Below are 250,473 nucleotides of genomic sequence, written 5' to 3'. Positions count from 1 at the left end.
CGGTTACTATTTGGAATTGAGATTTTCTACGATTTTCATATGGATTAATTTCGTTGAATGTGACGATATGAAAAAATTATCGATTCGCGTGTTTAGCGAACGTTACTTCATTTTATTACTCTTCGCGTTTCAACGATTCTTTCGATCATGTTCGAGGTCGACACCGTGGCTATTCGCATCATGACATAAAAGGAAATTGGAAAAGTCGTTGGTAAAGTGGTAGACGTTTCACACATCCAGGTTTACCAGTTGGTCTCGTCAGCAACCCTTACGTAGTCGTTCTTCACATCATGCAAATTGATATACGTATTACAATTTTATGATAATCCGAAAACCCCAAGAAAAATAAGGAGATTAATTTTCGTTATTTAATCTGAGTCACGCTCACATATATATGTTCGAGCATTCCAGCAAAGGTGAACTAGCGCGCGCGTCAAAATTTTTGTTTCCAGCGTTGCCGCTCGGCAAATTTTTCTCATGGTCCCTAGAAATTATTATACTACGTTAAATGAGATAATTACTAGGGACTCTGAAAAAAATATTTCCAGCGGCAACACCGCGCGCTCCGAAACACGTCTGTGCGTGAACGAGGTTCGGGAGTTTGGGAAAAATCCCGAAAGAGGGCCCAGGGACTGAGAAAATGCGTCATATTTCGTCGTCCCTAATCCTAATTATACGCACAATTTTATTCACGGTTACGATACGCGGCTGTTTTCGGGACGTGCTCTTCCTTCTATTGTCTGGTGTAGGTGCGATTTAGTTATAAGTAAACGAGCGAGATAAATATTATTGCTACTTATCTCACGATTAACGCTGGGTTCCTAACTTTTCCAGAGAAAATCAACCGGAACAACTCGTTTACAGTTACATCAGAGTTGATATCAACAACCAATTACTTTTTGTTTTGTCGTTTTACTGTTTTTGTATTTTTGAACGAAATTACTACAAGCTGCGATTTATTTATTTTATGAAGATTCGCGTTCCAGACAGCTGTTGTTGCCTTCAAATCGCATCTGAATTGAACATTTTTAATTTAGACTATCTATTCTGTTATATTTTAATCGGGCTTTTGAGTACTTCACTTATCACCGTAATGAGGAAGGCGTTTCCCCTCGCCTCCTTCTTAATACCCCCTTTGGTTCCGTATACTTTCTCTTGAACCATCGAAACGTATTAGGCTACCGCATTCAAGGGTGATCATTCGTATCGTACTTAATTCCTGGCGTAAATTTTCTTACATATAACCGGAGGACGCTATTTTCTCTGTGATTGGGGCTACAGCTTAAGGTGGGTGCCGAACCACCAGTGTCGCGGCGTTAATTCTGATGATTACACCTTTTTGAACAAAGCTATTGGTATATAATTGGAAAAACTCATGTTCAACTTCATCAGAGTTAATTTTCTTCTATGAAAATGTAACTCACATACCGAATTAATACACAACTAAATACACATGTTTATGGACACTTATCTATTACACACCAATGTAAAGAAAAACAATAATTCAAACGAAATATCGTCGAGAAATCGATAATCAGTCAATAGAGCAGAGATTTGAAACCATTGATAGCGAAGAGAAGCAAAAATCCAACGATATCGGACTCAAGACTGTGTCATTTGCCGAGCTCGTAGCCTGGACCTATAGTACATTACGCAACGTATAAAACAGTGGCCTGCAACCGTAGGCACCGGTCATTGATAAGCCGAAGTTTAGAAAGCGCTCGGTCTCTCACCAGCTAACCCCGCTCTCGTAACTCAAGAAGCTGCTATCTAACATTGACAAGTGCTATTATATTATTCCTATACTTATTAAGCTGCTGCTGGGAAGTCCGTCAGTCAGATGACAGTACCGAGCAGTACATTGCAGTGGAAGCAATGAATATCTCAATGGAGGAATATAAGATAAGTGGCTTGAACTTGACTGCGGATACGTTTGTAGGTAACCCAGTATAAACAGTCATTACTTTTCTATCGAGTCTACACGGTTTCCTCGTGGTACGAGGGCAGACTGCTGCTGAAGCTTGTAGTGATAGTCGTCGAACAAAATGTTCATTTAAATACAGGAAGAACTTTAAAATATTATCTAAATTCACGTTGCATAAGCCACTTGACCGCATGTTCTCTATGTAGTTACACTGAAGTTACTAAATTCGTGCTCTGACTATAAATTGAATTATTCGTTGAAATCCTCATTCAGACTACAAATATCGTTTCCGAAAAAAATAATCTCTAGTTGTTTTTAGATGTTTTATCTTATCCATTTTTCCTCGTGCGACAGATAGAGGGAGGAAGACACGGGGGGGGGGGGGGGGTTTAAATACACTAGGATAGCCTGAAAATGGCCTGACATGTTCCTTATCGACAGTTTACGCAGTAGCTTGAATCGGCGTGGAAACAATTTGCAGGACTCAATGAATGTATTCCCAGTTTTAACCGATTTTTTAACCGCAATGAAACATCAGCTCAGTGCAATGAAAATGTAATGAACTACATGTGCGGGGCTTATCGAGACAGGCTTGTAGGATTGTCAATAAAATGAATGCACTAAATAACAAATGCAAACGTCGTTGAGGGCTCGGGCGAGAGAGGCTCTACTCTGGCGCCCCACGCTTTCCATCGATTCTGCGACATTATCGTAATAACAGTTCCGTTGCTGCGTAACAAATATATCATGTTCTATTGTTGAGCGACCGAACCTCTTTGCCTCAAGCAAATAAATAATATTTCAGAATAATACAGTTTAGCCACATATTGTTCTCGCTTGACGAGCAGTAATGGATGGTATTACACCCGAATACATAAATTCGTAGCCAATTGTGCACATATTTTCTCATTTCGAAAGCTGTAAAAGCAAACATTTAAATTTATAAACTTTGAACATGTAAATATCGATATTGTATCTCTCGTATGCGACAAGCAATGCACATTGATCAAATAAAACTTTTAACAACAAACTTGTAGCAGAGTATTTCGTTTGAAATGTGAGACAACGTACGTAATTGGTATTGCAATTTACCAAATGTTTTACAATTAAAACATATATTTAAGGATTGTTGAAAAGTTCTATTCTACAGTTTCCTTTCGAAAACAAACCATAACTATAGAATGTATAAACTCCAGCTGGTTTAGTCAAATGCTTTTGTTGGAACAAAATCTTAGTCAGCAAGTATGACTGAATTTTTGTAAAATAATTGAGTTTAATTAGAAGAGAAGTAAAAATATGACTTACAACGTATTTGAAACATGGAATAATTATTAGAAATCTGAATTATCACTCAAAATATGACGCTCATTTTGCATGCCTTAAATGCCTTAAAAAAATACAAGTTATAAAAATATACTTGTATGTACGCGCTAAGCAGCGAGGTGATTCGAAAGCCTAATCCGTAGCCGACTATGCTTTTTATTATATTTAATAATAGTAATTAAGATAGCGCGATGTCGTGTAATCAATTTAATATTAATTATTTAGAAGTTTATAGTGATCAATCAATAGGAGAAAAGTATCGGTAGCATTTCAAATTGCTGACGTGTAGAAAAATAAAATCGAACTACGACGCTCACACAATTAATTATGTCATTCAGTCTAAGCATCATTTAAAATTTATCAATTAATTAAAATTACAAATTAATTATATATAGGGGATGAATATATACAAGCGTTCGGCTGGTAAAAATAAACTGTGAACATTTTTCATACTTTGAAATAAATTGGCAAGTAAAGAAATTAAACCAAAATATGTGTATACTTAATGAAAAATTTCTTGTCACTTACCTGTACATAAAGCCTAATCTCAGTTTTCAAACGTGAGCGGTTAAAATTAAGAGTTGTACATAATTAATGACCAAATTTGAATTGTGGCGCATCAGAGTCCTCAGGTACCCACAGCCATTAAAACGAAACGAAACGAAATGTAATTAATGACCGAGCTATTTACGTTCTATTGATGATTATACAATTAATCATTTTTCGTTCTACTATCTACCACAATAGTATATAATGTAGTATATATAGGTTAAGCTGTTTCACCTTCACTCGATCGTTCTCACCTGAATAGAGGAGATAAAATTACGTGCAGGTTAAATCGCTTGATCCTCTTAGTATTATTCTCTAGTAATTATGATACATCGCGGGTAAATAGTACATGGTATTAGCAAAAGGGTGAAAAGCCACGCGAGAATCTCTTTGCGGAACATGTTAGCTACGTAATTTTTGGAAATGACGCGTAGAAAGTCCCAATTTGTTCACACGTTTTTTGCCGAGGTTACGGCAAAAAACGCGTATACTTTTTGCACGGAGTGCTTGGCAGGAAAATTTAGACGTGCATTTTTGCTCAAGCTTAGCGAACGTCAGGGCTTAGACCAAGTTTGTACAGCAATTTCCGCGAATCGAGGCTTACACCACGGTATGTCGCAATAATATAAATACCAAGATTATTTTTTTATCTATCTGCGGTACTTATTGCAACTATTCAAATTTTATTAAAATAAAAAATATCAGACTACATTAAATAAGGAATAAAAAATTACTTCACTATGTGGATTAAGCATATTTAAAATACAATTATGAAGTTAAATCTTTAACGCTCGGAAGTTTAAGAGCCTCAGCTTTAACGTCTATTTCTTTTAAGTATAGAGGATATTCATTTTTCGAAACTACTTATTTCGATGTATAGTTTACCGCGCTTTAGAATGGTGAAATTCATTAACTTCAAATTCTACTGTCTTGAATTAAATTGAACGAGAACCATCTTAATGGTAATAATAAATCAATTTAGGAGCGATACGACTTTAATCTCTTAAAATTAGGTTTTTTTTTGTGTTAATACCATTCGAAAAATTATTTCAAAAATTACGGTAAAGAGAAAGGACCAGAGACAGAAGACGGTTGAATGATTCTGTCAATGCATTTTTAATTTTTTTAAATGTTACAACAAGTGGGGAGTTAATGTGTACAAGTTTACATAGACTTTAACACATTTAGGAACATCGTTTCTCGACGCAATTCCAAAAGAATATAATTGTTCCTGACAAATTTTCAAGCAAACGCTAGTTTTTCTATACATATATGTATGTGACTGACTATTTACGTTATAATTATTCATCAGCATATCATGCCGAAAAAGCACTTTACTTCCGAAGGCTCTAAAGTATTTGACTATTAATCTTGTTTGTAGTCACGCTAGAATTTTTATTGTGATTTAAGGATCCTTGTCATCGAGAAACTCCTTTAATTGGTTTGCTCCAGTATAAACTTTAAAAGAGCGCAATGCACTGCAAATGATATATTATTGGTCTATTTTCCATGAATTCGCAAGGAAAGCAAGATAAACATCATGAACGTCATGTTGGTACTATTGATAAATGGTATGTACTATCTTGAAAATACTCTCCTCTTTATTGTTTTTATGAGAAACATAAGCTTTATACTTTGAAAAAATTCAAATATTTATATTCTAGTATGTCGATGAAACAAAATTTAATTTAAATAAACCAACGCATATACACATTATATTCGTTTCGTATATCAGAGTAAAAATTTTTTTTTCTCTTTTCTTTTCTGTTCGTTCACTAGACGCACATAGTACTACGTAAGTACGCTAAAATTAAATTCAGTCTTTGGAGAACAAAACTGCTCTCGCATACTCATGCAGAATTCTACACTCATTCTTTAATTCCCCAACGTATGTTTAATTTTCACTTGTTTATCTATGTACATTTCAAAAATGTGCGTTGTAGTTACGAAAAAGAACATTTTGTTTTTCATACACATGTGAATGCCTAATCAATTTTTCTTTATCAGGTTATGCTAAAATCACAGAAGTATGCCATTCCCATCGCATCATTTTTCGTACCGAACGTTCGGGCACTCTTGAGAAACAAAAAATAAAAATAAATAAAAAAGGTTGATAGTGACGGGATCTATAAACCACATTATTAATACTCAAAAATTTTCTTCATCTCACTCGTCTGATAGAAGTCGAACAATATATACAAAGTGTCGCTGTCTTCAAAAAAAAATCTTAAATCCTAAGAATCTACGAGTAGATTCTAAACTACGACTGTTTTGTATTTACAAGTTTAAACAATCGTCTCTCATATAGCAAAAAAACGAACAAAAATCAATGATCAGTAGAATATTAACAAAGAATATAACATCGTTGAGATCATCGCATTTGAAGATCTGCAATTATGAACGTGATTATAAACAGAATAAAAGATGTTAAAACTAGCTTCGATTTTTGATAAACTTTTTACATTTAATAAAGTTAAAAATTTCCTTCCAAAAGTAAATTCAAAAAAGAAATGTATACCGTTATTGAAATATTACTATAAATGTAACATCAGACAGCGCGCTCAGCACGCAGTTGCAGTATAAGAAAGAGACAAAGTCGAATATACAATGAAATCGTCGTTTTTTTTTGTTGGTTTTTTTTTGTTTTTTTTTTTCTGTTTTGAAGCAAATCTTAATAGTTATTTATCCAAATTCGTTGTAATAAAAATTGTAGGCACGTTGCGTAAAGCTAAAAGCTAAATTTCGTAATTACTAGTTTGTTGCTAATTGCCGTTCGTGTCGTTGAAAATTGAAATTTCAAACACAAAAAAGAAAGTCAAGTCTAGTGGAAACAATTAAAAATTGTTTCCTCCTTATTCGTACTAGAGTACATGACGATTAATTAATCGACGTGGTGATGGTAGTAAGAGGGGGGAGTGTTAGCGCTAAATTGCATAGATATCAACGAGCATGGTCCCGTTTATTGTTCCGGGACCGCTAACAAATTCTAGGCAAGTTCCCGCTTGGATTTGCTCTCGGTATAGAACTCGGTTGCAAGATCGGTGTTGCTGCTGCTGTGGCTAGTTATTGGAGCTGGTTGGAATTGATTGGTCAAGATGTAAACGACAGCTTCGTAGGTGGCCATCATTATCGCAGTGTTGGGTATCTGACGGACCAGTTGGGTTGCTAAACCTCGGTAGAGACCACGAGGACCTTCCTCGGCTACTATCAGGCTCGTGGTCTGCCAGAAACGTTGGTACTTGGTGCCTTCCTCGCGCAGTCTTGTTCGTATCACCTCTGCAAAGAACATTTTATTAGAATAAAAAATAACTTATAGAAAGTTCTAGTTTACGAGAGTTTTTGATGTCGCCTGCTCTATACGGCAGTCAAATTTGCTTACCACGGATAATAAAGATACACGGCACAAATATGATATCCAATATCACGCCGATGCTCGAAAAAATACAATTGAAATTGGCAAATCTCTCGCGGCAAATGAGCCATCAGATGCTTGTAAAAGTATCTCGCGCTACCTTTAGGTAGAAGACAAATTATTCTTGCAGGGAGAGTGAGCGAGTCAGCGAGAAAAGAAATTTTCATCGTGCTCGCATCACGTTCGGAACACGTGAAGCTGTACGAATTCTCGATAAAACGCGTGATGATACGATTTATCGCGCGAAATGAAGTCTCTCTTGCTAATTAAAGAAGTCGTCCACAGAAGGGAAATTTCCTTTGACAAAAAAGCCCCCCCCCCCACCACCACCACCACCACCACCACCTTTTTTTCTTTCGATTGTTTTTGTTTTCACGAGTTCGTACGATAAGATGCGCCAAATTTTGCACGAGATTCCGATGGCGATAAAAAGATATTTTTGGCGCATAATCAGTCATTTTCATTCATGCATTAACAGTTCATTTATTTTTCTGCGCAATGTTTCATTAATAGCGCAGGTAACAACACGTGCACTTGAATTCATTTATCGCGGTTGGTCGTGTGCATTGTTTCATATTATCTCGATCTTAATGTAGGTGGATTCAATCGTATCGGTAATTCGCGAACAAAAACAGTTGGCAATCGTACAAACTAAAGTTAAGAAAAGCCATTGAAGACGCAAAACATTTATCGCCGGATAAATTTTGGCGATCAATCGTTACAATCGACAATTAATCTGAGTTTGCTTATAAGTAAATCGCCAATCAAAAACGACTCTACGATTATTTGCGTTTACGAAATTTCACGTTGTATCAAGAGCTGCGACATAAATCTCTCGGTAACGCGTCTCGAGCTACGGACGACAACCAAAAGGGAAGGTCAGCGAATTGGACCGAATTTAAGAGCCAGCGTATGAGAAAATTGGCGCGTTAGTCGATTTGTCGTCGCCATACGCGGACGTGAACCGTTAGCTTTTTTGCATTCTTCGGCGCAGCGACGGCCGACATCGCTTCAACGTGTTTATGAACTTTTAAATGCCCCCGGCGATGCTTTATTGCTAGCGCGCTTTGACTTTGACTGCGCCTCGCCGTGCGAAAACTGCCTTCGTCTGCCGATGATTAAAGATATTTCTAGGTCGTTGCTCGATTAGTACTCGCCCTTTCGTCCAAACAAGCAGCATAAAAATTTGCCCTCCCGTCGATCTTTCTTCGAGAGGCGTACGCAGAGCTTCGTAAAAATGCAGCGGCCGAATGGAATAAGTTGGCCCACTTTCGAATGAGAATATGCGCAAAAGACCCTCGCGTTATCGGGAATCTCGAGCGCGACCAGCATTTGTAACGCACGCGCGCGTTCTTTTTTTGCGAGCTTCATTTTTCGCAAGTTTGCCAACTTTCTTCGTGCGCCAGTGACAATCGATGGACGAAAACTGTCAAGCGGGCCGAGATGACAACGGCAATATATATTTCCGATGCCGAGGCTGTCCGAAATTGAGAATTATAAATTACTCTTACGGCGTGCTATTTTTGCGCGTTGCTCGCAACGACGAGTAAGATGCGCACCGCGGTAAGAGCATCGTAAAGTGCGCAATAATAGAACGAACGACTTGGAAAACGAAGGCGCGAATTCCAATCGACGATGGCTTTCGCCGGGCGGAAAAAGCAGGCGCACAAGAGAGGCAATTACCATGCGGATAGGCGACACAAGATGCGACCGTCTTGGAGAGCGCACCCGCAGCCATGAACTCGACAAAGTCCCGCGATGTTTTGGAATGGTCGTCCGCCGATGGTATTCTCTCGCGGTGCTCGATTAGCCAAGCCTTGATTGCCTCGTAGATGACGAAGTGCACGACCGTCTCGCTTATGCCGAAGTACGAGGCGACGATGCCTTTGTAGAAGCCCAGGATTCCCTGTAAATATTTTCGAGGCGCATCAGTTGCCGATTTTTGTGGTTTGCTTAATACTGGCTGCATTGGCAGCGTTCGAACGAGATAATCAGCGTCTTTCGATCAGTAAAAATAAACTAACAAATCTCTGCAAATGTATATGATGCGTGAGAAATTTTTCTCGTATCGAGTAGATTTCTGCGGTAACGAATGCAATAGGAATAAACCGAGAATTCATTGATAGCGGTCACGTTAAAAAACTGATTCACGAAACACATCTTCGTCAATCTTCAAGAACATTAAGGTCGAAGCGAGTTTCCGCATAAATCTACTTGTTTACTAAAGCCACAGCGCAATGGTTAGCGTGTGTTTTGTATGTTCACTCGGGGTGCTATTTTTGAGCCGGGAATTGCTATTTACAGCGTGCAATTCTCGATTTAGAAGCGCAATCTCTCTCACGGGACTACGTGCCAACGGTGGACTTGACGGTGATTTTTCGAGAACGTCGCGTTTAATCATTGCCAAAAAATCAATCTGACAAACATCGCGTATAGATCTATAAGTGCAACAACGTCTTAATTACGCGTCTGATGTAACCTTTTGTTGCGATGTGACCGTTGTAAAGCAACAATACATCACAAATGATCGACAATTTTTTTTTCAGCTACAATGCCCAGATACAAACGCAAATTACATACAATGGAATTTCCTGTTTTTCTCGATTTTGCACAATCAGCTACGCGACGTGCAGCGCCAGCGCTACGTGCTTCCTCTTACGACCTATTTATAGCGCAAGAAGTATAAAAAACTACGACGATCAGATGGTCACACGTACATAAATGGCGAGTAGCGTCTTACCGACTGTTGGTATACCCTTCGGATGCACTCAAGCGCGCTCGTTTGATTCGTGTGATGATTGAGCTGCAACCTCGTCTTGACGAACCAAATTGGATTCGTTGCTGTGCACGATACGAAACCTGAAACAAAGATAGTAGAAGAAACGTTAATCGAGGTGAACGACAGTTTCAAATTAACTATAGAATCAAAGCCGCGAACTGTAAAATTATCGATTAAAAGATTGCAGACAAGTAGAACACCCTTGCAAGCCTGAAAAATAATTTATCGCTCCGAGTAGGACAGGCGCAATTCAACGTGCATTTCCAACGACACGTAACCACGATGATGTGTGGCGCAATCCCGTATTACAGAACGTAAACAGATCGAGTATTTTTTATAGAGAAAAAAATGAATGTCAAATGTCTATTTCATGACGACTCAAATACAAATATAAGCTGATTCCTCATTCTTTGCTTCGATAACACGTACAAATCCAAATGCTTCCGCCCCCCGCCCCCGCCCCCCGCAAGGTTCTCGCGCACGTCAGCTAAAAGTTCCAGTTACAAAGTTCGCACCTGCGAGAGCCGGTCGCGACCTTGTCAATTGTGATCGGTGAAAGAAGAGGAGCGAAGAAAAGCGAGAGGTGCGATAGACGAAGACGCGGTCACGACGTCGGTGCGGCTGCGCGCGCCTGACCCAGTTCCGAGAAGACCCGGGGCATCGTCCTCAGGCATGACAAAGTTAGCTAACGTAGCCGCCGCCGACACATTTGGCTCGCGCGCGCTACTATAAACAATCGAGCTTTCGACCTGCGCTGCGCTCGAGGAAGGTCGCCCGTGCGCGCGAAAACCAGCTTTTTTGCGCTTGTCCAAGGTCCTTCCACGTGCACGGGTCGTTCAACCGCGCCCACTCGTCTAATTTCCCTCCAGTAACCATTCAGGATAATTATCATTCGTTCTCATTACGCGGGCAAACAAAAGTGCCAACGTTGCGTGCTGTCGACTCGATTGCTTCGAAAGCTCTGTTTACTTTGTCGTCATTGTTTGCGCGAACGTGCGCAGTCATTAATAAATGGGAGAATATATAGGTTGGCGAACTGTGGGGGTGGCGATGACGATTCTTATAAGCGCTTTCTTCTCTTCAATCGATCTGCGTGCAGTGTTTACCGTCTCTGGCTTTTTTCGTGTCGCAACTTTTTTTTTCACGACGAAAGAAAACTTCGAACGGTCAACCGAATACACGCGTATTTCTTTCGAACTCAATGGCCTTCGCGAGTGAAGAAAAGACTCAACGAACCTTTGTCGAAAGGCTGCTAAATGCGATACGGCAAGGTAAACGCGAGATGAAAAAAAAAAAATAAACTCGTCGTGCACGAGAAAAATATGAGAAAGCGACGACAAACGTGGCGTGGTAAAGCAGTTTGACCGAGGCGAAGAAAAAACACTAGTCACCGAACGCGTCCACGCAGGCTTTCTATTTTTAAAGCTACGTCGCGTACACATTTCCTTCCTGCGCGAGCCTTCGCAAAGACAGATAATTCATAGCTCACGTGTGTATGAATATACACGCCTTTTGCTCACAGGGGATCGGCGCTCGTTTCATTCGCCGAGAAAAACAGAAATCGCAATCTAGAAGTTTCGCGAATGAAATAAGTGCTGCTATTCGCCTTTTGCTTTTTTTCTTGGCAGTCGATCGATAAGCTCTGCCAATTAGGAGAGATCACGTATTTCGATTGTTGAATTATTCACATTCGTTTCGTTGAAGTGATAAAGAGCTACTTACGCTTATACCTCCCAATACTCAAAAAACGCTGCTTTAATTATTGATAACTAAATAACTTCTATAAAGTTTGTTTTCCGTACAAGATTCGTTGTATTGCATACTTTCCACGATGTTCATAACTCATTTGCAATTATTTAATGAATTAAAAAAACTACAAAAGATTGATGAACTTCATCCATGCAAAGTCGCGTGTCCATGTTTAGATAAGTCGGTGCAATGAAATAGAAAAAATTGAATATTTCATCGGTCATAATTACTTGAGCGTGCTGGCAATCGCTTCGTGCAATTTTATTTTCATTTTACAAAAAACTATCCTTGAATGAGCCGCTAAAGAACTATAATCTTTTCTTGACAAGCAGTCAGTTGATTGGATGCGGAGCAGAATTTTGTGTTCAGAAAAAAAGGCAGCAAAACATATAAACTGACGAAGGCCGACAAGTGACATGGGATTATCTCGGATGCTTTATAAAGGCTTCTTTAAAAAAAAAAACATTCTCGGGGGATGAAGCAGAAAAGTGTCTGCCAAATTGATAACGATCATCTCAATGTTTATACAGATGAAATTTATCGACAGCGAATAATTACGAGCGACGTCCCATTGTCCTCCGTGACAACCAATCAGCTGCGTTATCGCGCGAAGAATCTCGAAATAAGGAGCGAGAGAAACGAACGATCGGTTATTCATGGTCATTAGCCTTTGCGTATGGATTTGAACGGAAGTGTGTATCGAATAAAGCAAATTGTATAAGCCGGCGGCGTTCGGAGACAGGAACTTATCTAACCAAAATACCACGAGATCTGACTAAAAATTATGCTACTACGTATAATCGATCGTCAATCGATCGATTAATTTGCCGATTGCATCGTCGTTAATCCATTTGTCATACTTGATCAAGACTCGTTCGACTGCACGTTCGACTGGATAATCTTCAGTCCAGGCAGCAATCAGAATTGAATCAGTAATGACAGCTTCAATTTTTATCTTTCGTATTTAAAGGAGAACAGTAAGGCTTAATTTGAAATAACGAATTTGTTTGCTCGGTATTTCGTTTGGACGTAAAGTTAAAATTAAAAGCAACGTACGTTTGCCGCGTGGACGCTTGAAGGGCGACGCTGCGACCGCCAGAGCCAGGCACGCAGAGCCAATCTGGCGAAAATCGAAGCCAGATCGCGCGAGTCCCTTGGCTTGTATCGGTCGCGCGCCCGTCGGAGTGGATGCCTGCAACGGCGGAGGATAAACAAATGGTGTCTCGCGACGAGATGTTGCATAAGCCGGCGTTACAGTCGCGTGCGCCGCTATATATATCGGCGAAATTGATTGCTTACTGCGCATTGACCTCATTCTATGCCACGGCCGCGCAATGTCGCCAGAGAGCGCTTTCCTTCGTCGAATTTTATTTCGCGATTCCTTGCAAGGCCTCGTTGTTGGTAAACAAAGCGTTTAAGATAGCCGCTTTCGACGCGCGACTCACGCTGTTGTATGTGCTCGCGCGCCTTTTTCGCGCGCAGACTTCGCAGTCGCCGACCCGTGCCAAGTGACGTTTCGATACACCGAAATGAAAGTGGTTTCTCAAATTGCAAATCCGTGGTTCCCGGCAGACTTCCACTATTGACTTCTATCGCGTCACCTACTTACGATACTCTATAAACGACGGTACGCGCGTATGTGTGTTACTTGGGTTATTTTGCGATTCAGCTCCTGAAACGAGAAACCAAAATATACGCATGCGTCTGCTCGTGAACTACAGAAGCATGCCTGGAATGCATCGTGCAATCGCAGCGAGGGGGGAAAAAAATTGAAACCCGTCACTTTTGCTGGCCAACGGAGTTTCCGGGGTTTTCGGCGGGAAAGTTCAAGAGCCTACGGCCAGCAGAAAGAGAAGCGATCGAATTTTTTCGAGGCTCGAGAAACGAGAACTAGAGCGAGCTGTCGGTCGCCGCTGACTCGGGCTATATTTAGCAGGAGCAGGCGAGAACAATGTTGGCGGGAGATGCGGGCCGAGGCGTGCGACGAAATTCAGCCGAAACATGCGCCGAAACATGCGCCGAAACATGCGCCGAAACATGCGCCGAAACATGACGACCTTTCCCGCGCTACTTCCGCAGCTGCGGGGAACTTTAGTCGCGATCGCGGAAGAGAAGCGGCACCGTCGGTCCGGGTCCTGCGCGCGAGAACGGGCGAGACGAGAGTGCTGCCTCGTAATAACATCATCGGCGCGGGCGCGCTTCGCCTCAAGGACGCGGTCGCGTTCGTAAACATCGACGGCCTAGTGCGTGTAACACACTGACTGCAGCACGGCCGGCTGCGCGCGCTCTAAAAATAGACGGCGCTCGCGCCGCCTGCCGTCTCCCCGACGTATGCCAATGCACTTTACGTCGAACCTTTCCATTCATCGCCGTCGCGTGCGAACTTGCCCTGCGCGCCCTTCCATCCTATTCTCTTACTTCGCTTTCGTCGGCACTGCTGGAATGCCTGTGCGTGTGCCGAGTTTATTAGTCACTTGCCGCGGTTGGGAAATTAAATCGTTTGCGATCTTACGTGCAGCTCAATGTATTCACCGGCAGTTTCGCATTCGTCGAATCATTTGCATTCTTCTTGCTCGCTCTGACAAAGGGAGCTCCGGAATATGGATTTGCAAATGTGAGAAAGAAGCTTCCCTGCCACGAAGGCGCGCACAATGAAACGTACGGCTTGAAGTTTTTCGAAGGCGAGAGGTGCAGATATATGTGTTGTGCGAGAACGTGTTTTCGTTGCGCGTGACATTGAAATTAGGAATAAGCTAGAGGCGTGTTGGTACTTCTCCGACGCGCCGTGAAAAAAGTACGACTTTGCCGTAGACTAGGTAAAAACGCAATTTCCACGCGTTTGTTGCGACAAATACCATAGCTTACGCGATTGACAAAGGGATTCTCATCTCGCGTGCCTTTCCTATTGAACCTCTCAAATCTCTCGTACGAATCTACTTTCCCAAGCTGGTTGGATAATGCATTATTCATACTTTTCGAGTCAAGTAAATTACATTTTTAGCGTTCAACGTTGAAAAAAATATTCGATTATTATTGTTAAATGTTATTACGTACAAGGATAATATATTTTTGTTCAACGGCCCGAAAGTAGCATTTCTTGGTTGCTGCTCGGTCGGTAACATACTAATTTCGGCCTCGCTAGGCAAGAAAATAGTATACACACCACGGCCGGAAAATTGGCAAACTCGTAGCACGTGCCTCGGCTTCGTCTCGGTTATGAATTCTCACGTGCTATGGATTTATCAATACTTTCCCGGCTTAGATACCTACTCTACTATTAATCCATAGAATAATTTTCGCTCAGCCAGATATTCTATTTTTACCGTCGTCAATAGAATACCTGGTATCTCATCCTTTCCATTAATTTGTATATACATTAAACGATGTTATCCTGCTTTTCGTGTACTTCAAGTACTGTGTATCTCTTTTATAACTTTCGATCCAGATTGTGATTTCGACAAATCCAATTAAAAAAAAAAAAAAAAAAAACAGTAAAGAAATAAGGACTTGTAATGGATTTTCCTCAGAAGATGCCTACATGACCAAGAGCATGCAATCGATCTTCAAAGTAAACATTTGCGTCGGACGGTAGACACTTCCTTCAAAACAAAATCTTTCTGCACAATACTCCGTCATTTTGATAAAAAAAAGTACGCAGTTATCTTTGTCTTTTGCTTTCTCAACAAACTTTTATAATCAACGTATAATTTTGCACCTAGAATGACGTTGTTTATACGCAAGTTGGAAAATGTGAATTATTTACTCGGTGCACCACATTTCGTCTGGGATTATTGTATAAACGTGCTCGCGTTCAAATTTAAACAACAATGGCGTACGAATACATGTATATCAGGAGTGAGAATTGTTTGTTGTTTCTCAGACGCCAGTCAAAATAAGCCAACATGAAACAAATCCCATTTCTTTTGCGTGTATCGAAATTGGCAAGAGTACTATAGCGTTGTTGAATAGACGAGTGGTTTCTCATATGTAGTACGAGCAGATTTAACTATATTTGCGTAGCCATCAAATACTCTACTATGTGATCATGCGATTCACTTGAATTTTCAAGTGTTTAGAAAAAATGAGCTGGAACATTATCGTCTGTTCGATACGTCACGTTGCTGTTACGTTAATCAGTGAATTGATTGAGGAGGGGGGGGGGGCGCTATTAATCTATCCGCAAGTCAAAAGTATCAGTTCGTCGTCGCAACAATGTACTTAAACTAATAGTTGCTTGACGAGATAAGACTCATGATAATCAAGTGATATTTTCTTTTGTGTAAAATTACCGTTAATTGTCGTCCTCGATCTTCATTTTTATTCTTAGTTTATTTTTTAAATATATTCAACAGCTTTCTAACAAAAACTTAAAAATTGCGCCTGTGGGCTCATTTTTGTATGTAATTTAGCGACACTTTCAAATTAAACTTTATAAATTGACATAACGTTAAGATTGTTATATTTATGTTTAAGAGAATAATCGTTTGACCATAGAATAAACTTCTATAAGAAAAGCGGTTTGCAAAAACGAATAACTAACGCCTGAACATCATAAAGAATGTAAGCTTCAAGATATCTAACTAAACAGTTCAACATAAGCTTGGATATTATTCGTAAAGAAAGTACTGGCAGCTCTCGATAATCGTAACGTCCATTCTGAATGAAATCAATTATAATTGCATTTGTTATGAGATGAAGCAGCTGTTTAAAATTGTACATCATCAAAGCATGCAAGGATAAAACGCGTTACAGTTTGATACAAATAATTGTCAATGAGCTTTCATTGAACGAAGCTTATCGTGACGCCAGCAAATTGCTATTATAGAAAAAGAAAAGGAGGGTCCTCCCGTAAAGATTTCTCGACAGTTGTACGGTTGTTTACCCACTTTATTGCCTTGCACGACGTATAGCACGTTGATCGCCAACGGCTAAATTACACAGCACTGTACTCTAAGCAAGGAAAGATAAAAAAAAAAGGCGAGTGGGAAGTGTATCTAGAGTCGAAGTATCGAATGATCATAGTACAGCACGCGGCTCCCCCGCGAAGACGCGTGGCTTTGCGTCGAGGTCAGAGCTCAAGCCAGTGAGCACGTTGTCGCCTCGTGCTCGTGACCTGCCGGCGTCTCGCGCGGTGTGACTATCGAGATAACGCAGCTCCCAACGTTTCGCTCTCACGGCGCACTCTCTTCGACGATTGCGATTATCCGCAATGTTCATTCTTCACTCAAGAACTGGAGGGTGATTGTTTTTCTTTCACTTTTCGCTCGACTGCGATTGATGAAGAGCTGTTAGCAGATAAGTTTTTTTCTTCTAGGTTATCGGAAAATGTATTACTATTCTCATTCTCTCTCTTTCTTTCTAGAGTACGTAGTAATTTAAATTATAATACTTTCATCTATGAGTTATGTACGTATATTTTGGTGATAGCGTTACCGTTGATATTCGTTAAATGCTTGACGATGGAAATTCGAATCTAATTTGGTTTTATTTTTAAATGTGGAAATTGACGAAGTTGAGTCGCAATGATAAAATCTATCTTAGGTGCGCGCGCGCGTATCGGTAGAAGGTGATTAATAAGGTGGATTTCCTTTGTAGATTAATTGCTGAGTCTCTCTATCTCTCACTTTCTTTTGCGAGTCAAATGAGGATATCAACTCTATTGTGAGAAAACTATAAATGTACACGGGGAAATTTCGTTTTGGCAATTGATCGTACGACACATTTTGCAGATTGGATGAAAGTCTCATCTAGCTTTGAGGTAGCTTTTAGTAATGAGATTTAAATAAGTTTGTGAACACGGTACCCTTGTGACAATCAACTCGGAGTATGTAAAATTGTAAGTTGCATCGTTCAGTAATAATAATTTGAAAAATTAGAAGAATTAAGCTCGTAATTCTTCGAAATGAAAATAAAACCATGCATAACGCGTTATGCGCACAACGCAATTTTTCAATTCTAAAATTCGCAGCATTATCAAACATGTTATTTTGCTGATATGTCATTTGAAAGAGTTTGAATTTTAAATTGAATGGCATGATCTTGCGTAACGTGAGATGCGTTTCTCATTTTTTCGCTCAGCTATAGTACAGTGTCTTACAGAGGTTTCGTGTATACGCTGCCATTAGGTCAATGGAACAGTACTCTCGTCAGACGGAAAAGAGCTAATTAAATGGAGTGTTTAAACACATGATTTTATTACGTAGCCATTTAACTTCGTGATGTATCTTTGCAATTATACGATACGCATATTTGATTGCCGAACTGTTCGTTGTCTAACGCGCGCATTTCTTCGCATTCCACAGTCGTCAAATCGTCACTTGCACTAATAAGCAATAATAAGTTTCACGTCTGATGCGAAATATTTTATGAAAAAAAAAAAGCAATGATTACGTCTCTCCTTCGTTGAATTCATACAAAGCATTCCCACTAGCGCGGCGTCAGACGCGCTTCGCTGTCACATGTTAACTACCATCACGTGACTTCCTCCTGGCCAATCCAATCACGAAGAAGCTAACTTCGCTTTGCTACCCACCTATACTCTGTTTTAGGAAGATACGTTATTTTATTCCTCCTAATAGCCACTTTAACGAAAGCAAAGTTTTCCACGACACGATAAAAAAAGGCATCGCGCTTTCCGCGTCAATAAAACGTTATTTTTGCAGCTGACCTGGAGTAGCGCAGATCCTAAGCACGCGCTAAGTAAATGTAACGTCTCGCAACGATAATGCAGCAGCAGCAGGCGTGTGATCTGATTTCCGACGAAGGCTCAAGAAAAAGAAAATTCCGTAACTCGCGCTTGTTGCGCGGGATAATAAGACCAGAGTGCCGCGTGCATTGGCACCCCGCGGAATTACAAGCTCTGATAAGAGGCGTGACGCGCGCAGGCGGCCGCAAGACCTTTATCTTATCTCGCGACTCTCTCGGCGCATAATTTCCGATCGCGGAAATTATTAATAATACCGACTTGCGGCCTTTCGCTTGAGGGAGGGAGAGAGAGAGAGATTGTTTAGCGCCACTTGCGCTCGAGAAGGAGAAACTTTTGTTGTTATCGGCCGCGAATGTTGTGCTTATCGTTGGAAACAATCTATCGGCGTTTCTTTCGCCCCCTCCCCCTATCCGCCCTCTAAAATTCTCAGTCCACGTACTATTATTGACGAGAATTCGAGTTTATTATCATTCGAAACCACGCTTGAGAAGAGTGCGCCGTACCGACAAATTGTTGTTTTTTATACTAAAATTTGGATGCCATCCAGATCGAGATGATACACACTGCTGCAGGCGAATGAAGTTTTTTAGGCGAACCGATATAAAAGTAGATCGACTTATTCACTATAAAAGCCACTGCGTCATACTTGCTTCTTCAAAATAGAAAATACAGAATCTTCAAAGCGGGTATCTATTTATAGAACGTCAAGTAATATTTGAAGCGACGTTTGGGTTTCATGAATTTTAAGGTCTCTCGCTCTGAGATTTCGTTGGATCGATGCGAGCTGAATATTTTTATAACGTACTTATTTGCCTATCTATACATCCTGACATGCCACTCAACTATCGGCAACTCAACAATAAGTAATGAATGTATTTCGGTTCATAGCGGTTAAATATTATAGAGCCGCATGCCCGACGATCATTTAAAATAGTCTTCGATCAGGTAATAAAGAGCAATTGTCCATTTCATAATTTATTCTAGAAATAAACTTGCGAACGCCACGGGAATATTCGACGTTGACGAAAAACTTACCAGCACAAGAGGCAGAGCACATATGTACAAGAGGACTGTCTGGAGGTAGGCATGTGTTGAAGAAGTTTTTGGTCTGCGAATACGTGCAGAAATAGATAGCTCTGGACGGAGCAACACCAACAATGTTGGGCACGAGGCCTTTGAATAATGCTCGCGGTCCCTCGTGCTCAACGATGTACCTTAGGCATTGCAATATACCTGGTTGTGTTACATTGTGTGGTCGACCCCCTGGTGGTGGTGACACGGCGCAGTGTGACAACGTCACTAACGAGTACCTAAACGAACAAAACGAAATTGGGCAATATTAGTCCGTGCTGTTAAGAAGCATTGCCCTAATACAGTTGTTGCTTTTGAAAGATTTAATTGCGCCGTGAGATTCGGCAACGTCTATTTTTTTACATTAAAATTGAGTAGATCGATATCGTCGTTGGAGGGCATCGGGGACATCGATTTAATTGCTATTTTTATTTGCTTAGGAACGCCAGCTGACAGGGCACTGAATCATTACACACGGAAGCTTTTATTAACGTGCACGAGCTTTCAACTAATATGTCGAAAGATTGAAATATTTTTTCTGAATCTGCTTGACCAAGAAGCTTGGATTTTAATTATTTCACGAATTTCGAATCCGACAAATAAACATTGAAACTAAAAATATTATTAATCATCTCGCATCAGCGGCAGAATTCGTATACCTGTAAGATACGATCTTAAACATTCACAAAAAGAAATTATGCCGCGTAATCCTACCGAGTGCAAACAACTGTCAACAGCACCTCTCGTGCATAATCGAATGAATATTATAATTCTAACAATACATTCTTGAATAACAAGTACATCATAAAAAATCGAATAAAAGTTGCAGCATGAATGAATCGTTGCGGGAACATACCTTCTCGACTCTCCTGTGCAGAGTCGTCTTCGCTGTTGGAAACTCCTGCCTGTGACGTGACCAGAGCCTAATTCTTTACTGTACGGCGGTGGATAGAAACCACCCGATGATGACTGCAAACGTGTCTTGACAACCTCGAGGGGACATGTTACTATAGCCGCAACAGTGCCAGCAACCCTGCATCAATATACATACTTTATCATTTGGAAAATACTCGTTATTTTTAATTCGCAATATGGTTACTACATCGACTAGTTATTTTCAATTCGTAATATGGTTGATGTTGCGTGCTTTATCCGTTTCCAACATAAAATGATGCGAAGCCAAATGATTTTAACAATCATTATTATGAATTCTTTGAATCTTTATTATTTTCAAAGTTTGATGACAATATTATGCTCCCTAAAATTGCATCTGTGAGATATGTTTGCCGAACTGAGAGTTTTGTGTCATATTACGCAATACTTGTTTTCAACACGCAAAACATTTTCAATTGGCAGTGCATGTCTAAATCAATCAATTTTTCTTAAAAAAATTGATTTTTCTATTAAAAAACACGACACAGTTTGAAAAAGTGAACATGAAACGTATAATTATAAATTTACGTCTTATCTCAGTTTTTAGTTCAACTGATAAATTAAAAATACGTCACATATGATAATATTATCATTCTGAAGCATTAATAAATCGAGAGCAAAAAAACGTTACAATGTGTTTGCGAATAAATAAGTAACAACATAAAGTAGTTAAACTTCTCCGACTTGTCTTTTCTCCGGTGCAAGAGAGAGATGGCTATTTTTTCTGTGAAACGTGTTTTTTTCAGCATATTTGAACGTGAGTCGAGTAGGAAATAAAACAATGTTAATCTTGGTTTTTTTTTGTTTCTCCGACCTTAAAGATATTATTTTGCGTTTTTGTTGTGAAGAAAGAAATTAGGTTTTAATTTCAGTGATCGATAAATCATGATAAAAATATCACTCATTATTTTTTGAACTATTCGATGATTAAAGCAATGTACTTAATAAAACAAAAAAGAATATTTCATAACGCTTGTAAAAAACCGAGAAACTAAATTTTGTAGTCTGGAAAATTTGTACAAAAATATAAATATGTACTTTTATTTCTCGGTTAGAGCAAGCATTGCGAAATGTACATAAATCACTCCAAGCAGCGAAAGTTTTCTAAGCTCATCAGTTTTCTATCCTCGTGTTTTGTCTGTATATAGTATGTCTCACATACCTGTGTGTGTGCGCGCGTGCGCGCGCGTATGTGTAAGCAAAACTTGTTTTGGATGATCAAAACGTGTTAGCTTTTCCTTTTAAAAATTGGCAATAACAAATATACACCTACACAATGAATTGTCATGACAAACTTTTCCAAAACCTCATCCAAACACACTAATCAATCAGCAAGTGTTTGTCGAATACCGTGAACTAAAAAAAAAAACAAAGATAAAGCTTTCAGTATCGTCAAACCGTTTGTTCGAGATAAACACGCAACGTCAACCATGCGTATAAACAGAATAATATAGGTAGACTTGAATAAGTCCACCGTCTGACCGGTGTGAGAGTTCCAATAAAAGGTCGGTCGCGTTCAGCAATGAATTTTAGTGCGTTAAACTTTGTTTTCTCTAAAATTTTCTCGATCGATTTTATCGTCACGATATATGTTTATAATTGGTTGGTAAGATATTTATTAACGTAGCACGTGCATTTGTCAAGCAAACACACGCCCAGTGTGCAATTATACTCATAGACGTAAGCAAACTCACCCTCCGGCGACGAGGTGAATGATGGTATCGCGTTGCGACATCCTTAATAAAACTTGATGGGCCGACGACGGACACGACGACGAAGAGCACGGTAGAGAGCGAGAGGAAGCGTTCGGCCCTTGTTCGGTGCTTCCTCTCTCACCTCCCTCCGGCTTTAGTTTTTTTTTGGTTACTTGTGGGGACGATGTATGACCCAAGTCAATACTTTTTTTACGGGCTAACCGGCGAATTTTTGCGCAGTTGCACCCCCTCGACCTCCGCGACACTCTTTACATACACATTCGATATTTTGTCTCCCCGGTCAAACAGAGAAATAGAGGAGGGGGGAGAAAGAAAGAATGGTTAAGAGGTTAGTTACAGTGTCTCGTGCACGGAATGAGGAATAATCACAATAATTTTGCTTCACTATAGAGAACACTTTGCAATTGCTTGTCGGTTAATAACGTGGCAAGCTCGAGTTAAAATGGAGAACCGGGATTGAGATAGCGACTGCAACCAGAAATGCAATGTGTGCACCACACCGCCAACTCAAAACAACTGAATCGAGCTCTCCTCAAGTCTACTGCGAATGCTACTACGAATGCGCGCTCCGATACACGTATGGAGACAAACATATGTAGGAATATGTGAGATGTGCGCGCGTCGCTTGCGCGGTAGCCGCGGAATAATCGCTCGTTTCTTTCTGTATTTTTTATGGTTATTTTCTTTTTATTTGCAAATGTATTGCAATTTATCTGCAAGAGTAGTTTTTTGTAACATATCCGATGAGAAAGCGCGATAAGCTTTGATAGCAGAATAAAAATAAATACATGTTCGTTGTGCTTTTGGAAAAACTTTCTTAGGGGCTATCTACATAAGGAGACATCTAACGTGTACCGAGAATATCAAAGCAAAAAACTAATTGTTGATTTAACATCTGGGTACACACGTGAATGCATAGGATGCAAAAAGAATAAAAAATAGATCTACTATATATTAACGTTATTAATATAATAATATATCATTCGACTGTCTTTTTTTGCCGCATGCAACGTTCAATGTCTCCTTATGTAGAAAGTCCCTTATGCTTAAACGCTCCTTTTTTTTCTTATTTTTATTTCAGCGTTACCGTTCGTCTTGTGTTATTAATTACTTGAGATTCGCAACAAAATCTGTTTTGCGAAATTCTTTTTTTTTTAATTGAAGTGTTGAATGATTGATTGTATGTTCTAGAACTATTCTGTAATTATATGCGCATGATTATAATTTTTTAATGTTCTAGTAATGAGGTTTGAAAAGAAATATAGACATAAAAATATTTATTGACGTAATAATACATTTAAAAAATGTTTCTTTTAACCGCTTTTATCAAGAATGAGCGACATGTTTGTAAATTACTGCATTTGCGTTACCGGTGATGGAGTTATGTATATATTTGTGAAAAATTTTCTAGAAATAATATTTTATTAAAAATGTAAAACAAAAATAATTTTCTTCCTAATATAATTAAATGAATTTCATAAAAAATAATATCCAGCAGATTCAAAGAATTCTATTATAATTTATAAATATAATTTTTTTATAAATAATACGATAAAAATTTCTTATAATCAGTTTAATTTATATAATGATTAGCTAAACCATTGTTATTATGCATTTATTTTCGGGATTTTAATGTCCCACGCAATAAAAAAACCGTTAAGAGTTCTTTTTTATCGATCGAAGTAAAACCATGATGTGTTGAGTGTCCTATCAGTGATGAGTATCCGATGACGCTCATTTTCATGAATTCGAGACAAATCTATATCGTTTGTACACCCAACGTGGATTGAATCGCGACCCCCCCAGTTAGGTTGGTATGGGAATTCCGTCGTTGCATCGGAACGAAAAAACCGCGGGAATATTAAAAAATGAAAATTCGTTTTAAGATACGATAAAAAGCTAAAACGTTACTAATTTGTTTTTAGGTTTAAAATTAATTGTTTGCCGAACAATGAATTTAGATGCATGATTATTTGATTTTAGGTTTTAATTATATAATTTAAGAACGAGCGTTTTACTATGGCCGATCTGAAAACCACCGTTACGGACTTAAAGTAGCAGTCAAAATCAAAGCTCGAATAGCAGACCTGAAAAAGTCTGTTTACACGTGTCTATTTTAAATGTTTCTTCCGAGTTTCTTGTGCTTTTACCTGCTTTTGCTTCAGCAAGGATTTATCGTTATGCTGGCATTTAGATAAGTTATTATTTATTTATTTATTTACTATCTACAATAGAATTTTCCCGCGGTTTCTTCGTTCCGATGCAACGACGGAATTCTCATACCAACCTAACTGGGGGGGGTCGCGATTCAATCCACGTGAGTGTACAGATGTTGTAAATACAAATGAAAGAAACACCATCTTAGTTATTACAAATTAAATTTATTCCAACTTATGCTATAAATTCATAGGGTATAGGAGCTAACAGTCGTGGCTTATCTTTGCCAGATACAACATGTGCCAGGTTTGGTTGGGCTGGTTGCCTCTTAAGGGACACCTGGACCCTATTTTCTTTGGCTTCTTTACGAAGCTTCTCATTCTCTTTGACCCTTGTCAAGAAATCTTCTCTACACTTGGAATGGTTAACGTGCTCAATTCTGACATTGATTCTTTTAGCAATGATGTGTCCACGCACTCTTTTGTTGACAATAACTCCCAAAGCATGCTGGGTAACATTGAATACCCTTCCAGTCCTGCCATGGTACACTTTATAGGGCATACCCTTCTGCACAGCACCATTGCCTTTAATGTCAACAATATCACCAACTTTATATACCTTCATGTAGGTAGATAAGGGGATGACTCCGTGTCTACGGAACTTCCGCGAGAACAGGTCTCGCGTTCCCCTGCGGTAACCCTTGGAATTTGTCATTTTGGATCACTTAACTAGAAAATGCAATAATTTTAAACAATTAAACTTCCATACTAAGAGGGCTTGAAATTGACTAAAGTTAGGTTAGATTTATTGTGTGAACGAAATGAATTAGACAAGTTTTTCAGCGGTGTATTTGCCCAAAATAATTAAATTGAAATAAATGAAATCTGATTTCCAAGTGTAATTAGCAATATATCGCAAATTTTATGTAGAAACAAAAACCAATGCAAAACACACGTGTCAACTTGCGCCAAATTTGTTACAAAATACTACTTACGTTTTGACTATTATAAGATTATAATATATTTTGGGAAATTGATTTGGAAAATTGTTTGATTATTGTTTCATGAAAGCCCGCGATATTTTTGGTTTTTTTGACAAAAACAATAAAATATTTAGAAAAAAGTGATAAAAACTTACGTTGCTTAACCAAATCTCTAGGAAAAAGTAATTCGTTTCGTTTCGTTTCGTTTTAATGGCTGTGGGTGTACACATACGTCCGCAGTTAGCTGTTCTATTTCTCGTTCCAGTTTCAGTGATACATTTTCAAAAAAGATTCCGCGAAAACATTTTTATTGAAAAGCTGTAAATGCTGTACGAATAGATAATTTTGTAAATTAATTAATTATATTGGTATACTATACTAACATAATTAATATTATATTCAATGATATGCAGATCAGAATTTTCAATTATAATACACTAGAGCAAATTCACTCTTTTGAAACACAGTGATTATATTAGATGTATCATAGTTCATCTAACTCAACTATTCATTAATTTTAACTAATAGTGGTATATATTTATATATTATTGATAGTAAAAATTAAATAATAACAATTATTTCTGCTACATTAACAGCAGAATTATATAAGCAGCTTTGATAATTTAAATATATATCTTGAATGATATTATACAATTCAAAAATAATAAAGAAATACAGTATACCCTAAATATAAGAAGTTTAATGAAGTAGCTTCTTTCAAAAGCTTAGGTTCAAAAGCTTGATTATTGGTCTATTAAAAACCGAAGCGTAGCTACCCTATAATATAATAGAAGCGCATAAAAAGGCTAGCCGGTGCCCTAAATAGTCCTTTAAACAAATGGATATTGAAAATGGTTTGTCAGCATTTATTTGTTCTGTAATGTATATAGTAGCTGCATGAATTTCTGGATCATCTTTTCCAAAACTCACTTTACAACAGTAGTATGATTTATAAAACAATGCCAGAAAGAATCAACATTCATATAACTAAAACCATAACTTACTTTATATTATCCATGAGTACAGAAAATCTTCAATTAAATGGAGTTTTTGAAGTCAAAATTTCGTCAGTACAGAATCATTCCTGGTAAATATTTTTTCAATTCATTCTTCACTTCCAAAACAGAAATATAAATTACAGCGATTAATTCTTAATTCAAGTCATACAATATTATCACATTATATGTACTACCATTAATGTGAGTAATTTTCATTTCATCATGAACTAATACAGTCTTAACGCCATTGTATACAATTAGCTATGAAAAATTCATTTAGTTTGCAAGCTTCTGTACTATCCAGACTAAATACCATATAAATACCATAATAAAAGACAATGGTCTTTTACATTTTGTAATTCTGTATGGCCTTTAAAATTAAAAACATTTAATCTTTATTACAATAATCAACTGCACATGCTTCAGAAATTTTTTCAGAGTTTTTACCTAAAATTGCAAATTTTTTCTTGTGAGAATAGCAAATTAACATTCTCCCTTGTACTCTATTATATGCAGCTGCTTTTGTAAATGATCCAATACATGTGCATGTATTTTCCGCAAAATTAGATGTGAAAGATTCTAATTCATTGGTCCATATTCAGAAAACAATAATAGCCTGAAGTGATCAACTTTGTATACAATTACTGAAGACTGTACTGATTATTTTATAATTTTTGAACAAAGCTATTACCTAAAATAAAAAAACGAATTCTACTGTATTTATCAACTTTATCTAGAAGTTATAGCAATTTATTTATAAAACTACCTCCTTCAGATATTGGATCAGTTTAATATCGGTATGATAAACTCTGACAGCATACTAACTCAAATCTGCAGCCCAGACAACTTCAAAAAGCCTGTCCAAAAGCCTTGTTTCTCAAGCCTATAAGCTTATAAATAATAAACTATCATCAAAAACTACGACGAATCTTCCTTTAGGATTGTGATGAATTGTTTGTGGATAGATTTCACAAACACCCATGTCTTTGACATTTAATGACAACTTTTCACCTTCCTGAGCTTCTTCTCCAAGTACTTTCAAATTGACCTGCTTAATATCACTATGTTTTTCCCATACAATTTTACCACCTATATACATAAAAAATTTTCTAAGTGTAATGATCTTTACAATGAAACATGAAAGTTATTGCATATGTGGTAAGTTTACCAAGAGAATCCATAGACACAGCTGGTTCCTCACAACCAACTTTTAGCATTACACTACCTTCATTGTAACCAATAGCTACATTATTAGAACCTTTTGTAGATGTAATTGTCTAAACTCTTTCAAAGCCATAGATGAGACGAGTTCAAGCCTGTAGGTACCAGCATGCCAAATCCTTATAGTGTCATCCTATAATCCAGTCAGTATAATTGGCAACTCAGGATAGAAGCAGATAATTGTAATATTTTCTGTGTCCTTCTAAATTCTGAATACAAGTTTTGTTCTGATCAACCTAAATTTTAACATAACGATCATCAGCACCACAGATAAGGTAAGGCTTGTTACCACCATAATTGCTAGACTTTAAGGGTTCTATCTAGAGATGTAGTCGCAAACGTATTATTGTCTTTGCAATTGAATACATTTTGCATGACGGCGCGAGTGTGGTCTCCAAAAACTTGGCTCAGTCAAGAATTTTCCCAATTCTAAAGTTTTATGAGCATGTCATTAATTTTAAATATTATTAAATCATTCAAGATATATGATATTTGAATTATCAAAGCTGCTTATATAATTCTGCTAATAATATAGTAGAAATAATTGTTATTATTTAATTTTTACTATCAATAATATATAATTACATACCACTATTGGTTAAAATGAATAGTTGAGTTAGATGCATGCAGACGTATACAGTCTCCATGGTTCGATGAACTATATGATACATCTAATATAATCACTGTGTTTCAATTCGCTCTAGTGTATTATAATTGAAAATTCTGATCTGCATATCATTGAACATAATATTAATTATGTTAGTATAGTATACCAATATAATTAATTAATTTAGAAAATTATCTATTCGTACAGTATTTACGGCTTTTCAATAAAAATGTTTTCGCGGAATCTTTTTCGAAAATGTAAACATCACTGAAACTGGAACGAGAAATATAACAGCTAACTGCGGTGTACACAAACGATATAGATTCGTCTCGACTTCATGAAAATGATTTTTTGTAGATAAAGTTTTTGTAGCGTCATCGGATTCTCATCACTGCTGTCCTATCTATATATTCTACCATATTGAATTGCAAATGGCGGATTTTCTTCCACGCCGAAAGTATCGTGTTAGCAATTGTAAAGTATAAGCGTCTAACTGAGAAAAAAGTAAACAATCATTTTATTTAGTAATATGTGATTTTGTTCTAACAGCTATTATAAACTGTGTTATTGTTTTAGAATATTCGGTGTGTAAGGCGAAAGCCTTACAATAATAAAAATGGAGATGGACAAGATTCCCCGGACGAGTGATGGTAAGAAATCGTTTTGATTATCATCACTTGAATTACCTTAGCATTTTCTTTTTAAGTAATCAATACTTGAGTGATAATGTGATTATAATTATTACTATATACATCTTTTACAAAACATATGCGGAATACTATCAAATTTTTAGACAGCAACTCAGAAGTTGTCTCTTGATTATTTGGTTAATTTATTTTCTGCTTCCAGAAATTGATGCTCACATTCGAGAAATTCAAGAAAAAAAGAAAACAATACAAACCACTACTACACTCGAAAATCAGTTTGGACTTGATGGGAAATCTGGATATTATGATGAATATTATGATGGAGCTAACAGTAAATTTGATGGATATGTAACATCTATTGCTGCTAATGATGAACCTGATGTAAGTATTATATATATATATAATTATTACTTGAATTTAAAATTAATAATAATATTTATAATTTCATTTGTTTTATTATAGGATGATGATTATGAACCAACTACATTTAGCTCTAATAAGAAAGGATTTAATGCTCCAGCTGCTTTGCTTAATGACATAGCACAGGTAAGAACAACAAATTCAAACAGATTATTTATATATTAACATATAATTTTATTTAATGACATAACTATTATTTTTTAGAGTGAGAAAGATTATGATCCCTTTGCTGATAGAAGACGACCAACAATTGCTGATAGAGAAGATGAATATAGACAAAGAAAACGTCGCATGATTATTTCTCCAGAACGTGTTGATCCTTTTGCTGAAGGTTAGTAATATTTTTTAAAATACTTGTTTATTTGAAATTCAGGTAATTTTTTCAAAATATTAGAAGGACTAAATACTTCAAGATGAATTGTTTTTTTCAATTCAAGGTTACTCTATGTCAAACAGTTTTAAGCTCAAAAAATATTATTTTTTAGTTAATGAGAGATATAAAAAAAACATGAACTTTAGTTTTTTAAATTCTACTATTTCTGCAAGGAAATAATATTATCTTTCAGTAAAAATTCAAATAAAAATCTAATTATAGTACTTTAATTGTTTTTATAAAATTAATTATAATGATTACATAAAGTTCATGTTTTCCAAATTCTTCAGTTACTTGATCACATAAGACTACTTTTCAAATAAGGTCACCTGATCTTTGTTATTGTTTAATAAATTTGAAAAATGGAAAAACTGATTAGCATGTATAATGATATAGTATAATTCGTCTCTGTGTTAAAATAAAAATTAAATTTTTTAAATTTTGTTACCCTTTATAAACTGTGTAAAATGAAAAGTTTGTGTGACTTTATTTTAAAAGGTTATGTAAGCTGTTACACATAAATCAATGACAAACTGTCATTGAAAATTTCATGAATCATTGATGATTGTGTGTTGTAGTAAGAAAACATTTGCACATCGTTCATACATTATTTGTAGTATAAAAAATTTAGGCAAGCAAAATTTACTTTCATCGTCACTTTTAATTTCTTATTTGTACCATTCATGTTCTTGGTGTATCATTTCTGCACTGGCAGTTATTAAGGGAACAACTTGGTCTATTACTAGCTTTTATTCATTCAAAAAAAGAATAGGATGTGTATAGTTTGTAAGCTGGTTTGAGTGGATTGTATGAATGTGTTTCTTCCAAATACGTACTAATTCCTGCATTTTTTTCCAATCTTAGTGATGGTCTACACATTTGGAATCATCGGCTTACCCTGGATACTAAGTCGAAGGTTATACGACTTTAAGTTGTAAAAGTCCTCTATTTCAACCTGTTTTTCAATTGATATAGATAATAATTTTCTCTTCTCAATAACTTTATTGATTTGCATGAACATCTAATTTAGATAGACTGGTTTAAAGTTATAATTAAATTAAAATGTATTAAAAATTGAAAATTTTTATCTTATCATACAGGTTTGAAAAGTACCCCATATGAATCAGTATGAATGGTTTTGAGTGCATATATTATTAATAACAAGATCAGAGTTGATTTTTAGATATCATTTACAAACTGGATGACATGAGCCGGACAGTGCTCCCTATGGCACCAAATTTCACGTACGTATATTGTATGCCAGCTACTGATGTAACTATTTTACCTGCTTTATATTTTGAGTTAGGTTTTCATCTTGTTTACTGAAAAATAAAACTCATTCAAAGTGGGTAAGAATCCGAAGTTCAATCAGTAGCTTATTCTTAGAATATCCTATAAATATTCTAAGGGCATAACATTCGTCTCGATTAAAGTAGGAGATTTCAGTCAATTAAAAACCAAACTTTTTTCTTTGTATTGCTCAGGATCTAACAGTTGCGCTTTGCGTGACTTTTATTTTTTGATTGCAGGTGGAAAAACTCCCGATGTCGGTTCGAGGACGTATACGGAGATTATGAAAGAGCAGCTTTTGAAAGGAGAAGAATCAGAGGTAAGCTATATATACATCATTTAAAGTTATTATTTTATTTACAATTTGATGTGATTATTATTACTATTATTGATTTTTGTACAGATCCGTAAGAAATTAGCCGAAAAAGCAAAAGATGGAACTTTGAAATCAAATGGAGAACCCAAACCAGCACCAAAGAAACGAGGTCGTTGGGATCAAACGGACGATACACCAACTCCTAAAAAGCCAATTATTACCGGTGCAGCGGCTACACCAACTTCTTGGGATACAGCTGATGTAAATATTTTGTCAATACTTATAATTTCTCACACATTGAACAAATATAGAACATACACACACACGCACACACATTTATGTATACACCTATTTTGTAGGCTACACCAGCAGCAGTACGTTGGGACGAAACTCCTGGTCATGGCAAGGGAGGTGAAACCCCCGGAGCCACTCCAGGTGTTAGCACCAGAATGTGGGATGCAACGCCGGGACATGCAACGCCTGGAGCTACTACTCCTGGTCGAGAAACGCCACATGATAAGATCACGTCTTCTAGTCGTAGAAATAGGTGGGATGAAACACCCAAGACAGAAAGAGGTAACACATTCGTGTAACTATTGATCAGCACAATTTATACTACTATTTTTAACTAATGAATGTGCCACAGAAACACCTGGTCACGGTAGCGGCTGGGCGGAAACTCCCAGGACGGACAGAGTCGTGGGTGAACTTATTCAAGAGACACCAACACCATCGGCCAGTAAGCGAAGGAGTAGGTGGGACGAGACTCCCTCGACACAAACGCCCGGATCTATGACACCGCAGACACCCGCGACACCGCTCACTACGCCGCATCAGACATCAATTCTTACTCCCAGTGGTACAACACCCGTGGGTCCAAAAGCTATGGGAATGGCTACACCCACACCTGGTCATCTTATGTCAATGACACCAGAACAGTTGCAAGCTTACCGGTGGGAACGTGAGATCGACGAAAGGAATCGAATGCTGTCTGACGATGATTTGGATGCTATGTTCCCTCCTGGTTACAAAGTATTACAACCTCCTGCAGGTAATGAGCAATTTATTATGCATCAAATTCAATAAACGTTTGTATGATTAATATTAATAAAATTTATTCTTTTTAAATATAGGTTACGTACCAATTAGAACACCCGGAAGAAAACTAACGGCTACTCCAACTCCCATCGCAAGTACACCGCAAGGCTTCTTCATTCAAACGGAAGACAAAAGTGCAAAAATGATTGCCGATCAGCCGAAGGGCAATCTACCATTTATGAAGCCAGAAGATACACAATACTTTGATAAACTTCTGATCGACGTGGACGAAGAGTCTCTTAGTCCAGAAGAACAGAAAGAAAGAAAAATCATGAAGTTATTACTCAAGATTAAAAACGGTACTCCACCGATGCGTAAAGCTGCTTTACGACAAATCACGGACAAAGCCAGAGAATTTGGTGCTGGACCATTGTTTAATCAAATTTTACCCCTTCTTATGTCGCCTACATTGGAAGATCAAGAGAGACATTTACTTGTAAAAGTTATTGACCGTATTTTATACAAATTAGATGACTTAGTAAGACCATACGTACACAAAGTAAGTCAAATTTATTTTGCTATGTTCTAGTTAAAATTGTTATGATTTTGAAATATTTTCTCTAAACTGAGTTTGATTCTAATTGTAGATTCTTGTTGTTATTGAACCTTTACTTATTGACGAAGACTACTACGCGCGTGTAGAAGGCAGAGAAATCATATCAAATTTGGCCAAAGCTGCAGGTTTAGCTACTATGATTTCAACCATGAGACCTGATATTGACAATATCGACGAATACGTAAGAAATACAACAGCCAGAGCGTTTGCTGTTGTAGCTTCGGCTTTAGGTATTCCTTCGCTGTTGCCTTTCCTAAAAGCTGTGTGTAGAAGTAAGAAATCTTGGCAAGCTCGACACACTGGTATCAAAATCGTACAACAAATCGCTATTCTGATGGGTTGTGCTATTTTACCGCATTTAAAGAGTTTAGTAGAAATTATTGAACACGGTGAGTACGATAAGTAAGATTTTACCATTCCTTTGCCGTTAAAAGAATAAGTTTTATTTTTATTTATTTTCACAGGTCTTGTAGATGAACAACAAAAAGTCCGGACAATCACTGCTTTGGCTATAGCAGCCTTGGCCGAAGCTGCTACACCATATGGTATTGAAAGCTTTGACTCAGTACTGAAACCATTGTGGAAGGGTATTCGTACACATAGAGGCAAAGGTTTAGCTGCTTTCTTAAAAGCTATCGGTTATTTAATTCCTCTCATGGACGCTGAATACGCTAACTACTATACTCGTGAAGTAATGTTGATTTTAATTCGTGAGTTCCAGTCTCCAGACGAAGAAATGAAGAAAATTGTATTAAAGGTAAAATTGATATCTTCGTCATTTTTTAGATTTGTATTTGACATAAGTTAAGGTTTTCTTAATTTTTTGTATCTATAGGTAGTGAAACAGTGTTGTGGAACAGATGGTGTGGAAGCTCAGTACATCAAGGATGAAATTTTACCGCACTTTTTCAAACACTTCTGGAATCATAGGATGGCTCTGGATCGGCGAAATTACCGACAACTTGTCGATACAACTGTTGAAATTGCAAATAAAGTTGGTGCTTCAGAAATTATCAACAGAATCGTTGATGATTTGAAAGATGAAAACGAACAGTACAGAAAGATGGTCATGGAAACTATTGAGAAAATTATGGGTAACTTGGGAGCTGCTGATGTTGATTCGCGTCTTGAAGAACAGCTTATTGATGGCATTCTATACGCTTTTCAAGAACAGACGACTGAGGTAAAATTGCTATTTCAAAAGTATTGATATTAAGCAATTTAAATGTCCGTTTTCATTCTTTCAGGATGTTGTAATGTTGAATGGTTTTGGAACCATCGTGAATACGTTAGGTAAACGTGTAAAACCTTACTTACCACAGATTTGTGGTACGATATTGTGGCGACTTAACAATAAGTCAGCTAAAGTTCGACAACAAGCTGCTGATCTTATTTCTAGAATTGCTGTCGTCATGAAAACTTGTCAAGAAGTAAATTATATGTTCAGCAATATTATTTTAAATATTTTTTCTTTTGTTATATGTAACAAAGATTTTATAATATTTTATAGGAAAAACTCATGGGACATTTGGGCGTTGTACTTTACGAGTATCTGGGTGAAGAGTACCCTGAAGTATTAGGCAGTATTTTGGGAGCTTTGAAAGCTATCGTCAATGTTATTGGAATGACAAAAATGACACCGCCTATTAAAGATTTACTTCCTAGATTAACACCTATTTTGAAAAACAGACACGAAAAAGCAAGTTATTTCAATCTTAATTGTGTGTGTGTGCGTGCGTGCGTGCGTGCGTGCGTGCGTGTGCGTGTGCGTGTGCGTGTGCGTGTGTGTGTGTGATAAGTCATTTATATTAACTGGTTTTTCTCTTGTATTTGTTAGGTACAAGAAAATTGTATCGATTTAGTTGGTAGAATAGCCGATAGAGGACCTGAATATGTCTCAGCTCGAGAATGGATGCGAATTTGTTTTGAACTTCTGGAATTATTGAAAGCACATAAGAAAGCAATTAGACGAGCTACTGTAAATACATTTGGTTATATTGCCAAAGCCATTGGGTAAGATATAATCAGACAGCAGTTGAATAGTTTTTTGTCATTCTTTTAATAATTGAAATAACATAATATAAATTTATTATTGTTACAGTCCTCATGATGTATTAGCTACACTGTTGAATAATCTTAAAGTTCAAGAACGTCAAAATCGTGTCTGTACCACTGTCGCTATTGCCATTGTCGCTGAAACTTGTAGCCCATTCACAGTATTGCCTGCACTTATGAACGAATACAGAGTACCAGAATTGAATGTTCAAAATGGTGTTTTAAAATCATTATCGTTCTTGTTTGAGTATATCGGAGAAATGGGTAAAGATTATATATACGCTGTTGGCTCCTTGCTTGAAGATGCCCTCATGGATAGGTTTGTATTTTTTTAATTTTGTGGAATCAAAAGCAATTGCTTAATTTTATTTATTTATTATCAATATGTTTACAGAGACTTAGTACATCGACAAACTGCGTGTGCAGCAATCAAACACATGGCTCTAGGAGTCCACGGTTTCGGCTGTGAAGATGCATTGATACATTTGTTGAATTATGTTTGGCCAAACGTGTTCGAGACTTCGCCACATTTAGTGCAAGCTTTTATGGATTCTGTTGATGGACTTCGAGTGTCATTAGGACCAGTGAAAATTCTTCAATATACACTACAGGTAAATATGATATTTACTTAACAATTTTTATACTTATTATTTTGCATTCGAATATTATTGGATAATGATATACATTTTTTCAGGGATTATTCCACCCTGCAAGAAAAGTACGTGACGTGTACTGGAAAATTTACAATTCTCTTTACATTGGAGGTCAAGATGCCCTTGTTGCAGGATATCCAAGAATCATGAATGACCCAAAGAATCAGTACATTAGATACGAATTGGATTATATTTTGTAATTTTTAATTTTGTATAAATTCTAAGATTTACTTTAAATAGTTATGCTTAAAACGTATTTACGCAATGGCTTTCAATAAAATTTTCAATGCTCTAAGGAATTTTCAGTATCCTAGTATCTATTTGATCAACTTTTCTTCCTAGTTATTTCTCGAATATGTATAATAACGCGAAAAAAAATTTTTAATGTATATTACCAACATAGTGTTGTATATAGCATCGAATCAAAAAATGATTGTTTGGCCAAGTCGATTATTAAGTAGTAATATATTATGACATAAGTACGGGAAAATAGATTCTTGTCTTGTGTGGAATTTACGCTCAAATGAACTCAGGATAGAAAGTCACACGCAACGAGAATCTCTATCCTAAATATATATCGTACGATATTTTTTCGCACTTTGCGCACGGAATATTTGGAAGATAATTTTCGATGCTCCATGATTTATTTAAATCCATCCTTGTTTCGCTTGAGTGTAAACACCACACAAGATAAGAATACTTTCCCACATTTGTATTGTCTTCTGTATTATTTTGAAAAGTCCTCTTTATCATAAATATTAAGTATCGATTTTTTAGACAAACTGATAGATTATGTCGGTTTAGCTATATCAATGCTCTATTAAAGAACAAATTTATAACAATTACTTTTAAAGAATCGGCTTGCTTAAACGTATTGTCTTTGAATCAATGAAATTATATAATACGAAATTATTAAATTGTGTACTTTTCTCTGCGTTATTATATATATTGGCAACGAAACTAAGGAGGCAAATTTCTTATCTTCATATGGTATATGCATACATTTAAAGAGACCTTAATAAGAAGTTTTATTATGTTTCACTTCGTAAATACGTTGTATTTGACAATAGAATACTAGTAAGAGTAGATTGGTTCATAACTGTTAATTGAGTTTTCACTTATTTGGAAACGTATTATTCGATCTTTTTCTAATTTATATCTCACATTTCAATTTGTCGGACTTGCCTCTTGATTATTGTACAATGAATTCTATATAACATTTTTTGAGAAGAAAAATGTTTAAATTACATATTTGATTTTTCTTATGTTTGTATTTTATTTTTCACTTCCTGTATAGCATAAGAAAATTCTTTTATATTTATTCAATTTCATTACGAGACACTAATAAAAGGTCACAAATATTTCCATTTTGATTAAATGTTAACATTGAACGAAAAATAAGGTTAATTTTATTTGTGTTTAATTTTTTTTATTTTTATATATCATAAAAACATTTATATTCAATCTAACTATACGATAATAAAAAATTAACATTAGGGAAAAATAAGGTTAATCTCTAATATTAGATTTAATTTTTCTAAGCGATCCTTAGAATGCTATTTCATAATAACTTTTTCATTCAAGCATAAAATAAAATTATAAAATATTAGCGACAGATTAAACCGAAAAATGGTCGCATGAAAAAGATGTGGATAATGTAGAATAGAGAAGCTTTTTCTCCCTCTCCTGCGGCATCAGGTGGTTAGGGGTGAGACAAGAAGTAAATTCAGCTGGCAGTTACAATGTGTAAGTGTAACCTTCATAATGTCGGTTAGAGGTTTCTAGTATTATGTTTTGTTTTCATGAATTAAGGAAATTTTAGCTGTAATACAAAAATTGGTTTGATGCTATAAAGTAACAAACAATTTATATAATTCGTTAAGCTTTTAATAATTGTTGTTATAGTTAAATAGTATAATATTATTCTCAAAAGAATACAATTGGTAAGTACATATATTATCGAAAAATCATGTTCCTTTAATATTCGTATAGGTAGTTCTGATTAACAACGAATCAGATATTTTTAATTTATTCAAGCTATTTTTATGAATTTAACCAAAACAAAATATTTGACTAATTATAAAAATTATAAATCGGTTTAATTTAAAAATATTATTTTATGCAAGACACTCATCTGAAGTTAGTATTGATAATTTGCAGTAAATGTTCAATATTTGTTGAAATACAATCTCGTTACGTTAGATTCTGCACTTAGTCACAAAGGATACTATTTTCAATTTGAGAGGCTTAAATCATGGAAAACGAAGATGAATATTTATACAAAATTATTTTGGATGCTGGAATTGACGTTAGTTTACATATGATTCACAATCCAACAGAATCTTTTATGATAAACATAGCGACAGAATATTTCAAAAGATTCCAATTTGACGGTGATGAAATCGCAAAGGTGAATAAAACGATGAAATGGTTATAATTAAACGAGATTCAAACTTAATTGTAAAAAATAACTTGTGTTAGCCAACTCCTGAACAACTCAATCGCGTTTCATGCGAAGAATCGGCTCTCAATGCCATCGAAGCTATTAATTTACATGCGGCTTTGACGAAAATTTGCGATGAAATTTTTTTGAAAGATTTTACTCTTACAGATATTACAAATCCAGGTAAAGTTTACCTGTTTCCTAATGCCTAAACCATTACCGTTTAAATATTAATATTGATTGTAGGTAAGGAACAGTATAGGTCTTTCTATAAAAGTTTTTTTGTCTATTACATTTCAGGATATAAGAGAACAATAAAGAAGATCAAAGTACTGTTCAACTTCTACTTGTACGTAAAGAGTAAAAAAATTGAAAAAGAACATCTTTTTGATGAACTTGAAAACAGATACAAAGAGATTCAAAACTTTATTGCCAGAAAAGAAGAGTTTATAGCTAAAACTGGATCGATTATTCATGATCGAGAAATGAAATTTGAGTACAAGGAAAAAGTATGCTAGTTTGAATGTTTTTACGGAAAAACAAAAGCTTACTATTTTACAATTAACTTCATAAATGTTCTAGTTAAAGAAGGAAATAGAACAACTGAAGAATTTAATGGAAAAAGATCAAAAAAAAAGCGAGGCATTGCAACAAAATATTAATCAAATCAAATCTGAACATCGGCAAAGCTTAAAGAAAGTAAACGATTCAAAAGCAAAACTTCACGAGGTAATGAATAATTTATCATTTGATCTTTATCAAATATTGAATGATACATTTGATAAAACATATCAATGCAATGTTATTTGTATAGATGCATAAAATAACTAAAGACTTACAAAATAAAATCGTTGCATCACCCGAAGAGTATATCGATCGGAAAAGAGAGCTTGAAAATGTGATGAAGGAAAAAATGGAAGAGAGACAAATTTTACACGATTGTATCAATGGCAAAAAAGCCCAAATAGAAAAAAATGGATTATCGGAGTGTATGATACAAGAGTGTCACGAAAAAGCGAAAGACACTATGGATATTGTAAAAAAATTAAAGTAAATCCCGTTATAAGGTTTTAAAATTTACAATAAATGAATCTATGCTAAATTAAAACGCAATATTATTTTACGAATTTTAGAGAAACAACAGCAAAATTAATCACTACTAAAAGGCTGTTAAGCGAATTGAATGAAGAAATTGTCATGCTTGAGAGTAGATCAAGTAACACGAGAATCAGTATCTTGCCTGAAGATTTGGATTTGGAGGAAAATCAGCGACTTCTTTCTCTATTACACAATCAGCAAGTGGAAAAGCAAAGGTCAGTTATTTTTACTAATTATTCCATGAATTATCGTTAATGGAATAATTATTTTTTCTGATACAGAGATCTTGATACGCTAAAAAAGAAATTGGAAGATTCTTACAATGAACAGAGCAAGCTTAAAGGTCAACTGCAGAAAGAGAAACAAATAACTATCGTTGCTGAACGCGAGTATGTTAAACTTATGCAAGAATATAAGATTCATTTTGAAAATGAACTAACCGAGGTGATTATTCTCAAAATAATAAATTTAGAAATTAAAATTTATTATTGAATTCCTTATACGTTTTTTACTTTTTTAGGAATACGCCTTTAGAAAAGATTTGAATAAATTCGTAAAGAACTAAAAGTAAAACTTCAGTTTATAAAATCTTTTATTCCAATATTCCTCATTGTTGTTATTTTCTCTACATGAAATAATATTTTTAATTAAGTAATTTTATAGTAAAATAATTAAAAAAAAAATTACATTTCCGTTTACAAATGATCTATCTCTAATCTCACCTCACCATAGTCATTATAATTAATGTGTACACAATCGAATAATGGTTAACCAATCACATTACAAATAGCGTAACCAATAGAATTGCGGTATTTCAAAATATCTAGTGCGCGGTTGTCGTTATGTTTTGACTCAGTTTGCTATGTAAACAGTGAACATAAAATTAACTTAATATCCTTGTCTTTATAGTTATATAATGCTTTTTATTAACAATTTACTGCAGTACAAGTGTTATAATAAATATTTACCGGTCATACCACTACTTTAACTAAATAAACAGTGCTGAAACATAAATTTTAGGTTATAAGTGTTATAAAAAAAAACTCAATAATATAAACTATTATTAATTATACGAATACGTTTAGAGCCTCTGAATTTTACACTGAGCAGTCAAAAGAATAAAGATTAACAGTTTGCTTTAAAATGGAGCCGGAAAATCTTCAAAGTGTCCTGCAAGAAGCAGATATTCGAGTAGATATGGCTGATTTACAAAACCCAACAGAACGTTTTATGACTTATCTTATAACAGAATATTTACATAAGTTCAACATTGATGGCAATGAAATATCTAAGGTAATACCAAATTTTCTGCAAAATAATTGCTTCTTATAATGTTTTTTCTTATTTGTAGTCAACGCCTGAACAACTTGAAGGTCTTTCTTGTCCTGAATCAGCATCAGATGCAATCAAAGCTATCAATCTACACTCAGCAATATCCTCATTTTGTGGTGAAATTTTTCTTAAAGATTTATCTCTCAAAGATATTACCAGTCCAGGTAATTATTATATTAAAATATTTGTATTTGATAAACATTCATATAAAACAAATTTTTATTGTATCATAGGCCCTAAACGAGCACGGAGACAAATAAAAATTTTATTCAACTTTCTTGTATATGTTAAAAATAAATTAACTGAAAATGAAATTACCTTAGAAGAATTCGAAAACAGACAAAAAGATATCGAAGAAATGATAGATAGTAAGAATGATATTATCAAAAAGATAGGAAGTACAATTCATGAACAAGAAAATAAATTAGAATTAAAGCAAAGGGTATGTTTTTTAGCATTTAAGGGTATTGCATCATGAATTATTTGTTATCAAATTTAATTTTTAATCAAGATACAACAAGAAATTGATGAAATCAGTCAAGAAATAGAGGCAAACAATAGAAAATCGAAAGAACTAGAATGTCAGGTCAAAGATGCTATGATAAAACATCAGGATGCTTCTAAAAAATGTAATGAATTGAAAGCAAAAACAATACAGGTAAAAGTTATTTATATTTTCAAAATTATCATTAATTTTTAATCATTTAAATTCTAAATGATCTGTGTTTTTATGTAGATGCACAAAGTTACATCAGAATTACAATCAAAGATTGTAAAGTCTCCTGAGGAATATGCAGCCCGCTCAAAAGAGTTGATGAAAATGTTAGAAGTAAAGACAGAAGAAAGACAAGTACTAAATGAATCCATCACACGGAAAAAATTACAAATAAAAAATAATGAGAGTGCACAAGAGCTTGTCAAAGATCTCAATGAAAAGTTTACACTTAATACAAATGATACTTTTAAGAAATTGAAGTGAGTTAAAGAGTTTTTTTTCCAAATTCATCAAAGTAATATTGTTTAACAAAATTTTTTTTTGTGATATTTTTACTGTAATAGAGAAACTGTTGAAAAAATTGAATGCATAGAGAAAGAACTCAAAGCCTTGAAAGCAGACATTGAAAAATGGACGATTTTTGATATAACTAATGTAACAAACAATTGTGAAGAAAATGATTTCAAAGGGCATGAAAAGTTATTGTTTGAACTGGACAATCAATATGCCGCTAAAGAAAGGTAATTCCTCGGTTATTAGTTTAAAGTAAATGATTTTTTTATTCTTTTATGAACTCTTTCTTTTATGAATATAAACTAATATTATATTTGATAATTTGTATTTCAGAGAGTATAATTCTCTAAAAAATTTGGTAGAAGAATTAAAACAAGATTTTAATGCGAAAAAGAATATGTTAGAGGATGAGTTAAAAACAATCATGGCATCTGAAGAAAATAATGCTTATGTTGTGAATGAATATAAGAAATATTTCGAAAACGAAATTGCAGAGGTAATAATTCATTTTTAATCGTTAATTAGTATTAAGTATGTAAGAGTGGTAAATGTATATTAATGCTGTACTTTCTTTTAGGAACTTTCTTTAAGAGATGCTGTAGTAGACACAATTACAAAGAATCTTAATAGAAATAAAAGTTTTAATTTGTAACTTTTATAAGTAAAAGTATTTTTAATTAATGTTTTATATAATGTATTTTCAACGTAAAAGATGACATAATATTTATTGTTACTGAAAACATGTAAATAGATTTTAAACTGTGACTTGTGTGTGAATAACCCAATTTTATATTTTTCTAAGATCTATAGATATTCTTAATTTTTTGTGTTAGTGTCTGAAATTATTCAAAATATTATAAAGAAATATAATTATTCCCTGTACTGCAGAAACTTTTTTTTTGTTCATTTTCAACTTTATATCTGCATTAATTAAACTAACTTTGAAAATCATATGATGTTGATCGGTTGGTGCTTATACATCTATATACATACATGGTAGACATGGTTGGTTAGCAGACGACGGCTACCGGATTTGGAAAAATGGAAACTAGTGTATTCTCGGTAGACAACTTTCTCCGCGAACATTTTTACCTCGCGACTAGCTACAATGTAGTAATTAGGTCACTTATCCTTATATTTTCAAGTCGTCTCTAGGAAGAGTGCAAGTTTATCATTTATCGATAGTTTTAACCGTATATCACATATGGCGATGGTAATTTAATTGGCGAGAGGAAACTTATGACGAAAAATAAAGCTTGAGAATGTGCAATACCATCATTTTATTTAAATTTAGTGTTTAATAAATCATAGTCAAACTAGGTTCTTCCTAATAAAATGCTCGTCGGCTCAACCAACGAGGTGATTGAGTATTTTGCTTTCTGCAATCATCAAAGTAAACGTTTTTCTTTACGAAAAAACACTTCTATAAAGAACATAATCATAACTCTAATTCGATCGACAGGTTATATATGATGATGAGAATTAATTTCAAGACATTTTTACTGATATTAATTGTTGGTGTATTAAGCTCTATATTCACATTATGGAATAACTGCAATGGTAATTTTTTCCTCAGTGGCACAGATTGGAAGTCTCAATTTCAGCATAAAGTAAGATTTTTTCCATCATATTAAAGTCATATTTTGATTAGGTATTAAAAAGCATGAATTTAATAGGAACACTTGACTAGTGAACTTGGATATCAAGAAATTGATTGTCTTGTTAATGGCAAGAAGACTGTCAGTTGTCGTAAGGAAGGTGATGAGGTTTATATTCCCTTCTCTTTTATACATCAATACTTTGAGGTGAAATTTATTTTTTATAATTTGTTATTGTTAAGTTGAATAGTATGAACATAGTGTAATGTTTTTCTTTTAGATATATGGTAAAATAGTTATCAATGATGGCTTAGAGATATTTGAATGGTACCATAGTTATTCAAAAATTAATGATAGAAAAGTGAAATATGATCCTAGAGGTGTGTTCATGACATTTGAAAATTATAATGTTGAAGTAAGGGAAAGAGTAAAATGTGTAAGTGGTATTGATGGTGTACCTATTTCAACACAATGGGAAAGTCAAGGATATTATTATCCAACGCAAATAGCACAATTTGGACTGTCCCATTACAGTAAGAATTTAACTGAGCCTGAATCTGTAAAAAAAATTATTGAAGATGCAGATAAGACTAAACAAGAATGGATAGTGCCCCAGGGGTCAGTGATGAGTCGAATCTACGATAAACATATTAATAGTTATGTAATGAAATATGCTACTCCAGAAACAACTACTTCTGGAATTTCCACAAAAATAGATCAAGTATTGAAACTTATGCTTAAACTTGATCTCTGTATTAAAGACAATGGTAGTATTACTGTTGAGTTACAATTGAGAGAGAAAAAAGACACATATTATTTGCATTATGTGACAAACAATCTAATTATTCAAACACATAATAACCATATCTACTATGGAATAGGACAAGTATATAATCACTGGCGACGTCTAACTAGAGACCTAATGATTGATTTACAAAAGGGCCTCAGTATTATTGAAAAACCTAAAAAGAAATTGTCAAGATCAAAATTAAAAGTTGTTAGAATTATATTGAATGGTTCTGGAATGATTGATAATCTTACTTTATCTACAAGTGAACATATGGAGCAGTTTTATGATGCTGCTAGGTGGTTTGTTGCAAACCAAAATGTTACTTCTGGTGGGTGGTCAAATCCTGTCAGAAGAAAAGTTGCTAATGGAATGGCTGTTCTTGAACCAGGATGGTAAGAATAATATTAATAAATATAATTTTATTGAATTTTAAAAATATCTAAGGTTCAAACATAACATTTTGTTCATTCTAGGTATTCTGGCATGGGTCAAGGACATGCAATATCTGTTCTTTCTCGAGCGTATTATCATTCTAGGGATGAAAAGTATTTGCAAGCAGCTGTTAGAGGCTTACGACCATTTAGAGTATTATCTAGCAAGGGAGGAGTGGCAGCATACTTTTTAGATAAATACGTATGGTATGAGGAGTATCCAACGACGCCTTCATCATTTATTCTTAATGGTTTTATATATTCTCTCATTGGGCTTTATGATCTAAAAAGTATAGCATCTAGGAAAGATGCCAAAGAAGCGCAAAAACTGTTTGAGGAAGGTATGAATTCCTTAAAAAACATGTTAACTCTCTTTGACACGGGATCAGGTACCACCTATGATCTTCGACACTTCACGTTGAAAACAGCACCAAATTTAGCTCGATGGGATTATCATTCAACTCACATCAATCAACTTCTGCTGTTGATAACGATTGATAATGACCCAATTTTTATAACAACTTCTGAGCGATGGATACAATATATGGAAGGCAAAAAGGCAGCTCATAATTGATTTTAGACTTTATATAAATGAGTTTTATAGAACAATTTGATAAATGCATAGAAAATTAAGTAAAGTTATATTTTTAAATTTTCAAGCCGTGACATCTCGGGATTATTTGATTATTGTGTACAAAATATGTTTGTAGCCTAAAGGTTGCAATTTTTAGTGTATTATATATTTTTACAGAGTTTATATATACTATTAGAAATATTTATAATTTTAACGACTAATTCTGATAAGTCAATGCCTAATTTTTACACTAAAGAAAAAGTACTTATGATGTTTATGTTATGACTTTGTAGGTAGAATGTCCATTTTTGTTTGATACACATATATTTATAAATGATTATAGAATCTTGTGATTCTCTATAGACAATACAATACTTTTTGTAAATTTGACGACCACTGTAGCTATGAGATTGGAATTTAACGCGGATGATCAAATATCTCAATTTTTGTATTTTCCTAGAAGCATATTTCTAGAATCCTATTGGTATAAGTGGCAAACAGATATTAGTAATAAATATACTGAATTGTAAAAATAGTATAGTTATAGCTTTTAAAAACTGCTCATAGACAGAAAAAGTTTGGATTTTCTGTAGTGCCACTTTTATTTTCATTTTCATAAAATAAAAAAATTAAATATATAGAGTACCGTTTAATTAGGACTTTAGACATATCAATTACATAGCTCACTTTAATTACATAATTAATTTTTATGAAAGTGCTTGCGATATAAAATAAAATTAGTCTAACAGGGTAGTTGTAAATATTGGTGATACTCATAAGTGTTCAGCAAGTGAATGTTGTTTGCTCAAGTAGTGTGTTGAAAAAGTCAAAATATTGAACAGATATATTTGACAAACATTCCAAAGTTTGACTGCACTAAATATTTGATCGTAGATAATTTGTAATCAAGAAATTTATGAAAATGAACTTTTATTTGCAGCTTTTTTTATGAACAAACATTCCAGCAAGTTTTTTATTTTCTTTATATACTCAATTGTTACATGTGACTTGTGATATTAATAAATAGTGTTCAGTTAATATATTTTTATTTTAGCAAATATTTGTTATTTTTGTATTTTTTGTTTTACAGAAAGTTTTGTACATTGCAATTACTTTTGTAAAAAAGTTAGTTTATGAATGTCGTACTAATAGTCTTGTGAAATCGATTTTTTTAAAAAAAGAAACAAATATTGATATTAAAAATTTATTATAGAAAACGTTATTATTGTGTATTTTTACATACTAGTTTTATTATCATGAAATAATAATAATCCCTATAAACATACTTTTTAATTGTTTTTATTAAGCAATCCTACATTAAAGATATAATTATAAAAAAAATCTTTTTACAGTCCATTATATTTGTTATGTACAGATCTTTTATAATAAACAGTTAATAATGTATATATGCTACAAATAAATAATACAATACATCGTTTTTAAAATTTCTAATTATTGAAAGTGATTTTGCCTACTATCAAACGAATATTCTGAAAATAATTGTTAAACAGTTGTTAGAATTCTGAAGTGCTTTAATGAGTGAATATTCAGTTTTCAGTTAAAATTTTGAATGAATTTATTTGATTAAACTTTGAAAAATCGTTAGCTGTTTTTCTATGAACTGCTAGAAAAATTTTCTGAATATAATTCTGAAGAGTTATAGGACGAGTCTCCTGTGTTGCACGGAATTGTTGGGATAGTTGAGCCTTGAATGGCAAAACCGTGATAATCTTCTTGAAGTGAAGTTGTGGGTTTCAAAGGAGATGGGAGATTTTCATTACTGTACTGAATATCGTCTAATAAACTATTAGGTGTACTTTTTTCAGGTACCTGAAAGTCATTACTTGTGCTATCACTATGAGGGTCTAAACTAATTAAACTTGTATCATCGTCTCCTTTTCCGATATCCATTCCAAATAATGGAAAATCAAAAGTTGGAGAAGGGGTTGAATAATCTTTGTTTGAACCGATTTTCAAGTTCTGTTGATTTGTCAAAGAGTCATCAAGTGGTTGATTTTGATTTTCAGGTTCCTGAGTATAAATCTGCAGAGGAATATTATTGAAATATTATTGAGAGATAAAAATAATATAACTATTCAAGTTCAAATCTTAATAGTATCAATCTAAATGACTTACCTTTGGTGTAATTGGAGAAGGCAATTCAGGACACTCTTCGTTATCACAATCTAAATTTGTAGGAACCTTTTGATTCTTTTTAATAATGAGAGAAGATTTTTCAATAGCTGCAATAACACTAGCTTCTATTTTTTCTCTGAACTGTTTTATATCTTGCTTCATTTCATTGGCTTGCATTAAAATATTTTCATTTTCTATTTTTAATTCTTGGAGAGTTGTGATGTTTTCACAGATCATATGCAGATTCTGAACAAAAATATTTATCAGTTACAAATAAACTATTATTGTGTCATTTTAATGTCTCATTTAAATGTAAAGTAATTTACTTCACAGATCATAAGTGCAGACTCCCATGTATTAGCAGGTACTCTTTCACCAGACATATATGCGTTAAAATCGCTTTCAGTCATGTTTAAAGATTCTGCAGTTAGACTTTCAATGAATGATACAGCACAACACTGTAGAATAAAAATAAACAGAATTTAAAAGTAAAAATTATCAGATTAATACATACAAGAAATTTATTTAATGCAATAAATCTTACTAGATTTGTAAAGTAATATCCACCTTCACCTGTCATAAGTCGACTAGCATTACAAAACCTTGTTATGAAGTTTATGTTACTTTTCAACCTAGCTGGATTTGCTTTGAGAACAATAAAGATCAAAGCTGGTAAAAACTCATCTGCAGATGCTGGACCACCAACAGATTGTTGCAACAAAAGAAATATATTGCTACAGCAATGGACTATACATGCCAGTTTTTCTTGAGGAGCTTTAGCAGCATCCATGTTCAACAAATCTATAACATAAAATATAGTTGTTATACTACTTTTGTACATTATCATCAATTGATTGCCATTATGAAATACATACCCATCATGGATGTATAAACAAGTTCTCTGACTTCAACACTAGTTTCTTGTATTTTACATTCTAAATTTTTACCACTTACCCAGTTTAATTGTCTTATCCTTTTTTGAATATCTAAATCTTTTTCTTCGTCATTAGTGTATGGAGGACAAAACAGAAATCTATACAGTAATGTCATTGTATACCTTTCAACATAGTCAAGAAGTCTTTCTCTAATGTCACTAGGCACATCTATTGATGGAAATAAAATATCAATAATATTAGATTATTACATACTTAATACATACATTTAAAAATTTTATCAATTTACCTTTGTATATAGAACTTTCTTCCATTCGTTTAGAAAAATTTTGATAAAAATTTTGAGTAACATCAGATAATTTCTCGATTTTTTTACCATCTTTACATTCTACAATTTCATTGACAAAATAATTGATCTTTTTAAAAACATCTCTACCTACTATAGTTTTATTAAACATTGAAATTAAATCATGATTGTCTGATTCAATCTTTTGGAGCTCTGTAGTACTACTATTATACAACTCTCTCAATATCTGTTGACCTCTTGTTGGTAGCTTTCTCAGTCTACTAAATGCAGTTAATTTTGACTTATTTTTATCTTGATAACGATGTTGACTTTCTACATGACTCAGATTTTCACTGCGTAATAGTTGTAAAAGTAATGGTTATTTGATTGGTTAAAAATAACTTAATCAATTTACCTTTCGCGAGTTTGTTGCAAAGCTCGCTCACGTTCTTCTTGTAAAGCTTTTTGTTGTAATCTATGACAAACACTGCAATATCCATTCCAAGCAACATTTCCATAATAATCACATCCATTTTTACATTTCAAGTCTGACTCATCAATACGGTATTTCGGAGTTTTTATTGAATACATAGTGATTTTTTAAAACGTTACACTTTTTCATTGAATATTTATTTATACATTCTTCAATCTTCAGAGTTTGTTTGCTCAAAAAAGTAATTTTTTATCCATAACCTAATCAAAAATTAGTTGACGTAATGAAAAAGTAGCGCATGTGCAAGATTTCTTCTTAGGATATACTCGTTTAGTCAAAAATAATATTAATAACTTGAGTTTCCGATTCTAATTTGCTGTAAACGACGTAGTACGACCAATGTTTTTATTATTTTTCTGTCCAATTTGTTTGACCAAAGAATTATTGAATTATAGCGAAGTGGTGTCGTTCTGTATTCTCTGGTTTGACGTTTAGTTTGATCCGAGGCTGAGATTCCTTAGAAACTTGCAGTAGTTGCAGACGGCAGATATAATTTGCTTTTGCAGTTACACGGTCAGTCGGTGACTAATCTAGGTATCCCATCCTAGCGAGCAGCGGCTCAACTACACTTGGCTTGAAACTGCAAGAGCCAATCATTTTCTCTGTTGATATTATGATGATTCAGGTGATTCAAAAAGTTAAAAAGTGTAAGGTTATAAACATAAAGAGTCTTCAATTATTGTTGAAAAACATCTTTCACAATGAAACTTAAATTGGTGCATCGAGTTCTTTTTTATTGTTAAGTATATGATTAAGTATAGAAATAAATTATTTTTTACATGTGACTTTTACTTGTCTATAAAAAATTTTTTCTTACATCAGTGCAAAAACCGTGATAACAAATACTTGCAGATGAATATTATTAGTTTAATTCGACCCATTCTTCATGGTTATTAATATTTATTTAACTTTTTTAGGTATCATTAGTCATTTATCGAGTTATAAAATGGTTTTTAGTACCGAAAATTTTCAAGATGAATGTCAAGAATCTGAAGATTGTCAATCCATCTCCAATTCTTGTAACAAATTTTCTTCAAAATTTATTCAAGTAAAAACTTTAAGTGAAATTTATTTATTTTACTTTATATTTTATTTTATTTAAATTTATTTTCTTTAGAATTCTCAATTCAAATTATTATTAAACAGTTAATTTATTTGCAGATATTAACATCAAACCAAAAGCAGGACAACATATTAATTTCATCATTCAGTGTTTATACTATTTTATCAGTACTGTTTCATGGAGCTGATGAGGTAACAAAAGAGCAATTGAAATCAGGTTTATATTTGCTCACTCCTGGTCAACTTGGAAATGAGTTCAAACAATTATTGAAAAGTTTGAGAGTATGGTTGAGTTAATTTGATGGATGTAATTAATCTGTTTTATATGTTATCATTATATTTTCTGTTTTTATGCAGAGCGTTAGAGAAGCTGAGCTAGAAATAGCTGATGCTATTTTTATTAGTACTAATTTTTCACTGAAACAAGAATTCTTATCTATCAGTAAAGACATTCATGAAATTAACATTGAAGATATAAATGTTCAAGATAGTCCTGGTTCCTCTAGAAAAGTGAATTCATGGATTAAAGATAAGACGAAAGGAAAAATCAATGATATCCTCAGTTCCAGTACACTTTTGTTTTCTACTATTTGTGTATAATTTAACATTTCAACAATTTTCATTAAATATTTTGTTTTACTCATAGGTGATATTGATGATTATACAAGTCTTATATTAGTTAATGCTTTATATTTTAAAAGTGCTTGGCTACAACCATTTGATCCTCAATCTACAGAGAAAAGGAAGTTCTATAGCATCAATGGCATTACAACTTTCATACCAACAATGTACAAAACGATCAATTTACCTCATGGTACTATTCCTAGTCTGGATGCTAGTTTTATAAAATTGAAATATAAGGTAAAAATAAATTTATTTTGATCATAATCATTGTTCCAAAAGTATTATTAGTAAATAATGCTATATACGTTTTTTAGAGTGAAGTTTTTGAAATGATTATTATACTGCCAAAAGAAAAAGATGGTTTACATAATCTAGAAAAACATTTTGAATGGCATTTAGTTTCTGGAGCACGTTATTTCATGAAAGAAGTCGAATTGTTTTTACCAAAATTCAAATTAGAAAACACCTTAGATTTGAAAAGACCATTACAAAAAGTAATTAATTTATTAAAAGAAAACTTTTTCATAATTTTAATTGAGATCACTAATATAATTTTTAATATGGGTAGTTTGGGATCACATCAATATTCCAAGAAACAGCTAATTTTGATAACCTTGCTCATGAATCAGTGTATGTAAGCACAATAAAGCAAAAACTGTTTGTAGAAGTCGATGAAAAAGGTTCTGAAGCAGCCGCAGCAACGGGTAATTTCAATTATTTAAGAAACATTTTATTTTTGAAATTCTTATGATGATAATAATTTTGTAGTTGCTCAGATAAGATCGAGAAGGATGATTGTAAAGAGTGATTATTTTAAAGTGGATCATCCATTTATGTTTATCATCAATCACAAGCCAAGTAATATTCCTTTATTTATTGGTAGCATCCGGAAATTAGGAGAAGTTAAAGATGAACTATAAAAACTTTTTTATACAATTTTTGTTCAGTGAAAAGTGTGATAATTTTATACACGAATGTTTATTAATTCTTTCTATATAACGTTTTATTCAGATTAGGCAGTTATATATTTTTATTCCTATTTATACAATTTGATGATGTATAATTTGTTTTAAAATTATGATAATTATAGCATAGCGATTCAAGAGAAAATACTTAATCAAATCTTAATGGATAATTTTGTGTGAAAATTGTATTAAAATTTCACTCTATTTATAGATGCTTTATTTTAAGTGTCTCACAGTATCGATTAAACATAGGAAGGGTTCGGGTTGTTGGGTAGTCAAATTAATAATTGAAAAAGATTGGGAGTTGGCGAGTTTGCGATCAGAATGTAACGTTCGACTAACGTTGTTGCCTTAAAAATTGTGATAAACAACGTCACCGAAGTGTCGGCAGACTTATTATAAATCCGGGTCCAAAAGGATCCAAAGGGTATTTCGATTATCCAAAAACCCTTCCAAAATTTAATTCATTCACGCTGATTTGCAATTAAAAAAAATTTTTTTTTTCTAGTTAGCCAAATTTTTTTATTTATAATGTTATATCTTGTCATAATACAAAATTACCGATACAACTTTTTGTTTTCTTTAATAAAAAAAAAAAATAAAAAGAATGTTTTCTGGCCGTCTTAAATGTCAAACATTATTCATTCGTTCGCAAACAAAACTTCGATAGCCATTCGTGCTCCAAAGCGGAAATGGAAATTAATTAAAAAAAACAATGGCAGCAAGGTGTTTCGTGCGTTGGCGCACGCACAGCGTAATCCGTGACGACATATCCCTGCCTTTCGCGCAAGTGCGCGACCTTTCCGAGCGTGTCGCAGTATGTGTATTGCATGTACATAAATGGCACCAGGGACTAGCTCATTTCGCACATGGCGTCGCGCGCCGCGCGAACTGAATTTCGTTTTTCATTCTAGGTTAGCACTCACGACACTTTCCTTTTTTTATTTAGAATTGCGCGCACAGTGACCTTTCGCCTGCGCTTTTTTCGAATAACTGTACTCCTGTCGATACATTTTGCGACTGTCAACGATCATAAATTATAAGCACATTGGAAAAACTTGTATTCAATTCAGAATAAAGCTCTATTGCGTGCGGTCAAATGTCCTTTCATCTAGGGTGAGCATAGTGATTGGATAACAGATTCCTGTGGACATTTTCAACCATGAACGCAGTTAAAAATATCCGAATTCCATTTTGAGAAACCGGCAGTGTACTTGAACGTGCGAATTATTATAATACTCTTGTAGTTATTGATGCGCTCCACTGAAAATGCATACCAATAATAAACATTACACATTAAGCCAATGTAAAAAATATCTATTTCGTTCGTCATTCGTTCAAATGAAGCGTGATAAAACTTTATGAAAGCAATTCGCTACACCAGATAAATCGCAAGCTCTAATCGTTTTTGATTAGCAAATGCATTTTATAATATACTGTCTTGACAGCAAAGGTAAAAGTAGCATACGCTTTTGTGAAAAATACAATTATCGTCGCGCTAAATCCGAAATGTTCAAATTCTCTTGAGAAGTTTCAGTCAAGCAAGCCTCGGGAACTAAACCACGCAGCAGTCAATAAATGTTGATATACGGAGTTCTCAACTCTGTAACCAGAAAAAAAAAATAAATAAGAAATAAAAAAAAACAACAAAAAGAAAAAGAAGAGTGGAGAAATAGGTGCGTTATGTTACCGCGATGTAACCTTCGTCGGTGACGCGAGTTTTGCCACCTCCTCGCGCGTGCCAAAGTAGTTCTCGCGGTTGCAGCGGGCGGGCGGCAAGAGGTGCCGGCAGTGCTCCGCCGACTTCGAAGCCGCAGCGGTGCGTCCGCGCGCGTGGATCCCAACGACGATTATGCGCCCGTCGAGTCGTTCGCGTGGCCGTCGCGTGCACGTCGATCAGTGGTAACGACTCGGCTCGCAAGAGCCTCGCTTGGTTTCTCGCGCGGGGGATCGCGTGCCCTTTGCCACGAGCGACGAAGATGGTGCAGAAGGTCGGCAAGAGGAACTCGAAGGTGAGAGATATACGACCTCGAGAGATCGCTCGAGCGACGGCTCGCACGTAAGCGTAGCCGCGCGGCGAGATGGAAAAGGCGAGAAGCTGGCTCTCGTTGGAAGTAGGTGTATTATGGGCTGTAGGCTTCGCTCGGATGATGCGTCACGACGCTAATGCGCGCCGGTGCCGTACATCGGCGCTCGAGCCAAATGCGACGACGAGTGGTCGCGAGAGTAATTATGCTACGTCTTTATCATTGCTCTTTGACTTGCGCGCGTCTCCTTTTCTCTTGGGCTTGCTTTTCTGACGTTGGCTGCCACGATCGGTGGCGTCGAAGTAGGGTGCGATTGAAACTAGAAACGAGACCGGTCGATCTTCGCTGCGACTTTACTCGAGCATCGGCTGACGCGAGTGCCCGCTTTGAGCGCAATACGGAGCCTCGGAGTAAGACAAAGTTGCCGCGCGCAAGAGACGACGTTCGCAGCCCCCGTGCATCGCGATCGCGCGGAGGTGGTATCGGCGACTGTCGTAGCGTTGCGAGAGTGCCCGGTCACGATCGCTCGGTCAACGTTGTTCACGCAGCAGGCACTCGCGCGCCTCGCCGAAAAGAAAGGGGGCGAGAAAAGCTCGGCTCAGCCGGCGGATATTTCAGTTGGCCTCGCGTATATACAGTTCACGCGTACACGCACACACGTAGGACGCGCGCGTGTGCGCGCAAATCGCTCTCCTCTTGCTCTCGCGGTCGCTCGGTCGCGGTAGCCGTCTATTATTAGTGAGAGGCGCAGTCATCGCGGAGCTCGCTCGCGCTCGCGGCTAAGCTCTCTCGAAAGCTTTTTCTCTATTTGCTCCCTCGATCTCTCTTCTTGCTCTATCCCTTCCGATACTCCGACCACGACGTTAGTTTGACTAGGCGGATGTTCCACGACACACTCTAGCAGCTCGAAAAGCAAGCATGACTCTCACGAGGCCCGCACTGTAAGTCGATCGCCTAAATATAGGGGCCTCTTTCTATCCTCTTTCTCTCTCTCTCTCTCTCTCTCTCTCTCTCTCGTTTTTTCTCTGATCCGCCAGCTTCTCCTTCCACTTTGAGCATAAAAAATACGCAACTGCGAGCACGCATGGAAATCTCCGATGAGATCTATGAAGTAAGTGGGTGTACTGTGCGTGTGTGTTCTTGTTCTCAGAGTGTGTGTGTGTGTGTGTGTGTGTGTGTGTGTGTGTGTGTGCGCGCGTGCGAGTGTGACGGCTAGTGCCTCTTCGTCATTTTGGCCCGCGTTGATTGCATCTCTCGTCTCGTCGAAAACTCACGAGGCAGCGGAGCCCCGCGGTAATAAAGGGCATCCTCCGACTCGTCGTCGCGCTGCAACTGCGCTGCAAGCCAGAGATCCATTCCATTCACGCGGCGGACGCCCCGAGTTCCTCGCTCGCTCGTGTATCTTTATATTTTTGGAAGATCGCTTTCGAATGCGCGACGAACGTGCGCGCGAAAACGTTTAATCGATGTCGGAACAACGTCGACGCTCTAAAATAATCATTTTACCGTGCGAACTCCTCGCTCGGGCGCCTGTGCGCCATCGGCAACATCATCGGAATTGTTGATTCTACGCATCGTGCGATTGGCCAAGTTGGACGTGTGACGTGCGCGCCGCGTGCCACCCACGCGAATTGCATGGGATCGAGCGCACGGTGCACCGTGAAATTTTCGCCTTGTGCGGTGCGAAGTAATGCTCGCTTTCGTTAATTAGTACGGAGGGAGGGGGGCAACGAAGAGGAACAACAAATTGGACGATGAGAGAAAGAGGGAGAGGCCTAGTTTGTTTTCTAAATCTTAACACGAGCGTGCCGTCGTTCAGCTTACCCGACATACGTGAGCCGCCGAGTGAACTTCCTTACATAAGGGGGGGCTGCCAGCTAATGCGCGATTGTGATGGACGTTTTGATGGGTTTCGCGATCATCGTTCTAGAGATTTTTTGAAATGCCGGCTTGGTCAGGAGCTTCTTTCGACTCCCCCCCTCCTGCCCCTCCCTTCGTCTTTCGTACATTGCCAAATTGCTAATTTTTCAGAACTTTCATGACCGTAGAGAAAAATTGTAATTTCTTTGCTCCAAATGTTAAAACTTTAACTCTATCGTATATTTATATATAGTTTTCACGTAAACTGGCAACGTTACCGTATGCATTACATAAATTATCGCGCTAAAGACTTTAGCGGATCGATGAATCTGAAAAAAACGCAGCACACTTCGGTTTCAAGACTGAAGATCGGAAAAATTCAGGTGCTAGAGCAAGCAGCGAGCGCCTCGGCGCACGCGTGAGATGAAAAGCCTTTAGAAAGTGGCGAGAAACGAACGAGCATTGGGCAGGCAGGAGACTAAAGAAAGGCCGAGGCGCGCTCAACGGACGAGCTCCTGGAAAACGAGGAGGAGACGCGCGAGCGAGGCTTTGTTCTCGCTTGTGTAACGCGTCTGTCGGTTCGAACGACGAGTGCCGAGAGATGTAGCGTCTCGTGAAAAGCCGTGAAAAAGTAACGAGGAACGCCGAAAGGGGCTGGCCGTCACCCCGATCGATTTGCGAAGAGGCGAGCTCCCTCGACGACCGTTTCGTTCGGTCAGCGGCAACGACCGCCTCTCGCGCGTAAGTGACGCGGCACCCTAATAACGGCAACCTGTTTTCTGTTTGTTCGCAGATGAGGGATGCGGTTTTGCAGAAACGAAATAATAACGCGGCGACCTTGAAATCGAAACCATCCCTCGAAATTTATCGACCGCCCGGTCAGTACGGTAACTCGATCCCGCTGCTTCGCACACCGCTTCGCTTGCCGATGACATTCGATTATTAATCCTCGTGCACGACATTTACCTTGCAGGCGTCAGAACGGACGGAACGACGGCTAATGCAACGACCAATCCCCAATTGAATGTACACGCCAAGGAATTCACCATGAAGCACAACGACCTACACTTACACAAGTAACGATAGAATTCCGTAGCGAGCGATCGGCGATAACGCGAGCCGTGGAGGACACGGGCGCGCGCGTCGCACGCGTCTTCCACGGCGGATCGCGCGACCACGATCTCGCGACGCCGCCGCCGCCACCGCCGTCACCGCCGCCCCCACCGCTTACATCGACCGCAGCTCGTATCTTTCGTTTTGTTCTCCGTTCCACGCAGATCCCAGCCCAACTCGGCGGAGCGCCCGTACTATCTGCAGCACAGCAAGTCCAGCGGCAACGTTCACCGTTACCTCTACGCTCAGCAGCAGCAGCAGCAGCAGCAGCAGCATCAACACCACGCAGCGCAGATGCACTACCCGTTGCAGCACCAACTGTCGCCAGGGCCACATCACCATCCGTCCGGCTATCATCCGCTGATGGCGGCTGCCACGCAGATGCACCGACAACCGCACGCCTTGAACACTTCCGCCTCGAGCGGCAACATTTTACACGTGAGTCCCGTCTCGCGTAAGGGTCTCGCGAGCTGCGCGCTCCAAGTTTCATCAGCAAATATTGACGCGCGGAGATCAAGTCGCGTTTGTTGTATTTGGTCGGTGTTAATGGGCGAACGGCGCGAGGATTACTCCTGCAACGTTAGCGTCCGTTCTTTTTGCTTCCTTTCGCGACGAAAGACGTTTTTAGCTGGATGCGCGGTTACATATCTGACAAGGCCTCGAGACCTCCTCATCCTCGATTCGACGATTGTCGAAGTAAGGTTTAACGTGTAATTGCTAGCCATCAAACCAATTGACTTAGCCATTGTCTTCCCCGAGCATTCAATTTCGCTAACCAACGATCGGCGATTGTTCGCAGAATTCCGGTCGAGTTCACTTTAGCGTGGACGCACACGAAATGAAAACTCCGACCCCGAAGCCGGGGAAGCTCACGAAATCCTTGTCCTTTGTTTCGTCGTACGGCTTGAGACGTTCCAAGAGTTTCACCGCGCCCGAAGTCCTGGCGAACAAGGCCATGAGCATCGCCGACGCCTTGGAACTTGGCAAGTTTCCTGCCGACGTGCAAGAAACACTGATCAAAGCGATCGACGGTAAACTATGAGCAGCACCCTCTCCTTCACTTTGTCGTCTAATCATACGAACTTTAACTTCTATTGTAAAAATAGGCTTTCGATAGAGCTTTCAACAAGCAGCTCGAACCAAATTTTTCCTTCTAAGATTCACGTTACTATGCACGTCTTTGCAGATCCAAACGTTTTGAGCGCACGAGTGCTCATGGAGCTCGTGCGGCACATTCTGGAGCGTGTCATCGAGAATCAGCGCTGTGCCGCTCCGGCAGCCAAGATCTGTATCACGATCATCGAGGTGAGCAACCGTATCCCCTTTTATTCGCCCCGAACGTCGGCCGATGGATTTGAATAAAAACAGAGCTTACGTAAGCGTTTCGCTTATTTTGTTTTTCTTTCCTTTTAGAAAGAAGTCAAAGAGACGTTTCTCGAGTCTTTGCTCAACACATGCCAGCAATGGTACCAAGAGCGTAACAGATTCCTTCAGGACCTATCATCCTGTCATCACTTTTCAGCTTTTATGACATTCCTCAATGAAATGTACTGTCAGGTGAGATGCGTTTTTCTTTCCAAGCGATGCGCGCGCGCGCGCGCCAACGAGCTCCGATCTCTTCCGAAATTGTAATCTCGCGAGCGCAGCGTCGTTGATCGTTGGCGTCCACCTTTGCGCCGAGCGGAAGAATATTCACGGAGTACTACCTTGTCCTTTACCTTTCAGCTGAAACGACGTCAGCTGCAGCTGAAGACGCAGCAGGAAGGCGTTCCTCCCGGACGCGTCCTCCTCACGTTGCTCTACAAGTGCTGCCAAGATTGCCTCCGTCCTCCGATGATCAATTCAGCCGCGGAGGTATTTTTCACATACGTCATCTCGCGCACTTCGCGCGGCCTTCGGATGCAGCGCTCGCCGTTGTGCTTTCGCAATTTGTCGGGCGAAAAGGCGCTTCGTTGTCCGCGCACGAATCCTGGATCGATGCAGCTCGCACAGATAGTACAGAGCAGATACATTCGTGGCGGCTCGGAATGTTTTCGGTAATTGATGGTTCGCCGCGCCGGGCAAAAAAGTGGCCAATTATCGCGAAACGAATGCTTCAATTCCAATTGGTAGCGGCTGAAAAAGACGCTTTCGAAGCTTTCGAAAGTGAACGGCTCGCTTACGAAAGCGAAAGCTTCTCGATGACGGCGTAAAAACTGCGCGCAAAGATAGAGAGAGAGAGAGTCGGCTTCGCGGGCTGCCGCAACACGCACGCGTACAAGCTCTAACTTGGGCATTCCCATTCCCTCGAGGCGCACATCTTCGCGAGCGAACGAGACGAGAGCATCGAACGGCACTTTTGCGAACGCCCCTCAAAACGCTCGCTGATTCGTTCCGTTTGTCGCAGGCGAACTGTCTGTTCTTCATTCTGACGTGCATCGGCAAGGACCTCGCCACCGAGCTACCGGCGCAGCTCCAGCAGCTGTTGGGCGGCGTGCGCGACACCTTCCTGAAGCAGGACACGGCGCCGCCGCCGGTGCGCAAGACGCTGCTGCAGCTGATCGAGCTGCACGCCGCGCACTGGCAATTGCCCGCTCCGGCGGTGGTCTATTACTATCCGGGCTCGTCCAAATGACGAAGGCCCGGCTGAACGAGCAACAGCAGCAACCATCGTGCCATTGTACTTTGCGTCGTCCTCGAAGCGCGACCTCGCGCGCGCTGCGCCCGGCGCGAATCGAAGGGCGACGGCTCCGGGTTCGTCGCGTAGAGTCCGATCTACTCCGACTTGAATTCGTTTAGCGAGGCTCTCTTCGTTTTGCGCTTTCGGCGCGCGGGCGACGTCGCGGTTTTCACCTTTCGCGGATGGACATTATACTTATGTTTCCTTTCTTTCCTTCTTTTTCTTCTTTCCCTCTTCGACGTGAGCCGCGTGCGCGCGAAGCGATTGAATTTTTATATTGGAGCATTTACATATGAACGTACGGCAACGCTGTGTGATACACACACGGATACGAAAGAAGTTGTATAGCAATCGCTACTGCACCGCGCGGAGATTGGTCGCTTGTCTCTGCGCTCAACTTCTGATTGGTGGTTGTGCGGCAATTTTTGTATACGTTGTAAATTCTCGATCTACTCGATACAACCCCGACAAAATCTAGTCTGAACTTGTGTGAAACAAATTGCTGCTGCGTATTTCAGATTCTTCTTTTCTTTTTCTACCTAGTTAGTTTTGATGACCATGCACCTTTATAATCATATTTAGTTTGCGTCGCTTTAGTGCGTGACGAGAGTCACGCGCGCACATTTTCGTCTCAATTTCCTTCTCGTTTCACTTGTAAATCGCATTTATATAATTTGACAAACGCAGACACTTAGAACGTAATTTTTTTTGTAAACCCAGACACGTGGGTATAGAAACGCAATCTCATTAACAATTTTTATCGATAAAATAAAATAAAAAAAAAAAAAAAACATATATTTGTTGTCTCTTTTAACGAACCCGACTGCTAGGAAATATATGGCGAGCAAGCATTGTAGCAGAAGTTTCGTTCGTTCGTTATCAGCATTATGACACTTTTGTAAATGCGAAATAACAGGTTGTATATATAGAGGCTCGCTTGCGCATGGAAAACAGCTTCATCGCACGAGTATGCGGGGAATAGTCGATGGAAGCGCGCGATTCTCGCAATGGTTTACCTTTGAACTGCAACGCGCGTGAGAGCGCGTGTATATATGGGATGCAAAGTGCCTCCTTAGAAAGGAGAACGCCGCTACGAAGGCTAAATCGATAGAGGAAAAAAAAATCAGCGACGACGATCGCGCCGACCTTAAGAGAGGCCTCCTCTCCTCTCTCGCACCTTTTGACGTAAGCTGCGCTCCTATAATATTGCAAGTCTACGAATGAATCGCGTCCGTTGCACGCCACGATTTTTTCACTTCGCGGAATCCCACCGTGGCGACCGCTAACGCCTTCCCTTTTTTCTTTTGTCTGTAATTTCGAGTGGCGTCGACTCACGGCTCGTTTGGCGATAGCCAATTGGCATTTTATTTTTCTGCGTCGTTGCGTGACGAGCGCGGTCTCGGGACCTTCTCAAAGTGTCCAACATCATGACATCAGAATGGCACTCTACTGTCACGGTGATATAACAATATTATAATCAGCCGAAGAGATCGCCACGGTTCACGCCGCGTTTAGCAAGCTAACGATAGATATAGAAGTGCGATGTCACTCTCGTTTTCATGGTTTTGCACTTGGGTTAAAGAAACAAAAGGAGGACAACTACACGCTCGACTAATTATCCCCGGGTTACGCCCGGCGTAATTGCGAATAACACAACGATGTTGCGTTGAATAAATTGCGCACTCCCGGGAATTTCGAAACGACGAATCTTTCTAACAAATTTTTGAAAAAGAAGAACGCGCGTTTCAACGGCTGCGTTACATAAATAAGATATTGCGCGTAATATAAATTGATGCAGATAAAGTAGTTGAATGAAATATACTTTATTGCGCGCGAGCTCGCGCAACGAAAAACAAATCGTTGTAACAGTTTTTCACGTTTGCATCTTCGACAAGTGACAATCGGGAAAAATGAAACTTTTACGGTATCGATCCGCGTCGCGCGCGATTACGAGAAAGACGGGGTCTGCGCGTGCACCGAGTGCTCCTCTGTGACTCAAAAGTCGCGAGACAATCAACTCCGAAGAAGAAGAGACTTTTGGGAAAACCGAGAGAGCGGAACCACGGAGCCCGCGCGGCGGGGACGGCGGGGACGGCGGCGACGGCGGCGACGGCGGCGACGGCGGCGACGACGTCGCTGGAATACTGAAATTCGTCGCGGTAGAGCGATCGAAACGAGCTTGGTATTCTGGTACGAATTGGTATCGTCCGATACGGGAGTCCTTCGGTGCTCTGTGGTCTTCGCCGTGGCGGCGTTTCTCGCCAAAGCTACCGATCCAAGGGTACGCGCGTGCAAGAGACACGTGGGACACGACGAGGGTACACGCGCCGCGGACAAGGCGCTCGGCTATGTTAGGAAGAGCGCTGGATTAGGCTAATTGCAGCCAAGTGGATCGCGCGATCGGATACGTATATACGAGTACAACGAGGGCACTGAAAGACGCGACGCAGCGGGGAATGACGCACGCGCGCATTGTCGTCGTTTTTGCCAGCGAGGGAAACGTCGTTGCGCTAAGCGGCGGGCAAGGGCAGCCCGCGCTAAGGTTGCCTAATTGCCCGATTGCCCTGGAAACCTTGATTTCGGCCGAGCGCGAGCATCTCGCGCCTGACTCACCGCCACGGGCTGTATATCGCGTGTGGAAATTCCTCGCGCGCCAGGACGATTTATTGGCCAACTCTTTCTTCTTTCCTCGTTGCGCCAGCGTATTATCTCTCTCCCTCTCTCCCTCTCTCCTCTCTCTCTCTCTCTCTCTCTCTCTCTCTCTCTCTCTCTCTCTCTCTCTCTTTTGGCTAATTAACGAGCGAGCAACGCGCCTTTGTTTCCGTGACTGCCTCGTTGAAAGGAGATTTTGGAGGTTTCTCACGCGACCACGAGCGCGCAAGCTCCGCTCGTCTGAATTTATGGGCGCATGGGCTCGCGTTCGCATAATCTGCGAAACACAGTGGGACGGCATGGTTACTAATCACCGGCGTTTCGAAACGGATGCGATGTTTTTTTTTCACTGCTGATCTCACAATTAACGGAGGCGAGAGTTTGGCGAGACCGCGAGCGACCGATACGCACTTAGAAGCCTTCCATTTGTTCTATGTGTATCGCCCGCTTCGTGCCATTACTGCATCGTTGGCCTAAATCGACAAGGAGGAAAACGTAGCCGCCGCATCGAGCCGAATGAAATTCCGACAGAGCGCGATAATTTATCCAGACTCGGGCAGACCGATCGAGCGAGATAGAGCTGTCGCATGACTGGCTTACAACCCACGTGACACGGGCTCTCCATCTCACATGACTCGCGTCGCAACGTTGCTGCGGCGACCTAGCGGAAAAAGAGTCGCGAACCAGCGGCTGCGTTTACGAAAAAACAAAATCCGCCAGCGCGCTTCTAGATTAACCAGAGAGAGAGAGAGAGAGAGAGAGAGAGAGAGAGAGAGAGAGAGAGAGAGAGCGAAAGAAACATCGGAAGATTTTTCGAGGCATCGGCACGAGAGCACGTCCTATACGTGTGTATACCTACGCCGGTAAAAATTACCCACGGGCTTGTAATAACGGTCCTTTCTCCGCGCTCCGTTATTTATTTACAGCATCGATCGCGCAAGCGCGGCGTCGGTCCCCCACGCGGGAGTCCGAAATTCGATTCCCACCGGATGCAAACAACTTTTTCTTTTTTTTTTTTCAAAAAGTGCATGCGCCAGAGATCAACACCGTGGCTCCGGTGGTACGGTGGATTCCACCTGGAGCTGTTATAGTCCAGTATTTGGGTTGGCACTCCGTGTACTATACTCTGGGTTCCTGCCACTCTTTTTACGTAGAAGCGATCGAACGACGATGTTCAAGTAGTCACGAATGCTACTCGCGAAGGGCCCTTCTCCTCCGGAACATATATAATAGCAAAAATCACGCTCGCGTATCGGTATATCGGCACAGATGCTCTCCTCTTCCTTCTCACGCGAGTCTGAATTATACGCGCGCTTCTGGAATCGCGAGCCGACGCGTCCGTGCCTGTCGCCGCTCGTCTCTAATCTCTTCCTCTGCAGACTATCTCGCCCGCGCGCTCACGAGTGGCAGCCGAGATCGCCAAGCGTTCATTTTGCCGATTTCGCGCGAACTTCCTCTTTCCGCGTCTTTTATATATATATATATATAAATATTTTTTTTTTCGTTTTTTCGCTTTCGCTCCGCGAGCAGCTTCGTTTTAACGCGCACGCGCCTCGCTGCTACACGGCCTCAGTCAACGGAATGGAACGTGTTGCTCAATAAGATGCGTCACTTAAAGACGATTCCCGAGTGTGCGGCATTAAACGAGTAGTGAAAATGAAATGTCTCGCGGACGAAGAAGACTCACTCTTTTTTTTTTTTTCCTTTTTCTTTTTTCTTTTTTCTTTTTTCTTTTTTCTTCTTTTTCTTCCCTCCCAACGCGCGTTTCTTACGGACTTTCGTAATCGGAATTCGCGTTTTTATTTTTCTGCTTCTTTCTCTCTCTCGAACCGCGCCGAGATGCGTCTTTCCGACGTGCGAGTCGTGAGAATGATCGTACGGACAGAGAGGGGCTGGGATTTTCGCGGATTTGGGGAATGGGTACGGCGTGCACGTGCAGGGTTCTGGCATTGTTACTTTCGATTTCTTCGCACTTGCCGTTTTCACTTCTTCCAGTGTAATGATCGAAGTAACCAGTAACGAGATCGTCATGATCAATTGGACTATCGAAATTCAACGATTGTTCTGGTTTTTCTTTTTCGTGTAAACGAGCGAGCTTTGCTACTCTCTTTACAAGAACTGCGTGCATTATTACTCGTGAATCAAGATAGAACGAGTCTCATCTATGCGTTACACAGCTCTTTGAGATTCTAACTCGGTCGTATCATATCTGTAAGAGTGCTTATAATTACATTTTATTTCCCCTCGGTTTCGTAATGAATATTTCATTTTTTTTTAATAATACGATGCGCAAACCGCAAAAATGTTTTTTCTTGGTCAAACAACTCCATTTTAGATTACGCAAAAAGAATAAAAAAGAGAGAGAGAGAGAAAAAATGAATGTATATTGTGGTATTCACTGCTTTATTACCTTGTCTGGTATGGAGCTGGTGTTGGAGTTAACAATGCAGTAAAAGGGTTGATTCATCGTGCAACTCCCGCGCGAGCGAAGGAGGAAAAAGCCTTATTGAATTTTTATTCCGTGTGGTTTGCAACAGGAGAAAAATTGACTTTTTTTTCCTCTCTCTCTCTCTCTCCCTCTCTTTGCACTCCTAGCGTACGGGTACAACAGCGAGAGCTTTGACGCAATCACATGAGATGCAGTCGACACGAACAATACATGACTTGATTAAAATGCTGCAGCGTATATCGCTGAGTACATGTATTTCAATTAATGGAGAAACATTAGTTTTGAAAGTAACAAGTCAGCCGTACAAATAGGCAGCACGTGAGCGCTTCTGCATGCCGCGCGCGTGTATTGGCTCGATGAATTCTCGCCAAATTATTCTGTAGAGAATCAGAAGTGTTTGACGAGCGATACGGTCTAACGAGAATCGCGAAAAAATGAGCTATCACCACGCGTCACAAAACAAAAAACATTTCTTTCAAGATATGCACGAGTCGATCAAACTTTGGCTTCGATTCAACAAAGTAATTTATTTTTTATATTCAAACAAAGCGCCGACGACAATTGAGAAGAGAATTTTTTTTTTTTTTTTTTTGAACCTTACATCATAATCCTCGTCTAGAAATTTCGTCTTTTTGTTGTCTTTTTGCATTCTCAAGCCGAGGAATGTGGTCCCGCGCGGTATGCATAAAAAGCACGTACATTACATGATATGTAACGGCGAGCGTGCATTACAGTCAAGTGTAAAGAGCGTAAAACAAAAATGAGGCGTCCGCGCGCGCGCGCGAGGGAATCGAAAGCGAAGGAAGAAAAAAAAATGGAAAGGCACGTGGCAGGCGTCACACACTCGGCAGCGTTTAAGCGTCTTTCCATGCTGACGATTTCACCCCGCACGCCACGCAGAAGGTGTATTCAGGTCGATTGGATACTTACGTAATAACGCGCTGAAAAACAAAATAAAAGCAAAAAATAAGCGTAAAGGATCCAGCGCGAGCGAGGTCGGCCGAAAAAGACGTCGCCTTTGGAAAAACTGCCCTTGGCTACGAGTCTTGCCGTCGCGGGGCTATCGCTGTGTGTTTCGTAAATGGCGCTACACCTAATTATCCGACGTTGCGCTCGCGTTGCCTGAATTACGAGGTGCGGAAGTGGACGTCAACGTCGTCGCCGTCGCGCGCTCGCCGTTACCACTACCTGCCGATCCGGCAGCGTCTGATGCAACTGTTGCGCATCTTATGTGACACCGAATATTGTAAATTGGATTATATTCAGGCGAAACTTGCCTGATAACCAATTTTTGTTAAATTTACCTGCAATTTTCACAATTGTTTATGTAGGTGGTAGATGACGTTGAACAGTCAAGTATGTTGAGGCAGAATTTGATAGGTAGACAAATTTCTTTTCTGAGTGTGAAGTTGTGTATGTATTGATTTACTTTCATTTGCTTTGGCTCTCCATGAGTTTCACCAATTTTGTAGATAATTATTTATATAATTTTGTTGTATTTCTGATGTTTTGTATCACAGTGTGATGTAATAATGGCTGTATCATCAGCGTATGTTGCTGTCATGATATTTCGAAACTTTAGCAGATCAGCGGTGCAGAGCAAGTACAGTGTTGGCATTATTCGGCACCTTTGATAGTGAAAGTTTTATTAGATTGGTTCTTTATAAATCGATTTCCAAAATTAACCGACCATGGAATACGTGGCAAATTTTTACGTAGAACTGATAAGCGTAAATTTAATTAAAGATGAACTACTGATTCCATCTGATAATGATGTAGATAAATTGACTATGTTAATGCTACACTGACAAGGAAATGTTGAATTTTCTATACAAAATATTAAAAATTCAACACGAAAATATGGAATTTTTAATACATTCTATTGAAAATTGTATACTGCATTGAAAATTCAATACCAAGTATTAAATTTTCAATACAAACTAAAATTTGTCGTTTGTAAAAATTATTCTCTTTTGAATTTTATTATTTTTAAAGTAAATTTAATGATAATTGTTGACCGTAATTGAGTTGCAAATGTTATAGTAGCGAATTGAAATATTTACAAACTGAAATTATTGTAACTTATATACCGATTTTTCAATACGTTGTATTGAATTTTCAATATGTTGTATTGATTTTTCAATACTGTGTTGAAAAAAAGTTTCAATACGAATATTGAATTTTCAACTGCAGCTTTTTTACAGTGTAGTTGGTAAAGGTACCATTGAAATATGTCGTACAAATATTAAATCAATTTATTTATTTTTGCAAATAGAAGAAATTGATAATATTCGGAATTACATACAGTTAATTTTGAATGGGTAAATGATACTATGTTTTACCATGCAAATGTGATCAGGCAAGTTTTTTCAGGCGTGCAAGATTGGCAATAAAAGTAACTCGAACATTTGCAGATTGGTTTTTCATAGCCCGGGAGAAGCTTATATTTAAAAAAAAACGTATTATCCTTTCGTGAAGAAATTCATAGGCAAAACGTTTCAAACGACCTTTGAGTTCGAATTGATGAAAGCCTCGGTGAAGGTTCCGTCAGACTTTGAAACTAGCTTTCATTTTTTATCGACTATACAGCGGGTAGAAATTGAGCATAGGTAACGGTATTCAAAATCGAGATATTCAGATTCCAAGGTTATTTTTTTAACATGCGTCCGATAGGCTCAGATAATTTTCGTACTGCGTTTCGTTTAATCGCAAGGTCCAATTTCTTTAGATTTTTGTGAAAAACTTATATGTCATTTTAGCGATTATGAGGCATCTAATGCTAGTGTTACGAATGCGATTTATAATATCTAATTCGTACGTTTGTATCCACGGCAACGTCAGAATAAATATTTTTGTTGTTGTTTAGTTAGTTGACGCCTGAGCGTCAAATTGAAAGCATCACGTTTGTGTTTCAATAAAGTTTCAATAATACGTAAACGTAACACTATAATAAAAGACACGAATATCGGCGCTTATCGAGATTTTTCTTGCCACGCCGATAGTATATCTACGCAGTAGTGAAGTCTGCGCAAAAGTTTGTATCGGTTCTCTCGCTATTTTCATGCAGTTTCATCATACTCTAATGACTATGTATCATCTTCGAAAGGTTTTTCATGTACACAATGCTGTTAACCAAACATTTTCACAAAAGTAAAGTTTTTAAGGTGATTGTTACGAGAGAACATACGTAGTAACTGAGTAATCAATTGTTAGCTTTTCAACTAGTGTTCATAATAATAATTGGATGCAGCATGTAGTTAACTATTTTAATTTTTGCAATTGTATATGGAAAGTACAAATATTGAGATGCAGCTACGTGAATTAAAATAAACAGTAATGATGAATGGATAAGGAAAGGAAGCTCATTAAAATTTCAATTTATTGGGGAAAAACTTTGTGATTCATGTCTCGGAAAGGATACTCGTGAGTGAATAAAATAAACTATAATAAACAGAAAAAGGCGTATATCTTTGTGATTTCGTTTAATCAGCTGACTCGCATCGTCGATTCATTACCGTGGAATAATTGTTCTTTTATATACACGATTTCGTCATGCGCAGGAAAACTCGATTGCGATAGACTTGATATCAGGCGAATTGCATCGACGACCTTGCGAGCGCGCAGCCTTTATTTGTGATTTTTGGCGAACATTTTTTTTTGGTATTTTTTTTACGAACATTGTGCGCGCATGACTCGGTATAGGATGTAACGATGGAGCCCTCGCGGCTGCTCCTGCAGTGACCCACTTGTGTGCTTCGAGCTTAATTGGAACGAAGCCGTACACGCGTTTACGATCGCAGCTCAGGGACTTCGTTACAACGTTTCGCGCGCAACGTGAGAATGTTTTGACGTGGGTGTGGCGCGCCTCCCACACATACGTGCGCAAAATTGTTGCGGTGCTGAACTGCGCCGTCGGCTGTCTAATATTCGTTACGAGTTAAAATTACCCTCGTGTATTATTACTTTATTTGAAAGGCATGCACGCAGTCCCCTCAGGTTTTGTACGTTCACTCCGCGGTTTTTATCCTCCGCAATAACGCTTAAACGGGCAACGAGAATTTATTTGATAAACGATCTGATAACATTCTTACGCGTGCCGACGTATACAACCAGATGTTTACATCTTTAATGCAGACTAGTGTCGTGAAGAGCACTTCGCGCGTTCAGCTTAAGTGTGATAGTTAAGCTATAGATATAACGAACAGGGTACCAAGTTCGCTTCTCCTTCTGTTTCTACATAAATTTCATAATTTGTTTTATAAACAAAAAAACTGGAACTCAGTTATTCAGGTTTCAGCTCCTTTGGAGTGGTATTTGCAATATTAAAGGTGCCGAATAAGGCCAACATTGCACTTATCATGGTAGCAACATACGCCGATGATACAGCCATTATCACATCACACTCGGATGCAAAATATCAGAAATACAACAAAATTATATAAATAATTATCTACAAAATTGTTGAAATTCATGGAGAGTGAAAACAAATGAAAGTAAATCAACACACACACACACAACTTCACACTCAGAAAAGACACTTGTCTACCTATCAAACTCAGCGACAAAGACATTATACCACAGTAATTATGTCAAGTACTTGAAAACATACTAAAACCAGAGGCTCACATGGGAGGAGCACATATTCAGAAAACGAGAACAACTAGAACTAAAATGAAGATAAATGTACTGGCTCATAGGAGGAAAATCGGAGCTTATAATCAAAAATAAAATACTGCTTTACAAAGCTATAATTAAAACGTTTTAGACTTATGACATTCAACTGTGGGATGCCAATCAAGCTCGAATATTACAATCTTGAAAAGTTATCAATCAAAAATCTTACGAAGTATCATACGGACTGCATAGTTTGTATACCAAACGACATCATCCAAAATGACGTGCAGATATCATCAGTAAAAGTACAAATTAATACATTTTATGAAAAATATAATACAAAACTGCAAAATCATTCAAAATTATTTTATCATGTTATTTTAAGATTAGGCCGTTGAGTGAATGTGGACGTTATTCTTTTTTTAATGCCTATAAAGCGTCTTACGTTATTCAATTAATTAATATAAAATCGATGTAAAACAATTCGAGATATTTATTAGCACAAATTTGCTGAACACAAGAGCTCCAAGAGCTCCTGTACCCATATTATTATATATACTAATTAAAATACACGCGCATACACATACACACTGCCACGTGATTATAACCCACATGACTACCTTTCCGTCAATCAGATCACGAAGCCATTAATTTTTTATATAGGATTTTATTTTATACAGGACCATCATGTTTTTATATAGGATTATGTTATATAGGAATATGCAGCGAGAAATAAAGAACTTTATTTAAGAGCAAACATTAATTTATTTATTAATTCAATTTCGTTCACAGACGATTGTGCGCGTTACAATACACACGTTACGTTAATTAAATGCGATTCAATCATTCTAAATATGCGCAGATATAAATCATATACCTCTATACGAGCAAACGAGTGAATTTTGCTGATTTCTGATGTATTAAAGTACTGTAAAAAGCAAAAAATATTGCAATGACTTTTAAAATTTTTCCAAGACACTTTTTTCTTCTATTCTTGAACAACAATATCATTTTTCTCAACCTTGTACTTATTTGCATAAACGAATCAAGAAGTGCAAATTATACCGGCGCTGACAAAAAAAATACATTATGCCGTGAATTGAAAAGGAATGCGAAAAAAATAAAACCAACGCGCTGAACAATTCCGACAATGCCATGCCGTAACGACAAAATAAAATAAATTGTAATGCTATAACTCCTCGGGAATGCCATAGTTAAAATAAACACCTTCAGGATTATTAACAGCTTCCGCGTCGTAGCTATACAACTGCTCAACAGAATGCCGCATTATTCATTCACCGATCTGTCAAGTATTCAGCGGTAGAGAGCGACCTATAATCAAAATGCAATCGAACGTCGCGATGAAAAAAAAAAGAAAAGGAGAATCTTACGGAAGTGCGGCGCCGACAGATAGGCGGGCAGCTTTGAAAATTCTAAGAAGCAAAATTAATGATTCGATAGTGAGCTGCGCGCTCGACCTTGCCTCTTGGCTCGTAACCTCGCGCCTATTGAAGCGAACAAACTGCAGGCTAATTGCTTTCCAAAGCCGATCGCGTTTGAATGCTCTCGGAGGGCAGGTGTAACATTAAAAATCTCCATTAATCAGGCGGCAGTTTTTGTACCGCGTCGTCGCTCAGGCCACTTCCGGTTCTCTCTCTTGTTTTTGCGCGAGTTGATTGCCACGGTGATTTTGCAAAATCGAGAATAAACGCGGAGAACAATAGCGGACGATACGTCGGACGGAAGCTCTACGCTTGTCGCAGTGATAAAATGCGGGCGAATCGAACTGAGGGGCAAGTTGCGCGGGTGAACAATGCTGTTTGGAGAGGGCCGAGCTGCAAGTGCCGAAAAGCGTCGCGCGCGGTCACCGGGGCGGTCGTCGTCGCAGAGGGCATTCCGGATGTGGCTTTGACCCGCGCGACCGCATAGGAGCGCGCGCAAGTGCGTCTCTTTGTGCGAAGACCTGTATGCACGGCGCAGTGCGCGAGTCAGTCAACTTCTCTCTCTCTCTCTCTCTCTCGCTTCCGCGAAGCTCGCGGGCAGAAATGCTAAGGAGCATTACGCACGCGAGTCGACGGCTGCCCTGAGGGCACTTTGCTCGCGCGACACCGAACCGGATTCTCTTGGCTTCGCGCGCGAGTTTCCTTTATGTTTTGCGCGGCAGTCTCAGAGTCAAGGTCAGCTCTGCCGCGCTATACCAGCACCTTGGGCGTTCGGAATAGACGAGCGCGCGCATCCGCGGGCACCTGCGCTCGCCGGCCTTCTCTATCGATTCCGCCGAGTTGCCGCGCGCCGCGATGAGTTGACGCGCGACAGGGAATCGACGGGAATAAAGCGATTGCGCTCGCCACCAGCACTGATATTCGCGATGGTCGGCACTCGGCGAAGTACATTTTTCAATGGGAAATCGTTGCGGCCATCGACAAGGCTGCTCTGCCGCGTAAAATGATTTATTTCTCAGCGGGGAAGGCTGCGAGCGTGGCACGCTCAAGGCGATCTCATCGGATACGCGGCTGTCAAAGGTTAATCGATTTCCAAAAATGAAGCCGGTCTGAATTTTCCTAATGCGGTCGCCGACGATGCGTTTGCGAAACGAGAGAGGGGGGAAACAATTGGGTAGCATTGCTTTCGAAGCAACTTATCCGACTCGCTGGAGACGCAATGGTGGTGCAAGATAATCGACGCCGAGATCGAAATTGATTTTGAAATTGAATTTATGGAGATAGTAAGAACAGCTGTAAGTTGTCGACGATAAGCTGAATAGCCAAGTAGAATAGGCATATAATAGCTACCTTCAAGCAATCTTCATCTGAATTGTACGATACAAGCATCAATGTAAGGAGGTGAGCTTTTGATTATAGCCATATTCTGCGCTTATTCCTTGAAAGGTTTTCACGTCTGATGCTACGATAAAATTGTATTGGCTTGGTAAACAATTTCTCAATATGTGCACTGAAATTGTAAAATGAATCTGCAAATGGGCGCGAAATACGTAAGGCCGTAAATTACACGGCTTTTAATGTAATCGCCTGATATCGTAAACATATTTAATATATTTCATCGATATGAGATAGGTTCCGCAAGGAACCAGAAGAGAAAAAACAAAATAATTAATATTAAAAAACCCATTTACAACACTGACATTTAAAATGAAATAAAAATATTTACTATCGCCTTGTGATAAATAACAGAGCTTTTTACAGATTGCTTGAAAACAAGTAATTGTTTGTTCTATGAGAGCACGGCTCAAAGAAAAGAGAATCTATAAATTCCAAGATTTCGTCTGTCTCAAAAAATTGAACAACAGAAAAATGAAGTAATTCGAACAAAAAAGAAATAATACTTGTCAACATCTTGAAACGATTTAATTTTGCTTGCGCGACCGAACGCCCACCGTTAAACCGTTTACACTCAAACGCTGTCGTGGTTTCGTCAGTTCGCCACAATTGACTTCAAATATGTCTGTACCCCCGACAACCATATATGTCGTGACATAGTCTATTACGCAGCAACGATCGAGAAAACTACAAGATCATTAACACAAAGCCAATAAATTTTATATGGGAAATAATGAATTCGATTTTACTGTAAGTAGATTATCGATTCGGAAAAGCAAATTATATTCGTGAACTACACAAATTTATTTCCAGCCCATATAAATAGAAATAAAAGAACTCTATATTCTTTTATTTCTGATTCGGAAATTCAATGATAAACAACATGAAACTTAAAAAATATGCCTACGCGTTTTCTTAAAAAAAAAACAATTCGGCGTATTGAATACGTCACCGTATTTTTACAACTTATACTTCGATATATACAAAACAATTTCGTTTAAAATATTTTCATTCGACTCTACAAACTTTTGAAAATTTGATTCAATGGCTAAATTTTTTAGATTTTTTAAAAGAAAGTTAATAATTTCTGATTTTAAAATCTTGGCATTACAGTTTGTAGCCATTTTAAACTTGGTCGGTATATTCTTGAACCGGAGATTTTTTGATAGTTCTATTTCGCACAAATTTTTAAGCTTTTCAATCGAATACTTCTCTGCGACAAAAAGAATTTGACCGGCAAATGCACGCACGTTGTTAACTTTACCAGCATATATATAACGAAGAACCTCTTTCATCACGTCCGCCTTAACATCAGAAATGTTAATTATATTATCTTTACTCTCTTTCATATCGTGAGTAAACATAGCCTTAAAAACCGGGCTTCGACTTGTAATAATTGCCTTGTGAGCTTTGATTTTGATTCCACTAACGATCAATGTAACGTCACTGTAATCGCCAGTTTCTAAAAGTAATTCAAAATCATTACACTGATTTGACATATAATCAATTAGGCTATCATTAATAATTTTGGCTTTGCAGTGGACAATAATTTCACATAATATTCTCAAAGTATCCGTATTTGAAAGCGATGAACGTATATAATTATTCTCATCTATAACCTCTTTCTGCGGTACAAATTTAGGAAACCCCCATGATAAACCTTTGTGAACACTAAATATTTGTTTGTCCATCATTAATTCATGTTTTTTACAATTTTGATTGTCTAAAATAGAAATTCGAATAGTTGCTATAACCTCGTTTTTAGTAAAGCAATCGATATAGATTTGCATATGATTAGCATTCATAGCGTGACCTTTAGTTTTCACTTTTGTTTCCACTTTTATCAATTTTAATTTCCATTGTAGGTTATCAAGGTGACAATTTGTTGAAAATATTGGCGATAATATGTCGTGTATTTTTAGTTTGCGATGAACGAGGGAAAAATTTTTGATCTCCCATACAAAAGAAGATCCAGTATGTCTTACTAAACCTTCATCTCCAGCTACGCTCATTTTCGCTACTTTCTTAACAAATCCACAATCTCGAGTCTCAAGAGAATCCGTATATATTCGTTGACACTAGAAAAACACCTATTCAATTAAATATAAATATTATTACATGCGTTATTAAAAATTTTACAAACATTACTTTACGAATAATAAGTACTTCTAAAGTTGTTTTACGTTTTCGTAGTCCAATATTTCCTTTGTTTATAAAAGTTTCGAGGTACGATAAATCTTAGTCTTATAATAGTCTTTTGTTAACAAGTAGGTGACTATACTGACATGTAGTTAGAAACGTTTTGAAACGTTGAAATTTGATTACTCAAGTTGAAATAAATATAGGTTCCGAAGTTACCGACAAAGATTCCATCGTTGATAATTTGTACTCAACGGTGGATCGTAAAAGAAATAAAATTTCATATTTATTAATTAAAATCTATTCGTTTATAAAATAAAGTCAACTGCGATTCAAGAAATGTATTAATTGAGTGATGAATTATAATAACAATGATAATAAAAAATTATCTATTATATTACATATAAAAATATTAAATTTTTAAAATAATGTATGTCTATTGTTTAAGTTCGACTATATTTTTAATTAAAAATTGTATGTTTTAATATGTTATAAAATTTTTATTCTCATCGATATTAATATTATTACTATTTTTACAAATATTATTAATTCATGAAACAATTAATCTATTTCTTGAAACTGTATTTAACTTTATTTCAAAACGATTAGAATTTATTACTTAATAAATACGGAATATTATTTCTTTTTCAACATAAAGTTTTAATATAAGAAAATTATTAGATACGCCATCTATAGGTTTACCAACGATAACATTCTTTGAAAAGGTTACTGTATTTGATTCGTTGCATTTGATATTGTAGAAGTTTGTGCATAAGTTCTCCATGTTATATATATGCAAAGCACACTCAACATGGATCGGATATCGTGGAATCTTTAAAAAAAACTGATGTTATTTAGCGCGCATTATTTGAACCTTTTATATACCAACTTGGAGATTCTAGTGGGCACGAATAAGTCATGCTGTTTCAAATAGACTAGATACATTAATATTCATTAATGAATAAAAATAAAACTTTCACTTATTTTTTCACAAGAACCGATGAATTTTTTCCTCATTTCAAGATAAATTATCTAAAATAGTTCAATCTACGATCTACAAAGCTATTATACTATTATACAACACTAAACTTCAAATACTTAATAGTAGTGATTACGGCACCCATCGTATATTAGTATGAGTAATACGCTTAACATCGTGTTTTTTGTTGCCTTTATGAAAACACCCATGAATATTCTTCAAATTTAACGGGATTAATATTCTAATAATTAGTTTCCGTTGCTCGTATACTTCTTAATTTACAGTGTACAAAAGATAAAAATGTGTTGTCCTCTATTTTATTCTATTCATTTTCTTTCTCTGTCTACCACATTTTCCTACAACAATATTTATTTCAGTATCACAGGCAGTTTTAAAATTAACGATTTGTAATGATAATTTCAAAACACAACGTCTTATGTTCTCAAAATAATTTATTAACGGCATATTTCCATCCTTGCAGGTTATTATCCATGTCAATTATTCATAAATATTACTGCTGAAATTACTGCGAAATTACTGCTGAAATATAAATCTCAGACGCCTAGATATATTATAAAAATATTTCAAAGTATACGAAAATTCAACATGTCGCGTTCTCTTTTAACATCCACCAATCATAACGCTGGATGTCGGCAACACATCATTTTTTAAGGGACTTTTTACATAAGAGCCATCGGAAATCGGACATCGGACCTCACAGACGTACACGGAGGTGTAAAAATGAATTAATTATTTGACATTAATTCGTAAATTAAAAATAAATGTTGCACATGATCTTTTCACACCACGCATAAATTTTTGGTAAGATAATGATGAACAATCGATTTGTTTTTTTTACTTCAGTATTCGTTCAACATCCGATGTCTGATGTCTGATGGCTCTTATATAGAAAGTTTTTAAGATAGGATTGGCATGGTGTCAAGTTTCGGCTAGGTGCAAAAATGGTGCAAAAATTTGACGTCGATGTTCTTCATAACTTGCATTCTTCACGTTTACCTGCAATGACAATTTTATCGTCGAAGAAAGGACTAGGAAGTTGGCCATCGGGTTTTCAAGGCAAGTTATTGGCGAAAAAAGGAAAATTACATAAAATGCCCTAATTGTTCCTGATATCGATGTTCATTTCTCATTTTCGATTCGTGAATGCAAAATAGATGAAAATCGAGTTTTTCAACATAGCTAAACTATGGCAATTTTTTCCTAAGATTATCGATGAATCTTAACGTTTAACGTCTTAAAATAACGATTGTAATTTTTATTGTCATTCTTCGTGTTCGCATTCGTTGTAAATACAATTAATTTTGAATTACAATAAATAATTATTTTCGGAGCTCGAGCGACGAGAAAACAAAACTGTAACACTGCAATTAGAGCTGCAGTACGTGGACATACCGGCAGCTTTGCCTTCCCATCCTTCAAATGTCGAAAATAATTATTTATTGTAATTCAGAATTAATAGTATTTATAACTAATGCAAATACGGGAGATGACGAGGAATATTATAATCATTATTTTAAGACCTTGAACGTTAAGATTCATCGATAATTTTATAAGAAATCTGCCATATTTCAGCTCGATTTTCACCTATTTCGAATTCACGAATCGAAAATGGGAAATTACCATCGATATCAGGGATAATTTGTGCAGTTTTCCCTATTTCGTTAACAATTTCCTTCGAAAACCTGGAGGCCAAATCGTAATCTTGACGAAGAAGGGTTTGTTTTTTTGTAAAAATTTTGGACTAGTAATCAAAATAATTAATAATAGCCGTAATTCTTTGGAATCTTTTTAAATATGTTCCAAATTTTTATTTCTTCAGCAAAAACTTTTACAACAGTTGAGATTCAAATATAGCAAATACATTAGCGTGTCACAATTATAATAAAAAAATGTAACATATTTAAAATATTATATTTTCAAAAAAGAAATTAAAATTTAAAACATATTTCGGAAGATTCCGAATACTTACGACTATTATTAATTATTTCGATTATTTGTTTAGAATTGTTACAAAATCTCTTTTTTGTCGCCAAAGCCGACAGTGCAGGTGTACGTAGTCGGAACTTGGCACGGCAATTTTAAAAAATTCCACGATATCCAACCCACGCTGAGTGTACATCAGGCAAAAATTAATTTGAGAATGTGCGTGCAATGCGTATGAACATTGAATAGCGAAATTTGTATAGTAATACAAAAACGGTATTACGAGATATTGCGGAAACAATTATATTTGATTCTTTTGATATAATTAAATAAAAACTAATGGATTTGATATAGTATGGATTACAATTTATCTTATTTCTACGGTTGTGAATCGGCAATAAAACACCTTGCCTTTTCAAACCGTATAAATTTATTTAATAACATTGACAATAATATCTTTAATCAATATGTACGTTTATTAATAATGGTCAATGAATAAATGAACAATTCGAAAGCAGTAAAACGCATATCATGTTGTTCTGAAAAATCTTCGATGGCTATAAAACTTTTCAAGAATGCGATTTCAATAATAAAAGTAAATTATATTTAATTTCAACGCATGAAGAAAAAGTTCAGATATAATATTACGATGCAGATACATAATTTCGTTAAATTTTAATTTAAATTAAATGCAAGACTACATATATTCGGCACTTTATTGGCGTACGTAACGAAGAATCTCCTTCATTACGTCATGTTTATCATCGGTAATTTTTGGTTATCGGTTTCAGTAACACTCCCTATTTTCTCGTTCATATCGTGTTCGAACACAGCCTAAAAAATCGGGCTTCGACTCATGATAATTGCTTCGTAAGCTTTGAGTTCAAATCCGTCCACGAGGAATACAACGTTACTATGATGAACAGTTTCTGAAAGTAAATCGAAATATGGTGGATAACCTGACACATGATCAATTAGATGATCATTAACGAGTTGAACATTTTATTCGAAAATAATTTCGCACAATATCCTTATTATATCCGCATTAGAAAGCGCACGATTGCTTTTATCAATGGAATCCCCAGGAGTTGCTCTTCCTAAAGATTTATCAACTTTGTCTTTTGAATGCAATCGCATTTCCCATTGACCGTCTTTATGTACCATAAAGTTATCACCACAACTTGTCATAAATATTGGCGATGATATATATCCTCTTATATTTTGACAATACTACCATTGAAAATACGATCCAGTATGTTGCATTGAACTGCGCTCATTCGGAATGGTTTTTTCTTATCAAATACATAGTTTTAAAAGAATTTAATGGAAGTCACTTGGGCTTTGTTGTCTTTATGAAACTCGCTCCATTTATACCTGATATCAAAAAGTTGGTTATTTAAAACTATTATTAAATGTTTTGCTCTTAAATGTTTAATTAATAATACTCTTCTGATGAAGCTTTCATTACCCAAGTGAAATCCAGACTTGATAGCATCAAACTAACTATTAGATCATCGTCCAAAAAAACAAAAAAAATGTACTCGTGAGTTTTCCCTTTTGCGATTCCAATTGCTTATGAGAATTGTTTAAACAAATAGTGAGAAATTTTGCAATTTTGAAAAAATTCTTCTGCCGATCAATTCTGCGGGGAAAAAAAATAAGTTGAAAACCTCTATACCATTTTCGTTGTGAGATTCTATTTTCTTGATCTACTATTATTATAAACAATGACATCTTGAGGATAGATACTGATAACCATTCTACCCCCAAGCTAAAACAGCTCTAAACATTTGGTTTGTAGGCTATACAAATCTAAAAAAGTAAATGACTACTGAAATAACTACGTAATTAAAATAATTTCGTATGAAGAATTGGAACAATAATGGGTCACGGTCAGGTATTGGATAATAGTACGACAAATGAAACTAGAATCTCTCTGCGTACTGAATGAGTAAAATTTCTATCAGTACTTTTATGCAGCAGCGCTAAGTAAAAGCGCGAAATGTTGCATGTTTTGCAGTTTAGTTGCAGTTCATTTTACGAATGAATGTAACTAAATACTTTGACCAATCCAATTTGAACAATAAGCATATTTAAAAACGACCGAATTGAGAGCAGGGCCAAGCTCTTCAAAATAGTGATTCGAGAATATAGCCGTAATACACTGAATCGTGCAAATATTTCAATGCGCAAAGAAAACGATCATGTAGTTACGTTATGAAAAATATTTGTATACTATATACAAAATGTATATAAAGTTTAACCAAATATTCTAAAGTATTTTTGCCTATAACTGAGTAATATTAATGGTAATAACAATCTCGCTTTGGAAAATGTTCATTCTATGTAATTGGCATTAAATTGACTGCGCAAATAAATGAATAAATATTAGAATTTACACAGAAAGACATTGAATATGTACTAATTTATCGAGCAATTTATTGAATTACATAAAAATGATATTGAAATAATTTTGGCGTACCTTGATTCGTACTTACATTCGAATGGGAAATTTGATAGAAGACAATGATTATCGCGAAGGTCAACTAAAAGCTATGACAGAATTGAGACATTGCAATAAATCTTACTCGAAGTTGTTAATAATTTTCAGCATGTTGTCTGCAAATAAATAAAGTAAGAAATACAATCAACTACTCTTGACGATGGCTCGGAACACTTCGCAAATAGTGTCCGTATGTAAATCGGCGAACTTGTTGAATTCGGGTTGTTCGACTATGCTATGCTTATTCGTGACGATGAATACAATGGTTTGCGCTTTTAAAAAGTTAGCGTTGTGCATCTTAGCCAACTCGAGCAGCTCGAACACACTCTTAAACGTTATCGTTCTCGACAATTCATATTCGCACAGAACTTTGAGCCCTTTGACAGAATATTTGTCAGCTGCCGCAAGAAGTTCACTCGCGTTAGCTTGAACGTTGTTAACTTTACTGGCGTACATAAAGCGCAAGAGTTCCTTCATAATATGATATTTAACATCTAGAACGTCAACCACATTTTCTTCTTTTTCCTTCATTTGGTGCTCGAACATCGCCTGAAATACCGGACTGCGACTTATAATGAAAGCTTTGTGCGCTTTGATCTCGATACCGTCAACGCGAAAGGTCACGTCGCTCCCATTGCCGGTTTCTAACAATTTCTCAAAGTCATTGAATTGCTCTAATCTGTAATCGAAAGAGTTGCCTTCGAGGTGATTCCCATTGAGCTGATTGTGCCTCGGGTTCAAAATCACTTCGCACAATATTTTCAAAGTGTCGTTCACGAGCACACGATTGTTTTGATCTAGAATCAAATGGCGCTGTACGAATTTGGAGTTGCCCCATGAGATGAATTTCTGATTGTCAAATGTTTTCTCCTTCATGCGCCAGCCCCATCTTTTGCAATTCTCGTCGTTCAGAACGGAAAATATCACATCGCTTATGACGTGCCCTCTGGCCAAGCATTCGATGTACAGTGATAGATAATCTTTGCTTTCGATGTTTCCGCCCTTCGGATATAACGTCAATCGCCACAGTATGTAGGTGTTGAGGCAAGTGGTCACAAAGATCGGTGATTCCAGAAAATCTCCGACTTGTTTGCAGTCCACTGAAAAATTCTTGATTTCCCATTCGAAATGAGATCCGACGTGTAGTATTGAGCCCACACCATTGATCAAACTCATATTAAGAGGTATTACACTTGTATTATTAGCTGCATCTGCGCCTGCTCGGATAAGATGGAAGGAACGTGAAGCGCGACAGTACCTATCAAACAAAGTTGAAAAGCAGCGGCGAGTTCCGCGTGGCAAACTTACATCGTTGGTCCCGCCGAATCTGACTGAGAATATCGGTGGCTTCTCTTCGAAAGCTGAACAACGGCTTTTGGGATTGGCCGCTCGCGAACTTGCACTTCGCTTTCCGAAATTTGTCCAAGTAAAGAATCAAGAAGTTTAGGAAACTCGCACAAAGGTAGCAGGTGAGCGTGACAGACATCTCTCGGGATTTTTAGGTTAGCAATCGAATAAATAAATAAAACGTCTATCAGGCGTGCGCCATCTGCACATAGCCGCTCTACATTTCTGTTACAACTGCTTTCGACACTCGTTACATTGATAGCCCGATAAATTAGCTCGACATGTCAATACAAGCCCTATCGAATAACTTTCGTATTCGTTTTCACGTCTAATTGACGATTGCCAAGTGTTCATACGGTCGTTAAAATTTCAGTGCGATAAATGCCGTACGAGCTGAAAATGTCTTATTTATAAGTAAATTAAGGTTGCAGCGGCTTCAATATCTTTTTGAGTCATCGTGCCTTGCCAACCAACAACCCAACCCACTTTCGTTGCGAAGTAACGCGAGCAAAAAGGAGGTGTCACCGACGTCGGGAAGAAAAATTCGAGTTCCGCCCGCGCGGAAATCGGCGTACGCGACTGGTATCCGCTGACCCGATTCGCTCCAAACGCACGCCAATTATTTTCGACGACGAATCACTTTCATCATTCGATACGTCACCGATGGGTCGGGTTTCGTCTATTTTACGACCGGTCGGTACACACGTACGTACTCGGCGTCGTTTTAGCCGCCGAGTACGTTCAAATGCCCAGCGAAATCGGTATGCGATCGGCAGCGCAAGGTGTGAACTCACTTTCGTCACTTCCTCCAAGGCTCCCTGTTTTCCTTTTCTTTTGGCGAAAATCTTCAAAGGTAAAACAAAAAAACAAGAACCACGTCGCAGCGCTGTACAGTTACACAGATGTCGCAAGGCGGCTACATAAACCGCGCGAGCGTTCAGGAATTTTGGCGTCGGCGACGCGTACGCGGCATTACTTTCGAAGGCGCAATGTAGCCAAGGCTGTCACGGGGCGCTGCCGCGTGGCGATGAGTTTTTTTCAAGGTCAAAGCTCGCTCGAGCCACTTTTTCGAGAAAGCGCCGCTAATGCAAATCCGGCCTTGCCGATCGCGCTCTCCTCGAGTCGTCGCCCGGGTGACGGCCTTGCCGCGACCGCAATCATTATCGCGGCAAAGTTTGCGTTGAGACATATGCCAGAAAGATCTGGTGGCGCGCGTCCGCGTAACGCCGACTTTCGTACTGTTATTTTGTCCCTTTCTTTTCTTCTTTTTGCACGGCACCCACATCGCTGATATCCACTAATTGACTGCCCGAGTAACCCGCTTTGCTTTCGACTCCCGTTTTCTTTTTTTCACGAAAAATACACGAGACCGTTTCCTTTTTCGCATTGTTCCCAGGCGCGCATGCGTGCATGTGTGTGTAATTGGCTGGCTTCCGTACGCGCGCGCCTGTAGGTAGCTCCGCGGGATGTAGATCTCCGAATTCGACAGAGGATTTAATTGGCCGCGGGCGACAGTATACTGCTTCACGGCAGCTGTGGTATAGTTAAAGCGAGGAACTTGTTCAGCCCCCGCAAACAGATTGTGGCAGTGGAAGTTTGTTCGATCTCCGGCTTTTTAGCGAAGATTCTTTTATTTGGCATCAACTTCTTAATTATAATGCGAAACGTGCGACATATGGAAGCGAGTCAAAACACTACGAATATTTGCATGATTTAGTTACGTTTTTTAATTATAAACATAATATTTATCTTCGGCTGAAATTATTTTATGTATTTATTCTATTTATCGACAGCTGATTTGCCAGTTTGTACTTTTGTTACGTTTTATAAAAAAAAAATTGAATTTCCTTCTACTTCGGACTTGGGCATTCTTTTCGATTTGTACACTTTTTAAAAAGGAGTTCCGGTTTCGCTTTGAATTGTTCCTCTTGGGCTACAAGAAAGTTAATTCTTTTTAATACACACAGGTAAAATATCAGATAGCAGGTTTGAATGCAGGATACGATTCTTTTTGTATTTTTGTTTGCATCATTAAACGAAAAATCAAAACGTCGTTCGCGCGCATTGTAATGCGAACTTTCCACATGAGAAATGAGCAAAACGAAGATACGAAGGTTCTCGGGGATCAATACATCCATCAATTTGCGGTACAGCATCCGGTACGTATAAGGCACATGCACAAGAAGGCAGAGGAGAAAAAAGGCAAGATTAGCGCGCATATTCGAATACATCGCATACGAAGGTCGAACGTGGTCGTCGTTTTGCGCTTTTTAGCGATGGTTTTGGTGAATACAATTGCAACTTGAAATGCGCCATATAAATGTGGATTTGGAATTGAGGGCGCGTGCATCCAATCGAAGCGATAGATCAAAGTATGCCGGGCGAAACGTTTGCACGATTGCAGTCGTCTGGGGGAGATTAAACGTTTCTTCAGATTATCTCGCGACGAGCGCGCGGCACGTAACGTCGAAGACGTTCGACGATAACGCGCGCGCGCGTTCAGCAATTTCGCATCTAGGAACACAAATAAGCCGAAACGCCCGTTAAAATAACGTCTCGCGCCGATAATTTACGACACTTTCTAACGTTCCCGCCACTCTGGCGTTACTGCAGCGCGAGATGATTGACAGCGCGCGGGCTTCGCGATTCGCTCGCGTACTTTTGGCCCGTGTGGCCGATATATTATTTATCGGTAGTGATGGTTGAGAGGTGGCGCTTACATAAGACGCGCGGCGCGTTTCGTCTTTCCTCGTACGCGTCACGCAGCCCGCCGGTCAAATTTTCAATGCAACATTAGGCAATCGCTGCTGGGTGATAGAGTCGCCTTTCCCCCTCTTCACCGTCCCTCGATCATTCGCGCGAATCATATGGTGCGACCGCGGCTCCCATGCGAAAGTTCGCTGAAAATTCTCGGGATTCCAAGGCACGCGTCGAGAAAATCGATCCCAGAGATTGTGGCAAAAGTCTACTTTCGCGATTGATTTCAGAGATCTCCCCATTGTGATTGAAGCGTTTCGTCGAAATGAACCCTAATCAGGGTTGCGTCGCGGATCCGGTATAACGAGCCCGCCATCGTAATTAGCGATACATCATCGCCCGCCTAGAAACTTTATAAACCTTTCTCTCTCTCTCTCTCTCTCCCATTACAGGAATCGCATGTATACCGTGACTCAGCGCTTCCCATGCGCGGCAGCGGTGTATATACCGTACGGAACCTCTTTCTCGCGATGGAAGGAATACAAATAAAAAAAAAGATGTATTCATTCCCCCGTCGCCCCGCACGCGACTTATCAGGTGACAAAAATCAACGATCGATCGATCATCCGCAGTCGAGGAGAAAAGAAAAAGTCGACACTGTATTTCTTGTTCTCTGCGGCTGTTCATCTCCACGAATCTGTCCGTCGAGCGGCGAAAGACGAACGATAGAGAGAGAGAGAGAGAGAGAGAGAGAGAGAGAGAGAGAAAGAGAGATTGAGAGAGAGAATTCCTCCCAAAGCGGTTTTCGGGCCGCGTGGCCGCGTGTGCCCACACGCCGGAGGACTTTCACCGCGGTAGCAGCAGCGGCGGCAGCAGCAGCAGCAGCAGCCCGCATCCTCGGCTACAATGCGATTGCCCGATATCCCTCTCTCACCTGCGAGCGGGTCGCGCGGAGCAGAGAGAGAGAGAGAGAGAGAGAGTGGGGCGCAGAAGGCGCAATAGTAGGAGTCGCGCCGCGGTCCGAAGAAGCGGAGTTGCGCGCGTGCTGTGCGCCAGTCGACGCGAGTGCGCGGCACGAGGGGCATGCGGCCGATAACGAATCCGTCGACCCGAACGATCCGCGTGGTGCTCGAATGAGAGAGGTGACTAAGGTGCGCGCAGCAGCGAGAGTCGAAGACGATGTGCGTCCGGTTCACGCCGGCCTATCACGACGACGACGACGACGACGACGATGACACTGCCGCTGCTGCTGCCGGGACCGCTTACCGTGGCGCTTTGCGCGCTTCTGGCGTTCGTCGCGACGACTGGTAAGCTCGCGTTTCCCATTTTATTCGGCCCTCGCTTTCCCGCGAGCATTCCGATCCTCGTCCACCCGATAGGTTTGCGTATGCGAGACGACGTTCGCACCGAGGAAGAGGCCGTAAGCGCTGCACGCAAGCGAACACCGTAGACTTTGGGAAGCATTGGAGGCATTGTCGGCTGCTCTTGCACGGGTCATTAACTTGGCGCGCACAGCTGTGCGTTTAAACGTCCAATAACGTAACAGCACGACTCAATTTGAGAAGTGAAGCAGACTGCCTCTATTTCTTTTAGGCTGCGAAGGTATCATGACGGCGTATCCGCGCGGTCGAGTCCCTTTTTTACGATACGTTCGCTTTCGGTGACCGATGCTGCTTTCGAGCGATAGAGCCTCGGTCGATGGTGACGATGACGGCAATGATGATTGGATCTCTCGAAACGCGTCTTTTCTTCGGCGCACGCGAAAGTTTACGTGGTTAATATCGACGCTTCAAGTAGGTCTCGTGTGTAGATCGAATTAATGGCTAAAGAAAATCACTTTTCGATTGTACATTCCACGGTCCACTGTCGATAATTCACCGTGGAAGAGTGAGTATAAAATCGGGGCTGTCAATTGATCATCCGTTGCAATACACTCGGAGAATAATCGTTCGTAAACTACGCCAATAGTGACGTCGACACGAGGTTCGGTAATTGTAATACACTAGACGAGCAACAATTATCGGCTACGCACACACGCTTTTATGTAATCAAATTCTTCTAGCGTTACTCGCTGCTTCTTTATGGGACGTGCTCTCGCCCATGCCGCACAGCCTGCTTGAAAGGCCCGATTTTATAGACGTTCGTTAAAGACAAAAGCAATAAAGTGTCGCTTTGTTGCCGATAAAATGTCATTATACTGCCCATTAAGAGATAACAGCTTTGTACGCACTGTCGTGTGATGAATTTTTCGAGAAAGAAAACGATTATTTTTACCGGAAAGTACGAACCGAATACAGTTAATTTTTCATACAGAATTTGTAATGACGGTGTAGATTGTCATTCCCAATACAAGCATTTCATCTTCCCTCGTTGAGCGGGTAATTAATAAGCGATGTTTATTAATTCGAACGATTTATAAATTCGTTAGAGCTGTGATCGGTACACACAGTTACATAAAAGCTCCGGAAACAAGGCTGCCGCGTGAAAAAAAATCGAGGAATGAGGTCACGATTAATAATTAAAATAATTCGTTGAATATTGCACATTAGATATCGTGTAATACCAAAAGAGACCGACTGGCACGGCGGTCTCTGCATCCCAAGATTTTTCGAGGCACCATAAACCGATTAACGCCTCGTCGCGAATATCACCGCTAATTCGAGAAAAAATGTCGCGAGTTTTGCGAATGTGTTACAATAAAAGAGAAAAGAATAAGTATAAAAATAAAGCTTTCGCAATGAAAAATTCGCGAGAAAGAACTCAATTAGCAATGGAAATAAAAAGCATCGAGAAGCGAAAAAAGAATCTTGACAGAATGTCGTCAACCGTTAAGCGCTGCCGAGGCAGGATCCGAAAAAAGACTCGGCAGATGCGCCGGCGAGGATAAAAAAGGTTCGGGCTCGCGCGTGAAAGTCGTCGACGCCGCTGGTATGAAGCCGATGGCATTTCTTCGAGAGCGAACGGAGTCGCCAGTGTAGAGCAACAGTCAGCCGGCAGATATATATATATATATATATATATATATATATATATATATATATATATATATATATATATATATATATATATATATACTTGAATACGGCTCTGAAAATCGAAGCGCGTCTCGAACGCACGAGTACGCGGTTTAAGGGGAGAAAGTCACCTTGAATTTCAGAATTTTCGCGATTCCGTCCGCTTCGTTTTCTTTTTCGTTTTTGGCTTTCGAAAGCTTTGGAAATGCCGGAGACTCGTCGAGGAGCTTACCGAAGTGGCAGTATTACTTTTACGGCCCAATGGAGCTGTTTTTTTTTGTTTTCGTCGAGAGGCGTGCCTAATTTTTTTTCCTTTTTTTTCGTTAGCGTTTCGTTATGAGCACTGCTCGTTTGTCGACGGACGAAGGCAATTTTTCGCACGATCATCCGAAGTGGAAGTATAACTCTTTGAAATGCATTTTATGCGTTTCCGAAAGTTAAAATGTTTAGTCACGAAGAAAGTCACGCAGGCAGGAGTGAATGCGTTGGTAATGATTGACGCGATCCGAACCTGCCGTTTACATTGCCAGCTAGACTGATATAGCAAAATTGAAAAATATTCAAACTTACGTTTGATTTATATCAGCAGGCATATTAATCGTCGCCGCGCGCGGCACAAATGAAACGAAAATGAAGTCTCGTGCGCGCTATTGTATAATTTCGCTATATACACGCATCTCGGCATTTATGGTTCGTTTCGACGCTATATGCATTTTAATATGTTTTCACAAGATGCCGGATTCATTATGCATGCTGTAGATCTTTTTCTCCCTCTCAAAGTAGCCTAAGCAAGCGTTTCGCGAGGTTTCTTTCTCTTTTTTTTTACAACTAAGTTTCGAGGCGGGGCTGTATATAAAATACGTTTTTACGAGGTGATATACGGCTAAACTCGAAAAGCGAAGGCTTTTCTCATAAGTATATTGCAGCTTTTTACGAGGTTTCGTGTAACGTTGATGAGGCTTTTCCTAATTATCTGACCTTATTAATTATCATAAGTGCAAGGGCGTTCCATTCTGCATTTTCTAGCGTTGCAATTCGGCCGACTTTTAATTTCCACGTCATCCCGCGAAACTTTCATTTGCTTAACGAAACGCTCGTATCAATCTGGATTCGCTCGAGGAATCGCGCGATTGCATAAAGCTCGCCGCTACGCCCGTCAAAATCCGACGGAGATAACTGGAATTGACTTGTAAAGCGATTCAGCGATCCCGCGACTCGGAGATAAAAATCTAATGGAAACGCAGGAGGAAAAGAAAGCGCGCGCGTTACGTAAAGAAAATAAGAAAAATGTGACTCCATTTGGATGCTCTCCTCGGGAAGAGAAGCTGCTCGTAACAAAAGCCTCATCCTTCACGCGACTTTTAAGCACACTGCATCAAACGTAATTAGCATTTACGAGGACTGCTTGTCTCTAATCCAGACTTCTCGCTTGTCTAGATGTGTTTGCGAGGAATCAGCTTACGACGCTAGCGACGATTCGTTCGGCCGCCAGAATTTTTGATGAAAATGAAAAGCGAAGCAACGATGATGACTGGAACCGGATACTTACGGCGACTAGGTGTACGTATAAAAAAACGTGGCCGTGCAAGTATATGTGCGCTTCGCGCTATGTAAATCGCGACGAACTTGAAAGGTCATTTAAAATTTTGACAGAACTGACAGACACTCACCCGCGTATTCTCTCGCGTCGAGTGTATAAATATTCACTAAATCTATGATATAATCTTTCAAATAACAATGTCGAGATTTTGAAAGCAGAAGGGATCGATCCAGAAAAGTAGTATGAAATAGTCGAGCCGAACATTGACATCGAAGGGAGGAAAACTATTGCTCGGAACGTTGAGAAATCCTATACACACGGGAAAGTGCTGAATTGATCAATGCCGTTTCTGTTCCAATTCAATTCCACCGATTCATCCTCCTTGACATTCGACTCATTCACCGTATACATCTCAAGCGTGTACGTATTAAGGCTACAGCTATGTCAAAGGTCAAACACTCGGCAGAGTCGAGATTAACCAATCGATCTCTCTCTCTCTAAACAAGTGATTCGCCTTCCCAAAATAAAAGGAAACGAGATTCAAAGTACCGGACCGCGTGCAACTGGCTTTTGCCCAGTCACGTCGAAATGTGCGAAAGTGTCGTTCACCTGTGGCTTGTACGCGATCGATGTCTATGCATGCGTATATACGTAATGCGTGCGCCGAACAAGGCTCGATCTGGCCGCGGGCAGTTCCGCGTTTTGCACGAGATCTCTCTCTCTCTCTCTCTCTCTCTCTCTCTCTCAAGAGAGAGCGAATTACGATCGCTTCATCGATTTGCTCCAGGCCTTTTTCCGCGATACACACACGGCGATCGGTGAACGGCCGATATCTCTGCACGTTACTTGGCAAAGCCGCGCGGACGATTTGATTGTCGTCGCGAGATCCGTCAAATTTTCTCGAGATTTTCGCTTTCGGCCGCGATCGACAGACCGAGATTTTCAAGGTTAAATGACCTTGAAAAAAAAATTTTTTTTTACTTCTGAAGCTGGACTTTTAACCTAGTGCACTTGGCGTGTGTGCGCATATGATCTCAGTCTCGGTCGTGATTGCATTATTAAATTTTATGATCCGCGCGCGCGACTAATTACTGCAAGGCTCTTTTTATTCCGTCGAAAGGAAAAGTATATACAAGGCTGAGAACCTTCCAGTGGTTTAGCATTGTGAAATATTATCTGACGAGGCAATCAGGAAAGCTTGATAAGCTTGCAGTTATTGTGAGTTAGCAGCTGTGTCCGATCCAGGGTAAGGCGAGTGCGTTGTCGTGTCCGAAATAAAAATACCGATCGATCAGCCGATTTGGTAACGCGCACGAAAGATATCGCGGAACTAGCGTAGGAAACACAAGCTTGGTTGGATTTTTCGACGTTACGTCAGCGACGCTCGCAGCCCGGCTTTTCCGACGAGAACGGCGCGCCTGGTAAAAACACACGAGACATTGTTTTTGAATGAAAAGAGAGTGAAAAACCAGTTTGCTGCACTATTAATTGGCGGCGGTAATGGGTTGTTCGACAATATACTTTATTGAACACCAACTTTATTAGCTGGAACCGAAAGATTGATCGATGATGCAGTATTCAGTCGGAGTCCGCCGCGGCGACGATTTCCTTGGTAAATATCTGAGAAACAACGCTCATTAAGTTTTCGTGCTAATTACATAGACACGCATGAGCTCTTTGCAAATCTATAATTTCATTCCCTATCATTCATATCGACCTTGATGAAACATTATTCTAATTTAATTAAGGAAACGGCCGATGTGAACTGCTGGACGCGAGCCTATCATTTTCAAAAGCGATATTTTATATCCTTGATCTTATAACTAATAGCTCAATTGGCGCGAGCTATTTCATTTACAATTTTAATGCAGTTGTTTTAAATACCCATCCGGGCGCGATAAGATCGCCTCGGCGTCGCATTAAGTTTGTATAATTGAAATCGACTGATTGCACGTTCATTTGGCACGTGGCGAGAACGCGCGGTCGAATCGTTAATTAATCGCGCGCCACATTATTCCACGTTATTCGACGTGTCTTCGCAGATTTGCAGTTGCGCGCGCTCGAAAATACATTGCGAGATTGTATGTACTTGTTCAAGGAGAAATTTATGGGTAAATTTGCGTGCCTCATTTTGACAAACCAATCAATATATTAAGCAGCAGCTATTTTCCAATTGCGGTAAATCACTCGACTGCTAGTATTCTAGTCGCTGATACGCAAAGAAATGCACACCAGAAATTTTTAGTGCAGCCATAAATCGTATTAGCGTTAAAAGTCTCAAAGCTGGTATTAGCTTGGTACTCGGTAAAAAAAAGTTAAAGGGGCAGCCGTGAATTTTAAAGTATGCGCCGGAAAAACACTTAAAAAAATGCTCGTAAGCGAGTCTTCAAAAAGCCATATCTCGCTTGCTACTCTAAATACAGTGTTAAAACATTTTCGCCTGCGTTTTCTCGGTAAAAGAGAGAGAGAGAGAGAGCGAGAGAGCGAGAGAGCAGGGGAATTATTTTCACCGTATATGCGAGGTCGTAATTGCTTTTCACGCGCGCACGCGAAAACATGTTTCTAACGTTTGGAAAAAATGAATCGATAATAGATATTTCTTGTGCTCGAATAGTAACCCGGATGCATTTTAATTCGAGGCGCAGCGATGTGAGAAACCCCCTCGCGCTAAATTATTTGAAACGTCCTCGTGTCTTTAGGTATATCACGCCGCCACTATCCTAATTCACGTCGTTTATTCACGACGCGCGCGCCTGCACTTGTGACGTCCTACACGAGGCTTGTCTTACTCCGTTGTCTGAAGTAGCTTTGCGTAAGATTATCAAGCGTAAGGCAGCGCGATAAATTGCATAGCGGTCATGGTGCATGAATTATGAGTTTACGAGTATTTTCGTTTGAATTAGGTATTGATTAATTCAAGATGGAGAGAAACGTAAATTCCATACTTTTTGTATGATCGATTGGTGTATTCGGTTTTTATTGGGAATAATAATTTGATTGCTCGGTTTTTTCCTCGGTATGTATAATATCACGTACACGAAAAGCAATCCCGGACCTAACGATACACCGAAGTATGATATTACGAATGCATGAAAATTCCGAATTTCACTTTTCGGTGCACAGTGGTGTAGAATGGCACAAGTCGATAAGTAATTGTGTAACGTGTATTGCCAACTTATAGATCAATAATTAAAAAAAAATACGAATAACTGAATTTAATTAACTTCTTAAACGGGGAAAAGCCACATATTAAAAAAAAAGGAAAAAAACGCGCCGCGCTCAGTAATTCGAGAAAAAAACAATCGTAAAAACAAAGTATCAAAAATTAGTCCCAAATGAATGGCTTTAGGAGTCCAATGGTGCGCGCAGTGGTAAAAATGGGACCACAGCAGCAACTGTCTCTTGGCAACCGCAACCAGGACAGAAGGCCGATTGTATATACATATATACATATATATAGACTCGCCATATAGCTTCGCTTGCGGTAGACCTCACGTGGCTAAAAAGATAGAGACCCCCATGAGTACACCAAGTGACGAACTGCTCGAGTCGTCGCTGCGCTCTAACGCTCTCGCATTACGATTTCGTCATTACACGAGCGACAAAAAGAGCGAGAGAGAGATAGAGATACGAAACAAAGTCGAGTGTAACGTAATAATAGTTTTAACTCGGCCTCCAAAGCGCACCTTCATTCGCAAGCTGCACGCGACGGAATTGTGTGCAGTGAAATCACTTTTTTTCTCCTTACTCCAAAAAGAGAACCGGTCGAAGGACCCGCCTCGTTCGAGACTTGTCGCGTGGTATCGGCGCTGCTTGTTATCATTTCTACGTTCACTCTCGATAGGTGCTTTCGAAAAAAAAGAAAAAAAAAAAAAAACAAGCCAACTAATCCCGTGAAAAGGTAAAAGAAGAGAAGCCGCTGTTAAGCCTTGTCGCGCGTAATAACGGCGTGCCTCGTTGCGCGAAAGCGAACCCGTTCATTACGCAATTAGCGCCGAAAGCTCGCGCGCGCAATTAGCTGAAAGTACCCCGAACGCTACATAGGCGTTTGCGCGCGGGCAGACGGGCACCTAGACCTTGAACTCCGGCGAGTGCGAATTTCGCCAGATCGCCGCGGTGATATAACCCTCATAACGAATTCTGTCGACGAAGCGCTTGCGACAGTCGCTTGCTTACTCAATCGTAGCGCCTTCTATACACCTCGGCCGCGCCGTGCGCGCCGTGCGCGCCGCTCTAGCATCGCTCCCGTTCTCACCTCCAAGTACAAGCCCGTTCCCTGTGTTTCAGGCGCCTTCAGCGGGCACGTAGAAAAGCAGCGCTACGACGGCTGGTACAACAATTTGGCGCATCCCGACTGGGGCTCCGTAGGCAAGTACATCGCGCGCGATTCCCTACCGCGCATCTCGCATCGCGGGCTCGATTTTTAACGCGGCGCTGAACGATCCGTAGACAGCAGGCTGATACGCAAGGCGCCGGCGGCTTACAACGATGGAGTTTACATGATGGCAGGCCAGGACAGGCCGTCGCCTCGCAAGCTCAGTGACCTGTTCATGCAGGGCGAAGATGGGCTGCCCTCCGTCAACAACAGAACTGCCCTCTTTGCTTTTTTCGGTGAGTCGTTGTCTCGGATGCGTTGCGACGTCGGGTCGATGGATGAAAAAGGATAGTTGCAACAGACACATCCAAGTGTGCTATTATTTTTGATTCTCCAATGGCGTAAGTAGAGGTGTCCATCAAACATTTGTATGTGAAAAATTTCGAAGGTGTCCTCTTCCCTCGACCAGACAGAAGCATTTGCGAATTTGGATGTGACTCGAAGAAATGCACCTGTCGTTCGATCGGTTCGCTGCAAATATCCTGCTTTTCATTAAGCTTATATCTTATTCGCAATTTCACGTGATCCGACATATCCCTTACGTTTCTCTTCTCACATTGTAGCAATTTACTCGGTGTCGGTGTTTCATTCGCGTGTAACCACAATATGAACTTAATTGATGACACATCCACCTGCACATGTATTTACATTTCTGAATCGTTGCACTCGCGTTCAAGTCGTCTTATTTTCGCTTTAATTAATTTTCACGAACACGAGCATCCGAGTAAATCAGTCGTCTGGCAATTGTAGCAGTAATCACCGTCGACCTGAAATATAACGTGTTTACGGAAATGAACTCGACGCGGATTCAACCGCGCTGTTATGAAATGTGCATCGAAAGATTCGCCGTGGCGCTAATGAGGGTTTCGCCAACGCAATATAGTACAACCTCGATTGGCAATTCTGACAGGACAATTGGTAACGTCGGAGATAATAATGGGCAGCGAGAGTGGATGCCCGATCGAGTTTCATCGCATCGACGTGGACAAGTGCGATGCTGTCTTCGATAAGGATTGCCAAGGCGATAAGTTCATTCCGTTCTTGCGCGCCGACTATGATCGACAGACTGGACGCAGCCCTAATAGTCCGCGTGAACAGGTAAGCCGTCGCTCGGATTCAAACTGCGATCCGATTGTATTGTTCCGCGACCAAGTACTCATTGTTAGCTTGGCGATTATCTGGCGACTATTTATTATCTGCGCGAACGTCAGTCATCGAGTCGCATGAATAAAACTCGACTCGTTAGAAAATAAAAAGAAATTGTTCCGGCATGTCGAATCTTGTTGCGCTGAAAAGTGCATTCGGAAAAGAGTGAAAATTGCTTCGTTCGAAAAGACGGTCGGCGAAACTTTCTCCCAATTGTATAAATTACAATCAACATGTATATCTCGCAACAACAATAACGTTTCTCACAAAGTGATCGGGCTGTCCGCGTGCAGTGGTGAATGGATGATTTGTTGGCGTCGATTCGAGAGACTTTTGCCAGCGTGTTCTCTGACCGAAAAGAGATCGTTCAACTGCAAGGCAGAGTCTATATATACTCGTATATTTTTTCTCCTCGTTGTCAGTCTCTCTCGCCTCGGAATTTATTGCATGCTCGGTTAATCGATTGGCTCTCAGCGTTTTATAAGAGTCGATAAATCGTTCGAGACTGAAGATTTTAAAATAAAAAGAAAGAGAAACACTTGGCGGCTAAAACAGAGGCAACGAAAGTCTTATGGTGAGCGCAACTGATTTTCCGCGTGTAAACACGCGCAATTTCTTCGGGAAAAAGCCCGGAAAGCGTTTCTGACCACCCGGAAGAATGCTCGGGTATCCAACGGCGACAACGCGCACGGTCGCATTTGCCGAATGCGCGCTCCTCGTATACGCGCTATACACAAGAGACACAATATCAGGCAGCGCGTCGCGGCGAGAATACCATCTGGCGCTTAGAAATCGTGCGATATTGTTGCCAAGGAGGTTTTATACGCGAACTGATTGATCAATGTGACGAGTCAATTTCACTTTTTTCTTTTTTTCAAAGTACGTGTTTTTATTTTACTTCGTTTTGTTTTTCTCGATTACGCTTCTTTTTGTTCGGCTGTTCGCTCCATTAAAAGCAGAGATCGTCTGTATTATTTCCGTTACATCTCGCAAACGTCCTATACGTTTCGACTTGCGGACAAATGTTTTTCCCGAACGGCTTATAATTTTTAAGATGATCCGATTCTCGCGCAAAAATTTGCTCTCGAAAAATTAACAGAGCCAACAAACCGTCCAAATAAATACGGCTATTATCCTGAAATGGTCAACATTAGCGTGCCTCTGGCGCTAAACGCTCTCTCTCTCTCTCTCTCTCTCTCTCTCTCTCTCTTTCTCTCTATGTTGCGCAAAAATCGATCAATTTTACGTCGGCGACATACAATTCACGCGAAGAGAAAGAGCTTTCCAATCGCACGTAAAGGCGCAGCGCGTGCGCGCGTAAGAATGCAGCCCGAGTTCGTGGAAGAGATAGAGAGAGCAAAGGCGAAAAATAGCTCGTAATTACGCGAGGTTGCAGATCAACAAAGTGACCAGTTGGATCGACGCCAGCTTCATATACTCGAGCAGCGAGGCCTGGGCGAACGCGATGCGCTCCTTCAAAAACGGCAGCTTCCTCATGGAGCCCACCAGGCAGTTCCCCGTGAGAAACACCATGCGCGCGCCGCTCTTCAACAACGCCGTGCCGAACGTCATGCGCTCGCTCAGCCCCGAAAGACTGTATCGTGAGTATATACCTGTTTGTTCGTTGGCTAAGGATCTTGCGCAGCATTCGATATCTCATCGAAAATCTTATCGAACGTTCGGCTGTGTTAATTATTTGTTTGGGTTTCGTAAAGAAAAAAAAAAGTGAAAACGAATACGAAAATGCTACAGACGGTTCTTATGCATTAACCTCATTACGATCGAAATGGAAACTGGCGATTGTGGGCTTAAAATGTTTAGGGACAATAATGACTTTTAACTATTCATCGATCACTCTCGTGCGGCTCGTTTATTTTTATAATCGACAGGTTACGCAATCCAAAACTGTTAGCTGCATGTAACGCAAAAAAGAAAAGGAAAAAAGAGAGAAAAGATCGGTTTCAATTAATTCGCCTATACCTACGCCACGACCTTGACTGGAACGGAAGAAAAATAAAAAATAAAAAACACAACGAAACCAAAGTGAAGAGAAGAAAAAAAGCGCCACACCGAAGCCAAACGTAATCCGCATTAATTATGCAAGAGAATGCGCGCGAAAGACTTTGTAATATAATTGATACACTTGCATGCGCATTGTTGAAATGGCGTTCCCGCCGTACAAGGGAATAAGTTATTGTCTCGGCGCGCGCGCGCGAGCTATCTCAGCTGAATAAAACATCGGCAGCGTAGTCCGAATGGTTTTTATTTTTTTTTTGTTCAACATGGGATTCTTGTTAGAAAAGCTTTGCTCGGATCGACGAGGTCAGGCACCACTCAATTCAACGATGTTCACGAACGACTGGCTAAGAGCTAGTGTTATTACCACAAAAAGAAAACGCAAAAAAAAAAATGATAGCGTGATTTTCCTGCGTTTAATCGACGTCGTCGCGCGTGTTCCAGTATTAGGCGATCCGAGAACTAATCAGCATCCACCGCTCCTCGTCTTTGGCATATTGTTCTACCGATGGCACAACGTGATCGCAGCGCGCGTGCAGTACGAGCATCCCGACATGTCGGACGAGGAAATTTTCCAAAGAACTCGAAGGATCGTCGTTGGAACGCTACAGGTATGCCGACATTCTGCATGGAAAAGCGATGCGATTAGCCGCGGCTCGGGGTATATCTCGCGACGCGTTCGCGCGCAAAAGTCGAGCGAAGCCCAAGCGCGTTTCGGTGACGCTCTCGCACATGGACGGATCGCGCGAGGCGACGCGCCTAATTGCTCCATGCAAACGTTTCACGCATATACTTGACATATATTAGTCAAACTTAGCGCGTGCTTTTTTTTTCTCTTAGCCTCGCTTCGGTATCCTCGGCTTTCCGGCGTACGCGCGTGACGTCGTCATTGTTTTTTTTTTTCTTTCTTTTTAATTTCCTTTTTTATGCGAAGTAAAGCCGAGACGCTCTCTCTCTCTCTCTCTCTCTCTCTCTCTCTCTCTCTCTCTCTCTCTCTCTCTCTCTCTCTCTCTGTTCTTTATTGTTTCTTTCTTCGAAATTTCGCTATTTCTAAACGCTTGTGTCGACGACAAAGAAACCTATTGGCAAGGTTTATTGGAAGACCGAATAATAAATCTGTTAGCCAATAAAACATACGCCGATCTCTCTCTCTCTCTCTCTCTCTCTCTCTCTCTCTCTCTCTCTCTCTCTCTCTCTCTCTCACTCTCTACGCAACGTGGCTGAATTCGAAATTTCACTCAGCTGGCAACTTGGACGCTTATCGCTGTGTCTCGAGGTCTCTTTACTGGCGCATTGTATAGTTCGTAAAGAACAAAAATCACATGGCAATTATTTTCCATCTAACAGGTTTACTTGGCAAGTCGCGGACTTCGAAACAGCTCATACATAAACTCATTCTAACGCGGCCGGCGCGTACGTGCCGCGGCTGTTGTAACGGCGCGCGTTAATCGCTTTACAATCACGCGTGTTTCGCAAATTAGAGCCGCCAGCAAGTCTGCAAAGCTTCGTGGATGTATATCTAAGCGATCGTCTATTATCGCGCAGCTGCCGAAAATTGCGCAAAAGCTCGGCCTCGCTGTTCTACTCGCCTTCAAGTTCACTGGCTAATCTTATTTCGTCGCCACGACGGACGATGTAGCGAAAGGATGCGCGAAGGTGAAAAGTGATCGATCGACGGCAGAGAAAAGCGCGCTCGCGTGGCGCTGTTAACGACTGTGTGCTTCGAACGACAGGACGAATAATACGTTGTAGAAGCGCGAGCGGCTGCCGAGAAATTCAATTGAGGCAAAACTGCAGTGCTTTCTAATAGCCTCTGGCGAGTAACAGATGTCTGCTAAGCTATTTATTGTCTATTTATATGATACAATTTCCTCTTATAATGTGGCCAAGCCTCAAGCATTGTAATAAGCTATAATTAACCGTTCTGAAACTAGAGCTCGTCGATGTGAGAACCGAACTCTATCGATTGCCATTTCGATTGGCCTTTCATTGCCGTCCTACAAAAATAATGACGCTCATCCGCGCGAGTCAGCAGGAAAAGTGCCAAACGACGGACCGCAACGAAGCCGAGACGATTTCACGGTGGCAAAATAAAAAATAATGACAATCTAATTGCGAGTGCACTATCATTTCGCGCCGCCTTCAGTTCTGAGAAAACGTTCTAACCAATTTTTTTTTCTCCGTCTCATCCCGTTGTTTTCAGAACATCATCATGTACGAGTACCTGCCGACGTTGCTGGGTGAACAGTTGCCAGTTTACGACGGTTACAAGCCCGATCTTCATCCGGGTATCACTCACGTTTTCCAAAGTGCAGCCTTCAGGTTTGGACACACGATGATACCTCCAGGCATTTACAGGCGAGACGAGCAGTGCAATTACCGATTGACCAATACCGGCGAACCCGCGATCAGACTTTGCACTACTTGGTGGGACTCCAATGTAAGCTTCTCCGTTTTTTAATCCATCTAACCGTCGAATAAAGCCTTCGCGCACGAAAATAAATACACGGATTTCCCATTAAAAGGCTTTTCGTCTCAGTTTTCCACCGATCCAACGATCACGCAATAATTATTAACCTGTGTTTGAAGCGTTATTCAAATATTATGGAAAGAAGGAAAAAAAAACTGTTTACCGTCGAGATCCAAAGACACATAACGCGGGAGCTTTACTTTAGCGTCGAATAGGCGTGTCGAGCTCACGTACAAGTGCATACGTCATATTTATCCCGCACGACAGTTTTTCTTTTTTTTTTTTTTGTAGCGACGAAAAAAAGTGACCATCAGTGCAGAAGAAATAATTTGAATAACTCGTCGAGACTTTTCGCGCGATGGAAATATTGAAATTTTGTGTCTTGTCTTGCACGGCAACGAACTGGTCTTCATCAATCTGGTTTATCGGTGCATCATTCTTCTTTAACGCTGCCTACATCGTAAATCATGATAATGCGCGGATGCGCATCGAATCCAGTGATTTCGTAGCCATCGCGAAGGAATTTCTGATTTTACAATAAAGCGGATTCGTTTTGATTCTCTCACGATTAAATAAAGAATTCATCTCATAAATAATACTCGCGCGTTACGTACAAAGTTTATTAATATTGAGCGAATTATCAAAACAATTTTTCCGCGTGCGATACGCGCGAAGTTGATGAATAATCAAGCAAATATAATCGCGCGCCTCCGTGCGGTTGATTTCATCGTAGATACATAACGATTTTCCTTTTTCAACCTCATAATTCAGCAATAAATTTACGCGGTATTGCATTTTCTTAATGGTTGATTGTACGGTTGCAAATTAGAATATTCAGCGTGTAGAAAAATGATGAATCGTAATTAGCGTTCAACTAAAATACACTCGGGATTTTTATTATTATTATTCTTTGAAGAAACACCTAGTTTACACTCGTACAATGAATCCACACGATAAGAGAAAATCTCGAACGGCACACAATTGTAGATTCGCTGACTGACCGAAGCTTTCTAAAAACTTGACCGGAATATCGTTAGCTGGAAGGCAAGGAAACGGAAAATCTATCTCGAGAATAAAACGAGGGACTCCTGATTTTTCCCCGGGCCGATCGCGTTCTTTGCGCACGACTGATGATAGTAGTAATGGTAATAATAAAAAACGACAACGCGGCTTATCATCATCGAGCCATCGAGGTAGTTCAAAGTCGCAGCGTGTTGTCTCGAGAAAGAGGTGCGCGCGGAAACACGCGAGATGGCCGGCCGATGTGGGTTATCGTCGGATCATCTTGACCGTGGCGCGTAATAGCGACATCGCGCTCTTGGGAAAGTAAGTCAGCGGAGTTACGGCACGGCCGTAAAGCTTGCACGCGTGCAGCACTGTGACTCGCCACCCCGAAGCCCCACCGCGGCCAGTCGTCTAATAGCCTCGCGGTCTCGAGTGCGAGAGAGGAAAAAGAAACGCTGGAAAGTTTTGACAGGTGCGCGTATCCTACTTTCTCGATCGAACCGTGACGTACGGCGCGTCCTCGTGAAAATCATTTCATCTGGATTACGCAATTATTTCGCTGTGCATCCACGATATCCCGCGTATAATTTATAATTACGCAAGCAATTAGTCCCGTAATTATACGTAATTGTCGATTGCTCGTTACGAAATTATACAGCCTGCAACTTGCAACCAAACAGGACTCTCGCTGCTGTCTTGTCAGCGCACCGCGAGTTGGAATCTTTTGACGCCTGCTAACGTTTTGTTCTCTCTCTCTCTCACTCCCGCATTGTATCAAGTGTTTGTTTTGCCGGTTGAATAATCAATGCACACAGTTGCTCGGTGCAAGAAGCGGTCGGCGCCTTCTCGTGCCGTTTGGAAAAATCAAATACGGAGGATTGATAAAATTCACATTGAGCCCATAACTCGGCCGGGTAGTTCGAACGAGATTGCTCGAAGAGGTCGAAAAGCTTTGAATAGACGGTCGGATGGAGCGAGCGGAGCTATGATTAGCAGCTATGGTTGGCAGCGAAGAAAAATGAATAAAACGAGGAGCGGTGTCGCAAGGAGAGGTGCCGAGAAAAAGTGAAATTCTGTTGACAGGAAATCTTGGCCAACAGCACGGTGGAGGAGCTGCTGATGGGTCTGTCGTCGCAAGTGGCCGAGCGCGAGGACAATCTCCTCGGCACGGACATCCGCAACAACCTGTTCGGCCCGATGGAGTTCTCACGGCGCGACCTCGGCGCGCTCAATATCATGCGCGGTCGCGACAACGGCCTCGCTGACTACAACACCGCTCGCGTCTTCTTCGGCCTGGAGCCGCGCAAAACTTGGAACGAGATCAATCCCGAGCTGTTCAAGCGCAATCCCGAGCTGCTGCGCACCCTCATGGAGATATACTCGAACGACTTGGACAACATCGACGTCTATTTGGGCGGAATGCTGGAGTCGACAACGGGACCCGGACAGCTCTTCACTGCTGTGATCAAGGATCAGTTCTTGAGGCTCAGGGACGCCGATAGATTTTGGTTCGAGAACGATAAGAATGGGTGAGATTTTCTCCTCTCTCTCTCTCTCTCTCTCTCTCTCTCTCTCTCTCTCTCTCTCTCTCTCTCTCTCTCTCTCTCTCTCTCTCTCTCTCTCTCTCTCTCTCTCTCTCTCTCTCTCTCTCTCTCTCTCTCTCTCTCTCTCTCTCCTCTCTCTCTCTCTCTCTCTCTCTCTCTCTCATTGCAGCAGCCGAGCGATTTCGCGCGTGCAGGCGGAAACGAATATGACGAATGAATGCGCGCTGCTTTGTCGCTGTTGCAGTATCTTCACGAAAAGCGAGATCGAGGATATCAAGCGGGTGTCCTTGTGGGATATCATAACGAATACGACGGACATCAGTCCGGATGCCATACAGCGACAAGTGTTCAGTTGGAAGGACGGCGATCCTTGTCCTCAGCCATATCAATTGAATTCCTCCATTTTAGAGCCTTGTATGCCTCTTCAACGCTACGATTACTTTGTGGTAAGCTCGGTCGCGCGCACGCCGAAGAAAGCCTTTCGTTCCGTGCCGTTTGCGCATAGGCGATCACAGTTGCGCAACTCTGGCTATGCAGGCGGAAGCGCACCTGCCTGCGTGCCAGAGAAAACGGATTGCGCAAAGAGTAGGATGAAGTAGGCGCACTCTAAAGAGCCTTTTTTTTCGTCTTCTTCTTCTTCTTCTTCTTCGACTCTGCGGCTCTGTTGACACTTATTTCGACCGTCAATGTATGCGCTCGCACGTCGAATGCTTGCAAATGAATTCGCCCGTACGGCTTTCTTCTTTTTTTCTTTTCTTTTGCGGTACGAGCTTATCTCGAGTAAATTTCGAGTGTACGCCGCAAAGCCGTTTCTTTTGTCTCAGTCGATAAAGAAAAACCGAGGAGACGACGCGGAGCTTCCGAAGGGATATTTAAATGGCTCCTCCCGGTAAATTTCGTTTCTCTTGCCGTGGCGCGGCAACGCTAGCGACCAGTTGAAATACAAAACGCGTTGACCACAAGCACCCGCAGGCGCAATTGCGCGATTCGCCCGGCATTTGACTCAGCTTCAAGAGCGTTGTCCTCGATTCGCAGGGTAGCGAACTAGTCTACATCTACGCGTGCGTATTCCTCGGCTTCATACCAATCCTGTGCGCGGGCGCGGGCTACGGCTTGGTCAAGCTGCAGAATCGCAAGCGGCGTCGTCTGAAAGTCCTGCAAGAGGCGCTGCAGAAGCGCAACGGCGACGGCAAAATCTACGTCGACAAGATGATTGTGCGCGAGTGGCTGCACGCTAATCATCGGCGTATGATCAAGGTCAAGTTCGGGCCCGAACCGGCGCTCTACGTGGTGGATCGCAAGGGCGAGATGCTCAGAACGTTCAGCTTCAAGGATGTCAATACCGTCACCATCGAGGAATCTCAGGTACGCGCGCGACTGCGCAATCGATATACCGGCATCGCTGAACATTGAAGACGCGTTGGTTCGACTTTGCTCTCTCTCTCTCTCTCGTATGCCTGCGAGCTCATCCGCGCTAATTAGGGGTTTTCAATCGGTCGCAAGATTTACGAAGGCAAGCGCGATAGATTTCCATGTGCGTTTACCCGGCCGTTTCGACGGACTTCTCATAACGATAATCATCGATCGTTTGGAGTCTACGATTGTTAGCTGCACGCGGACGAGGCCTCGACATCAATGCCAGCGGTGCTGCTGCTGCTGCTGCTGTTGCTAAGGAAAAAGTATCCTTCAAAAAAAAATACCTTAATCACAGGCTTATTGGAAGTAGCTAAATTGATCATTATCGCCTTGTCTGATTGGCAATTGTCGGGTTCGCGGAGAAGCGTCACGAGCGAAACACTTGTTGCGAAGTGTGGGCTGTCGTTTACACGGCTGAAGCGCCGGACAAAGCATTTCTTTGAAGTGACGGCTCGAAAAAGTGACCCGCTCGGAGTTGTTGAAAAAGCAATTGCACCGCTGGCCCGGCAATGAAAATAAAGAACGGCAGGCGCGAGTCAAGAACGCGAGCGCCACGCGACGGCGCCTCGAGATAATTCATGCCAGTTCATTTCGTAAGAATCATTAAAGTGCGGCGCGCCGGCATTGACGCCCGAAAAGTTTCGCGAGCGCGTAACGCGTTGAGCATGCGTATACACTCGGAACGGTATTTAAATTGAGCCCTGCCGCAACATTGCGATCGCGAGAGTCGTTATAACGAGGAGGGGGGGGGCGGTACTCAAATTAAACGCAATAAAACCCGCAAGAGAAAACGCCGATCTCTCGAACCGCGTTGTAAAAGCTTTCTCATTATATGTGTATCGAGCGAAACCTTTTTCAGGACTTGAGCGCTCATCGTCATCAAAGCTCGTTAATTAACTCTGGAAAACACAAGCGAACTGTCTTTTCGCAGGAGCCCGAGAGCGGCCAATCGAAAGGCCTCGTTCTCTTGCGCATACCTCGCGACTACGATTTGGTATTGGAACTGGACTCCTTGGGCTCTCGTCGCAAGTTCATCAGCAAGCTCGAAACATTCCTCAGCTCCCACAAGAAGCACTACACGCGATCGCAGACGAATCGCGACATATTGCTCGCCAAGGCGGAGACCAAGGAGCGCCGACAGAAGAAGCTCGAGCATGTGGGTATAAATTGTCTCCCCCCCCCCTTCCCCCCTTAACCTACGCCAAAGCCGCTTGCGCGCGCGCGCAATTGCGTATTCCACGCGCGCGACATTCAACTCCGCTGATTTACGGGGATTCCCGTACGATTGCGAGCCGCCGAGCGATAATTCTCTCTCGCGCGGCTTTGTTTTGGCAGATTATTCAACGACCTGCTAATCGTTTGGTCGGGCTCTCGCGTGCAGTCCAAGAGAAACGTGCCGCGACCTCTGCAAGCCGCTACGCGCGTATAATCTTGTCTAATCGAGCGTGAACGTGACTTATATATCGACGTTGATACTCGCTTACGAGCCCGCTCGTAATGCAATACGGCGCCAAGACAGATGTGATTTGTCCGTTGAGCTTGTTTTACAGTCGGGTTACACCTGCGGCTCGCATCGAAGCCAAGCCTGCGGACTAGTCGCTTTATTGCGCTTGGCATGAGAAAAGAGTTTTGACCGACACTCCTCGCGTACGTCCGAAAATTCGCGGCAGTCCGACCAAACTTGCCACGTTCTACTCGTTTTGCAACTCCGCGACGCGATGCTTTCTCAAGCTCGAGATTTTCGATGTCGTTATCGCCGTCGCTTTTGCAAAGCTGTTGGCTCGAGATCGCTTTCCAAATAACACCCGTAAAGCCGCGATAAAACAAAAAAAAAAAAGAAAAGAGAGCCGACAAGCTGTTTGCCGAGAACTTTGGAAAGGACGATTTGCAATAAATGTTGAAATGTTGTGTGTTTCTGTCCATCGACGCTTTAGTTCTTCCGCGAGGCGTACTCGTTAACCTTCGGCTTGCGTCCAGGCGAGAGACGACGGCGATCCGAAGACAACGACAGCGGCGAGGTGGTGACGGTTATGCGCACTTCGCTGTCGAAGAGCGAATTCGCCAGCGCCCTGGGCATGAAGTCCGACGCCGTGTTCGTGAAGAAGATGTTCAACATCGTCGACAAGGACGGCGACGGGCGCATCTCCTTCCAGGAGTTTCTCGACACGGTACTGCTGTTCTCGCGCGGCAAGACCGAGGACAAGCTGCGCATCATCTTCGACATGTGCGACAACGACAGCAACGGGGTCATCGACAAGGAAGAGCTCTCGGAAATGCTCAGATCGTTGGTCGAGATCGCGCGAACCACCAGTCTGTCGGACGACCACGTGACCGAGTTGATCGAAGGCATGTTCCAGGTACGAAGTGTGCGAGCTCTGTGGTATCGTAGCGCGCGCCTCACGGCCCAGTGGCGGTTGCTGTACGCGTAAGCTTTGCAGGGCGCGGGATTGGAGAGAAAAGACTTTTTAACGTACGCCGACTTCAAGCTAATGATGAAGGAGTACAAGGGCGACTTCGTGGCGATAGGCCTGGATTGCAAAGGCGCCAAGCAGAATTTCCTCGACACGTCGACCAACGTGGCGCGAATGACGAGCTTCCACATCGATCAGCTGCCGCCGGAGGACGCCAAGTCGTGGCTGCGCAAGCAGTGGGACGCGTTGTCCACTTTCCTCGAGGAGAATCGCCAGAACATATTCTACCTCTTCATTTTTTATGTGATCACCATCGTGCTGTTCGTCGAGAGATTCATTTGTGAGTCGCGCCAACGAAAAGCCAAACGATTTATTGTTTTCGTTGCGCAAGCCTATCATTTGACCGGTCTCATTGATATTGCCGCCGCCGCCGCCGCCGCCGCCGTCGCGCGGCGCGGCCAAGCAAATCGCAGTACAATCATAATTATATCTAACCGTTGCCGCTGATTGAGAAATAACCTACGCGCCTGTCTATTAGCATGCTATATGATTTTTTTCCATCCTCCTTCTTTCTTTGTGCCTACGATAATCCGAGATAATAAAAATTATCTGTAATTTTGATCGATCGCACGGTTGACTCGTTATTTAATTGTACAGGAAACACATTGACTCCGTTTGACAGTTACTCGAGACGTCTCGTCTCGAGTGCATCGCACAATAGCTACGTCATTTGCTCTCTGGGCAATTTATCAATTTTCATCGTGCCACTTAGAGCAGTTCGATTGTAAAAGGAAAACTGTTATCCGTTGGTGCGGTAAAAAACTCTCTGCCGATATATCAATCGAATAGCTCTCTGCTGGCATGGACTTTCGACTTTTTTTCGTTAATGATAAAAATCCGGCCAAAACGTAGATTCTCTTATTTTTCGATCGGCTGCCGGCCAATTAAAAGTCGGCACGTACATTTCGCAGAAGTTTCGCATTAATTTTTCGCTTGCCCAAATACCTCACAATCATCTCTCGAAAGACATGAATGGAATTGGTCCGTGCGCAGATTACTCTTTCATGGCGGAGCACACGGATCTACGTCACATAATGGGCGTAGGGATAGCGATAACCCGCGGTTCGGCAGCGGCGATATCGTTCTGCTACAGTTTACTCCTGCTCACGATGTGCCGCAACATCCTGACGAAACTCAAGGAGTTCTCGATACAGCAGTACATACCGCTCGACTCGCACATCCAGTTCCACAAGATAGTCGCGTGCACGGCTGGCTTCTTCTCGGTGCTGCACAGCGTCGGGCACATCGTCAACTTCTATCACGTGTCGACGCAGCCTCTGACCCATCTGCGCTGCCTTACCAGTGAAATTAACTTTGCCAGCGACGCCAAGCCTACCATATCTTTCTGGCTGTTCGAGACCGTTACGGGTAAGCGCTAACGGAGTCTTTTCGGCGCCTTCTCAGCGAGCGCCAGTCCCGACATTCCCCGACATTCCCCGACATTCCCCGACATTCCCCGACATGCCCCGACATTCCCCGCGAGGCCGGCAATCTACGCCGGATGCAAATTAAACGTTAACGTTCTCCTTTGGCAGTGGAATTTGGGTATTCTCAGGCGCCGGCATCGAGGACTCGACGATCGATGCGAGAATTCGGAATTTCACGATTATTCGTCCACGCGTCGAAGAACGATCGAGTGTTTCGCTCCGAGCGACGAGTTACGAGTTACGGCCAACAGAAATAGCATCTCACTCGCGGCGCACTCCTCTTCCCCGACACTATCGCCTCCGTTCGAATTCGCGCTCTTAACGAAGCGTTAAGTAAACGCGACCCACTTGGCGGATCGGAAAAAGTGTGTCGCGCGAAACGGGAAAAAGCTTTCTCCCGCGCGAATCCGGTAATTAATAGCCGCGTCGCTCGCGGCGCGTACATCGCGCGCATGCAGCCGTTGTCCCCGCGCCGGCGCGACTCAGGCGAGAGCAGCACAATAAAAACGCGCTCGTTATTCATTCGGGCCGGAGCGTGTAATGCGCGCGGCACGCGGCGAAATTGAGGTCGCCGACCCCGGCGCGCGCGCGCGCGCGCACGACCGATCGACGTGACCGAAATTTTTTCTCATTCGCGTACGCGTATTCCCTCGAAAGCTCGAGCGTGTCCGAGGTTGACGGCGATCGTCCAAGTATCAGCGGAGAATGCCGAGACTCGTATCGGCGCGTGCTCAATCAATAAAGTTTGCCTCTGTTTGTTGTCGTTTGCAGGAACCACGGGTATACTGCTCTTCATAATAATGACGATAATCTTCGTGTTCGCGCACCCGACCATCAGGCAGAAGGCGTACAAATTCTTCTGGATCACGCACAGCCTGTACATCGCGCTTTACGCGCTCTGCCTGATCCACGGCTTGACGAGATTGACCGGCTCGCCGCGATTCTGGCTGTTCTTCATCGGGCCGGCCATCATTTTCGCCTTCGACAAGGCGAGTATCTCTTTCGCTCCGCGCGCCCGCGGAGCACCAAGTCCAAATGCATTTTTATCGCCTGCGCGCCACACTCCAAGGACGCCTATCAGCCGCATCGAGATGCAGGATTTCAGATTGATAAGAGGTTCGCGCGCTTGTCCGCAGGTGGTCAGTCTGCGCACCAAGTACATGGCTCTGGACATAATCGAGACCGAGCTGTTGCCATCGGACGTCATCAAAATCAAGTTCTACCGTCCGCCCAACCTCAAGTACTTGTCGGGTCAGTGGGTGCGTCTAGCGTGCAGCGCCTTCCGATCGAACGAGTTCCACTCGTTCACTCTGACGTCTGCTCCGCACGAAAATTTCCTCTCGTGTCACATCAAAGCCCAAGGACCGTGGACTTGGAAGCTCAGGAATTACTTCGATCCGTGCAATTACAATCCCGAGCAGGATCGGCCCAAGATCCGAATCGAAGGACCTTTCGGCGGTGGCAATCAGGATTGGTACAAGTTCGAGGTGGCTGTTATGGTCGGAGGTGGCATTGGCGTCACGCCTTACGCCTCGATGCTCAACGATCTTGTGTTCGGTACTTCGACCAACAGATACTCCGGCGTCGCTTGCAAGAAGGTCAGATAAGTCCATGCGAGTCCGCATGTTTGATTAGCGGCAGTCTGTTTGCGCTTCGATTAATCTTGTAATTATGTTCATCAGGTCTACTTCTTGTGGATATGTCCGTCGCACAAGCACTTCGAGTGGTTCATCGACGTGCTGCGGGACGTCGAGAGGAAGGACGTGACGAACGTCTTGGAAATTCATATTTTTATAACGCAATTCTTCCACAAGTTCGATTTGAGAACGACGATGCTCGTAAGTACATCAATCTCTCGACGCCTCGACGCCTCGACGCCCCGTGGACGATACGTCAATTTCATTTTGGTTGTCTCTTGCAGTACATTTGCGAGAATCACTTCCACAGAGTGTCGAAAAATAGCATATTCACAGGACTTAAAGCGATCAATCATTTCGGCCGACCCGACATGTGCTCGTTCTTGAAATTCGTCCAGAAGAAGCACAGCTACGTAAGTATCCGTCGGGTTAGTACCTTGCGTGAGCTCTTTGACAGACCACTCGAATTAATAAGGAAGGGAGCTGCGCGCCGCAAGGAAACGCCATTCATCGGAAAATTGACCTTGATTAGGTGCTTTTCCACGAGCGCATTGACTCGCGTGCACGAAGTGAAAGTGCATTTCGAACGACTGCGTCGCTTGCCCGTACACGCGTGCTACTATTTTTTTTTTATTTTTACATAATGTACGAAAATCGCAGCGACGTTGGTTGTGAATCGAAAGCATATCTTGTTTAATGTCACGTGACAGCTATAACCGAGGCTCAGGTCATTTGCGTTTCTTGCCTAATTCGAGAAAAATTTTATCCGCGCGCACACTCCTTGTGTTGTTCTTCGCCTGGGATTATGAAGAAAATGCGCGTCGATAAACTCGCGCTGTAGATCAATGTCAGTTTGTTTTGCTTGTTTCGAGGAACAATGGCAAGGTAGCATTTCTATAACTTCCCGGCTGGCATCCGTGCGTGATTTATCGATCGATCGAATGTTAATTCCCTTTCCTCGGTCAAGCAGCGAATCCTCGATCGAAGCAGTTTTGATCCGCAATTTATCGCTAGTCGCCATGTCGAAAAGGCGCGTTAACGAGTTTCGTCGCTTTCCCCGTTTATAACGTCAATTCCAGTCAATTTCACCGCAGGAATTTTAGAAAGCGCAAACACCTCGGTCCTCCGTGCTAACGCACCACCCCGTTCGCGCCAATCAATACGCGCTCATACTATTGCCATTGTCATGTAAATTGGATCGTTCGTGTGGCTGTGTGCGCAGGTGAGCAAAATCGGAGTGTTCAGCTGCGGACCGCGTCCTTTGACAAAGAGCGTCATGTCCGCCTGCGACGAGGTGAACAAAGGCCGTAGGCTGCCCTACTTCATCCACCACTTTGAGAATTTTGGCTGATACGACGTGCAGACGACCACCACCATGAGGATCTATTATTATTATTATTATTACTATTACTATTATTATTATTATTATTATTATTATTTTTTTTTTTTCTTTGTAAATATTGTTTCGCGTGTGTATGTTGTGAGACTTTTAATGATTATTCTATTACGTACTCGTTTGTAGTCTAACGGGTCGAGATATCGCGACGAACACAACAATCGCGAGAACGAGTCTTATTTTTTTCGTTTTTGTTTTTCACGTCTTCTCAATTTCTAATGATTTTCTTGGAGTTTCTCGAGAGGAGCCGAGTCATATCTGCCGAAGATGCAAACCTACCCGCATCGCAATACGTTAACGGCAAATACATCAAAGTATTTTGCATATTTTATAAAATTTATATATATCGAGAGTTTTATTACCTCAGATACATCCTCGAGCGATTATCCCTTCGTTATGTCGAGGCATAAATAATTAATTTTATTAGAAATATCCGACATGTTTGTTACGTTCTTCGCTTAAATAAATTATTGCGGAATTTTTTTTTTTATGTAAGATTGACATGCTTGTATGTATGCAATAGGTAATAAATTTTTTGACGTAAACGCATAATGTTTTATGTCTTTTGTTTTTTTATACAATTGAATAAATTGATTTTCAAATTTGTGCATTATCCATGTATTCTATTTGATGATCCTGATTATTTACTGCCCTTCTAATTGCTCATGTATTACTCGAGAATCCGAAGAAAACAATGGGTGTTTATTGATAGTACGTAGGTACTCCATACAAACATTAGTGTCATCAGTTTTTCGAAATAAAAGTGTATAAAAGAACAATACTCGTGATAAAAATATTAAAAGTTTTATTATTAAATTTTGTTCGTCATTCGAGGATCGTATTAAAAAGATGTTTCCCTGCTTGGGATCTCAATCGATTATTTTTCATCAACGCACTGCTTAAAGTAGAAAGTTCATTCACAAAATGAGTTCTCACACACAGCGTAACATCAATCGGACAATACATATCTAGTGAATCTGCATTGAGGTACACGTCATTATTAAAAATATTCATCGGTGCCATGTCGTTGAAAGCGCTCAGAAAATCATTCGACTGCAGCGATTGACAATGACTGTCGTAGGTAATCGTATCGAGGCCAATTCCTTCAGCGCGACGTGTCCCAAAACTCGCTAAATTTCGAGGCAGTTTCCCATCTCATTACACACCCTTGCGCGTAAAAAAGTGAGGCGTTTATCTTCCCACAAGAGAGACAGAGACGCAGACGGGAGTAAGTATAGTAAGGAGAATGAAAACGAGGCTGCGGCAGCTAATTGCCGCAGCCCCATTGTCGCGGAGAGCCCGCATCATCACGTGTACACGGTGACTTTCGCCGTCGCGCGCGGAGAATCGCAAGGTGAGATTGCGAGAGAGAGACAGAGAGAGAAAAGGATGCAAAGTCGCGTGCTTGGCAGTATGGGGTGACGAAAGAGGCTTCTTTCTGCTGCACACCGGTGCGTCGCGTCTTTCGCCACCACGACTCCACAGCTGGCACATTTCTCTCTCTCTCTCTCTCTCTCTCTCTCTCACTTCTCATTATCATTACGCGGGGAAGCGAGCAGCAGAAGGACGCGACGCGTCCACTGGACGCTTCTTCGCCTTCTTTCATTCTTTACGAAAACGATCGTAAAGACCTACAACACGGCTCTTCCCTGAGTTATGAGCCTTCTTTTTAATGGCTCGCAGTACTAAAGTGACGCGCGCTCGCTTGAGAAATCCGACGGAGAGACGATTATCATTCTCCGCTCGTCGTCGCTTTCCTTCCCGAGCTTTCCGATACTCGCACACTTGCCAAATGAGAAAGCTCTTTGTTCTCGATCTACGCGACATTTGTATTTTTTATTTTATTTTACATCTAAATTGCTGTATATTTACACGTTTTTCATTTTCATCGATTTACATTGTAATACGTACTACACTGGAATTTATATAGCTCCGTTTTGAAAGTTGTTCGTTATGAGTCACGCACAGTCCGAGGAAACCGAGGCAGTGACCCCCGAGAGAGAATTCTGCACAGGTTTAAATAAAATTACAAAGCCATACGAAAGATAAAAGGGAGAGAGAGAGAGAGAGAGAGAGAGAGAAATTGCGAATTGTGAACACGCAAATATGAAAAACACACTCGTAATACATCGCCGGCTAATCGTGTGAGTTTGTTACACGGGTCGTCGTGATGTCGCAGGAAATGGATAAGACCAGTTACTTTTGCTCGAATGATCTTCGTGCATCATGTCCGACGGATGTGGTATGTAGCCGCGATTTACCAATCCCCGCTGATCGTCTTTGTTTCCGTTGACTAACTTGGATGATACTTGACTGCAACATAAAGCATTACTTTTTTTTTTCTCCTTGTCGTTTTTCTTTCCGTCGTGGACGAAACCGAACGCTCGGAGTATTTGTAATCTCCTCCGTCGTTTGGCATTTATCCGCGCACAAGCGGCTTCTATCGCGAAAATAATGGCTTTACCTCATAAATTGATCTGTGAAAGAGTCCTCGCTCCTGGTCATTTTCCTTCGAGCGTCTTTCCTCCGCGTGTCGAAACTTTCCTCGATGATTACGTGCCTGTCGTACGGCGTGTCGTAGTCGACTTCCAAGATCGTCGAGAACGAGTGTGGGAAAATCATATCTATCGCTGTGATGACAATTCCCGCCAACAGAAATGCCACTCCTGCAATGAACGATCGCGTTTACTTGCCGTCTTTAGCTTCATTGCGCGATCGAAAAATATAGTATACGGAGAGGAGCCGTGGGACCGGCAAAAGGCCATCTCCGCGAATTGCGAAGCGACGCGATAATACGCACCCGAAAACCAGTCGTTCGCGACGATTAGCATAACACGGGACGATTGCACGTTTTCGCGGCGTCGAAGGAGACGTACGACGCGCTCGCTAGAGTTGGCACGCACGCACGCACCATTAGCGGTATAATTTATCGATCCGTTCCATCCCAAATGGAATATGCAAACGAGGAGCGATGGTAGGCTAGGCACGCAACGTTATACAACTACTCGCGAGAGCTGGCAACGACGCCCGCGCATCGCCCGCCGAAAGCCGAGATAATTGCCTTTGTTGTGCGTGCGCGGTACCGATAACCGGGCGTAAGCCAGCCCGAAGGCAAGTTGCTGCATCCGCGCCAAGCGTAAGGATCGCTCGCGATGTCGAGGCGGCTGACTTTCGAGTATGGTATTTCAGGAATATACGCGCTGGATGACGATCATTACCATTCGCCTCTCTTTTGCCTTCCACGCGCCATTACATCGTCATTCTCGTTTATTATGCAGACGGATGCGACTCGAGGTTACCTTACCAGCAACTTACCAGCAACCAGAACCAACCAGTAGTTCCAGCCGAAATTGAAGACGAGTATGGATCCGTCGACGTGCGCTACCAGCGGCTCGCAGGGCAGTAGAGACCAGTAGGTCAGGTTGGCGAACAGCATGCACAGGCCGGTGAATATCATGCCGTAGGCGCCGTACCTCGGCACCATCATCAACAGTACGACCGTCATGCACCAAGACGCGAAGGATGTCCTTGGTGGGCACCGACAAAAAAAAATCATTGCTTACGAGCGCTCACAGAGACAACTTTGACGAGCTAATCGTAATAATACAAATCGCCTTCGGCGCGTTTTTTTTTCCCGCCTCTCTTGGCACGCGATCGGCAAATGATTGGTTTTTTGTTTTTGTTTTTTTTTTTCTATGCCGCTACCGCGGAGGCTAACGAACAGCAACAGGAGATGAAAGAAGCAGCTCATTGCGAGTCTGACGGCTTTGAACGATTCGAGGAATATGTCGTGTCTTACCAGAGTATGACGTCAACGTAGTAGCCAGCCTCGCGATACTTGACACCCCAGGAAAAACCCTCCTGACGCAGGCTAAAGTACTCGGCGAGCGCGACTATGGGGAACGGCGTTCCGCGGTGCAGCGCGTCCTTGAAGCAGTCCGTCATCTCGTGCGGTTTCGTCCAGTAAAACCTCTCGTTGTACTCGACGTCACTCATGTCGGAATTCTCCGGTAATACTGTGCGCGGGTATACGACTGCGTGAGTTACAGGGTGTAACGATGTTTTTTTTCATGCTCACCTCTGTAGGTGATGTTTATGTGCATAAGACCGATGTATCCACCAAGTTCGGCGGTCATCCTTTGTTTCGAGAAGGCGGTGTAGGAACTGACGATGGTCGCTGTGCTCGTGTGCCACGTCGAGCCGTATTGGCCGACTGTGGGATAAGATTCACGTCGTGCACCCGAAAAAGAAAATGATAATCCATACAGCAATTACGAGAGAGGCACTCTTGTTATATATAACAAAGCTAAAGCGCAGAGTAATTATGGAACCGATTAATTACTATGCGTTGCTTCTAAGCTTATTTGACGTTCGGCTCTAATATATCACGAAAGGATCAAAAGGCTTCGTTTCGTTCACACGTCATCGCATTTCGGATTAGCCTCTGATGCGTAATACTGGCAAAGAGGTACTGGCGTAACGAGACATTTGAATACGTGAAAATGCGCGCCTTACTAATGAAATTCAAAGTAAGATCGATTTATCATGGCAAGCCAGCGCTTTTTCTTTTTTCGCTTGATCGCGCCGGTACGCAAGTGACGCGCGTCGGTTACCCGCGCATCGCGCAAAAACCAAATGAACTGTGACGAATACGTACGCTCGATTGTCATGCCAACGAAGCAAACCAGCGTCACCGTCAGGAAGGTCGTCAATCTCTGCAACATACACGCACATGTCACACCGTGACGTCGTCTTGGCGCATTCGGCTCTCGCGTCACTTTCGTCGCGGGCCGGCCGTGTGCGCTGCAGCGACGATCGGCTATTGCCGCGCTGTCGCGCACCTTTTGCGCGCTCTTTTTGCCCGAAGTAGGCCAAGGACGCGCGCGCAACACGCCAATGCCAGTCGATGGTACAATGGTCGCTATGTAAGCCTATATCGATCGTTTTTTCTACGCCGAGCGGCGGCGAGCTCGCCATCGAAATTTCTTCGAGTGCCGTGGATCGCTCGATGACATAATGGTCTTTGTGTAAGCAGCGCTGATTCGACAGTGAAAGAATGAGGCGTGTTGTGATGCATCGACACGACCGTCGTTCATTGCCACGCGCTCGTAGCTGGTCACGGGGGGTCCGGTGACGACCGCTCGCGACGTAGCGTCCGATCGCGCGCGCGCGAGTCGGATCCACGGAGAAAGTCGTCGTTCGAGGCTTTAAACAAATAAAGAGAAAGCAGCGCGACTTGCAAAAAGGCGAAAACACGGTAGTTTGAGCGCGCGCACTCGAATGACTGCATAAGAGGATGCATGGGAAAGCATCGGTATCTCGTAGTATTGTCGCGAAAGCCAAACCTCTTTGCGTATGCCTGCGAATATGAGCAGAAAGGCGACGTAGACTGTGCCGAAGATGGCGAAGATCATAATTAGACTGATGTCGCCGGTGACGGAGGTCCGGTTGCTGTAGCTGTACAACGTCGGCCCGCCATCGTCTCGAAACGCATCGAACCATCCCTTCATGGTCGTTCCTGAAATCACATTGTTTTCGGTGCTTCAGCAGCTCGTGCTCCGCGTGCACATTTTCATTTCGCCCGCATGCCGCCGCAAACGCCTTGTCGCACCGCGACGGCGTTCCAAATGCACAGCCTCGGCCATTCGGGGGTTAGCCGATAGCCAATTTCAATCGCGCGAGCGAGAACGCTCGCGCACATATAGATCGTTCTGCGAACGCGAACGAAAAGTACGAACGGGAATTCGTCGATGGGAAAACGGAGCCCGCTGAAAGTTCACGGTGCGAGTGGCAGCGAGCCGGAGCTCGGTCATTCGCATCCTTCTCCCGACCGCACGTCAGGAGAAAAAACCTGCGCCAAACAAAGGAAGAACCCAGCTTGCCCGTATCGCCACGTCCCAAGGTTTCGCGCGTCGTATAAGCGGTCTAAACAAACTCGCGTGGTTCGGACGCGGAATCCGACGGTCGCTCGATTATGAGAGGCGAGCTGCACGCACGAGCGCTGAGGCAGACGAGGAAAAAGAGGAAAAATGCGCGGCGTCGGCGCGCTGATATTCTTCGTTACACCTTTGTGTCCTGAGAAACGGAGAGAGAGAGAGAGAGAGAGAGAGAGAGAGAGAGAGAGAGAGAGAGAGAGAGAGAGAGAGAGAGAGAGAGAGAGAGAGAGAGAGAGAGAGAGAGAGAGAGAGAGAGAGAGAGAGAGAGAGAGAGAGAGAGAGAGAGAGAGAGAGAGCAGTGTCCGAGAGAGCTGTACATTCGCCTCGAGGCGCATGTGTTGCTAACCGCGTTCGCTACCTACCTACACGAATATTTTTATCTTTTCAAGACAGAGCGGCATGTATTATAGTCAGCGTTTTATTGGTTCTCTCTCTTTCTTTCTCTCTCTTTCTTTCTCTCTCTTTTGACGATGTACGTGATCAACATCTGATTTTTGCATTTTTGCCGAGTGCCGATTTTATTTTGGCATTCAGTTTTATCTGATTAATCGCACTGATTCTTTCAAAGACAACATGCTATTTATTTTCATTTTGCAATTATTAATTAGCAACATTTTTTATTCAATATTGTTATAGTCTCGTTGCAACACTTTATTTTTCCACATTAATGTAGTACTAACTAGTAGTAAAACCGCAAAACCCGTAATGGCTGAGAAAAAATAGAGAATTCACATTGTTTCAACAGCGAGAGAGAGACAGTACACACATCAAGTAGATAGGCAACGTACGTGGTCAGACGCCAACTTGATATAGATGTAAGTAGATTCATACCGGTTTCGGTATGAGGCAGCGTCTTACCGTACTCGGTATTCATCTACTTACTTTGCTGCTAAAACATCGTCCTTGTTAATATACATCATCAACTTTGTTTATTTTACTTTGGCTCGATTTACGATTGCGAATATCTATGTAGAGCTAACGAGCATTATATTATATTATGCTAATGAGGGATACGAAATATTTGTATTTTTACGTAACGATTATATAATGTTTACGTTAAATTAGTATTATTCAACAGCTGTTTTTTTTATTATTAATGTGCGATTCGTTAAATATTTATACCCCGGCATTACCATGCATCGGGATACGCTTTGCAATTTCTTACTGAGCGAGCAGGAAATGAATGTAGAAGCGCGAAAAGCTTCTTTGTCGATTTTGACGCGATGTGTAACGCGGAAAGTATTTATTCATAATTACGTAACGCGAACAAACTCTATATCCGACCTTCCATTGATAAATAATTGAAGTGCCAATAATAATATTTACTCAATGAACACGATAATTCGCGTTCTAGTTATTTTCTTATTTTACACTTTAATGCCTGTGGGAACGACGGACCTTGAAAATTATTGATTCAGTTTTTTCTTTTTGTCTTCATTCGCGTGCCGTGTGTGCGAGCGCGCGCGCTGCCGCGGCAGCGCCGTGCTCGTGAAAGTAAGATTTTCGATGCGCGATGTTGCGTCAACAAAGATACGTTAGTCTTTCGAGTTTTGCAGAATTTTCTTACCGTGGTTAACGGGCGCGTTCGCGTTGCGAAAAAATTTGCCAGGACCGCTGAGCAGAGTGGACAGTACTCCCAATTCGGTGGTTGTCGGGAACGCGTTGCGTGTTGCTCGTTAACGCGCGACCGAATCAACACCTGTTTAACGTCAAATCAATCGGAGCCGCAACATCGTATGCCGAACACGATCCATCATCGTTCAAAGCAACGGATTAACAATAGCGGTCCGCGCTTTCGTTTTCTCTCCGAGCTCCAGACATCGAAAGAAGCTCGCGGACGAGTTTCACCGTCACTATATACACGTATGTTTTTTTCTCTCTCACGCCGAGCGTGGCGTACATCGAAAATCGAAAGTGCGAGAACCAATGACATCCGAGCAATTAGCGCTCGATTCTTCTTGCACGTACGAGTTACCTTTCAAATTTTTCTAGTACCAAATGAACAAAATATACCCTGGCCGCAGAAAGATCCGACACAAGTTTTAACTTGGCGAAGCTGCCTTGTTGCTTCTTCGAATTTTGGTCTTTTCCTCGTGGCACGTTTCTCCCGTGCGCAGTCACCTTTTCCAAAACCCATACGCGACAAGACAGAACAAAACTAAACCATCGAGATTCCTGAAAAATGTCTGTCGTCGTCGTGCCGCGGCCACCGGCAACACGTGCATTTCGCAATTGCACGAGCGAAGGAACAAGAACGCACTCGTCTCACTAGCAGCGCGAGGAACAAGTGGAATATCCGGAGAAAGGAAAGAAGAAAAGCGAGAGAGGCGCGCGGAGAAGGAAAGCGCTGAGAAAGTTACCGTTGCTCGGCGCCGTCGAAGGGAGCGTGCGCATGCGAGGCGTCAAGCGGTTGCGTGGCGATCGTGAGCTACTCGGGGGGTAGCATGGCTCGGCCGCGCGACCGCGCACGTGGTTGCACTCGTCGTGATTGCGGCTGCGGCGAGTTGAGAGAGAGAGAGCGCGCGCGCGTCGGGTGTATCGCTCGGCACAGCGGCGCGTGCTCGACTGAGGGCCCCAAGTAGGTTAGCGGGCCTCGAAAGTTAGCGGCCTCCGCGAGCCGCGCCGAGCGCGCGGATTTATCGACGAGAGAGGAGAGACACATAAGACACTGCGCCGAGAGAAGGGGACTCTTTGCGGGGCCTCACATGTACTGCCACCTTACAGCTGTCGCGCGATTCTTCTTTTTCGCCTCGCTCCTTTGTCGTCACAGCCGGAGGCTGTGATGCCGCGCGCGCAGTTTTAGCTGGTACCCGATGCGACTTACGAGCAACTGACGTTCGTGTCAAAGGGCTCCGCATGAGAGCGGTCACTTGCACCTTCGGATCTTTTCTTGTCCGACGGGGCCGTGAACATTTTTGGGAAATGAGTAATTTTACGAAAACTCTATTCACATTTGAATTATATTTTCGATAACTTACGGATGCGGATACGGATACTTAACGTTAATTTAGTCTGTACGTGTAATGAAATATAATTTATTGGATTGAAGAAGGAACGAAAAATTATAGATACAAAAAAATTTACTCGTCTAAAATCAATTCCCGCTTGTGACTGAAGATGGATACTATCGATTTTTCGTTGCACAAGCATAACTTTTACAAGAATACATATGTTATATATACGCGGCAAGTCCAAAAAACTTGATACATTGTCGTGTGGGCGTATCGAAAAGTAATCCTTGTAGTGATATGCGGTGGCTCAACGTGATTGTTCGATTAAATTCAACTGAAATTAAATTATAGTAAAAAAGAATGTCTTTGCGTCTAGAAATTGATCGCACACACTTGACGCTCGAGAGCGCGCGTACGCAATTCCAATTTATCGGCGCGAGTCTGCCTGATTAACGCCTCGACGAGCGACAATTGCAACCCGATCGAATTGCAGGTGCCGCTCAAACGAATGGGAAGGTCGCATTTGCGATAATGTCTATATGTTTTTTTTTCACCTTCGACGTTTATAATTTCTGCTTTCGAGCGGCGCGACTAATAGATGAAAGATGCCGATCCTGTGTCGACAGGTGTCGACGCCAAGCGAGCTTGCTGGTTTCGCGAAGGTCTACGTTTCCGCTTGTTTCGACCTCGGAAGTGACGCGCTTCTTGGCTGATTAAACCTAGACGGCCAAGCGCAGAGTTGTCTCGCGTTCGACTGGAAGCTGCGCTCGGCGATGTCGGTTTGTACGCGCGGCATTCGTTCTAGCTACGGACTTTCGGGTCTCAAGGCGATCGCAACGTATAATTTTTCATCGGGCCATTGTTCCGGTACACTTTTTAAGTGTATCTCCACCTCTCGCTCCAGTTATAATTTGATAAGCGCGCACCGGGAAAGACACGTATCGCCGAGAGTGATCGCTGCGGACAATTAGCAGGCGGTGCGAGTTCGAAATATTGGCGAGTTTTATGGGAATTGGGTCAAGTCGAGGCATGCGTTGCGAGTAGGAGAGCGCGATATATACTCTCTCGCGGTAGCGCGTCTAGTTTAGGTCGGTCATGGTCTCGTGGCGGCATGCTTCGCTCTTTTTTTTTTTCCTCTCTCTCTCTCTCTCTCTCTCTCTCTCTCTCTCTCTCTCTCTCTCTCGCTTCTCTCTGCTCTTGAATTTGATCTCGTCCCGCGCGAGCTCCGCGCTGCGCAATATTCTCCTCTCTCCGTAACGAGCTTATCGAGCTGCACGGAGATCGGCGGGCCACCGAGCGGGCTTATCAACGGGACGCGCCTCGAAGGTCGGATTTGTCGCTTTGCCCCGCGCTTTGGCTATGTGGGGGCCCGAAGCGCGCGCGGAGGCTTTCGCCAAATTCGTTCTCCGTGTCGAATCGACGCTGCCAGCGCAACGCTCAGCCGTCATCGTTCTAAAAATATTGCGATCATTCCGAGTAATCATGTGCTCTTGCTCCAGTTTTTCTCCTTCTCCCTGGATTTCCTTTCCCGTCGATGCTACTTTTTCGCTAGCTATCTCTTCGAGAATTTCAAATGAATCCGCTGACCGCTACTCACCTCCAATTATTAAGGAGTCCGACGGCGCAAACGTACGAACGTACGAAAAAGAACGGGCGAAAATAGCTTGACGCAAGGAACGCGATCGTAGCGCACGCCGGTTTTCGCTGGATTGGCGCGCACGACAGCGGAGCATTAGCACCGTCGCTTACAGAATCAAGTTCGATCTCGCGGACGGGTCAGCGCCTACGACAATGAAGTAATCCGCAACGAAGTGCGCGCAAGTTTCCTTACGCGAAAAACTCGCGGGAGAGAGAGCACCTGCCCATAAGCACGCTTGCCCCTCCCGCCACTGCCGCCGTCGCGTGATTAACAGAGCAGCTAGCCGCGAATTGCGCGCGCTTCGGCTCCGCTTCGCTCTCTCGCTCGCCTTAGCTTTTCGATCGAGCCTGTGTACATGCTCTGTATAGCCGTATTCGCCTGGCGGAAGCTGCGCCGTCCACGCGGCCGCGCTTTTTCACGCGCAGTCCTTTGCCGTCGTTCGCTACGAGTGTGCGTCGGAACGCCGTCTCGCACGCTCCATCTCCGTACGGGCCGTCGAGCGTTATTCCCTTGGCGATTCGGTTGGCTTTGCTTCGAGTGCTGCTTCCGTTGCTGCTGCTGGAAAATTAGGCAAGCGTTTTCAAACGTCGTTCGTTTGTGCGAAAATCATCTTAACGTGGCGATGCGACCGTGTTTCGCGTAGTTTTACGTCGCTCGTACGAAGTGAGCATGAGTTGCTTGTAGATTTTCATCACTTTGTAAGAGCCTCGGTGTTTCTCATCGTCACATTTAATCGGGATGTATAGATGCACTTGTAAGAATATTTTTCTTCGACTTACTTTGCCATCTCGTACCTGATTCGCCTTAGATGGCAATAATATTGCTCAATTAATCCATGAAATTTTTCTATGAAAAATCCTTCATTACTAACGTTTAATGTAGTATCCAGGATAATAACAATAGTTTGTTATAACAAGTTTTTTAATTTCCAGTATACTTGAATAAAATTTCTTGAATTCAAAATTTTCGACCACGAAATTTCTTATTTTCATAGAGATTTTTTCCATTGAAATAATATAAATTATACCCGAGCGATGACAGAAGAAAAAATAAACTGGTCGAAAAGGTTGGATAAATACACGGAAACTGTATTTAACCTCGCACACAAAGATCTGCGCAATTAAGACTTTGATGTAACGTTGCTTTCATCAGTATAATCAGATGACATCGTCAAAATTATTAATCTGGTAGCGGGAATTTCAATGAAAGTGTAGCGATATAACGAGAACACGCGAGGAAACATTTAATTGAAATTGGGTTGAAGCCCAACAGTTGTCTTCAAAACAAAATCGAGTAAGTGCACTTTTTGGCCTCTAATGCTTCGAGTATGTAAAACTCATCTTAAGCGCTTTATACGTATCGTATTATTTTGATACTTACTTCCATACAAAACAAGCGTGACATTTATTTTCATCGCCGACGAAGTCTATATTGAATTGATCTAAAAGTGTCTTGCTTGTTATATTCCATTGTAATTAAAATGAGACGATTTTTTTCTTTCAACGCGAGTCATTAATGTCGCACGTTCAAATTTATAGAGCGTACAGGAACATCTGCTTCTTACCGTATATCGTATCTGCGTTTGGGGTAAGCGCAACTATTTTATTACTTCATCAAAGCCTTAACAAATTCTCCTGTTTCTATAAGATTTCGAATTTCAAGAGCATCTAAAAATAACTTATGTTAATTCTAATCGAGGAACGCGTTTACAAATTCGTATCTACAATTTAATTATTTGTTAATGTCGAAGGAAAACGAATGAATCCAAATTATAAATGATAAAAAATTTCATATCAATACTTCGTATTTTTTAAGCTTTTCGCGTTTGTTACTGATTACAGGACGTAGCAGTCTTTGCTTATGAACATTGACCAAAACGTACACGGAACTTGGCTACAAGACTTTGATGGCCGATTGACGCAACAACCCCGAGAGTCGGCCGATCGTACAGGCAGTCCGAAAGCTGCTTTAGCCCCTGCCCGCGGCGGGAAAGTTCAAAAAACCAACGCGCTCGCGTGCGCGCGTGAAAATTGCGCCGATTTTCGAGCGTTTTTGGTGGGTTTGTCGGTCTATTTCGGTCGCAAGCTATTTCGGCGCGAGTGATGCCACACTTCAGCAGCGCCAACGCCGCCGGCACCACCAGCGAGCTCATCCGGCTTTGGCGCAGTCGTCTCAAAGCATCGCCCGCCAAACACCACGACAACCCTCCATTACCACCACCACCACCACCACCACCACCACCACCACCACCACCACCACAACCACCACTACCACGACTCGCTACCATACCACCACCACCACCGGCCGAAGGTACGTGCCAGTCGTCCCTCATTTTTGCGTGCCGCCGATGTTTTTCACGGCGTCGGCTGTCCGATGCTCTCCGCGCGATACGCGCGACGGACGAGGGCAGAGCGTGGAATAGCAAATAGTAGTGAAGGCGAGACGCGCCATAAATGGTCGGGTTGCCCGATTTTTTCACTCGGAATGCGCGCTGCTCGACCGCCTTCCGATTCGCGTTGCCATATGCTCGGTGTGAATCGTCTTGCTGCTCGGTCTCTGCATACATCGACACCTGACAATTGTTTGGCCGGCCGAGAAACAAAGATGCACAGTACCCGCGCGCGCGCGCGCATCTGCCTCGTCTCGCCGAGCGATTTGTGTATTCGTTTTCTAGATCTGAGCCGCTGAATTGCTCGCGTCAATGCGAATCGACGTTGTCGACGAATACGGATCTCATTTTGTGTGTTTGCGGTCGCAAACGGCGCCAGGGCTTAATTGCGCGCGCGACAATTATATCAAAGACACAGCGTGCTCACGCGCCACTGTCGCTACTAGTTGCTCCGAACGGCGTTTATCAAAAGTACCACAACGCGATCGATTCGCCGAGTGCCTTCCTACGAATAGCCGGTGGCTGACAAAGGTAACAGTCAAATCCAGATATCGCATTTTGGGATTGCAACTGTTGATGCGCATTTTCGCTCTCGCGTGTTTACATTGGTCCGGCCAACTTTCTTATATCTTCGCATTGCTCATTGGGTGCGAGTCAAAACGGAGGCGAAATCACGATTCAAATCTTCCAATTAGAAGTCTTTGCCGACACGCTGACGTATATATCACGCACGAGATGAAGGAACGGACGTTTCGTCATCGACCCTACACAGCTGAGACGTTGCGATCCCGCGGCTGGGAAATTCTCATTGTTCGCTCCTATAATAATTATATCATTATTCGCATTTACCTTTCGGCCTCGTGCAATAATATACCAGCAGCTGTCTCGTACGCGCGGCGTGCATTAGTTCTTTATGATTCGGTTATCTTTAGCAGGCGAATGGCAATGCTTCGTTGATTACGATTTCGTTGTGAGGTATAGGTTATTTTCGACGTTTATTTATTTTTCCAGTTATTGCAGCGACTTCCTTCACTTTTGGGTTAACTAAAGTGTTATACTTTCAATCGAATGGCTGGATTCGGAAAATAATAATAAGTCAGTTATAGATATGTGCCTTGCATTGATTCATTATTTTGCATTCGTAACTGCCGAGTTAAGAAGATTTCCCGGAAAATGAGAAAAATCCGTTCTCAAATTGAAATAAAGTATTCCCTTTATTGATATTAGAAAATTGACCTTTTAATGAAAAAACTTGTTCGTAGCGAATGCTTGGCAGTTGGCGCGCGTTTAGTTACCGGCGAACGTGCGCTCATTGTTCGAATAGCACGCAACGTAGTTGTGCTACGTAAACCGAAAAAGAAACGTAAATTCCCCATGAGCATGCCCATTGTACGGCTTGCAACTCCGATCTATAATGCGGAACAGCATTGAGAGTAGTTATCCGTCGATCCACAGACGCCTTCGCCGTTGCAGCGGTGCAGTGGGTATAGGCCTGTATGCTCGAAAAGCCTGCGCTGGTTCCCGGCTCTCCTTCTCGCGCGCGCAGTATGGCCATTTCGGTACACACCGGCGGCGCTCATCGCCGGGGAACCCGAAAATACAACTCGCTGCTTTCTTCGGCCGACAGCCGCAGACAAAACGAACATACGATTCGAGCGCCCGCTCAGCTATTTTTCGCGGAGAATAGGCAACGCTGGAATGCAAGCGCGTCTCTTACTTTTTAAGGACGAAAGCTTCTCCCGCGATCGCCTGCAACAATCGTCGGTGCAGCTTTAGTGCGGCGGCGTCGTCGGGCGGAGCTCGCCTTACATGGCTATCTCATTTTTTTCAGGTTTTCGCATTTCGAGAGTACATAGTTTGCTCGGGCTTTGAGTAATGGGATTTTTAATACGCAATCGTTCTTGCCAATTATCTCGCATCGTACGTTACGATTCCAACGCGCACTACTATTTGTAATTAACTTGAGCGAACAGCAACAAAAGATTTATCGTTTGACAAACGTGTTTAAAAAGGGAAAAAGAATCGTATACCAATCGTATACCAATCGTATACCAAGCTAACAAGGAACTGTCGGATTCTCGCCAAAATGATTTATTAAGCCATCTGAGAAGTGAAAGATCGTCCATTGATGCAAGAAAGAGAAAAAGACATTTCGGCGACCGAACAAATAGATAAATTGCTCGCGCTCATAAAAAGCTATCGGTTAAGGTTCTTCGTTATTATTACAAAAAAAAAATAGAAAGCTTATTTCAGATGCGAAATGAAAGTCGAACTTTTGTTAAGCGCGGGCGTGTGTGTAGAAAGTATAAAAGCTCACTCTCTCTCTCTCGCTTTCGTTTTTGCACTGGGAACGAAGAGTATAGAGTATTAAAATTATTTATAGAAAGAGTCGGTAGCCTCTGAGAGAGTAAGAAAGGGAACTAACTGGTCGCAGGCACTCGTGAGTTTACAGCGATACAGTGACCAACGTTCTTTCTTCTATTCCATCGTTTCTTTTTTTTTTGTCAAGCTCGGGAAGATATTTTCCACCGCAGGCGCTCCGCGTGTATTTCTCTGTTCTTTTCGCGGGGTATCGTCAACTACTTTGTTCTCGCTATGAGTGACTTTATCAGTGTCTGGTTTAGCTATTTCGTTTATTTCGTTATTAACGTTTTTTACACCAGTAAGTAGAATATGGGTGCTAAAAAAAGAAAAATAAATGTTTTTTCTTTGTTCTCATCTAAATAATGGATCGAAATATAAAAATGTTGATCTATTCGAATACTAACTAATGACATTAACTATCTGCTTGGAATTGTTTAACAATAGATTAAACAAACAGTTAGAGGCAACTTGTTTTTTCAGCTCCTTGAAAGATGTTAATTAGGAAGCTCGAAAAATGACATTGCGCGGATTTTAGCGCAACTAAAATAGCTCTTCCGCGTGCAACAGCAAAACGAGCGAGGGCAGAGTTAGCGCGTGCTCAGGTTGATACCTATGGCGAGTCGCGAGCCGGCTATCAGTACAGGCGGCTCTATTAGCGCTCCCCCCACCCCAACCCTTTTTTTGTCGAAACAAAAAGCCGACGAGGGGGAGAAGAAGAGAAAAAAATAATGATCGACCGACGGGCTGAATCGCCGGCACTTCTCTCCCGCCGACGCGAGCAAAACAACGCGACGGAAGTTCAAGACTCAATGTCGCGATTTTTTAATCTTTAAATAGGATGCTCGTTTCGGCGCGAAGGCATCGTTTCTTTTCTTTCTTCTTATTTTTTGTTTTGCCCGTCCAGACCGAGGTCGCGCGCACGCCGACGTCGGCGGGCGAACGTAATTTTCCGTCGAGCGAATGTCGCGACGAGCGAGCGCGAAGTGGGATAAGCTGGCCGAAAGAGCGACGACTTCGGGGCGAGGCGACGAAAGCCGGAAAATGTAACTTGTCCATCGTGCTGGCGATCGCGCGCGCGAGTCAGAGGCGGCCGCTAAACCGACGCTAAAAACGCCGACTTTGCGGGCGGGCCGGTGCTACCGAACTGGAAAGGGGCGCGAACGCGCGGCCTCCGTCGAGTCGTGTACGCGCGCGAGAGTCGTCCGAGTGGGGTCGGGGGGCGCGGAAAACGTTGCGCAACGCGCCGAGCGAAGACAGCCCGTAGGCGTGCGGCGGCGGCGGCGGCGGCGGCGGCGGCGGCGGCGCGCACGTCGAGCAGCCCGAAAGCCGACTCGAGGAGCACGCGCGAGAGAGGGCCTGACCCGCTTTCCAACTTCTCCCCGTCTCCGTCGACGAGCCAGCCGCGCCGGCGAAAACCGCTGGTACATAGGCGCTCCCGAGATGCCATGACATCTCTGCGCCGGTTGTGCAACTGCGCGCCACTTTGACGCACGACAACCCGTGGGATATTCCTCGCGGCGAACCTCCCGACGAAAAGTCGCGCGCCCGCGCTTTCGGCAGCACTCTTACGAACCCTTTTTATTAGGAACTCGCTAGAGTGCGTGCACTGTTGCGCGTCACTGCCTTGGCTGCCAGCCATTGGGAAAAGTGACAAGTCCACGCTATCGCAATAATCACACTTGCGCGAAGACTAATGGCGTGTTTAGGACGGCGTGCGGCGATTTACTTTGCGACCGATTGGCACTGCCTTGCGGAAAAATTATCAGTGCGCTGCACTGGAACTTCAACTGCGACTCAAACGTTGTCGAAGCAAACCTCGTGCGTTTCGGTCGCTTCAGGCAAGGTAAGAACCAATTTTATTTTTAGCGCTCGACAACGAAAGCAATGACCGCGGGCGCGTGCGGGCCATCAAAGCTCGCACAATTGGCCCAGTTACCTGGCGAATCTCAAACGCGGCGAGTGAGCAGCTTGTAAAATCGAAAATCGTTCGGTAACCGGAACTCCACTACTCGAGAGACTGATGCTAGCTAGGTTTACGCCAACGGGACCGAAATAATCCAGACCGAGAGGCACCAGTTGAGCAGAGATGACGCAACGCGCAACACCTCCGATCGGCCGAGAGAGGAAAAGAGAGGCGACGAGGCAACGGCGAATAAAATCACACGAACACAAGGGAAACAAGCGTTAAAAATCATACGGCAATACCGCTTCTTTGGCTTTATCTTGTTGCTAGTCGAGCTGTAGATTCGACTGCACGTTCATTTGCGCGATACATTCGGACACTGAGATTTTCTCTCGCTTGACTATCGTTGTAACTTACACCAGGCGGTGGTCCTCTGCATAAGCTGAAAATGTCCTTGATTAAAAGCATAGGTAACCGAGCCGCGCTGTTCTCAGAGCCTAAATTAGCGGTGCATCCGTCAAGTAATCTCGGAAAAATACGCGCGTCTCGCGCCGTTCGCGCACAAAAGACCCGTGTAGGTACATCGTTCGCAAAGGGAACGCTTCCGTGACAACGCAAATCGCTCGTCGCTTATTTATTTGTTTTTTTTTGTTTTTTTTCTTTATTTTCTCTCTTAATTGCCGCTTGCCAACTGGTCTACAAAACGCGGCAGACTGCTGGTCGCGCGACGATCGAGAGGCGGCCGGCAGACTCGCGCCGAAGGAAAAGCCGAGCCAACAACGACCGATTGTCGCTGGCGAGCATTGCCTGCCGGAAGACTTTTTCCTGGCATCTGTACCGCGTACGCGCGACGACTCGACGCTGCTGCAGCATCCTCTGTGCAGCAGCGTTGTCTTCGTGGTTGCGCAATGGCTTATAAGGATCTATTCGAGCGGGTATTATGTCTCGCGCCTCGTGGCAGAGAAGAAGAGGGATATCTGGAGAAGGTTACGGCGACTTTTACGGCCGCGCAGCGCCTGATTTTTTTGCTACCCTCTTCGCGCCGAGTTCTACGAATGAAGAGCACGAGGGAAGAGTCGACGGGTAGCGGAGAGCGTGGACAGGCCGACGGGTTGTCGTATATTCGTTCCGTTTGACCAATTGATTTTTGAGGGGGCGACGCATCACGATCGCAATTCTCGACTCGCTTGTCAGCGAGATTCACTTTCGAAAGACGAGGCTTCGCGTGATCCATTTCGGGCCAATCACTTTTGCGAATGGATTGCGCTTCGACATCGAAGCTATCGATACACGTTAACGAAATCGCCTAATAAAGTCAAGACAGCAACAATTGCAGCACTGCTAAAAATAACAAGCGATAAATATGATCAGCCGGATTCGGAACGCTATTGAGTCTCGTGCGTTTCAGGCGGGTCTCGTGCAACGTCTGATTTCGGCACGAGAGAGCTGATCTAATTACTTGCTCGGGGTGTGTGAGATCGAAGTCCGTTTGATCACGCTGCTGCTCGCTCGCGTCTCTCTCTCTCTCTCTCTCTCTCCTAAAGTAGATCATCCAAGGGGCTGCCAAAAAAGAAAATCAAAGTAGCGGGGAGTTAATCGATCGAATCGATCGATGGATCCTCGCTTCGCAGTCTTGTGAACTCCGTCGTGAGTGCCTCTGGTACATTGACGATCTTCATTGGCGATAGTTTCTTTTATACTCTACCATTGAACATTTTCTTTTTTATTTCTGTTTCTTGTATCTGTATTTGTGATATTCTTTCGTTTCTATTTTTCGACATGCATTATTACTGGCCAAGAGATTTCGTGCCGACACCACGATATGGACATATGAACGGTAATTGAGAACCAAAAATATGACTGTAATTTAGAAGAGTCGGTTTTATATTTTCATTTGAACAACCCGCAGCTATATCTTCTCATTTTTCTGACTATTGCATAAAGCAAATCCATGTGTACTAAATATAAATGACGCTATCCGTAAGAATGACATTAGCATCGATCTTAAACAATTAAAATATTTGTAGTGTGTAAGTTTAAATACGTCGATTTCTCGTAATTTTCAAATAAACATTTATAAAACAGATTAGAATTTCGAAATACGTTTGCTCAGAATTTGTTGGTCAAATTTTTAACGATTGCAAAAAATTTAAATACCAATTGCAGTCTGCAAAACTTTTTGAGTACTCAAACACTTGAGTATTCATTGTAATCTATTACATAATTTATTGACCCAAATGAAGCCAAATACTCGGAAAAAAATGCTCGTGCTTGTAGTTGTAATTTAGATTTATTGCTCTTCATACACTAAAGTAATGAATACAGAATCATACAGACGGCGCATACGAGACTGTAAATTAGCGTAATTATCTTCGCAATGGAAATGAAGCTAACAAGGATTTTTATTTGAATTCCAGGCGTCCTGTCGCAACGATCAAAAATGTCGGAGGCACAAGGTGAGTTTTATAAACTCAACGAAAGCGCAACATAAATTCGCTCGATACAAATCTCTTGCGAATAAATCAACGTAGCTTCTTCTTATTTTATGCGACTGAAAACTATTTCATTTTACAGACTCATCTCGTGTGTCGGAGCGCAGACAAAGTAGCGACGCCGGAATCACAAGACAAAAAAGCGAGATTGACGAGGAAATGGACAACGCGAAGCAGAGAGATGCTGCGTCAACTCCAAAATCAGGTACTTTGAATTCTTCTGTCGTGTTATATCGTTTTTTTTTTTTTTTTTCTTTTCACGAATCACGAATATCGACGAATACTCGAAACGAGACGGCGGTCAGTTTCGAATGACGAATGATCGTGGTCTATTATTAAATTACCACGACGCGCGCGCAAACTAAAGGATCACTTTGAGCGAAACAATGGAGCCGACAGACGAGCGACGCGCGTGCACGCGCGGTTCGTCCCCGCGCGGCCGAAACCAAATGGCGAACAAGAAAGGCCCTCTGTTTCCGTCCGCCTAGAGCAGGGCGGTCGCTCGTCACCGCCACCGCCGCCGCCGCAAAAATAACCAGTCCGTAAATAAAAGCGGGTTAGCGACACTTGCGTGCGCTGCGGCAGAAGGGGGCAACAGGGCGGCAGCGAGTCCGCGCGACAAAGCCCCATTTTTGAGCGGTCTCTGGCAAAAGACGCGCCTTCTTTGTCGCGCTCGAATAAAGAAGCTCCGCTCGAATAAGTGCTGAGTCATCATGTGCGTGATATTTGCAGAAAGCCAGCAAACGGAGTTGCCAGCGGCGGCTTTGGCGTCGGCGCAGCAACGACCGCAGCAGCAGCCGCAGCAGCAGCAGCAGCAGCAGCAGCAGCAGCAGCAGCGAGCGTCAGTGGGTGAGTGCAACAATTTGCTACCAGCGTTAGTCGAGCGTCTGCGTTCGGCCCTCGAGCTTTCGTGCTCGGCGAGTCCGAGCTGCAGCGAGGACAACAACCAGCTTTTGAGCCTCGAGGATTCCGGAGTCGACTCCGAGGAGGACCTGCGCCTCCGGAGCACGCTCAACGAGCAGCAGCGGCAGCAACAGCAGGCGGCGCTGCGCAAGCCCAAGCTCGATCTCAAGTTCCTCGAGGACATACTGCTGGCGGACATCCACACGGCACTCGCCACCCTGCAAGACACTCTCAAGCGGGTGGACGTCAACACGCTGACCAGATACAACGCCAGTCTGGACTCGTCGAACAAGCTCCACTTGCTGAGACTCATCTCGAACCTGTTGGCCAAGCTCAAGGTCCCCGAGGAGCTCGAGCGCCGGCAAGTCAGCCCGGCGGACGGCTTCCGGAGGCGCAAAGTCGATCGCCACACGATCGGCGTGTCGGCCGACGAGATCGCGCGCGCGAGGCTCTGGCTGGACGACAGCTCGTGCGAGTCCTCGCCCAAGATCGTCCTCGAGCGGACGCCGGCGGCGCGCGACGCCGCGGAGAGGACCGTCGAGGGCGCGCCCAGCGCGAGCGAGCCGCCGAGCCCCATGAGCAACAGCACCTTCAACGACAAGTGCATGAAGGACGCGATCAATCAGCAGCAGTCGTTGCAGAGCAAAAAGGACAGCGCTTGCCGAAGGTTCGACGGTCTGTGCAAGGACGACCTCGAGTTGAGCGAGAGCAGGGAGCGCAGGTCGTCGGCGTTCTGCCCCAGGTACAACAAGTTCACGGCCAAGAAGTGCAAGATCAAGCGAGCCAACACCATCGATATACCGAATTACCTGCAGCTGAAGAGCGACGGCACGGAGCAAGTGCGTAACGGGTGCTTCGCACTGAGGAGGCCCATCGACGTGAGCGATCGCGTCAACGTCAGCGGCGCCAAGAAGGCCGTGCCGCTGTTCGAGCCCAAGACCGACAACGACCGCAAGTTTCTAGCGCTGATCAACAAGAACAACACTGACGCCAACGCGAGCAACGCCGCCGGCCCCTTCGGGACTTTCGGCTGCCGCAATCCGGCCTCGGTCGCTGACAAGAACTGGCAGAATCGCTTCTCCAGCATCAAGACCAACTTCGACAAGCAGCCGCGCGACGCCGACGGCGAGGCGCAGCCCGCGCGCAAAACCGGCGTCGTCGACGTGCGCCAAAAGTTCGAGACGCCGCACGGCCCGGCGAGGCAGCAGCAGAGCAGCTTCACCCACGCGCCCACGTCGCCCTTCCAGAAGATCGAGAGATCGGCCGCTCCCGCCAAGATGGACTCGGCTCTGCCGAAACCAGGTTACGCGCCCAAGACGAGCGCGCTGCAGGCCAAGCTAAAAATATTCGACCACGAGGCCAAAAATAAGCCCGCGGAGCCGTCAAGGAAGCTCGCCGCCGCCGCCGCCGCCGCCGCGCCCGCGCCCGCGGCGCCTCAACCACCGGCGGCGGCGCCGCCGCTGGACAATAGCTACTACTCGTTCTGCAGGCAATTCGCGCCGTTCGCCAGTGGCAAGCAGGACGGCCAGTCGAGCGTCGGCGCGGCCAAGTGCAAGTTGCTGACGAGTCTCGCGAGGGCGCCGAACAAGACGGACGCGGCCGCGCACGACAGAGCGAGAGAGCCGAGCAAGGCCTTCCCGGCGAAGCAGCATCGCGGGGATTACCGCCGCGACTTCGCCAAGCAGTATTCCTATCGCAAGCCGTACGACGGCTACGCGGACGATTGTCGGCAGCTCGACGCGCAGAGCAACGAGCGCCCCAAGCCCGAGGGCAGGCTCGAAGCGCCGACGCAGAGCGTCGCGGTACAGACCAGCAACGAGTCGGCCGACGCGAGGCCGTCGGAGCCAGAGCCGCGGACGCCGAGGAAGCAGCGCAGCAACGTCTCCGTGCAGACCGCCAGTCCGAGCCTCGCTCCTGCGACGGCGCACGGCGACGACAGCCCGAGTCGGGTGTCACCGATGCCGCCGCAAGCGGCAGCGAGCGCGAGTGTCGCGTCGCCGATGCCCTGTCCGCCGCCAATGTACAAGCCAAGTTACGAGCAGAACGCACCACCGAACTACCACAACCCCGGCTACCTGTCGGATCAGAATTATTACGCGACCGATAACGGCCTCGCCTATCCGCCGTATCGGAAGCCACTCGCCCAACCTCAACAACCTCCTTTGCGGCCGCTGATCGCTGATTCTCAAGCCCTCGTCCGGCCGATTTCGAACGACTCTCGCCGCCCCACCGAATCGGCTCAGCCGGCAACTCATCTGCCCATTTGTCAGAAGCTCTACAACGAATTCAGTAAGCTTCCGGACCCTCAACCACTTCGGGATTACAGCAAAACTGACGCCGTACCTTTCGCGGCCTACGAGAACAAGGTGGATACTCTGAAACCGATCGTCGACGTTTACGAGGAGAAAGCATTATCGGACGTTGCCGAAGAACACATCGAGAACCAAGAGCTAAGTTCCGATGGAATTGTCACTCGTTACACCAGTGCCATAGCCACCGTGTCGTCGATGCCAGATAGCCCGGAGCCCACGACCTACGATCCCGTAGTGACGCGCATCAAGGAAGCTCAGCCGCGACACTTTGCCGAGACGACTACTATTCCCGTACCTAATACCGAACGAAAAAATGTCTCGCCCCTCGACGAGATTCAGCGTCACAATATGCTTCAACAGACTCTCATTCGCCGTATGCAGAACGAGCAACAGCAGCAGCAGCAGCAGCAGCATGTTGCTGATAAAATACCAACCAGAAGATTCTCCCAGGAGATTACAATTAGAAAAGACAACCTGTCGCTCAGTCCCACCCAAGTTGGTAGAGTTTGTGCTCTGAAAGCTCTGAACGAGAGTCACAAAGCTCAAGAGAAGATCCACATGTTCGAGGAGAAGAGGTTCAATAGTAAACAGGTGTTCCGACCGGTGAACATGCCGTCCAAGTTGAATTCGCCAGCGCCGACAATACAGAACGAACGATCGCCGATCAGGAGTCCTGTCGACTCGAGCGACGAGTACCTGATGTCTTGCGCCAACAAACCAACCAGAAACATCGTTTTGTCCAAGTCCGAGTCGTGGCATCAGTTAGCATTGGCGAACAAGGGAGGACTACAACTGCCGCAGCCAAGCCCGCAGAAACCGCCGAAACCGAAGTCGCCGATGAGATTTACGAAGCAGTTCGAGGCTCCGGCCGCGTCGGACAATATGCGCAAAATGGAAGAGAAGGTTCAGCAATATTTCCAGAGCAGCGCTGGCCAGGGAGAGGCCAAACAGACCAAATCGAAAAGCAGTCGCAACTTGCAGTCGAAGAAAGCGAGCAACAGCTTGATGAGGAGCCACACGATGCCACACCTGTACGACGATCGTCTGTTCGACGACGCTGTCGACGTTGACCAAGCCTTCGACAGTATCTTCAAAGAGGCGACTCGCACTGACAATCGTCTCTGAGGATGCCTACTCTCTTTCTCGCTCTCTCCCCCCCTCTCTCGCTCGCTCTCTCTCTCTCTCTCTCTCTCTCTCTCTCTCTCTCTCTCTCTCTCGCACACACACACACACACTATGATTATGAGAATACGCTGTGCGAGCGCTGCTGTGCGAATCATAAGTGCAAGAGGATGCGTGTCGTAGATGTAGAGCTTCAACAATGCATAGCCGATGTGATATAGCTCGTGTATAATACTTTGCGCCCGAGAGACTACGCATGCTTACATAGATTTTTATTTGTTCGTTGAAGGACGACCCTCGCGTCGCTGTTAGAGATATTAAACGATCGATGTACAGTGTAGATTTGTTGTCGATGGGGCGTACAAAAGACGAACATGTTTTATCACTTTTTTTTGTATAGAGAGAGAATTTGGGTGAGACGACGAGATGAGTGCACGTGTGTGTGAAAGAGAACAACTTTTTTTTTGTTAATGTCGTGTCTGATGTGTGTTTCCGAAGCCCTGGACTTTTAAGACGGACGTTGCCTTGTACTAAAGGGATCGCCCAATACAAGCAGTGAGTTTTTACTTTCTTGTATAAAAATTTTCCTTTCTTTACTTTATTTTTTTAACGAGGTTGTGAGAGTGTTTTTGCCACGATACAATCGTATGGTTGAAGTATACGGAAGAGAGGTGTCGGACTAATTGTATTTTCTAGAATAATCACGTGTATTTTTTGCCATTACGGTTGGGGTACGTCATTTTCCATTGGTTTCAAACTCGCGTAACTCAGAACATCCATCTCGTAATTTTTCAGATTAGACAATTATGACAGTTTGTTGACTGGCAGCTCGTTTGCAAAGTCATATACAATTTCGATACTTCGACCGTTACGTTGTATTTCAAAGTTTGTAGAATTTGTTCCATAAAAAAAAATGATCACGCTAAAGATAGCTGCTACTAAAGGCCGTTTTTTTCATTTGCTTTTACCAATCCTGATACTAAAACGCGCGTAATTTGATGATGATGAACTTCAATTGACTTGCGGTCGCAATTAATTGATACAACATTTTTAGCACATTCGCATTGGAACACTCGTTTCTTTTCCTCTTTGATTTAATCAATTCTCATTTGATTTTTCCAAATTGGTGCGGTCTAAATAGAAATCTCTTTATTAAGTTGATTTGTTGAAATACTAATACTAAGTATAGATAAAATTTCTTTTGCAACTTGTTAGATTTTTTTTTCTAAGTTGTTACTGTTTCTGCTACTGAAATGAACTTATATCAATAAAGTTGCAACAACGAAACAGTTTTTAGTTAGACAACTTTCAAAAATCAAGTATTATTTATAATTTTTACTTTTATTTACCATCGCAACGAAAACAGTTTCAACACAACAGGAAACACACGTCGGAAACGCAAAATAAATTTTTGGGAATGATAAAAATCCTATTCCAATACCCCTGCTTTATCATGTAATTGCTAACTTTGGTGTTCTAGAAATTATTTTTAAAAGCTACTCTGCCGAGCAAAAATAATAATGCAAGGTATAATGCCAAATTAAAAATCCAATAATTGACTAGTTAAGTTCTGTAATGCTGAATAGAATCTAACCATAGGGGTAATGTTTAAACTGCAGTTGGAATGATGTTATTACAAAACGATTTAGTACAATAAGTGATACTAATCAACATCCCATACAATTATATCAATGCACAATGCCATATTGTTTATTATGTTAATTTAATTTCAAAAAGCGATCATTGCACATTTCATTCAGTATGTTTTTCTGATTATTGCGTTTTATAATTTAAAATGTGTTAATTTTTTATAGTTTCTAGATGAGTGAAAAAAATGAAGTAAATTACATAAGCTGCAAGCAAATTTTAGTGGTTTGAAAGCAAGAAAATTTATTTCTAACAAATATTAGTGACTAAGATCTTGTAAAACACATTAGTTGTAAATATTCTTAATGATAATGTAGCGGAGTGCAATGGTTAGATCAGTTATGTTAACTCTCAAAAGCCGCCATAGCATGATTACCATGGGTTTAATATTTAGCCTAGTTTTTATCCTTACATTTAAAAAAAGAGATTACAGGTGTCATTAAGTAACTAACGCGACTCGTCTTTTTTCAGCTCCAATAAAAAAGCCCATGTCGCCGTTTGCTAAATTTAGACAATTGGATCGGCAGAACAGTGCGCCTGCTTCTCCTAGGTAAGTCAAGCAAAGTACATTCAATTATAGTTTTAAACAAATCACAATTCCTCGGATAGTAAAACTCCAGTGCTTATTGGTTGCTATTTCAAAATAGCAGTTGTAGGCGTGCTATAAAAATTATAAAAATTTATACTTTTCACCTTCCGATACCTTGGAAAAGTAGCGCAAACGCATAAAAATGGCATTCCAATCTGAAAATAACTTGATCTTCCTGCATATAGCACTCCGAAAACCCCGAGCAAGGAGTTTCAGTTTAAATTTACTGATCCAACGGTGCAGAACAATGCAGCATTGATAAAGGAGCGATTGTTATCATGGTGCCGCGCCAAAACCAAAGAGTATGAGGTATAATCACGTTTATTTATGATAATTAGTGACAAATTGTTTTTACGTTATGTAGTAATGGTCTATGTGAACAATTTTCATTTTTTCTCTACAGAACGTGCAATTGGATAATTTTTCAACGAGTTGGAACGACGGCATGGCATTTTGTGCTTTGATTCATCACTTTAGACCAGAAGCCTTCGATTACAAAAGCCTTCGGCCCGAAGATCGCAAAAGGAACTTTGAATTGGCATTTACGAAAGCAGAGTAAGTTGGACTTTCTTTCAAATTTGCTTTGCCAGAGTCCTAATAATTATATTGGGATAAATCGTTAAATTTACTTTAGTAGTAAACATTTTTAAAACAGGTAACTTATTAACATTCAATGTTTACCTATCTTCTAGTGAACTGGCAGGTATCGCACCGCTGCTCGATGTCGAAGACATGGTGATGATGAAGCGTCCAGATTGGAAATGTGTGTTTACTTACGTCCAGTCTATTTACCGTCGATTCAAGGACGAAGATTAACAGCCGAACTCAGTCCATGTATATTGTTACGTTATGTTTATTTGAAAAGCTACAATCTACTTTTGTTGTTTTGTCGCCAAAAAAAAAAAAATAGACGTTTGGTGTTGACGTCGCTAATATTGCAAATCGCTGATCACCCGCAAAATAGCTTAACTCTGTTAATCGCTCATCGGTAACACAGGCAGATGATTATTCAACAAGTGTTTTCACACACGACAACAGAAATCCTGTGTATTTTATACTCCCGGCATCTTTGTACTACAAAGATATGTTTGTATGTTTATACAGGAATCTCGCTGCGTTTTGATGTTTTTTTTATGAATTAATATATGACATTGTTTGAAAGAGACGCTTTTAAAAAGATACAAATGACGATTGTTATTTTTTTTATAAAAACCCTTTATTTTTTATCTTGATCTTGTAGAATTAAACATGCTTACGTTATTAATTAGGAAATTCATCACACAACACTGTAACTGGTTAAAACGAAAAATATAAATACATGTACTGCATTCAGCACTAGTATTTTGTAATATACTACGTATGAGTGAAGTAAGAACAACACAAAGTTATCAACAAAAAGACATTTTGATTAAGAACTAAAGTGAAAGTATGTTAAAGTCTATGCTATTTTATAACTTGAAAGAAGTCACAAAACTGTGCTTGTCAGTTTTAGTGTCTGTATAAAACTTATCTCAACAGCACTGGTAAAAATAACCAAGCACTGTACTAGTCATGTCTATATATAGTATATACAACATTAAAATAGAATATACATTAAAGATGACTATCATCTAGTGAATTGTTGATATCACTTCTGTCTTCACCAATCATGTCCTGAAAACAAATGATGTCATGAAATAATAGTATTAATCACAGAAGCTTGAGATAATAATATTTACCTGCAAGACTTCAACAAGAGCTCTGGACTCATCAAGCATTTCTTTGTAAACTTTAAGTTGATCAGACAATATTTGATTTTCTTCTAGGGCATCTTGTAGAGCTACTCGTCTTCTTTCTGCAAGAACTTTCCAGTAATCTTCACTTGGGCCAGCTGTGACATTCAAGATAATATTAACTTCTGTTCCACTTGACAAATTATATGAATAGAATGAAAATAATTTACATTACCTTCAGAAGTTAAATCTTCACTCGAAATTTTAATTCTTTTCGCTTCTTCAGTTTGTACAGCTTGGTTTTTGAAAATCCTTCCATTTCTTTTAGCATCGTTTTGTACTTTTTTATTATCAGTCTTTGTTTTGTCTGTAACTTTTTTAGAGGTACTGGATTTAGTAGCAGCTGATTTATCAACAGTTTTTTTAATGGCTATTTTTGCTTTATCAGACATTTCACTGTAGTAAAAAATTATCAATAATTATGATTCGAAAATCTTCTGCAATATGATAAATAGTTATAATAAAGTTGTAAAAACTTACTTTTTCATGGCACCTTTACTAGGAGGCGTGGAGCGAAGTTGCCTTCCAGCACCAACTAAATTTTCTTTATCCGTTGCTGCTGGTTGCAGAGTGTGTAATGGTTGATGAGTAGTTTTTTTGGCTTTACCCTTAACGTCCTTTAGATTCTTGAAATTCTATAATCAGAGTTTTCCAAAGAATTAGTTTATTATTAGACAACATATACCTTTTAAATTATTCAAATTTTATTTTATTTTAATTTATTGGAAATATTAATCAACCAACCTTAATACACATAAAAACTAAAAGGCAAACGATTGTTACTAAGAGTTGCTTGGAAATGAATCGGACGAATTTGAAACTCTTGTTTTGAAAAGGAAAATTCCGTAAACATATCACTAACCTGCGAATCGGTGGTTTGGACAGTGACGAATTTTGTAGCTCCGCCGGGTTTCATGATACCGTTGTGTAGTCAAAACTTAAAAATTATTGTATCCTCTCTTCAAAAATCACAATGATTATGAAGATAAGCTAAGTCAGTGCTATTTTACAGTGAAATTCGACATTTAATTTTGATACTTTCAACGGTCAAATTCAAACTTGGTTGACGTGCTCACTTTGACCTTTCTCAATGGATTTTCGAGACTCGACAGTGTATGTTAATCGTTTGCCATCGATGGCGACTGCCCTGCGTCTGGCGCGTTTACCCGCGCCTTCAATCTTTTACTGTATGCGCATGCGTTGCAATATGGCAGTTCGATCTTGGCAATTTAATTAAGTTTGAACTATAGAGCCACCATCATCTGTAGTGGGTAAACTAAACTAATGTGTGACTCTTTGACTTCCGATTTCACACCGTCAAAATATTTTTTCAGGGAAAATTTTTTTTTCATTGCATTTCAAGAGTAATTATTCCGTTTGTAGGGAGCGATATGTATTTTTTATACGTTGATGATAGCCATATCTGAAAAGAATGATGACCTACATAAGTCTGTTAATTGTACAATCATTGTATAATTATGTATGAAAATTTATTCGTCACAACTTATTGTTCTAGATATGTAAATTCAAACTTTACTGGCACTATTGTAGCACTATTCAACAACAAGACTACGTTTCAGTATATACATAAATATAAAATATTAATGTATAATAATAATTATATATTATTAATTAAAATACTATCGGGAAATAATTTATCTGAAACTTACTAGGCAAAATACATTATTGAATTTTGAATGTATTTGGTAAATGAGACTAGTAACGAGCATTTTTAACATTTAATAGCATAACTTTGCACTTAACGTCCACGATAGATCTTACAATTGTTGTACTATGTTCAAATTCATTTTTCTTTATATGATGCACGTATTTTAAAGGATTATATGGAAATAATTTGGAATATCGTGATTGAAAATATGAATCATTGTTATAGCCTACAATTTATACACATCAATTTATATAAATCAACAATAAAGAAAATTATAAATCGATATTATATATAAAATACAATGAATTAATTTCGGTGCAATCGGTATAATTAATTTATTTATAAAACCTTTTAAATTTAATTTATAAATAAAAACGAACTCTCCAAATGATAATAGATGAACAGCTGAAAAAAACAATTAAACATAGAGCGATATGTTAAAAATTTTTTAAAAATAAACATTTGTCTAATGCAGCTGACGGTTCTATTTATTTGAAAAAAGAACAAAGAGAAGTTAACTTGGTGCGCTGCCCATTAGTTATGTTATCTGGGGTGACAGACGTCGAAGTGCTGATCGCCTCGTTAAAGTCACATAACTTTTTATCTGCTTTAAATTCTCTTCAAGAAGAAAAAAAAGTTCACTTTTACGTCGGCCACATCTTGCAAAAACTCTTGAAAGAAGGTTCCAAATTAATTTAACAAATATTCAATAATTTATGAATAAAAAAAACAAAAACTGACGCAATTTTCAACACATTCTCTGATAATTGATTGATAATTGATAGCCATACAGACAGATGTCTCTGGAACCATCACCATAGTGCCAAAATAAGAAAGCTTACACACATGCATATAGATTTACATTTAATATGCTAAGAGCTGAAGCAAGTGAAAATGCGACTTTTTTTAGACGCAGACGAAAAGAAAGAAAAAGAATAGTTCCGGCGAGAGGAAATTTTTCACAAAGAAGACGCTATTATGCGTTAAAATATATGTACAATAGACTTAAACGTAATTAACGAGGTTTGGATTTACGATTAAAAATGGTGATTGATACCCCAGTGCCACCACCCATCCCTATAGCGAAGAGAGCCCTGAAAGATTTTTTCCAATAATCTAAAATTTTTATTTCAAATTTTATTAACATAATTTTGCATTTTTATTTGCGTTTCCGATGTTTTGATAAAGAAAATCTGATTTTCGAGTGCTGACAATTTGAATTTACGAATAAAAATTGAATATTTCAGACAAGAACGAAAGCTCGTCTTATGATTTATAAGGATACTCAGTTTTAAATTATTATGTGCATGAATCTGAACATAACAAATTTTAAAGTACAACTTTTAAGTATGCTCACAATATTAAGAACACAATAATTATTGAAAAAGTATGCCACATTAATTTTTTTGAACTAGACACCTTAGATTAATTTAGAAATATGATCTGTAGATTTTATTGCATATAATTGCTTAATTTTTTAATAATTAGAGCAATTTATTCACCAACTTTAATTATAAATATGAAAATATATACGAAGTCGGTTTTTACTTTGCAAAAGATTATCATCATCTCTTGTCGGACTTGCAGTCCAGTAACGCTCCTAGCAAATACGTATTGCAGGTCACTTTCAATAATTATACCTAAGTTTTCTTTCATAAAAAATATACAGAACTATGAAGTATGCAGATGGATAAATTAATCTCCTTTATGAATCGTTGACACACTGCGACGTAGTATATTAAATTACATTCAGCTGATCCTAATGCAAATAATTCCACGTTAGTATATCGAAATCAAATTCACTATAAGCCAAAGCAGATCGAGATTAGGAATTCAAAGTCGCCAAAGATTAGGGGCCCCTAATCTCTGATTAAGCTTCTGATTTCCGATTATTTCAATTGTAGAATAAGCCTAACGAAGTCGTCGACGTCAACATAAGAAAAACTCAACCCACCACATATGCAGAACAGTGGTTATCCGCGTGACGAAGACGCGCATGTGCACTGTGACAAGTGCCTGCAGCAGCAGGCAGCAGCTGGTTCCATCTAAAAACTAGTAGTGATGTCCTGTTAAAGGATGATGGTTTGACATTTATAAGTGAATTCCAGACAGGATGGCAAGATCCAATTGCCCAGGCGGCGGCCTGTACGTCGTCGAGGGCGAGGTCAGCCTTCTTATGACAGCTATGCGTCGTGGCGTTAGATGGTCTTCCCACTCGCACCAGGTTAGAAAGCTTCTGTCATATGGTGAACTTGTTGCTGGGATTTTATTTTTCTCTTTTTTATAGCATCGTTTACTTAAAATTACTTTGGCTAAACATACGGATATACGTGACACTTCGTCTATTTCGTTGCTTTAGCGTGGGCTGACTATTTTCCTTTTTGGTGCAATTGGCTGTTTTGTACACTGAGATACATATATATACAGTTTCTTTAAATTAAGAATGCATGTCAATTGCGACTTTGCAGTTTAAAGCTCAAAAAAAAGTGATATGATACCTATGGCTTGCAAATATTAGTTTTCGCCATTTTAATATAACATTTGGTTGTTTTTAAAGATTATATTTGTGAATAGCAATCAAAGGATAAATTAGATTTCCTTGTTTACTGCTGATATTTTTAGATGATTATATATGTATAGGTATAATTTAGACAAACATATTCCCTACAAATAACTGATTAGTATGAGCTTTTCTGCATAATTTCTTTTTTTGTTTTAAATAAAAATAGAAGTGCAATATATGGAAGTACCTCTTTCAAGTAGAAATTGTTTTCATCTTGACCTACTAATTTTTTCTTATAATCATATTATTTATTGTATTATATGAAAAGAACTTGTTTTTCTATACAATTTGTAACAAACAAAAAAACTAGATACTAAACACAAGCAAACTATATTATTAAATACAAATATTTTCTACTAATTTGTAGGATGAAGACCAAGATGTTTTAATGAAAGGCCTTGCAACATTAAAAGAGCATTTAGATGACGTCAAACACTTATCTCTCACAGAGCCTGGAGCTTTCATAGCGCCATTCTTAGAAATTATAAGATCTGAAGAAACCACTGGACCTGTGACTAGTCTTGCGTTATCTGCTGTAAATAAAATCATATCTTATGGACTAATTGGTGAGTAAATATTATTTGTAATTAAAAAGAGGTAAAATCTATAAATTGATATTACTTTTTATGTTGTTATTGATAGATCCAGAACATCCTGCAATTGTTCCATGTGTTGAAGCAATAGCAGATGCTGTTACTCATGCAAGATTTGTTGGAACTGATGCGTCTGGAGATGGAGTTGTTCTTATGAGAATTCTCCATGTTTTGAGAGCATTGGTTCTATCACCTCCTGGTGATAATTTATCAAATGAAAGCATTTGTGAAATCATGCTTAGTTGTTTTAGGATTTGTTTCGAAACTCGTCTTAGTGGTTAGTTACATTATTGTATAATTTTTTCTGAATTAAACCACTTGAAGTTTAATTAAATGATTTTTATTGTAACAGAATTATTAAGAAGAACAGCAGAACATTGTCTGAGAGATATGGTGCAACATCTGTTTGTGAGATTGCCACAGTTTGCAGATGATACAAGGGGTCTGTTAAGTATGAAGGTAATACCAGTTATTTATCATTTGACAATGTATTGATTGTTATCAATTCCTTTATTTGTTTGTTGTTAATTTTCCATTTCTAGAAAATGAGAACAGAAAGCATGGAAAATATCAAAAGTAAAACCAAAAAAAATAAAAATTTCAATTTGAAGCATAAAATAAAGCCTAACACAGATGAATTTGATGACCCAGAAGTTCAACTTCTAAGTCCTATTGAAAGAACAAAAATTAATTATTTAGCTACAACTCCTATAACTCCAGCTGGAAATATTGTAGATATGCAAGGTTCATTAAATCAAGTTACACCTGAAAAAGCAGATGATAAAAGTGATAAAGCTAGTATTGCAAAGATTGATACAGGCAAAGATGATAGTAATAAAGATTGTGCAAATGAAAAATGTGATAGTGAAAATAAAATATCAGAAGTTAACAATGATCTTCCGATTCCAAATGTAGAATCTAAGTCAATTGAAGACCAATCAGAAAGTAAACCAGTAGATCCTACTTCAAAATCACCAATTCTAGAAAATCAAGGTCAGTTTGCAAGCTTTTTTCTCTAATAATAAAACTTGTGCTTTTCTTATAAAACTTATTTATATGTATACACAGATAATCAAACTGTAGATGAAAAATATAATCAGTATGCCCAGTCTCCAACAGGTAGTGTGGAAGATTTATCTGTAGATGATGCATCAATTGTAAATAGTATGAAAACACCTTCAGTCAAAGTTGAAGGAGAGTCCATTGATGAATACGTGAATTCTCAAGGAATAACATTCACTGTAATACAGCAGCATACTCCTTATGGCTCACTGTGCATACGAGAACTCTTCCGCTTTCTAGTTTCTCTATGCAGTCCTCTTGATAAACAAAATAGTGAAATTATGATGCATTTGGGGTTGAGTCTTTTACAAGTGACACTAGAAGTAGCAGCTGATACTCTGTCTAATTTTCCGTCATTGCTTACACTGATTAAAGACGATTTAGCTAGGAATTTAATTTTGGTAACGTTGATGAATATTCTTTTACTCGTAATGAATGTATTTACACGTTACATAAAATGTTTCAAATAATTATGAAATCGTGTTAACAGTTACTAGGAACAGATAGATTGTCAATTCTTGCTACCAATCTGCAAGTGTCATTTTTATTATTTGAAGCGCAAAGGGAACACTTAAAATTCCAAATGGAGCAGTTTATTGTTAAGTTAATGGATATAGTCAATTCAGATTCAAATAAAATAACGTATGAACAGCGCGAACTTGCGCTGGGTAAGTATACTGAAATTAATGTATAAAACCTTATTTTTGTTGTTAATTTTTTATAATTTTTTTCGTTGATAATTATATAGAAGCTATAGTTCGATTGTGGAAAATACCTGGTTTGCCAGCAGAGTTGTTTATAAATTATGATTGTGGTTTATATTCTATAAACTTGTATGAGGAATTGATGAAAATGCTGTCAAAGGTACTGTATAATGTAAGAGCTTTTCTACATTAAAATGTACTAATCTTATACAACTTATCAAATCAATGTTTATATCAATGTATATATTTGTAGAATGCAGCAGCAACGGTTGGCAATTGGTTCAGTATGCAATTTATTTCATTGGAAGCTATTTTTACGCTGATTGCTGGCATAGAATCTAGAATTCCAAATCATAAAGATCATGCAAATTCATTGAAACATTCAAGACATAGTGCCTCGCTAAATCTTCCTAAGAAAGAATACTTGCTAGAAATGAAAACAAGAAAAAGGGTGAGATAAGTTTTTTAATCAAATTTCCCCTTCTTATACGAAGAAAACTAATTAATAACACATTTATCTTTTTAGTGGTTAGCCATCGGTTCAGAAAAGTTCAACGAGAATCCAAGAGAAGGCATAGCAAAATTAATGGAAAACGGACTTCTTGGAGGAATTCCAGGGCACGCTGATCCGAATGAGATAGCGAAACTACTCCGAGAAAATCCTACCCTTGATAAAAAAGCTATTGGAGAGTACCTGAGCAAAAAGGAAAACACGAATATTTTGCACTCATTTGTTCACAGTTTCAATTTACAAAATACTCGCATGGATCAAGCTGTTCGTCAGTACATGGAGGCATTTAGGTTGCCTGGGGAAGCACCTCTTATTTCCCTGTTACTTGAAAAATTTGCCGATCACTGGCATGTAAGTTTTGAACAGTCAAACCTTAAGACTTTATTTCATTTATATCAATGATAAATCGGTAAACAGTTATTGTTACGTTTCACGTAAATTTGCAGGATAGTAATAACCGTCCGTTCGCTTCCGCTGATGCTGCTTTTACTTTAGCATATGCTATAATTATGCTTAACGTAGATCAGCATAATCACAATGTCAAGAGACAAAATATTCCAATGACTGCGGAAGATTTTAAGAAAAACCTGAAGCGGGTCAACGGCGGAGAAGATTTTGATCAAGATATGCTTGATGAAATTTACAACGCAATTAAGTACGTAATCATAACCTGTTAAATTTTTATTTATACTTAAAAACTAAAATAATAAATATTTTGTAGAAATGAAGAAATAGTTATGCCGGCAGAACAAACGGGTCTCGTTAAAGAAAACTACTTATGGAAATGTCTCCTGCGACGTGGCGTCAGCCCTGAAAGCCTATACGTGAGGGTTGGCAACTCCAGTGAATTTATAGACAGAGAACTTGCTGAAAGAGCTTGGGCGCTTATTATCAGTACTTTGTGTCGAGCTTATGACAAAGCTCCCGATCGATCTCTGCAACGTAAAGTAGCTGAAAAATTCGAAAGGTAAACACTATATTCTGAGTAAGGATATTCAAGATTTTTAATAATTTTATATAAATCTTTGACCTTTTTAATATACTATACGTATTTATGACTATTGCCTCAATTAAAAATGTTGAATTAAACAACCAATTGACTTCATTTCTTCTTTTGCAGTTGTGCAGCTATCAGTGCACACTACGGAATGACCAGCGATCTGGATACCCTCATAGTGAGCCTATGCAAGTTTACCGGGCTCGCAGCTGGCGGTCAACCGGACCAAGTAGTTTTGAAACTCGGTGGAAGTGGTACTTGTCAATTAGCGACTCAGACCCTATTTAAGATATGTCACATGCATGGCAACGCTCTGAGAGCTTCCTGGAAGAATATAGTCGATTGCCTGCAGATGCTGTTCCGTGCGAAACTAGTACCCATCAACATGATTGAAGTTGAAGATTTCTTAGATCCTTCGGGCAAAGTCACTCTTATTCATGAACCCACAACACCTAAGCCACCACCTGTCGAACAAGGTCTTCTATCGAGTTTGTATTCTTACATTGCCTCGGATACGTCTCGTATGCCTCATCATGTAGAAGCCGCCGCTAAGAAAAAGGCTAAAAAATGTGTCGATCGAATCTATCTGAAACAGATTATAGAGGAAAGCAAACTCCTACAGGTAATTAATTTATAAAAAATTCAAAGGGTATGACAAAGTTATTCGTGTATTGTTATTGGACTGATATATATGTAGTTTGCATTTTCGTCTCTTGTGTTTACACATGCGTTGTGAGTAAATTCAGGAGAGACAAGAGCCAAGGTAGCTTAATAGATAGAACATCGGTCGGGATACGAGAGTATGGGGTTCAATTCCTAGCGAATACCAATGACCAATGACCTTTTTTTCTAAAAGTGTATTTACCAAGAGTAACGTTGTGGCTATGGTGGTTTGAATTCCACCTTAAGTTATAAAGTCTGTTTTCAAGTTGGCACTCTGGATATAATAGGATTCCTGTCACTCTTTCCGTAGAAGCGATTACAGAAATTCTGGATTCATGTCAAAATGTACAGATTACGATAAAATTAAAAACTATGATAGATTAGAGTAGTTGAAAGGTCCTTGAATTTTTTCAATATTTATTACTCTCGAAATTCTAAAGAAAATAAATTACGAAGTTCATCTCTTATATACAGGCTCTTATAGAAGAGATAGTATCAAAGGTGATACATTTAGAGTGCAAATTCCGAAAAAATGTATAGAACTTCATAAAAAAAACCTAACACATGTAAAATAGCAGGCTTTAATGAAAATCGAGAATATCAAAGTTGAGAATGTTTTGAACATAATTAGTACATTACGATACAAGTGCGGAATAGTAGATTCTTGTCTCGTGTGGCGTTTACACCGGAGCAAAGCGAGTGTCGAAAAAATATTAAAGGAATAATACTACAAAGTTTGAGCATATCTTGTAAAAACGACTCGAGAAGAAGTTATATTTATATTAATTCAGTACTTTTCTGATACAGTATGACTTCTTATAGCATATTTTGCATTTTTTAATTAATATAACCAACGACACTGAATTTATTTTCAAGCAAGCTTACTTCTTCATAATGTTTTTTTCAGTTTAGGCATCCGTAAGCAGCTTTTACGTTGAGCAAGCTCTGCATGTAAAAAGCTGCTTACGGACACTTAAACTGAAAATAACTATTGCCTTATGAGAATTCAACTTTGTGTCGATAAAGTAGTGCTCTATGGTAGTTCACGGCATTGTCTATAAGAGAGCCACTACTATTGCCATCTATTAAAACTAACTAAGCGAGGTCGTCGAGTCATCAAATGCTTTTTGCCTACCACAAACACGAATCTTCAGTAGTATAGTGGTCAGTATCCCCGCCTGTCACGCGGGAGACCGGGGTTCGATTCCCCGCTGGAGAGATATTTTTTTTATGATTATTCTATTAAATAAACTTACCTAGTTGTCCCTCGTCAAACCGCACCAAACACTGTAGAATGATAAAACATAAAAGAATATTCAATACATATTTTTTTATATCGGCGTTACTCCATATTCATAGATAGTAACTACTATTGTGTATTTTACTACTTTGATGTATACAATTTGATACATATTGTTCGATAAATTAACTTGAAAATTCGCACTCGGGGGTATTTAAGGTCGCTAATTATGAATCTGAAGTCAGAATTTTAGAACTCGAGATGGTAGATCTATTTTTTATTCAGATTTGCAGGAAATAATTTTAATCCATCACATGTAATTATACAAAACTAACATCCCAAATTAATTTTTTTCTAAATCTGACATCCTCGAAACACGTAAATTTCCCAACTTGTTTACATGAAACCTATGAATGTCGCATCCTTAAACTCTATATCCGTCAACCTCCAATCAAACTGACTTTCAATCATAACATATTTTATTAAAAACTTAATTACTTATCATATGTAAACTAATGAAAATGCTCCCCTTCTAGCAGGCCCTCGATAAGGGTCCAATCGCCACTTTGAAAGGACGGTACCTCCTTCGGTATTATGTTCCCCTTTTGCCCCTTCTCAATGCTAGCTACACCGTCGATGAGACGACGCGCTGAAAAAGGAATTCTGGGTTTCTCCAACACGCCTGGTCAGTACGATGGGTTTCCCCAACACGTACGACAGGGCATTAGGGTTTTCTTTCAACACGCAAATAGCCAGCCAAGTATTTCTACAGCACACCCTAAATCTCGCGGCAGATAGCTGCCAGGCTAAAGGGTAACGATCGATCCTTGATGCAGATAGCGAGCGTATAACATGAACACAATCACAAACTGTCGAATTCGGTCTATATTAAAAATTCGTGTCGAATATTTGTTGACATTTTATCGTCCTGCAAAGTTTGGTGCGATTTGGCGAGGGACACTTAGAAAGGTTTATTTGTAAGTTCTTGTTATTTCTGCGTTAATTTTAGAATCTGGGGACCAAATGACATCATAAAACCGTTTTAATTTTTATTTATTGATACTATTTCATATTTTTAAAGTTATTTATAGGAAATCAAGAGAATTATTATTTATAAGATAACGCAAAATTCGTTTACGTTAGTTTAACGTAATAAATGTATACTTGGAAGGGAAACACAACGAAGAGTGCGATGTTTTATAGGAACGTATATTTCTTTAATGATTCTGTTATTTTTTCAAATGAAAAGACTCACTACAATAGTCGGTAAAAATACGAAAGTCATCTCACGAGTCATTCGCGAAGAACAATTTATAATATGTATAATTTACAGATAGATTCGCTGCGCTCGCTGGTAACATCGCTGGTCTCGGCAAATTCAAGCGACGAGAACTCAACGGTGTTCCTGCTGGAACTATTGATCGACGTAACGATTGAAAATCGCGATCGCGTGAGCAGCATCTGGCCAACGATTCAGGCTTACTTAGACGGCATACTGACAACGGCCGCTCGCGAGAATCAGCCTTGCCTCTTGGAGCGCGTGACCGTCGGCATGCTCAGGCTGGCCATTCGTCTGCTGAAGAACGAAGAATTTACCTCCACTGTGTTGCCTCCTCTGTTACCTCTCACGCACTTACCATCGGCTGGAGCGCCGCCGCTCTGTAGACAAATCGCCTACGGATTGCACGAACTCTTAAAGATCGGTGCGGCGAATATTCACACTACCGAGGATTGGAAGGTGGTGTTCAATCTCCTGGAGTGTTCGGGCGCTGGGGCGCTTCAACCGAAGCAGGTTGTAGGCAATGCTGTGTTGGATGAGGCCTTGGCTAATAGATCGCCTGTGAGTGTTATCTTTCAATCACTTGTATTTTCATTGGGTATATTTTAGAAAAGAATTTGCCGAAATAATAAATAATATGCAATGGTTTTCGTGCAGATCCTTGATACAAGGCCAGGAAGTCCAGTACCAGAATGGGTCTTAGTATCGCCGACAGGCACAGAAGCTCCGTTACCCGTCGCCGCAGACACGATTGTTCTGGACCGTGAATTGTTACCGCACGATCCAGCCGCTATGGTCAAATGCTGCGAAAGTTTGATCTTCCTTGTAAGAGATGTCGCTCACGTGACGCCTTTCAACTTCGAATTGTGCGTAAGATGCGTGCGAACTTTTGCCGAGGCGGTGCTCTGTCCATCTGGCAAACGTCCTAGGGTTCACACGACTGCCAATGTCGAAGAACCTGCTACTTATCAACAGGCACCTATTCAACTGCTCGATCTTATGTACACATTGCATACTAAAACTGCGCAGGTAAATCTTGGCTCCAGGGTAACGCAATAGAATTTTCACATGAGCTTTGACTTTGTATTGTGAAATCATCAGGTGTTCAAATGGTGGGCCGAGGAGGGTAACGGCGATGCGGCAAGTTCAGAAAGCAAAAATGCCATTGCGACGGGTTCTCTGTGGCCTAAAGCTTGGCGACCATTGCTTCAAGGCATCGCTCGACTGTGTTGTGACTCGAGAAGATCTGTACGCGCGGCTGCTATCACGTCCTTACAGAGCACATTGCTCGCTCACGATCTCAGTCAATTATCAGCTGTCGAATGGTCGCAATGCCTCGAGCAAGTTCTTTTCCCATTGCTAGCGCAATTGCTGAGTCCGATTGCCGTCAACGATCCACTGGCTGTCGAGGAAACGAGAGTTCGAGCTGCGATGCTGTTGTCTAAGGTACGCAGTCGTAAGTTTACTTAATTGAGACCAACATTGAACTACAAATCTGATTTTAGGTCTTTCTGCATCATCTGACTCCACTACTGACATTGCCCGGTTTCTTGCCTCTCTGGCTAACAGTTTTAGATCTACTGCGTGCTTACATGCATGCCGATAACAGTGAGAACCTTTACGAAGCGATTCCTGAATCGCTGAAGAATATGCTCCTGGTAATGGCATCGGCGAATGTCTTGCAACCTGAGTCATATCTGTGGACACCAACGTGGCGAACAATCGATGCCTTTTTGCCAAACCTCAAAGGCGAGTTATTCCCGGAACCACCTTTACCATACACATCTTCTCAACCACCGTCGCCACCGCAATCCCAGTCACCCATCAATCAACCACAGTCGATATCCTCTTCGATTCAGCAAGTTCCATCTACGGTAATCAACCTGGTAGATCAGCCAGAAATATCCTATCCTAAGCCCATCCTTTCCCATCCGGAAGACAGCTGCAGCAGCCCCACGTCACAATCGCCACCATCGGACACGAGCTTGCTCTCGACTTCGCCGGTGGAACCGCTCAAAGCGAACGTGCCGTTCGTGCTCGACAACAGGGAGCCACAGCAAATCATTACACTTGTTAGCCAACCTCTACCGAGCGTCGCGAGTCCCGTCACCGTCCAACCACCCACAGCGCAAATTTACATACCTCGGCAGCCACAGCAATCAGTCTATCCGATCGAAGTTAACGCGCCGGAGCAGAGGCAGAATATGGTTTATCAGGCCGATTTCCAGCAGCAGTCCGTTAATATAAAGGGAACCTGCTCACCCACCAAACATCAGTATGCTCACCTGTCACAAATGCAAGATTTCAAAAGTGGCTTGTACGCCGACTCGGTCAGAGTCGCTGCCGATTGCGCAAATCGAGTTGAAGTGAGTATTACGAGTTCAAATAATTTTTACATTTTAATTCAAACATAGAAGGTACAATTTATTATTAAAAGCATACACTGATTTTTAAACTTATTTAAGGAACGTTTTATAATTTGTTATTGTTTGTAAAGTTCATATACACAAGAAAATTTACGCAATGTTAATAATTCACTCATTCTTTACATTTCAAAATAATCTGGTATAATACTATAAAAGATAAAATGTTTTGCTGCAACAAATTTTAAATAATGCCTTATATTTACAGATTCCCACAACGGAAGTTACAACTATATTCAACTCGGCGGCATACTTCAGCGAGGATTCAGCGGCAGATCGACTGTTCGTTGTAACCAATCCTTGACTATGTACTGTACATTCTTCGTGTATATTGTATCATATGAATTCCACGATATCGCATAGGCATATTGAAACGAATGTAATTAAATTACAAGTGTGATAAATGAAATTTATATCTTAAAGACAACAACGTCGTACGTTAGACTCATTGTGGAAATGCATTTTATAATCGCTTATATAACATGCATATTCATGCAATACCATTAATAATAATGTTTATAACTATACATCGTTTAATTCCAAATTTTAGCAGTATAAAAATACATTTTTATGAGAAGAAAAAAATTAGATTACAGTCATTGAATTGAACGTCAAAGTATAAGCTTTTGTCTGTAAACGCTTGATTGTTTTTCACTTTACAAAAAATAGTTTTTATTTTTTAAACGATAAATGCAATAAAAGTATCGATGAGAAAGCATAGTGAATAGTCATGATATCATAGAAAAATATTGAATTAAAACTAGAGTGGTATAAACTGAGAGGTATTGGTTGCACTAAAAATCCTATATTTAAAATACCTGAAAAAAAATACACTGTTTGCAAATCATTATTTGATTAGACTACACTTTTGTGTATTCTAATAAGAAAACTTTCAAGATTTCGTACAAAAAAGTCATTGATCTGGCAAAAAATATATAGTATGAATTGTTTTAAATTTTAAATATTTTGTGTATACATCAAATTATACTTGATACTAAGAATTAATGGCAAAATTTGGCAATTAATCAATTAGATTAATACACTTGTATTGAAATTTAACTTCTTTATAAGTGATAATTAGCTTGAACCTAATTCTGTTATATCTAAACGTTCTATCCTCGGTTACCACAGTAACGGCCGAGTTTTATACACTTACCACAATACTGCTGTAGATGCCGTTTATGTCCGTCTTTCTTACTGCGTTTCTCTTTAGATCACTGAAAACACATTAGAAACAAATATTTTTTTTAACTTCAATGTTATTTATTAATTTGTTGAATTTTCATACTATTCCATTGTTGTGGACTTTATTCGAACGAATCAAATTATGTTCACTGTTGTACGTTTGTCTGAACATATAAGATGTGTAAACGTTGATATATAGCCGCCATATTGCAATAGAATAATCGCTGATAATTTATTTTAGTATTGAAAAAGGGTGTTTGATCATATTTGAATCGTTAATAAAATTTTACATAATAAAACTTAAATTTTCAGTTTACTTTATTTTTATTAAAGAATTGTAATAAACAATGAACTATGATTTAACAAGCTACTAATTTACATATAATTTAAACATCGATAAACAAATGAAATTTGATTACTAATTTTATTATTATTATGTATTAATTCATACCCACCAACTTATAAGTATATATATGTTTATATATATGTATGTAAATTGTGTATGTGTATATATACACACACATACACATACTCAATTTATATACATATATATACATATGTAAATATATGTATATACATATATATAAATATATACTTTTCCATGGCACTCAAAATATTGCTGCCACGTGTTAGCCCAGCTGTGATTATATATTTGTAGGTTTCTCTGATGCGCCGCCGGCGTGACGGAAATGCAGCTTTTCCATTCGAAAAATTGCTCTCAAAATCCCTAGAAATTATCTTGCTATTTTGTGTGGTTCAATCTGAGTTCCCAGTTCCATTTTTCAAACCGTGCCGTTTGCTCGAACAGTACCGTACTTGACTTGGATGACCTGTCCGTTAATTTTATTATTGATTAATTAAAGTCTAATTGTCACACCAGTCAATAGCAATTGTAGTAGAGAATATTGGGTTGAGACGGTGCTTTACGTTGATTAATTTTAAAATTTGCTGTGTAGATTGGGATGAGCTAAGTAAGCTCCGATCGTGCCTTTACACTGGTTGAATTATAAAGAAGTGTATAACAATGGATTAGTTTTTTTCTGCAGGAAACATTTATACACTCAATTTAACTTCTATAAATGTTTTTCGCGTTGATTCGATCCATAGCATGTGCAATGTCATAAACCTCTTTGAAAGTATCAGACTTTTTAGTAATTATTTCACGACATATATCTTGATAATACCAACGATGTAAAAGTTGCTCTATCAACATTCTATCAAGAAGCGTATATTATACTCACAATAAGCAGCGTATTCTTTCAAACGTATAGCGAAACTAGTTATAGGTTCATCTACATTTTTTGTAATTTTTCTAAATTGAATACTTTCTGCGTGATTATTTTTCGTATTAACAAAGTGTGTAATCAAGGTAATTCGGATTTGTCCAAAATTTCTTATCTCCAGTGTATCAGAAGCAACAAGAAATTTGAGAGCATTGCTGTAAGCCCCGTGCTCATGTGCCCGCGGGCGTAATTAGCATAGTGATCTACCGGTACCTTACTTAATTCGAAAGCCGATTTAAATCGCTCAAAGAAGCTTTCACTTGAATTGAACTCTTGTATCTTGAAAGCAGACAGTTTGTCTGAATCTGAAGTATGCGAAGAATATACTCTATTAGTAAGATGAGCAGCAATATTTGGAAGCATTTGAAAATGCCGTAGTGATTGTTGCAATCCATGCATAGTTCAAGGTTTTTCTTGGTTTTAATTTTCACTTATTTTGAATAATGAAGTAACTTGAAAGCGTTATTAGAATTCACCGCTTCCGATATCAGTTGTTGAATATGCATTTTATATTGTTGGTTGTAATAAAGCAATGACAAGACTTTATTAAAAGATCGATATAAGATTTTATTAATAATCGAAGAGAGACTAAGTAAACAGCGAGCGAGTTTTCATAAAATTGAAAGCAACGTGATAAACAGATAGAAAAATAGAATTTGATACATAACAATATATACGAATGAAAAATAATACAAATTTAAAAAATGTAATCTATATTAATCTTGGATATCATACTCTAAAAATTAAGTTCAACAAATGAATAAAAATATTGACAAAGTAGATGAGACAAAATTTCGGCAAGCCTGTGTCATTTTTTAATTGAAGCTTGTAAAAAACTGAGAATTCATTGCAATTGTGAAGATGAACGACTTATAAACACATGAACTGTTTCCCTTGTGGAAAGCAAATCTCCACCGTTTGTAGACAGCTTTTACTGGTGCTATATTTAGTTAATCTATAATGTTACTTATAAAAGAAATTCTAAAATAGTATTGTAATGAGTAAATTATAATGCCAAAGTATCCAAATCAAAAAATAATATAGTAAATTTTGAAGTCATACGCATAATGTTGCACTTACCTAATCAACGTTGAGCACCGTCTCATCTCAATATTCCCTGCTACAATCGCTATTGACTGCTATGACAATTAGACTTTAATTAATCAATAATAAAATTAATGGGGAAATTATCCAGCAGTAGAGTATGGAACTGATCGAGCAGACGGCACGGTTTGAATTTTTGATAAAATACTTTTGGCTGTTTGTATGTGTGAAGTTGAAACGTGAAACGGAACGGGAAATCGAGAAAGTTGTACTTTTCTTCGTTTTATTCATTATCATACTCGAATATATTAACTATTTCAATATGAAAGTATTATGGAGTCATCATGGGTAGCAGAAGTTACAAAATAAATAATATTCATTGTTCATGCTCAAATGTTTATTATAACATTTCTTTTTTTTTTCCAGCAAGTGATGTTCTACAACTACATTAATTGACTTGCATATTCTTTTCGTGACGTAAAATCGAAATCTTGAGCGAGATTATGAATCCCACATTTTATTAACCGTGCACCATTGTTCAGCTCTGCATGTCTTCGCGTTCCTGAAATTTTACAGAGAAAAGAGCATAATTAAAAAAAAAATTAAATTAACCGAGGAATTTGCGATTGTAATTTGCATACTCATGTGATTTACACCAGTAGCTCGGGCCCCATGTGCAAGGATCTGAACCAAGCATTTGTGGCAAGGCGTTAATGGTGGGAAGTAAGATTGCTGTGTGGAAAAAACAAAGAATGTTCCAATTAAGAATGACTCGTTCGCGCCGTTAAGGCGTATTAGAAATGGCCTGCATAAAAATCAATCCGCAGATGGAACTAATCAAAATAGTTTTCATTCGGCTTATTTTTAATACAACACAAATATATCTGTCGAAAAACTTTGCTATGAGCGTCTCACTTGTATGTAATAAAAAATCAAACCGAAGAATAAGTTTTATAGAATTTGAATGGATTTCGTCCACACTTATTTATTTATTTTTTGTTATCTTCAAAAGTTGTTAACACGCGCGCAACTATTAATTACCGAGAGAAATTTTTTGTCACAAATATTTGTTGCGACAGCTTTCATTAACTACTGATGAGGTGAGCATCGTTTTTTTAGGGTTCTTAAAGAGGAGCTACACATTATGGTAAAATTGATATGTTTGCACGAATACATTTTTTATCAATCAATACTGTCTTGTATGATTCAAGAAGTAAGGATACATGCAATGAAACTATAATTTTAAAAAATATAATAATAGCACATATCGTTCTATTACTTTAGCCACATACAATAAACATAGAAAAAGTTTTGTTCGTTGTTTCGTTGTTTCGTTGTTTCGTTGTTTCTAATAATCTCCTATTCGGTTCCGTAACGGGAAAACTAATCTTTATATCGCAAATGCAAATAATTTAACGTTATAATATGCTAATTGATAATAATCAGAGAAAGGAAATATTGTTATTGTTACTGTGACTTCAAGAACTACGTCCGTGTGTCCATATATACTCTAGGTTGTTTAATATTGAAATTGAATTGAGGAAATACCGTAACCTCTTGAATAGACAAGCATCTGTTGATCGGTAATGTACGCGCCCTATTGCATCTAAATTTAACTTAGTCTATGCTTTAAAAGTACGCACGATGATCTTGGAATTAATTAAAAGAAATTCAACAACTAGGCTCCTTACCGACTGTGACAATCAAGACGTAAAGTGTTAGAAGTTTCATTGCAGTACGATTTTCCATCTTCAGCTTGAACGATTCCGTTTACAACTGCGGAGTAAATTCGTTTTCCTCAGCAATATATACCGCTATCGTGAGCGAGTGGTGTGTCATTAAGGTGACACCTTGATTGCGCAACCTTTTTAGAATCTTACTCGCAGTCAACGACACATTCATGACAGTGCGAATGAGCATTGTATTTTTAACGAAAATGTATTTAAAATATGTTGTTTCTATGAAAGATCTGTGTAGATGAACACGCTGTACAATTATTTTGCTTAATTACCGTTTTTACTTTTCCAACTTCGTCAACTAGAGTTATTACAACGGGAGTCGTATTCTGCGTCGCTGCAAAGTCTACTTTCAGTATCTACTTTGACCAACAAGCTTTAAACACATCTTATTCGTATTTGGGAAGTATTTATATAATTTCAATAAATGCAACATTTATTGGCTCTTGACAAGTAGGACTATACAGAGATTAATCATTAGGTAGATGTAACCCTTCCAATGCGAGAATACAATGAGGAATGATTGACAAATCAAATAATGAAATCGTGAGAGCTGCTGCATGCGGTCCATGCTAATATTACAAATGTAGAGAAAGTAGTAAATTCAATTATAAAGTAATGGCATCTCTGAAAACAGTGTATGCGCGATAAAATAACGAAAATCGTTTTCATAAATTATGAAATTATTTTAACACTAGAGGAAAAAAAATTCGACTAAACAATAAGGATATTTTATCTTGTAAGATATTTAAGGTGACAGCTGTATATTTCAAGGTTTGGCATTGTTTGCGCTGATAAGACAAATACGGACTCTGCCAGTCTTTTTCCATGCCAGATTTTTTTAAAGGCCTCTCTATAACTAAGAAAAACATTAATTTTTAAATATTAGTTTAAATTAGAACAAGTTATTTTGTAAACGTAACATACTGTCTTGATTCCCTTATGATTTGTTTAAATGATAAATTTTGTAATGATGGATCGAAGGGAAATAGTGATAGATGGAAAATCACTTAATTTTAATTGTATTCAGCAACGTTTCGTCAGCACATTTACAGTATTTTCACCTCTTGAGGGTGATTTCTCTCGTAGTCAAATTATTATAGGCTAAAACGAATAAATCGTAGCACAGTCAAAATTAAGTGCTGAAGAGGTCAGCAAATGTGCAATCGAAACGTTGCTGAATACAATTAAAATTAAGTGATTTTCCATCTATCATTATTTCCCTCCGATCCATTATTACAAAATTTATCATTTAAAGTTATTTTGTAAATATTTCTAAGGCGCTGTTGCGCGGTTTCATTAGAGAAAAAGCTGACAAATTATTACCTGACTGTAAGGGTTAATACGGCATTGATATACTGTCGATCGTTGCATTGGCGAGGCGTAAAATTCTTACTTTACGATTCAGCTTGGAAAATAATCGTTTTCACATTTTATGGACTCCAGATAATTGTCAACAGCTTTATTTTTTGACGTTACTTTATGACTTCACTTCCAAATTTTCAGCAAAAGTGATGTCATTTTGCAGAAAATTATTATTTACTATTAATCTCAATTAAACTCATTTATCATTGTTCTGGAATTTCCAAACTTGAATTCAATATATCAGTTTTTATTTTATTACTAGAAATAATATCCACATAGGATTCACAAAATTTTTACAAATCATCGAAAGAACTCGCCGAAATACGAATTGAAAAATTATCCAATTAATACGTGATTCACACTTTTTAAAATATATTATTTATTACATAATCATAGACAATTTGTGATTTATTATACCTTATAAGATTATCAGCATGTATTTGTGTAACATTGAACAAAGAAATGTAAATGAAATCTGGTTTTGTTTTTTATTTAATAATTTTATCATAAATAAATGATACACTTACAATAAAACTTAAAATAATTATTCGTCATATTGTAAAGAAGCAAAAGTAGCAGGAATGAATTTTTTACTTTGACTCTATTGGATTTTATATTCGTATCGAACCTATTTTTTCTTATTTCTGATGTGTTTTTTGATTGTTATAATATGCAGGATTGACAGTCGTCTTCTCAACATTCTATGTAATATATTCGGGTATTAAATGTTGTTAAAATACGATTACAGTAATTGTGATCAATTATTGTATTCGTCATTCTAAATAATCGGTATGGATGCTGCGATACCTGGTTTGTATATGACTAAAAACCAAAAGTACTACAACCGCTAATACATTTCGTTTTCAGTATTGTCACGCATACATACATGCGTACCATTGCTATCAACGTAAACTGTCTTTTCGTGAGCGTTACCGCTAAAAAATGTTTCTCAGGCTTTCTAGAAATTACTATATCATCAAATAGTGAATAACAACATCGTATGTTAAATATAGAAAATGTACATATATTATAACTATTTGTTATTGTCACATGCAGACCTTTCTTTATTTTAAAAAGTTTTCGTCATATACGGTATTGTTTACAATGAAATAAAATTCAATTAAATACATATTTCGAAACTCAATTAAATTCCATTGAAATACATATTTCAAAACATACACTGACAATTAGTGATTATATCTATTCACAAATTCATATCTGGATATTATAGCTTTAATCTGACACACTTCGGCCCACAAATAGTTAAGAGTCTTCATTGTTTATATTTTATATTTATATAGTTTATATTTGTTTGTTCATTTGTTAATAAGTTATTTATATGAATGTGAATTCATTATTTTTATACTTTATTAAATTATATTCGAACCCTTATCTGACGATCTGTTAGCAACGATTGTCTATTTTAATATAAAGTTTATTTCGCTGTTTTTGGATAATTTAAGTAATTATTATTCAACGTATCTCTACTTCGTCATATATTTTACATATATATTCGTAAGTACAGTTTGAATGTATATTTTAAATTTTAGTATTAAAAAAAGAAAACTACTTTCGCAGGATATTTACAAAACTTGTTAAAAAAATGTGATACCCACCATCAAAGTGATAAAAAAAGTTAATTTTGTTTAATAAGATAATAAACTGAAGATAACAGTCAAATTCAACTACACTGTGAAAAAGTATAAAAATGATATCTACGAATATTCAAATTCGTAACATTTATTTATTAGTCATCTCACTTTTAATTTTTAAAATACATAACTCTGTATAAAATGACAAACGTGAACTACAAATTTTAAAACACAGTTCTCAGCCTGTAAAAAATACAACTCAACTGTTTTAAACAATCTACAATTCTTTCTTTAAGAATTTACATAATTATATATTTTGTACAAAATTACATCATTATCTTCAGGTAATACACGCAACTTTTTAACTAAAACACAACTAAAAAAGTTATATTAAAAATGTATTTCTAGTATGGCACTGCATAGATCTAACGAGCATTGACAAGTCAACGAGTACACATTATGTACACAGAACATTAATGAACAAAAATTTATACAGATCATCGTTAGAAGCATATACTTATTTTCGTTACATTTTATAGAACGATGCAAGACAAAATCATTTTTTCCTTCGTCACTTACAAACTACGCCAAAGAAACTGACGCTTTGGCACTTTGAACGAGTAAGATATATAAAAAGAGAGCTAAAAACGAGATGCACCAGTTGTAAAAATAAAAAATAATACGTGAGGTCCAAATATTTTTGATCCAATTAAAAATTTGCAACTTATTTGCTCGCGTCACAAGCTTAATCTCGAATTGACTTTTGTAACAGTTGCATAACTATTCATGATTAAAAAAAAAATGAGTTAAACAATTGACAACTTACATAATTCTTAATTTTGACATTGTTACCAGATCGCTCTTTATCTCAAAAATGTCAGTCAACAGATATAATTAAAACTTAAATAACATAAGCTTTTAAAAATATTAGTAACATTATTCATAAGTAAGTAGTTCTATTCAAATGTATATTTCACTGAACACGTCTGCAGTAGTAGCCAAGTGTTTTGCATTTTTCGCAGAGATGCTGCGGGTGAACTTTGCTTTGATCGCTTACATCCAATCCATCGGGCTTTTCTAAAGGTCTCTAGAATATAAAGTTCAATTTATGTACAATAGATCATCGACAAAAATAATTTTCGTCTTGCTATGTACTCGAATAACTTCGATTATATGTAGAAAAAGGTCATCGAAAAAATATAACAGCAAGTGTGAAATAATCTATAATCTATAATAAATCTTTTAGAAATATTAGACAGTATTTCATATCTTAATATAATCGCATGACGTAAACCATATCGAAAATTAACCGCTTGCATGAATTAATATTGTAATCTTTTATTTTGATGTCTTTTTCCGCAATAATTGAAATAAGATTTACAAATAACTTTTATCGAGAACAACAAAAAATGAAATCCAAAAGCAGCAGTTGAAACTTACACGAAGTTAACAGTTTACCGAGGTTTAAAAGTGAGAGTGAGAAAGAGTGAGAGGGAGAGATGAAGAAAGGGAGAGAGAGCGACGGCGAATCGAGCGGAATTACGGATATAATTAGCTTTAGGCGTTTATGCTTCCAACAAAAATTCGTTTGCTCTCATTTATATACCCCTCTGCTTTATATAATTCGTGCGTGTTTGCACGTGGAACTTACAACCGATGATCGCATCTAAAGATTATTCGCTGAAGTGATTGTTATCTTTAGATAGAATTGTAAGCTACGCAAGTGATTTTCGCGAATGATATTTATACAGCGAATTGAATTAGAAAATCAATTAAAAAAAAGAATGACAAATCAATTTCAAGAATACGAATGTATTCACCTGTTTGTGAGGATAAACGTTAATATGGCATTTGATGCATTCTTGGCCCATGTTGGCCCAGCTATTGCCAGACATCCACTTCCTCTTGCACTTGGGACACTTGTACTCGCCGAAGCAACGCTTTTTACCCTGATACGGCGTCTGACCTTCTCCTTTAGGACGTGCCTGGAACAATTTCTTGTTTTTTTCACAATGAACTATACGCAAATCTGAGCTTATTAACGTAATTATTTATGTAAAAGTAGCTAATGAAACAGAAGCATGGTACGTAAGAAATATTTGTTGGTTAAAAAAAAAATGAAAATTTATTACCAACGCCAATCAACCGTTGCACCCTCATCACCTTGACTCAGAAGTCAACCGTACAAAAAAAATACCTAATGTCGTAAACCGTCCGACCGTCCACAAAAGAGTGGACCCGACAAAAGAAAAAAATTCCACACGTCTCGCGATCAAAATTGGAGCATCTTGCTGGAGAAAGAGAAACTGGTGACGTCACACACATGCACACACGAGTCGTGAATGATGATGCCTTGTTTGTTGCTTCAATTAACGCTCAATTGGAGCGCACGCGCGCATGCGCGAAAAGAGCATCGCACCACGCGCGCTCACGGCATAGATCGACTAGCGTCAAATATACGCATTCAGAGCTGACTCATTGGCGTATACAGTTTTACTTGGAAGTCGTGCGAGAGCACAGCGCGCGAACGGAAACATTATAAAAAGAAGGTCTTAGCTTGATTGTACGTTTTGATAGATATTTTGATCGATGTGGTGGGTTCACCCTTCAAAGTCGTTTGAAAGTAAAAAATCGAGAATTAAATCAAAACAACCATATAGCGATGGCTTCTTATGCAACGACGAGCAGTGTGTTCAATATCAGTCGTGTTCGATGGCATTGCACCAAAATTCGACGATACATGCTTCGTGAGCCAAGCCTTGTCAATTCCGCGGATACACAATAATTTTGCTGATTTCAAAATAATTTGGCTTAACAACAAGACTCCGTCTGTTGATTTGTTCTCAATGTTGTTTAATGCTCTTGAATTATCTTTATCTCTGATTACCACGTGATTCTTCCTCTAAGTTCAAGGACAGTATAAACCATTGTTTTTTTTTGAACTGACGGGAAATCATCTGGCTTTCCGTTTTTCAATGGCATTGAACATGTCAGTATTACTCCGGCCATTAATCAAAAGCGCATCTATTGCAAAAAGCCAAGACATAAGAAACTTACTTTTGGGCAGTCTCTAATGTAATGTCCACTCCTGAAGCAAAGATGACACATGTAACCTGTAGGTGGCCTCTTAATTGGCTTTTTGTCGAGCATACAAAGTTCAGTAAAATGCTCAGTGAGATCGCCGATGCTGTCAGCCAAACTGCTGTCATATTGACATGGTCCCGAAGGACTCATCGCACTGCCTCGTAAATACGACTGATAACTGTTCTGTGAATTCCCATAATTTCCCCATATTCCCGGCAACAATTTACTCTGAAAAATTAATACACATCATTACTTCAACATTGCGTGTAGTCTTTCGAAGTGCGCAGTGTCGAGAGAAAGCATAAAAAACAAAATTTAACGAGTTTTCCGAAAGTTGAATCGCATATGTGTAGCTTACTCTAGTCCCATTGAAATTCTGATCGAAAATATATTTTACAGTAAGTTGTTTAGAAAAGCCTTCCTATGTTGAAAATTTTAAATAAAAAAATTTGTCAAATAAACGATTAAACTTACTATTAAATATACTCATTTGTAAATGTAACAAGATTCACAAATAAGTATATTTAGGATAAGACTGATAATTACATAATTATTTTTTAATTGTTACGTCGTCAAATAATTGTTATATATACCAGTATGTCGGGAAACCCCCGAAATCAACATATCAACTAACAATTGTTAAGTTGTACAAACTTTATGATAAATTTTTAACTAAACAAATATGTACCTGGTCGGCTTGGTTGCGGTCAGTGATAGCGAGATAGAACCAGTTAAGAGTTTGCGGCGAAAATTGTGATTGCTGAGGCGTTTGCTGTTGCTGCTGTAAGGCAGTGAGACTAGTATCCATATGAAGTCGCGGTTCTGCAAGAAGATGATGCTGGTGCAAAAGCTGCTGTTTATGAGGCCGACAGGTCGCCATGCTTCTGAAGCTTTCGGCTCTACCTCATTGGATATCGTTGAATCTGTAAATGTTTTTGAATAATTAGAAATTATGTCATTATCGATGACATTAAAATCGATTAAAATCGATTAAAAATGGAAACAACGGATTCTCGTTGAAGTGATTGTTATTTTTGTGGATACTCGAGTGGTCATGGTCAAAGTTTTTATTAAACAAAGTTTTTGAAGGTTATTTTTCATAAAAAAAAAACAAATATCGTTGCTAATTTAGGTTTGGAAAAGAATAATAATCAGACGAAATCGACAGTGAACATCTGCGGTGGATAAAGGCATGTTTTTCTGAAATCTTTGATCTACAAAAATACTCGTTCTATAACCACTCACTAAAATCACGACCTGTCAGTAAAAGCTAAAACTTAGACGTTCATTTGTCGAATTGGACAACAATTAATGAAATCTTTTCAAGGTGAACTCAAACAACGTCAAAACGATTTCAAATCCTATTAAATCATACTATAGCAGACGTAAACGCTATATAAACAAGATCATTCATATAATAGCATGACACGTTGGTGCTGAAATAAGGGGTGACGAACCACAAGCGCGTGCGGCGTGTCAAGCATGCCGCGCGAGCAGATCCATTCACACATGCTGTAATTCTTAAACTTTTTTTCTTAGATCCACTCGTTTTCTTAAGCCACGCGAGCTTTGTTCGCATTAAAATAAAAAGAAAAATATTTAAAAAGTACTGAGGTTTACACTGAAATATAAAAAAATAATAATTCTCAATCGTTAGCAATAAGTGAAATTCAAGAACAAAAATTCAGCGTGGTCCGATCGAAAAAATTGAACATAAAATTTAATACAAAAAAACTGCAACAATCGCATATCCTAATCAAATTCATTTCTGAAAACTTTACGGTGCTACCACTCATCTGCTGCAAAACAAACTCATATTTCGCGTATTAATTTACGTTCCAAGAATCGAACCTCGCTTCACGCTTGAGATATTGGCCTCTTTGTCTCACTCCTAACTCTCCAGTTTGCATTGGCGCCCACACTCCCACCAAGCATATAATATGTATACAAGAGCGTGAGTGCGTGCTGATTAATCGTGTCCTTTATCGATGGCACGAAAGATGCGTCGCTAGAAAAAATATAACACCACCGGATGTATATACATTGCATATACTTCGGCTCGACGAATCTTTGTGGCTTTTTCTTCTCTGCGTGCACGCTCACAAAACATAGATTTAATTTAAGAGAAATACTTGGAATTGATAGTGGACAAGCGATATTTATATATTTCATCTACTTGCATGTGATTTGAATGTGCAAATACGAAATTATATATCACATTTAATTGTGCAAATTTGTGCAACCAAAAGAAAAAAAAACGTCAATTTGAGAGCGTGTATGTTTTAATCTTGACCTTATGTACGAAAAGATAGACGGGAATTTAAAAAATCGGGGACTGACTATTGAGAGTCCAAACAAAGAATGTCATTGACAGACGAGCGCGTTCGCGTACAACGCTGCACACTTCAATAACGGTAACAGCTTGCAGACGCCAGCAATTCACAAATACGCGAAACCTTTTTTCGCCTTTTCTAACTAACAATTATATCAATCAACGATTTTTCAAACTTGCTGCTGTTGTATACTATCAATTGTATTCAGTCGCTATTTGTTTTTTTTTTCAACGTTTTAGAGAACTTTGTAAAATATAATCATTTACTTAACATAACATTTAGAGAGCTCCTGTTTTTTTATAAACAAAGGAAACGTTACTTTTGCGCACATATGATTTTCGCGAGTGTAAAATCTTTGAAAATTCGTGGCTACTGCGTGCACACGCGATTCCGCGAGTGATTCCCTCAAGCTATTTTCGGTATCCTCACTATTTGCCTTATTACTCGTTGAGCGTTTTCACGCATCGAACTTTCGAAGAACATCGAATAACAAGAAAACTCACTGTGTTGATTTCTCGACGTACACACGTAACTCCACGTTAGATTTAACACTTTGTAAGAAATTCCTATTTAAAACTTCACTTTTTTTGCAGAAACAATACACGCACAAACACACGCAAAACATGTAAATATTCGTACTTGTCATCCCATCCTATTGAAAATGAAAGGTTCTCCAGACGATCGTCAATGACAGATCGCGAGTTGGAACTTGCACTGCACGCACATACGCACGCTACGACGAAAACGAGACGAATACAAGCATAAAGAGCGAGCGAGTCGTGGCGGGCTGCAGAGACGCCCGTAATGGCAAAGACCCCCGCCATGTGGTGCGTTTAGTCTATTTCAGCTTCCTAATTCTCTCCTCTCTCTCTCTCTCTCTCTCTACTTCTCTCTCTCTCTCTCACTCCCTCTCGTTCTGCTTCTTTTTTCCAAAAGACTGCGGTTTTATAACTTACACCGCGTTTGGCTTGCGACTTTAAAATACCGCGCTTGTAATGAAATGCGCCTAGGCATTTTTGTAGAAGTGAGTTTATTATCGAAAAAAAAATTATTTTTAGACAATATTACTCTTAGAAATGGCGTGTATGAATGTGTTATTTGACCAATGAGATTAGAAGAAAGCACGATCTTAGCCATTGTTATTGTTGTTTGTTTTGAAAGGTTCACGATACATAGATAAAATTTTATAGCTAAAGAAAAATTGAGATACAAATTTTGTTATAATTTTTTTTTCGTTTGATACTATAATGTATTGAGAACTTTAATTATTATTACAAAGTGAATTTTTGTTTCGTTTGATAAAAAGCAAATTACACATTGAATACATCAACTGAACGGAATCACAATGCGAACGAAGTTTATCGCATTATTATATAGACTGACTGCTCAGTCGGTATCGGTATACGAAAAAGCGCGTTTGAACTTTCATTCTTAGAACCGTGCAAAAATACATTTTTTGACAGAAAAAACTGTCATTATGATTACGTAAAAGAGCACGAGCGCGTAGTAGCGAACATGTCAAAGCTTCGAGCAACAGCTGAGCATCCAAAATTTGCCAAGTCTTGCCTGTCATCGGACATTCTATCATTAGATCATTCCACAAAGTGTGGCTTGGCGTAAAGAAAAAAAAAACAAAAAATAAGGTACAAAAACGTCACGCCGCTCTTTAATATACACAAGTGCTACTCGTCACGCGTGTTTTTCTGCCGCTGTACAAGAGACGTGCGAGAGCCCAACCGACTTCATTGACTTCCCGTAAACCGAAATATATACGCACGCGTATGGCCGAGCTGAGATTTGGTGCGCGTTGGGGAAAACAAGACGAGTTGGAGGAAAGACTGGAATACATCGCCAGTTGTACCTCGTTGAGATCTAAACATTTACATGGCTCAGTCGTGTAACGTTTGATGTTTGCTCGTGTCTCACTTGAAATAGCAATCTACTTAAAAAATGCCGCTGTTAAAAAGGTTGTAATAAACATGTTTACCGTTTTACTAGGGTGTCGCTATTTTTTTCATTCCCCGATACACACGACTAATACGTTCCGATAATAAAAATAATTATTAGCGACAGTATTCATTTGTCGACAATAAATATTGAAATTGAAGCTGTAATAAATTCAAGTAGATAGAAAACTAACGAACTCTAGATCGCAGATGCTGAGAGAGCGGGCGATCTAACGCCGATGCGCTGACTCGTCTTGGCTTCGTTTATTGTTTGTTATATGCGTCATCTTTTTTACAGGAACAAGAATTTCATTAGATGAAAACAGGAATGTTTTAGTTATCAGCAAGTGTTTTTAAAAAAAAGTTGATGAAATTATTCACAAATAAATTTATTTTCATTAACTGCCGCGTGAAGTAAATGTTATTAAAACTATTTTAAAAAAAAGTTCATTCCGATGGGTTCAATGGTCACCGACATATTTACTTTAAAAAAAAGGGGCAATTTGAATTTAAATGTCAATAACTTTTGAAAGAATTAACATATGTAGCAAGTATGATGAAAATCGATGGTGTCAAGGTAAAAAAGGTGGTCGAAACTATTTACACTGTCCCCACGTTTAAAAGTCGAACGGAATTTAGAGGGCAGTACACGCGACGAAAAACCCCGCGAAAGAACAAAAGTAGGTCAGTAAGAGCCGCGTGTATCTCGAGCTTTCATTTAAAGTCAGCCGTTGAATAAATGAAGGTAAGAAAGCTGCGCAGGAAGCATCGGCAATGTCGAATATCGCAATTCCAACTTAGCCTTAAAGCTCTTGAAAGTTTTCGACACACGCACAGTGATCATTGCCTAATAATTACTCTATCAACTGCGTGGTACGATCCGGAAATCGTTCCGGTGCACGGAAGCATGACTGCGCGCACCGCATCCTCAATGACACGCGAGCGCTCAATTAAAACAAGCCCGAAAATCATTAAAAACGAATTGTTAATTGTACGCTCGTCGTTGTTTTTTGTTTTTTGTTTTTGTACTTCTATCTCTCACCCATCGATTCTCCCGAGCGAGCTCCACGGAGGAGCAAAACAATGTGGACGTTACCAATCCTTTATCAGCGGCGTTATCCTGCGCTCGAACGACTTTGAACTTGAACAAAGTGCGAGCACCAGTCAAGGGTAAGCACGCGAAGCGCCTCACGGCCATCGCCAGTTTAGCACCCTGCCAACTGTTCTATATATAAAAGCATCCTGATGCCGATACGATCGTCCTTATAAAGTTGAAGGTACGTAATTGCCTCCTTCGGTCCGGATCGCGTCCTCTTTAACATTCAGCCTAATTGGACTTCATTAAAGTGACATTATTTTAGTTTCATTTTTTCTTTATCTGATTTAGAACACTTTGATGCTTCAAGTTTAACGGGGATAGAGAAGTTATCATCGTGAACATCTTTTCATCGTGAATTACTTGGTAAATGCTTTTTTTCTTCTTTTTAAGGCTCAAAATATCAATTAAAGTCCCTAAAAAGGCCGCGTCATAATTTAGCGCTTATTGTAGTTTACGAGAAGGTAAGACTTGAAATCATTATTTATGATCATTTGAAGTGCAAATTTAATCGACGAATTCTTACTCCTAAGCTTCCATTACTCGAATTTCCACCTTTAAATATTTATATAAGTTAAACTACATTTTGTTTGCGAATAATGAAACTAAATCCACTATTTTTAACTAATTTTAATCTTAATTTTTACATTTTCCCTATTCTTTCAATAACTAGTCTCAATATATGATTTACCTAACCAATTGAACCCTATAAATTATAGGATTATTACTGGATGTACCCGTATTAAGCTGTCCCATTCATACAGATCGTTGCATTTGGAAATTTAGTTATTTTATTGTTAACAGTACAAGTGGTTTTCTCCGATGATTATTCAAATAAAATTCCCAGGGAATCGCCTGGTATTGACTAGTGTCAAGTCTCAAAATATCAATTATAGACCTTAAAAAGTCCCATTAACCGTAACACCTTATTTTTTGTTGGTTTACCGCGCTTTTCTTAGACTGAACACAAATAATTTTTGAAAGGCTCATTTTTTTCCTTTACATCAGTACTCCGGATTACGTGAAGGATTTTCCAAAATAGTGAATTTTACCACTTTTTTAAAGAATTTTATCGAATGCATCCAAAAAACAAAACTGATAAAACTTTGTAAAAGTTCTCATAACATTGGTGAAATGAGCTATTTCGGAAAATCCTTCTCTTAATTCGGAGTATTAATTTAAAGCAAGAAAATGAGCTCTTTAAAAATGATTTTCGTTCACTCGAACATTCAGAGAAGTGTGGCAAATCCAATTTTTTTAACAAATTAACGTGTGACGGTTCAGAGGATTTTCCTAGGGCCCTACATCAAACCTTGGGATTTGGAAAGAAAAGAAAAAGAAAGCATTTACCGAGATACTTGAAGATGTAAAAACGTTGAAGCCGATAACTTTATTAAATTTTTAGACCACGGTAAAGAAATCTTATAATTTTCACTCTTTAACACCAGCTGGTCACCTTCAGTAAAATATAAAAAGTAAAAGTTTAAAGTACACTATCGTAGCGTTTCGTGAGCTTTCATGAAATCGTAAAACATCGACAAAAGCGATGAAACGGTTGAAAATTCCAACAAATCTATTATAATTGTTAGTTGACAGAGGGGGAAACAAGCGACGTCCCGATTGAGCGTCATCCGTTACACAAATACGTAACGCGGAAAGGCATTAAAGTTCAAAAATAGGCCATCGCAACGCGAGCATTCCCTGAGTAATTAGTAGCCAAAGTTGACTCTCGAAACGTACAAAAGAAGAAAAAAAAATCCAGACACGAAAGGAGTACACAAGCCGCGTTCGACCTTGAGATTCCAGCCGATGACACCGACCGAAGCAAGGGTTGGAAACTCAGGACACGCACATCCAAAGCGACTTATGTTTTGTCTTTGCCGTTCACGTGTATTTTTGTTCTGCCATGTCGCACTCGTAGTTGCCTTTGGCGCATTATAATTCCAATCGATTAAACTACATCATTGCGAGTTAATTTGCATCGTTTTCTTGGCGTGTTAGCGAAGAACAAGCAACAGCACTTGGCCTCTTTATTTTTGTACGCCCTATACCAGCTAAGACGCTTTGTTGACATGTGTGCTTCTCAGGTCTGTGCAATGAAACGTGAGTGCCTTATATATATATTACGTCGAACGTGCGCTTCCGCCGTTTCTATTTATAAAGCCGGTGAAGTTTATCTAAACGGCGGAACAAAGTGTGCCCGAGACTTAGGATCGACGCTCGTGACTGGTAGTCGAAATTCATTTCGTTTGGAATTAATTACGCTGGATACACGACGTTATCGTGCTGCGAATCAGTGCTGAATCGTGAACGTTTTTTTTTCTTCGCCATTCTTACAGAAAATGTCATTGCAATGTACTGTTCAAAAAGGAGACGAAAATCAGCCAAGTTTGTCTATCGAGATCGTGATCCTCGAGCGAAAGTCTATTTTAATTGTTCCGGCCGGAAGCCCTCGAAAACTTTCGGACACATTGAGCTCGCGCAAACGAGAAAATCAGACCGTGTATATTGCTGCGACGACCTTTACCTTTGCCTCAAAAACTTTCTTCCGAAGTTTTATCGATTTTGATCGTTAAGACTGTGTCGTGGTGCGGACGCTGCTCCGAACGAGCGAGCGTTTCTGGGCTAAGCTCACCGAAGGGGCGTAGGAAAATCGGAGACAACGACGAGTTAGAACATAGTTGCATATACAAGAGTCAGCGGCTGTACTTCAGCCGAGACGAGGTTGCGTATAGGTCGATACTCGTGACATCGATGACAGACCATGGGGCTCGTCTCGATCTTTCTGCCCCTGTGCAGCTATTAGGCATGTATGCGGCGCGCGCGAGAGGGGGGAAAAGGCGAACGCAACGGTTTCCTTACACAGCTAGTCCGGAAAAAGGCGATCGCGCGCTTAGCGAGCGTTGCCTCGCGATTCGTCGCAGGCGCAAGCGAGACGGTCGGCGGGTAGGTAGGAGCTGCGCCACGGCGGACGTGTCCTCGAAGATCGGTCGAGCTCTTCTCCGAGCGAATCACTGGCGAGAAGCAGCGCAGGTGACACGTCGACGGCTCGGCAGCGCGATCGCGCAGCGAGCAGCGCCGCGCTGTAAGTCGCGCATGGAGCACAAAGAGGGCGGCGCAGCTATAAGAGCGAGAAGGGGGTGGCGGCTGGCTCTACGTAGCGGCGGAGAGGGGGCGACGTCGCGCGGCCCCGCACAATCGATACATCAAGCCTTTGCGCGTTTCTGTATTTTTGCCATGGAGAACGGCGAGAGAGAGAGAGAGAGAGAGAGAGAGAGAGAGAGCGCGCGAGCCGCGACGAAAACGGCGCTAGTCTGTCGCGGCAGCCCCTGCTGTCGATGCGTCGCCGATCGAGTGCTTACCCTCTTGGCATTCCTCGCTGTGGCTCGCTTTCTTGGCCGGCCGACGGGCGACTCGTCTTCTTTCTGGCTCGTTAATCGCGATGCTGCCATTTACGCGTTTCCCCGCGGAATTAGTGCGACGGTGGTTTTCGTCGCGCCGCGTGCTATCGCCGCAATAGTATCCGATAGAAGCCTCGCTTCGTTCCGTCGTTGCTAGATAAAACGCTACGGGAATCGTGATTCGAGTACAGCGCAGTACAGTGCGGGAAAGTAGATAGAGGCACTAGGGACGACGATCTCTTTGTCGAACGCGTCAGCTACGATATTTTTCAAAGCGACCCGTGGAGAGCGCCAATCCGAGCGTGCGGCAAAGTCGTACTTGCCGCACGGCGCGTTCAAAACAGCGTTTCACGTTGACTTTCGGCCCGAAACTGACGCGTGTAGGCGGAAATCGCGATGGTTTTTGGCGTCGCGCACCCTGCCTGAAATAAAAACAAAACAAAACAAAACAAAACAACGACAACGACAATTAGAGGTTTCGTTCGATTCTCGAGTCACGATGCCAGAAATTACCCAAGTGTGTCAGCGTAAACAAACAAACAACAAATTAACCTACAATTCGATTTGTCATAGACGCGCGGCTTTACTTGCAAACGATTAAGTGGCACGCGACGCACTGAACTATCGATGCGAATAATATCAACTTGGCGATCGTGGATGACATCGCCATCTCCAATTGTATACTCATAAATTTCTGCAAATGTCGACAAAGCTTTTTCTTCATTTTTTTTTAAGTGAATAAGGTGCAACGTCGAGAATCATGGAGAAGTACGAAAACATCGAGGTGGTCGGCGAGGGCAGCTACGGGATCGTGATGAAGTGCCGACACAAGGAGACCGGCCAGGTCGTAGCCATCAAAAAGTTCCTCGAATCCGTGGATAACGTGCACGTGAGAAAGTTGGCCTTTCGCGAAATTCGCATGCTCAAGGTAATGTGCATCACGCGTGCTCGACAATGCACGTCCACCGCGCCTCGCTTCGAACGGCTTTTCTCCTGCCGCTCCTGTCCGATGAGCTTCCTCGCTCTGCTTTTCACGACGCGCTGCCCGCGATTTTCCGATTGTTTCGCGCGGGCGATTGCCCACCGAACTCTACGAGGGGGCAAATCGATGCATCCCGTGACTTGACAGTTTCGCAAGAGGACGGGTGGAACAAGCGAGAGAGTTTGGCTAAAGGGAGACAACTGTCGTATGATTGCAGAGACTGAGGCACGAGAATCTCGTGAGTTTGATCGAAGTCTTCAGGCGGAAAAAGCGCTTCTACCTCGTTTTCGAGTATCTGGATCACACGATTCTCGACGAGCTCGAGGCGCTCGGCGGCGGCCTCGGCTTCGAACTTTCCCGTCGCCATATTTTCCAAGTGCTCCGTGGACTCAACTTCTGTCACGGCAATCACGTAAGCACCGCGCGAAAGTCGCTTCCGCTGGCGCTCACCGTTCGCCGCTCGCGGACAGCCCGACGACGGTGCGCGCGATCGTTCCGCACACGGAGCACTGCCTTGAATCGATTGCCGGCGAGCCAGGCCACGCCGCTGTGCGCGATAGCCCGGGTGCGAAGCCATCGCGTGCACGACGGTCGGCCGGCCGTCGCGGCGAGCAGCGCCAGCGCCAGCGACAGAGAGGAGAGAGAGAGAGAGAGAGAGAGAGGGGGGGGGCTGACGAACAACGGGCGCAGATAATGCACCGCGACGTGAAGCCGGAGAACGTGCTGGTGTCGCCGAACGGCGTGATCAAGCTCTGCGACTTTGGGTTCGCGCGCATGGTGAGCGGGGCCAACGAGTCGTGCACGGACTACGTGGCGACCAGGTGGTACCGGGCGCCGGAGCTGCTGGTCGGCGACCCGCGCTACGGCCGCGCCGTCGACACCTGGGCCGCGGGCTGCCTCTACGCCGAGATGCTGAGCGGCGAGCCGCTGTTCCCCGGCGACAGCGACGTGGACCAGCTGTTCCGCATCACGAGGCTGCTGGGTGAGTGGGCCCGGCGGGCCGGCCGCGAGAGCGCCCCGATAACCGGCGACTGCACTCGCGCAGGCGGCCTGTGCGCCCGGCACCAGGCCCTGGTGGGCCGCGGCGCGCGCAGGCCCGGCGCCGAGGGCCCGGCGCCCGCGGGCGGCAGCGCCGGCGGGCCGCGCTCGCTGCGCGCGCTGCTGCCCGGCTGCGGCGCCGCCGGCCTGGACTTCCTCTCGCAGTGCCTGCGCATGGACCCGGACGCGCGGCCCAGCTGCGCCCAGCTCGCGCAGCACCCGCTCTTCATGCAGGACGGCTTCGCCGACAAGTTCCTGCTGGAGCTGCGCGAGCAGCTGGCCAAGGAGGCGGCCGGCAAGCCGCTGCTGCGGCTGCGCCGGGACGAGGAGCGCCGCCTCAGCGTGCTGTCGCTCGACGAGCCGCCCGCCCGGCCCGGCGCCGGGCCCGCCAGGTAGGCGCCGCGCGCCGCCCGCCCCGCTCGCCGTCCGCCGCCCGGCTCGCCGTCCGCTGCGTGTTCGCAGGTGGCGCATGCGGCTCGCCAGGGACGCGTCGCTCGGCGCCGACGGGCCGGCCCCCGACGACCAGCGCCCGCAGCCGCAGCCACAGCCACAGCCGCAGCGCCAGCGCCAGCCCCAGCCCCAGCCCCAGCCCCAGCCCCAGAGCCACCTGTCACGGCCGCGCGAGCTCTGCCTCATCGGGCCGGTCAGCGTCGCGCCGAACGCCACCTACATTCGGCGCCTCGAGCACCGGGGCCTGCTGCCGGCCCTCGAGCCCGGTGCCGCCCGCGGCAGGGCCCCCTTCGCTCTGCCGGCCCTGTCGTCGTCCTCGTCCTCGTCGTCGAGGCAGCCCGCCGGCAAGAGCCTGGGCAGCAAGCGCACCAAGCTCGATCCGCTGTCGTCCCACGTGCTCGGCTGACGGCACCTCTCCAACGGCGGATCCTAGTCGGGCGTCGGCCTTCGCCTCTCCCTTCCTTCGTTGGGCGCGTCGTTCAGCGTTTTCGATCGTTTTCCCCGCGCCGCTGTTTCGGCAAGCTGCCATTTCCTTCGGTTGCGTGTCAAACTCACTCGTCGAGTACTTTCTGTGTATTTCATTGTCGCGACGCGTCGATTCAACTTTATATCGGTACAACGATGTGATAAATTTAGCTGTAAGGTTGATTGTTAGGTGATCTACGTATGCAATGAATTTCGAATAGCTTCGACGGGAGTCTAGCGTAAAGAAAAATTGATCAAATTCGCTGAATCAATGCGCTCCAACATTTCGACACCTAGCATGCTATAATCCATCTGTAAATTATTGATTACTCGCAAAGCTCATTTTGTAAATACACCGAATGTAAATTAACGTTAGGATGTTAGTGGCTGCAGCCAAATAAAATGTATTTTAACTTCTCGTCGTTGAGAGTTTAATCTACAGAGTTTAACGTTCGTGTGTAGAAGGCAAAAAGTGAAAATTTATAAATAGATGTATGTATAATTCAAAATTCGATTAAATTGTTTATAAACCAAAAAATTGCGGTAGCTTTAGCTGCTTGCACCTCGCACCCTCCTAAGTTTTTCGCGTCTTATGCAGTGTTCAAGATTAATTAAACTATTTGAAAGAATTGAATTGGAATTATATAAATATAACATAAATATTTTATTTAAAAAGTTCTAATTTCTAAGCAGCTTGGAAGACTTAGTTATAATTAAATACCCTACTAATGCTTAATATATAAAAATAGTTGTTAACGAGTGTAGTTCTCTTTGTAGATGAATTCACTTTTATTATTGAGACTTTTACATTCCTTATACCCAAATATTCAAATAAGAACCATTCGTTTTATTAAATTCATTTTATAATTTCTGATCAATCTTCAAGTTTTCATTCTCAATTGACCACTGCCAGAAGAAAAAGTCGAATCAAAAAGTAAACGAAAGCATACGAAAAGCTCGCCGGTTAATGTGATACAAACGAGCCTCCATGTTGTCGCCAGTGCGTAGACAAATCGTGCACACGATAGTTGTATGCAATCAATTTGAGGTAGCACTATCATCTTTTGCCATATACCGTTTCTACATGTTCTAATTATCGTTTCTACTCATACATCGATGGAATATTATTTTCTATTCGTCAATTTATTTATGCGTGTGTATGTAAATGTATGCAAAGACAAGCTGCACCAGATAGCCGTGGACACACCGGAGGATAGCCGTAAAAGCAGACAAATGGATTGAAATTCAAAACTCATGACCATCAAATTATAATCCTAGATAAACCGATCGCTCATTCAATTGTGTATTAATCGATGAAGTATAACTTATTTTGCCAAACCAACTTATCGGTCGATCGAGAATTGAAAAAGAATAGAAAATATTGTTGATAGCGTTTCAAGAACAATGATGTAATAATTAGAGACCCTTATAGTTCTCGTAACATCACGGTCATTTAATCTTGGTGATGTTCTCTAAAACAATCAAGCGTTCACAAAAAAAAATCATGACGCCACTAAGCCATAAAATGAACGAAATCATAGTCGAATCGTGGACACTGCTAAATCGCAACTAGAAGTACGGGTACAACTGCGGCGTGCCAAGCGCGGCCTTGCCGATCACCAATGAGAATTCGACGCGACGCGACGAGGCTAAGTCCTACGGCACGAAGAAGTCGATGAGGAGGGTGCGTTCGAGAGGCCGATGCCAAAGCGGTCGATCGGCGAAGACATCGTCACGTGTGTGGCTCAAGCGTGCTGAAGAGAATAAGGGGATTTGGTGAGCTGCCCGCAAGCTCTGTCGGCGCGACGCACCATTTCCTCTGTGTGCAGCACGCCTACCCAAAAGTGCTGTGAAACGGCGCCCCGACCTCGTCGTTGTCGGCACCGATCGACAGCAAGGTTTCTTCGAATACAAGCGGCTGCTCTTACAGGCCCATTCAAATAGAATCGGCTGATATAGCGCCTTCTTGTCGTTCATGCAAATTGACTGTCTGCACACGATAAACTTTAATCTATCGTGGTTACCTTACATATTATATTTATTTTATAACTTTATACGCATATACATAGCTGTATTACCTATGCCTAACTTACTGATCTGATTTATATAAATTCTTACCTAAACGAAAAGATTATACTTTTCTTCATAAAAGCACTAATTATCACATTAACAATTAAAACAAATGAATTTGTTATTTCGTTTTTGACGATTAGTCAATTTATTTCATGTTTCATTTAATTGATATTTCATAATGCAGATTAAACATGTACATATAACAGTGTGGACTTCGTATTTCTATAAATAGCTGTTGTTTGTCGTCGTGAAAAGCAAAAGTGAAAGTAAGTCGTAAATAAAGCCAAAAAAAAATGATGTCAAACATAAGTAATGTATTCTGTAAATTGAAATTGCAGACAACAAATAAAATCTGTCTTTCAATTGTGATACCGATTATAAATTAATATCAATTGCAAGCCCGCCAGCTGTGACGTTTACGTGTCGACATCTGTCGTGAATGATTGAGAAATATCACTTATCAAGTCGTGGTTGACGCGCGCGCGTAAGTGCGGCGATAACGTGAAATTTCAACACACACGGAGATCGCGCGGCCTGAAATTGCACGAGTTCGTTTTATTTTCGAATGGACCACAAGCAGAGTTTAGACAACAAATTTAGATATAACACGCGTTTACTGAATCTACGTACTGTTAATTTTTTAATTTAAAAATAGACGTGATGCTAATATGCATCAATAGGTTAGAATAATCTACTTGTTACCGCAAAAGCCGGCGTTCTAACGTTGTTTTGAACTGGAAATTGTAATGAAAATATAGTTGTTTATGCAGAATTTTTGATAAATTAAAATATTAGTAGTCGTAATATTGTCAAATATGTCAGTTCCGAAAATTTTGAGGTCTTTTGCTAATCAACTAACATCTAGAGCATTGCATACGTCCAATAGACTGTGAGTGTAATTTTATTTGGGTAGTGTATTAAAACATAAAAGTAAGTAATATGTCAAATTTCTATTAAAAATATGTGCTTTCATCTTAGATGTGAAGCAGTTATTATTGATGGACAAACAATTGCAGAACAAGTTCTTGAAGAAGTTAAATATGAAGTAGACGAATGGACAAGAGCTGGGAATAGAAGGCCAAAATTAGTTGCTGTTCTTGTAGGAGAAAATTCTGCAAGTAAAGCATATGTTGGAAAAAAGATCAAAGCAGCCAAAACTGTAGGAATCAATAGCCAAACTCTTAAATTTAAAGATGACATCACTCAAGAAGAACTTTTGAATCAAGTACAAAAGTTGAATGAGGATTCCTCAGTTGATGGTCTTATAGTCCAGCTGCCAGTCCCAGAACATATCAATGAAAGAAAAGTTTGCCAAGCTATTGTACCAACTAAAGATGTTGATGGATTTCATTTACAAAATATTGGCAAATTAGCTTTAAATGATAAAAGTATTATACCTGCTACAGCTCTAGGTGTTAAGGAACTGATTGTCAGATCAAAAATATCAACATTTGGTAAAAATGCAGTAATCATTGGAAGATCAAAGCACGTTGGATTTCCAATGGCTCTTCTATTTCATTCGGATGGCAATGGTAAGCAAAAACAATCAGCAAACTGAATAAATCAATGACATTAAGTATCATAAGTAATTAAATTTTTTACAGCTGAAACTTCTGGATTAGATATGACAACAACAATATGTCATCGTAATACACCTCGTGTTGAACTTGAAAGGTACACCAAGCTTGCTGATGTAGTTGTGGCAGCAGCAGGAATCCCAGGCTTAGTGACCAAAGATATGATTAAACCAGGTGCTTGTGTTATTGATGTTGGAATTTCAAGAATAAAAGTTTCTGAGGGCAAATATAGATTAGTTGGAGATGTCAATTATGAGTCAGTTAAGAAAATTGCAGGATACATCACACCTGTTCCTGGTGGTGTTGGACCAATGACTGTTGCTATGCTTATGAAGAACACCATGATTGCTACTAAAATGAGGGAGTTAGAGTGAAAAGCTATAGAATAACAATTAAAATAAGTTTTATAGAGTACTTTCATTGTTGTATACCACAGGTTGTATTTACAATCTCATTGCCTACTTGATTTGTAAAAAAATATTTTTGAGATAAATAACAACTTTATTTTTATAAAATTACAAGTGTTGCAAAATTATTTATGAAAATTGCTAACTGAACATATTTTTACGTTTCAGTACGTTCGAGGGACTAATTTTTTTTTGTGTTTAATTTGAACAGTTAAGCAAATATTTATTTAATTCGGCAAACCATTGAAATAATTGTATCTAATTGAAATATTTTCTTTACAAGCAAATTAATTTTTTTCAATAAACAAGTCACTTACTAAAAAACAACGCGTCGTAAGTGATTGAAAAAATGTAAATGTTGAAACGAGCACCTTACGAGGTAATTCTCGTACCATTTCAATTTAACTGTCACTCAAAATTTGTTCGTTGAATTTTGAAACAATTGCTCATTTTTAGTAAAAATAAGAAAGAAAAGAAAAAACGAAATATCCTATTAACACAGATATACATTGTTTTCAAACTTTTAATTAACACTTACTCCTGATGGGTTGATATCGCCGTTGAATACGCTTTTCTTTTTCTTTTTTTAGTTGCATCACACTCATATTAAATCTTACATATTAAATCGTACATACACGTACAAGCATCCAACTGCACGATTTGAAAAAAAAAGTTTACTCTCGCATATTTATGAAATCCTAATTTGCCCAGATAAGTACAATATAAACGTGAATGTTATGGTTTCTTCGATAAAAAATAAAAAAAAAAAAACGATACACTTAATTTGACTTTAAATTTTAATGATATGGTGAAAATATGTCGGAAAGCATGTCTCACTAAAAATATTGATCCATTGAGCCTCACAGAAACGTGAATTCTGCCCACAACATTTCAGTTTTACAGTCCTACTAAATGAATATTTCTTGTAGAATTGAAATTGGCCGTCGTGTACACGCCGTGTAGCACCGCGCAACAATTAAGTCAGAAAACTACGCGTTCATTCTTGCAATATAATAAGTATATTGATGAAATCGTATTAATGTTATCCAGAATTATGTTGAATTGTACTCTTATATGCTTGAAACTATCGAATTTTGATAATTGTAAACAGACTTTGCGTCAGTTCGTAATATCAAATTGGCTTACCAATATTAAACGTCTGGGGATTCGTAAAGGGATCAAGGCTGTCGCTTGTTCCGTCCCTTCGGTCGGGGCGGTCGTAGATATAAATAATTGGCCGTTGAGTCTGAGATCGAGTGCATCGCGACTCAAGTATAAGTTGGTGGGCCTGCCGTCGCACTCCCGTCCAAGAAGAAAGGACATGAATTCACGCGAACGAACGAAGAACACGACGAGCGCGCGGCGAGCGTTGGCCGTGCAGTTGTTTAACGCCGGCGTCGTCAGAGCCGGAACTCCTAGGACTCCGGTGCAGGTGGACCTGAAGCGACTGCTGGAGCATCCAGCGTTGTCGGTAAGTCGAAGTCGGTCGATCGCAGGAGCGCAGTAGGCGCGGCATGACGTTGGAACCGACGGCTTGAATAACGACTCTGTCGGCGCCTTCGTAGGCGCACTTGAGCGCTATGCTCTGGTCGCTGAAGGACCGCGGCGAGCAGTACGACCGCGTCTGCGGTATCCCCTTCGACGCGGTGTCGCGCTGCGGTATCCCCTACCGCGGCATCACTTGCGCCTACCAGATATCCAGTCAGGCCAAGATACCGATGCTCTTGCGGCATCCAGCTGCGGCGGCTGGCGGCGCGCTCGACGGCGAGTTCCAGATCGGCGACAGGGTCGTCATCGTCGACGACCAGATCTGCAACGGCAACGACATCATCGAGACGGCGGTCATCCTGCTCAAGCGCAAGCTCAAAGTTGGCGAGGCTCTGGTCGTGATCGACGGGGAACAAGGCGGCCTCGAGAATCTAGCCAACGCGGGAATCCAGGTGAAGAGTCTGTTCGGTATCTCCGAGTTGATCGGCTATTTGAAGGACGCCGCCAAGATACCGAACTGCGAGCGTGCGTCAGTGATTGAGAACGAGCAGACCGGCGTCGTATGGGAGGTGCCAGGTCGTCGCGCCAATCGGCGGATGGGCGTTTGAGCGCGTGGTCGCGAACTCGTGTCGAACAACCACTTCAGAGCGGGCGCTTCGCGAGCCTTCGAAGGAACATCGACGAATCTCGGTGCTCGTCACAGGACTGCCCGATGCTTCCAAGTATACGTCCAGAAGTTTTGGTAAATCTGCATTGAATATTTTCGAGGGTATGATTGAGTTATCTGAGAGCTTAACTAGCCGAACGCCGATGCCGTTCGCTATTGGCTTTTTCCATTCTGTGACTAACTCATACCTCCCTCCTGAAAAAATCAACTAAGTTCTTGCGTACAAATTTACTTAAGAACTTACGTAAGAAACTGTGCAATAATGTATATCAGTCCTTACGTGTAAGTTCTTATGTAAGAAATCACGCAAATTGTTACTCGATATGGCAAATTTATATATAATTATGCAGTAAGTTCTTATATAAGAACTTACTCGGTGTGATAAACGGATGGTTATTTCGGTAATTTTTTACGCACTTTTTACACGTAATTGTTTTTATTATGTATTTTACAGTTAACGTGTGCCTCTTCTTTACGGAGTAAGTTCTTTTCTAAGAACTTGTGTGAGACATTATCGAAATAAGTATTCGTTTATCATGCCGGGAACTTCTTGTATAAGAATTTGTGTAATTTCTTACATAAGAGTTTTGTCGAAATACACGTGTAAAAACTTAATGCGTTTTTAAACAAAGTCTTATGTAAGTTCTTACGCAAGTTCATACGCAAGAGCTTACTTGATATAATTTTCAGTTTTCTGGCGCCTGGGCGGAAATGGTTATTCCAATCGGCCATTCAACTATTTCACATTGTATATTGTATATGTTGTGTATGTGTAGCTGTTTCGAATGACATTACAATTGACGATCTTGACTTGAATCGTCATTCAATGAATGCATATACATCTTTCTTAATGTGGTCTGGCTGTATTGTATTTTTTAAAATTGACATTTCACTTACGCAAGAGTGTATGTGTGTCAAAATGAACATTACGAAGAGTGTATGACCTTACGCTTTCCTCCCTTGAATGACAGAAGTTTGGGCTTTCACGTATTAAGCAACTTTGCTTTTCGTGTAAACTGCATATTTTTATTTAATAAACAGCTACTCATTATGAACTAATAACGCCATCTTATCTCTTATTTTATTGTACGCCTTTGCATGATTAATCCTATGAATACGTCGAGTGAAATATTTCTGAAGAATAATAAAGATTCGAGCATAAGTCTACTGTAAACTAGCGGACGATTAAGGAACGATTATTACACAGTGCGTTGCAATAAAGATTTTTTATGGTTTCCAGGACGTTGAAAAGTTGCACAGTCGGCCCCTCGGAAATTGGGATACAAAATACAAGCATCTAAGCTTTCGATTAGTTTACTCTGAAATTCTTGATGCAATGATGACGTGTAACAATTAACAGCTGGCAAAGAAATGATTGTGTGTAATAAGTAAAAATCAATAGAAAACGACGTGCCCGCGTGTTATCTTCGGTAGCTCGTCTAAATCGATTCGATGTCATCTTCCCTTTCGCCACTTCAGAACAATTTACCGTAATATTCGCCATTAAGTGCAATAAATCTACTTACCTGTCCAAAATTCATTTCACGCCATCCCTACTAATCTACTATAATAAGGTTATTTAAATAATATAGATATTTATTTTGCACGCTGTCTATAACAGTGCTGTTAGATTCAATCTTTAAATGTATTAAAGAAACATCGCAGCCGAAAAACAAACTAGCTTCTATCATGGAACGTCGAAAAATGCGCACGTAACAGTGAAACTTGTGACGGCCGAGAATCACAGCTTTGCCGATTCGTCCGTTCGCCACTTCCATGCCGATTTTCTCTGTTCGAGGTGCGGTGAACGAGACGATTGGTGGGGCCAGGAGCGACCGACGACGACTTCGGATTTGGAGAGGAGACTGACGCGTCGGGCTGAGGGGAAAAATGATTACCGAGCAGCCTGTCGGTAATTCGATTAACGCGTTTGGGCGCATCAGCGTCCCAGCCAAAATCCTAATCCCGTTTTGGATTTTATATGCGCGTGTTTCTTTTCTTTTTTTTCGGCATTTGTAATAAAAGTAAGTGCTATTTAACTGAATGTCAGCAATCCGACTCATCTCAGCATTAGTTTCTGGCACGATTACTCTACACAGCAGGTATATTATTAACCCTCGGAGCTTTCGCGTCTCCCGAATTCATCCCGTTTTTAATAATTTGTACGGGCGACCGCGGGTACAACCCTTCTCCGTTACACGCTAAATTACTATTCGCCTGATTTATACCTCTGGTGAAAGGTGTGTAGGGCGGGGTGTTCTATACGTTATAAAAACGAAACGCGCAATTTGCCTTAGTGAAGATTGCGCCAGGAAAGTATTTCAAAAGTATCGAACGGACGTGCCAATTCATTCTGTCGAATGATCAGAGTGGACGTGACAGTCGAAAACAAAAACCGACAGGCTCGACGTATGTCCTAGGGTACACGCAGGAACGCCGAGAAGATTATAGTATCCGCACACTGATGGTTAAGTTTCGCATCGATCATTTGGTTCCCCCAACGAAAGAAGAGATTCAAATATCAGTTTACATTAAAATTGCCGGTCCGCGATTCGTTTTGATCAAGACGGCATCAAATAAAAACTCTGAAATTCCAGAAAAGCACCGCAAACACTCGTGTGATTTAATCCGTGAATTTGCAATTTTGTAGTTCAAGTTGAATCTAGATACCGGGTAGAAGTCATCGTTGCCTTCGATCTCAGAGGTATGACGTTCTGTTGCTCGATTACGCTATTTTACGCGTGCACGCGTCGATTCCGCCTGACGTCGCTTTCTACGGATTTGGCTGCGTCAAGTGCGCAGTACACACGGACACACGATATTCCACATGTAGCGAACAAATATAAAATATCGATCCTGGAGTCGTCGCGAGCTGCGCGCGCCTGCCAAGATGACAGTGATCAACGCCAAGGTGCGGATCCGTTTGAATTTCCGGCGCAGTCTGCTATTTGCGATCGAGTGTAGAAGAAGCCGTGCGACGGGGCGCATCGCGCTAATGTCAATCGGACACCTGCGCCGGTCAATTTAGCGAGCCAAATCGGGCTCGACTACCTTCGAGACGGAGCTGGCGCGTTACCGCGCTGAAATTTACAGCTCGCGGATATGCGTCGTCGGCGCTTGCTCTTCGCGTAACACGCGGCGATCCTGTTCTCGCAACTCCAATTCCGAAGGCTGCAGCACGCATCTTAAAGGAGCCGCAGGAGTTTCGGGTCGAGAGCTGCTGCCGTTATCATTTCCAGATTTCGACGCGGGTTCGGCAAGCTTCGATCGTCGCGATTCACCGTTGCTATCGCCGTTTATCCACTCGCCGCCACGAAGAATATGTCACGCCAACTTTCACCGTCGTCAGCATATGCGGCTTTCGCAGAAGAATCGCGCTCCGCATCGTTGAAAAGTACCATTTTGATAGTTCCAGTGGGCAATTCAAAATACTGAGCTTCTCGGCTTTGCCTCTAACCAAATTGTCTAAGCGCAATCCTTGAAGATGGACACAAGAAATCCACTCGGCCGATCAGCACTCTATTGTACAACGGATTCTCCTGCCGTTTATGGACTAAAAATCGCTTCCATATTGATTTTGATGGGACTCTGCATTTTATTATACGTTTATTTTCACTTTCATCGGGATGAATAGCTAACGCGATCTTGGACCGATTGTCACTATAAATGCCAATTTCATTTGTAAGTACCTCAATTTTATAAACAGAATTGACGATTGTCATATTATACGTAGTATTTACAGTCTTGGATTACGTATGATTTGTGAAAAGTCATGTATTTTATTCATTAATGCAAGTAGTCACGCGAAGAACATTGATGAATCACGCTCAGTCTGCGAAATGTGACTTTACATATATTATATATGAATTTTACTGCACTTGTAGTATGGAAAAGGTTGACAATTCCTATGCGAGAACGGACCAACGGCATTAAAATGTAGGTAAGATTTCGAATCTCCTGGGGGAGTTCAAAGTCGAGAATGGTGTACAAGGAGGTTGCATATAATTATCTCGCGTTCCGCGAGTGACTAAATAAATATCGACCATGCGTATGCTACATCATTTTCAAATTTTGATCGTTAGATAGAGGCCTAAGAATTTACGCGACTTGGACAATCTGAACAAATTGATTGTATGTATGTCTTTTTTTTTTTTTTATTTAAGTATGTATATGTCTGTTTATTAATTTTAGCCTACATGGCCCAGTAATGGACTTGGGTTTATACGTATAAAATACATCGCAATTTACAATATGCAATATTAAATAATTACAAAACTTTTTCTTACATCTAGTCTTACATATTCAATCTTACATATTATATTTTTTTTATTTTAAACACTTTCTAGTTCTATTGTGATGTTTCAAATTCTTACGCATTCTTAAAACCTTTCTTGTTTTTTCATCATTTTACAATTTACGTTTATACATTTATATATATATTACTTAATTTTACTTTTTCTACATTTTTACCTTTTTATCATTTTACATCTTATTTTTTTTGCATTTTAGTTTATATTTTTACCTTTGTACAATTTTTACAATTTTTGACATATTTTCGCAGTTTCTAATTCCCGCGTTTACATATAAAAACCCTCTCCTTTTTGCTCTTTGCTTTTTTACTGCTATTTTGTATTTACTTTTTCCCTTTGCGTTCATTGTTCGTTCCTTCTTCTCTTTGATTTATCCTTTTTCTTCATCTTCATTTTCTCTTTCTTCTTCTGCTCTTTTTTTCTTTACTTCATATTCCATTCTTTCGATCTAGGTTGCTACCTTCGAGTTATTTTTTCTCTCCTAAATTCTATTTAAATCCTTTTATAATAATTTTGTTTCGCACGTTCCTCTCTTCTATGTTTTTGTTTTGTCGCATTCACTTAATAAACACTCTAGGTTTTCAGTGCCTATTCTGCATAACGTATATTTTGTATTTTCCACGGCTTCCCAGTACTGGTGTGCTTTTTCTATATTTCCGCGTCTAATCCTAACGATTCTTTATAGTTCTTGCATTTGTTTTAACAGTTAATTATTCGAATCTCTATCGTTGCATTATTCTTTTGTACATTTAGGTTATATCTCGCTTTTTCCATCTTCGCTAATACAGCTATCCTTGGATTTCCTTTTCTGTCCCTTTTACGTCCCCTTTCATTTCTAATACTAATCTTTCTATATTTTTAATTTCTATAAGGTGCTCAAACTTATATCGTTCAAATATTTTTCTTTTTTTTTTAAGTACTCCCTGATTTTCTTTTTCCTTTTACTTCTCCAGTAGATCTTCTGTAGTCTATTATCAACAATTTTATTGTGTCTATCATCAACAACTCGATGATTCATTCGTAAGATGAATCTACGTATTTGCGTGATCTCGAATATTCAAGAATGCAAGTTATTTCCATTTTTTCAAATCCACTAGGTAAATTACATTCTAATGATTATATTAAAATAGTTTTCTCGAACAGTATTCTCTTTTTTTTTCGAAAAAGCAAATTTTTTTTAGCGACTACAACTTCAAGCAGATCGTTCTGTCGAAACTGCCAGATCATTTTTGTACGTCAAGCTAAAAAGATATCTATTATCAGCGATATAAAAATAATTTTCGTTACTGTTGGATCCTTATATCTCTCACATATTCGAATAACGTTTACTAAACATTATAGCCTTGCGTTTTCTTAACTTATTTCACAAGATTCGCAAATTTATTCTTGGCCAGACCTCGTATAAACTTGCATTTATATACCATATGCACGTCCAGCTTACTCGTAAGAGTTCATATGTCACGAACTCCGAATTCCCGAATTACCTTTCATGTAAATTTTAAGTTTACGAATTCTTTATATTCTAAATTTATAATCAAGTTTATGTAGTTGGAAAGAATAAATATAACTTAGAATATATATTATTTATATTCATAATATAAATATAAAAAATTGACCAGACATTATTAAACAAAGTGTTAAGTGAGCATTGTTGGTTGTTATTCTTATATATAGTTATATGGTCGTAACAGACAAGCATAAAGGTCGAACGTCATTTCGCTTAACTACTAGAGTATAGTTCGTTATTATTATCACATGAACCAAAAAAACTAGGATTTTAAAAGTGACTATGCGAAAATACAGCTTGGCAGCCGACGAAATAGTTACACCACGGTGCAGCTTGCAGTGCGCAAGCCGCATTTAGCCGTTACAAGTTATCAGCTGATGTGGGAAACGCAACATGTTTTTAGTTAGCGTAAGCCGGCTCGCTTGCGGCTCGATCCGTCTCTTTGCTCGCTCGTTAATAACATCCAAAAACATCAATCAAGTCAAGTACTTCGCGCAAATTGCACACGCCAACATGGTTAGGCCGAAAGTATTGGTAACACGCGTCGACGTTCCTGAGGCTGGATTGAAATTGCTCAGAGAAGAGTGAGTCACTTCACTTATCGCTTTGGTAGCTTTTCTTCACTGCGACTTTTACATTCAAATGACTGCTCTCACAGGTTCAATCTTGACATTTGGGAGCAAGAAGTGCCCATTCCCAGATCAGAGCTTATATCAAGAATAAAGGATGTTGATGCTCTCTATTGTCTTTTAACAGATAAAATTGATGATCAAGTCTTGGAAGCAGCTGGTAAAAAATTGAAAGTCGTTGCTACAATGTCTGTAGGAGTGGATCACTTAGATCTAAAAGCTTTAAAAGCTAGAAACATTCCAGTCGGATATACTCCTGGAGTTTTAACCGATGCTACTGCAGAGTTGGCAATCGCTCTATTGTTAGCTACATCAAGAAGATTAATCGAGGCTAATAAAGCAATCTACAAGTGAGTTTCCAAATGGTTGTACTTATTTATTATCTATTATTTCCTAAATACCTATTAAATAAATGCAGAGGTGAGTGGAAAGCCTGGTCCCCATCTTTTATGACTGGACCAAAACTTTCTGGCTCAAACGTGGGAATTGTAGGTCTAGGGAGGATAGGTTTTAGACTAGCTGAGTATTTGAAAAGTTTTGGAGTTGCCAATATATTTTACACTAGTCGCACTGAAAAGCCAAATGCGACGAAAATTGAACTGAAGAAAGTTGAGCTTGATAATCTGCTGAGAGAGAGTGACTTTGTCATAATTACAATTGCATTGACACCAGAAACAAGAGAGATGTTCAAAACAGAAACTTTTAAAAAAATGAAGAAAAGCTCTATTTTAATAAACATTAGCAGGGGAGAAGTAGTACATCAACCTTCATTGATAACAGCCTTGAAGAATGGTACTATCAGAGCTGCTGGATTAGATGTCATGACTCCTGAACCAATACCTCTTGATAGCGAGTTATTGAAACTGGATAATTGTAGTGAGTTGATATAAAAATTAGTATTGCAAAGGGTCCATTATTTACTTTACAATGTTCTAATGACTCTTGACTTTTAATTTATGTTTCAGTTGTTATTCCACATTTAGGAAGTGCTGCTACAGAAACTCGTAACGAGATGGCTGTAATGACTGCTAAAAATATAATTGCTGTTCTTCACAATAAACCTGAACAAATGCCAGCTTCCTTTCAATTCTAAATATGTTGAGCAGATAAATTGTTATATTATGATATTATAAAATAAATTTTTTATTTTTCTAAATGACTGAGTAAATAAATACTGAGTTTTTTAAATAACCTATAAAATAAGTGTCTTTTTTGCTTTTTACTAATCGAGTAAATACATTTTTCTATTTTACTAATGACATTTGTATAAAAAATTTGCTGATGCAACATTCAGAATGAACATTTTTTTAATTTACCGGGTTGCAGACGAAAACCAGTGGTAATCATGCTTGCTGCCTAATCATTAAATTGAGGTTGAGAACCATTGTTAGCTGGAGAGGATAGGACAGCCGACGCAGCAGATGATAAAAATGTAAATAAAGTGCACACTGTTCTGCTTACAAATAGGATGATTGTAGTGCAAAGATGACTAATATGAAATAGTGTACATAAAGTTATTGTATCAGTCACTATAAATTAGATTATACTGATGAAAAATCAAATAACAAATAGCAGAACATATTCTACCGTCTAATACTTATATTTAGCATAATAGGTTATAAATAGAAATGAACATGCAACCTAAATTTATTTATTTTGTCTTGACGTTTTTAGGTAACTTGAATTTTCTTTTATCTGCTTGTAATTAATGTGTGAACTATTATTATTAAGATATTGATGTTATTACAGCTTTAATGATTCGTATTGGAGGAGAATTAGAAAACTTAGAAGTATTACAGAAAAATGAACTTGAATCATCAAGTAATTCAACAAATACTTTATCAGGCAAAGAAAAATCAGAACAGTTAAATAGCATTACAAATGGTTCTGAAATGCCAGAAAATGAAAAAGATAACTCAAAAACTGTCGCATCAGACTCTGAGGAATTTTTAGAATTTTTAGATGCAAGTGAAATAGAAAGTAAAAATACAAATGATACTTCATTAAGTAAAAATACTAATATAACTACAGCTAATTCAACATCAATGAGTGCCACAAAAGTAAATTGTTTAGAAGATAAAGTATTTGGACCTGTTGAGGTGACCTATTTCTTATATATTTTTCTTAATAATTCAAGTCAAGATAGCTAATGATGAGTTACTTTTAGATTGTCAATTATACACGGTTAATGGAACTTTTGTTGTTGGATGCTGCACCAAATAGAACAAGAAATAGTAAAGAAGATAAAGCACTTCCAGGAACATGTATCCTTGTTATGTTTTATGCTAAATGGTGTGTATTCAGTAGTCAAGCAGCACCACACTTCAATGCTATACCTAGATTTTATCCACATCTCAAAGTTGTTGCTATTGATGCAATGAAATATCAAAAGTAAGTTATTAGTTTTTCAATCAATTTTAGATTTATGCTTATAAAAATAATGAATATTGATTTCAGTTTTAATACCCAATATGGAATTGTTGGAGTACCTACATTGATGCTTGTTCACAATGCAAAACCTGTGGCTAAATTTAATGAAACTGTGTACACTCTAGAGACTTTTTCAAAATTTGTATCTCATTTAACAAACCTGAAACCTAATGAATCTTTATATGTTACATCAGCAGACTTTAGTGGCCCAGTGTCATGTGTTCCTACAAAAGAAACTGACTACTGTTTAGTTTTGTCTTGGGTATTTATTATAGCATGTCTGCTTTACTTTACAATGCAAAGTGCGTGGTGGAAACAATTTATAGAATCTGTACAAAATACTTGGAGAGAAAGCAATGCGCAACATGAACATGTAGATTAAAATGTGTCTATATGAATTTTATTATGAACTGTTTATTGATTATTATCAACCAATTTTTTTTACTATGGTAGTTATAATTTATCTATAATTCATATTTTAAGTGATATTATAAATGATAGCATCTATAAGACGTTAATGTGAACTGTAAAAATATTGATTTATGCAACTATAATAAAATTTATAAGATATTAATAATTTTTAATATTCATATTAGCAAAGAGAGATTCTTAGTTTTAAATACAGATTTTAAATCGAAAAGAATTTTGAATCTTAATTTCTTAACGTTAGTCAATTGAGTGCTTATCTATATAACAATACAGTCTGAAGAGGTATTTAACCCATACGTTACGAAAAGTTATTAGGATACATAAAAAAATTTTAAATAATACTAATGATAGGTTTTATTAATAAAAAATGCATATTTTCTACTCTCGATAGAATTTGATAATCAACTTCCGAAAAAATCTTTACCCGCCAAAACTGAGAGATTACATACACAAGCGCAATATATACGTTGATGTATGTGCCATCTTGAAAATATCGACAGCAAAAGTTAGTAAACAGTCCAAAGGGTCAATGATAAAGTAAACATTCTTCCAATTTTAATGTATTTGTAAGAAGGTAATTTTGCGATTTTTATGTGACATTAATAAGAGTCATCAAGGAAAGTCATCATACAATAAAAATGTATTCAATCGTATCCTTTTCCAGGTGTTTTCATTTGAGTTAGCGCAAAAACTAGAAAATAAAAATGCATCGCCGGGGTGGAAAGCGAATTCGGATGGATGATCCAGTCCCTCCAGAGTATGAAACAGCTATGATTACCACTGATGCCTACGGTGGTGATAATGCTTACGGATCTCAAGCATCAGCGCACGACTTTCAAGATAATGACCCAACACTTTCTGCTCTGGGAAATATGAGAATAACCAGAAACACTCGAGCCAGACTGAGAGGAGGACCTATTCAGCAGCCAAAATACAAAGAGATTGATGAGGATTTTATTCCAACTACACCAAGTACTAGTAAACCTCGTGGAGGAGGAAGAGGACGTAATAAAAGAGCACAGCAGACTTATCATCTAGAAGATGAGACAAGTTTGTACTATGCTGTTTTCAACAACAAATCAACTCTCACAGGCATTGTTGATGAGTGGATTGAAAAGTATAAAGTTAATAAAGAAAATGCCTTGCTCATGTTGATGCAATTTTTCATCAGTGCTAGTGGTTGTAAGGGCTTGATTACTCCAGAAATGCAAACTTTAGAACATGTCCATATCATTAGAAAAATGACTGAGGAATTCGATGAAGAAAGTGGTGAATATCCTCTTATAATGACAGGTCAACAGTATAAAAAATTCAGATCAAATTTCTGTGATTTTGTGCAAATTTTGGTGCGCCAATGTCAGTATTCCATTATCTACGATCAATTCCTCATGGACAATATTATTTCATTACTTACTGGATTGTCCGATTCACAAGTTAGAGCTTTTAGACATACTGCAACTTTGGCAGCTATGAAGTTAATGACTGCTTTAGTAGATGTAGCCCTGACTGTTTCCATAAATTTGGATAACACACAGAGGCAGTATGAAGCTGAGCGTCAGAAGGCTAGAGAAAAGAGAGCAGCTGACAGATTAGAGTCATTGATGGCAAAGCGAAAAGAATTGGAAGAGAATATGGATGAAATTAAAAACATGCTGACGTATATGTTCAAATCTGTTTTTGTACACAGATACAGGGATACCCTTCCAGAAATACGTGCAATTTGTATGGCAGAAATTGGAGTTTGGATGAAAAAATTTCATCAGAATTTCCTTGATGACTCTTATCTAAAGTATATTGGTTGGACATTACATGACAAGGTAGGAGAAGTTCGATTGAAGTGTTTGCAAGCATTACAGCCATTGTATGCCTCAGAGGAATTGAAAACCAAGTTGGAATTATTCACTAGTAAATTTAAAGATCGCATCGTTGCTATGACACTGGACAAAGAGTATGACGTTGCAGTACAAGCTGTCAAATTAGTTATCTCCATTTATAAGCATCATCGTGAAATTTTGAGTGATAAAGATTGTGAACACGTTTATGAACTAGTTTATTCTTCACATAGAGCTGTTGCCCAAGCAGCTGGAGAATTCGTGAATGAACGATTCTTTACTTCCAATGAAGAAATTGAAGTGAAGACTAAACGTGGTAAAAAGCGTCTACCAAACACACCATTTATCAGAGATTTAGTCCTGTTCTTTATTGAATCAGAGCTTCATGAACATGGAGCTTATTTGGTTGATTCTTTGATAGAAGCTAACCAGATGATGAAGGATTGGGAGTGTATGACTGACTTATTATTGGAGGAACCTGGACCAAATGAAGAAGCTCTAGATAATCAGCAAGAAACATCTCTAATTGAAATTATGGTTTGCTGCATCAAACAAGCAGCAACAGGTGAGGCACCAGTTGGTAGAGGTCCTACCAGGAAAATTCTTTCAGCTAAAGAAGTGAAACAAGTGCAAGAAGACAAGCAAAAATTGACTGAGCACTTCATTCAAGTGTTGCCTCATTTATTAGATAAATATCGTGCAGATCCAGAAAAACTGGCCAACCTTCTATCTATACCTCAGTATTTTGAATTGGATATTTACACCAAGACCAGGCAAGAGCAAAATTTAGATTTTTTACTGCGCAAAATTCACGATATTGTTGATAGGTCACTCAATACAGAAGTACTGGATACAGCAGCTAAAACTCTAGAGTACATGTGCGTTCCTGGATCCGCTATTTTCACAAAATGCGATGTAGCAAGATCAACATTGATAGATGCCATTGTCATTAAGTACAGAAATGCCATCAATGAGTTTAGAAATGCCATTGACGGAAATTATCAGCCAAGCGAGGATGAAATTTTTGCTGTTCAAGAATCATTGAAAAAGGTTGCTATTTTCTATAGTTGCCACGATATGAATAACAGTGATATTTGGGATTCATTATTCAAAGATATCAAGGAATCAAGATACAGATTACCAGATGAGGCTGTAAAGTACTGCATCAGTGCTTGTTTGTTTTCTATAATTTGGTCACAGAATGATTTAATAAATTCTGCAGATTATGATAATCGAGCTGAAGAAAAATGTCAAAGACTGAAGCACAGACTACATGAGTTTATGAAATGTATGAGTTATTTCATCAATGCAGACGAAGTTGACATTCCAACTATAATAAGAGAAGAAGCTTACAATACTATTTGTGATTTACTTGTAATATTTTGCAATCAGTTAACCACTCAAAAAAATCCTCTGCTCCATCAGCTTATTTATGACCCAAATCAAAATATGCAGGATATGCTAAACAGATTCATTCAGCAATATGTTTTTTCTGAAGTGGAAGAAGAAGAACATGATGAGCATTCGAAGATTGAAGAACTTCATAAAAAGAGAAATTTCCTTGCTGCTTATTGCAAATTGATAGTCTACAATATGATTCCAACTAAGGCTGCGGCTGATGTCTTCAAACATCACGTCAAATATTACAATGATTACGGTGATATTATCAAAACCACAATAGGTAAAGCTCGGGATATCAATAAAACCAATTGTGCTCTAACAATGCAACACAGCTTAAACATTCTGTACAACGAGATTGCTGAAAAAGAAGGCAAAGTCAATAGAAACAGTGAAGAGTTTACTTCGGTGAAAGAACTTGCCAAACGTTTTGCTCTTTCTTTTGGGCTTGATGCAGTGAAAAATCGCGAAGCAATAACAGCTTTGCATAGGCAAGGAATTTTATTTGCAGTCTCTTGCCCAGATGACATTGAACCGGATCCCACTGGACCCCCACCAAATCTCTCTTACTTGGAAATTTTAAGCGAATTTACCAATAAACTTCTGAAACAAGACAAGAGAGTAGTATTAAATTTCCTTGATAAGCACCTTCAAGCAGGTATGCCGTCTTCTAGGGGAGAAGACTGGCAACCATTACTTTTATACAGAAATAGTCTTCTCCACGGTGATACTGACACAGTACCAATAACAAGCAAGCGAGCTTACACCAGACGTAGGAAAGATCAAATTGCTGAAGAAGAGGAGGCTGATGAAGGTGATGAAGGCTCTGACCACGATTTTATTGGATATTAAATGAGATGTTGATAAGAAAAATAGACAATTATTAAGTGGAACTGTGTGTATAAGCGTTTCATCTAGATTATTTATTTAAAGAAGTTTTTTTATTATTTTGATTTAATATATGTACCACTGAAGATTCTATCATTATCAATATTACATTACTTCATATATTAGCAAAACTTATTTTGCATTTCACTGACTTTTTCTTATGGAATATTGTAAATAAAATTGTAATCAATCTCGTATTAAAGGTGATATTTCGAGAAATCATTATTAAAAGGTATGTTATATTAATTTAAACAAAAAAATATAAAATTTATAATAAATTTTTTTAATAATTTATTTGTAAAATTATCCTTGAAAATTGTGAAACATTTATAATCAAGGACCTTTTTAAATAAAAAACAAAATTTTAAATATTTGATAGTGTAGTTCTCGTTTGATTAAGGTAGTAATGGTCGCTTTTTGCAGTTTGACGCTCATGGCCGACATTTTTTTCTCAACCGTTCACTTATTCACTGCGTTCACAACTTCACGATTATTGTGCACGGCATTTGTTTGCGCTGAAGTTCGTCTTTAATCAATTCGTGTCTCGCAATTCTTGTGGCGGTCTATCCGCACAACATTTCAATTTTATCCATCAAAAAAAGTAAATGTCCACTGACAAACGTTTTTCCTATTTCCCATCCTCACCAAGACCTAAAAGGTTAATTTCGTAATGACATCCCACGGTGTCCAAATTTTTTTCCCGGACCTTGGCTTACCCATCTCCTATGATCTCAGGTTAGATTGTTTATAACAATAATTTTTACTGACAAGCGTCTACGAACAATTTTTCACATTGGTTTTGTGCAAAGAAAAAACAATTTTGTGACTGACCATTAGTCATCGTAACTTGTGATACATTGAGTTCCTTGGTTCGACAGCACTGACAATATGGGTTCAGTAAGTTTAATATGCCCCATGTGCTGTCAAGAGACTTTTAGCAATTTGGAATTACTCAAGGACCATTTACTTAACGTGATGAATAATTTGTATTGCCCTGGATGCTCTGAGCAAATTCCTTCATTATCTGCGTTGATTCAACATTTAGATTGTTGTGACAATACATTTGGAAAAGGAGAAAGAAAACTCACACAGTTAGAGTGCAATAGATTAACTAATGAAAATGATAAAGTACCAGATGTGTTGATGGTAGCTATTGATTATTTTATAATTTTTATAAATATTTCATTAATAACTTATACTTACAGGAAGGTGCTGAAGATGAATTAAATGAGAGCTTTTTAGCTACTGTTAATGAAGATGGAATTATGATTATTGGTGAAGGAAGAACAATTCAAGTAGATGAAAATGGTTTGCTATTATGAATACTGATTTTGCAATGTTTTATGTTATTACTAATGCATTATTTTCATTGAAATATACTTAAAAATAATATTTATTTTTAGGTGATATTCAAGTAGTAGAAAAATCAAGTACAACAAATACAATAACTCATTGTGAAGAAGCTATTATTAACAACATGGAAGATGATACAGAAATTGATATATCTTCTGATCCAGTAAATCAGGAAGAGCAAATAAATTCTACAAAACAGGAAATATCCATGTCTAATATGCCAGATGATTCAGAAATTTTGGATGATAATGACCAAACTTACATACAGTTTTCAGAAATAGAAGATATGGAGCTTGAAGATGAATCTAGAGAAGAATCAAGAAATGTGGAAGAGCAGGTAAAAAGTCTTTAAATTTTATTAACTTTGATTGTTCCAATAGAAATAACTTGAAAATATATTTAAGCACATGAATTTTATTTTATTTATTCCACAGGGAGAAGGAGATGTTATGTTCAGTTGTAATGCATGTAGAATAAGTTTTACCAATGTAAAAGACCACTTGAGAGATTACCATCATGGAGAGGAAGTAGTATTAGAAATGAACGAGGAACAATTGAATGAAATAGAAGCAACTACCACAAAACCAATGTTACCATCTACCCGAATTGCAGACGTGAACGCGTCATCAAAAGTGTCATCGAACAATACAAAAGCAGCTCCAAGACAGAGACAATCCATGAACACATTAAGGACTGAAGAGTGTATAGATAGTGATGGAAGGACGTTTACTCGAAAAGTTGTGCAAATAGAAAGATTTTGGGATAAGTCACCAGTTAATTTGTCGTCAACAAAAGCTCCAATGATTGAAAAATTTTTCTCCAATGTCGAGGGTGTCAAAGTAAATTCAGTCTCAATGATATTATTAATTTACAATTATTTGTCTAATTCAAGGAATTTCAGGTCCGAGATAAAAGTATAACAGTTGCCCCAACGAAAATGTACAGATGTAACCAGTGCCTAGGACAGTTTGCCAAGTTGACCGATTTTCGAGTTCACAATTGTTTTCAAACAACCAACCGTTGCGAAAAATGCGACTTGACTTTTACCTCGGTGAGATCAATGCACGCGCATATGAGGACTCATCGACAGGTGAACGACTATCCTACCCTCAAAATTTTCTTATGTCAAATCTGTGGAACAGAGTTCTTAACGCACAAAAGCTTACAATTGCACAAGAGGATGCATCAACCGGTCAAATCACGCCATGTCGATGCACCTGAGGGTACCGAAGAGGAAACATTTGAATGTCCTGATTGCGGTATTTAGTGAATTTCACATATTCTTATCAACATTGTGAAAAAATTTACAGTATTGCTGTATAATCGTTTTCTTTCTGTTTAGGGAAAATTCTCGCAGAAGCGTACAGAGCTGCACATATGGCCACACACGAAGGCGACTCAATCACATGTATCATTTGCAATCGAAAATTCGATTCCGAGGAGAGTTTACAAATGCATAGGGCAGTTCATGCCGAATCAGGCGTCGATGCTTTGAATGCATCGACGAATGAAATTATTATCCCAGATATACAAGATCCCATAGAGCCAATATTAGATACCAACAATTCGGCAAATGAAATAGTTACCGGCGAAAAAGTCGACGACGAGATTGCAATTCAGAAACCTTATCAGTGTCAGCATTGTGGTCGTCGGTTCACAAGACCTCACGAGAAAGTAAAGCACGAAAGGATACATACAGGAGAGAAGCCGCACGTCTGCGAGGTATTTAATATTGTAGATCAATAGTTGTACATTCATTGTATAGTATATAAAAAATTAAAGACAATCGATTTGGTAAATATCACGATTCTTCAGAAAGTACACCGTTTAATAATTGAGATTCACAGCCGGGCTGATTATTCACAGTATCATTAAAATAAGTTAAGACCGCGTGCTAAAACGTTATGTTTTATACTATTCAAACAAAATGACGTCCCTTTCTATCGATAACCATTAAATAACTATTTGATTTTGTTGTAGGTCTGTGGTAAGACATTCCGAGTTTCCTATTGCCTGACTCTCCACATGCGCACTCATACCGGTGTCCGACCGTACGAGTGTCAGCATTGTGGCAAGCGTTTTAAGGCTTCTTCGGTGTATAACCATCATCTGTTGACTCACGGTGATGAGCGCGCTTACACCTGTCCATACTGCCCCAAAACTTTCAAGACCCGCGTGCAATTGGCTGGTCACAAGAATAGTCACACTAAACCTTTCCGCTGTACCGAGTGTTCACGACCGTTCGCTTCCCTCTATGCGGCTCGTTCGCACATGCAAACTCATAAAAAGGACAACAATTTGAAATTTAGTTGCAACATCTGCGGTGCCTCGTACGGCCGAGCTTTTGCTTTGAAGGATCATCTGAAGCAACACGAAAACGACCATTCGGCTACGCTACCACCAGAGGCTTCGAGGGAAGAAGAAGTACAAGTAGATTTCTTACTACGAGACGATGTGGAAGTTGTTGGTGAAGAGTTAATTGTGCCTTCGCCGCCTCCGCCTGCTTGTGAATCGATAGAGAGTATTGAATTAGCTGAGTAAGATTTCCCGTTGAGTTTGCGCGTTATGAACAATTTCATTCTTTTTTTCTCCTCTTTTATTAGGCCTTTGATGCTGCTATTTTTTTTTTTTTACAAGGCCAATATTGTAAAAAGATATTAGTGCAGAGTTTGACACTTGTTTTTCTAGGTAGCTTGATCAACAAATCAATCTTCAGTCTAGATAATCGTAATTAAAATGATACTGTCTTATTTCATATTTTTTATTATTCAAAGACAATAAGCTATTCTTTACAGCTAGAATCATTTCTGGCAGTAATTAATTCGAAAGATATTTTTCAAATGTCTATATCTACTTTGATATGTATACACATTACTTATTCGAATTAATAGATTTACTTCAATCTATCTTTCACCGCTGAACTTATCGTTTCCAATAATGTTCTCAAGCTAATTATTAATTGCTCACATCTACATAGTACAAATTCAAAATGACAGACCTTATACATACCTATTGTAATGTATTCCTGTGAAATAATCGTGTTGATAATGTATCGAAGAATTATCATTAAATTTCTTAAAATTGACATAATAATAGTTGAACGTGAGGAGGTAACGATGGTTCTTTTGTACATTATGAAAAAAATAAATCAACTATCACGCGGTAAGCGGCGACAGTATGTTTTAATTGTACATCGACCGAGACTCGACATTAATTAATCTGTGTCGCTGCACGCACGTGTATTTACCCGACGGCACGTACCAAATAAACTCAACGCTATGTAAACTAAGTCATCTGCTTGTTGAATATTTTGTTCACTCTAGCCCAAGTTGATATCGTCCAAATTCAAAGTTGTCGAGAATTTGGCAAATAAAACTATATGTTAGCCGCGAATCCGTCACCTGCTGATGTTCCGAATTGTCGAGTCAAGTTGCTTACTCGGCACGGTAAGTATTTCGGATAGACGTCGCCGTAGTTGCATTATCCATCAAATCTTATAAATGCGAATCCAATAGAAATAGCAGCGTCCAGGAGATGCGAGCATATCAATGCTTCCATTTCTTGGTAAAATACAGCTGCGATCAATCTCGGTGCAGATAGTTACGACAGAGTTTCGGCGTTCGTGCTCCAGCAAATCGACTACCATTGCTTACGTTTTCACTGCGTCCGTTTACATTAAAGAAGCACACACCGCTTGATCATGATTACGTGTACCGACACGTATATATGTAACAACTGAACCAGTGCAAGGGTCAAGCGTTCAAACCAAAAAAAACAGCCTAAGTATCTGTCGGTTGCGGTGTTGGCGTTTATCGCGAGTCGAGTACCGTTCACCAACCTTGTCATTCGTCTGTCCTGTGGCAAGAGATTAGCATCAAAACCATAATAATTTTCCGTATCGATGCTAATTAAACAGCTCGTTATTCAGCTGCTCGGTTTTAAAGAGACGTACCATTGATATATGAATATTTAAGACAGTTATTTCTTTTTTATAGATACTTGTACAGGAGATGAAGGAAAGATCTCACTTTCAATGCAAATCGCGAAAGCTGCGATAGCCATCAATAGCAGCTCATTAACAATGCGCATACGATGTAGATGTGTTAATCGTATGGGCATATATTACGCGGAACGACCACCAGCGGACGGCATTAGTAACGCTTCGATAATTCAAGACACCGAAATTCCTCGCAAGGCCGTGGCATAGAAATAAATGAATGAATAAAAAGCTCGTGATCGATTAGTAAAATCGAGCGTTAAATCACAAGGACGACCGCGAAATCTTATTCTGCGCTCGAATAAATCACGTCATTCCCGCGCGGCTACGAGAGTCAAATTGGCGCGCTGCAGCAAAGTGCACGCGGATGATCTCTCGTTTCGTAAACTTGCTGACGCTATATAGCGGCGGAAAGCGAAACGCGTGGTTCGTCGATCGCCAGCCAGAAATCAAAGCCGACCGATTGTCCGCGCAAGAGCGAGACAGTCGCTGTATTGATCAGCTGTGTGAGAGGCGGTGCAGCCCTGGAAACAGATGATTGCGACGGCACACCCACGCGGCCAGCCGAGTCGGACGCATTTGTGTGGGTAAAAACTACGTGGCCCTGTCACCCATTGTTCCGGCGTTCTCTCGCCCTCGACTCTCTTTTTTTGCTATCGTCAATGCGTTTCGCCATGAGGCTCGCCGTTCTCGCGATCTTACTAGGCTGCAGCGTCACCTTCGCCAGCGAAGTCAAATATTCTCGCGCCGTTGTCGAGGTAAGTGATGATGTTTGGCTGTCCGAGGAGATATGCGAGACGAGTTGTTTGTTTTTTTTTTCTCGTCATCGTTTGCTTCGCTATGGTTGCAGAGCTGCAAGGGTTGCCAGTTAAATCAGTTGCCCGAAATCAGGAAGTTCATATTCGAAGATCTGCCTCATTAGTATCCTTTACAAAAATGATTGTATTCGTCGTAATTTTTTCATAAAACCATAGAAAAAATAGTTTTCCTTAATGAAAAGATTTCAGTGAAAATGTCGAATACAAGCACATTCAGGGTGAACCTCCGGAATTAGTTCTCTATGATCGTTATGATGAGGTAAAGTTATTTGTCTGTTTGTACGTACATGATAACTTGTGCAATTGCTGTAAAACTTTTATTTTTATCAACTTTGTATCATGTGTATCAATTATTCTTACGCGATTACGCATAGTCACCTTGTGATATAAAGTTCTTTGATCATTACGAATTCACATCGGGATATCTTTTCGCGACTAGCATTGATTTGTAAAATTTGTATATAGATCTTTCAATTTTTTTTTCGTTGTTTTAAACGCAGGAAGTGGAACGATTGAAGCTGGCCAAATTGACGCGCGATGAGTGCAACGAACTACTCGTGTCCAAGGGATTCAAACGCTCATCGTCAGCAGCCAAGGACGAGATGTAAATCCACCATAGATTTGTCAATGCCGCATGATCGATAACAATGATTGATCCACAATTAAATAATAAGCGCACGCAAGTCGCACAAAAAAAGAACGTAACACACAGTTGTACACAAGCGTATAGAGGCACCCGAGAGAAGAAAAGGAAGCATTTTTAAGTTTTAACGTGTAATTTTTGTTTTTCTTTTGTTCGTTTAAAAAAAAAGTAAATAAATAAACCGTAGACCGAGGGGAGTGCATATAGGAAGCTCTCCTCTCGATGGAGCTGCAATCTGTGATAATACCACTAGGAATCGAAAACGCAATTGCGTACACGTCACAAAAACAAATGAAAAAATCTACCATCCATCATCGTGCAAATCGTATAAGGTACGCAAAAAGCGCGTAAACGTGTTTTTTCGTGTCGTGCACTATAATATTTCTCTACTACACTTTCTCTCTCTCTCTTTCTCTCTTTCTCTCTCTCTCTCTCTCTCTCTCTCTCTCTCTCTCCTCTCTATATAATATACTTTTCATAAACATTATTCTTCTCGTGCTCTGATTATCATTCGTTTTTCTCCTATCTGCAAGCCTTCGTCCTGTCCGTAGAGTTAACGCAGCAATAATATTTCAACGTTTCACGTCCATTCGCGTGTAAATATCGTAGATATTTTCATGATGCTCGGCATATAAGGTAGCGTTTTGATAGTGTGCTTTGTGTTATATTTTTGTATTCTCTCACACTGTGTATCTTAATATATGCACTTATAATGCAAACAGCAAGAATCTTTCATCGACGTTGTTTTTCTTTTTATACTATGCGGTTTATTTTTTACATATGATTTTACACATTCTTATAAAATGCACAAAGTATCAACAAACGATAACAAAAATTTTACATAAAGATTTTTTCACGGGACTTTAATAAGAGTCGACAATTTTATCGCTGTAATGAAGATAAACGATGTTTTCGAGAATCAGTTCTAATTCTTTTTATTTGGTATTAGGTAACAATGTAAATGTAAATTATAATGTAGCGTGCAAAATTGCAACGTATGAGAAAATTGCTGACAAGTTAACATGACAAAAAGTAAACTGCTGCGGCTAGCGCACTCAGTATCAAATGTAGTTTGTTAAAAGAAATACAGTTATGCAGTGTTGCCAGTTAAATCTCGGACAGTCTTAACTTGTGTGTTCAAATTATTCAATTATTAAAGAACTGCATGATGTGCTTTCAAATCATATACTGTATCAGTGCAATAATTCGCACGGAATGTAAAACTGACAGAAAGTTACAATCATTGTAAGATTTGTAGTTGATTGATTAAGGCAAGACCGTGTTACAATTTTCGAAATAATGTAAATTTTATCATATATGTGTATCTCGAGTGAATAAAGAAATCACAAATTACTTAAAAAATTACTTAACTTAATACCTAGTCCCTTTTCTGTCTGTGTTCTTCCCTTTTGTATTAAAAAAAATCCACCATTTTCACTGATGTACTTTATGTAAGGGAGTTATTCATGACCAATGCGTATACTACAACCATTGTAATACTGACGTACTACAAGTTAATAGTTAATTGTTATGCTTTAAACCATCAAATACTCTCAATGACCAAATCAAGAGTGTAAATGTTTTTAAGAGTGTAAATTATTCCTAAGGTTTCTTAAAAACTAAATTATATACAGATTAGATGCCTAATAGTACAACGATAACTGCTTTGGCATTAGTAAAGTATAGTATTTGAAGTATGTAAATTTAAATTTTCAATGTGATTGACAAATACTTTGTGTAGCTGAGGGCATTTATATACATATATTCAAATAATTAATAGTGCCTCCAGGACATAAACTCATTATTCGGCATGAAAAAATTTGCGATTTATTGCGTATACAAGTTGATATTTGGTCGTGTACCACATTTTTAGAGAAAATTTCGTGAAATTTTCATACACGTAATTATAACCTTAAATATTAGATGTACACAATCGTATATCGAAAATTATGCACTTGTTTAAAAAGAAAAAATATAAGAACGTTAATTATTTTGCTAAATATACAATGTACGTATCCAATTCTTATCATGCACCAACGATTTTTAATCGAATTTATCAGGTATACTCGAAGTATTTAATTTTGACATACTACTTTCTTTTTAAAGGAATGCAGAATTTTCTGTGCACAATTGTGTACCTATATTGTTTGGAATTTTAATTACATGTAACACTTCACGGAATTTTCTTATTAAAAACGAAGCGTCCAATTAAATATTATCTTCGACACGTAATAATTCACAAATTTGTTCGTATGTAATAATGCAGTGTATTATAATTTTGTACATGAACGGTTCTCTGTCGCCTTTAAAACCAAGTTGTTCAAATTTTACGCATAACATAAGGTAATGAATCGATATGTGCAAAGTATTCAAAGTTATAATAAAATAATTATGCATTTCTTTCATTTTAATTGCAGTTATTGAGAATTAACTGCTTTTTAAAACCTTTGAGTTAGTTTGAAAAATTTCAGTCAATAGCACTCAAGGTTTTACATACAAATTCACGTCGATAGGTATGATTTTTTTTCTTTTACTTAAGCAACGATGTTGTTGTACAGTAAGTAATATCATTCAAAATATTGTGTTTAATAAAAAGACGCAGTTACTACGACATTTTACTTACAACAAAACTTTCTACTATTAAAATTTTGTTCTTAAAATATACAGGAAAAAGTCGATGTATTAGTACAAGAAGTGGATGAGTGGACTTATAGATCCAGGAATCATACCCTGGAACAAATGTTATGCCAAGAGTAACCAAACAATGAAGGCAAATGCCAACCACAAAAACAATTTTGAGAGAAACGTTTCTTCTTCAAACTGAGGACCTCCATGAGGTGCTGGAAAAAATAGTATTAAAATTAATTCATGCGATTGTCTTGAAACACTTACATTAGAAATTTTGTTTCACATTGAAAAGTAAAAAGTACCTGCACTTGGTCTTGAATCACCATAGTTGAAAGAAGAAGTGAAAAATCCAAATGGGAAAGCACCAATACCAAATGACAAGTGAAAAGTACCATCGCCAAAACCAAAACCAGGGAAGCCTATGTTGGCTTCGTGCTCTGATCTTTGGCCCATCGGACGAGGTGGCACATTATTCCTAATAGCAAACAAAAAAAATACAGTCAGCCACTTGCATTCTAACTGCACTTAGAACCAAAAGAAATAGTAAAAATAACCTTGGATCTTCCTGTTTTGTAGCTCCACGACCATAAAGTGGAATAACTTTTTCTCTACTGATAGCAGCTTTGCAAACAGGACAAACTTGTCGTGTGGGGCGTGTTTCCAGCCATTGATGCAAGCAGGGCCAGCTGTAATTGGTAAAATATTTTTCTTTCAGTGCTGGATGGTATATTAAACAGTTACAACTGATAAAGTCGATACAATCAGCATTACTACAGTTGTTTTGTCAATGACTTGAGCCCAACTTAAGCCAAAATACGCTTACTTGTGTATTTTGTAGAACTACGTTTTATCACTTTATCAACTGAAATCAAAACAGACGTAACACAATCGAATGATTACGTCTGCTTAGATTGGTGAATATGGGAGAGGGGAGGATGCGCACACACGTATAGAAATAATAACATACCAAAACAAGTGTCCACACATACTAACGACCGCATCTTTGGCTGTGTCGAGGCAAATGTTGCACTCAAACATACGATCGTCCTTTTCTTTCTCCTCGGTTTGAGCATTGGGAGGAGTGTTGGACGGTCCAGGTTGTTCTTCTGTGCTGGTCACCATCTTCTCGCACTAACCGAAGGGCGGACTCTTGCACACACCAAAATTCTCTCACGAAGCTTCCAGAATTCCCGACTTTCCTCGTTTCTTCTCGTGACGAGATTTAATCAGAAAACTTGTCTTTCGCTCGTTCAATATACGGACTTGACTTTCTTTTTGTCAACTGGCACTTGCACACGTATGTACACACGCACGACGCACGGCACACGCACTAATAGCGACTCGTTGCTGCTGGTGCTCTTGATAGCATGATGTAGACTGGCCATGCGCGATTATATGGGCGACGATGGCGAAGTTGCTCGAGCTGAACACCACGTAAGTGAACGGAGCGATAGGTACGCTTGACGCACGTACACCGCTAGCTTGACGATACGCAGGCGCCGTCAGAGTGGAAAATACGAGTGTATGCGTGTGTGCGCCCGTGTGTATTTTTACGACTGTATTTCAGTGCGGCGAAATTATTTGGGTGGGGATATGCACGTGATTTGGACTGTATTCCTTGGTAGTATGTATAGGATTGGAGGAAGGTTCGACTTTTGAACTGCGGCTGATCGATCGATGCTTATTTTCGTGGATGCAGTGTTTGCTTTTTATTCGGCTGGAAATTCAAGGATTACAATGCTTTATTCCAACGTTGAATTGGTGTTTATAGCGTATATTTTACCTTCTCAATTGCTGTTGTAAAACCGTGACTAGGTATATACATTCGAAGTTTGATTTTCAAGCAAATTTCGAAAGATGTGGATGGTAAAATTAATGCATTCACTATATGGTGGAATTAAAAAAATTAATTAGGTTATTTACAAAATGTAATCTAAAAACTTACATCTTCCATTACAAGTGAAATATTTCTAATGAAATTCATTAGCAATACATAAAAAAAAATACTAGCTATTCTGATTTTCGATTTTAACTACAATAATTAATTAAAAGATGCAATAGTGAATCGCGTGGCTTCTATTGAAGCTCATTGTTCACTTGGTTAGTCTGTTATTTTAACATGTAAATAATATATTTGTAAAATCATGAAAAATAAGAATTCTCGCAGATGTTTTTCTGTTTTGCGTCAGGGTCATCAGGGATTGTCCACGCGTGCTACCCCATACCCCTATCTCGTACCCTAAGGTCTACCACGTTCAAATGTTCTATGATAGGTACGTCATTTTTACAATTCTGTGATCATGGAAGAGTTCAGTAACCATTTAAGCCACGGAGACTAACCATTGATTTAAAATGCGAGTAACGCGGAAGCATGCGGAAGTAACTATTCCATAGACGCCCCATATAGATGCATTACTCACATTGGTTACTGAACTCTCCCATGATCACGGAATTGTAAAGATGGCGTAACCCTAGAAAATTTGGACAGGACTGTATATAGGCCTCGGGGTACGGGCTAGGGGGTAAGCGGTAACACGTAGATAATTCCTCAAGTCCAGCTGGACAGAACTATAAACGAAGGCGGCCAATTCAGTATCTCTCGTCGTGATAATCACGAATGTATAGATTGGAGTGAATCGCCGGCCATTTTTCCTTAGCTCGGCCCAGCACTGCGATCAAGTCCCAAAGAAATAAGACAAGCCATTGGAGAGATAATTGTTTGGCAGGTTGCATTTTGCAAATAAGCTGATTGATTGCTTCTTTTCAATTTTTCCGTAAACCAACTAAATGTTTCTTTTCAAGGGACTTTGGATTATCTAACGAAATGATAAACGCTTGAAATTGGTCGTGTCGAAAATTGCTCGGAAATTCCTGTTTTTTTCTATCTTTCGATCGCTACCAAAAAATTTGTAGGCGCAGTCCCGTTCAAAATTTCAAGGCTGTCCATTGCTTCTACATAGATATACAAACCTATATCCGGCAATGGGCGCTCCTTTGTTTCATGAATTTTTCTCGGAGAGCAACGTAGGGAGTCGCAAAAATTATCACGTACCAATTTTGCGGCGCCGTTTGCGCTAAAGCAAGTTGAGATGATCCGTTGCAGTTCTTTTTCAGAATGGTTTCTTGAAAATGAACTCAAAACGTAGCTTTCATCAATCTAAATAAAACAAATTACGAACGCATATTTCACAGTGAATAATCTATTAAAACCTGAAAATATCGAGCCACATTATTTGCTGATAATTTATTTAGCAAATAAATAAATTGCTTTGGCGGAAACCGCACCGTTATATCTGTATGTCATGATTTTTGCAAATTGCCACGTCACTCCACCGAGAAAAATTGGTGGAACGAAAGAGCGCCCACAGACGGATATAGGTTTGTATGTATGCGTAGGGGCAGGGAGGGGGGCTATACGAGGCCCATTTTAATGCGGATTTCTTTCACCAAGTTATGAACTCCGAAAGCGAGCTGCTCATCTCTCTTAAACGGTAGTAATGCCCAACTGTTTTCACGATCGACAAGCTCGTTCAAGCTGCTCGCGCTCAACCGTGATCGCGGTCGGTCGAGCTCTGCCTGTGAGACGGGCGTTAGAGAGGAGCGAAAGGACGCGCGTGTTTCGGAAGCGAACCGCGGGCACCAACGGCGACGGAATGAGAGCCTGCAACGTGCGCCAGAACGGCTTACTCGCGATTATCGATTGTGCGCCGAGCGGATGACTTGGTTACCTTGGTATCGCTTCGCGGCATCGTAACGCCGGCGGCAGGAGCACGCGTATGCGAGCTTTCTCTCGATGACGGGCCTGCGATCGAGCGGCCACTCGCTGGCACTCGGTGCGCGAGTTCTGGAACGGCGTAGATTAGCGGATTACGAACGATGCCCTGCAACGAGTGAAATAGAGTGTAACCAAAAACAAAAAAAGAGAAAAAGGCCGGCTGGCCGCGCGTGCAGTGTCGCGGAGTCGCATCGCACTGAAGTTGATCCGAGAAACATCCAAAATAAAGGAAGCGCACAAGCTCGGGACCGGCCGAGTGTGCGATCCGAGTCTCGAAGTAAGTACATCGATCGGTTGCGAGCGGCTCTGCCGAGCAGCTGCGCGGCTCCAGGTCGGCGATGCTGCGGACGCAGAGTGGAGCCGACCGGGCGAGCAGCCCGAAGGCGCATCGCCCGCCGACGCGGCAGGTGCGCCCGCAGCGGCACGGGAGCAGGTCGAGCCAGCGCCCGCGAGACGAGCCCGAGCGAGCGCCTCCGCTCGCCCAGCAGCAGCAGCAGCAGCAGCAGCAGCAGCAGCAGCAGCAGCAGCAGCAGCAGCAGCAGCAGCAGCAGCAGCAGCAGCAGCGCCATCGCTCGACGACGACGGCGACGGCGATGACTATCCTGCAGCGACGGGAGCAGCTGCGCGTCTTCGACGAGGACGGCGAGGACGTGACGCCCAAAACGCTCGTGCACCCCGAGTACGCGGCGACTAAGCGCACGGCCTTCGACGCGATCGCGGCGCTGGCTTGGTCGGCGTCGGTGCTCGGCGCCCAGCCCCAGACCCGTAGGCCCAGCCTGGCCACCGTCTCGTCCTTTTTCTCGGTCTACACGTTGGACGAGATCCTCGCGGCCAGGGCCGGGCAGCGCAGCGACAGCCTGCTCGGCTCGCCGGGCGGCTCCGCGCGCGGCCTCGAGCCGCCGCCGCCGCCGCCGGGGGACGGCGACAGCGACGCGCCCTCGCAGTACCACCTGTCCAGGTGAGCGCCGGCCCCCCCGCGTCGCGCCGCCCGCTGACGTTCCGCGGCCTGCCCCCAGGATCGAGTCGCGAGAGCGACTGTCGCCGGGACAGCGCGTGACGCTGCGCCTGCGCGAGACCGAGACGCTGTTCCTGTTCGAGCTGGCCCAGCTGACCGAGGACGCGGACACGGAGGCGGGCGCGGCGGCGCTCGCCGACAACCGGCGCTACGCGCGGCTGCGCGGCGGCGCCGGCCGCAAGAGCGTTCACGCCGAGAGCCAGACGCCGCAGGTCTACGCGAGGAGCAGGGCGAGCTGCGCGCCGCGCCAGGCGCGCAAGAACCGGGCGACCCACGTCAACGATTGGGTGATGCACGACGACCGGCAGGACCGGCAGGACCGGCAGGACCGGCAGGACCGGCAGGACCGCCAGCTGGCGCGGCTCGGCGAGCGCGCCGAGTTCGAGGAGGCGGCGCGCGTCGCGCTGCGCATCCTCGCCAGCCGCGACTTCGGCGCGGCGCAGAGGCGCTTCGCCGGCCTCCTCCGCCAGGACCCGTGCGACCCGGGCCTGTGCCTCGTCTACGCCCCGGAGCTGCTTTGGCGGCACGTCAGCCCAAGGACCCGCGGCCGGGCCGTGGCGGCGTTCCGCTGGAACCCCGCCAACCGCAGCCTGCTGGCCGTGGGCTACGAGGCCCGCGGCGGCGCGGTAAGCCGGCGTCGGCCACTCGCCGCGGCGGGCCCGGCCGCGCGGCCCTCACGCGCTCGCCCTTGCAGGCCGCGGACGACGGCCGCCCACGGGGATCGGTGCTCGTCTGGTGCGCCAAGAACCCGGCCGAGCCGGACCGCTTCTACGAGTTCGAGAGCGCCGTCAGCGACCTCGACTGGAGCGGCACGAGGCCGCACCTCCTGGCGGTCGGCTTCCACGACGGCGACGTCCGCGTGATCGACGTCAGCGGCAGCCGGCTGAGCGTGGCGTGGCGCGCCGGGGCCGGGCCGGCGCCCGCCTTCGAGCCCCACTGGCAGGTAGGTAGCCCAGCGCCCGCTCCCGGCCGGCGAGTCCTCACGGGCGTCCGGTCGGCGTTGCAGGTGCAGTGGTGGCCGGCGGACGACGAGCCGGGGCCATCGCCGGCGCCTCGCGAGCAGCTGTTCACGAGCAACCGGGACGGCCGGATCTGCTGCTACCCGCCCAGCGAGGAGTTCGCGGCTCGCGAGATCTTCCGCTTGCAGCGGATCGAGGGCAGGATCCCCGGGGTGCCGAGGGTCGGTCACTGTCTCGCCAACGAGGTGCCGCTGAACAGGCATCCGGGCGCGCTGCTTCTCCGCCGGTGGCCCGGTCGACCCGGCGGTTACCTCATCGGCACCGACGAGGGCTGCGTGCTCAGATGCTCCATCGCTCAGCCGCACACTCAGGTCGGCGTTGCCTTTTTGGCGCACGACGGCCCGATTTACAGCCTCGAGTTCTCGCCCTTCTGCGATCGACTGATACTCACTTGTGGCGCCGACTGGACCGCTAGAATATGGGCCGACGGTCTGGAGGAGCCGTTGCTCAAGTTCTCCACCAAGATGGCCTGCGTCAATGCGGCCGCTTGGAGCCCCTGTCATTCCACGATTTTCGCTTACGCCGTGGAGGACGAGGTATCGCTTGCCCTTGTCCGTTGCCCAACGACGAAGGACGCTGCGTTTAGCGCCAGTTTTCGTTGCAGATATGCATCTGGGACTTGAGACGCAAGTCCCACGGACCGGCTTCGGTGACGAAGGTAGCATCGTCCAAGACGACCGTCGTCAAATTGGAATTCACGCACAGCGGCGAGCAGCTTGTCGCCGCTGACGACCAAGGTGTCGTTCACGTGTACGGTCTTACGGGGATGCCACTGCCTCCTCTCGACCAGACTCGGACACTCGTCGACGCTCTGCGCCAAGCTCTCGTTACCAAGCCCGAGCTTTTTAAGAAACTTCAGAAACTTGGCTCGCCTTTCGACAAGTCGTGATCCCATTTTCTTCTTGTAAAGTCGACCACGTATCGTTATTGTAAATATACAGCAACAAGCTAGTTTCTTAAGGAAACCTTCGTTGTTCTTTTCAGTGGGTATTATTGCATAGGAATATAAAAATTTCATTTACGCATGATTTTTTTTTATTGAGAAAAATGCTTTTCGTTATCAGTCATCATACCAATATAAAAATTAATCACTCGTGATGAGAAGTTATGACTTTACTTCATACACACATAATTCATACGTCAGCTATTGCCTCAGCGCGAATCTCTAAAAACTAGCATAAACGTTAAAAGTATAAACGTACGCGATATTATTATGCGTTTAATTATAATTATTATACAGAGTATTACAAATCACGCATTGCCTCGAAGTCAATCGGTTGTCGAGCTAACGCAATTTATTTTCACTCATACTTCCTCGCGGATATATAAATTTGTATAATATATATAATACGGTTAATTTCATTCAACGATACATCTCATAAATAAAATACAATAATCTTCTTGATTAGCTATCTCGTGTATAAGTTTGCGACCAAAAAAACATGCAAAAACATACACGTCAAAGTGGACCCTCGTTTTCTTTGGTTAATACGTTACGTCGTCGTGTCATTCGATTAAGCAGTAATACATAATCAAAGGAGACAATATAAAATTTGTTAGGCTGTGCGTCAATCTCATCAATCATGTGGTTCTTGCGTGAAAAAAGAAGACAACAAAAATTGTAAATAAGCTATTTATATTGCCTTCACTTTTTCTTCAAACGTGATTATCGCTTTCTTTTTTTTTAATTTGTTGTTCACTTAAAAATATTTCTTACTAGATTAAAGCTGTCTCGAGAAAATGGTAGACTGTCTAAAAATACTTTGAAAAATTGCTATAGGGATTAGAATCTCAATTAAAGACGATTTTTTTATTCAACGGTCACGTATTCACCAGTGACGTTAGCGATTTGATGATAGCGTCGTCTGCCTGCGAAGTCTTCATTCTCTTCATTTAACTGTGCCGAACTTGTTTCGACGCCTGGGTGTACTGGCGTTACGACAATTTGTTCGTAGTCGTAAACTTTCCTTCTGAAATAATAATTTAAATTTGACAATCAAAATCGAAATTCCACTAAATTGGATTTTCACTTTCAAGTTGTCGATGGAAAACTGGAATTGGATATAACATATTTTGGATTTTATTATCGCAAGCACGTATTAATATTACTGCTTTATAAAAAATAATCAGAGTTAAAAATTGAAAGTAAAATTTACTATACATCTGGACTAAGACGTGCGATACGGATAGCAAATAAACTTACCCCATCAATCTAAGAATAGAATTTTTAAGCCACGTAAGGAATTTAAATTCCGACGACACACCAGGTTTAACAGCTGGATTCGCATGACCAATATAACTCCAAACCAGGAAACAGACGATTATATTTGCCAGTGCGTAACCCCAGTGTACCAAAAACATTATCAACAATTTTATCAAGGCCTGCAAACGAAAAAATATGTCTCCTAAGTGTTAAATTTACTTACTGTAAATTTGAAGGAAATAAAAAAAATACTCACGCCCAAGAGGGACAACCATCTATTGCATAAAGGGCTATACCAATTCCCCAACTTTCCGTGTATATGAACTTTCATTTGTATTTCACTCGTAACGCTGGTATTTTCTTCAACGCTCGGCGATGAGTCGACAAATCCATTACTTTCGGTGCTCACGGAATTTCTTACAATATTTTTATGCCGCGTCCTTTCTGGGAATAAACTGTCAAGATCATTTTCAGCATCGATCAGTACATTTCTATCTGAGGTCACGTAATTCCTATCCATCGATGGAGATTGTGCGGAAAATCTTTGCTCTCTAGAATGTCTCAAGTCGAATGTTTGTGCAAGAACGAAATACGCGTAATCCAAGCCAGCCCATGTCAGTAAAAACGGCATTGTTACTATGGGCGCGAGAGTATTGATTTCGCCAACCATAATAAATGTAACTGTGACTATTGCAGTAACACATAGAGCATAAATTGGTACTTTATTAGGTCCTCTCTAAAAAGAAAATAAGAAATGTGTTAAAAAGTAGAGTAAGCTTATATATAGAAACCTAATTAACATACCCCTCTTTGTAAGCAGCTTATCCCTGGAATAACATTTTGACCAGCAATCGATTGGAGAACACGCGGTGTTCCGTACATGGCTCCCAAGCAGCTACTAAATGACGATACGTAAAGACCAGCGAGTAATAGAAAAGAAAACGCCGAAACTGTTGATGCAATCATAAAATCCTGTTGTAATGTGACTCTCGTACATGTCGATGCAAGGAATAATGCAAAACAAAGATACAAAATTGTGCTGCAAAATAAGAATTTTATTTATTCTGTGATAGAAACGTTTACGAATATGCTGTCATTTTAATTACCTAAGACTCAGAGCAGCTAAAGAACCATTAGGAATATCTGTTGAAGGATGTCTCAAATCACCACTCATGTTTATACCAGCAAGTACACCAGTTACAGTCGGAAAGAATACTCCAAACACAGTAAACCAGCTGTATCCTTCTTGGTACGAAGGAAATGTGTTATTTTTTAAAATCTCTGTTGACCATCCATCAAATCCAGCATCTGATGGAATAAAAGATTCCAATGTTTACAATGCAACTATAAGTTTATTCATAAATAGATTCTAGAATATTTACCTGGCTCAATGTGAGTAAAACTCCCAACAATAAAATCAAATCCAGCAAGTAATAAAATTAACAGAAGTAAAAATTGAAGCTTTATCACCCACTTGACACCAGCAAGATTAATTCCTGATAAAAGTATCACTGCAGCGCAAGCAAAACCTTGTTGTGCCCATGGCGTTTCCAAATGCACAAGTCCAGCTATGGATTCACCAAAGCCTAAAACGTTTAAGGCGCATCCCACAGCCTTGAAAAAAATAAAAGTTATAAGACACAAGGCTTCAAAATAAAATTAAACATATACTAAAAAATGATATACCTGTCCAAAACAGTACAATAAACCAATAGAACCTCCAAGTCTTGAACCTAACACATGAGAAAGTAAAAAATAAACTCCTCCACTTTCTACTCTACATCTTTCACAAATTCCTATAGCTGAGAGTACAGATACTAATGCAATAAACACTGCAAAGAGATTAATTTTTCAATTCAATAGTTCAGAAATGGAATTGAGTCTAAGTTATGACAGTTACCTGTACAAAATATTATTACTACTGCATTTAGAGCACCCGCCTGACCAACCATCCACCCACATCTTAAAAAAACTATTACTCCAAATATGTTTATCAAACAGGAAGTAAACACGCCATCCCATGTTCCAAACAAAACTGGCTGAGATATAAAAAAATTGGATTTCCACCATGGGTCCGAATTCTACAATTAGTTTCAATGAAATCATTTAACAGTACTATAGTTAATTCAAATATAACAGCTAACTCTTACAAATTCTTGTGCAAATAATTCATTGGTTCCAGTTTGATACATTTCAGGACCAAGTTCTTCATGTCCTCTACTCTCTGATCGAGATGGTCTTCTCTCTGCGTTTCCAAGCCCATACCTAGACCAATCAATTTCTCTATTGTTTCCAATGCTTCTGTCACTTTGATTCCTGTCATATGAACCCATTTCTTCAAACCTTGTATAATCTATATATCAGTTCTCAATTTATCCTGCATATTATTTTTTACCACTTATTCATGTGACTTGTAATGCTTTCTGCATATTTATTGCAATTCCTAAAATAGATTTAATGATAATATCTGTTATGCTCTAAAGCTAATGTCTTAATTAACCTGACAAATTTATCTTTATTCAACTAAAGCGTAGAATTTAAACTGATTACTCATGTTAATAGCTCAGTAAATAATCACAAAAAACTTGATAAAAAATAAGCACTAAGATAACAAAGGTCAGTACACGAAAATTATAAACTATAAAAATTAAACAGGCTAGAAAAACAAACCTTTGAAAGACACTTTGTATTCAACAAAGCTCCACGTCAGCATTAAGTAAAGTGAGCGGAAAACGAGTATAGAACTGAAGATGTTAAAAAATCTATTGGAGTCGATGAATCAAAGATAACGCAACATTGTTCACGCGATAACGGTAAAAAGCGATGGACCTACACTGCTATCCGCATAGGCAGCCATGTTTCCGAGAAACATATGGGATCAATTGGGCAAGAGTTGAAGTATATTGTATCTTGTGTGGGTTGTGTTGATTTTGCGGATGGTAGGGGCATGAAGGCGAGGTTACAGAGAAGTCATAATTATTACCTTACCGAGAAAGTTTATGCGCGTACAATAGATAATTACTTAATATATTAATTTTAGTAATTAATCAAGAATTAAATAACTTTCAAAGTAGTTGTTTTATTAATTTTATACATGAATGTTCAGCAAAAAGTAAATTACAATGTGCACTCCATTAATATTCATCAACATAAAGAAAAGGATTTGTTCAAAGGTTCAAACATACAAACTTTCAAACACTTATTTTACATATAATAATAATTTCACGCAATCTTAGGTAAGATTTATAATGACCATAATCGGAGTAATAAGGTATTATTATATAATTATAACTACAAATACAAATATAATTATAATTAGTTATGATGAAATTTGATGAAATTTACCTAGACTTATATTTAATAATAATTTGCAACAAGAGCTTTTGTACATTTACGTTCCACGTCGCCACTTTTCTCCATTTGTATATTTCGTCATTTCTTTGCCACTGATGCCACAAGTTCCTATACCTACACGACCGTTAACACTTTCCGGAGTCGCAAATATACTTTTCTTGACTACACCCTTTTTCGTTGACTGTAAAGAAAATAAAATATATTAATTTTTAAACATAAATGGAATTAACAATTATTATTTATCAAAATAAATATCTTTATATACTTTAGTTGCAAACGCCAACCACTTGTTTTTCTCCTGTTCCCTTTCTTCCTCTAATTCTTTGAAACGTTGCTGTTTTTTCTGTTTCCTCTTTTTTAAGTACTCACGCTGTTTAGTTGGATCCATACCAGCTATCGCAGATACTTGCATTTTTCTACAGAAAAACAAGTGTATTAGTAAACATGAATAATTTTTTATACATTGTTGCACAAATAATATACATCATATAAAAATAAATCAAGTAAATTATAATCAAAACAAACGGTGCATTTTGGAATTCATTAAGTTTACTGGCAATTTTTAAACATAATAGGCTCTCTTACTTCTTCCTGAAGCGTCAGGTCCAATATTAATACATCAGCGCATGTCATCAATGGACAAGTAGTCAGTAAACATAATTTCAAATCAAGCCATGGATAATTTCATTATGAGCGGGATTGTTTAAGACAGTTGGAGAGGATGAGGAAGGAAAATTTAAAATTAGTAATTTTGTTTTAAGCTTAATACATTCTAATTTAAGAATTTGAAATGAAACTAACAGTTTCTAAGTAGCATTATCAAAATATTAAATTTCAGGCTTACTTGGATTTCTGTTCTGCCCAATCTGAGGCAGGTCTTTTAGCCATAGATTTCAGCTGACTAAGCATTGTAACATCTTTATTTTTGTATTCATTGAAAGTTATATTTACAACTCCATCCTCACCTATTGAATCTATAGTTGCTTCATAATATCTGTAAAAATTTGGTTGATTGAGCAATTAACAGTGTTGCAAAAGGGATTAAACAAAAGCAGTAAAACTCACTTTCCATCCTCGCTCCATGGTGCCATGCACTGATCACCAACTTTCCATTTACTTGCTAAAGCAGCTATTACTTCTGGGTTTTTTTCATCTGTTTCTGGTTTTTTCTCTTGTTGTTGTGTTTTTATCAAGTCTTGTGTTAGTTCAATGACTTCTTCCAAGTCAATTTTCAACTTCAACAATTCTTGGTTATCTGGATCTGACGTAAGTGCAGCTTCAACCTGTAAACATTGATCATTAGTAAGCTAGCGACAAACACAAAAAGGTCATTACAGAAAAGTGTTTGATAAACGGTAAAAAGTAGCTGAAAAAAAACAATGCAATTTAGTTCACGGTTTAATTCAATGTTCAGTAACCTGTATCAACAATGATGAGTACGATAAATTCTTTGACAACGAAGACGCAGAAAATGTAATCATCATCTCAATTCATCACCAAAATTGTTTATAAATTTTGTAAATTAAAACAAACGTAACCAAAAATACTCACTTGCTGAAGCTGCAACTTATAATTCTGTAGATCATCCATGTTGGGACGTAATAATTTAACTACGACACAACAGAAGGGATGTCGATGTCGACAGCAGATATTAGGTTATCCTCTGTCGAGAGCTCAGATCGACGAGCACAAAGCGAGTGCGCTCTCAACCTTAACAAAACAACAAGCAAAACGTAAAAGTTGAAAGGATATGGGATGGAGTCACAAAGAAGATGAAAAATTTACACAAAATTCTTATTTAGCCAAGGCATTCAGCTCTATTTACACCACAAGAACTGACACTCTAATAGCGTGAGACGTCAGAGTAAACTGCAAGTAGAGATCAGTCAGACCAGATTTCCTGACTTGCAAAGCCAAGCTGAAATGGTATTATAATGATCCAAGCATGCCAACATTGCCAGCGTCATGCGACGTGCGACATGCGTGCAATAAAAGAATCGAAAAAGTTACTATTCAAAAGATAAACTTCTTTCTAGTAACTTTTTCAATTCTTTTATGGTAGTGATAAATTGAATGATGATTAACTGACATATCCTAAAATTTATTTCAGAATAGACCCCTAGAAGTATTATTGAGATGCATGGATCCGGTTGCGCAGTAGCAATTGCACATTGCGCAGTTGCAATATATAGAGACTGCGCAACCGGATATTATTATATCGATAGCACCACAGCGGTTAGCGTCATCCAAATTGCATAGTGACATCAGTTCATGGGGTGAAAACGTCATTTTTGCTGGAAAAGTTGCTTTGCTAAGCCCCTATAGTAAATAGCCCCCCTTCCAAAATTTGGCGAGATTTAATTGCGTTTGATTGTTCTGTTAGTGCACCGATGCGAAAACAGCCCGACACAAATAACATTTTATAAAAAAAAATGATCACATGTCACGTATGTCTAATTGTACTTCTCGAAAAAATAATTATTTGTTATTGTACCATTATATTTCTCATAAAAAATAAAAAATATCGTTATCGATAATTCACCTCCTATTTATTCATATAAAAGATATAATTAAGCAAAAATAAATTCACAGAAAAATTGTACCTTCTGTAGTCTAAATTGTACCATCAGTACAATTCTATAAATTTGTTTCTAAAAGAAATAATAGGACAATTACAAATTACCACTAATTGTTACAACTTACAAGGATGTCATCCGTAAATGCACTTTGCGCAGGCGTAGAGCTTTGTAATTGTCCTATTATTTCTTTTAGAAACAAATTTATAGAATTGTACTGATGGTACAATTTAGACTAAAGAAGGTACAACTTTTCTGTGAATTTATTTTTGGTTAATTATGTCTTTTATGTGAATAAATAGGAGGTGAATTATCGATAACGATATTTTTTATTTTTTATGAGAAATATAATGGTACGTACAATAACAAATAATTATTTTTTCGAGAAGTACAATTAGACATACGTGACATGTGATCATTTTTTTTTATAAAATGTTATTTGTGTCGGGCTGTTTTCGCATCGGTGCACTAACAGAACAATCAAACGCAATTAAATCTCGCCATATTTTGGAAGGGGGGCTATTTACTATAGGGGCTTAGCAAAGCAACTTTTCCAGCAAAAATGACGTTTTCACCCCATGGACTGATGTCACTATGCAATTTGGATGACGCTAACCGCTGTGGTACTATCGATATAATTATATCCGGTTGCGCAGTCTCTATACTGCAATTGCGCAATGTGCAATTGCTACTGCGCAACCGGATCCATGCATCTCAATAATACTTCTAGGGGCCTATTCTGAAAAAAATTTTAGGATATATATGTCAGTTTATCATCATTCAATTTATCACTGCGATAAAAGAATCGAAAAAATTACTAGAAAAACGTTTATCTTTTGAATAGTAACTTTTTCGATTCTTTTATTGCACGCATGTCGCACGTCGCATGACGCTGGTAAGTTGGCATGCTTGGATCATTATAATACCGTTTGTGCCGAGCTGTTTTCGCATTAGTGTTAGTACCTACATACTGCTTATTCAATATTCACTTTAGTATAGTGAATGGCAAATGTAGGTACAGTACTGTCGGAGCAGATAACGTAAGCAAATTTCTCCAAATCTGGGGATTATTTTCTAGAGGGCCAACACAACAATTTTTACAACAGAAATGCTGAAACTGAAATCAAAATTACATATATAACATATATATTAATTCGCGATCCGCGAAGTTAAAAATCCAAATTATTTTCGATTGACTGAGCATCGGTGGCATTAAATGGATTTTTGTTTGGTAAATTGCAAGGGTACAGCTTATACGAAAATAAATCCTTGATCTATTATAATTTGGATTTTGAACTACGCGGGTCGTGAATTAATTTCCAGGCAGATTAAATTGTAATTGACCCATGACTACATGAAACAGGTAGTAAGACGAAGAATGGTAAAAATGATAAGATCTACATAGTATATTCGTTGACAGTTATTTGCTAGAAGAACACGTTTTGTACCGATTGTATATAACCTAAACCTTAAAATTATTATAAATAATTATTGAAATATTCTAATTTTTTGTAAATGCAAATAATTGAATAATGGAAGTGTCTGTAGGTGACGTTGTTATGCCAGGTGATAAAGTTAAAGATATTGAATCGGTAAGCGATAAACAAAGAGTGATATTGGGTCCTGGTTTGAGAACGGACGGCGCAAATGTTTATGCTTGCAAAGCGGGAATCTTAAAAAAGAGAACGGCAGTTTACTTTGTTGATAGTTATCAGAAAAGGTATATTATTTTGTTAATTCCAAATACATTGACTGGTTCATCATTCGCTCTTAAAAATAACCAACGTTTATTACATTTCAGATACATACCCAGTCAAGGTGAAAATGTTGTTGGTATAGTTACGCAAAAGGCTGGAGATATCTTTAGGGTTGACATTGGAGCCAGTGAACCAGCATCTTTATCATATTTAGCCTTTGAGGGTGCCAGCAAAAGAAACCGTCCAGATGTACAAGTAGGAGACATTGTTTATGCCAAACTTTTAGTTGCTAGTAAAGACATGGAGCCTGAACTAGTGTGTGTTGATTCTTTCGGTAAAAAAGGAAAGTTGGGTGTTTTAAATCCAAATGGAATGTTATTTAATTGTTCTTTAAGCCTTGTTAGAAAAATTCTTAAACCAGATTGTCCATTGTTCAAATTGTTGTCCGATGAATTGAAATTTGAACTTGCAGTAGGCATGAATGGTAAAATTTGGATTAAGTCCAAGTCATCTGTTCAAGATACAATTGCTGTTGCCAATGCCATTTTACTAGCAGAATACAAACCACAAAGTGAACTTCCAGTTCTGTGTAATTCTATTATAAAATCATTGGCTGTATTGAGATAAGATTCAGGTGTAAGTAAGAGAAAAGAACGTTATGAATGACTTTATTATTTATTGTACCAATATTTGTAATGAGTTTTTGTAAATAAATTTTCACAGTTTTCTTAATGACAAATTATGATTACAGAATCGATCATAGTGACATAATGTGTAATGAAAGGTTGTTTAGCGTATGTAGTGTGTTTATTATGCGAGAGTTTCAGATGATCGATTACATTAACATCATGAAAGCAGAGTCACTGTAAGCGATACATTAAAGTTTATCTATTAAAATTATCTTTAACTTTTATAACTGTTTTTCTTCACATAGGTACATTTTGTTTAATAATGTCAAGTTACAGCAATTATGATTGAACAATTACATATGAAACAGAACGCAATACAGCATTTGTTTCATCATTCCTCAATGAGAATGACAAATTAATTTGCAAATCAGTGATATGATTTTGCATATATATGTGTAGATATACACTTACTCTTAGGAACAGAAGCTTTTTCAAACTATATCATAGCAATTCATACAGCGTTAGAATGTATCAGGTGTTACACAGGAATGTCATTTATTACTGAAAGCAAAATTAATGGAAAGCATATCAAATTTTCAAACACACATCAACACATATTCCTTGTAATCTCAGCTGCAACTTGCTCACAAAATTTGATATGTGCCTAATACTCGCTCTCGAAGCACAGCAATTGAAAAAAACCTCGTCTGATTTCTATATAATCTTTGAGGGAATGGGGGAGCAGAGGTAGGCAGAGGTACGCAGAGGTACGGGGAATAATAGAGCTTTGACAAGAACGCGTTACATTTCTCTTTTGTGCACAACCTTTTAGAATTAATTAAAAGATACTTGACTGAGGTCAAACACAGCCTTAGCGACAATTATTGCGTGACTCGTCGCCATACTCGAACGTCAACCTTTCGTTTCTTGATCACATAGATTATCTAAACTTATTGCTATAACGTATCAACTAAAATATCTGTTCGTCTAAAGGCAAAAGAAAACCAAGAAAGCGCTGCTCTGAGAAACACGAACGAGCGCTTTTGTACTCAACAGTGGTAATGTGCAGGTTTCCCTATTTCTTTTCAATTACTTCTTCCGTCTTTCGTTCAAAGTACGTCGATTAGATTAGCCGTTTGAAAGCAACTTGTATCAGACAAATTCCGATTTATCTCAACAATTTTTATCTATAAATTTGCAATATATACACGCGCATACCAATGTCGAGTTTACCAAGGATTCCTTTTTTGTTGCACGATGTGTCTGTAAATTAAAAAAATATATAGATATATTTCCTCGCGATGGCTGGTATCACTGTCGCGCAAGCAATGTAGGCGAGGTAAGATTCGGTTCATACAGATGCTGATTCTACACGATTTTATTCATCACGAATTTTTTAATTTTGCTTATTTAATACAATGCTTGTCTATTGTACACAAAAATTAAAATACTATATTTACAAAAATGAAATATTATCTTGTATTGAATCTTTTTTACAAAAAAATTAAAAAATGATTATTTGGAGTAAAATATTCTCCATGACATAATCGTACACTTAATTATTTTTTAATGATGAGCAGAATCTTAATCATATAATTCTTTCAACAATTTTTTTATTTCTGCAGAAATATTTTATGTAGATTATTGATGGCTAATTATTTTCCAATCGAATATTTTGTAGAATATTTATGTTACATAATATTTTCTTTTTCAAAGAATACTATTTCATGTTTTATGTTCAATTAATAACTAATGGTTAATAAATAAAATTAAAAAATTTGTAGAGAATCAAATCATGTAGAAAAGATATCTGTGTGAAACGAACCCGGTCGTACGCGATAGATTTTGTTGTGTTGAATTTTAGGTCCTACACATATACATACCATGACAATCAAACAAAAAAATCGATACACTTAACGTAGAAATCAAATGGTTCGACGATATACACAAATATCACGTGGCGATCGTAGCTGTGCTGGGGGAGGAAATCGATTGTTATTTCTCGTTTCATCATTCCGTTTCTCAAATTGTACAGCTGCGACAAGTCGAATTTATGCACGACGTCGAGCGAGTATGAGATACAGAGATGCACAGAGCACCATGGATGATTTTTTTTCCTACAACGCTCAACTTGTCACGCCTATCCTTCGGAAATAATGGTTTTGCCAGCAACCATAACAGTTAATATTATCGGGTACGGGCTAATATATACTTAATTCGTTTAACATATCTATATAGTCATTAGCGCGTTAGTTTATATAATAGATACATCCGACTACGAAAGGTGCATCGATTATTCGCTAAGCAGACAGAATTCTTTTTTTTCCTTTTTTTGTCTTCATTTTCTTTTTTGCTGGTCTCTGCCTCTCTGTTTCTGTCTCTGTCTCTCTCTCTCTCTTTCTCTCTGCTATTTTAGTTTACTCAGATATCTACGCATTACGCATATACGCAAATGCATCCCAACGGAATAGAAGAAAACTCTTTAAAATATTCCAACTTATACATTTTTTCATTCCTTCTTTTTGGTTCTTAGGTAGTTATATAGGTATACTCTTTCGAGACTACTATATGATGATAATGATGATGATATGGATGAGCGAGTGAAGAAACATCTGCCATTTTATCAACATACTTTATATAGATTATCATTTAAATTTTCTCCCGTTAACATTGCTTACTGCGAAATATTAAAATATTCTCATTTGTTGGTTAAATTTGAACATCTTTTTTATTACTATTTTAGTTCTTTGCTTTCTCTTATTTTTTACTCTATTTTCCTTTCGCATCTAGTAACTCAAAGTTTCTGCTGTTAGTTCATTTAGCTGCTATTTGTTTTTTTCTTGAGATTCGCGATAAGTCATCTAATGGCAGATATTCAAAGTGTATTGCGTCTTTGATGATGAAGTGAGGCGAGGGAGATCTAAGAAAACCTACATGTTATCACTTCGAAAACCCTTGGTTCCGTCAGTTACAAGAATAATTTTCTTTTTTTCTGTTATTACATTTTACAATTTGTTAACGCGTTAGACAGCCTAAACTTAAATCTTTCGTCTCCGCGTGCTTCGCGTCAACTCAAAAGCGCGCTTGCGACAAAGTGACTATATACGGTGATTGGAGCTGCCAACGTCGGCGAGCAAAAAACGCGACCACTCGAAATTAACCTTGCGCAGTTTAAAATTAGCGTACCCCACGTTCGACAGGGTGTAGCACTGGCATCACGTACGAAAAATTAACATTCATATAAAATTGGCGTCGTCATTGGATTTTACTGAACGTCGATTTCGAGTAGTCGCGCGTGCACGTCCGGCCGTTGGCATTCGCGAGCTAGTGTAAACGAACGAATAAGCGAACAAAGGCAAGGAACATGATCGCTACAAAGGTCTTTTCAAGCCGAGAGTCCACCGAGTATCTAAAAACTCACTGCTTTCTCTCGGCCTCGAAGCTTCTTCCCTTTTCTTTTATTTTTGGTATCAAAGGATAAAACTTTTTGTTTGCCATTATCATATAAGTTTACATATATATATATATATATATATATATATAGGTAAATATCTTATATTCAATGCGGCTCTTTCCCTTTCCGTGTCTCATTTTCTTATTACTTCGTATATGTTTATAAAAAATTGTCCTTTTGCTTATTAATAGCTAAAATATTACGATGTCTTGGCTGTATATATATACATATATACATGTATATGTATATATATATAACCTTTTATATATCATTATTGTTTTTCTTTCTCAGTTTGTCGGTTTACTATGCCAGTTTTATTCTTTCTTTATTTTTGTCAGCGTGTTTGTTACGATCAATCAAATATAATAGTACCATTCACAACACAGAGTGCATAGTACGAAGCTCTACCGAGCTTATTCAACCTTGCAATTATATACTCGCGGAAAAGGATAAAAATGAACAAATCGACGTGAGATTACTAAAGCCGCTAAGCACAACCGATTAATTGATCGTTATTACAACCTGTGTGCACCAAATGAGTATAGGTACATGAATGTGTACTGTGTTCGACACGGACGAGCCGCTAATTGTTTCTTTACAACCAAATGAGCGGAACTGTTTTGAGTATATGTATATCACTTGGCGCGTTCTCGTTCCTTTTGCACCGGTTTAGTGGCAGTTCGCTGACTATCAAGTGTTATCGTGTGATCGAAACGCGTCGACTTGAAAGGCTGCTCGACCAACGGAATTTCTTCTCGTAAACAATTCATCATTGCGAATAACCATACGACATCTTCGCTGTAAAATGTGCCGAAAAAACGTGTCGGTCGACAGCGCGATGACACTAGACAGGCAGCACAACGGCCGGGCTCGCGATTAAAAGTTTGCGAGGCGAGCGCGCGCCGACCGACCCACATGGCGCACTGCTCGCGTAGACTGGCGCGAGGCGACTTCAGCTCGCAGTGGCACGGGGAACGAGTGACGACACGACAAGCAGCGACAGGAAACAACGTACCAAATGGAAGCGAAGAGGCAGGTATCGCGAGTCGCGGCTGTCGACCGCGACCTCGATATTAATTCTCGCGTTCGCGCGAAGAGGAGACTGAAAACGAACGGACAGAAAACTGATACTTTCCCAAACAGTTGGTTTCGTATTACGCAGTCTATGATACATATACATATATATATATTGCTCTCGCTGAAATCGAAGCTCTTCGTTTTACCAGCGTTATTGCCGGTCTACCGCGAGCACGGCAGAGACTAGTCGATTTCTCTCGACTCGCTCCGCGGATTTCCGATTGTTTCCTGTTATGTTTACTTTCATTTCTGTGTGGGCGGCTTGTACGTGGAAATCGACTCTGCCATGCCGAAGCCCTCATGAAGCACCCGAGCCAGCATTATTTTCTCTTTGCTGTTCGATTTACAGATGATTGCCTGGCGCACAGTGGTGGATTATATGCGACACATTCACTTCGTTTCTTTTATTTTATCCTTTATTTATTTTTTCTTTATCTACCTCGAGCAAAAGCTGTATTTGACTTAGTTTTATTTTGATGCAGCTTGATTCTCTTGCATTACGATGATAATGAATGAGCGATGGGTAATAAATGACCCTCGAAATCACGATTTTCACAGTGTGTGTACTCGAAGTTTTTTTTTCATCTCGACTTTTCATCACATCCAGAGTGAGAAATATGTAAAGTCCTTATTGCGCGACTACGTGCTCATGGAAAGTCGTGATTTCCCTTGCTAACCGACCATCCCAGAGATAAAAAGTAAAAGTTGTGAACTTTGATCATCAAGCTTCTTATATATTTTTTTCGTGCTGTTCGTTTTTTGCTGAGTTTGTCTATACGACGCCGCTAGTCGACGAGATCTTTAACTACGTCATGATATGCGTTGAGCTGGGGTTGGGGGAGGGGGATATCCGGTCGTATTTCATCGAGAGGAAAGAGCGCATTTTCGTTCATTACGACGTCGGTATGATTTTTTCTTTCCTTTTTTTTCTACGTTTGTTTCGTAAAAAAATCTTATCTATCGTTGAAAAGCCTGCGTGCAAATAGTTTGTTTCTTGATTTTTTTTTATAAAATCGCGATGACCCACGCATACAGCATTAATTAGAAACGGCAGTAAAAATAACTTTAGCGCGCTGCTGATCGAATTTCACATTGCGGCCGACCATCGACCATTTTGTTGCTAGTACTCGTACAAAAGGTTTGGTTTGCTCGCTTCGTCCTGCGCCACTCACTTTCTGCATGAGCTTGCTCTTTCGACGCCGTCGCGATGGAGGAAACTCAGAGGCACAAGCGCGCGCAACCTATAGTCAGCTATCAAGTCATGGATAAAAACTATACGTATATTTTTAAAAATCCCTAATTATACGCAAATCCAAGTAACTTATCATTACGAAAAAAGCATTAGCAGGCACTTTGTAATTGAATCTCAAGCAATCCTTTTTTGTTCTTTCTCCAAATAGATCTCATGTTACTTTTCTTATTCCGCGTTTTATCCTACTGTTTTTTGCCTCGAACTATGCATGTGTGCTATTCTCGCGCGAATACTGATAAAGTGTAACTTATAAGCAACTAGTTAAAAGTCTTAACGACTACATCAACGAAAAATCGAGTAACAATAAAGAAAAGCAAACAAACAAACAAACAAATCGACGCGTGATTCTATAAACCTAAGTAACGCAGTAAGTTAATTTTCCGCGCGTTCGTGACCATTCTTTGGTTAAAAAGAAAAAAAGACACTAACATATGAATTATCAAGAGCCCATCTCTGCTGCGCTACAATATATGCAATCAGCAGTGTGCAATACAATACGATATATACATATATAAATGCGCGCGCAACAAGAGAGCTCGAATTTCTTCCTTCTTCCTTTCAGTTCTCGCGATCGTCATGCAGAAAAAGAGAGATGTACGTTTTCACGCGTGCAATCTTTCCTAGGAATGCGCTACATCTTACATCTCTCTCTCTCTCACTCTTAAAAACAGTCTTACTAACAACGCATGAGTTTGAAAGATTCGTGAATCGAGACGTATAAGCTCTCGCGCCTCGTTCGCCTTTTGTTTCTTTTGTTTTTTACAAAAAAGTCGCTAATTCGTTTTTGGAAAACCTACGTGACGCCGGTAGTCTTTTGCATTGTTTGTTTTTGCGAATGGTTTGTTTTGAACACTTGGCCAACTATCGGACAATATTGAGCCTTATTTATACCGAATAAAAATTGTATGTAGGCTACGATTATATATATAAATATATACCTCGGATCCTTCAGCAGTCTTAAAAACGAGTCCCGAACGAAGGTTGTTTTCTTTTTTTTTTAAACGAGCTTTTTCGTTAAAATTTAGATCAGTCGCTAAAGTCGTCTTGGCTGCACGACGCTGTTGTTGTTGAGTCGCGTGGTCGTTTGCGTGTTAAAATTCTCATCCTGGGGTATGCGCTCGGTTCTCTCGTCGAAGAAACCTGGATTTAGGATGATGTTAGGCACCAGCTCAATCACTTCCTGCTCCTCCAGCTGCGCTGCAATTTCGGAGCGGAGATTAATTTTCATTGGCCCGGTCCATGAGCCAATTTAGCTTCTACCCTCTCTCCTTGACATTTTTTTAACACTCGTACTCGTTCTCCTTTTTTTCTTTCAAAAATCACTTTTCTTTTGTTCTTTTGTTTTAATGAAAATATCACTGCTTCAACTGTTTACTCGTGACCTATAACTCAAAAACTGAACGAAAAAAGAAACTGCAAATCGAACTAAAACTAAAGCTAAACACAAAAGTTGGTAAGTTTTCTTGAGGCTCGTAAACGTACTAAATTAAACTCTATAAACTATAATTTAAAGGTAGTCTTAATTTACTGCTATGATAATAAATTAGGAGTAAAACGTGTGCAGAAAAAGAAACCAACTAAAAAAATTAATTTTCCAAATATAAATAAACATTATAGGTTGAAGTCTAGTAATCTGTCCTATCCCATTAGGCATTCGCTACATTGAACTACATCTACAATAGCCCGATTACGTTTTCTAGCTCTTATTCATGTTATTAGGAGGAAAAAATCACGATGCTCTACATCTAAATTTCAAGTAAATATCGTAGCACGGCTCTCAATGCACTATTATTGTATAATTTACGATTAGTTAGAAAAAAAATTGTCTGTATTAAGTATTAATAGGAGAATTATTAAAAGAAAACCACCAAAACTTATTACCTTAACTTTAGCAGAATGCTTCGGAAAGATACACCTTGAAATAGCACAAAATTAAAATAAATTATTAATTAGACCTCAGAGAACTGTCTAGATGTTGTTTTTTTTTCTTTTTTTTCGAATACTTATAATATTATAAAATATGAGATGTTTGTTTTATTTTGTCGCCGTTCATGAACATCTAAGAGAAATCTAATGCAGAGGAGAAATAAAAGAAAGCAGAATCGAATGACATTCATCTCGTCGAATAAGTTTGGTGGTTACATCAATGTGTACAGGTATAAAAAGCAAGATATACGTATACGTTCAATGTACAGATGTAGGCGTGGAAGAGAAGAAGGTGTACAAGTGTATAGCGTATGCAGATGTATATCTGTCGCGTGCCATATTTGTCAAGAGTACAGTTGGTCGTTCGATCGACAGGTGCGTTAAAAAAAAACAAAACAGCGAGAGGAAGAGATATATATATATATATGCACGAAACGTGAAGCTGAGATAGTCAGAGTAGTCGGAAGCGCAGCAGCAGCAGCAGCCGAGAGAGAGAGAGGGAGGCGACGAAAAGTTACCGTGCGCGAAAGAGGTGGCACACAACGCGGCACAGATCGTACGATAAGGGGCGCACAGTAGGAGTTGCGGCGCTGTGCACGATGACAATGCAGATCGGGGCCGCGGATAAGTCGCGAGTACCGTCGTCCCTGGCGCGCAATCAGCCGTCCGCGATGCTTTAATTGAAGGTCGGTCGAGACGACGGTCAAGATTCCGGCGAGAGGGGGGGGGGGGCTACAAGACAGCGGGAGCAGAGTACAGAAGAGAAACGAATGCTCGAATCAAAGAGACAGAGTAGAAGCGAGATAAGTATACATAAGAACATCGTAGAGAAAGCTGATAGATGGGTGGTCGGGTCGCAGATGCTTACAGGGTACTTTGCACTCGCGGTAGAGCAGGTAGCAGGTGCCGAGGCCGAGCACGACGAGGGTGCCCATGACAATGCCGACGGCCGCCACCCAGACGCGCGTGTCGAAGGTCTCGAAGCCCGCCAGCAGGTGTTTGCGCAGCTCTGCAACAGACCAAGGTGGCTGGTTAGTAGGCTGGCAGCCGCGGTCGGCGGTCTCCGTCGTACCGGCCTCCTCGTCGCTGAAGTGCGTGTGGCCCTCCACCTCGACGATGTCGCCGCGGCCAAGTTGGTTGGTGGCCCACACGCGGAACCGGTAGGTGGTGTTGGGCTCCAGGTGGTACACGTCGATCTGCCTCTGCGCAAGCAAACGGGATGGGTGAGCGCGCTCGCGCGGAGGGGTCGGGGGGTTCCGAGTCACGCTGCGACCGGCTTACGGAGTTAGGCGGGATGTGCGTGGGCATGATGGGCTTCCAGTCGGTCCTGTTGCCGGCCGCGGGCTTGAGGCCGTACTCGGCGGTGAAGTCAATGATGGGGTATCCGCCGTTGCCCTCCACCTCCCACAGGATGTTGGCCAGGATGGTCGAGGGCTTCACCCAGACGTTCTTCAGCGCGGGCGGCGGCGCTGCAAGCAGCAATCGCTCAGCGGTCAGCGGCCGCTCGGCCCTACAGACGGCGGCCACTCACTTCTCACGTGCACGCGGATCTTGTCCCTGATGGCGTCCTGGTCATCGAGGGTGCAGTAGTAGCTGCCCGAGTCGAAGCTGCTCACGTTGTACAGGCTGAGCAGGCCGTTCTCGTGGACGGTCAGCCGTCTACTCTGGCCGTCCTCGCGGCCCTCGCGGATCCACGTCACTCGGCTGCCCTCGCCCAGGTTGTGCGCGCCGTCGCCGTTCACCGAGCATACCAGCGTCACGTTCTCCTGCAGGTCCACGCTCACGCTGCGCTCCTTCGGCGCCATCCTCGCTGCTGCTGCTGGCTCCGCTGCTAGTGCTCTCTGCCATCCTATTCACCCGCGTTGCGTTCACCTTTCGTCGATCTCGCGCTCTCTCTCTCTCTCTCTCTCTCTCTCTCTCTCTCTCTCTCTCTCTCTCTCTCTCTCTCTCTCTCTCTCTCTCTCCCAAAGCCCAACACATCGGCAAACTCGATTGACTCGACATTTTTCGTTTGCTCTATGCCGCGACGCCGGCAAAAGAATTTTCCTCGAAACGACAATTTTTTTGTTCTCGTACGCGGTCGAGCTTTCCGCAATATCGGAGTATTTCGGAAGCGGATAATCCATCCGCGGCCGACGTACGTGCCGTGTGTAGCTCGTTTATGCAAAACAGCGTAATATCCTGCCGCGAGCGAAAAGGCAAAAACTACGGTGGAATGTGTGTCAGTTTCCGGCTGTCGAGTCTCAATTGCAGCTCTTGACAATCGCGACCTCGATTTTTCTCTCTCTCTCCACACACGCGAACAGGGAGGGAGAGAGAGAGAGAGAGAGAGAGAGAGAGAGAGAGAGAGAGAGAGAGAGAGAGAGAGAGAGAGAGAGAGAGAGAGAGAGAGAGAGAGAGAGAGAGAGAGAGAGAGAGAGAGAGAGAGAGAGAGAGAGAGAGAGAGAGAGAGAGCTTGTTGATGAGGGGAAAGGCGAAAAACTACGAGAATCGATCGGCGCGTCCGAGCTTGGGGCGAGCGGTCGAAGGCTCTGAGACGGCAAAACCAGCTCGTGTCGGGACAAGGCTGTCCACGCGAGAGCGAGCGGCTGCCCCGACAACAACAAACGGTGCGCGGGCGCTCGCAATCGATACGCACGAGACGTCGGCGGACGGACGGCGCGCCGTGCCTCTGTGTAGGAGCCACGGTGTGAACGAACTCGCTTTCACCGCTGGCGGACGAAAACGGCGGAAAATCGTTACTCGGGCGCGCGCCTCGCCGAGTCCTATCACGCTGGCGCGGTGCAGTCGTCGCGGCCGCGTTGCGTAACGGCGCGAGCAAGGAGCGCGCCTACCTGCGAGCAGGACGGACAGCAGCAGCAGCGGCAGCAGCAGCAGCGGCGGCGGCGGCGGCAGCAGCAGAGCGGCCGACATTCTCCCATATTAGTTCGCCACAACGCAAATTCGTCGCTGGCCTCGCCTCGGTCCTCCTGCTCGTCCTGCCGTCTCCCCGACACTGGCGGCTGGCGCGGCGTCCGTGCCGACTGCGCAAGCTTCGCGGCCCCCCCGCGAGCAGAGCTTCGACGACGCACGCAGCGGCTCGCGCGGCGACAGCTCTGCCCGAGTGCCGCGGACCTGCAGCGCCGCCAATGCGCGCTTTTCGCGCTCGCTCTCCCCGAGTCCCGCCGCCCCCCAACCGAGCTCCTTCCTCGCGGACGTGCCCGCCGCGCGCATCCTTTCCCGACCCCGACCTTCGCGCCTTTCTCCTCGACTGCCGGCGATCACCTGCAGTTCCGGACGATTCGCGCGCTATGGGCACCGCCGAGGCTCGTTGGTGGTCCGCGGTGCAAGGAGAAAAGCCGGCGGTCGGCGAATCAGTTCCAGCGTAGCATTGTGCGGGATGCGAGCGACTGCTTGCTATTCGGAAATAATCGCGCTCCGCGACCTTCGACTCGCGCGCGGATGCTCCAACGAAAATACATGAAACGCCCGCCTTCGCTGCCTTCAATTAATAATCGCTGCGTCCAAATACGTCGGGCAAAGGGTGACAGAAGGGCGGAGGGGAGGGGGGGGGGGGCGATTTAATTTTGCAGCCCCCGCGCGGCCGACTGCTGTATGTGTATACGCACACAATGTCAATCGCAAATACTCGATGTGCAATGACGCACAGATTCGAAATCAAAAAGTCCGTCGTATCAAAAAGCGCGACTAGACAAATTATAATCTGACTTGACCTCGTCCGTCGTCGTCAAGTCGAGCGCGCTAGAAAGTGAATTGACCGTGGACTCTCGTGGGCGCAGCGATTATCCGGTTTTACAAGCAAAACTTACGACCGATTGCTGGACACTTCGAGTAGGACTCGTTATAATTTTGAGATCTCTCGCAATATTCTAGCTACTTTCTGTTTAGCTTCTACGTCAAATCGGGTACAATAATAAATGGAAAGTGTGCTATTTACGAATGTAATAAGTACACGTGTTAGATAAATTCTCGGTATTTCTTATTAAAAGACGATAATGATAAGCATGTCAATTACAACTATTTGAAATCCAATAAGTAATCGAAAATGTCCACCGCGCTATCCGTGGCTATGATACGTACATACATAGCATTCTTATCAACGCACGGCGTCTCGTAAAAGTATAACTCCTGAAGTGCCGACGAGAAGTGCGCAGAAGCAGACGACGCGTCGTTTCTCGCGTTATATATATGTAAGCACGAGTAAAGGTTAGTCTGCTCTTTCCACAAGCTGCTGCACTGACTGCTACACAGGTGTCATCGTGTCGTCCTGTCTGTCAGATGAAAAGCTGATCGAGCGCGTGCGATAACAATGCAGAAAAGTCAATGCGCAGAGAAGCAAAAGCATGTCAGGATACTAATTAAAAGCAACTAATTAGCGTGGTAACGCGAGCGATACGTAGCAGTGTGATAGGAGTCGCGCGGCGCGACTTGATAATGATTCCGCTTGCAGAAGTCGCCAGGAAATCCTCCGATAACGATATAATACAGGTCCACACATGTCGTTGAATTTCGACGTCTGAGAGACACATTGCTGCGTTGGATCGAACGTGTACACGATATAGAACGGTAGGCCGACGATCGTTTTACGACTTCTTTTCTTCTCTCGACGTGTCCTTGTCCTGCAAGCTTTTTTTTCTCTTGCCACCGCCGCAACAGTAGACTAGAGTTGAAAGTCGTCCTTGATCGTGACTGTTTGCTCGATTGATTTATTGTGAAACTGTATATTTCATGAATCGTTAGACTTTTATTGTCTGCTACTCGTGTTATAGCTTTTGACAATATATATGCGCGAAATAAAGTTTGTAAGAAGGTGATTAACCCAATACACTTTTGTTACAGCAAAATGTCAAAGTTACACTACATTGGTCTCTATTTGCTCTTCCTTGGGGGTTGCAGCAGTGTCTATCCCGACTGGGAAACCAAATGGCAAATTCTGTGTCCAGCGCTATATCCGCATGTTTTTACAAGTTACGCACCAAGAGGCAATCTGACAGTTGGAATCTACACCAGGCAACCACATCTAACCGACATAAAGCACTGTGTAGCAGCATGCTGTAACCAACAGCTGTGTCATGTAGCCATGATCTATAACATGACTTGCTTTCACATACAGTGCACATCGTCAAACATTTGTTTACCACTGTACAGACCCAATTTGGCAAATGTGAATCCACCAAGAATGGTCCTTGTTAAACCTGTTGATGAAGAGGAGTCATGGAATGACTTTATTGATCAAGACTCTGATGTACCTGGGTAAAACATTGTATGCTATTGAGGCTTTTGATTGAAATAAACCATTGATTTTATTGTTTTTAGTGCAATGTCAGATGCTACAGAACCTGAAGTTTCATTTTTTGGAGCAAGCAGCCTGCAATGCAGCAGTACGGAGGGATGTATGGAAAATGAAGTATGCGTAAAGGATCTTAAAAAGTCTGAAACAGGAATATGCGAATGCACTGTTGGCTATAAAAGAAATCTTGCTGGTACCATTAAAATTTAGATCTACTTAGTTTACTTTGAATATAAATTGTACTTTTTGCATATAGGTATTTGTAGCAATTACCAAAATCTTCAAGAATTGGATGCAGTATCACCAGATTCAATGAAAATGCGAATGTCCAAAGAGCGGACATCTCTAAAACTACCAGTAAAACTAATTTTCGTCAAGACAATGTCCAAGGAAGTACGTTTGCCGGAAAACGAAGTGTCGTTATCGGCGTTTACAGTACCCTCAGAAGATGAAAATGATCATTACACATATGCATGGACTCTTCTCAGCCAACCAGAAGCACACACTGGCACAATGACCGATCAAACGCAGAAAACAGTTAAATTGAGTAATTTGTCAGAAGGATTGTACAAATTCAAAGTAACAGTTAATGGGGTCAATAGCTATGGTGAATTGTACAAATTCAAAGTAACAGTTAATGGGGTCAATAGCTATGGTGAAGCATACGCAAACGTCACTGTATTACCTCGTAAGTTTTTAAAAATTCGATGTTTATTTATTATTTTAATGACAAGTTACGGAATCGCAACAAATCTACTGTCATTTAGCTAAAAGATTGAACCAGGTTCCAATTCCTATAATATCGCCTGCCTCACAAATTGTAAAATTACCAAATACTGGAGCCGTGTTAGATGGCTCGGCGAGCAAGGACGACGATAAAATTGTCTCTTATCACTGGGAATTACAGCAAGGTCCCATTGGTTATCAACCTAATCTTGTTGACACACCAACTCTGCAATTGGACAATTTAATTGCTGGAAATTATACTTTCAAGTACAATAATAATTGTTATTATTATTATTACAAATTCGCTCGATAAACATTCATTTTTAATTAACGTCATACAGATTGACTGTTGAAGATTCTGATCACGTGACGAATTACACAACAGCAAACATTACAGTTTTGAAAGTGACAGACTATCCCCCAAGTGCTAACGCAGGCCAGGATGTCATTATTTACTTGCCGCAGAACACACTCACTCTTAATGGCAATTTGAGTACAGACGACAGAGGCATTTCCAGTTGGGAATGGACGAAGAGTCCGTCGGACGAGAACAAAGCCGTCGACATGCAAGACACCAGGACTCCATATTTGCATTTGTCGAATTTAGAAGAGGGAATGTACACTTTTGTTCTAAAAGTCACTGATGATTCTGATCAATCGTCAACGTCCGAAGTTCACGTCTTCGTGAAACCGCCTACAAACAAACCACCTAAAGGTATTTATGAACTTTCATTTGCTTTTCTTTTATTTACGAGTCGAAGAATCATTCGGAATCTGTGTTTTAGCTGACGCTGGAGATGATATTATAATTGCTCTGCCTGAAACACAAACTGTGCTCAATGGTTCGAGAAGCAAAGATGATATTAAAATAGTGTCTTATCACTGGAAACAAAATTCTGGGCCTAGTAAAGTATCGTTTACAGCCTCCAACGAGTCAATAACGAATGTTACAAATTTAACAAAAGGGGATTATTCGTTCAGATTGACTGTTATTGATGACAATGGTAATAAAGATTATGCAGATGTAAAACTTAAAGTGACTCAAAGTAAGAAACTAGTTTCTTTTATTATTTTTCTTGGATTATTATTATTTATCATTGTCATCGCGGCGGGTAATAACTATTTATTATAACTCAATCAATTTTAGATAAAAATGCACCTCCAAAGGCAAATGCAGGAGGAGATCAAACTATAATTGCACCTGTGTATGCTCTAATCATCAATGGCTCTCAGTCAACAGATGATTTGAGAATTAAAAAGTGGTTGTGGAGTAGAGATCCAAAAAGTTTAGCAATTGGGAACATTGTTGAAGGAACTGATAAATCACCAATTTTAATGGTATATTCTGACTGTGACTGGATTTTGTAATGTACTTTGATTAAAATTTTCTACAATAACTAATAATTTTTTCTATTAGGTGACAGATGTTGTTCCAGGAAGATATGTTTTCACATTAAAAGTTACAGATGATCAAGAATTAAGTAGTGAAGATACTACTTCAGTCATAATCAAGGCTGGTACGTCTAGTAAAAATAGTATTATTCAATAACACAATTTTCAGTGAATCCAAAATTTGAAAAATTACAATTATTAAAATTGTTTTTTTCTAGATACATACCTTCTTAATTTAGTAGAATTAACATTAAATATTGGTGCTCATATGTTAACTGAATATCAGAAAAATCAATTAGTTCTCAAACTGCAAATGCTACTTAGAGAAGAAACTTCTATTGTTGTACGTAACATAAAAGCCAATTCTCATTCCGGCAAAGTTGTTTTAGTGTTTTATGTGGTGAAAAGGGATGGAAAATCTACAATGCCTGGACCAGAGGTAGTAAATAAGTTGAAAGAAAAACTTAGACAAGATTCTGGTATTTTACAATTATCAGTGGTCAATATCGATACAGCTGTTTGTCAAAACAATTGTTCAGGTAAAGTATCCTTTTCTTTAATAGAAAATAAAGAAAAAAAGTAATAAATTTTATATATCTCGTTGTCACAAGGTCATGGAACATGTGATCAAGAAACCAGACAGTGTATGTGTGAAGCATTTTGGATGCAAAATCTTGTGCAAGTATATTTTAGAAATGGAGAATCTAATTGTGGTAAATTATTCATGATAATTTGAAATATAAGCTACTCAGAATCAATCAATGTACTCATATATATTTTTCAGATTGGAGTATTTTATATGTAATTATAGGACTGTTATCACTTATCATATGTTTAACTGGCTTTATATGGGGACTTGTGTGCTTCTGTCATAGAATATGTTATGGAAAGCGACGACTTACACGTCCAAAGAAGAAGCCGACTCGCTATTCCCTGTTACAAGCAGAGCCTGGAGATGAGAGCACTACATGTAATTATTAATTAAATGGATTATTACTTAACAGTAACAAATTTATATGAAGAGCAAAAAAAACATGGTATTTTATAGTTTCAGCTCAAAAAGTTGTTTTATCGGAATCTGACACAGACTCTGACGATGTAATGTTTGATAAATTTAAAAGTAGTAAAACCAATGGACATTTAAAAAATGCAAAGTTTCGAAATGGTTTTTCAAAATCCAGTTCAAAAATAAAAACATGAGGTAAATATCAACTGAGCCAAGTAGAGATCTTTAGTAAATTATTAATTTACTTGAATACTTCTAGACTATTTTGAGAATAACTAAGAACAACTTGAGAACTAGATGAATGCATAATTTGCTATTTCTTCGCCAAATAGATTTAACTAGTCAGTAAACACTGAGTTTCTAAGAGATGTAACAAAAAAGAGAAGAATGTCAGGTCTAAAGGACTCATAATATAGTCTAATCGCCATTTGTATAATAAATCATCAAATAGAACATAATCTGCTTATAAACAAGCAAAAAGAATTTCTGTATTTTAATATTGTGATCCAACTTATGAAAGATATTGTAAGTATTTAAAAATATTTGATTTCTACTGATGTAAAATTTTTATGACGTGCAACAAGTAGCTTAAGCTATGAAAGTTTATAAAAAAAATATATCTGCAATGTGGCAATGTTTGTAAACTCTATACTTCAATCTGAAAAAATATGTAAACATTATTAAAAATAACGGTTTTTGAATGGTGTACAATACTATACCTATTTTACAGTAATCATTGATTTACAATAATTCTTTTGCTGGGTAAAATTCTTATACCAAATAATAAGAATGAATATATAGAAATATTCATTGTAAAAATGCATCATGAATTTTTTCAAGTGCACAAACTCATTGCCAAAGTAAGAACGTCATACTCCAACAAAACTGTGATCATCCCATCACATTGTGGTGTTTCATAAATAAATACAAATGAAGAAAAAAAAAGGAAATGATTTAAAATATGTATGTGTTACATCAAGTATTCCTTTGTATTTTTAATAAATTCTACATTATTTATGAATATATTTATGTATATACATACATACATATATATGTCAGTATATATATATATATACTGACATATATATGTATGTATGTATATACATAAATATATTCATAAATAATGTAGAATTTAATAATAATAACAAGTATATATATATATATTGCATAAAATGTTCAATAATAAAACAACTTTGAGAAATTGAATAGTCTTATAATTGTATAAAAAATTTCACATGTCATCACATTTTATTTGGTATTATAATAATTCAGAAAACTCCTTCATTAATAAAAAATGCTAGTTTAAAAGATAAAAATAATTTTCTAATATATAATTGTCTTAATTTTCTGCTGGTTTATCAATCACAGTCAAAACGCCATTTTCTTGATATTTTTTGCATAGTGGATCATCGTCTTTCACAACAAATGATAAAACAGCCTTTTGATAATAATCTGAACAGGTTTCTATATTACTAATGACTGTAGAAAGCAGGTGAGCTTTTTCACAATATATACCTGGATAAGAAAAATTATTGTTAGTAATGATGTGTTAATAACAATAATGTTATATGTTAAATAAAAGAAAGATGATATTCCACCTGGTGTTTCAAACATTAGATAAGTGAAGTGAACATGTAAATGGTAATAAGAGGGTTGATAGTGGATATACGTTCTAATTTGCGATGATGGTAAATTGTACTGTTTCTTAATGACATCTCTTCCTGTATCTCTGATATTTTTTAGTAGTGGCAAGTGAGTTTCATTAAGTTCCCTGAGTGACTTTATTCTTTTTTTTGCTAAAACTAATATGTTTAACGACTGTATCGAACCATCCCATTTCAAATCTGGTAGCATGAGAAAACCATTTTCCTTATCTTTATCCTCATAAATAATCTTATCAAATTCTGCTTTGTAGTCTAAGATGTTGTCCACCCACTAAAAATAATTTGTTTTAATAAGTCACAAGAGGTAACTATTTTTAGATTAACAGTGTCACATACCTGAAGAGAAAATGCAGTAGATTCTATGTGCGGCCGAGTGATTTTTTCATAAATCTCATAAGTCTCTTCAACAATATAGAGCTCTTTTCTTGAAAACTTATCCAAATGTTTCTGACTTGCAGGATGTATGATTATAGTGTTTAACCCTATCAATTTATAAATATAGTAAAACATTACTATAACTAATTTCTTAGGATTTCCTAAGCTAATAAATTACATTTTCAAAAACATTAACTCTAAAATATAGGCAACCTTTGTGAGAAAGATGATATAAATCTCTGAAAATGTTGCCAACACAAATGTAAAACTATAAATATGGAAGCCGCACGATGTCACATTGTAGTGTATCGCGACTGACATCGCGCGAAAAATTGTTTATAACAACAGAGCGACAGCGTGTCATTGTTCGATTGACAAATAAATAATGAGAAGTAATGTAACTCACCGTTATGCTCACGAGTAGGAAAGCATTCGTAATTGCCGTAGATGTCGTTATTGTATAGCTTCCTGATGATGGTGCCTTCGTTGAAGAAGCCTCGCTTGAGAAAGATCTCATCTTCAGGAAAGACTTTCTTCTCGAGAATGACAACCGCCGGTGCCTCATGTCCCTTAAACCTACCCTCGACGAATATTTGCTTCCTGTTGCTGTTGACGTTGAGTACCCGGGTCATTTGGAAACTCGACAAATTTAGGACTGCATCGTGGACGCTTGTTTCGGCTACGGCGGCGGCATTCTCAACGTCGTCACCGTTGTCGCATTTCGGCTTCTTGGAGACCGGCTCATCGTTCGTCGGCGCACTCTCGACACTTGGGTCCGCCATTTTTTCTTTGTCCTATCTTTTAGCAATAGGGATTGCACTGGCACTTTTTTGACAAAGTTTCGCCGGTCGCTATCACGAGGCCGCAACTATAAGCAGGTACACGCCGAAAAGTGAGACAGAGAGATGCGGAGAATGTGCCGCTGTTCGCAGACTGTGCCGTTGCCGGGCGCTAGAACGGAAGGGGAGGGGGCAGACAAAACTGACCGTGCACGCGCGCATCTTTCGCAAATGCGGCGCGACTAAGCTTTTAAAAGATTCATCATGTAACTTATTTGTAGTTTGCAGTCGTTTTTTATGTACAGACGTATAATGAAGCAAATTGCTTTTAATATATATTGTATAGCGTACATTTTCTTTTAATTTTCTTATATTTTGTATTATATCTAATGAGCATATATAGTACTCTCGGTAATAGTTTTTAAGTTCTTTTACGTACACTGTAAACACATGAAAGGTGAGTAATAGAAAAGATTCAATTTAGTAGATCTTAGTAATACACGCAATTACAAGTAAGAATTTTTCATTAATTGTAGCTTAATGTAGATGCTGCGCGTGTATAATCACAAGCAGAATATCCTGCATTCACGCCACAGATATAGCAGCAAAACTAACTGTTATGAACTGGTACACATATTGATTTAACTGGAAGAAGGAATCATTTTTTTTATCGAACCGAATTATCGAATATTTCGTATTGAAATTTATAATTCTTGTGAACTCCGCATTAATCGATACAAAAACTTTCTGTTTAAGTTGAGAAGTAAAATCGCGAAACGTTTACACTTTTGATGTGCACTGAATTCAAGATTAGAACTTGAAACTTGCATAAATTTTATAGAAATGTAATGACGCCGTTATTATATGAGCAAAAAAATTCCACAAGAAAGAGTCAAATACGAGATATGTTGGTATGGGTAAATTAAGGATGTAACGAGAATGCGACGTGTGATATGGTAATTATTTTGTTAGGTTTCATGTGTCCCTAACAGTATTAAAATCGTACGACCGAAAGAACGATATGAGAATTCTCCAGCTAAGATCATGTAGCATGTGAATATATGCAGCTATAAGATTATGATCAACGAATTATTCTGGAAGATCAGTCAGCTATTTTTATTGTAATTATCGAATATGAGCGAATATTTAGTATTAGATTATATACAATCACGCTTATACAATTATTTCACATCAAAATGATGCTTATAGTTCAATTTAAAACAAAATATTTTGGTTTATAAAATTGAAGGGTAAGTTAAAACGCCGAGATATTGATTATAAATATAAATCATATATAAGCGTCGGAGGTGATTTTGTCGTGTCCGACATTGTCCTACTTATTTTGTTAAAGAACGGCAATTTCCAATAGTCGTTGGTCCAGTGTTGAAGTTCGAGGCATAGACGCTTGGATTTAGTTTCTCTCATGCAGCTGTGCTACGCATAATAAATATCAATTGTACTGACACAAATCGTTTAGCATTGCCCACGAATAATTAGATCGTCAAATGGCTAACAGGCGATGATGAAAGCAAATTTTAATTTGAACAAGAAGTATTAACGGACCAATCGATCATAGAATGGCATCCTTGCGCTTTGGACAGTGATTGTGTTTGGCTTGTACGGCATTAAAAAGACTCCGAGTTCTGGTTAATTGCTACGTGGAAATTTTGATTAAAACACACGGAAATTTCGCGGCGTTCATCTGAGCATTATCAAAATTACAATTGAGTGAATATTAGACATAACGAGGACATGTAAATCGTGCGAGTCTTATCACTCAGTTAATAATCACATCCACTATATCTGGAAATGTTCTAGCACATTACGATCGAAATAAACTTTATACTATTTTTGTTTTGTATTTTAAATTCTCGAATTTCTTTAGACTAAGAATCATTGAAAACTTACTGAACAACAATGTAGTTGATTTTTATAGATGCTTCTTTCGGTAGATAATCAAAGCACGCGAGTCGATCAAATAATTATAAATACAAATCATGCATTAAACATTTAGTGGTTTACGTTCGATAGCCACTTTTTAATATATGACTGCGATTCAATGCTATTGCTCAAATCTATGAAATCCAGTTAAATATTTGCACATATACAAACACTCTTTTAATGGATCCTAAACTCGAAGAGCTTACTTCAATATAACCACGATAAAGCCTTCTTCATATAACGATGTCAATTCATCTCTTATAGTCAAAAAAGGGGGTAAAGTATCTATTGTTTAAAAGTAAGAAGCAATGTTTGTTCCAATACACGCTATTTTTTTCTGAATCATCAAAAGATTAATGCGAGAGTGCGATGAAAAATTCCATTTGACGACTATTTAATGAAACTCATTATGTTATCATTTTTTACAAATTATATCTTAAATTTTGTACAATCTAGTTAGCGAGTTGTAGTGTATGTACATTTAATTTTAAAACATTAAAAATTATTTAAAATAACAGCAAAACCTGATAAATTACAGAACCACCCACATAATTGATCATTGATAAAAAGTTATCTAATTAAGTTTTTCCTAATGAAATTCATTGTTTAATTATCGAAGTACTTATTAAATAATTTCTTGTAAACTCCATTTATTAAAATTCTGAAATAAAATAATGCACTAACTGTATCATGAGCAATTCATTATAATTGTAAAATGTCATTGTCTTCGAGCGAATAATAAATGACAATTGAATATCAATGGGCTTGAAAATAGATTTACTAGTCGCATATTGTATTACACAATAATAAATGTACAAATTGAAGGGAAAAATAAACAGGATGAACTTACATAAACTTAAGTCTTAGCTATTGACAAAATTGAGGAAATTGCATCACTCAGTGAAACATGCTCGCTTCATTTATCAAAAAACACTATGTTAATGTCACAATGTATATGTTTTTTTACCTTACCAAAAATTTCTTGCAGTATTATGCACATGTTTTTTGGTATGGTTAATAAAACGATAATGCGTATGTAAATAATAGTTTAATTACAAGTTGTGTGGTTTGCGCCGATCGCGTAATTCTCGCACTCTAGTTATGCAAATATTGTTTTCTTAATCACCTTGTACACGTTTCCATCGCCTTTACATGTATTGATGTTCTTAATAGTTTAAACATGAAAACTAAGCATTAAAAAGTTATTAACTTTATGGTACTGCGTGACTGAAATCCGCACTTATGCAACGTCTATTCGCAATTTTTAAGTAATTTATAATGGCCCCCCCCTGGCGTTCAGGTTACAATCTAACGGTACCATTTGAAACTGTTAAATCACGCATAGACGAGACGTAAGTGCGAATTAAAGAGCAATTCTATTAAATATTGAACGATACAGATGCCATGAGTGACACTTGATGTCCATAGCGTAAGTCGCTTTAGCACAGTGAGTGTGTGGTGCCATTAAGTTTCACTTATAACATTAGTACCGATATATATTATAATCATTCGGCATTCCTCAAAATCCGCTCACTTATTCGAAATAAAATATTCAGTGTCATTTGTCAGCGTCATTGCAAAACCACTTATTCACTTCACTAAACCCATTTTCTTTGCTTCAACTTCGTAAATCAATAACCTCCACATTTTTACTACAAACACTTCAGCTTCCTCGTCGAGGACCTGGAAAAATTACGTGTATATAACAGTTGCAATGATATAACATGCACACAATATTTGAATTTTAGTTCAATAATGCTTACCATTTGTACATCATCAAGAATACCTTGAGGCGAGCTGCCAGCCATAACTTTACTACAAATAAAATCAACTAGAGTGGGCTCTGGTTCACCAATGTACTCGATGATTTTTTTATTTATCCAAGGACGTATTCTTTTTTCCATCAACGACTGAATGAAGAATAAAAAGCGACTTGTTAGTAACTCAATACTTACGAATAGAAAAACATTAAGCGAATGACGGTACTTACATTGTCAATAATAGCCCAGTCAAGTTGATAGCCAAAGAGGGCATTTTTGTCGGTAGGAATTTTATCAATAAGGGACTTGATGTGTTTTCGTTTCTCCTCCTGAGACTTAGCAGTATCTTCTTTTGTGTTCTTTGGAGGCTCTTCTTTCTGCTTCTTCTTTTCCTCTCCGTAATCTGCAAAAAAGGCAACCATAGTCATCCTTGATAAATCGTAAATGTTCACAACAATACACATATGAAGCATTAATTCTCACCGATAGGTACGAGTTTGCGCTTCTTGGCATTGTTCGCACTATCATCGTCATCGTCATTATTAAAAACGTCTTTAACGTCTATCCGACCTCTCCGTTTGGACTGATTGGAGTTTTGAATGGCATTGGGGCTGGCTGGTGTCTTGTTCCCGTGATCAGCCCTCGACCCACTAACAGCCATGGAGAACGAAATAAAGTTGCTGCTGAGCTTTTCACTTTCGCTGACAAGCGACGCTCTGGAGTCTTCGTCGTGCGAGGGCGGCGGCTGAGGTGGCGTGGTGGATCTCAATATCAGCGGTGGCGTGGTGGTGCGCCGCTGACTGCTTTCGTGTTCGACGTCGATGGCCTCGATCTCGTGATGATGCTCCTCGACGGCTTCTCTGTGGTGATGCCGGTGGTGTCGGCGATGGTGATGATGATGCGGACGAGGTGGCGTGCGAGAGATCTCTTGGGGAGCGACGGTGCCGTTGTCGTAGTGGGCTGCTTCGTCGCTGTCGCTCTCGATAGGCTCGGTCTCGATCGGAGGCATCTCCACGACCTCCTTGTGCCGTGGCTTTTCCTCCTCCTCGTCGATTATCGTTATGACGGGTTTGGGTTTGTACTGTTCCTCGCGTTCGGCCTTCAGCTGTCAACGTGAAAATCCCGAGCATTGATTAGCCTCGCGCGCACTTGTGTTTGGAAGGATCGGCTTGGCAACTTACCCTCTCGAACTCAGCGGCCGGGTCGGCAAAGCTATTGTCGCTGTAGAGTTTCTCTTTGAGTCGCTGGAGTTCCTGCCTCTCGGCGCAACGGTCTCTCGAGTCGGCCTCGGCCTCGACGGCCCTCTCCTCGAGCCGACGCGACAGCTCTTTGCCCTTGTAATACTTGGCGTCATCCCTCTCGTCGTCGTAGTCCTCGAGGAACTCCTTCAGCCTCTTGGCTTCTCGTTCCCTCGCCTCCCGCTTGGCCCTCTTCTTCTCGTTTTCCTTATCGTAGTCCTTTTGCTTGCGCCGCTCTCTAGCTTCCCACGCGCGCAGTCTCTCCTGATAAGCGGCGTCCTTCTCCCGGGCGCGCCTCTCGTTCTTCTTGCGCTCCTTCGCCTCCTCCTCCTCCTCGCGCTCGCGCAAGATCTCACGCTCGGTTTTCCGCGTCTCCTCGCGCTCTCGGTCGCGCTCGCGCTCACGGATCTCCCTCTCGCGTTCGCGCTCGCGTTCGGCGCGCTCGCGCTCGCGCTCCTTCTCGCGTTGCTCGCGCTCGCGCTCGCGTTCGCGCTCCCGGTCGCGCTCGCGCTCGCGTTCCCGGTCGCGCTCTCGGTCGCGCTCTCGGTCGCGCTCCCGATCGCCTCGATCGCCTCGGCCGCGCTCGCGCTCGCGCTCACGCTCGCGCTCCCGCTCTCGGGTTTTGGACCTGCAAAAGACAATTACATCGCATTAGTTTTCTAGGCTAGCGCGCCCTCCTTCGTTTATTTCTTCCTTTCTAATTTATTCAAACAACTCTGCCGAACAATTTGTCAACCTCGCCGAAATTCCTCCATCTCGATTCATATTACAGTTATGTAGACGTTAAAATTCCGATTTCGCAAATTCGCGTATATTAAATACCAATACTTGCAAGTCATGTGCAAACATTTTTTATTTTTTATTTCACGAGACCAATAAGAGATTAATGAATTGTGACCAACAGTGCTTTCGAATATTCCATGAAAGGCAGTTTTTCAATCTAAATATTTGTTCCTTAAGACATATGAGCATCAGCAAAATGTTAACTAAACTCAATAATGACCTGTTGAATCAATATGATAAAACGAATAAAATTATTCCAATTACTCAGCTAAGCTAATTTTAATAATATCCTCGACAACTTGCCTACTGACAAGACAGAGCAAGGTTGAAAAAAAAAAATATATATATATTAGGAAAATAAAATCAAGAGTCACAGATCAATGGACAATTTGTTTAAAAACTCACGCAGAACGTATTTAAGGTGGATGTAACAACGAAAAATATCATCCTGAAAATTGCCAGACACGTTCTACCATGTAAAATCATTGCCAGAATAATACTTTAAAATAGTAATAAAAAAAAGGCACGTGAAATAAAGATGGGAAAATCACCTCGATCGAGTACGTCGTTTGTCCCTGCGACTGATGCTACTGCTACGTAATTTGTGTGGACTGCCGGGCTCCTCACTGCCGTCGTGCTTATTCGAGCCATCCTCGTCTTTACTCCTCTCCTTGCGCTCCTTTTCGCGCTTTTCGCGCACCTCCTTCTCCTCGGCCTCGCGTTTCTTTTTCACCTGGGCCTTCTCCTCTTCTTGTTTCTACAAAATACGAAAATCGGGAAAGCTCACTTTAATCATCGCTGTCGCTTCATCTCTTAACATCTTTTGACAATGTGATTGAGCTTAACTTAAAACTAAAAGAAAGTCGATCGTATAAACTACTCTAAGTTAAGAAAAAAAATCGTATTTAAACGCCAGCACTTTTTCTTTTGAGCGGAACGTTAAGTAAAGTCGTATTAGCACTCGACTTTGCGTCTCGATTAAGGCAACGAGTGGAATATCACTTTACAAAAAGCTGCGAGAAATTGACTATATTTATTTGGTGTTCTGAGAAATTGAAAAAAAAAAAATATTTTGCTGTTAAGATATGAAAAAATGAATCATTGTTAATTTCTCAAGACAGCAATCGATAGCAGTGATGCAAGAGGTACAGTGCAGTAAAAAAATCGAACGAAAGATCACCGGCTGGAAGAAAAGATACAAAAGAAATTCGGAATGCTTATTGAATCTTAAGTGTATATAGGACAAATAATATGAATATATCATCATCGTATATATTAGGTAAATATATGTAAATATTTATAAATATATAATAATTGTTTTCGCAGTCGTTCATTATTGTTCTTACTCACAACGTCTGACGGACCCTTGGAGGGCTTTACACTGATTGGGTAGACCGCATAAGAGTGATCGGCAGCTTACACTGGTGGAACGAGAGAATGCCTTGATAGAAAACGAGAGGAAGAAAGAAAGAGAAAAGAGAAGAGATGCTGTTGCTTTCCTCAACAATTGGTTTGGACTTAAGCTCTAATGCTCAAATCTTGTTACACTGTAACAAGCGCACGGAAAAGATAATAGCGATAGCGGAGCCGACAAGGCCGCGTAAGCGCGTACTCACAACACGCGAACGCACCTGTCTCGTGCTCTCACATCGTCGTTGCGACGATTGCTTCTCATCGTTATTTCTCATCGTTTTCGGGTAGAATTGGTCTAATGTTTACTTATAAAATGTTTATTGTAGTGAGACGTGGGTTTTTATACCGATCATGGCGAAGGGCGCCGGACAGTCTCGAGTCGTCAGTCATAAGGTCTCTTGCGATCGTGAAGGGGGGTTGCGATAGATCCCGCACACAATTTTCCACACTCTCTGTGCGTTTGCGTATGTGTGTCGTGTGCCTCCACCCTCCCCCCCCTCCTTCTCTCTTTCTCTCTCTCTCTTTCTCTCCCTACAAATCACCCCTTTTTCGTGTGATCGTTCCCGCTTGCGGTTGCAGTTACTCCAACTTGCAAGACGACGACGACGACGACGACGACGACGACGACGATGACCGAGCGAGTCTGTGTGTGAGTGTGGAATGGCCAGCGACAGCTGTTGAATATCAAAGGCACATTTTTTCTTTGCTCTCTTCTCTCGGCGGCGCGTGCTTGCACAAAATTTTTCAAACCTCAACCAACTCTAATATATTCTTTTTTTACATATCCTCAGTTTAATTATGAATGTATGCTATAGGTGGCAACTGAAAATCGTCGAGCAATTCTATACAGGGTGTCGAGGATCTTGGGTTGATTGATTAGGCATGCAGGCTTAGTTTTAAAAGAAATCAAAGAAAAATTGTTGACTCAGCAGGATATTTCGATTGTTTGAAGTAATTCGCTTTATGTACGAGGAAGCTGAAGTTGAGATTATACAGTCATTAACTGCAGAAATTAAAAAACTCAATGAGAAAAATATGAGTCAATTGTGTATGTATATGTGATGCCTCGGTGACTATTTTTTTTCATGGTTGAGCTCTAATTGTTAACATACATTTCATGCGATAGCAGTAAACATATGCAAGTGTAAGTAGCATGATAAATAAATTCTATTCATTCATTGTAAAAAAAATAAGAAACTCGTTAATGAAGCAAAAATACTAGATACAAAGTCTAATGACTGTATTCACCCAAATCATTGAAAAAATGAATCGATGAAGCAAATTAAATATTCAAGTAGTTATTAGAAACTTGCGTTCTCAAACTGTTTCACTCCCTCATTTTATCAATAATCGTCGAGGTTTATTAAAGGAGACAATAGAAAAACAATTCAATACTCATGTTAACAATGTCAACAATCATAAACATGAATATTGAAGTGTTATTAAGGTACATCTCCTACAGAGAGAAAAATAAATAGGAAGGAACCTTTTGACACGAAAGTACAGTTAATATTTAATGGAACTTTGGCTTTGAGGTTGCCAATTTTGATTTGTTTTTTTTTTTCTTTGCATTGTTGATTCTCATTTGTTGGTGAATAATTACTCACGGTATGCGAAGTCGGCTGCTGGAAGTGCCGAGGAACGCTGGAGAAGCACCTATGGTACTACGTACATGTCTGATCGTGTGAGAGGCCGAGCGAACACTGGCTGTTTACACAAAATAAAGAACAACTGAACGCTCTGCCGTCGTGTCGAGAAAGAATAAATAATGTCTCGCCTTCACTCTCGTATACTATCATTACTTTTACGTAACGTACATATTTCGAATTAAAACGCAGACGAACGATACAAACACTTTTCTTAGATTTCGTAGCAAGCTTTTCGCGTCACTCCTCTCGGCTGGCTTCCGTTGATTATCGATGACTATACACTCATTTTCCCATCCCTCAATCCCTTGCCAACCACTAGTCGATGAATCAAGTCTTATTTTTTAATTGGATGTTCAAAAAGTATCATTACCTTCATAACTTCCCGAAACTTTCCGATTTCTCGTGTGATTAGATCGCGCTTACTTTCCTCGATTTCTGCATCATCCAGACTCAAAATCTTGGCTACTGTGGTTTTGACTGGTTCTTCTGTATAATCATTTTTTATATTAGTGATTGCATAATTTAACAGTGGATAAAAGTCTTGTGAATTCGTAATATTTTACCTGAATTATTTGGAGTTATTTCAAAATCTGTTAAATGCTCAGTAATCATCATCTTGATTCGTTCGAGACCTTCAGTGTCCATAGCCTTCATTGTTTCATCCATATAGTCATCGTTATCATCTGATTCAGTTGAATCTGCTGGCGTTTCATCTTGCAGAGGTGATGAGCCTCCTTTCAGTTTCTTCCGCCTTTCAGCTTTAAAAAGAATATAACACCATTACACAACAATTGATAATTAATAAAAAGAATTTCAAAGGAATTTTGAATGTTCTTACCTTTGAATTGATCTAGCACAACTTTCGTTTTAGCATCAACTTTTACAACTAATTTCTTGTTGCCAACCTCCATGTCATGTAGTAATCTAATGGCTCTGAGTCCAGCATCTGGACCAGCAAATTCACAGAAGCCAAAGGCCTGAACTCGCTTCCACGAAACAACATGACCACAAGCACCGAGTATCTGCCTCATCATGATATCAGGTGCACGATCCATAATATTTCCTACAAAAACAGTTACTGGTGGACCAGATTCCCGCTCTCTCCTTGGTCTTGCAGTTGGTGCTTCAGCTCTCACATTTGGTGGTGGTGCATTTCTCGTATATCGAACTGCTGGGGCTGAAGTCTGCATTGCTGAGACTGGGGTAGGAACCATCTGCCATATATTTGAATCATAAAATATTTGAAGTTTTGATCATTCAAGTTTTATAAAAATTACATATTCAGTGAAAGTCAATGAACATATGCTACTTTTAAAAGCATTCTATCAATGTACCAAACAACCAATGGATCAAATTTTTTTTTTATTCCATTTTAATTATAAAATTGCTAATTGAATTTAGTTGCAATTATAATAAATAGATATTAAAATAATAAATGACTTACATGAGACATTGGCATAACACCCCCAATAATTGGTGGTGGCGCACCCACCATATATGGCATTGGTGGCATACCCGGAATGCCCATAGGAGTCTGACCTGGGTACGACATGACTGTTTAGCAAATAAATCGGCTCACTAAATCACAAAACTTGCACCTGAAATCACAAAATTTCTCGTTGAATTTGGCACAACAGCGGAGTCATTGAAATCAGCAGATATGTAACGGATATGGATCAGCGACACTTACAGTCGAAAACAAACGCGACAATCACGTGTGGAGGCCACGTTAAAAATAATTCATGCACAAGCAACGCTTCATCTCAAAAAATGAATGACAAAAAATAAGAAAATTTACCAGCATTATGCATATATGTACGCGAGACACTATTGCATGATCATCGGGCGAATGCTAATCCAAACTGAACTCGATAATTTTCACAACTATAATCGAACCAATGACATTTTTACGTTGAGACGTCACGCTCATTCGTCGCCGTCGTCGTTGCGGCTTTACTTAACCACACACAGCGCGATTGCTTCACCCTCGCAACCAAATTAAACTCACTTATTGTCGACACTTACTCGGCTAATTGGAATAACTTCTCGCCGGGAAACTCATGGCAGTGCAGCACTCGCGAAATTACTTTTTCCGGCGTCTTTATACAGGGCGGCGGCCCAACTTTTGGTAAGAAATTACTGGTGAACTGCTGCTACTGCTTGGACGCCATTAGGTACGGACATTTTCGCCTTCGTAATCTCTAGACCAGGCTAGGACACATGTGCGCAAACTCAATATTCAACGTGTGGCACTGAGCGGTGCGCGACTAGCGAGGTCTCTCGGCAAAAATCCAAAGTCTCTGGGTCCGCCTGGGGGCCTATTCTGAAAAAAAATTTTAGCACATGTCATAAGCATTTATCACATCTAAAGTGATTAATTCTGTGGTAAACTGAAGTGACAAACTGATTTACCACAAAATTTTTTTTCAGAATAGGCCCCCTGCTGAGCATGCATGCAAAAATCGCTCTTACCGATCCAATATGAAAGGACATCACATTCAAATTTTTAAGCATTAAGTATAAAATTGATGACATAAGAATGTAAATAGTGTATTTATGTAGTGGTTATTATAGTTCGATAGTAAAAGTCTTATTATTAGATATTCTAATCATTTTCTACGTAATATTTCTCTTTCCGGAAACAATAGCTTAAATAAAGCAAATAATATATATTATTTTATGTAATATAACAAATCTTATTTTGGAACAACCTAGGACTTGCATATGCAACAATATATTCCTACGTTTTTGATCTTGTATTCGGACTGCAAGTTGAGGCTAGTGAAATGTACATACATATGGTAAAGGCCAGCTTCCGTATCTACAACACTTAGGTTACGGATTTTTTTTTAATTGTACACATAAAAGTGAGTTTTTTTTACCAGACTTTCATGACTATATATTAATTATATCAAAAGTTATTAGCAATTAAAGAAAAATAATAAAAAAATTTCAAAAAGCGATATTTTAAAAACTAATACAAACATCGAAATCGAATAAGTATAATTAAAAACGCAATTATGTGAGTGATCCCTTAAGGGACTTGCTCTTATAATTGATTTTTAATTACTGAGAGTGAAATAGATTTTAGATATCGAAATCGAATTTTTTCCAAAATACTTATAATTTACACTTTCAAAATAATTACAACAATAAATAATAAACACATTTTTTTCGAAAGTTATTAATTTTTTTTTCTACAATTGCAAATATCTCAATAACTGATTTTTTTTAATTCTTGCTTCTACCTGTTTCTAAGAATTTCCGCTACAGAACTGAGTCATAAAATTCAAGGGCTCGACATATCAGAAGGCGTGGCACTACAAAGAAGACGACTTGGCGTACGGCCGTGATCGCCCCTAGCAGCAAACAACCTCTCGGCTGTCTTTTGGACCTTTAATGGGTGTTCTTAGATAAAACTTGATCGAGCCATTACTTTTATTACTCTTCCGGGTATTTAAAATTTGTTTCAGCATGTTTAATTATTCATGAAAATATTTACATATATTTTTTTATTTTCCGTTTTGCTATAGTTCTTCACGTGTAAAATCATTGCGTTGGAATATTATTCATATAATCAATCTTGAATAAATATGATTACGATAGAAAATTATAGATTTAAAAGTGATGAATAAATAGAATTTGAAGAAATTTTATGCATGATGCCAACTACCTGAGCCTAAATTAAATTTTTGGCCGTCACCTCCTTCAGATGTCCTAAAATTTCATTCTCATCCTATAGCTGATAATCATTCAAATGCCGTTTTGTCCGTGCGCCTGCGCACAAAATCGTAACGATATTTTTAAATATACCGACAATGTGGATCCGGATTTTGCTTAAATGATCAATTGGACGGAAATAAATTTTAATTTTACCTTCCGAATTAAAATCTACACAAAGAAAACATTATTTAGATTATTACTATAAAATTAAATTGTCAATTATGTAAACATGAATCAAAGTTCCAAAAAATAGTTTAATTAATCGTACTTCCGTCTAAAATTAACATACCGAGACAGCGAAATCAAATACTTAATTCCGTAATGTTATATGTTAAATAGTAAGAAGATGAATTACATACTCTATTCCTACCGCGGAGACTAAACATATTAAGTTTCTTGTATTTTTCAACATTTA

General features: G+C 40.0%; 34 protein-coding genes, 1 long non-coding RNA gene and 1 other non-coding gene across 68 annotated transcripts; 22 read left to right on the top strand and 14 right to left on the bottom strand.

Moving 5' to 3' along the window:
* Positions 1-4,899: 4,899 nt before the first annotated feature.
* On the bottom strand, positions 4,900-22,781 carry LOC131672743 (mitochondrial carrier protein Rim2). Its single transcript, XM_058950168.1, has 6 exons — positions 22,141-22,781; positions 20,370-20,546; positions 19,478-19,752; positions 9,949-10,067; positions 8,892-9,114; positions 4,900-7,072 (listed from the first exon to the last, which is right to left on the bottom strand). Exons 1-6 carry the CDS (start codon positions 22,179-22,181, stop codon positions 6,783-6,785), a joined length of 1,125 nt encoding a protein of 374 aa, XP_058806151.1. The 5' UTR covers positions 22,182-22,781; the 3' UTR covers positions 4,900-6,782.
* Positions 22,782-24,531: 1,750 nt separating this feature from the next.
* On the bottom strand, positions 24,532-28,458 carry LOC131672759 (large ribosomal subunit protein eL21-like). 2 transcript variants are annotated; one of them, XM_058950197.1, is made up of 9 exons: positions 28,332-28,458; positions 28,109-28,247; positions 27,467-27,948; positions 27,065-27,387; positions 26,746-26,989; positions 26,493-26,668; positions 26,305-26,409; positions 25,456-25,627; positions 24,532-25,046 (listed from the first exon to the last, which is right to left on the bottom strand). In XM_058950197.1, exon 9 carries the CDS (start codon positions 25,030-25,032, stop codon positions 24,553-24,555), a length of 480 nt encoding a protein of 159 aa, XP_058806180.1. In that variant the 5' UTR covers positions 25,033-25,046; positions 25,456-25,627; positions 26,305-26,409; positions 26,493-26,668; positions 26,746-26,989; positions 27,065-27,387; positions 27,467-27,948; positions 28,109-28,247; positions 28,332-28,458; the 3' UTR covers positions 24,532-24,552. The 2 variants fall into 2 exon arrangements, with proteins under 2 accessions (XP_058806180.1, XP_058806181.1); XM_058950198.1 differs by having other exon boundaries at positions 26,493-26,989.
* A 106-nt stretch (positions 28,459-28,564) lies between these two features.
* LOC131672792 (splicing factor 3B subunit 1) lies at positions 28,565-36,726 on the top strand. 2 transcript variants are annotated; one of them, XM_058950254.1, is made up of 19 exons: positions 28,565-28,630; positions 28,703-28,776; positions 28,976-29,154; positions 29,236-29,319; positions 29,398-29,524; positions 31,096-31,175; positions 31,260-31,433; positions 31,532-31,748; positions 31,819-32,223; positions 32,306-32,769; positions 32,858-33,215; positions 33,291-33,583; positions 33,662-34,009; positions 34,074-34,256; positions 34,337-34,525; positions 34,664-34,839; positions 34,928-35,200; positions 35,276-35,492; positions 35,576-36,726. In XM_058950254.1, the coding sequence occupies exons 2-19, from the start codon at positions 28,743-28,745 to the stop codon at positions 35,732-35,734; spliced, it is 3,960 nt and encodes a 1,319-aa protein (XP_058806237.1). In that variant the 5' UTR covers positions 28,565-28,630; positions 28,703-28,742; the 3' UTR covers positions 35,735-36,726. The 2 variants fall into 2 exon arrangements, with proteins under 2 accessions (XP_058806237.1, XP_058806238.1); XM_058950255.1 differs by lacking the exons at positions 28,565-28,630; positions 28,703-28,776; positions 28,976-29,154; positions 29,236-29,319; positions 29,398-29,524 and adding exons at positions 30,450-30,482; positions 30,750-30,810.
* A 566-nt stretch (positions 36,727-37,292) lies between these two features.
* LOC131672773 (uncharacterized) lies at positions 37,293-39,763 on the top strand. 3 transcript variants are annotated; one of them, XM_058950224.1, is made up of 9 exons: positions 37,293-37,477; positions 37,737-37,944; positions 38,016-38,160; positions 38,278-38,486; positions 38,560-38,706; positions 38,792-39,027; positions 39,111-39,290; positions 39,357-39,519; positions 39,596-39,763. In XM_058950224.1, exons 2-9 carry the CDS (start codon positions 37,789-37,791, stop codon positions 39,638-39,640), a joined length of 1,281 nt encoding a protein of 426 aa, XP_058806207.1. In that variant the 5' UTR covers positions 37,293-37,477; positions 37,737-37,788; the 3' UTR covers positions 39,641-39,763. The 3 variants fall into 3 exon arrangements, with proteins under 3 accessions (XP_058806207.1, XP_058806206.1, XP_058806208.1); XM_058950223.1 differs by having other exon boundaries at positions 37,695-37,944; XM_058950225.1 differs by having other exon boundaries at positions 37,661-37,944.
* A 130-nt stretch (positions 39,764-39,893) lies between these two features.
* LOC131672772 (synaptonemal complex protein 1-like) lies at positions 39,894-42,238 on the top strand. 2 transcript variants are annotated; one of them, XM_058950221.1, is made up of 8 exons: positions 39,894-40,368; positions 40,427-40,571; positions 40,641-40,849; positions 40,919-41,065; positions 41,144-41,382; positions 41,467-41,643; positions 41,750-41,912; positions 41,994-42,238. In XM_058950221.1, exons 1-8 carry the CDS (start codon positions 40,219-40,221, stop codon positions 42,066-42,068), a joined length of 1,305 nt encoding a protein of 434 aa, XP_058806204.1. In that variant the 5' UTR covers positions 39,894-40,218; the 3' UTR covers positions 42,069-42,238. The 2 variants fall into 2 exon arrangements, with proteins under 2 accessions (XP_058806204.1, XP_058806205.1); XM_058950222.1 differs by lacking the exon at positions 41,994-42,238 and having other exon boundaries at positions 41,467-41,668; positions 41,750-41,881.
* A 200-nt stretch (positions 42,239-42,438) lies between these two features.
* On the top strand, positions 42,439-45,864 carry LOC131672760 (D-glucuronyl C5-epimerase). 2 transcript variants are annotated; one of them, XM_058950200.1, is made up of 5 exons: positions 42,439-42,775; positions 42,879-43,026; positions 43,093-43,221; positions 43,295-44,196; positions 44,278-45,864. In XM_058950200.1, exons 2-5 carry the CDS (start codon positions 42,886-42,888, stop codon positions 44,807-44,809), a joined length of 1,704 nt encoding a protein of 567 aa, XP_058806183.1. In that variant the 5' UTR covers positions 42,439-42,775; positions 42,879-42,885; the 3' UTR covers positions 44,810-45,864. The 2 variants fall into 2 exon arrangements, with proteins under 2 accessions (XP_058806183.1, XP_058806182.1); XM_058950199.1 differs by having other exon boundaries at positions 42,439-42,809.
* A 262-nt stretch (positions 45,865-46,126) lies between these two features.
* LOC131672747 (rab5 GDP/GTP exchange factor) lies at positions 46,127-49,141 on the bottom strand. The gene is made up of 7 exons (XM_058950172.1): positions 48,540-49,141; positions 48,128-48,477; positions 47,821-48,048; positions 47,490-47,746; positions 47,272-47,403; positions 46,946-47,191; positions 46,127-46,852 (listed from the first exon to the last, which is right to left on the bottom strand). The coding sequence occupies exons 1-7, from the start codon at positions 48,713-48,715 to the stop codon at positions 46,424-46,426; spliced, it is 1,818 nt and encodes a 605-aa protein (XP_058806155.1). The 5' UTR covers positions 48,716-49,141; the 3' UTR covers positions 46,127-46,423.
* LOC131672748 (antichymotrypsin-2-like) lies at positions 49,115-51,825 on the top strand. 2 transcript variants are annotated; one of them, XM_058950175.1, is made up of 8 exons: positions 49,115-49,242; positions 49,535-49,665; positions 49,779-49,961; positions 50,037-50,247; positions 50,326-50,540; positions 50,618-50,797; positions 50,872-51,007; positions 51,072-51,825. In XM_058950175.1, exons 2-8 carry the CDS (start codon positions 49,564-49,566, stop codon positions 51,221-51,223), a joined length of 1,179 nt encoding a protein of 392 aa, XP_058806158.1. In that variant the 5' UTR covers positions 49,115-49,242; positions 49,535-49,563; the 3' UTR covers positions 51,224-51,825. The 2 variants fall into 2 exon arrangements, with proteins under 2 accessions (XP_058806158.1, XP_058806157.1); XM_058950174.1 differs by lacking the exon at positions 49,115-49,242 and adding an exon at positions 49,250-49,355.
* A 1,246-nt stretch (positions 51,826-53,071) lies between these two features.
* Positions 53,072-59,718, top strand: LOC131672754 (MIF4G domain-containing protein B). 7 transcript variants are annotated; one of them, XM_058950183.1, is made up of 10 exons: positions 54,040-54,236; positions 54,333-54,406; positions 55,949-56,042; positions 56,129-56,231; positions 56,433-56,706; positions 57,068-57,299; positions 57,455-57,573; positions 57,682-57,825; positions 57,994-58,122; positions 58,655-59,718. In XM_058950183.1, the coding sequence occupies exons 2-10, from the start codon at positions 54,380-54,382 to the stop codon at positions 58,880-58,882; spliced, it is 1,350 nt and encodes a 449-aa protein (XP_058806166.1). In that variant the 5' UTR covers positions 54,040-54,236; positions 54,333-54,379; the 3' UTR covers positions 58,883-59,718. The 7 variants fall into 7 exon arrangements, with proteins under 7 accessions (XP_058806167.1, XP_058806165.1, XP_058806172.1 ...); XM_058950184.1 differs by lacking the exons at positions 54,040-54,236; positions 54,333-54,406 and adding an exon at positions 53,072-53,280 and having other exon boundaries at positions 55,949-56,033; XM_058950182.1 differs by lacking the exons at positions 54,040-54,236; positions 54,333-54,406 and adding an exon at positions 53,072-53,280.
* Positions 59,719-79,188: 19,470 nt separating this feature from the next.
* Positions 79,189-80,220, bottom strand: LOC131672776 (protein roadkill-like). Its single transcript, XM_058950229.1, has one exon. The coding sequence runs from the start codon at positions 80,218-80,220 to the stop codon at positions 79,189-79,191; it is 1,032 nt and encodes a 343-aa protein (XP_058806212.1).
* A 3,891-nt stretch (positions 80,221-84,111) lies between these two features.
* Positions 84,112-109,097, top strand: LOC131672758 (dual oxidase). 2 transcript variants are annotated; one of them, XM_058950194.1, is made up of 19 exons: positions 84,112-84,395; positions 91,930-92,010; positions 92,092-92,253; positions 92,928-93,115; positions 94,560-94,764; positions 95,624-95,790; positions 97,383-97,619; positions 99,738-100,183; positions 100,443-100,644; positions 101,234-101,563; positions 102,546-102,770; positions 103,549-103,971; positions 104,053-104,365; positions 105,079-105,453; positions 106,284-106,501; positions 106,649-107,110; positions 107,195-107,350; positions 107,434-107,562; positions 108,372-109,097. In XM_058950194.1, the coding sequence occupies exons 1-19, from the start codon at positions 84,320-84,322 to the stop codon at positions 108,498-108,500; spliced, it is 4,524 nt and encodes a 1,507-aa protein (XP_058806177.1). In that variant the 5' UTR covers positions 84,112-84,319; the 3' UTR covers positions 108,501-109,097. The 2 variants fall into 2 exon arrangements, with proteins under 2 accessions (XP_058806177.1, XP_058806178.1); XM_058950195.1 differs by lacking the exons at positions 84,112-84,395; positions 91,930-92,010; positions 92,092-92,253 and having other exon boundaries at positions 92,999-93,115; positions 94,553-94,764.
* A 779-nt stretch (positions 109,098-109,876) lies between these two features.
* On the bottom strand, positions 109,877-125,803 carry LOC131672782 (dual oxidase maturation factor 1). 6 transcript variants are annotated; one of them, XM_058950239.1, is made up of 9 exons: positions 116,842-117,031; positions 113,891-114,063; positions 113,203-113,260; positions 112,624-112,758; positions 112,345-112,579; positions 111,861-112,072; positions 111,010-111,211; positions 110,665-110,858; positions 109,877-110,551 (listed from the first exon to the last, which is right to left on the bottom strand). In XM_058950239.1, exons 1-8 carry the CDS (start codon positions 116,873-116,875, stop codon positions 110,699-110,701), a joined length of 1,209 nt encoding a protein of 402 aa, XP_058806222.1. In that variant the 5' UTR covers positions 116,876-117,031; the 3' UTR covers positions 109,877-110,551; positions 110,665-110,698. The 6 variants fall into 6 exon arrangements, with proteins under 6 accessions (XP_058806222.1, XP_058806224.1, XP_058806221.1 ...); XM_058950241.1 differs by lacking the exon at positions 116,842-117,031 and adding an exon at positions 125,761-125,803 and having other exon boundaries at positions 109,877-110,858; XM_058950238.1 differs by having other exon boundaries at positions 109,877-110,858.
* Positions 120,913-132,559, top strand: LOC131672781 (uncharacterized protein C6orf132 homolog). Of its 3 annotated transcripts, none has more exons than XM_058950235.1 (4): positions 120,913-121,381; positions 128,145-128,183; positions 128,302-128,424; positions 128,952-132,559. In XM_058950235.1, the coding sequence occupies exons 1-4, from the start codon at positions 121,174-121,176 to the stop codon at positions 132,557-132,559; spliced, it is 3,978 nt and encodes a 1,325-aa protein (XP_058806218.1). In that variant the 5' UTR covers positions 120,913-121,173. The 3 variants fall into 3 exon arrangements, with proteins under 3 accessions (XP_058806218.1, XP_058806220.1, XP_058806219.1); XM_058950237.1 differs by lacking the exon at positions 120,913-121,381 and adding an exon at positions 125,204-125,667; XM_058950236.1 differs by lacking the exon at positions 120,913-121,381 and adding an exon at positions 127,375-127,564.
* A 412-nt stretch (positions 132,560-132,971) lies between these two features.
* LOC131672785 (smoothelin-like protein 1) lies at positions 132,972-136,417 on the top strand. The gene is made up of 5 exons (XM_058950246.1): positions 132,972-133,111; positions 134,675-134,753; positions 134,978-135,101; positions 135,196-135,347; positions 135,485-136,417. The coding sequence occupies exons 2-5, from the start codon at positions 134,692-134,694 to the stop codon at positions 135,606-135,608; spliced, it is 462 nt and encodes a 153-aa protein (XP_058806229.1). The 5' UTR covers positions 132,972-133,111; positions 134,675-134,691; the 3' UTR covers positions 135,609-136,417.
* Positions 136,308-137,757, bottom strand: LOC131672783 (uncharacterized). 2 transcript variants are annotated; one of them, XM_058950245.1, is made up of 5 exons: positions 137,427-137,757; positions 137,045-137,172; positions 136,740-136,960; positions 136,511-136,662; positions 136,308-136,445 (listed from the first exon to the last, which is right to left on the bottom strand). In XM_058950245.1, the coding sequence occupies exons 1-5, from the start codon at positions 137,478-137,480 to the stop codon at positions 136,386-136,388; spliced, it is 615 nt and encodes a 204-aa protein (XP_058806228.1). In that variant the 5' UTR covers positions 137,481-137,757; the 3' UTR covers positions 136,308-136,385. The 2 variants fall into 2 exon arrangements, with proteins under 2 accessions (XP_058806228.1, XP_058806227.1); XM_058950244.1 differs by having other exon boundaries at positions 137,045-137,199; positions 137,427-137,741.
* Positions 137,758-140,191: 2,434 nt separating this feature from the next.
* On the top strand, positions 140,192-151,747 carry LOC131672780 (Golgi-specific brefeldin A-resistance guanine nucleotide exchange factor 1-like). Its single transcript, XM_058950233.1, has 18 exons — positions 140,192-140,457; positions 141,164-141,362; positions 141,439-141,666; positions 141,742-141,848; positions 141,932-142,382; positions 142,458-142,852; positions 142,942-143,119; positions 143,200-143,327; positions 143,409-143,606; positions 143,682-144,017; positions 144,113-144,321; positions 144,388-144,633; positions 144,787-145,285; positions 147,900-148,406; positions 148,503-148,874; positions 148,947-149,291; positions 149,351-150,211; positions 150,477-151,747. Exons 1-18 carry the CDS (start codon positions 140,347-140,349, stop codon positions 150,570-150,572), a joined length of 5,466 nt encoding a protein of 1,821 aa, XP_058806216.1. The 5' UTR covers positions 140,192-140,346; the 3' UTR covers positions 150,573-151,747.
* Positions 146,474-146,545, top strand: Trnad-guc (transfer RNA aspartic acid (anticodon GUC)). The gene has a single exon. It is a non-coding gene; the product is annotated as a tRNA-Asp (tRNA).
* A 2,415-nt stretch (positions 151,748-154,162) lies between the features above and the next one.
* LOC131672774 (uncharacterized) lies at positions 154,163-155,624 on the bottom strand. The gene is made up of 3 exons (XR_009302660.1): positions 155,472-155,624; positions 154,422-154,512; positions 154,163-154,342 (listed from the first exon to the last, which is right to left on the bottom strand). It is a non-coding gene; the product is annotated as an uncharacterized LOC131672774 (long non-coding RNA).
* Positions 155,625-157,310: 1,686 nt separating this feature from the next.
* On the bottom strand, positions 157,311-170,429 carry LOC131672763 (zinc finger CCHC domain-containing protein 24-like). Of its 5 annotated transcripts, XM_058950205.1 has the most exons (6): positions 164,530-164,717; positions 164,394-164,441; positions 162,246-162,480; positions 161,531-161,785; positions 160,294-160,470; positions 157,311-159,560 (listed from the first exon to the last, which is right to left on the bottom strand). In XM_058950205.1, exons 3-6 carry the CDS (start codon positions 162,435-162,437, stop codon positions 159,447-159,449), a joined length of 738 nt encoding a protein of 245 aa, XP_058806188.1. In that variant the 5' UTR covers positions 162,438-162,480; positions 164,394-164,441; positions 164,530-164,717; the 3' UTR covers positions 157,311-159,446. The 5 variants fall into 5 exon arrangements, with proteins under 5 accessions (XP_058806188.1, XP_058806189.1, XP_058806187.1 ...); XM_058950206.1 differs by lacking the exons at positions 164,394-164,441; positions 164,530-164,717 and adding an exon at positions 170,295-170,429; XM_058950204.1 differs by having other exon boundaries at positions 164,394-164,717.
* LOC131672762 (cyclin-dependent kinase-like 1) lies at positions 170,003-173,928 on the top strand. Of its 2 annotated transcripts, none has more exons than XM_058950202.1 (5): positions 170,003-170,017; positions 171,069-171,261; positions 171,533-171,727; positions 172,006-172,745; positions 172,816-173,928. In XM_058950202.1, the coding sequence occupies exons 2-5, from the start codon at positions 171,094-171,096 to the stop codon at positions 173,207-173,209; spliced, it is 1,497 nt and encodes a 498-aa protein (XP_058806185.1). In that variant the 5' UTR covers positions 170,003-170,017; positions 171,069-171,093; the 3' UTR covers positions 173,210-173,928. The 2 variants fall into 2 exon arrangements, with proteins under 2 accessions (XP_058806185.1, XP_058806186.1); XM_058950203.1 differs by lacking the exon at positions 170,003-170,017 and having other exon boundaries at positions 171,090-171,261; positions 172,006-172,297; positions 172,361-172,745; positions 172,816-173,927.
* Positions 173,929-175,826: 1,898 nt separating this feature from the next.
* Positions 175,827-177,406, top strand: LOC131672768 (bifunctional methylenetetrahydrofolate dehydrogenase/cyclohydrolase, mitochondrial). Its single transcript, XM_058950216.1, has 3 exons — positions 175,827-176,230; positions 176,320-176,873; positions 176,946-177,406. The coding sequence occupies exons 1-3, from the start codon at positions 176,157-176,159 to the stop codon at positions 177,290-177,292; spliced, it is 975 nt and encodes a 324-aa protein (XP_058806199.1). The 5' UTR covers positions 175,827-176,156; the 3' UTR covers positions 177,293-177,406.
* Positions 177,407-178,487: 1,081 nt separating this feature from the next.
* On the top strand, positions 178,488-180,562 carry LOC131672766 (uncharacterized). Its single transcript, XM_058950211.1, has 2 exons — positions 178,488-178,796; positions 178,891-180,562. The coding sequence occupies exons 1-2, from the start codon at positions 178,647-178,649 to the stop codon at positions 179,419-179,421; spliced, it is 681 nt and encodes a 226-aa protein (XP_058806194.1). The 5' UTR covers positions 178,488-178,646; the 3' UTR covers positions 179,422-180,562.
* Positions 180,563-185,469: 4,907 nt separating this feature from the next.
* Positions 185,470-187,105, top strand: LOC131672769 (glyoxylate reductase/hydroxypyruvate reductase-like). Its single transcript, XM_058950217.1, has 4 exons — positions 185,470-185,881; positions 185,956-186,276; positions 186,345-186,802; positions 186,892-187,105. The coding sequence occupies exons 1-4, from the start codon at positions 185,691-185,693 to the stop codon at positions 187,017-187,019; spliced, it is 1,098 nt and encodes a 365-aa protein (XP_058806200.1). The 5' UTR covers positions 185,470-185,690; the 3' UTR covers positions 187,020-187,105.
* Positions 187,106-187,334: 229 nt separating this feature from the next.
* Positions 187,335-188,899, top strand: LOC131672770 (thioredoxin domain-containing protein 15). The gene is made up of 4 exons (XM_058950219.1): positions 187,335-187,600; positions 187,676-188,025; positions 188,094-188,317; positions 188,384-188,899. The coding sequence occupies exons 1-4, from the start codon at positions 187,555-187,557 to the stop codon at positions 188,736-188,738; spliced, it is 975 nt and encodes a 324-aa protein (XP_058806202.1). The 5' UTR covers positions 187,335-187,554; the 3' UTR covers positions 188,739-188,899.
* Positions 188,900-189,047: 148 nt separating this feature from the next.
* LOC131672786 (cohesin subunit SA-2) lies at positions 189,048-193,111 on the top strand. Its single transcript, XM_058950247.1, has 3 exons — positions 189,048-189,067; positions 189,177-189,359; positions 189,450-193,111. The coding sequence occupies exon 3, from the start codon at positions 189,490-189,492 to the stop codon at positions 192,865-192,867; it is 3,378 nt and encodes a 1,125-aa protein (XP_058806230.1). The 5' UTR covers positions 189,048-189,067; positions 189,177-189,359; positions 189,450-189,489; the 3' UTR covers positions 192,868-193,111.
* A 260-nt stretch (positions 193,112-193,371) lies between these two features.
* LOC131672787 (zinc finger protein 90) lies at positions 193,372-197,534 on the top strand. Its single transcript, XM_058950248.1, has 7 exons — positions 193,372-194,049; positions 194,109-194,211; positions 194,307-194,593; positions 194,691-195,095; positions 195,158-195,515; positions 195,599-195,978; positions 196,237-197,534. Exons 1-7 carry the CDS (start codon positions 193,792-193,794, stop codon positions 196,795-196,797), a joined length of 2,352 nt encoding a protein of 783 aa, XP_058806231.1. The 5' UTR covers positions 193,372-193,791; the 3' UTR covers positions 196,798-197,534.
* A 1,115-nt stretch (positions 197,535-198,649) lies between these two features.
* LOC131672791 (selenoprotein M-like) lies at positions 198,650-199,710 on the top strand. Its single transcript, XM_058950253.1, has 4 exons — positions 198,650-199,011; positions 199,104-199,174; positions 199,261-199,330; positions 199,572-199,710. Exons 1-4 carry the CDS (start codon positions 198,916-198,918, stop codon positions 199,677-199,679), a joined length of 345 nt encoding a protein of 114 aa, XP_058806236.1. The 5' UTR covers positions 198,650-198,915; the 3' UTR covers positions 199,680-199,710.
* A 37-nt stretch (positions 199,711-199,747) lies between these two features.
* Positions 199,748-203,819, bottom strand: LOC131672790 (E3 ubiquitin-protein ligase RNF185-like). Its single transcript, XM_058950252.1, has 4 exons — positions 203,310-203,819; positions 202,897-203,028; positions 202,645-202,817; positions 199,748-202,554 (listed from the first exon to the last, which is right to left on the bottom strand). Exons 1-4 carry the CDS (start codon positions 203,462-203,464, stop codon positions 202,457-202,459), a joined length of 558 nt encoding a protein of 185 aa, XP_058806235.1. The 5' UTR covers positions 203,465-203,819; the 3' UTR covers positions 199,748-202,456.
* Positions 203,820-206,455: 2,636 nt separating this feature from the next.
* LOC131672775 (dynein axonemal intermediate chain 1-like) lies at positions 206,456-209,040 on the top strand. Its single transcript, XM_058950228.1, has 5 exons — positions 206,456-207,075; positions 207,134-207,755; positions 207,827-208,075; positions 208,139-208,687; positions 208,756-209,040. The coding sequence occupies exons 1-5, from the start codon at positions 206,456-206,458 to the stop codon at positions 209,038-209,040; spliced, it is 2,325 nt and encodes a 774-aa protein (XP_058806211.1).
* A 144-nt stretch (positions 209,041-209,184) lies between these two features.
* On the bottom strand, positions 209,185-213,303 carry LOC131672788 (solute carrier family 12 member 8). The gene is made up of 10 exons (XM_058950249.1): positions 213,025-213,303; positions 212,505-212,797; positions 212,255-212,435; positions 212,041-212,186; positions 211,737-211,968; positions 211,461-211,662; positions 211,159-211,393; positions 210,611-211,090; positions 210,355-210,533; positions 209,185-210,121 (listed from the first exon to the last, which is right to left on the bottom strand). Exons 2-10 carry the CDS (start codon positions 212,685-212,687, stop codon positions 209,962-209,964), a joined length of 1,998 nt encoding a protein of 665 aa, XP_058806232.1. The 5' UTR covers positions 212,688-212,797; positions 213,025-213,303; the 3' UTR covers positions 209,185-209,961.
* Positions 213,304-213,458: 155 nt separating this feature from the next.
* LOC131672789 (survival of motor neuron-related-splicing factor 30) lies at positions 213,459-215,636 on the bottom strand. Of its 2 annotated transcripts, none has more exons than XM_058950251.1 (6): positions 215,260-215,623; positions 214,774-214,991; positions 214,553-214,702; positions 214,294-214,299; positions 213,974-214,124; positions 213,459-213,889 (listed from the first exon to the last, which is right to left on the bottom strand). In XM_058950251.1, the coding sequence occupies exons 1-6, from the start codon at positions 215,296-215,298 to the stop codon at positions 213,746-213,748; spliced, it is 708 nt and encodes a 235-aa protein (XP_058806234.1). In that variant the 5' UTR covers positions 215,299-215,623; the 3' UTR covers positions 213,459-213,745. The 2 variants fall into 2 exon arrangements, with proteins under 2 accessions (XP_058806234.1, XP_058806233.1); XM_058950250.1 differs by lacking the exon at positions 214,294-214,299 and having other exon boundaries at positions 213,465-213,889; positions 215,260-215,418; positions 215,494-215,636.
* Positions 215,637-217,517: 1,881 nt separating this feature from the next.
* On the top strand, positions 217,518-220,893 carry LOC131672750 (exosome complex component RRP40). Its single transcript, XM_058950180.1, has 2 exons — positions 217,518-218,004; positions 218,086-220,893. The coding sequence occupies exons 1-2, from the start codon at positions 217,817-217,819 to the stop codon at positions 218,606-218,608; spliced, it is 711 nt and encodes a 236-aa protein (XP_058806163.1). The 5' UTR covers positions 217,518-217,816; the 3' UTR covers positions 218,609-220,893.
* Positions 220,894-221,049: 156 nt separating this feature from the next.
* Positions 221,050-229,424, bottom strand: LOC131672749 (contactin-2). 4 transcript variants are annotated; one of them, XM_058950178.1, is made up of 7 exons: positions 229,154-229,424; positions 227,851-228,168; positions 227,601-227,788; positions 227,392-227,521; positions 227,188-227,328; positions 226,275-226,308; positions 225,431-225,585 (listed from the first exon to the last, which is right to left on the bottom strand). In XM_058950178.1, exons 1-7 carry the CDS (start codon positions 229,230-229,232, stop codon positions 225,567-225,569), a joined length of 909 nt encoding a protein of 302 aa, XP_058806161.1. In that variant the 5' UTR covers positions 229,233-229,424; the 3' UTR covers positions 225,431-225,566. The 4 variants fall into 4 exon arrangements, with proteins under 4 accessions (XP_058806159.1, XP_058806161.1, XP_058806160.1 ...); XM_058950177.1 differs by having other exon boundaries at positions 225,431-225,590; positions 229,154-229,423; XM_058950176.1 differs by lacking the exon at positions 226,275-226,308 and having other exon boundaries at positions 221,050-225,590; positions 229,154-229,423.
* Positions 229,425-230,493: 1,069 nt separating this feature from the next.
* On the top strand, positions 230,494-235,745 carry LOC131672738 (dyslexia-associated protein KIAA0319-like protein). 2 transcript variants are annotated; one of them, XM_058950160.1, is made up of 15 exons: positions 230,494-230,509; positions 230,770-230,885; positions 231,159-231,572; positions 231,636-231,802; positions 231,866-232,297; positions 232,377-232,602; positions 232,677-233,050; positions 233,121-233,381; positions 233,483-233,673; positions 233,753-233,852; positions 233,946-234,266; positions 234,339-234,440; positions 234,512-234,697; positions 234,776-234,928; positions 234,993-235,745. In XM_058950160.1, exons 3-14 carry the CDS (start codon positions 231,163-231,165, stop codon positions 234,925-234,927), a joined length of 2,922 nt encoding a protein of 973 aa, XP_058806143.1. In that variant the 5' UTR covers positions 230,494-230,509; positions 230,770-230,885; positions 231,159-231,162; the 3' UTR covers position 234,928; positions 234,993-235,745. The 2 variants fall into 2 exon arrangements, with proteins under 2 accessions (XP_058806143.1, XP_058806142.1); XM_058950159.1 differs by lacking the exon at positions 230,494-230,509 and having other exon boundaries at positions 230,531-230,885.
* Positions 235,746-235,977: 232 nt separating this feature from the next.
* LOC131672739 (m7GpppX diphosphatase-like) lies at positions 235,978-237,686 on the bottom strand. The gene is made up of 4 exons (XM_058950162.1): positions 237,179-237,686; positions 236,734-236,879; positions 236,332-236,668; positions 235,978-236,248 (listed from the first exon to the last, which is right to left on the bottom strand). Exons 1-4 carry the CDS (start codon positions 237,552-237,554, stop codon positions 236,073-236,075), a joined length of 1,035 nt encoding a protein of 344 aa, XP_058806145.1. The 5' UTR covers positions 237,555-237,686; the 3' UTR covers positions 235,978-236,072.
* Positions 237,687-239,938: 2,252 nt separating this feature from the next.
* On the bottom strand, positions 239,939-248,529 carry LOC131672771 (RNA-binding protein 25). The gene is made up of 11 exons (XM_058950220.1): positions 248,361-248,529; positions 247,780-247,933; positions 247,174-247,549; positions 246,899-247,093; positions 246,706-246,821; positions 243,825-244,030; positions 242,434-243,118; positions 241,736-242,357; positions 241,483-241,655; positions 241,256-241,402; positions 239,939-241,175 (listed from the first exon to the last, which is right to left on the bottom strand). The coding sequence occupies exons 2-11, from the start codon at positions 247,885-247,887 to the stop codon at positions 241,083-241,085; spliced, it is 2,721 nt and encodes a 906-aa protein (XP_058806203.1). The 5' UTR covers positions 247,888-247,933; positions 248,361-248,529; the 3' UTR covers positions 239,939-241,082.
* Between the last annotated feature and the right edge of the window lie 1,944 nt (positions 248,530-250,473).

This window comes from Phymastichus coffea, unplaced genomic scaffold, assembly GCF_024137745.1.
Source record: "Phymastichus coffea isolate CEN01 unplaced genomic scaffold, Cenicafe_Pcof_1.1 PCOF00158, whole genome shotgun sequence".
NCBI lineage: Eukaryota > Metazoa > Arthropoda > Insecta > Hymenoptera > Eulophidae > Phymastichus > Phymastichus coffea.
Note: the sequence above shows the minus strand (reverse complement) of the source record. Positions and strands in the feature narration are given on the sequence as shown.

What these genes read in the sequence shown, in the direction of transcription:
- LOC131672750 (XM_058950180.1), top strand. Translation starts at nt 217,817, where the DNA reads ATGGAAGTGTCTGTAGGTGACGTTGTTATGCCAGGTGATAAAGTTAAA. An exon ending in GTTGATAGTTATCAGAAAAG is followed by an intron (nt 218,005 to 218,085) that starts GTATATTATTTT and finishes ATTACATTTCAG; the next exon opens with ATACATACCCAGTCAAGGTG.
- LOC131672771 (XM_058950220.1), bottom strand. Translation starts at nt 247,887, where the DNA reads ATGTCGTACCCAGGTCAGACTCCTATGGGCATTCCGGGTATGCCACCA. An exon ending in CGGCCGCTGAGTTCGAGAGG is followed by an intron (nt 242,358 to 242,433) that starts GTAAGTTGCCAA and finishes TCACGTTGACAG; the next exon opens with CTGAAGGCCGAACGCGAGGA. An exon ending in GCGCAAACTCGTACCTATCG is followed by an intron (nt 241,656 to 241,735) that starts GTGAGAATTAAT and finishes CCTTTTTTGCAG; the next exon opens with ATTACGGAGAGGAAAAGAAG.
- LOC131672768 (XM_058950216.1), top strand. Translation starts at nt 176,157, where the DNA reads ATGTCAGTTCCGAAAATTTTGAGGTCTTTTGCTAATCAACTAACATCT. An exon ending in TTGCATACGTCCAATAGACT is followed by an intron (nt 176,231 to 176,319) that starts GTGAGTGTAATT and finishes CTTTCATCTTAG; the next exon opens with ATGTGAAGCAGTTATTATTG. An exon ending in ATTTCATTCGGATGGCAATG is followed by an intron (nt 176,874 to 176,945) that starts GTAAGCAAAAAC and finishes AATTTTTTACAG; the next exon opens with CTGAAACTTCTGGATTAGAT.
- LOC131672772 (XM_058950221.1), top strand. Translation starts at nt 40,219, where the DNA reads ATGGAGCCGGAAAATCTTCAAAGTGTCCTGCAAGAAGCAGATATTCGA. An exon ending in CAAAGATATTACCAGTCCAG is followed by an intron (nt 40,572 to 40,640) that starts GTAATTATTATA and finishes ATTGTATCATAG; the next exon opens with GCCCTAAACGAGCACGGAGA. An exon ending in AATTAGAATTAAAGCAAAGG is followed by an intron (nt 40,850 to 40,918) that starts GTATGTTTTTTA and finishes TTTTTAATCAAG; the next exon opens with ATACAACAAGAAATTGATGA.
- LOC131672788 (XM_058950249.1), bottom strand. Translation starts at nt 212,687, where the DNA reads ATGGGTTCATATGACAGGAATCAAAGTGACAGAAGCATTGGAAACAAT. An exon ending in TTTTACTCACATTGAGCCAG is followed by an intron (nt 211,663 to 211,736) that starts GTAAATATTCTA and finishes TTATTCCATCAG; the next exon opens with ATGCTGGATTTGATGGATGG. An exon ending in TAAGCTGCTTACAAAGAGGG is followed by an intron (nt 211,091 to 211,158) that starts GTATGTTAATTA and finishes TTTTCTTTTTAG; the next exon opens with AGAGGACCTAATAAAGTACC.
- LOC131672758 (XM_058950194.1), top strand. Translation starts at nt 84,320, where the DNA reads ATGACACTGCCGCTGCTGCTGCCGGGACCGCTTACCGTGGCGCTTTGC. An exon ending in CAGCCCCGAAAGACTGTATC is followed by an intron (nt 94,765 to 95,623) that starts GTGAGTATATAC and finishes CGCGTGTTCCAG; the next exon opens with TATTAGGCGATCCGAGAACT. An exon ending in GACAGAAGAAGCTCGAGCAT is followed by an intron (nt 102,771 to 103,548) that starts GTGGGTATAAAT and finishes TCGACGCTTTAG; the next exon opens with TTCTTCCGCGAGGCGTACTC.
- LOC131672743 (XM_058950168.1), bottom strand. Translation starts at nt 22,181, where the DNA reads ATGTCGCAACGCGATACCATCATTCACCTCGTCGCCGGAGG. An exon ending in GTGCTCTGCCTCTTGTGCTG is followed by an intron (nt 10,068 to 19,477) that starts GTAAGTTTTTCG and finishes TCTTTGTTTCAG; the next exon opens with GTTTCGTATCGTGCACAGCA. An exon ending in TTGTGTCGCCTATCCGCATG is followed by an intron (nt 7,073 to 8,891) that starts GTAATTGCCTCT and finishes TGTTCTTTGCAG; the next exon opens with AGGTGATACGAACAAGACTG.
- LOC131672759 (XM_058950198.1), bottom strand. Translation starts at nt 25,032, where the DNA reads ATGACAAATTCCAAGGGTTACCGCAGGGGAACGCGAGACCTGTTCTCG.
- LOC131672763 (XM_058950206.1), bottom strand. Translation starts at nt 162,437, where the DNA reads ATGGCGACCTGTCGGCCTCATAAACAGCAGCTTTTGCACCAGCATCAT. An exon ending in ACCGCAACCAAGCCGACCAG is followed by an intron (nt 161,786 to 162,245) that starts GTACATATTTGT and finishes TTAATTTTTCAG; the next exon opens with AGTAAATTGTTGCCGGGAAT. An exon ending in ACGTTTATCCTCACAAACAG is followed by an intron (nt 159,561 to 160,293) that starts GTGAATACATTC and finishes TTTATATTCTAG; the next exon opens with AGACCTTTAGAAAAGCCCGA.
- LOC131672748 (XM_058950174.1), top strand. Translation starts at nt 49,319, where the DNA reads ATGAAACTTAAATTGGTGCATCGAGTTCTTTTTTATT. An exon ending in GCATCGAGTTCTTTTTTATT is followed by an intron (nt 49,356 to 49,534) that starts GTTAAGTATATG and finishes TAACTTTTTTAG; the next exon opens with GTATCATTAGTCATTTATCG. An exon ending in CAATGATATCCTCAGTTCCA is followed by an intron (nt 50,248 to 50,325) that starts GTACACTTTTGT and finishes TTTTACTCATAG; the next exon opens with GTGATATTGATGATTATACA.
- LOC131672786 (XM_058950247.1), top strand. Translation starts at nt 189,490, where the DNA reads ATGCATCGCCGGGGTGGAAAGCGAATTCGGATGGATGATCCAGTCCCT.
- LOC131672769 (XM_058950217.1), top strand. Translation starts at nt 185,691, where the DNA reads ATGTTTTTAGTTAGCGTAAGCCGGCTCGCTTGCGGCTCGATCCGTCTC. An exon ending in TTGAAATTGCTCAGAGAAGA is followed by an intron (nt 185,882 to 185,955) that starts GTGAGTCACTTC and finishes CTGCTCTCACAG; the next exon opens with GTTCAATCTTGACATTTGGG. An exon ending in ATTGAAACTGGATAATTGTA is followed by an intron (nt 186,803 to 186,891) that starts GTGAGTTGATAT and finishes TTTATGTTTCAG; the next exon opens with TTGTTATTCCACATTTAGGA.
- LOC131672770 (XM_058950219.1), top strand. Translation starts at nt 187,555, where the DNA reads ATGAACATGCAACCTAAATTTATTTATTTTGTCTTGACGTTTTTAG. An exon ending in TTTTGTCTTGACGTTTTTAG is followed by an intron (nt 187,601 to 187,675) that starts GTAACTTGAATT and finishes ATGTTATTACAG; the next exon opens with CTTTAATGATTCGTATTGGA. An exon ending in AAGTATTTGGACCTGTTGAG is followed by an intron (nt 188,026 to 188,093) that starts GTGACCTATTTC and finishes AGTTACTTTTAG; the next exon opens with ATTGTCAATTATACACGGTT.
- LOC131672749 (XM_058950176.1), bottom strand. Translation starts at nt 229,232, where the DNA reads ATGTCGGCCGCTCTGCTGCTGCCGCCGCCGCCGCCGCTGCTGCTGCTG. An exon ending in GCTGTCCGTCCTGCTCGCAG is followed by an intron (nt 228,169 to 229,153) that starts GTAGGCGCGCTC and finishes GCGGGTGAATAG; the next exon opens with GATGGCAGAGAGCACTAGCA. An exon ending in CGCACATCCCGCCTAACTCC is followed by an intron (nt 227,522 to 227,600) that starts GTAAGCCGGTCG and finishes TTGCTTGCGCAG; the next exon opens with AGGCAGATCGACGTGTACCA.
- LOC131672782 (XM_058950238.1), bottom strand. Translation starts at nt 116,875, where the DNA reads ATGCGCACGCTCCCTTCGACGGCGCCGAGCAACG. An exon ending in TCGCAGGCATACGCAAAGAG is followed by an intron (nt 113,261 to 113,890) that starts GTTTGGCTTTCG and finishes TGTATGTTGCAG; the next exon opens with AGATTGACGACCTTCCTGAC. An exon ending in TACGTTGACGTCATACTCTG is followed by an intron (nt 112,073 to 112,344) that starts GTAAGACACGAC and finishes GTGCCCACCAAG; the next exon opens with GACATCCTTCGCGTCTTGGT.
- LOC131672766 (XM_058950211.1), top strand. Translation starts at nt 178,647, where the DNA reads ATGAATTCACGCGAACGAACGAAGAACACGACGAGCGCGCGGCGAGCG. An exon ending in TGGAGCATCCAGCGTTGTCG is followed by an intron (nt 178,797 to 178,890) that starts GTAAGTCGAAGT and finishes GCGCCTTCGTAG; the next exon opens with GCGCACTTGAGCGCTATGCT.
- LOC131672760 (XM_058950200.1), top strand. Translation starts at nt 42,886, where the DNA reads ATGATGATGAGAATTAATTTCAAGACATTTTTACTGATATTAATTGTT. An exon ending in AGTCTCAATTTCAGCATAAA is followed by an intron (nt 43,027 to 43,092) that starts GTAAGATTTTTT and finishes TGAATTTAATAG; the next exon opens with GAACACTTGACTAGTGAACT. An exon ending in TTATACATCAATACTTTGAG is followed by an intron (nt 43,222 to 43,294) that starts GTGAAATTTATT and finishes TTTTTCTTTTAG; the next exon opens with ATATATGGTAAAATAGTTAT.
- LOC131672773 (XM_058950224.1), top strand. Translation starts at nt 37,789, where the DNA reads ATGGAAAACGAAGATGAATATTTATACAAAATTATTTTGGATGCTGGA. An exon ending in GATATTGTAAAAAAATTAAA is followed by an intron (nt 39,028 to 39,110) that starts GTAAATCCCGTT and finishes TACGAATTTTAG; the next exon opens with AGAAACAACAGCAAAATTAA. An exon ending in CAGCAAGTGGAAAAGCAAAG is followed by an intron (nt 39,291 to 39,356) that starts GTCAGTTATTTT and finishes TTTCTGATACAG; the next exon opens with AGATCTTGATACGCTAAAAA.
- LOC131672776 (XM_058950229.1), bottom strand. Translation starts at nt 80,220, where the DNA reads ATGAGTTTGATCAATGGTGTGGGCTCAATACTACACGTCGGATCTCAT.
- LOC131672781 (XM_058950235.1), top strand. Translation starts at nt 121,174, where the DNA reads ATGCCACACTTCAGCAGCGCCAACGCCGCCGGCACCACCAGCGAGCTC. An exon ending in AAAAATGTCGGAGGCACAAG is followed by an intron (nt 128,184 to 128,301) that starts GTGAGTTTTATA and finishes TTCATTTTACAG; the next exon opens with ACTCATCTCGTGTGTCGGAG. An exon ending in TGCGTCAACTCCAAAATCAG is followed by an intron (nt 128,425 to 128,951) that starts GTACTTTGAATT and finishes TGATATTTGCAG; the next exon opens with AAAGCCAGCAAACGGAGTTG.
- LOC131672791 (XM_058950253.1), top strand. Translation starts at nt 198,916, where the DNA reads ATGCGTTTCGCCATGAGGCTCGCCGTTCTCGCGATCTTACTAGGCTGC. An exon ending in ATTCTCGCGCCGTTGTCGAG is followed by an intron (nt 199,012 to 199,103) that starts GTAAGTGATGAT and finishes CTATGGTTGCAG; the next exon opens with AGCTGCAAGGGTTGCCAGTT. An exon ending in TTCGAAGATCTGCCTCATTA is followed by an intron (nt 199,175 to 199,260) that starts GTATCCTTTACA and finishes AAAAGATTTCAG; the next exon opens with TGAAAATGTCGAATACAAGC.
- LOC131672790 (XM_058950252.1), bottom strand. Translation starts at nt 203,464, where the DNA reads ATGGTGACCAGCACAGAAGAACAACCTGGACCGTCCAACACTCCTCCC. An exon ending in ATGTGTGGACACTTGTTTTG is followed by an intron (nt 203,029 to 203,309) that starts GTATGTTATTAT and finishes TACCAATTACAG; the next exon opens with CTGGCCCTGCTTGCATCAAT. An exon ending in TGATTCAAGACCAAGTGCAG is followed by an intron (nt 202,555 to 202,644) that starts GTACTTTTTACT and finishes TATTTTTTCCAG; the next exon opens with CACCTCATGGAGGTCCTCAG.
- LOC131672775 (XM_058950228.1), top strand. Translation starts at nt 206,456, where the DNA reads ATGCTGCGGACGCAGAGTGGAGCCGACCGGGCGAGCAGCCCGAAGGCG. An exon ending in CCTTCGAGCCCCACTGGCAG is followed by an intron (nt 208,076 to 208,138) that starts GTAGGTAGCCCA and finishes TCGGCGTTGCAG; the next exon opens with GTGCAGTGGTGGCCGGCGGA. An exon ending in CTTACGCCGTGGAGGACGAG is followed by an intron (nt 208,688 to 208,755) that starts GTATCGCTTGCC and finishes TTTTCGTTGCAG; the next exon opens with ATATGCATCTGGGACTTGAG.
- LOC131672739 (XM_058950162.1), bottom strand. Translation starts at nt 237,554, where the DNA reads ATGGCGGACCCAAGTGTCGAGAGTGCGCCGACGAACGATGAGCCGGTC. An exon ending in CTACTGCATTTTCTCTTCAG is followed by an intron (nt 236,669 to 236,733) that starts GTATGTGACACT and finishes AATTATTTTTAG; the next exon opens with TGGGTGGACAACATCTTAGA. An exon ending in TCTAATGTTTGAAACACCAG is followed by an intron (nt 236,249 to 236,331) that starts GTGGAATATCAT and finishes TTTCTTATCCAG; the next exon opens with GTATATATTGTGAAAAAGCT.
- LOC131672792 (XM_058950254.1), top strand. Translation starts at nt 28,743, where the DNA reads ATGGAGATGGACAAGATTCCCCGGACGAGTGATG. An exon ending in CTTCTTGGGATACAGCTGAT is followed by an intron (nt 31,434 to 31,531) that starts GTAAATATTTTG and finishes CCTATTTTGTAG; the next exon opens with GCTACACCAGCAGCAGTACG. An exon ending in TTCTTCAATATACACTACAG is followed by an intron (nt 35,493 to 35,575) that starts GTAAATATGATA and finishes ACATTTTTTCAG; the next exon opens with GGATTATTCCACCCTGCAAG.
- LOC131672747 (XM_058950172.1), bottom strand. Translation starts at nt 48,715, where the DNA reads ATGTATTCAATAAAAACTCCGAAATACCGTATTGATGAGTCAGACTTG. An exon ending in AGAAAGTTCTATATACAAAG is followed by an intron (nt 48,049 to 48,127) that starts GTAAATTGATAA and finishes TTCCATCAATAG; the next exon opens with ATGTGCCTAGTGACATTAGA. An exon ending in GATATTACTTTACAAATCTA is followed by an intron (nt 47,404 to 47,489) that starts GTAAGATTTATT and finishes TTTATTCTACAG; the next exon opens with TGTTGTGCTGTATCATTCAT.
- LOC131672762 (XM_058950202.1), top strand. Translation starts at nt 171,094, where the DNA reads ATGGAGAAGTACGAAAACATCGAGGTGGTCGGCGAGGGCAGCTACGGG. An exon ending in GCGAAATTCGCATGCTCAAG is followed by an intron (nt 171,262 to 171,532) that starts GTAATGTGCATC and finishes GTATGATTGCAG; the next exon opens with AGACTGAGGCACGAGAATCT. An exon ending in CCCGGCGCCGGGCCCGCCAG is followed by an intron (nt 172,746 to 172,815) that starts GTAGGCGCCGCG and finishes GCGTGTTCGCAG; the next exon opens with GTGGCGCATGCGGCTCGCCA.
- LOC131672754 (XM_058950182.1), top strand. Translation starts at nt 53,248, where the DNA reads ATGGTGCAGAAGGTCGGCAAGAGGAACTCGAAG. An exon ending in TCGGCAAGAGGAACTCGAAG is followed by an intron (nt 53,281 to 55,948) that starts GTGAGAGATATA and finishes GTTTGTTCGCAG; the next exon opens with ATGAGGGATGCGGTTTTGCA. An exon ending in TCGACCGCCCGGTCAGTACG is followed by an intron (nt 56,043 to 56,128) that starts GTAACTCGATCC and finishes TTTACCTTGCAG; the next exon opens with GCGTCAGAACGGACGGAACG.
- LOC131672785 (XM_058950246.1), top strand. Translation starts at nt 134,692, where the DNA reads ATGTCGCCGTTTGCTAAATTTAGACAATTGGATCGGCAGAACAGTGCG. An exon ending in AGTGCGCCTGCTTCTCCTAG is followed by an intron (nt 134,754 to 134,977) that starts GTAAGTCAAGCA and finishes TCCTGCATATAG; the next exon opens with CACTCCGAAAACCCCGAGCA. An exon ending in TTGGCATTTACGAAAGCAGA is followed by an intron (nt 135,348 to 135,484) that starts GTAAGTTGGACT and finishes CCTATCTTCTAG; the next exon opens with TGAACTGGCAGGTATCGCAC.
- LOC131672738 (XM_058950160.1), top strand. Translation starts at nt 231,163, where the DNA reads ATGTCAAAGTTACACTACATTGGTCTCTATTTGCTCTTCCTTGGGGGT. An exon ending in CTATAAAAGAAATCTTGCTG is followed by an intron (nt 231,803 to 231,865) that starts GTACCATTAAAA and finishes TTTTGCATATAG; the next exon opens with GTATTTGTAGCAATTACCAA. An exon ending in TGGAGATGAGAGCACTACAT is followed by an intron (nt 234,698 to 234,775) that starts GTAATTATTAAT and finishes GGTATTTTATAG; the next exon opens with TTTCAGCTCAAAAAGTTGTT.
- LOC131672789 (XM_058950251.1), bottom strand. Translation starts at nt 215,298, where the DNA reads ATGGATGATCTACAGAATTATAAGTTGCAGCTTCAGCAA. An exon ending in CCATGGAGCGAGGATGGAAA is followed by an intron (nt 214,703 to 214,773) that starts GTGAGTTTTACT and finishes AAATTTTTACAG; the next exon opens with ATATTATGAAGCAACTATAG. An exon ending in GGTTGGCGTTTGCAACTAAA is followed by an intron (nt 213,890 to 213,973) that starts GTATATAAAGAT and finishes TTTTCTTTACAG; the next exon opens with TCAACGAAAAAGGGTGTAGT.
- LOC131672780 (XM_058950233.1), top strand. Translation starts at nt 140,347, where the DNA reads ATGGCAAGATCCAATTGCCCAGGCGGCGGCCTGTACGTCGTCGAGGGC. An exon ending in TAGCTAGGAATTTAATTTTG is followed by an intron (nt 142,853 to 142,941) that starts GTAACGTTGATG and finishes TCGTGTTAACAG; the next exon opens with TTACTAGGAACAGATAGATT. An exon ending in GAAATTTACAACGCAATTAA is followed by an intron (nt 144,322 to 144,387) that starts GTACGTAATCAT and finishes AATATTTTGTAG; the next exon opens with AAATGAAGAAATAGTTATGC.
- LOC131672787 (XM_058950248.1), top strand. Translation starts at nt 193,792, where the DNA reads ATGGGTTCAGTAAGTTTAATATGCCCCATGTGCTGTCAAGAGACTTTT. An exon ending in ATTTGAATGTCCTGATTGCG is followed by an intron (nt 195,516 to 195,598) that starts GTATTTAGTGAA and finishes CTTTCTGTTTAG; the next exon opens with GGAAAATTCTCGCAGAAGCG. An exon ending in AGAAGCCGCACGTCTGCGAG is followed by an intron (nt 195,979 to 196,236) that starts GTATTTAATATT and finishes ATTTTGTTGTAG; the next exon opens with GTCTGTGGTAAGACATTCCG.
- LOC131672783 (XM_058950244.1), bottom strand. Translation starts at nt 137,480, where the DNA reads ATGAAACCCGGCGGAGCTACAAAATTCGTCACTGTCCAAACCACCGAT. An exon ending in AGTAAAGGTGCCATGAAAAA is followed by an intron (nt 136,961 to 137,044) that starts GTAAGTTTTTAC and finishes TTTTTACTACAG; the next exon opens with TGAAATGTCTGATAAAGCAA. An exon ending in CTCTTGTTGAAGTCTTGCAG is followed by an intron (nt 136,446 to 136,510) that starts GTAAATATTATT and finishes ATTTGTTTTCAG; the next exon opens with GACATGATTGGTGAAGACAG.